General features: G+C 42.9%; 5 protein-coding genes, 1 long non-coding RNA gene and 1 pseudogene across 26 annotated transcripts in view; 3 read left to right on the plus strand and 4 right to left on the minus strand.

Moving 5' to 3' along the window:
• Positions 1-87,479: 87,479 nt before the first annotated feature.
• LOC133151015 (F-box only protein 8-like) lies at positions 87,480-131,370 on the minus strand. 8 transcript variants are annotated; one of them, XM_061273723.1, is made up of 8 exons: positions 131,141-131,370; positions 118,574-118,670; positions 113,454-113,537; positions 111,926-112,070; positions 111,680-111,806; positions 110,680-110,798; positions 106,932-107,128; positions 100,735-105,657 (listed from the first exon to the last, which is right to left on the minus strand). In XM_061273723.1, exons 2-8 carry the CDS (start codon positions 118,668-118,670, stop codon positions 105,470-105,472), a joined length of 957 nt encoding a protein of 318 aa, XP_061129707.1. In that variant the 5' UTR covers positions 131,141-131,370; the 3' UTR covers positions 100,735-105,469. The 8 variants fall into 8 exon arrangements, with proteins under 8 accessions (XP_061129709.1, XP_061129710.1, XP_061129711.1 ...); XM_061273729.1 differs by lacking the exons at positions 118,574-118,670; positions 131,141-131,370 and adding an exon at positions 114,452-114,509; XM_061273730.1 differs by lacking the exons at positions 118,574-118,670; positions 131,141-131,370 and adding an exon at positions 114,377-114,487.
• Positions 131,371-131,545: 175 nt separating this feature from the next.
• On the plus strand, positions 131,546-161,944 carry LOC133151836 (centrosomal protein of 44 kDa-like). Of its 6 annotated transcripts, XM_061275212.1 has the most exons (12): positions 131,552-131,662; positions 131,762-131,859; positions 138,525-138,672; positions 139,465-139,602; positions 146,446-146,520; positions 150,330-150,476; positions 152,668-152,796; positions 156,968-157,066; positions 157,589-157,660; positions 157,866-157,903; positions 159,102-159,145; positions 161,511-161,944. In XM_061275212.1, exons 2-12 carry the CDS (start codon positions 131,768-131,770, stop codon positions 161,513-161,515), a joined length of 987 nt encoding a protein of 328 aa, XP_061131196.1. In that variant the 5' UTR covers positions 131,552-131,662; positions 131,762-131,767; the 3' UTR covers positions 161,516-161,944. The 6 variants fall into 6 exon arrangements, with proteins under 6 accessions (XP_061131199.1, XP_061131196.1, XP_061131192.1 ...); XM_061275208.1 differs by lacking the exon at positions 159,102-159,145; XM_061275209.1 differs by lacking the exon at positions 159,102-159,145 and having other exon boundaries at positions 156,971-157,066.
• A 13,249-nt stretch (positions 161,945-175,193) lies between these two features.
• LOC133151077 (deoxycytidylate deaminase-like) lies at positions 175,194-197,705 on the plus strand. 3 transcript variants are annotated; one of them, XM_061273824.1, is made up of 6 exons: positions 175,220-175,391; positions 175,488-175,650; positions 176,413-176,548; positions 189,538-189,654; positions 195,421-195,517; positions 197,167-197,705. In XM_061273824.1, exons 1-6 carry the CDS (start codon positions 175,351-175,353, stop codon positions 197,246-197,248), a joined length of 636 nt encoding a protein of 211 aa, XP_061129808.1. In that variant the 5' UTR covers positions 175,220-175,350; the 3' UTR covers positions 197,249-197,705. The 3 variants fall into 3 exon arrangements, with proteins under 3 accessions (XP_061129810.1, XP_061129808.1, XP_061129809.1); XM_061273825.1 differs by having other exon boundaries at positions 175,231-175,391; positions 175,551-175,650; XM_061273826.1 differs by lacking the exon at positions 189,538-189,654 and having other exon boundaries at positions 175,194-175,391.
• On the minus strand, positions 176,591-184,647 carry LOC133151078 (uncharacterized). The gene is made up of 2 exons (XR_009713855.1): positions 180,066-184,647; positions 176,591-179,874 (listed from the first exon to the last, which is right to left on the minus strand). It is a non-coding gene; the product is annotated as an uncharacterized LOC133151078 (long non-coding RNA).
• Positions 197,706-200,595: 2,890 nt separating the features above from the next.
• On the minus strand, positions 200,596-205,299 carry LOC133151076 (uncharacterized protein K02A2.6-like). The gene has a single exon (XM_061273823.1). It carries the CDS (start codon positions 205,172-205,174, stop codon positions 202,364-202,366), a length of 2,811 nt encoding a protein of 936 aa, XP_061129807.1. The 5' UTR covers positions 205,175-205,299; the 3' UTR covers positions 200,596-202,363.
• Positions 205,300-214,565: 9,266 nt separating this feature from the next.
• LOC133152007 (teneurin-3-like) overlaps positions 214,566-288,358 on the minus strand; it is a 490,458-nt gene continuing 416,665 nt past the window's right edge. For 4 of the 7 annotated variants that reach the window (XM_061275473.1, XM_061275476.1, XM_061275475.1 and 1 more), the window contains 13 exons: positions 279,828-279,997; positions 278,891-279,017; positions 259,945-260,142; positions 257,509-257,568; positions 252,389-252,733; positions 251,988-252,232; positions 251,726-251,907; positions 249,365-249,567; positions 248,495-248,605; positions 247,812-247,954; positions 247,589-247,713; positions 242,218-242,348; positions 214,566-216,876 (listed from right to left, as the gene is read on the minus strand). In XM_061275473.1, coding sequence (XP_061131457.1) covers positions 215,167-216,876; positions 242,218-242,348; positions 247,589-247,713; positions 247,812-247,954; positions 248,495-248,605; positions 249,365-249,567; positions 251,726-251,907; positions 251,988-252,232; positions 252,389-252,733; positions 257,509-257,568; positions 259,945-260,142; positions 278,891-279,017; positions 279,828-279,997 — 3,750 coding nt within the window. In that variant the 3' untranslated portion in view covers positions 214,566-215,166. Of the gene's footprint in view, positions 216,877-236,130; positions 239,296-242,217; positions 242,349-247,588; positions 247,714-247,811; positions 247,955-248,494; positions 248,606-249,364; positions 249,568-251,725; positions 251,908-251,987; positions 252,233-252,388; positions 252,734-257,508; positions 257,569-259,944; positions 260,143-278,890; positions 279,018-279,827; positions 279,998-288,358 lie in introns of those variants that run through there. The other 3 variants (XM_061275478.1, XM_061275477.1, XM_061275479.1) reach the window with 1 other exon arrangement.
• On the plus strand, positions 274,588-275,836 carry LOC133151649 (uncharacterized; annotated as a pseudogene).

Below are 288,358 nucleotides of genomic sequence, written 5' to 3' on the forward strand. Positions count from 1 at the left end.
ATATATATATTTTTAGTGGGTAGATCTTTGTGACTTGGTCATTTCAAAAGTAGCTCGCGAGCTGAAAAAGTTTAGGCACCCCTGGTCTACATAAAGTGGTATGTATACAGAAGTCTTCTGTAATTAATATTTAGGATTTTTTGTTTTTTAATTTTGTGGGAAATCTGCACCCTCAACAGAAATGATGAATTCACTGAGAACGTATGTTTGTGTGCGTGCGTGCGCGTGTGTGTGTGTGTGTGTGTGTGTGCGTGCGCTTGCATGCATGCATGTGTGTTGTGAAAGTCTGTCATCAAGCTTCTGTGATCTGTTTTGGCCATAGGAAATGGTGTGATATAATTTATAATGTATAATTTATAATGTATAACTCCCAAAGCTTTATCAGTCACAGAATTTCATCCAATGATTTTACGTGACCCTTCACTAGTTTGTTTGAAGGCACAAATTATTGTGAATCCCATTTTAGGTTCACCCCAACTATTTGTTTTACAAGTTTAAATTGATGACAGCGCTTTAGTGGGTAGTTGGCATAAGGTCAGGGATCTTAAGCGCACACACACGCACACACACACACACACACGCATACACGCAAACGCACGCGCACACACGCACGCACGCACACATACACACGCACACACACACGCACACACACACACTCACATTGTGTCCTGACCTCCACTGATCCCCTGAGAATAACTCAACAAAGCCCTCAGGTTGAATTGAACACAGGGAAAAAATAAGGCCTCGTTCGATGAATGGGAATGGTTAAAAAAAGAATCTCTGTCGCTCACTATAGCCATCTATCTAAGGTACCAGATACGGCCCGTCACATCATTTTATGTGGCCCGCGAAGACAAATTTTGCATCAAATTTGTGTCATTATTAGAACTGCAAATTGTCTTCACTTTTAATAATATCTTTTTTTTTTATATTTGACCTGTTTTTACTCATCTGATTTGAAAACGAGTTATTTGTCAGTTTGTTTTGTCGCTTTTACTGTATATATAATATGAGGTGCTCATACATTTATTTGGGTTGACAGTCATAATGGGCCTCCGAAAGAATCTATGACTACAATGCGGCCCGCAAAAAAAATGAGTTTGACACCCCTGATCTAAGGCCTTGTTTGATGAATCGGAATATCTCTACATTCATCTATCTACCATATCATCCATCCATCCGACCGTCCGTCCGTCCATCCATCCATCCATCCATCCATCCATCCATCCATCCGTCCGTCCGTCCGTCCGTCCGTCCGTCCGTCCATCCATCCATCCATCCATCCATCCATCCATCCATCCATCCATCAAACGGTTCTTGATTTGGTCCAATTTTAATTTCATCAGTTTGCATCATCCTATTTGCTTGTTAATCTATTCTAACCTTGGCATTTGCGCTCTGCTCCAACGGCATCCAAGAAGTGATCAAATTTCCTTTGATGGCTACCGAAACTATAGAAAAAGACCGGCCCTTGTTGACTGCATACAGTCATTGCCACAATAGTCAGAAAGAGTGAGACTGTACATTGTCACTGGCCTCTTTTTATATCATCCTTCTATCGTTAATTAGTAGAAAGCAGGATTTTTCCTTTAAGATGCATCAACTGGAATTTCACTCTCGTCTGTAACTGTCAAAGTGGACTCGCGCAGGCACCATATACACAAAACCCCAGTGAAGTCACTCAATCTCATCTTCCGTAAATTATAAATCAATTTACCATGCCCATTCGAATGAGTGAGAAAATTACCACGCCTTAATGCACAGCTCTAGGGATCACTAGACCAATGATTATTTTTTTTCTAAATGTTGTTTTAAATGATGACTCAAAGAAATTCCACACTGCCCTTTAAATGATAAAACTGTTGACAATTATTGGGTTGAAATGAAAATCACTGAAAAGCATCGTCCATAGATCTAAAATGAAGCATAATTTTATGTAATCATCAGAATCAACCCACATACCCTTTTTTTCACATGCTCATAACGACCAGATGGGCGGCACTGCCTCACTTGGCTACCCTGACTGCATGTCCATATAGAATGGTGTTGCACGGTACTGACTTTGATTGCAGGCCAGTATTTAAAAAAAAGTTAAAGATTCTAACAGAATGACTTTTCTTCTGATGGTGTGTGAAAATGTCACTGTTAGCATAGTAAAGAGACTTTAAGTGTGAATGTGAGTGTAAATATTTTAACTGACTAATGTGTATGTGGGCGGCTCGGTGGCGCACTGGGTAGCACGTCGGCCTCACAGTTAGGAGGGTGCGGGTTCGATTCCACCTCCGGCCCTCCCTGTGTGGAGTTTGCATGTTCTCCCCGGGCCCGCGTGGGTTTTCTCCGGGCACTCCGGTTTCCTCCCACATCCCAGAAACATGCTGGTAGGCCGATTGAAGACTCCAAATTGTCCCTAGGTGTGAGTGCAAATGGTTGTTTGTCTCTGTGTGCCCTGCGATTGGCTGGCAACCGGTTCAGGGTGTCCCCCGCCTACTGCCCGATGACGGCTGGGATAGGCTCCAGCACGCCCGCGGCCCCCGTGGGGACTAAGCGGTACAGAAAATGGATGGATAGATAATGTGTATGTAACATCTTTTCCATGTGAACAAAATGAGAGTTGGAGCTGGGTTGGTGTTCAAAGACAGTTCAGTTTTTTTTCAATTGTGAGAGAGATGAAGACAGTAGGAGCAAAGGAATGCTGTTATCAATCATAAAAACGCATGTCCTCCCTTCTACACAGAAAGATGCCAAAGTCTGCAAAACAAGGGAAATGCACGATGAAGAACAAGAGAGAGAAAATAAGAGTGAGAAACGAGAGAGAAAGTTAAAAAAAAGAGGGGAAGGAGAGAGAAACAGAGAGAGTGACAGAAAGGGGGGAGAGAATGAGACAGAGAGAGACAGACAGAGAGAGAAAGAGAGAGAGAGAGAGAGAGAGGAAGAGAGAGAGAGGGAGAGAGGGAGAGAAGGAGAGAAGGAAAGAGGGAGAAGAACCGATAATTTGTAGTCAGCAAGACTGTAGAAAAGATAACACCAGATAATATGTGATAAAGTGGCATCACAGAAAGCCCCAGAAGTTGACTTATTTTGGGTAAAACCAATGCAATATTGCATTACACCCATCCATTACCTCATTCAGGGTCATGGTAAATCTGGAGACAATTTCGGCTGATTTAAGGTGAGTGGTGGGGTATACCCTGTCAGTCACCCAGTAACACAAAGAGCAAAGAGCAACCACTCACACTCAAATTTACACCAATTTACCAATTTACAGCTTCCAATGAACATGTATTGTATGTTTATGGCGTGCTGGAAGGAGGTTGTGGTACCTGGATAAAATACAGAGAACACGGAGATTCCACACAGAAAGACCTGACAGATGGAAAACCAAAACAATCATTAATCAGCAGCGCTCACCACTTAAATTAGTGTTATTAAAACAAATGCCTGTATATATTTGTAAGAGTTTAAACAAACATATAAAGGGCTTTCGTTAATTACAGAGCATAGTTTATGATAGATTATTCAATGAAGTTCTTGTCCATCTTGAATGAGTACTACTGTACTAGGGGAAAATCATGTCAAATACATGATTCATGCACTATGGTGTAGAGCAGTGGTCCCCAACCACCGGGCCGCGGACCGGTACCGGTCCGTGGGTCACTTGGTACCGGGCCGCCAAGCCGCACAGAAAAAAAAAAAAATTATCGACGATCAATCAATTCAGGTCAAGACACTCGTCACGGTCACGTGACATGATTCCCTAGTCGAGCCCGCAAAGCTAATATGTGGCGACAGGCTAACTAACAGCATTCAAAACTGCTTCAACACATGGAGACCAAGCATCCTGCAATAAAAGACAAACCTTAATCACTTCGGGTGTCATTGTCTCTGATTACGTCTAGATGGGACCGGCTTGTTTCTGAGAAACAAACTCAGTGCTCCCACTAATTCAACGTAATGGTGAGTTTTATTTTTGTCATTTGTACTTGTTTTTATGTCAGTCGTATCATTTTATTTCATCGTATTTATATATTTATTATAAATGTATTATTTATTTATTTATATAAATGTATTATTTATTTATATAAATGCCGGTCCGCGAAAATATTTCTGACATGTAATCGGTCCGTGGCGCAAAAAAGGTTGGGGACCACTGGTATAGAGTAATAATCTGACTTCATCTGTGCAGGTCATTTATCAAATGTAACGAACAAGTAAGGAGAAGGATGTGGTAGAGAATGACAAAATAAAGAAGACTTTGTTAGACAGTTGAATTATTGTTTATAATTTGATTGACTGTATTGTATCTAATTGAACTGTTTCTTAAGTGAAGTGCACCTTAGAATGCAAAATGCATCCATTCAGCAGCAGGGTACATCTTTCAAGCATTGTACCAGTACCAGTTAAAGTTTTCCAGTTTTCCACAGTTATATGATTATTTTGGTGCAATGGCAATCTAATTTCTTATGAAATATTTTTCTAACCCATTCCATAGACATCTATAAAAATGCTTGATGGCTTGAGGTGTTGTCAGCAGAGTTGTCACTCTGAGGACACACACTCGTACTTAGGACAGGGGACTGTGCTATGCTGTTGTTGGCGGTAAGGTGGATGATTTACTCACAAATACTTAATAAATACAAAAACTTGCTGAATTCATGACGGATTTACAAACTGTGGTTTATGAAGAAACCTCATTAGCATGGCTATGATTCAGGCTGAAAGTTTAAGTCGCAGATTTTGTTTTTGAAAAACATGGCATAGTTATTTATGTCATTGCAGCCTGAATATTCAAAGCTGAGGTCACGATAAATAATTTTTGATTTTCATTGGGTTTTCCTGAGACCCATAACACCTTTGTTGGAATTACATTACATTTTTTTGGATGTGGTTGTGTTTCTTTGCTTATTAAGAGGCTTTGAGTAAGTCCATAGTTCACTATGTATAGTTTTTCAAGGCGGTTATGCCGTATTTTAAAGCAAAATGTTCAAAGAAAGCTGATTCTCTGTTGTATGAATGCTCTTAATTTATTTATGGTCCTTCATTCCCTCTGCTATCAGGCTTTACAACATGCGTGGCACCTGATAAACCTGTTTTGTCTCTACTAGCGGCACTTGTATATGTCCTTGTCTATTATTTACCCTTTTTTGATATTTTGGCACTTGTTTTATTCTTGCACTCATATTATTGCTGTGAGAAGAATAAAGTTCAATCAATCAATCAATCAATCAATCAATCAATCAATCAATCAATCAATCAATCAATCAATCAATCAATCAATCAATCAATCAATCAATCAACCAATTCGTTGCAGTCTGTGCTTGTCTTGTTTCGAGGCCGATCCAAACCAGACAGTGATGGACGCAGTCTCATCACCTTCCTGGATCAGTCCGATGAGAGGAGAGTCACCTGAGGAGAAATCATTGGTGTAGAGAGAGAAGAGCAGTGGGGAGAAGACGCACCCCTGAGGGGCTCCAGTGTTGGTGGTCCGGGTGTCAGATGTGATGCCCCCCAGCCTCACATGCTGTCTCCTGGTGATCCACTGACAGGTGGAGGCAGGCACCGCAAGCTGGATGAGCTTCTGTTGGAGGATGTCAGGAGCGATGGTGTTGAACGCCGAGCTGAAGTCCACGAACAGGATCCTGGCGTACGTTCCTGGGGTGTCCAGGTGGTGCAGGATGTAGTGCAGTCCCATGTTGACCGCATCATCCACTGACTTGTTTGCCCGGTAGGCAAACTAGAAGGGCTCAAGCAGAGGGCCCGTGACATCCTTCAGGTGGTTCAGCACTAACCTCTCGAAAGATTTCATGACCAGAGATGTCAGTGCGACAGGTTTCTAGTCATTCAAACCTGTGATGGCGGGCTTCTTGGCCACTGTAACGATGGTGGAGCCCTTGAAGCACGAGGGAACCTCACACAGCTCCAGAGAACGGTTGAAGATCCGTGCAAAGGTGGGCGCCAGCTGCTCAGCGCAGACTTTCAAGCAGGAAGCTGACACGCCGTCTGGGCCCGGTGCCTTCCTGGTCTTTTGTCTCCGGAACATCTGGCGCACTTCCTCCTCACGGATCTGGAGTGCGGGCGCGGCCCCTGCAAGAGAGAGAGAGGGTGACAACGATGATAGAGGTGTGGACAGAGTAGTTGTGGGGAGAGGTGAGTATGTAGATTGTGCTGCAGGAAGTCCCGTTGTGTGGGAGGACCGATCAAACCTGCAGTAGAACCTGTTTAGCTGGTTAGCAAGCCTTGGGCTCTCCACAGGACGTTTCTTGTACCCCGTGATGCTCTGCAGACCTTTCCACACTGTTGAAGGATCAGGATTGGCAGAGAGGTGTCTCTTCAGATTCTCCCCGTAACACCTCCTGGCTTTCCTGACCTCTCGGTTCAGTGTGTTTCTGGTCTGCTTGACCAGGTCGCGGTCGCTGCTCCTGTAGGCCTCCTCCTTGACTTTGCGCAGCCTCCTGAGGTTCGGTGTAAACCAAGGTTTATCGTTGTTGTACGTGCAGAAGGTCTTAGTCTGCACACACAGATCCTCACAAAAACTGATGTATGATGTGACAGTATCAGTGAGTTCATGCAAGTCTGAAGTTGCAGCCTCGAAAACTCCCCAATCGGTGCAGTCAAAGCAGGCTTGAAGGTCCTGCCTTGACTCCACTGTCAATCAATCAATCAATCAATCAATCAATCAATCAATCAATCAATCAATCAACGTTGATGTGTAACGGACGAGGCAGGGCAACACGTACTCTTTATTTAGGGTAGAGGGGAAAAAGGGGAAACTGGAACTCCAGCTGGACAGGTGCACGAGGCAGGCTTACGAGCCAGCGAGCGAGCTTCGTGTGTGTTTGAGACAGACAAGGGCAAGGGAAGTTCGTAGTCGGGGACAGGCATGTGGTCGAATTTAGTAGCCCACAAAGCAGAGCAGGAAAACAAGCTGGAAGCAAGCAGGTATTTTGCTACATAGCTAATAAGGCAAACAGGAACCAGGGAACAAAGCAGAAACAGGTGACAGGCATGTGTATGTCTAATTGATTGATTGATTGATTGATTGAATATTTATTGATCCCCAAGGGTGGGGAAATTCAGGCCCCAGCAGTATCCATACCACAGAGTAGGTATACAAAAGACACACAGATGGCATGAGCGCAACTCAATAGGCTCTCATAAGGTTGCCTGCCACACAACGGCGCCACAAAGAAAGTCAGAAAGTGCACAAGATAAAAGCCATCAAAGCAAATCAAAGCTAAAAGACAAAGGGAAAAAAAGTAACAGCGGCCAACCAGCACCCCTCAATACAAGAGAACACCCCAAAACACACAAAATAACCTCCACGGGGTCCATCGACAGGTGCATGGGCAGTCCAGTTCAACGGCGCCCAATGGGCCGTGGTCGTGAACCAATGAAAACATCACAAAGCAGGCAAACGTGTGAGCAGCGTCCCAGGCACCCAGTCGGGGCACGTGCAGATGGTCACCACGGGGCTAGCATGGCGTGCACATCAGTGAGGATCTCTCCTGGTCCACCAACACCGCATCACTGACTAAGGAAGCCCAGCGCCGCCTGTACTTCCTGCGGAAACTCAGGCGAGCGAGCGCCCCTCCGGCCGTCATGACTACTTTTTACCGCGGCACCATTGAGAGCGTCCTCTCCAGCTGTATTGCTGTTTGGGGTGGCGGCTGCACTGACTACAACTTGAAGGCCCTGCAGCGCATAGTGAACACGGCTGGTAAGATTATTGGCGCTTCGCTCCCCTCCTTGAAGGACATTTACACCTCCCATCTCACCCGCAAGGCGACCACGATTTTGAGTGATGTGAGTCACCCCGCTCACTCTTTGTTCGAGCTTCTGCCCCCTGGGAAGAGGTACAGAAGCCTGCGCTCCCGCACCACCAGACTCTCAAACAGCTTCATACTCCAGGCTGTCAGGATCCTGAGCTCGCTTCCCCGTTCTGCGTAGCGTCCTGTACTTTTACTGTCTGTATGCACACTGGCTTTTATTCGTTGTGTTATCTATTTATTATTTATTGTTTGTGCCTTCTTGTTTTTTATATTGCGTTGTTTACTTGTATGTCTATCGTGTAATATGTTTTGTCACCGTGGGATAGGTAGAACGTAATTTCGATCTCTTTGTGTGTCTCGGCATGTGAAGATGTTGACAATAAAGCAGACTTTGACTTTGACTTTTGACTTTGAAAGTCATTGGTTCCGACGAGCACGAGGGAGCGGACTCCCCACAGGGGTTGCGGCTGCAAGGCCAAGGCGAGGGACCCGGTCATCACTGGCCGGATAAGCAGGAAGATGATGATCCCAGTCCCAGGAAGAAAAAAATGAAATATCCGATCCGAAGAGATACCGAGGTGCGGTAGAAGGCTCCAGCATCGCCGAATGGACAAAAAGACAAGAAAGAAAAGTGAGAAAAGAAGGAAATAAAGAGGAAAAGAGAGAACGCTGCTGGGAGGCAGCCACTCACGGCACCATACCAAGAAGAAAAACAGACGAACCAGCCAGGAGTAACAGGGGTGCAGGGTTTATATAGGAGAGTTAATGAGCTGGGAGCATGTGCATAACAGAACAGAAGGGCAGGAGCAGAGAAACCGGACTGTCCGTGGTGCTGATGGCGCAGACACGTGACACGACATCACGCCATTTGTTTCGTCCCCAAATAGGTTTCCATGACAAAATGGGCATCGATTTTCGAATAATTTCATTGGCCTTTCAATGTGTCAATCTCGAGAAAATGTTTTGTGAATGGCTTAAATTACGAAAAGAAAATATTGGGAGGAGCACTTTTTATGCACAAGTTGTTCATTTTCTGTTGTAGACTCCGTGACAGGGTAAATCTTTGATAATTGGATCAAGTGAGGTGTCAGTCAATCTGGCTAATGTTTATGTATCTTGGATGCCTAATCCGTGCACGCTAACGGAAACAACGATCAAATATCTTACTGGAATACTTTTACTGGACCCTTGATTGTCTACATAGTAGGACAATTTTTGACAAAGTATGTCATAGTCTTGGAAGGTTATGAGCAGAAAATAATAGTTGCACATTTTTTGTGTGCTTTTCTGACTTGAGTGATCACTAAGCCTACAGATATGATTTTTAGGCATTGTTCAACTCCAGGAACGCCATTTTTTAACAGTGTATTACATGACCGGGCAAGTGGGCAGGTGATGACGCAAACCCCCTGGCTTGTTCTATACATAGCAACAATCCCGCATATAGGACACTGAAACAATAAGGGGTAATGCCTGACTACCGTGTTTTCCGCACCATAAGGCGCATTTACGTAAAAGCCTTTAAATTTTTCAAAAAAGGATGGTGCGTCTTTTAAAAGGTGCGCCTTTGGTGTGGACTGATTTCCAAAATCTGTAAATGTTGTTGTGTAGCTGCCGACACAGTGAACAGAGAACACTATGTGATACAAAAAATACGTATGATGACAGCAATGAACCAATCAGAGGACATTACGTTGTACGTAAAATATGTAGGCCGGGGCAGTAAACCAATCAGAGAACTGTACGAAGTACATAGAGTACGTACCTGCTCCGCCATTGATAAATAAATACTACCGGTTTGTGTAAGCAAACAGCATTAAGACCGTCTAAAATGGTAATGACAGACAGACACTTACGAGGCACAATTTAAGCTTTCTCAAAAGCGGGGATCATTGCTTAAGACCAACATGACAAATCCGACAATGACGAGAGAGAACTTGCCCAACTGTTTAATTTGGATACAGAAGATGAGGACTTGGATGGATTTGTGTCTGAATATCGATTAACAATAATGTGAGTACAGATCATCCATCCACCCATTATCCGTACCGCTTGTCCTCACGGGGGTCGGGGGCGTGCTGGAGCCTATCCCAGCAGTCATCGGGCAGTAGGCGGGGTACACCCTGAACCGGTTGCCAGCCAATCACAGGGCACACAGAGATGAACAACCATTCGCACTTGCACTCACACCTAGCACGCGTGCGATTCTTCTTTATTACCATTGAAACCACTCAAAAATACCCTGTGATCGTGGTTACTGGTAATGCAAATGACTACAGCACATTGTAGGTCCAATAATGTTCAGTGCATTAGAGAGAACAAAATAAAGACTTGCGGTTCTTTAATATCATTGAGGAACTTACTTCTCTTCATACTTTGTGATCATAATTGGTTTCCTCATTGTTGGACTGCTAGTGTTTTTCAGCAAATTAGACATCCTTTTGATAAAATATTTAACTGGAAAATTGGACGTGATTCACGGTACACATCTACGAATCTGACTCCTTACTAATACCGGTTGACATTAGGACTAGCTTTTTTGGTGCCTTAATTGGCTCTTCAAACACTTGTTGTCCAGTCAGATTGTGGGGCTGGTTTAGGGTGACACATAGACAAACTGGCAGCACAATTACAATAATAACATTACAACTACTACCGCTCCTTTATGGTTGCATATGTGTGCGCGTGTGTGTGTGTGTGTGTGTGCCTGCAGCTTTAAACTATTACCGAAGGATGGGGGAGATCTATATTTTTCTCCTCAAGACCCTGACCTCAGTGGTGTTGGACACACACAGACGCGCACACACACACACGCCCCCCCCCCCCCCCCCCCATACACACACGAACACACACGCACACACACACACGCACACACATCCCGTGTTTAGTGACTGCAGTAAAGCAAAAAACGTCCACTTTGGGTTTAAAATGTGACACTTCCTGCCTGTACCACTTTCATTGTTCCCTGAATACAGTAATCCCTCACTACATTGTTCATTTATCGCGGCTTCAGTACATCGCGGATTTTTCCCCCCAAAACATCAAAAATTAAAAATTGAGGAATTCTGGCACGAAATCTGCCCGCACGGCAGCAGAAGGCAGGGCATGCCCACACAATCGCAGATTGACGGTGTAATGGCGTTGACCAAGGGCATCTTTGCTCAACGCTCTGCCTCTACGCCACTTCCTGCACCTCCAGCTCTATCCGAAGCTGCCTGCGCCGATCCAGTGCTCCTAGCACTTGACAATGAGGCGTCATCTGAGGAGCGGCAAAGCTCTCATTAACCTGAAAAGTTGTTATAACAATAAGTTCTAAAAATATATTTACAGTGTGTATGCTTGTACCTTGTTATAAAAAAAGTTGCTATAATAAGTTTTCTAAAAAGATATTTACAGTAGGTACAATTGTACCTTGTTATAAAAAAGTCATAATAATAAGAGTTCTAAAAACATATTTACAGTGTTGTACTTTCTTATAAAAAAGTTATTATAATAATAAAAGAGTTCTAAAAAAATATTTACAGTATGTACACTTGTTTTAAAATAAATTATTATAACAATATAAGACTTCTAAAAACATATTCACAGTATTGTACCTTCTTTCATTTTTTATAATAATAAAAGAGTTCTAAAAATCCAATCACTCCACCCCGACCGGTTTTGCTGATGAAACGGTGCCTGTTTCAGATAATTTTACATGTGTAACAAATATTTACTATCAAATTCCCACGATCGTGTCGTCCCACCAACAACCATTTGAGAGGTGATGTCAGGCCTAGAGAACACAATCTTACTCGCATCTCGTTTAAAAATCCTTCGATAGATACGCACCCTGATCGACCGATTACACTTAAACTTGGTTTTATGAATATTAGATCGCTTCATACGAAAGCAGTTCTCGTTAATGACCTCATCACGGAACATAATCTAAACGTTTTTGGTCTGGTTAAAACCTAATGAACTGCTGCCGCTTAACGAGGCCTCGCCTCCAAATTTTGTGAGCTCACATGTGGCGCGTCCTCGAAAAAAGGGTGGGGGTGTCGCCCTCATCTCAAATTCCGAACTTAGATTTAGGCCTCGTTCGATCAACGTATTTAAAACATTTGAAGTTCTCACTGTCCGATCCACCGCTTTACCGTCATTTTATCTTGCTGTTATTTACCGTCCACCTGGGGCTTACTCTGGCTTCCTGGATGAATTTTCAGAATTCGTGGCTGATCTAGTGACCAATGCGGATAATATAATTATCATGGGCGATTTCAACATGCACATGAATTTACCGTCAGAGCCACTTACTTCGGTGTTTCAGACTTTAACTGATATGTTTGGTTTTACGCAAGCCGTACAGGCAGCAACGCATAAGATTGGAAATACCTTAGATCTGGTATTATCCCGAGGGCTTGCAACCTCAAATATAGCAGTACTGCCATACACTACTGTTCTGTCTGATCATTACTTAATAAAATTAGAAATTTTACTTCCTTGTCAAAGACAAGAGAGCAATCAGAATTAAAAGAGGCGTAATTTTAACTCCATGACTGCAACTGCGCTATCTGAGTTACTGTCGCCGGCAACCGCCATATTTCCCGCATATAGCATATATCGGCTCTATTGATAATCTCACAAATTAATTCAATGTGACGTTGTTAAATGCCATCGACTCTGTGGCGCCGCTACGTCTGAATATTCGCTGTAGATTGCCTACTCCGTGGTTCACAGATGAAACACGTACGCTTAAGCAATTATGTAGAAAGCATGAGCGCAGATGGCGTTTAACCAAACATGAGGTTTTCCATCAGGCATGGCAGGACAGCCTCCTGAAATATAAAGATGCGCTTATCTTAGCAAAAACTTGTTATTTTTCGGAAGTTATTAATCTCAATAAAAACAATCCTAAACACCTATTTGATACAGTGGCAAAGCTGACACTACGCCAGCTGACCCCCGATAGTTCCTTCCACTCAGCTGACGAGTTCATGCAATTTTTTGCTCAAAAGATTGAATCTATTAGGGACGAGATCAAGAACACCATTCCAATCGCTCGGTCGAGACCGCCGTTTACCAGCGCTGATGATCATGTAATAACTCTTTCAAATTTTAAAAGCGTGTCCCTTGAAAGGCTTACACAATTGGTTAGTGCGGCTAAACAAACAACATGTTTATTCGACCCTCTTCCAGCCAAACTACTTAAAGAATGATTTCAAATTTTAGGATCGTCCGTCTTAAATATAATCAATCTGTCTGTCTCCTCTGGTATAGTGCCAACAGCCTTTAAAACCGCGATCATTAAACCGTTACTTAAGCGACCAAATCTTGACCTGGACTGTGTCAGTAATTATAGGCCAGTTTTAAACCTCCAATTCATAGCAAAACTTCTTAAAAATGTAGTAGCGCAGCAGCTTGTTGATTATATGGTCGCCAATAATCGATATGACTCTTTTCAGTCTGGTTTTAGAGCTAATCATTCCACTGAGACAGCACTTGCTAAAGTGACTAACGATCTGCTCATAGCTATGGATTCAAACACTTCATCTGTATTGTTACTACTCGATCTTAGTGCTGCCTTCGACACTGTAGACTTCGATATTTTATTAGGGCGTCTTAAAAGTTGTGTTGGTATTTCAGGGTCAGCACTAGGCTGGTTCCATTCCCATCTATCAGACAGGACGCACCGAGTGGTCAATGGCAATACGTCCTCTGAGCTATATAATGTTACGTGTGGTGTCCCACAGGGATCGGTACTCGGACCAATTCTATTTAATATTTATATAATTCCGCTTGGGGACATAATACGTAAATATAATATTAGTTTTCAATGCTACGCGGATGACATCCAATTATATATGCCGTTATCGATGACAGATCCGCGGAATTGTTGTAATCTTGAGGCGTGCCTTGCGGAGATCAAGCAATGGATGTCTCTCAACTTCCTTCGTCTTAACCCAGATAAAACTGAGATGTTGATAATTGGTCCAACTCGTTATCAACACTTACCGTTTTTTTCCATGTATAATACGCCCCCATGTATAATACGCACCCTAAAAATGGCATGTCGATGCTGGAAAAAAGCCTGTACCCATGTATAATACGCACCCAAATTTTGACTCTTAAGTCCGTAAACGTAAAATTATTTCAGAAAAAAGATCATCTTTGGGAACAACCGGATGTTATTCTGCCGGTCAGTATCACTGCGCATGCAGTAGCAAACTTGATAGCGAAGAAATATGTGAGACTCTCAACGGGATCACCAATATTTGAGTGATGTTCCAGTTATTTATCACAATTATTTATTATTATAATAATAATATATATAATATATATAATAATTATGTATTTATTATTCACAATTGTCATGGTGATCTTTCTGGTGATTTCTTAACTAGGCTGGATGTATTTTTTTTGTTGGCATTGATTTCTCCGACTACCCAGAAAGGCACCACCACGATCAGTTAGGTTAAAATGAAAAGAGAGGAAAGTGACGTGCGGACATGTGAAAAAGGCGGCTCTGTATGGGAGAGAAGTTGAAGAGGAATAAAAACACCCTTGGAAACCAAAACTTGCCCCTCGTCGTGACTCGGAGCCGCAACAAATGTTTTGGATTTGTGTAGGGTACATTGTGACAGCAAACGAGCAGGTGATCGAGCAAGGAAGGGTCTGATACGAGAGCATTGTGTTCGTATGGAGCGTGTTTGAAGTGAACTGCAGAGAAGAAAGGAACAAGGCAAAGTGTTGTGAAATAAAATATGCATTACCTGTAATATGCATTTTGTTATTTGCTGATTGAAACTGCTAATTAAACTGTGAATTGAAACTAATAGGTAGAGAACTGAAGTCTCGCTCTTTATATAGCTAACGTGTCTTGCGCATCCATGTATAATGCGCACCCCAGATTTTAGGACAATAAATTAGTTAAATTTTGCGCATTATACATGGGAAAAAACGGTATTTACATTATGTGCACTTACAACTTGTTATAAAAAAGTTGCTATAATAATAAGAGTTCTAAAAACATATTTACAGTATGTATACTTTAGCTACATCTACATATCTTACACACACGTATCATATTTATATCCATCCATACATCCTCTTCCGCTTATCAGGGGTCGGGTCGCGAGGGCAGCAGTTTAGGAGGGACTCCCAGACTTCCCTCTCCCCAGCCACTTCATCCGGCTCATCCCGGGGTATCCCAAGGCGTTCCCAGGCCACCCGAGAGACATAGTCTCTCCAGCGTGTCCTGGGTCGTCCCGGGGGTCTCCTACCCATGGGACATACCCAGAAAACCTCCCCAGGGAGGCGTCCCGGAGGCATCCTGATGAGATGCCCGAGCCACCTCATCTGGCTCCTCTCAACGTGGAGGAGCAGACGCTCTACTCCGTCCCTCCCGGATGACCGAGCTTCTCACCTTATCTCTTAGGGACAGCCCGGACACCCTGCAGAGAAAACTCATTTCGGCCGCTTGTATCCGACATCTCGTTCTTTTGGTCACGACCCATAGCTCGTGACCATAGGTGAGGGTAGGAGTGTAGATTGACCGGTAAATTGAGAGCTTTGCTCTTTGACTCAGCTCTCTCTTCACCACGACGGACCGGTACAGTCCGCATTACTGCCGACGCTGCACTGATCTGCTTGTCGATCTCGCGCTCCATCCTGCCCTCACTCGTGAACAAAACCCCAAGATACTTGAATTCCTCCACTTGGGGCAGGATCTCATCCCCGATCCGGAGGGGGCATTTCACCCTTTTCCGACCAATGACCATGGCCTCGGATCTGGAGGTGCTGACCCTCATCCCGACCGCTTCACGCTTGGCAGCGAACCGCCTCAGTGAGAGCTGGAGATCACGGCTTGAAGAAGCCAACCCCACACGTCGTCCGCAAAAAGCAGAGACGCAATGCTGAGTTCCCCAAACCGGACACTCTCAGCGCCTGGTCTACAAAAAACACTCGGTGGACGATGGCTGGCCCAGGGAAGGAAGCACTCCAGTGACACACGGCTGATTGGGAAAATATTTTATTCAACCGATGTCAGAGTGATGTCTCTCGAAAAGTTTGAGTGGCCCCAAAAGGATGTTCGCAGCCCCCCCTTCCTGACAGATAAGCCTATCTTATACCTGCCCAAACCGTCATGGCTTGGAGTAACAGCTGCCGTTCGTATTTAAGTCTACTCGTTGCTCTCAGATGTCCTAAAAAGGACATGTAGAAGACTCTTCCCCTGAATAACAGCAGCTGCGACATTCCATATTCTAAGTTGCTATACATTGCTGAAACTGAAGCATCTCTGGCCAGCAAAAATAGCTTATGGTCTCCTCACTGCGGCTAGGTCGCCATCTAAAGTGACATACACGCAAAGACTCTAAATTATACTACACCGTGTTCCGCTTGGCCATCCAATACCTGTCAGCTACCTCCGTAGTCTCGCAGGCCAAAAAGACCCGATAGGACTCCTTCTTCAGCTTGACGGCATCCCTTACCGCTGGTGTCCACCAGTGGGTTCCGGGATTGCCGCCATGACAGGCACCAACCACCTTACGGCCACAGCTCCAGTCGACTGCCTCAACAATGGAGGCACAGAACATGGTCCACTCGGACTCAATGTCCCCCACCTCCTCCGGAATGTGGGAAAAGCTATGCCGGAGGTGGGAGTTGAAGCTCTTCCTGACAGGGGATTCTGCCAGACGTTCGCAGCAGACCCTCACAATACGTTTGGACTTACCAGGTCGGACCGGCATCTTCCCCTACCATCGGAGCCAACCCACCACCAGGTGGTGATCAGTTGACAGCTCCACCCCTCTCTTCACCCGAGTGTCCAAAACATGCGGCCGCAAATCCGATGACACGACTACAAAGCCAATCATCGAACTGCTGCCTAGGGTGTCCTGGTGCCAGGTGCACACATGGACACCCTTATGTTTGAACATGGTGTTCATTATTGACAATCCGTGTTGAGCACAGAAGTCCAATAAAAGTCCTCCCAATCATGCCCTTCCAGGTCTCACTATCATTGCCCACGTGAGCATTAAAGTCACCCAATAGAACGATGGAGTCCCCTGAAGGAGCGCTCTCCAGCACTTCTTCCAAGGACTCCAAAAAGGGTGGGTACTCTGAGCTGCTGTTTGGTGCATAGACACAAACAACTGGCAGGACCCATTCCCCCACCCAAAGGTGGAGGGAGGCTACCCTCTCGTTCACCGGGGTGAACCCCAACGTGCAGGCGCCCAGCCGGGGGGCAATATGTATATTGTATATCTGTCCATTATTATATCATTTATTACATTATTTATATCATTTATACATTATTTTCTGTGTTATTTATATCAGTGGTCCCCAACCTTTTTTGCACCACGGACCGGCTACGCGTCAGAAATATTTTTGCAGACCGGCCTTTATATAAATAAATAATAAATCTATACAGATAAATACATTGTGCGCGTAAGATGTGGACAATGCATGTCTCACGGTCACGGTTTGTTACATTACGTAATACATTTATAATAAACATATAAATATGATTAAATAAAATGACACGACTGGCATAAAAACAAATATAAACCACATAAAAATAAAACTCACCATTACGTTGAATTATTGGGAGCACCAAGCTTGTTTCTCAGAAACCATCCAGGCGTAATCGGACACAATGACACCCGAAGTGGTTAAGGTTTGTCTTTTAATGCAGGATGCTTGGTCTCCATTTGCCGAAGCAGTTTTGAAGGCTTCATTGCCTTGTTTGCTAGCCTGTCGCCACATATGCAGAGTGCGCTTGGCGCGTCAGAGTCTCCTGTGGCAATTAATCCATATTTTAAGTAGGACTCCAGAAATGTTCTTTTAAATGCAGCTTTCCTTTTCTTAGAAGTGGTAGCCTCTTCTTCTTCAGTCTCCTCATTAGGCTTTTTTTCCCTTTACGAAGAAGCTTTCCAAACTTCTCTGTTTCTTGCTCATTTTTGCTTGCAACGTGGGATCGGCTGGGGTGACATGTCATGTGACCGAGACGAGCGTCTTGTGTCATGAGACAAAGCGACGAATGTAATTGGGAGAGAATTGCCAATTTTTTTTATATTTTTAAAAATAGATTCTTACTCATTTTTGCTAGCTTTGCGGGCTCGACTGGGGAAACATGTCACGTGACCGGGACGAGCATCTTGACCAGAATGAATTGATCGTCAATAGAAAAATATATTTACGTATTTTTTTCCTGTGCAGCTTGGCGGCCCAGTACCAAGTGACCCATGCACCGGTACCGGTCCGCGGATTGGGGACCCCTGATTTATACTATTAATCTAGTATTTGCATGATTGAAACTAATATTTAATGTTCTAATGCAGTGGTTCTTAACCTTGTTGGAGGTACCGAACCCCACCAGTTACATATGCGCATTCGCCAAACGCCTCTTTAGTGAAAAATAAAATACTTTTTTTTAAATTCAAGACATTGTTGTTTTTTACTGGTGCACAAAATGAGCTGTGCATGAACATCACCTTGTTCAAAGAAAAAAAAACAACACAATGGATGAACTCACAACAAATTACACACCTGCAAATCAGTGTGACTTCTGCTGTTGCCTTTGCGAGACCAGTTCAGATACCGTTTTTTTCCATGTATAGTGCGCCCCCATGTATAGTACGCACCCCTAACAATGGCATGCTGATGCTGGAAAAAAGCTTGTACCCATGTATAATACGCACCCAATTTTTATGAATTTTTTTTAATTTTTTTTTAATTTTTTTTTTTTTTTTTTTTTTTTTTAAGTCCCAAAGATCGTCACACACGCAGGGAGGCAATGGGTCCCATTTTTAAAGTCTTTGGTATGGTCTTAACTAGGCTGGATGTCATTTTTTTTGTTGGCGTTGATTTCTCCGACTGCCCCTAAACGCACCACCGCGCTCCGTGCGCACACGGCGGCTCTGTATGGGAGAGACGTTGAAGAGGAATAAAAACACCCTTGGAAACCAAAACTTGCCCCTCGTCGTGACTCGGAGCCGCAACAAATGTTTCGGATTTGTGTAGGGTACATTGTGGCAGACGGCAAACTAGCAGGTGATCGAGCGAGCGTCTGATACAAGAGCATTGCGGTCGTATGGAGCGTGTTTGAAATGAACAGCAGAGACGAAAGGAACAAGGCAAAGTGTTGTGAAATAAAATATTACCTGTAATACGCATTTTGTTATTTGCTGATTGAAACTGCTAATTAAACTGTGAATTGAAACTAATAGGTGGAGAACTGAACTCTCGCTCTTTAAATAGCTGACGTGTCTTGCGCAACCGTTCTGCGCATCTGTAATGGCGGCCTCCGTATGACGTCCGGTCCGCGATGGAGATTAAAAAACAAACAATATTTGACAATAACACACCATCGAGGATTGCACCATCGCATCAAACGATGTGTCGTCAATTATGAATTTTACTAAGTGTGTTGGGCAGGATGGCTGAATGCGATGCGCGATTGACAACAAACAAGAAGAAAGGTGAGTTTTATTTCGGGGGAGATTTGTCATGTCTCGTCCCCAGTTTTGCTATGTGTCTAGGTTGCCATAGTTTCTGTTCGTGTCACCCCGCTCTTCCTGTGTCACCTCAATCGATGTAACGTGTTTTGTATTTAAGTCCTGTCTGCCCCTCGCTCACCGTTGGATCATTGCATGTGTTACTGTCATTCTGTTCCTGTCTTTGGTAATGTCACCCTGTCTTTTTGTTCCACGACTTTGTCGGTCAGTCCTGTTGTTGGTTTTGTTGTACCATGACTTTATTTAAAAAAAAAAAAAAAAAAATAAAATAAAAAAAAAAATTTTTTTTTTTTTTCTTTGTACCCATGTATAATACGCACCCCAGATTTTAGGACAATAAATTAGTAAAATATTGCGCACTATACACGGAAAAAAACGGTAAGCGTCATCACAAATTTACACAATAAATCAGGTGTGTTCAGACCTCCACAGTGGAGGCTCTGCCGAACCCCGAAGACCGATTCATCGAACCTCGCGAGTTTAATCGAACCCAGGTTAAGAACTGTCATGATTGGTCCCCAGTTTGCTAGGTTGCCATGGTTTCTGTTCGCGTCGCCGCCGAGTGAGGTGGTTTCCCTAGTCGCCGCCGCCCGAGTGCGGCTATCTGCCCCTTGTCGCCGCCCCCCGGGTGCGGCTATCTGCCCACCCGCCCCCCCCCCGCGTCGTGGGGGTTGGAATTTTGGGACGTCGGGAGCCGTCCCTTGTGGGGGGGGTACTGTCATGATTGGTCCCCAGTTTGCTAGGTTGCCATGGTTTCTGTTCGCGTCGCCCCTCCCCTCCTGTGTTCCCTCAATCAGTGTGATCATTCTCACCTGCCTCTCATTTCCAGTCATGTATTTAAGTCCTGTCTCTGTGTCACTCCCCTGTCGGTTCATTGCTAATGTCACCCGGTCCCGTTGTCTCACATCTCGGTCAGTATCTGTTGTTGGTTTGGTTGCAAGGTATGTCTGTTACAGAGTCTGTAAGTTCCTGCAATAAACCCTTTTCCAAGCTGCACGTGGTCGCCCTGCTCCATCTTCCACTCCGTTCGTGACAGAATGAACCGACCCCACAGCGACCAGCGCTTGGACCCCCCTCCACCACCAGCTTCCGTCAGCCAAGCCCAAGAAACGCAAGCCAAGCCAAGCCAAGCCAAAGAAACCAAAGCCAAGCCAAGAAACCAAGCCAAGAAACCAAGCCAAGAAACCAAGCCACGGTAAGCAACCAAGCCACGCCAAGCAACCAAGCCACGCCAAGCAACCAAGCCACGCCAAGCAACCAAGCCACGCCAAGCAACCAAGCCACGCCAAGCAACCAAGCCACGCCAAGCAACCAAGCCACGCCAAGCAACCAAGCCACGCCAAGCAACCAAGCCACGCCAAGCAACCAAGCCACGCCAAGCAACCAAGCCACGCCAAGCAACCAAGCCACGCCAAGCAACCAAGCCACGCCAAGCAACCAAGCCACGCCAAGCAACCAAGCCACGCCAAGCAACCAAGCCACGCCAAGCAGCCAAGCCACGCCAAGCAGCCAAGCCACGCCAAGCAGCCAAGCCAAGCCAAGCCACGGTAAGCAACCAATCCACGCCAAGCAACCAAGCCACGCCAAGCAACCAAGCCACGCCAAGCAACCAAGCCAAGCCAAGAAACCAAGCCAAGCAACCAAGCCAAGCAACCAAGCCACGCCAAGCCCAAGAAAGCCAAGCCCAAGAAACCAAGGCCAAGCCAAGCCCAAGAAACCCAAGCCAAGCCAAGCCAAGACCAAGAAACCAAAGCCAAGCCAAGCCCAAGAAACCAACGTCAAGCCGAGCCAAGCCACAGCCGAGCCAAGCCACAGCCGAGCCAAGCCACAGCCGAGCCAAGCCACAGCCGAGCCAAGCCACAGCCGAGCCACAGCCGAGCCACAGCCGAGCCACAGCCACAGCCGAGCCACAGCCGAGCCACAGCCGAGCCACAGCCGAGCCACAGCCACAGCCGAGCCACAGCCACAGCCGAGCCACAGCCCCATCTGCGACGCCATCGGTTCCCCAAGTCGCCGCCCGAGTGCGGTTCATGTCCCCAAAGTCGCCGCCCGAGTGCGGTTCATGTCCCCAAAGTCGCCGCCCGAGTGCGGTTCATGTCCCCAAAGTCCCCGCCCGAGTGCGGTTCATGTCCCCAAAGTCGCCGCCCGAGTGCGGTTCATGTCCCCAAAGTCGCCGCCCGAGTGCGGTTCATGTTCCCCAAAGTTGCTGCCGACTGCGCGTCAGGCCCCAGTGTGTGCCGCGAGTGTGGCCCTGGGCCTCTGACCTCCGCTGAGTGCAGTTCTGTTCCCCAAGTTCCTGCCGATTGCGCGCCAGGCCCCAGTGTGTGCCGCGAGTGTGGCCCTGGGCCCCTGACCTCCGCTGAGTGCAGTTCTGTTCCCCAAGTTCCTGCCGATTGCGCGTCAGGCCCCCAGTGTGTGCCGCGATTGTAGCCCTGGGCCCCTGACCTCCGCTGAGTGCAGTTCTGTTCCCCAAGTTCCTGCCGATTGCGCGTCAGGCCCCCAGTGTGTGCCGCGAGTGTGGCCCTGGGCCCCTGACCTCCGCTGTGTGCAGTTCTGTCCCCCAAGTCGCCGCCGAGTGAGGTGGTTTCCCTAGTCGCCGCCGCCCGAGTGCGGCTCTCTGCCCCTTGTCGCCGCCCCCCGGGTGCGGCTCTCTGCCCACCCGCCCCCCCCCGCGTCGTGAGGGATTCGATTTTTGGGACGTCGGGAGCCGTCCGTTGTGGGGGGGGTACTGTCATGATTGGTCCCCAGTTTTGCTAGGTTGCCATGGTTTCTGTTCGCGTCGCCCCTCCCCTCCTGTGTTCCCTCAATCAGTGTGATCATTCTCACCTGCCTCTCATTTCCAGTCATGTATTTAAGTCCTGTCTCTGTGTCACTCCCCTGTCGGTTCATTGCTAATGTCACCCGGTCCCGTTGTCTCACATCTCGGTCAGTATCTGTTGTTGGTTTGGTTGCAAGGTATGTCTGTTACAGAGTCTGTAAGTTCCTGCAATAAACCCTTTTCCAAGCTGCACGTGGTCGCCCTGCTCCATCTTCCACTCCGTTCGTGACAAGAACCACTGTTCTAATGATAACATATGCACTTATATGGTTTAATATACATTTATTTAATTTTACATTTATACACCAAAAAATGTATGTATGTTTACGATGAAAGGGTGACACTACTTTGCGGAATTTTAACCTATCGCGGATGGTCTTGGACCCAATTATCCGCGATAAACGAGGGATTACTGTACTGAAATACTGTAATTCAATTTGCTTTTTAATTCAACCATACTTTACTTACGTACCAGCATGTGATTTACTTGTTACATCTTAAGGGTAGGGTTGTCTGAAGAAGAAGAGGAAAACCTTCGGTCTTTCATAACAATGGCTTCAGCAAGTGGAAGTGGAAGTCCAACACGCCGGCTTGCTGAGAAGCCAGGTCGCTCAAAGAGTTGTGTGTGGAAATATTTTGCATTCGAGGCGGATGCAACCAGAGCAATTATAGATTCGAACAAGCCAACGTGCAAAAAATGCTCGAGAGGTTTCCACACCACAGGTGGAAACACGTCCAACATGGCCAAACACCTTAAAGACAGGCACCCCGACTTGTACAGGGAATTCAAGGTGAGTGATTTTCCGTTTACTATCACTGTTGTGCCACGTTACGTTATAAATACCTTTCCCCGAATATGCCTACGTGCCGTCATTTTGGCATGTGTCAGCTGGGGCGATATGGTTACCAAACGTATTTAATGTCAAACACATAGATAAAGTGCGCAGACAAAGGCTCAAATTTGGTTAGGTATGCTAACGTGACATAAACACAAACAAAGAGCTGAGAACGGGCCTGACGTAACATTCAGAGTTATTCAAATAACTATTACATAAATTGTCATGCCTCGTCTCCAGTTTTGGTTATGTGTCTGTGTGCTCGCCCCTCCCTTCCTGTGTGCCCTTGATTAATGTAACCACACGCACCTGCCTCTCGTTACCTGTGATGTATTTAAGTTCTGTTTGCGGGTCACTCCCCGTTGGAGCATGGAGATGTGGACAATGCATGTCTCACGGTCACGGTTTGTTTGGTTCCTGTCTTTTGTTTCACGCTTTGGTCTGTTAGTCTTGTTAGTTTGTTGTTCAGTCACGTCAGTTTGCCGAGTCTTTTTGAGTTTGTTGCAATAAACCCTGGTCCAAGCTGCACTTGGTCGCCCTGCTCCATTTCTCTACTCCGCACTGTGACAGAATGCTCCGACCATCACAGCGACCAGCGCTTGGACCTTCCAACATCAGCTCCCATCCGCGACGCGCAATCCACGCCCGTCGTTCGAGCAGGTTCCAGCGCCATGGGCTTCGCGGCTGCCATCAGAGTTCCTCCCGGTGCGACCGGCTCCGCTGTTGCCATCGGACTTCGCCCATCTGCAACGCCAGACTCGCGGCCGCCGTCGGACTTCGCTTCAGCGACGCCGGATCCGCGGCCGCCATCAGGGTTCCTCCCGGCGCCATCGGCTCGACGGCTGCCATCGGACTTTGCTCCAGCGACGCTGGACCCACGGCCGCCATTGGTCCTTGTGCCAGCAGCGCCCGAACCTGCGATCATCACCCGACCCCACATCTAGGAAGGCAACATGCTCGACTCCTGCTGCTGCGCACAACTCCGCCTCCCAGAATGCCGATTGCGGCATGGACTCCCCGATTGCGGTCCTGTTTCCCCGGGTGTCCGCCGATTGCGGTCCTGTTTCCCCGGGTGTCCGCCGATTGCGGTTTTGTTTCCCCGGGTGTCCGCCGATTGCGGTTCCGTTTGCCCAAGTCGCCGCCAATTGCGGTTCTGTTTGCCCAAGTCGCCGCCGATTGCGGTTCCGTTTGCCCAAGCCGCCGCCCGAGTGCGTTTTTTTGCCCCTAGTCGCCGCCCGAGTGCGGATCTGTTTGCCCCTAGTCGCCGCCCGAGTGCGGATCTGTTTGCCCCTAGTCTCCGCCCGAGTGCGGATCTGTTTGCCCCTAGTCGCCGCCCGAGTGCGGATGTGTTTGCCCCTAGTCTCCGCCCGAGTGCGGATTTGTTTGCCCCTAGTCGCCGCCCGAGTGCGGATCTGTTTGCCCCTAGTCGCCGCCCGAGTGCGGATCTGTTTGCCCCTAGTCGCCGCCCGAGTGCGGATCTGTTTGCCCCTAGTCGCCGCCCGAGTGCGGATCTGTTTGCCCCTAGTCGCCGCCCGAGTGCGGCTCTCTGCCCCTAGTCGCCGCCCGAGTGCGGCTCTCTGCCCCTAGTCGCCGCCCGAGTGCGGCTCTCTGCCCCTAGTCGCCGCCCGAGTGCGGCTCTCTGCCCCTAGTCGCCGCCCGAGTGCGGCTCTCTGCCCCTAGTCGCCGCCCGAGTGCGGCTCTCTGCCCTTAGTCGTCGCCCGAGTGCGGCTCTCTGCCCCCAGTCGCCGCCCGAGTGTGGCGCTCTGCCCCTAGTCGCCGCCCGAGTGCGGCGCTCTGCCCCCCCGCGTGCCGCCGTGGGGGGTTGGGTTTTTGGGACGTCGGGAGCCGTCCCTTGTGGGGGGGGTTCTGTCATGCCTCGTCTCCAGTTTTGGTTATGTGTCTGTGTGCTCGCCCCTCCCTTCCTGTGTGCCCTTGATTAATGTAACCACACGCACCTGCCTCTCGTTACCTGTGATGTATTTAAGTTCTGTTTGCGGGTCACTCCCCGTCGGAGCATTGTGCGCGTAAGATGTGGACAATGCATGTCTCACGGTCACGGTTTGTTTGGTTCCTGTCTTTTGTTTCACGCTTTGGTCTGTTAGTCTTGTTAGTTTGTTGTTCAGTCACGTCAGTTTGCCGAGTCTTTGAGTTTGTTGCAATAAACCCTGGTCCAAGCTGCACTTGGTCGCCCTGCTCCATTTCTCTACTCCGCACTGTGACATAAATAACACGTTTATAAAACCATGTGTGTCACTCTAATTCATTAAATCCATCGATCATCCTTTGTCAACAATCTGTGCGCGCCGCTGGCGGCGCTTGCACTTCAAAATATTCCACAGGCCCATATAATGATATATAAATTATATGTATATCAAATAATTATTATATACTAAGCAATAATATTATCAAACCATCTGTCACTCTAAATCAGGGGTGGGCAAACTTTTTGACTCGCGGGTCGAACTGGGTTCTAAATTTGGACCGGAGGGCCGAATCAGGAGCAGATGGACGTAGTGTTTGTGTGAAGTAATATAAGCGACCTGTAAAGATCATTGCATAAAAGATTTTGGCCTTTAGTAGGTAGTAAAGCATGGATATTCCAAACAAGTTTTTTGAAAACAAATGCATTTATTAACAGCATTAAAAAATAATAATTCACAAAAAAACTGCTATCAGTGATTCTCATAAAATACAAGACTGTTATTATGAATAACAGTCTCCATCACTTCAGTGCCTGCAGGTCAGATTAATAAAAGATCTTATGAGATCACATCAAACGGCAAACATTCTGACCAAATATATCATCTTGAAGAATCGGTGAACGCATACATCCAAATAAAGTAATCAAAACGGCAACACGGTGAGGGGTATCTGAAAATCAGAGCAGAGTTTTAACTCACAAACACCTGGTAACAGAGGAAACGAGAAACACTTCCTTAAAGTAAGCCTTAAGAACTTTACAGGTTAAGATTAGTCGCAAACAGGTGGGGCATCAATGTCCTTGAGCATCCTGCATTGTTTGAAAATGAGAATGGTCGCTAGTTTCAATTCCTGCTATGTGTACAAATCATATTCAAAATGCCTCCCCTTCATTTTCAGTGGGAACAGTGTTGTTGGTCTCCCTTTTTTGCTAGTGCGTCATAGTCTCGAGTAAAATTTGTTGTGGCAATTCTTAGGCGAGATCCGAGGTGTTGGTCCGTTTACCTCGATCTGTGACGGGTTGATGTTGACGTTCATGTGGCTGAAGGTCACGTCGCGTACGTCGAGCCAAATTGGCCACTCTTTTTTTAAACACTCGGCGCTGTGTCCACCTTGCTTTTCCTTGGGCGACTCATTTTAATAGAAGGATTCCAGGGGAAGGTTTGTGGGTGGCTTTAGCGTAAAATTGTATCTGAAAGCTCAGCGCGCGAATTACAAGAATGCTGTCGTCACAGCCCATGCTCTAAATTCGGGACTGATACAAATAGAGGGCGAGTGCGCCATGTCCGTACTACTGAGTACGTACACGCACTTGTGAGTGTGCACCGAGCTTTCTGACACGGCTTCCGGTAGTAAATGCGCAGGCGAGCGCTTCCCCATCTACTGGGGAAACGCAGTCATTGCAGGCAAAATGACCAAAAAAAAAAAGTTTAATACAATTTGTTCAGGGTTGGCGGGCCGGATTAAACGGTCCCGTGGGCCGGATGTGGCCCGCGGGCCGCAGTTTGCCCACCGCTGCTCTAAATCATTAAATCCATAGATCAAATTCCTCGTCCTTTGTCAACAACGCCGCACGTGCGCCCTGACGTTATCCTCGACGTTATTCCATAGATCTAGTATATAGTAACTATATTGTAGCGTTAACAAAGTACAAGGAAAGACGTGGGTTTGGTAAACGGCTCTGTATTTAACAAAACAAAAGTTCAACGAGCCAACAACTACTGAACTGTAACGATAAAAACAGATACAAGTTGCGACACAAAATAAAATATATCAAATAACTACAACATAAATAGTTAACTGCCACACGGCCCCAAGCATCGGCGTGGACTTCCAGGCGTGTGGCGGCGGGGACTTCCATCCCCGGAGGTGGCATTTCCAGCCACGGAGGTGGAAGAGAGCTCCATAGAATAGGACCGGGCGTGCGTAAAAGCCATGTCCGAGCCCCATCCACCGTCCCCGGACAGCCACCCGGCCGAGCACCGGCCCCCGACTTCCATCCACGGAGGTTAAAGAGAGCTCCGTAGAGTAGGACCGGGCGTGTGTAAAAGCCATAATAGTTTTTCAAACCTTCTGTGTCACTCCAAATCATTAAATCCTTCAAACTCTTCGTCCTCCGTGTCACTTACAAACAAAGCTGCTAATGATGCCGGTAGTACGTGGGGCCCTTCGTCATCCTCGTCATCCCGTGATCAATCTTTGTCCTTTTTGTAAACAACCGCCGTGCCGTGCCGCACTGCTGACGTCACTTGAAATTCAAATTACAGTAATCCCTTGCTACATCACGGTTCGACTTTTTTATTTGGAACATTTTTGAAAAAATTCACATATAAGTTGCTCCTTAGTATAAATTGCCCCCCAAAAACTATGAAAAAAAAACGCGACTTATAGTCCGAAAATTACGGTACTTCATGATAGATACAACGACTGTTGTTGACTGGGTCATTGAATCGAAAACAAACATCGGGTAGATTTAGATTTTGCTTTTGAGGTTGAATCCAATATGTGAGAATTCAACATTATACAATGTTGAATATTTTTGTTGTTGAAAATCTTTGAAAAGATTCACATATAAGTCGCTCCTCAGTATAAGTCCTCCCCCCCCACCCAAACTATGAAAAAAAACGCGACTTATAGTCCGAAAATTACAGTACTTCATGATAGATAACATGAATGTTATTGACTGGGTCATTTAATCGAAAACAAACAACGGGTAGATTTAGATTTTGCTTTTGAGGTTGAATCCAATATGTGAGAATTCAACAAATTATTAGGTTTACATGTTTTGTATTCCTCTTTATAACAGTGTCACTCCCATGTCAACTTACATACTATGTCGAGCCAGTATTTTGTGTCTGCAGGCTACATGTTAATGACCAACACTAATGAAGAAAAATGATCCTTTTGGCTTCAAGCGCTTTGCAAGAGCAAGACGAAGATGAACACACTCGACATGTAACTTGTCTGTGTGTAAATGGCTTCCCAGTGACATTTGGGGTCTTTGTCGAAGACATGAGACTAGGCCACTAATCACTGAGGCTGTGCTCCATACAGCACAATAGTCTGCAGTGTGTGTGTGTGTGTCTGTGCTGTGTGTGTGCGTCCATGTGTCATGGTGGTCTGGCGTTTCTTTCATGGCCCTAATGAGGTAAGCAACAACATGCCTGGAGCCATTCTGGAGACAGGACATACACACACAGTCAGATGCACACCCACAACTCAGTAGCAAGTCTAAAGATAGTCAGTGCTTGAGTTGTCAAATTTCAGCTGAGTGAATAATAAGGTCAGTACGAGTTGACCTCATCAACTCAAATTGATGAACGAATGTTTATAGTGATACTCATTATTTACTGCTTGTCTTTTTTTATCTGGCAATGCATTCTTCACTGTAACTCATTAAAGAAACTCAAAAATAACATTTCAAGCCAAGTTTCAAGCAAATTGTTTATCTTCATACTGCTTATTCTAATGGAATCATGACTACGTCGCAAGATAATTTGTTTGCGTTGTTCTTGATATATTTATGGTGCAAAAGTATTGCACTGCACACTACACTGTCATTAATGGTATCAGTGAGCCCCTTGCTACTGTTCACCTGTAGATTTACAAAGTCCTGAATTTCTATCTAACCTTGCCTAACTTATCCAGCTAGCCATCATTTTATTAAAACATAGTGGAATCCTGGATCTCAACGCCAATTCATTCCAGAAGGAGCATCAAGAAGCAAAGCCGTCTCGTTATGAAGCAACAGTAAATAAAACCACAGAATGAAAATACAGTAAGCTTGAAGCAGAGCCACGCTTGACACGGAAGTTTAAAAGACAAATAATGAGCTGGAAATGAATTAGACAAAAAAATAACACTAATCAAACACACAACGCACTTACCCATGGTGGAAAAGCCACAGTCCTGGAAATAATGTCCCAAAAGCGAATCAATGTGAATGGAAAGACGGCTACTGTTTCCAAATACAGTGTGACATATGTAATACATAAGCGCACAGAGGCACCTGTACCTACCGTGTCACTGCGCATGTGCGGAAGTTCATTAATGAAAAGGCCCAACATTACGACTTGCTCTTAAAAAGATCCGTCGTCCAGCCTCTTAAGTTCAACATACAGTAGCTCTGTTTTACACTAATCTTGTGGTCTTGCCGGTGTAGTATATGAATACGTACAGTAGCTCTTGGTAGTTATCAAATGAACTCTCAGCTTGAGCCCCCATGATCTTGTAGTCTTGAGGGGGCATCTTTCTGGAAGCGCACCGCACACGACTTCAGTCGGGTGTCACAATGGTTTAGAATCCGCTAAACAACAAGGCCAACTCGCGTCGGATTCCAAAGCTTGGTTCGAGAACTTAGACAAAGTTTTCACGACATTTTGCATTGGAAACCAAATATGTTGAGTACCGAGGCGGTTGACTTCCGGGGTTCCACTGTCCCTCTTAAGAGTTCAGGGCTACACCCGTTTCCAGCAGAATTAGAGTGCAAGACATAGTACACCCCAGACTGATAACTTTTGAGTCCCAGCACATTTAGAATTACTAAATTCTGAAGATTTTTTTTTAAAATGTCCATTCTCAGAACTCACACCAGATGCATCAGATGAGATCTGGTTGTTCATCTGCAGTCAAACAGAAGTGATGACACTTTAGAGAACTGTTGTACCAAGTGGACTGAGATGATTATTGGCTTTAACATGAGATGTTAATTGAAACAAAGGACAGGGCATCAATACCATTTTTGTGGTAAATCCTCATGCAGTGTTGCAAAAGATGTTGGTTCTTCACAGTCAGCTGCAGGGCCGGACTGGCAGATTTTTTCAGGGCAGGAGTCAGTTATGTAACCAGGCCACCCTGGCCTTGCCCACACGTGCATGTTCACACCCACACTTAAATGCATGGGCATAAGCAAAATGCATTTGTGCGCACACACGCATGCAATCATTCTTTGGGTTTTGTTGTGGGTGGTACCGTAAAAATAAATCAAAATCGCTAGAATGAGAGCGAACAAAATAATCAAAAGGTCTCTCTGAGTCTGACTGTTCTTGGACTTCAGTTCAGCGTTTAACACCATCATTCCACAGCATCTGGTGGGAAAAATGGAACGCCTGGGCTTCAGCACCCCCCTTCGGAACTGGCTGCTAGACTTCCTCACCAACAGACCTCAGTCAGTCCGGGTCGGACAGAACACCTCAGATGTCATCACCCTCAGCACAGGCTCCCCTCAGGGCTGCGTCCTGAGCCCCCTGCTGTTCACCCTGATGACACACGACTGCGTCCCCAGGTTCACCACCAATCACGTCGTGAAGTTTGCAGACGACACAACGGTGGTGGGCCTCATCAGCGATAAAGACGACCTGGACTACAGAGAGGAGGTGGAGCAGTTGGTGGGCTGGTGCAGAGACAATGGACTGATCCTGAATGTGGAGAAGACGAAGGAGATCATTGTCGACTTCAGGAAGAACCAGCCTCACCACGCTCCACTGATCATCAACAGCTCAGCTGTGGAGGTGGTCAGCAGCACTAAATTCCTGGGGGTCCACATTACAGACGACCTCACCTGGACTGGGAACACCACGACACTGGTCAAGAGGGCACAGAAGCGCTTGTACTTCCTGCGGAGAATGAGGAGAGCCCACCTGCCCCCACCCATCATGAGGACGTTCTACCGAAGCACCATAGAGAGCATTCTGACGAGCTGTCTCTCGGTGTAGTGTGGGGGTTGCAGCGTGGTGAGGACAGCAGAGAGGATCATCGGGGCTCCTCTTCCCTCCATTCAGGACTTGTCATCCCAGCGCTGCGTGTCCCGAGCCCGAAATATTATTAGTGACCCCTCACACCCCCACCAAGGCCTGTTCTCCTTGCTACCCTCTGGGAAGAGGTTTCGCAGCATCCGCTGCAGGTCCACCAGGTTCTGCAATAGTTTTTTCCCTACTGTCGTCAGACTGTTGAACAGTCAACTTAGCATTCGTCTGCGCACTTTGTAAATACTGTTTTTGTTTCCTTCACGGCTGCGCTTTATATTTATCTTATTTAATCTTATTTCATATTTATATAGAAATGTCACTTTTTATCCAGCCGAAATAGCATTCCTTTGTCGAGAGCCGTATGCAACGAAATTTCGTTTTGTGTGCACCGAGTGTTTACAAAATAACAATAAAGTCTGTCTAAGTCTAAGACTGTGTCCTGAGTTGGCCTTTCCCTTGCACTGCTCCCTGGACTTGTCTTGCCAGTATACTCTGCATCTGCTGGGAGTGTCAAAACAACCAGCATAATAATTATATTATCGACAAGAACACATTTAATCAATATCAAAAGAATGATATGGTTAAATATATGCTTTTTTCCTCCAAATGTTTCATGCATAGTCATAGCCTATTCAATCCCATGCAGTGATAGATGACTGTTCTTTACCTGTCAGCTGCTCAGAGGTAGTACTGGGCCTACTGTCTGAAGCACCAAAACTGGCAATATTTCCACTTTTGAATAGGAAACATAGACATATATTTTAATATTAATTTAGCCAGCGCGAGTTACAAAGTTTAGAAGAATGTGCATGTAAGAAAGAATAACAAATGACTCTTCAACTTACAAAATCAACTAGAACTATATAAATAAGCTGAGAGACAGCCTTATTACATGGCAGCGGCACATATGCACACAACACATGCAAATTGGCATGTATACACGCGCGGGCACACACAGTTTTTAATGGCACTGTGTGTGTGTGGGGGGGGGGGGCTGAATAAATCTGTAACTTTTCTGCATTTGGCCGCGTCCTCCTCCAGCGCCTTTCTTTTTTGTCCCTCTCCTCATGGCCTTTCCTCTTCTTTTTACCACGTTCGAAATCCATTATCCTCACTTGCACCAGACGCTAGCGACACACACCACAGTAGCCGTAACCTGACATACGTAACACACCCCTTCCTCCACCCGCGCTCTGTGTGGTTGATACAGACTGTGGGGGCGGGTGTTAATTATATAAACCAATCGTCTTTCCCACCTCACACGCTCCTGGCCTGAGTGGCCTCGACTGCCTCTCTGATTGGCGCGCCGCTACACCGGCAGACTTAAAAAAGAGAGAGAGACGCAGACCAGCAGGCCAATCCTAGGCCGGAACTTCAGGAATTCTCCCGGTTCTTCCTATGGTCAGTCCGGACTTGTTGAAAATATAGACCACATACATACAACATGGGAAGGTTCTTAAAGGCAAGCATACTGATGATGGATGAATGAAGACATCAAAACATCATGACAGAAAATGTGTCTTGAAAACAGAAAATGCGCAGCAAAATAAATTAACACATGGGAAGAAACTCATGGAGTCAAGGTTTGTGACCAAACTGTAAGAAACCACCGAAAATAAATAAATGAAACCCCTGATTAACACCTAAACAGAACAAGACAAGATTGCAATAGGCTGTGGAAAAGCAATTTCACACTGTGGAAGGCTGAATGGAAGTTAATCAGTGATGAATCGCGAATCTGCACTGGGGAAAAATGATGAGGTTGGAACTATTGTTTGGTACCATTCAATGAAGAAGGCAATGCAAATTTCCACAGTCATTGATGATACAGGGCTGCATGCCAAGAAAAGGCACTGGGGAAATGCCAGTCAGCTTTTCAATAAACATAGAAATAATCCATCTATCAGAAAATATTGCTTGAAGAAAGACACATTGGCCCCTATTTTATTCCCAGCGCAAGTCTTGCACAAAGATGAGTCTAATTGTGCTCATGGGTAAAGTTTTCTTCAAGAATTTGCTCAGGTTGAATTGGGCATAACGAGGCGTTTGCATTTTTTTTTTTGCCATTGTGGGATAGAACATAATTGTTTACCAGTCAATTCTGGTAGCACCCCTCATTTACAAAAAAATCTGTTCTGAATGCAATGCGTCTGAGTACTTGACATTCTGGAAAGAGAAATAGCATGATAAAGTCCGTGCATGACATTGGCAGGTAGACTGCAAGATCTCCCCTTGTAGATGATGTAGTTGGCCGTGCATGTGACATGTGGACTCAGATAAAAACTTGCACTCTACCTCTGCGTATGTGCGTGTTTAACACCCCTAACCTCCAAAAGGCTGTGCTATTAAATTACTATTTCTAGGATGACAATGATTATATACTTTGTTCAATGAACTGATTTTTACAATGATTCAGAGGCATTGCCCCACTCTGGTTTCTTATTTATGAATGATGTTCACCACACGTTTGTCTGCCTTTGTCTCAATCAAATGCACCAAAATTGCGTTACACTACCAGTGCCACGAGTTAGACCTATTTTGCTTTTGGTTCACTAAAAATATTGCAGTATTGGATACTGTGTGTGGCATTTCAAAAGCTGGTGCAGGGTCACAGAAAAACTGTGACCCAATATCAGGTTGGCCATTTCGTGCAGCGGCCCCCAATCTTTTTAGCACCAAGCACCGGATTTTGTGTCAGACAGTATTTCACGGACTGGCTTTTAAAGTGCGGCAGATAAATACAACAAAATAAAAAGATACGACCGGCATAACAGCAATAGTATAATATAATGATAAAAGTGAATCCACTATGTACACCTATGCAACTTTACTACCAGTGTCCTAATACCATTGCGCCAACAACATAACATGAGTTATGTTCACGTCAACAAGGTGTAGGAGAGTTCAGATTTAGATAAATAAAACTACCGTTTTTTTCCGTGTATAGTGCGCCCCCATGTATAATACGCACCCTAAAAATGGCATGCTGATGCTGGAAAAAAGCCTGTACCCATGTATAATACGCACCCAATTTTTATGAATTTTTCTTTATGAATTTTTTTTTTTTTTTTTTTTTTTTTTTTTAAGTCCCAATGATCGTCACACACGCAGGGAGGCAATGGGTCCCATTTTTATAGTCTTTGGTATGGTCTTAACTAGGCTGGATGTAATTTTTTTTGTTGGCGTTGATTTCTCCGACTGCCCATAAACGCACCACCGCGCTCCGTGCGCGCACGGGAAAGAGGCGTGCGGACGTGAAAAAGGCGGCTCTGTATGGGAGAGACGTTGAAGAGGAATAAAAACACCCTTGGAAACCAAAACTTGGTGATTTCAAGTTTCATTTCGAGGGACATTTGTCACGTCTCGTCCCCAGTTTTGCTATGTGTCTAGGTTGCCATAGTTTCTGTTTGCGTCACCCCTCTCTTCCTGTGTCACCTCAATCGATGTAACGTGTTTTGTATTTAAGTCCTGTCTGCCCCTCGCTCACCGTCGGATCATTGCATGTGTTACTCTCATGATGTCTGTTTGCTTTCTGTTCCTGTCTTTGGTAATGTCTTTTTGTTCCACGACTTTGTCGGTCAGTCCTGTTGTTGGTTTTGTTTTCTAAAAAAAAAAAAAAAAGATTTTTTTTTAAAAAAAGTAAAAAAAAATTGTACCCATGTATAATGCGCACCCCAGATTTTAGGAAAATAAATTCGTTAAATTTTGCGCACTATACACGGAAAAAAACGGTAAAACGACGTACCGTATTTTGCGCCCTATTAGGCACACCGGGTATAAGACGCACCTTCAATGAACGGCTTATTTTAAAACTTTGTCCATATATAAGGCGCACCGGACTATAAGGCGCATAAAATAGAAGCTTTACTGCAACAAACTGAGGTTGACTAGGGTTGCGGTATGCACCCACTAGCCAATAACCAACGAGCCCTCTGTAAACAACCGCGTTTCTCAAACGATCGCCTATAAAATGATTGGAACTGACTAAAGTTCGATCTAACGCATTGGTACTACTTACCTATGTTTCCCTTCCATATCGATCCGTAGATTTACCCGAAACATGAACAGAGCAGCCTATATTGACATGAAATAGCCTCGCGCGTATAGCAGCTATCGTTATAGCATTAGCCATCCGCAATTTCCTATGAGCCTCAGCTCGCACTCTCCCATGAGCCTCAGCAAAGTGTAAACAATCGCGTTTCTCAAACGATCTCCTATAAAATGATCAGAACTGACTAAAGTTCGATCTAACGCATTGGTACTACTTACTTATGTTTCCCTTCCATATCAATCCGTAGATTTACTCGAAACATGAACAGAGCAGCCTATTTTGACATGAAATAGCCTCGCGCGTATAGCAGCGATCGTTATAGCATTAGCCATCCGCAATTTCCTATGAGCCTCAGCTCGCAATCTCCCATGAGCCTCAGCAAAGTGTAAACAATCGCGTTTCTCAAACGATCTCCTATAAAATGATCAGAACTGACTAAAGTTCGATCTAACGCATTGGTACTACTTACCTATGTTTCCCTTCCATATCGATCCATAGATTTACTCGAAACATTAACAGAGCAGCCTATTTTGACATGAAATAGCCTCGCGCGTATAGCAACTATCGTTATAGCATTAGCCATCCGCAATTTCCTATGAGCCTCAGCTCGCAATCTCCCATGAGCCTCAGCAAAGTGTAAACAATCGCGTTTCTCAAATGATCTCCCATAAAAAGATCAGAACTGACTAAAGTTCGATCTAACGCATTGGTACTACTTACCTATGTTTCCCTTCCATATCGATCCGTAGATTTACTCGAAACATTAACGGAGCAGCCTATTTTGAAATGAAATAGCCTCGCGTGTACAACAGCTATTTGTTGACGCCCCCTGACTACAGTTACCGTAATGTTGGGAAGCGATGCGACCTTGTAATTTACTACTAAAACGTACTAAAACATTTTGGCAGAGCACTGTGTACAACCAGTATGGATCAACAAATTCATCACTTGATCCATATATAAGGCGCACCGGACTATAAGGCGCACTGTCGACTTTTGATAAAAATTTTGGTTTTTAGGTGCGCCTTATAGGGCGGAAAATACGGTAAGTTATTTATTCTTTCTTGCGCGGCCAAATGATCCACAGACCGGTACAAGTCCGCGGCCCAGGTGTTGAGGACCACTGATTTTGTGTACAGCAGTGTCCACCTATTTTTTTATTCGTAGGACTTAAGTCACGCTTGGCCACTTCACTTTTGGTGTAGTGGACCTAAGGATGCTGAAAAATAAGTAAAAAGATGTGAATCGTCTGCATGATCGTAACCCTGTCAAAGATAAGGTTAGGAAAATATTTTAAAATCCTCACTATTCAACATTAATAATCTCTTGTCATACTTGTGAAAGAGCTGTTAACCCAACAAATTTTGTAACAAAGCAAACAAGGGGAGAACATGCAAACTGCAAACACCCAACTTTAACTATTAGGCTGAAGTGCTATCCACTAGGTCTCCACGCTGCCCTTCTCAACAAATTATTAAAAACCCATTTCAATCTGGTGGCTATAGTTGTCAGCCAATACACACACGCACACACACACATGCCTGTGCGATTGTGAGGTCATTAGGATTTATTAGAAATGATGGTGCTGTCCTATGCCAGAAGGTCAGACTGTTAATTGTATTGGACTTAAGATGAGACAGTAGAACACACACAGGCCGAATACAGTAGGCCTATACAGCAGAGTAGAATAGGCTAATGTGATTTTGATAATGACTAGACATCAAACATGAAACATGACTCAATAGACGGGGCCACCAAAGATGAGAGACAGACTGCCAATTATCTCCAACATAGCAAGGAGGAACTAAAAGAGGATATATTGTCTATCTTTTATACTTAGTTGACAATAAGCACCATTTTTAAATCTGGGCAAAAGTATTAGAACAGAAACTTCAAAAAGATTGGTCTTAAAAGTGAGTTGTGCATGCTTTGCTTTAAGGGCATCATGGCTGTGATACATTAACATAACAGACTTTTACATTTTTCTTTCGTGAAGCTTTTCCAGACCCCATTACACTTACAGTAAATTAGCATTTATTTTGGGCAGTTGCAATAGTTCATTTAGTCGTTGCTTTAGGAGGTACAACGTACGCTTTGGGTGAGGATGATGATTCGACCAGTTCAATCTTGTTAGAATACAACTCTTTGGCACACGTGATTAGCTAGGTATCTTGAGCTATGCCGTTATCTTGCTGTGACCTTTCTGTTGCTTCCACTGGCTTTCCCTTCCCTATGACACTCTTTGCACACACGTATGAGTTGATCTCAGTTAAGACTGCAAAGTCATACATAATCACACAGGCGAGTTAGAGTCCCCCCACCCTTACAGGAGGGCGGACAAGAGTAGTAGAAGAGCAGGGACCTTGGAGGTGGGGGTTAGACCTTCTTCCGCAATCTTGCAGAGAAGGCTCCACAGCTGTGTATCGCGCTTTCTGGCATACATTAAATAGTTAAACTGAGAAGGCAGCCTCCTGGTAATTACTATTAGCATAGTGAGCATTAAAGATAAATAACTGGGACAAAATCTAACAATGTACTTGAATTTTGACCTTTTTTTTTTGCTCAATTAATTATATGCTATTGATTGTGGTTGCATTATTGTGGTTGCATTATTTTTCAAATCGGCAGACAGAATGATTCTGCTGACTTCTGAGGTGCTTTTGCTGCTGTTCTCATGTGTTGGCTCCGTGAAGTTTATTAAGCCATTTTCTTAAGGCTGAAGGAATGGGGTCGAAATACAAAAAGTCCTGCCTAGCTACAAAAACAGATATGCTCAAACCTCTTTGAATAAAGTACATAAACAGAAAAGTATATTCACATATTAAATCAATAAAATAAACATTTTAAGCATATAATTATACTTACACACCAAATCAATAAAGAAGACATAACTAGACATTTTTGATAGGTGGTAATGACAAAGATTTTTATAACTTTATAATCTGAAATATATTTCTGAGCACTTTGAAATAAAGGTTTTTTGATATATTGCCTAAATAGCTTAATGACCCTCAAGGAACTGTGTAATGCATGCCTGATGTTTTTTTCTCTAAATCATGGACACGGCCAGGGTCGTCTTGACCGTTCAGCACTTGATTATATGTTGTGTTTTGACTACCGTAATTTTCAGACTATAAATCGCGTTTTTTTTCATAGTTTGGGTGGGGGGGCGACTTATACTCAGGAGCAACTTATATATGGTTTTTCTTTCAAAAATTTTCAAAAGAAAAAAAGGGAAACCGCGATAAACGAACCGCAATGTAGCAAGGGATTGCTGTAATTTGAATTTCAAGTGACGACAGCAGCGCGACGTCGCATCAGCAGCAGCTCGTCGAGTCAATCTTTGTCCTTTATGTAAACAACTGCCGCGCTGCTGACGCAGCGTCGCGCTGCCTCGTCGTTATTCCACAGATCTACTATATAACTATATTGTAGCGTTAACAAAGTTCAAGGAAAGACGTGGGTTTGGTAAACGGCTCTTTATTTAACAAAACAAACTTACAGGCGTGTGGCAGCGTGGACTTCCAGCCACGGAAGTGGAAGAGAGCTCCATAGAATAGGACCGGGTGTGCGTAAAAGCCATGACCGAGCCCCATCCACCGTCCTCGGACAGCCACCCGGCTGAGCGCCGGCCCTCGACTTCCATCCACAGAGGTGAAAGACAGCTCGGTAGAGTAGGACCGGGCGTGCGTAAAAGCATTGTACGAGCCCCATCCACCGTCCCTGGACGAGTCGATCTTTGTCCTTTATGTAAACAACCGCTGCGCTGCTGACGCGACGTCACGGTCGCGCGTCAGCAGCGCGACGTCGCGCTGTTGACGTCAGTGCGTCGCGCGTCACTCGACGGAGCTCTCTTTCACTGACCCTCAGCAAAGTGTAAACAATCGCGTTTCTCAAACGATCTCTTATAAAATGATCGGAACTGACTAAAGTTCGATCTAACACATTGGTACTGCTTACCTATGTTTCCCTTCCATATCAATCCGTAAATTTACTCGAAACATTAATGGAGCAGCCTATTTTGAAAAGAAATAGCCTCGCGGATACAACAGCTATTCGGTGACGCCCCCTGACTACAGTTGCCGTAATGTTGGGAAGCGATGCGACCTTGTAATTTACTAGTCGTACTAAAACGTACTGAAACATTTTGGCAGAGCACTGTGTACAACCAGTATGGGTCAACAAATTCATCAATTGATCCATATATAAGGCGCTCTGCATTATAAGGCGCACTGTGTTTTTTTTAGTAAAATGTAAGTTTTTAGGTGCGCCTAATAGTGCGGTAAATACGGTAAGTCTAATTTCTGCTTCAGTGTCGTAGCATTTTCCTACATCTGAAGAAATGAAACGAGCACGCAGTGAGTAAATTGGATAACAGGTGATTGGCAATGGCTTTTGCCGTGAGGCGCAGATAGCGCGCTCCCTAAATTATGGACCAAATCCAACAAGGCCTTTGTCTTAACCACTGACTTTGTTTAGTTAAAACAAAGCTCCGAGCTGTGGTTCTATTATGCGTCTTGTAGGTTAGGTTTCTTTTCTAAACTTGTGATGTTTGAAATTGCCTCAGATTTGAGTGACATGATTTTAGTGGGGTTGACAAACTCGTTTTTACTACGGGCCACTTCATAGTTGCGGCTTACCTTGGAGGGCCATTATGGCGGTGACACCAAATAAATGTATGTCTCGTAATATGTCTCGTATTAATATATATACGTATATGCACAATAAATAGATGGATTACTAGTTTTTAAATCAGAACTACCGTTTTTTTCCGTGTACAATTTTTTTTTTTAATTATTATTTTATTTTTTTAAGAAAATCATGGTACAACAAAACCAACAACAAAACTGGGGACGAGACATGACAAATCTCCCTCGAAATAAAACTTGAAATCACCTTTCTTCTTGTTTGTTGTCAATCGCGCATCACATTCAGCCATCCTGCCCAACACACTTAGTCAGTAAAATTCATAATTGACGACACATTGTTTGATGCGATGGTGCAATCCTTGATGGTGTGTTATTGTCAAATATTGTTTTTAATCTCCATCGCAAACCGGATATCATACGGAGGCCGCCATTACAGATGCGCAGAACGGATGCGCAAGACACGTCAGCTATATAAAGAGTGAGAAATCAGTTTTCTTCCCATTAGTTTCAATTCACAGTTTAATTAGCAGTTCCAATAAGCAAATAACAAAATGCGTATTACAGGTAATATTTTATTTCACAACACTTTGCCTTGTTCCTTTCTTCTCTGCTGTTCACTTCAAACACGCTCCATACGAACGCAATGCTCTCGTATCAGACGCTTGCTCGATCACCTGCTCGTTTGCTGTCACAATGTAACCTACACAAATCCGAAACATTTGTTGCGGCTCCGAGTCACGACGAGGGGCAAGTTTTGGTTTCCAAGGGTGTTTTTATTCCTCTTCAACGTCTCTCCCATACAGAGCCGCCTTTTTCACGTCCGCACGCCTTTTTCACATGCGCGCACGGAGCGCGGTGGTGCGTTTACGGGCAGTCGGAGAAATCACTGGCAACAAAAAAAATTACATCCAGCCTAGTTAAGACCATACCAAAGACTATAAAAATGGGACCCATTGCCTCCCTGCGTGTGTGACGATCATTGAGACTTCAAAAATAAAAAAAATAAAAAAAATTGGGTGCGTATTATACATGGGGGCGGATTATACACGGAAAAAAACGGTAATATTTTCTTCAATTGTTCAAATTACTATAAAAAGGGTAAAAGAATTCTTAAAAATCTAAAACTTATTTAGTATACATGTAAAATTTGGTACAGATTTCAGCAAGGATCGTGGGAGTTGACATGATTTTATTGTAAATGGAAAAGGAAAACAGGGAAAATATATTTTCTATTTTAGTATAGTTTCTGTAGCAGGGAAAACTCGAGAAAAACATTTTCAACATTTTCCAATGCTGTAAATTGCGTAAAATACTTATTACATTTCAACATATCTGTCAATGGAGATTTGCGATGAATTTGAATTTCCTCAATTTGGATTTGTCGATGTGCGCTCTGCGATTGGCTGGCAACCAGTTTAGGGTTTACACCACCCAGCAATATTAAAATAATAAAAAGCTTACAATATTTCGGTTGATTTGTAATGAATCCAGAATGTATGACATTTTTGTTTTTTTAATTGTATTACAGAAAATAAAGAACTATCACAATATTCTAATTTTGTATAGGCCGACATTGACAAACACATCAGATACACTAACATACGTACAACCAGCAGAAGTCTCCTTGACTCTAAAAACATGATTTATTATTATGATTGAAACTTAGGGCAACATTTTTCACGAGCGCATTTTCCTGTTCACTTAAATGAGCTTGGGCTCCCTTGGCGGTCAGCCCACCCGACAGCTGTGGCATTGCCTCAAGGGTGGCCTGCTTCATGTGCCACCGGAGTACTTGGAAGCAGGAGCGTGATGACGGCCTGTGTCTTTTCCTTTTTAACTGTACTTTAACATACCTTTGTTGCTGGATACTATCATCGTGTGGACTTTATCAACATTGGAATACAGTATAAATGAACAAGTTCCAGCAATTTTCATTACTCTAAACATTGTGGAGGAGATGGCGTGACGAGCGGGATCATTGACAGGTCTGTCTGGCAGCTGGCATAGCAAAAGCAGCATAAACATGCCTCACCAACCCTGCCTACTGCCTGAAAAGCGCTGGCTGGGACAGTGGTTTGGAACAAATAAATGAATAATAATAATAAGATGAATAATAAGAAGAACTCTTTACTCTCACAAGGGTCGTGGGCGTGCTGGAGCCTATCCCAGCAGCCTTTTGGGTGATAGACGGGGCACATCCTGAACTGGTCGCCAGCCAATCGCAGGGTACACATAAACAAATAACCATTCACGCTCACAATCACACCTACGGACAATTTGGAGAGGTCAATTGGCCTGCCATGCATGTTTTTGGAATGTGGGAGGAAACCCAAGTACCAGGAGCGAACCCACATGGAGAAAATGCAAACTCCACACTGGAAGGCCAGAGCCAGAATCGAACCCTGCACCTCCAAATTGTGAGGCGGACATGCTAATCAGTGTGCCATTGTTTTACTATTATATTATACTATTATGGTGCAGGCCTATTATTATTATTATTACGTTTTGTACTTGTACTTGAATGTTATCTATCCTTCTGTAAAGTGTAAATGTCTGTTGAAGATGTGCTATCCACAGAAAAAGGAAACCAGTTATATTTACACACCATAAAGAACGACAGTGGTAAATCAGAGTGTCAAGTTGTTTATTTAACAGGCTGCTGCTGGAACAAGAATTATAAACACTGTGTCTGGTCTGCATGTTAACCACAAAGAAATAAATCATTTCCAATCAGCTCCATTCCGTTTTCCTCCGTAAGTAGGCAATACACACAGTTTAGATGACACTTCATATTCTGTTTGGAAGCCCAAATAAAGTCATGACCTAGAGCAGGGGTGGGCAAACTTTTTGACTCGCGGGCCGAACTGGGTTCTAAATTTGGACCGGAGGGCCGAACCAGGAGCAGATGGACGTAGTGTTTTTGTGAAGTAATATAAGCGACCTGTAAAGGTCATTGCATAAAAGATTTTGGCCTTTAGTAGGTAGTAAAGCATGGATATTCCAAACAAGTTTTTTGAGAACAAATGCATTTATTAACAGCATTAAAAAAATAAAATAATAATTCACTAAAAAACTGCTATCAGTGATTCTCATAAAATACGAGACTGTTATTATGAACAGTCTCCATCACTTCAGTGCCTGCAGGTCAGATTAATGAAAGATCTTATGAGATCACATCAAACGGCAAACATTCTCACCAAATATATCATCTTGAAGAATCGGTGAACGCATACATCCAAATAAAGTAATCAAAACGGCAACACGGTGAGGGGTATCTGAAAATCAGAGCAGAGTTTTAACTCACAAACACCTGGTAACAGAGGAAACGAGAAACACTTCCTTAAAGTAAGCCTTAAGAACTTTACAGGTTAAGATTAGTCGCAAACAGGTGGTGCATCAATGTCCTTGAGCATCCTGCATTGTTTGAAAATGAGAATGGTCGCTAGTTTCAATCCCTGCTATGTGTACAAATCATATTCAAAATGCCTCCCCTTCATTTTCAGTGGGAACAGTGTTGTTGGTCTCCCTTTTTTGCTAGTGCGTCATAGTCTGGAGTAAAATTTGTTGTGGCAATTCTTAGGAGAGATCCGAGGTATTGGTCCGTTTACCTCGATCTGTGACGGGTTGATGTTGACGTTCGTGTGGCTGAACGTCACGTCGCGTACGTCGAGCCAAATCGGCCACTCCCTTTTAAACGCTCGGCACTGTGTCCACCTTGCTTTTCCTTGGGCAACTCATTTTAATGGAAGGATTCCAGGGGAAGGTTTGTGGGTGGCTTTAGCGCAAAACTGCATCTGAAAGCTCAGCGCGCGAATTACAACAATGCTGTCGTCACAGCCCACGCTCTAAATTCGGGACTGATACAAATAGAGCGCGAGTGCACCATGTCCGTACTACTGAGTACGTACACGCACTTGTGAGTGTGCACCGAGCTTTCTGACACGGCTTCCGGTAGTAAATGCGCAGGCGAGCGCTTCCCCATCTACTGGGGAAACGCAGTCATTGCAGGCAAAATCACCAAAAAAAAAAGTTTAATAATACAATTTGTTCAGGGTTGGCGGGCCGGATTAAACGGTCCCGTGGACCGGATGTGGCCCGCGGGCCGTAGTTTGCCCACCGCTGACCTAGAGGTATGTGGTATGGGTAAAAAAAAATAAGTCAACAAATCTGTTGTTTTTCTTGTTATATTATTCTGATTATTAAATCTTCTTTTTCCTTTTTTTTTTTTTAAATTGAGTGATAAATGTGTTTTTTTTCCTTGTTTAAAGAATGACCATTACATACCTGCAAATCAGTGTGAGTTGTGCTGCTGCCTTTGCGAGACCAGTTCAGATATGTGTCATCACGAATTTACACAATAAATCAGGTGTATTCAGACCTCCGTAGTGAAGGCTCTGCCGAACCCCTGAGACCGACTCACCGAACACCTAGGGTTCGATCGAACCCAGGTTAAGAACCAGTGTTTTAGATTAACCTCCTCACAGAATCTCTAACACTCTCAACCACTCTCTTACATCGACCTAAACATGTACCGTATTGGCTCAAATATAAAACGACCCAGATTAAAAGACGACCCCCTCTTTTTCAAGACTCAAATCTGAAAAAAGACTTTTTGACTCAAGTTTGAAAAAGACTTTTTGACTACCAAATTTAATATTTATACAGAAAATAATTACAGTACATCTGAAACAAATGATTATAATATATTCGAAAGAAAAAGCATGTTATTTTGCCTCATTCAAATCATGCAAAATCTAATATCTGAACATTTAAATGTGTAAACTAAACTAATTTGTAGATGAACGGCTTCTGGTTTTTGAAATGTATATACCGAAAATTTCGGACTATAAGTCGCGTTTCTTTTCATAGTTTGGGCGGGGGGGCGACTTATACTCAGGAGCGACTTATATATGTTTTTTTCACAAATTCTTACTTGATCATTAATACATCACTTACTTACAAGTATAGTTGACCACTTCACATGTTATTTTTAGTATACCGTTTTTTTCCGTGTATAGTGCGCAAAATTTAACAAATTTATTGTCCTAAAATCTGGGGTGCGCATTATACATGGGTACAAATTTTTTTAAATTTTTTTTCTTTTTAATTTTTATTTTTTAAAGAAAGTCATGGTACAACAAAACCAACAACAGGACTGACCGACAAAGTCGTGGAACAAAAAGACAGGGTGACATTACCTAAGACAGGAACAGAAACCAAACAGACATCATGACAGTAACACATGCAATGATCCGACGGTGAGCGAGGGGCAGACAGGACTTAAATACAAAACACGTTACATCGATTGAGGTGACACAGGAAGAGAGGGGCGACGCGAACAGAAACTATGGCAACCTAGACACATAGCAAAACTGGGGATGAGACATGACAAATCTCCCTCGAAATAAAACTTGAAGTCACGACGAGGGGCAAGTTTTGGTTTCCAAGGGTGTTTTTATTCCTCTTCAACGTCTCTCCCATACAGAGCCGCCTTTTTCACGTCCGCACGCCTTTTTCACATGCGCGCACGGAGCGCGGTGGTGCGTTTACGGGCAGTCGGAGAAATCAACGGCAACAAAAAAAATTACATCCAGCCTAGTTAAGACCATACCAAAGACTATAAAAATGGGACCCATTGCCTCCCTGCGTGTGTGACGATCATTGGGACTTAAAAAAATAAAATTAAAAAATAAAATTAAAAAAAATTCATAAAAATTGGGTGCGTATTATACATGGGTACAGGCTTTTTTCCAGCATCAGCATGCCATTTTTAGGGTGCGTATTATACATGGGGGCGCACTATACACGGAAAAAAACGGTAGTTGATCGCTTCACATGCTTTGATATCTTTATCTTGAACATATTCAAAACATGAAAAATAGAGAGAAAAAATCAAATAAAGTAATTAACACTTTAAAGCCCCATGTCCTCTGTCACCAGGATGACATAAAGGACGAGAAATTTGATCGATGGATTTAATGATTTGGAGTGACACAAATGGTTTGATAATATTGTTGTTTATGTGATAGTAGTTATTTAAAATATAGTTTATATATCGTTGTATGGGCCTGTGGAATAATTTGAACTGCGGCGCGGCACACGGCATTGTTGACAAAGAACGATCGATAAAAGACGAGAAATTTGATCGATGGATTTAATGATTTTGAGTGACACAAATGGTTTGATAATATTGTTGTTTATGTGATAGTTATTTAAAATATAGTTTATATAGCGTTGTATGGGCCTGTGGAATAATTTGAACTGCGGCGCGGCACACGGCATTGTTGACAAAGGACGATCGATGGGTTTAATGAATTGGAGTGACACAGATGGTTTTATAAACGTGTTATTTATGTAATAGTTTTTTTTTAAATAACTGAATGTTACGTCAGGCCCGTTCTCAGCTCCTCGTTTGTGTTTGTCACGTTAGCATACCGTATCGTTTAACCTGTTGTTGCTCGTTCACGTCTGTTCATGGTGTTGGATTTTGTCGAATAAATTGCCCCCCAAAATGCAACTTATACTCTGGAGCGACTTATATATGTTTTTTTTTACTTTTCTGGCCATTTTATGGCTGGTGCGATTTATACTCCGGAGGGATTTATAGTCCGAAAATTACGGTAAACCAATCTTCTGTGATAAAACAACACAATTGCAATGACTGCATTAACCATCAAAGTGAAGTCTGTAACTGTAGTCTTGAAACAAATCTGAATAAGGAAAAACATTGCAATAAAATAATGCAAACTGCTACCACTATTGTTGGGGATCCTGAGGACTGTATAGGGGGTTGGCTCTTTTCGTCCCCGGGTGTCGGTCAGAACAGAGGAGGGAAGACGTGGTTCAGTTTTGATTGGTTTACTGAATTATTGGCAAAACAGTAACAGGCACTGTGGCTAGGGGCATACAGGCAAACTAGAAAAAAGGTATTGTGTGAAGCATGTGAAGGGTGTGTGTGGTTTGTGGGGTCTGTGTGTGGTTCTGCAACAGACAGAATTACAGCACGTAAATCAACGCTCAACTTCTGACGTCACACAACACTCCAAACATAAGTCATCGAGACAACAAAATACATTTGCTGGCGACCGTTAGTCGCCGTGCTGCTGCGTAACGGCTACTCCTACGATGCGAGGCAAATTTAAAGGAGCTGTCAATCAAACGGTGCGCACACGAAGCAAACCGCGATCGGACAAACAGCACAACAGTGGACAGTACTAACAATGAAATGTATATACTCACTTTGTGTCAAGGACGCACACGATCACTTAGACTTAGACAGACTTTATTGTCATTTTGTAAACACTTGGTGCACACAAAACGAAATTTCGTTGCATACGGCTCTCAACAATGAAATGATATTACGGCTGAATAAAAAGTGACATTTCTATATAAATATGAAATAAGATAAGTATAAAGTGCAGCCGTGATAAAGTATGTAAACAGTGTAGGAAACAAAAACAGTATTTACAAAGTGTACACAGCAACATACTCAGTTGATACCTGCAACCTTTAACCTACCGCTGCGCACAAGCTCCAACAATCACGATAAACTGAGGTAACTCACGCGAGACTTAAGGCGTAGTGACGGAACTTCGCTTTAAAGATATCTGGCGCCATCTAGTGTTGTGAATGGTTATAATGTCTAGACCCCGAATGTAAGATGACCCCCACTTTTTCAGTCTTATTTCAATGCAAAAAACATCATCTTATATTCGGGCCAATACGGTATCTGAGGGACTGCTTTAAAAATGGCTTCCTGTAGTTGGGGAATGTAAACATAGGCACAGGTTTGGGAGGCAGAATGTCAAGCAGACGAAAAGAGAAAAACTTACTCAACACAATTTGCAGGGTTAAGACGTATGATGTAATTTAGAATGCACGTATGTATTTCTGATGATTATGATTATGAAAAGTGGATTAAAAATACAACTCAAAAAATGTTTACAACAACACCCACAAAAAGAACATTGCTTTGAACCAACTGATTTGCAAGACCCTTCCTTTAATGCCTTAACTGTGTCCATAGTTCACACACTCTGAGAAAGTGCAACACATACTCAACAGATGCACACAAGGAAGATTCTGTTTCTCAAAATAGATATGTAAACTTTTGGCCTTGGCAGGTTTCTGTGCTATTCATGGGCTGTTTAGTTTTTTTGTGTCCTCCTATTTCAGTTCCCAGTTTTGTAAATAAGCCTGTAGTTCGCTGCGTCCAGCTCCCTCTCTGACAGTAGAGAGCAATTTTGCCAGCGTAATCTTCACAAGGAAAGACAACATTCCCATTCAATTTCATCAAGTCACCATACACCCCCCACCCTCTTTATTATACTTAATGGCCGATAACGTGATATTTACTGTAGTTGTTCATTGTTTGGGAAAAACAATGCTATTGACACCAGTTTGAATGTGTTGTTACTTTTTAATCCAAATACAACAAGCGAGTATCAATCTTTTCAGCATTTATTACATTTAGAATTGAAATTAAAAAGATTTGTCACTTCATCCATTCATCAATTCATTCATTCAGGTTCATCTGGGTATGTATTTGGAGGGCTTGAAAGTAGCATTATAAACAAACATCACTACGTTATCGTGGGGGTGGAAATGTTCTTCAACAAACTGTGTTGTGGCTGGTTGTTCCTTGATAGGCCTAATGTCTCAGAGTAGCTTATCTTACGATACTCAGTGATGCTACATTGAGTTTTCTTCCAGTCAGAATGTCCATAGTTTCTTCCGTGTCTTATGCGTTCAGCCCTGCTTTCCGTAGTTACTTTGCATTTTTAGATATGAAGAGTTTTTACTCTTCACCTTCTGTGTCATGTTTTCACCTGGTTGTGTAATTTACTATGTACCGTATTTTCCGGACTATAAGGCGCACCTAAAAACCTAAAATTTTCCCAAAAGCCAACAGTGCGCCTTATAGTCCAGTGCGCCTTATATATGGACCAAATTCCTAAATTTAAACTGGCCCGAAGGATTGTGTCATGAAATCAATCATAAGTGGCCTGCTGAAGACTATGATCATTATTTTGTGATTATAAAGTAATTTGTTAGGTCTGAAGTTGAAATAAAAAAGATAAAATGGAGAATGATTTGATTTGGATTATAAATCTGACATGATGCATTAATGGTGCGCCTTATAGTCCGGTGCGCCTTATATAAGGACAAAGTTTGAAAATGGGCCATTCATTGAAGGTGCGCCTTATAGTCCGGTGCGCCTTATAGTCCGGAAAATACGGTAATTAGGTAATTGTAAATATAAAAAAGTCTGAGCGAATTACTATACTGGCGACACACACAAAAAATTATTAGCGGTGTACTTTTAAAATATATATTTGTAAAATGATGATAATCCGTTCAATTACCGTTTTTTTCCGTGTATAGTGCGCCCCCATGTATAGTACGCACCCCTAACAATGGCATGCTGATGCTGGAAAAAAGCTTGTACCCATGTATAATACGCACCCAATTTTTATGAATTTTTTTTAAAAAAAATTTTAATTTTTTTTTTTTTTTTTTTTTTTTTTAAGTCCCAAAGATCGTCACACACGCAGGGAGGCAATGGGTCCCATTTTTAAAGTCTTTGGTATGGTCTTAACTAGGCTGGATGTCATTTTTTTTGTTGGCGTTGATTTCTCCGACTGCCCCTAAACGCACCACCGCGCTCCGTGCGCACACGGCGGCTCTGTATGGGAGAGACGTTGAAGAGGAATAAAAACACCCTTGGAAACCAAAACTTGCCCCTCGTCGTGACTCGGAGCCGCAACAAATGTTTCGGATTTGTGTAGGGTACATTGTGACAGACGGCAAACTAGCAGGTGATCGAGCGAGCGTCTGATACAAGAGCATTGCGGTCGTATGGAGCGTGTTTGAAATGAACAGCAGAGACGAAAGGAACAAGGCAAAGTGTTGTGAAATAAAATATTACCTGTAATACGCATTTTGTTATTTGCTGATTGAAACTGCTAATTAAACTGTGAATTGAAACTAATAGGTGGAGAACTGAACTCTCGCTCTTTATATAGCTGACGTGTCTTGCGCAACCGTTCTGCGCATCTGTAATGGCGGCCTCCGTATGACGTCCGGTCCGCGATGGAGATTAAAAAACAAACAATATTTGACAATAACACACCATCGAGGATTGCACGCACCATCGCATCAAACGATGTGTCGTCAATTATGAATTTTACTAAGTGTGTTGGGCAGGATGGCTGAATGCGATGCGCGATTGACAACAAACAAGAAGAAAGGTGAGTTTTATTTCGGGGGAGATTTGTCATGTCTCGTCCCCAGTTTTGCTATGTGTCTAGGTTGCCATAGTTTCTGTTCGTGTCACCCCGCTCTTCCTGTGTCACCTCAATCGATGTAACGTGTTTTGTATTTAAGTCCTGTCTGCCCCTCGCTCACCGTTGGATCATTGCATGTGTTACTGTCATTCTGTTCCTGTCTTTGGTAATGTCACCCTGTCTTTTTGTTCCACGACTTTGTCGGTCAGTCCTGTTGTTGGTTTTGTTGTACCATGACTTTATTTAAAAAAAAAATAAATGTACCCATGTATAATACGCACCCCAGATTTTAGGACAATAAATTAGTAAAATATTGCGCACTATACACGGAAAAAAACGGTAATAGTTCAGCGGGGTGTCATATTTATGATTTACATAGCCTGCCGTCATCCACGCCTCCATTCTAAAATGTAGTCGACTTTTTGTAACCAAATTTGCAGATTTGTTGGCAGGCGAGTCAGAAAGGCCAGTGAGTCCCAAACTTGCCTAAGTAAATCATTGCCCCTGCATGAAAATGACAATGTGCCTGTTTTTAGTGCTCCAGTAAAGCAGACTTTCTCTTACCAAATTATTGGGTGGCTGTTGGCACGCCCAGATGAGCGCAACACGGCCCCAAACACAATACGTAGACTTGTGCATTGGCATGAAAATAGAGCTACACCTGTTTTTACGCTTAGCACACGGGCCAGTCTAACAAAATAGGGCCTTTTATCTCCCGGCTGGCCAAAGACAAGCAACAAAAGGTAAGTCCACGCTCTCCTGCTAAAGTTGCTGGTACTGTATTGGTTGATTACAGCATTACGCAATTACATTTTTATTCGATTACGTTATTAGTTGATTATTTCATTACTCGATTACTTTATTATTCTCCACTTTGAACATCATCAGATCATCAAAACCATTTCACTTCCATTCACTAAACTCACAAAATTTTCAAGTGCCAAAGATTTGTACCATTCCAACTTCAATATTTTTAATTCATTCTCAGTTGTATAAGATTCCAGATCATTCAGTGTCATTTGACATCATTCCTTAGCATTCCACATTTTCATTCTGCCTATAAGCCGTCACACGCAATTTCTCCAGACATTGCATTCTCTAGTTCATAATATATTCATCCATCTGTCCAGGAAAAAAGGGGCTTCTATCATCATCTCCATCAACATGGGGATGGGTTAAATCCAGAGGACAAATTTCACCACACCCAGATGTGTGTGTGACGATGATCATTGGGACTTTAACTTTAACATTGTCATTTTGCCCCCAACCCCAGATGAACGTATGAAAAATCCGATTTGAGTAATTGGTGGAATGCATATCGTGCGTATCTACGCCTTACTGAGCCTCTGTTTTTTTGGTCCCAAACGTCAGTCTCCTCCAACATCAGATAGTCAAGCCTTCACACATGTAACCCACACGCTATGGCTGGTATTAGTAAGGACAACACAGGGGGAAGTGCCTTCTACATACGATGGCAAATTACAGTATAAATTTTTATTTTAATATTTATTTTGTTAGTTTGTTTGACAGGGACAGTGTCTAGTGTACCAATGAATATTTCTGTAGATGCACCAAAAGGGCTATTTTTCAATGAAAAAAACACTGAAAAGTAGCCGGGGTCTGGGGGCCGTATGCCCCACTGGGGCGGTCGCAGTGGGCCATTGGCCACAGGCCCCCCCGCAAACTTTTGCCAATTAGGCAAATGAGTAGGCAAATGATGAATCGTTACACCCCTAATTGATACACATCGATTAATCGATATAATGCTCTACGATTTATTGGCATCGATGCTAAACGTAAACATCGATTTATATCGCCGTGTTTGACCTCGGACACTAGACACGACTTTATTTTGAAATCCAGTTCATTGTTGCTTGCTTCCTCTTTCCGGGCGCAGTGCGCGGCGTGTTGCGTTGTGAGCAGAGCAGGCACGTGAAAGGGGAGTCGACAACTAGTACCCGGGTACTGAGCTGGTGCTATGGCTAGTGTCCCAAAAGACGAGTCATTCGTTTGGAAGCACTTTGTATTCCAAAGAAAAGATGGCTCAACGGACAAGACAATCCTGCCATCCAGTGATCAAATATTCAGGGACCACAAATCTCACCGGACATTTAAAGGAAAAACACGACATCAAAGTTCAGTGTTAAAATAAGCACTTTGTATACTACAATACTCTTGTAATTTCCTAAATAAAGAGTTTGCGGTACCACCATTGACCCCTTCCAGTTTGCGTACCGAGCCAAGCGGTCCTCTGAGGATGCCATCTGCTCTACCCTCCACTCGGCCCTCACCCACCTGGAGAGAAGGGACTCGTATGTGAGATTGCTGTTTGTGGACTTCAGTTCTGCCTTCAACACCATTGTGCCACAACGTCTCATCAGCAAACTTGACAAGCTGGGCCTCAGTACCTATCTCTGCAACTGGCTACTGGACTTCCTCTGTCAGAGGCCACAGGTGGTACGTGTTGGCGACAAGATCTCCGCCAGCATCACGCTGAGCACAGGGGCCCCCCAAGGCTGCGTGCTCAGTCCGCTACTCTTCATCCTCCTGACGCATGACTGCATTGCAACCCACCGCGACAACCGCATAGTGAAGTTTGCTGACGACACGACTCTGGTGGGTCTCATCACCAAGGGAGACGAGACTCAGTACAGGCTGGAGGTTGACCTTCTGACCACGTGGTGCAGGGACAACAACCTCCTGCTGAACGTCGACAAGACCAAGGAGGTTGTTGTTGACTTCCGGAAGGGTCACACCCAACACCTGCCGCTACCATCGACGGTGCTGTGGTGGAGAGAGTGAGCAGCACCAGGTTCCTAGGGGTGCACATCAGTGAGGATCTCTCCTGGTCCACCAACACCGCATCACTGGCGAAGAAAGCCCAGCGCCGACTGTACTTCCTGCGGAAACTCAGGCGAGCGAGCGCTCCTCCGGCCGTCATGACTACATTTTACCGTGGCACTGACTACAACTTGAAGGCCCTGCAGCGCATAGTGAACACGGCTGGTAAGATTATTACTGCTTCACTCCCCTCCTTGAAAGACATTTACATCTCCCATCTCACCCGCAAGGCGACCTTGATTGCGAGTGATGCGAGTCACCCCGCTCAGTCTTTGTTTGAGCTTCTGCCCTCTGGGAAGAGGTATAGGAGCCTGCGCTCCCGCACCACTAGGCTCAACAACAGCTTCATACTCCAGGCTGTTAGGATCCTGAACTCGCTTCCCCTTTCTGCGTAGCGTCCTGTACTTTTGCGCTACGCTTACTGTCTGCTGTATGCACACTGGCTCCGTTTTGCTCCTCTTATTTATTGTGTTATCTGTTTATTTATTATTTATTCATCACTCTTATTATTTATTGTTTGTGCCTTCTTGTTTTGATATTGTGTCGTTTACTTGTATGTCTATCGTGTAATATGTCTCGTCACCGTGGGATAGAGAAAACGTAATTTCGGTTTCTTTGTGTGTGACGTGAAGAGATTGACAATAAAGCTGACTTTGACTTTGTTGATTTTGCGTATGAATTGTTATAAATCAGGATATTGTTCTATATTTTTTATTTAAAAAAAATATAGATAGATCGTAGAGCACTATATCGTGATGTATTGTGAATGAATCACAGCAGGCTTTAAGATATCGGCAAATATCGTATCGTGCTTCTTTGTATCGATACGATATCGTATCGTGACAAAACCCGCGATTTACACCCCTAGTATTATATATGGGTACAGGCTTTTTTCCAGCATTGACATGCCATTTTTAGGGTGCGTATTATACATGGGGGCGCATTATACATGGAAAAAAACGGTATGTATATATATATATAGTATATGTATATACTATATATGTATATATATGTATATATATGTATATATGTATATGTATATACGTATATATATATGTATATATATACGTATATATGTATGACTTAACATGCACACGACACAAATCACACGCGCGCGCCCACACACTTGAGCCTATAAAGAACCACATTTAGATGAAAGCGGTGGTTTTATCTCCTTCCCTCAGCAGGAAACTAGAAACCAGTATTGCACAAGTCACACGTATGCACACGCATGCACACACACGCGCGCACGCACACACAATCGCGCACGCACACTTACACACACACACATATTCACGGTGAAGTTGATGAGTTGTGTGGTGGATATATGGGCTGGAATGTTGAAAAAATGTGAATAACCCCTAGCTTTTCCACTCTCTCAAACTTGCTTGGGGAGGGTAGGGGGCTGGGAAATACGTTTAAAAGAGGGAAATGAGCAACCAAGTAGTGATCAGATATTGCCACAACAGAGGCTGAGACTTATTAAGTAGCTCTTATGAAATGTTTATCTTTTCAATATTGAAGCATTAATCCATTTATAAGTAAACATTTTGGGCTAAATATATTCTACATCATGAAACCATGAATACATTCGACCGTTAAAAATTCCCAGAATTGCGTGTGTTAGAAGGCAAGGCTGCTTTAGTTATATAGCCCATTTCATACAAAAGTTTTTTTATGTGCTTCACATAAAAGTACATTTAAAATAATTAGCAAAAAAGTTGAAAACATTTAAAAGCAAACTCAAAAAATAAAAGTAGCTTAGTAAGCATGTAGTCACACCATAAAAACCCTTTGGTCTGGACCAAAAACTAACTTAATTTTCTTAGCTTGGTGAGGTTCAGATTTGTACTGTACTTTTTGCAAGTTCTGTAAACACATACACGTGTGATGAGCAGTGCTTCCATTGAACAGAAATTACCAGGGTGACACAAAAAATGCAAAACATGTCATTTCTACCAGCAACATTCCTGCTCTGCATACTTGAGCTGTTATTAGCGCTTCAAAATATTTTTTAGTATCAAGAGCAGTTTATTGAACGCAAGTTTTGCGACATTCTGTTTCTAATGTCATCGGTTAATGCATGCAGTAACACAAAGGAAGCAATGTACAGGATTTGTTTGAGTGGAAACACTCCTGCATAAATGTCTTTGGACAAGCACTGAAAGCAAATCGTGGTGCATTTAAAGTGGACTAAAAAGTGCCACTATAAATACACCCTTACTAGTGCACGTAGTTTTAATCTGGGTTTTACAGCATTTACACTTGGGGTTGACTTCGGTTGGCAGCGCTGCAAATCTGCTTGGTTTGACTCAACACCTAGAATGTTAATGTTAACACTGGCAGTGACTATAGAGGATATGCACTGACGTCACAGATCGGGGCGGCCATTATTGTATGGGTGGCAAAAAGCCTTCTCCGCTGCCACTAGACTCGTGAGGATGGCGGCCTGGGTGGGTGTCGTGAGTGATTATTTCGTCCAGTTGGACCAAGAAAGCCACTAGATATACATTGAAAAGTTGAAAAAATATAACATTCGTGTTGATCCGCTGTGGAAACCAAGTAAGAACGCCACCAGCTCAAGCGTAGCAGGAGCTGGGACAGCAAGTGTTTGGTCCTCTGATAAGGAGACTTTTCCGCCAGTAACATATCCAGACATTTACAACTATTTGATAGATTGTTCAAGTACAAAGGAAGACCTCAGAGCCTACAAGAGTTTGCAACAATATTGCTACCTGACTGCTGGTTATGTCCATTCCGCTGAGTCACAGCCAGTGGAGCAAAACGGAGAAGATGCCAGCCATGGCAGTACATAATACAATAATAATATATTATAATTGTAGATATGTGAACAATTTAATTATTAGAAACTAGCAATTGGACAAACATACTGTAATGAAGCTGTGTAATTATGCATTTCTTAGGTCATGGCCGAGTAGCAGCATGAAAAAGGGAATATCCGAGCAATAATGATAAACTTTATTACAGGCTCTTGGCCCACAGGTTAAAAAACAAACATCACATATATTAAAATAAATAAAGAGTACATTTCAAATGTTATGAGAGGCACTCATGCCAGCATCCTCTGATGGTGGATGTGTACCTTATAGCACTATATCCAGTATACCTCACAGATGAATGTTGCCGTCAATAAAACAAAATTACGTACTTCCCACAAAGTGATCTGAGCAGATGTAAGAATGGATAGTTGGCTTCCAAAGCTTGGAACTGTTGCAGCCATGTTTCGCCCTGTGAAGCGCCGCCACCCAGCTATCCTTTCTGGTCTGGTCCGCAGGTAACCGATACAGCTTCTTGGAATCGCCTTTTTGGAAGTGATAGGCACATCCTATGGCACAACAACTCTTCACCATGGTCAAAGTTGCACCGTAACAATCTGCCACGATCTGCCACTGACAAAATGCTAAAAATATGCCCCAGTAAACGTATCTCTAAAGCTCAATTCAGCCTTGGCCCTATTAGCGTCCGCGGCTTTTTGCCACCCAAACAAATCGTCAGCCGGTCTGTGACGTCACGTGCATATCCCCATATCCACGTTCAACACCCATTAGTGTGCTACAGCAACAAAATACAGTGTTGACAGTGCAGTAATAACATGCATTAATCACCTGATGACTGTTCAGATGTTCAGTAGTCTTGCATAGTAATTGAGCCACCTTCAAAATCACATGGCAGCAAAACAGAAGACAGACACAAAACAAGTAGCAGAAGGTACTTAAGTAGTGGCCAAATGAGAAAACTCAAGTGGTTTGTGCAACTGAATACTCAAATAACTTGTTTGGGAGGCCTGGTATTCCAGATTGGAAGAAAGATACTTCAGGTATCTGACAAATGGCGCTTCTCAGACTGAATGGAGTCAGCTGGGCAACTCACATTGGCACACATAATTACCGTATTTTCCGCCCTATAAGGCGCACCTAAAAACCTAAATTTTTATCAAAAGTCAACAGTGCGCCTTATAGCCCGGTGCGCCTTATATATGGATCAAGTGATGAATTTGTTGATCCATACTGGTTGTACACAGTGCTCTGCCAAAATGTTTTAGTACGTTTTAGTACGACTAGTAAATTACAAGGTCGCATCGCTTCCCAGCATTACGGTAACTGTAGTCAGGGGGCGTCACCGAATAGCTGTTGTACTCGCGAGGCTATTTCATTTCAAAATAGGCTGCTCCGTTAATGTTTCGAGTAAATCTACGGATAGATATGGAAGGGAAACATAGGTAAGTAGTACCAATGCGTTAGATCGAACTTTAGTCAGTTCTGATCATTTTATAGGAGATCGTTTGAGAGACGCGATTGTTTACACTTTGCTGAGGCTCATGGGAGATTGCGAGCTGAGGGTCATGTTTTTTTGCGGATGGCTAATGCTATAACGATAGCTGCTATACGCGCGAGGCTATTTTATGTCAAAATAGGCTGCTCTGTTAATGTTTCGAGTAAATCTACGGATCGATATGGAAGGGAAACATAGGTAAGTAGTACCAATGCGTTAGATCGAACTTTAGTCAGTTCTGATCATTTTATAGGAGCTCATTTGAGAGACGCGATTGTTTACACTTTGCTGACGCTCATGGGAGATTGCGAGCTGAGGCTCATTAGGAAATTGCGGATGGCTAATGCTATAACGATCGCTGCTATTCGCGCGAGGCTATTTCATGTCAAAATAGGCTGCTCTGTTCATGTTTCGAGTAAATCTACGGATTGATATGGAAGGGAAACATAGGTAAGTAGTACCAATGCGTTAGATCGAACTTTAGTCAGTTCTGATCATTTTATAGGAGCTCGTTTGAGAGACGCAATTGTTTGTTTACACTTTGCTGAGGCTCATGGGAGATTGCGAGCGAGGGTCATTGGTTTTTGAGGATGGCTAATGCTATAACGATAGCTGCTATACGCGCGAGGCTATTTCATGTCAAAATAGGCTGCTCTGTTAATGTTTCGAGTAATTCTACGGATCGATATGGAAGGGAAACATAAGTAAGTAGTACCAATGCGTTAGATTGAACTTTGGTCAGTTCTGATCATTTTATAGGAGCTCGTTTGAGAGATGCGATTGTTTACACTTTGCTGAGGCTCATGGGAGATTGCAAGCTGAGGCTCATAGGAAATTGCGGATGGCTAATGCTATAACGATAGCTGCTATACGCGCGAGGCTATTTCATGTCAAAATAGGCTGCTCTGTTAATGTTTCGAGTAAATCTACGGATCGATATGGAAGGGAAACATAGGTAAGTAGTACCAATGCATTAGATTGAACTTTAGTCAGTTCCAATCATTTTATAGGAGATTGTTTGAGAAACGCGATTGTTTACAGAGGGCTCGTTGGTTATTGGCTAGTGGGTGCATACCGCAACCCTAGTCAACCTCAGTTTGTTGCAGTAAAGCTTCTATTCTAAAACGGGCCGTTCATTGAAGGTGCGCCTTATACCCCGGTGCGCCTAATAGGGTGGAAAATACGGTAGTTGGTAGGTTTTTGTGCGGACTCCTATAAGTTCACACATACACGGAATTCAATATGAACCGTAATTAAAGCAGAGTAAAAAGATAGACTGAAATAATTTTATTTATAAATAATCACTCTCCATGTGATGTTTGCATGGTGAGATTTTCTTTAATCTAGACATTGGATCCTTTCAGTTGGGCGATTTTGTGCTTGGCACTTGTGAACTTCCATATGACCATGCGATTGTCACTCACCCTACCTGCAGTTGTGCTTCTCTTTGGGAGAAGTCAGCAGTAATCTACATTTGCCATATCCAGGGATATATTTTTTGTTGTAAAGAAATCCAACACTTGTTCCACTGATTTGTTGTCATTTTCATCTCGACCATCTGTTCCATTTTGATACCTCAGCAATGCAGCATAATTTTTGGGTGAGATCTTGAGCACAGAGATGACCACATACTTTTGTTTTGTTGGTTGACATCTTCTAATTTGTTGGTGAGAATTATTATCAGGTTCGAGAAATGCAATTTCTTCTATCTTTGTTTCTAATGCGAGCAGTCGCGTCTCCATTGTTGTTTCCAGCTTTTTCACAAGGGCAGTCACAAGAGCAGTCAGTGACGCTTCCATAGTCTTCATCTGATCTTCCATAGTCTTCATCTGGTTGTTGAGCATTTCCGATGACTCAGCCGTAGCACTGTGCTTTTTTGGCCCCATAGTTTCAAAAAATGTTTTCAAAAGGTTTTAGCGTGTCTGTGTGTCAGTATGCTGTTATCTCTTCAGTTGCAGCTATAACGACTGGAAGCAAGCACACGGTGCCAGGCACAGGAGGGTGGCGTACGTGGACAAGCTGACAAGGACTCACTGGCGTGTGGGGCTTAAAAAGGGGAATTAATGAGCCGAGAGCAGGTGTGGTGATTATTAACAAGGGACAGGTATCAGGCAATGAGCGCTGATTGCTCCGGGGGGGTGGCAGTGACTGGTGTAAACAGAAATGGGGCACTGACCAGGCTAGAGGAGCTGGAGCGTGACACAATCCTATGAATCATTGTATAAATAAATTAATATATCAGACTACTATCATCATTTTAAAAACGTCTTAACAGCAACCCCTTCGGGCATCTTATCAGGATGCCTCCTGGACGCTTCCACGGCGAGGTGTTCAGGGCATGTCCCACAGGCAGGAGACCCTGGGGATGACCCAGGATGCGATGGATAGACTCTGTCTCTTGGCTGGCCTCTGAACGGCTTGGGATCCCCCGGGATGAGCAGGATGAAGTGGCTGGGAAGAGGGAAGTATGGGTGTCTCTCCTAAAGTTCCTACCCCCGCAACCCAACCCCGGATAAGCGGTAAAAGATGGATGGATGGATGGATGGATGGATGGATGAATGGATGGATGGGTGGATGGATGGGTGGATGGATGGATGGATGGATGGATGGATGGATGGATGGATGGATGGATGGATGGATGGATGGATGGATGGATGGATGGATGGATGGATGGATGGATGGATGGATGGATGGATGGATGGATGGATGGATGGATTTGTGGGACCAGTTTGGTCTCCAATTGCCCATGCTATATCTGATGTATTATCATGATTGTTGTTATTATTATTACATCTAATATAAGGGGAGATTTTGCAGTTTACATGTCACCAGTGAATCTATTCCAAGCACGACGTATGCGTACTGCACCTACGATTGCTCAGATTTTAATACAAATGAAGGGTGGCCCAAGGATTAGGAAAGACACATCCCACAATGGCACCCAAAGGTGCAAACGCCATGTTATGTCCCATTCTACCTGTGCTAAGTCTAGCAAAATACTAAATCAAAGAAAACTTCACCAATGTTCATCCATTTGTGTTAGACAGTAATACCTTAATTGAACCGGTGTCATTTGGGGACATTGATACAGTGCCTTGCCCCCTTGAATCTTTCAACATTTCGCCACATTTCAGGCTTCAAACATAAAGATATAAAATTTTAATTTTTTGTCAAGAATCAACAACAAGTGGGACACAATCGTGAAGTAGAACAAAATGTATTGGATAATTTAAACTTTTTTAACAAATAAAAAACTGAAAAGTGGGACGTGCAATATTATTCGGCCCTTTTACTTTCAGTGCAGCAAACTCACTCCAGAAGTTCAGTGAGGATCTTTGAATGATCCAATGTTGTCTTAAATGACTGATGATGATAAATAAAATGCACCTTTGTGTAATCAAATCTCCGTATAAATGCCCCTGCTCTTTGATAGTCTCAGGGTTCTGTTTAAAGCGCAGAGAGAACCATGAAGACAAAGGAACACACCAGGCAGGTCCGAGATACTGTTGTGGAGAAGTTTAAAGACGGATTTGGATACAAAAAAAATTCCCAAGCTTTAAACATCTCAAGGAGCACTGTGCAAGCAATTATATTGAAATGGAAGGAGTATCAGACTCTGGATGAACTGCAGATAACTACAGCTGAGGTGGGAGAGTCTGTCCATAGGACAACAATCAGTCGTGCACTGCACAAATCTGGCCTTCATGGAAGAGTGGCAAGAAGAAAGCCATTTCTCAAAGATATCCATTAAAAGTCTCGTTTAAAGATTGCCACAAGCCACCCTGGAGACACACCAAACATGTGGAAGAAGGTGCTCTGGTCAGATGAAACCAAAATCGAACTTTTTGAGCACAATGCAAAACGATAGGTTTGGCGTAAAAGCAACACAGCTCATCACCCTGAACACACCCTCCCCACTGTCAAACATGGTGGTGGCAGCATCATGGTTTGGGCCTGCTTTTCTTCAGCAGGGATAGGGAAGATGGCTAAAATTGATGGGAAGATGGATGGAGCCAAATACAGGACCATTCTGGAAGAAAACCTGTTGGAGTCTGCAAAAGACCTGAGACTGGGACGGAGATTTATCTTCCAACAGGACAATGATCCAAAACATAAAGCCAAATCTTCAATGGAATGGTTCACAAATAGACATATCCAGGTGTTAGAATGGCCAAGTCAAAGTCCAGACCTGAATCCAATCGAGGATCTGTCGAAAGAGCTGAAGACTGCTGTTCACAAACGCTCTCCATCCAACCTCACTGAGCTCGAGCTGTTTTGCAGGGAAGAATGGGCAAGAATTCCAGTCTCTCGATGTATAAAACTGATAGAGACATACCCCAAGCGACTTGCAGCTGTAATTGCAGCAAAAGGTGGCGCTACGAAGTATTAGCGCAAGGGGGCCGAATAATATTGCACGCCCTACTTTTCAGTTTTTTATTTGTTAAAAAAGTTTAAATTATCCAATAAATTTCATTCCACTTCACGATTGTTGTTGATTCTTGACAAAAAATTAAAATGTTATATCTTTATGTTTGAAGCCTGAAATGTGGCGAAATGTTGAAAGGTTCAAGTGGCCCGAATACTTTCTCAAGGCACTGTATATGCTGCGTACCATCATCAACGTAGCCATAATAACCAACATTTGTGGTCTGAAAGAAAAATTCCGAGGGAAATACGTACGTACGTATATTCATCAAACAAAAGCAGTCAAAGAAGCTAAGTCATTGTATGACTGACTGCTCATACCATGTGTTTGAGCCAAATGGAGCGAATAGCTACACAGGGCTTGTTAAGATTTACAGTAGCCTATATTACCGTTTTTCTTCGTGTATAATGCGCCCCCATGTATAATACGCACCCTAAAAATGGCATGTTGATGCTGGAAAAAAGCCTGTACCCATGTATAATACGCACCCAATTTTTTTTATTATTTTTTTTTTAATTTTTTTTTAAAAAAAATTAATTTATTTTTTTAAGTCCCAATGATCGTCACACCCGCAGGGAGGCAATGGGTCCCATTTTTATAGTCTTTGGTATGGTCTTAACTAGGCTGGATGTAATTGTTTTTGTTGGCGTTGATATCTCCGACTGCCCATAAAGGCACCACCGCGCTCAGTGCGCACATTTGAAAAAGGCGTGCGGATGTGAAAAAGGCGGCTCTGTATGGGAGAGACGTTGAAGAGGAATAAAAACACCCTTAGAAACCAAAACTTGCCCCTCGTCGTGACTCGGAGCCGCAACAAATGTTTCGGATTTGTGTAGGGTATATTGTGACAGCAAACGAGCAGGTGATCGAGGAAGCGTCTAATACGAGAGCATTGCGGTCGTATGGAGCGTGTTTGAAGTGAACAGCAGAGACAAAAGGAACAAGGCAAAGTGTTGTGAAATAAAATATTACCTATAATACGCATTTTGTTATTTGCTGATTGAAACTGCTAATTAAACTGTGAATTGAAACTAATAGGAAGAAAACAACTCTCGCTCTTTATATAGCTGACGTGTCTTGCGCATCCGTTCTGCGCAGCGGATCCATAGTGCGCATGCGCAGTCATACTGCGATGGAGATTAAAAAACAAACAATATTTGACAATAACACACTATCAAGGATTGCACCATCGCATCAAACGATGTGTCGTCAATTATGAATTTTACTGACTAAGTGTGTTGGACAGGATGGCTGAATGCGATGCGCGATTGACAACAAACAAGAAGAAAGGTGATTTCAAGTTTTATTTCGAGGGAGATTTGTCATGTCTCGTCCCCAGTTTTGCTATGTGTCTAGGTTGCCATAGTTTCTGTTCGCGTCTCCCCTCTCTTCCTGTGTCACCTCAATCAATGTAACGTGTTTTGTATTTAAGTCTTGTCTGCCCCTCGCTCACCGTCGGATCATTGCATGTGTTACTGTCATGATGTGGTTTCTGTTCCTGTCTTTGGTAATGTCACCCTGTCTTTTTGTTCCACGTCTTTGTCGGTCAGTCCTGTTGTTGACCTTTCTTAAAAAAAAATAAAATAAATAAAAAAATAATAAAATAAAAATAAATTAAAAAAAAAAAAAATTTAAAAAAATTTTGTACCCATGTATAATGCGCACCCCAGATTTTAGGACAATAAATTAGTTAAATTTTGCGCATTATACAAGGAAAAAAACGGTAAAAGGAAATAATTCCTTTAAGGAATATATTGGTCTGAAAGTAAAGTCACAATAATACGTATGTATATACAGTAATCCCTCGCTACATTGCGGTTCGTTTATCGCGGTTTCACTACATTACTGATTTTTTTTCTAAATTAAAAAAAAAAATTAAAAGTCAAAATAAAATTTCTAAATTGAGGGATTTATGGCACAAAACCTACCCACACGCCAGCAGAAGGCAAGGAGTGCCCACACAATTGCAGTGCGTACACTTGGGCTTTTTTATATATTTTTTTATAATAATAAGAGTTATAAAAACATATTTACAGTGTTGTACCTTGTTATAATTTTTTTTTATAATAATAAAAGAGTTATAAAAACATATTTACAGTATGTACACTTGTACCTTGTTATAAAAAAAATAATAAAAAAGTTGTTCTAAAAACATATTTACAGTATGTGTTAAGAATTCTCCATGTTATTTATGTTATTCAGCCGTGCTTTGATATGAGGTAGGGTGATTTATTATGAAGGCCGTTGTCAGGCGATACCACTTGCTGTTTTACGTTCGTGTACATATGTCGGTTACAGTGGTACAGGAGTCATTGACGATGTAATTTGGTCTCCTAACAAGAGAAATGAACGATCACGTGTGTAGCTTTTAGGACAATGTAAAATTGCTCCAAATGTTCGTTTAAATTCCTTTAGAGGTCCGTTTTCGTGTGTTAGCACGATCGCAAATTATCATCTTTCCGCTAACTCGTTAGCCCGCCCAGTACTTCTTGTTAACATGTTACACGCACGCACGTGTAATATTTATATTTTCAATATTTATACAAAATTTACATGTTATTTATACTATTAATGTATTATTTACATCAGGGGTCCCCAAACTTTTTCCTGTGAGGGCCACATAACCTTTCCCTTCTCTGATGGCGGGCCGGTGGCAGTTTGTAACAGAAAAAGTGTGACGATCGTAGGGGAGCTTAAAAAAATTATTGTTTTCCAGAAAGCCACACATAACCAAATAACGGTTATTTAATAACCCTTTCCAGGTTCTTTACAGAAAAAAGGTCAGGAAACAAATAATAACACTATTAATGAAATAAATAATAACTAAACCCTCTCTGAGTTCTTCACAGAAAAAACAGGAAATAAATAATAACTAAATAACTCTCTCTGGGTTCTTCATAGAAAAAAAACCATGGAACATTAACTTTCTGTTGTGCCATGCACAATCTTAACAGACAAAAGTTCAGCTCAGTTGTCAGAGCAGAACCTCTCTGACACATATGAGCAGTCTCTTAAAGTTCTTGTGTTCCTTCCTTATAATCCTTTTGTAGGTTCCAGTAGGCTTGTAGACACCGCTGTCTTTTTTGTTAAAGTTTGATAGTGCGTCATAGTCTGGAGTAAAATTTGTTGTGGCAATTCTTAGGCGAGATCCGAGGTGTTGGTCCGTTTACCTCGATCTGTGACGGGTAGATGTTGACGTTCATGTGGCTGAACGTCACGTCGCGTACGTCGAGCCAAATTGGCAACTCTTTTAAACGCTCGGCACTGTGTTCACCCTGCTTTACTTGGGCGACATTTTAACGGAAGGATTCCAGGGGAAGGTTTGTGGGTGGCTTTAGCGCAAAACTGCATCTGAAAGCTCAGCGCGCGAATTACAAGAATGCTGTCGTCACAGCCCACGCTCTAAATTCGGGACTGATACAAATAGAGCGCGAGTGCGCCATGTCCGTACACGCACTTGTGAGTGTGCACCGAGCTTTCTGACACGGCTTCCGGTAGTAAATGCGCAAGCGAGCGCTCCCCCTTCTACTGGGGAAACGCAGTCATTGCAGGCAAAATGAGCAAAAAAAAAAAAAAAAAAGTTTAATAATACAATTTATTCAGGGTTGGCGGGCCGGATTAAACGGTCCCGCGGGCCGTATCCGGCCCGCGGGCCGTAGTTTGGTGACCCCTGATTTACATGTTTGAAACAATTGTTTAATGTTCTAATAATAAAATGTGCACTTAATGGGTTCATATACATTTATTGATTTTTGGAACCAATTATCCGCGATTGACATAGGGATTACTATGTGGGATTGAGGGATTACTGTACACCAAACAAAAGTAGTCAAAGAAGTTAAGTCATTGTATGATTGACTGCTCATACCATTTGTTTGAGCCAAATGGAGCTAATAGCCACACAGTAGCCTATATTAAAAGGAATATAGTGATGAAATTACTGCATTGGAAATACATTGTTTCTTATGTTGTTAGGATTTGTTCATTGTTTCATCTCAGATGATTTTTGTGCAAAAAGTGTGTGTTTGTGTGTGTGTTTATTAGGGGTGTAAATCGCGGGTTTTGTCACGATACAATATGATATCGATACAAAGAACTACGATACGATATTTGCCGATATCTTAAAGCCTGCTGCGATTCATTCACGATATGTCACGATATAGTGCTCTACGATCGATATTTAATTTTTTTTTAAATAAAAAATATAGAACAATATCCTGATTTATAACAATTCATACGCAAAATCAACAAGGTACTGCAAACTCTTTATTTAGGAAATGAGTATTGTGGTATACAAAGTGCTTATTTTAACACTGAACTTTGATGTTGTGTTTTTTCTTTAAATGTGCGGCGAGATTTGTGCTCCCTGAATATTTGATCGCCGCATGGCAGGATTTACAAACTGCACGTGTCTTGTCCGTTGAGCCATCTTTTCTTTGGAATCCAAAGTGCTTCCAAACGAATGACTCGAAGCCTAAAGGGGAGTAAATTTCCTCGTCTTTTTGGACACTAGCCATAGCACCAGCCCAGGAGCCACGTACTAGTTGTCGACTCCCCTTTCACGTGCCTGCTCTGCTCACAACACAACAACGCCGCGCACTGCTCCCGGAAAGAGGAAGCAAGCAACAACGAGCTGGATTTCAAAATAAAGTCGCGTCTAATGTCCGAGGTCAAACACGGCGATATAAATCTATGTTTACGTTTAGCATCGATGCCAATAAATCGTAGAGCATTATATCGATTAATCGATGTGTATTGATGAATCGTAACACCACTAGTGTTTAAGTGTGTGTTTTGTCTGTGTGCGCATATGTGCACGTGTGTGTCAAGTTGCTGGTAGATAATCCAGACAGGATATAAAAGCTGGGTGGGCTTCTATTGCCTTCTGTCTCCTCCACTCAAGATAATTGGCAACAGTTACCTGATCCTCATAAAAACAGTTTATTAGCCACTCTGAAGTCAACTAGGTGTATGTTACTGTATACGACGATATTGCACTTCTTATATAGGGACATTTGACCTTCCTGTCTTACTTTTTTTTTTTACCTTTGTAGTGTCTTGTCAATGAAAATATTTGATTTATTGTGTGACTAAAAATGGAACTAGTTATGGGTAAATACCAAAAATGATTATCACTATGTATGCTTATGTACTTTATTCAATGAGTCAAAGTCAAAGTCAGCTTTATTGTCAATCTCTCCACATGTCACAACACACAAAGAGACCGAAATTACGTTTTTCTCTATCCCACGGTGACGAGACACATAACACGATAGACATACATGTACGCGACACAATATAAAAACAAGAAGGCAAAAATTCAAACAATCAATAGTAAGAGTGATGAATAAATAATAAATAAACAGATAACACAATAAATAACGGAGCCAGCAAGCATAGCGCAAAAGTAAAAAACATCATAAACAAAAAGGCACAAACAATAAATAAGAGTAATAACAAATAATAAATAATAAGAGCCAGTGTGCATTCAGACAGTTCAGACAGTAAAAGTACAGGACGCTACGCAGAACGGGGGAGCGAGTTCAGGATCCTAACAGCCTGGAGTATGAAGCTGTTTGAGAGTCTGGAGGTGCGGGAGCATATCTGTTTTTTAGCTAGGCGGGACTTTTGGAACTCTTTTTTTTCAACAGCAAGACTTGTAGTGTGTGTTATGGTTCTGTGGACACAAAGAGGCTCAAGAGAGTCGACACCGTGCGAAAGTTGTTTATTCTTGCGGACATGTAAAAGCACCGATGCACACACGCACCCATTCCACATAATTTCGTCTCACATAAAAAAATTAACTGGTCCATATGTGTATTTGTCTTTTTACTTGACTTTTTGAAAAACTTATAATAGTCACTGACAGTTTCCCTTTAGTAAGCAACAGAGGTGGGCATTCCTTCCCAGTGACGGAAAGTTCTGTCTGTATGTACGCAGCCGAAGGATGAGGGACAAGAAAGTTAAAAAAAAAATGACCGACTGAACACGGACGGAAGTGGGTTTTCGTCTGTCCATGTTACTATTTATGTCGCTTACTTGCCTTTGGAAGGAGTGAAACCACAGGTGGCCATTTTACATTGCCTATTTTGAAATCTGCCTAGTAATTTGAATACATCCGAGGCATTTTCACATTATTTTCTGTCTCCACAGCGAAAATTCAACTGTGTTTGACCTGCAGTTATATCAATAAGTATTTGAAATGCGCTACATCCACATTTCATCTGTAAGAATTTTTTTTTTTTTTTTTATGACTGAGTGCTTCTCAAATTTTCGCCTGCACCATGTTGTCAGAACCATTAACAACATAATGAAAGCAAAGCTTGTCAGGACACAATTTCTTCAAAGTTTAAATCTAATTTCTGGAGGGCACAATTCGCAAGACTGAGATATTACTGTATGTAATAATGAATGCTCAATGCCACTGGTGCAGTTGGTTCTCTGAGATGCTCTCATTACTCCATACAGGCCTACTGCCCTATATACCCCAAAAATTAACAAAGGATGTCAGTAACAGTGCCAACATAAATAGGCTGTTCTCTGGTTTCAACCACAAGGGGCCTATTGTTAGTCTGCTTTATATACTATGCCTGTGTCGTGCAGTAACATATACCGTATTGGCCCGAATATAAGACGGTGTTTTTTGCATTGAAATAAGACTGAAAAAGTGGGGGTGGTCTTACATTCGGGGTCTAGACATTATACCCATTCACAACGCTAGATTGCGCCAGATATCTTCAAAGCGAATGATGAACTTACCGTATTTTTCGGACTATAAGTCGTGTTTTTTTTCATAGTTTGGGTGGGGGGGGACGACCTTTACTGAGGAGCGACTTATATGTGAAATTTGTTCATAAATTTTCAAAATTTAAATAGAAAAAAGTGAAACCGCGATAAACGAACTGCAATGTAGCAAGGGATTACTGTAATTTGAATTTCAAGTGACGTCAGCAGCGCGGCGCGGCGGTTGTTTACATAAAGGACAAACATTCAATCACGGGATGATCATTAGCGGCTTTGTTTGTAAGTGACATGGAGGACGAAGAGTTTGAAGGATTTAATGATTTGGAGTGACACAGAAGGTTTGAAAAACTATTATGGCTTTTACGCACGCCCGGTCCTACTCTACGGAGCTCTCTTTCACCTCCGTGGATGGAAGTCGGGGGCCGGCACTCGGCCGGGTGGCTGTCCGGGGACGGTGGATGGGGCTCGGACATGGCTTTTACGCACGCCCGCTCCTACTCTACGGAGCTCTCTTTCACCTCCGTGGATGGAAGTCGGGGGCCGGTGCTCGGCCGGTGCTCGGCCGGGTGGCTGTCCGGGGACGGTGGATGGGGCTCGGACATGGCTTTTACGCACGGCAGGTCCTATTCTTTGGAGCTCTCTTCCACCTCCGTGGCTGGAAGTGCCACCTCCGGGGATGGAAGTCCACGCCGCCACACGCCTGGAAGTCCACGCTGGTGCTTGGGGCCGTGTGGCGATGAACTTTTTATGTTATAGTTATTTGATATATTTTATTTTTTGTAGCAACTTGTATATGTTTTTATCGTTACAGTTCAGTAGTTGTTGGCTCGTTGAACTCTTGTTTTGTCAAATAAAGAGCCGTTTACCAAACCCACGTCTTTCCTTGTACTTTGTTAACGCTACAATATAGTTACATATTAGATCTGTGGAATAACGACGAGGCTGACGTCAGGGCGGACGTGCAGCATTATTGACAAAGGACGAGGAATTTGAACGATGGATTTAATGATTTGGAGTGAGACAGATGGTTTGATAATATTATTGCTCGTATAATAGTTATTTGATATCTAATTTATATATCGTTATATGGGCCTGTGGAATATTTTGGCACGCACCCATTGTTGACAAAGGACGATCGATGGATTTAATGAATTGGAGTGACACAGATGGTTTTATGAACGTGTTATTGATGTAATCGTTTTTTTTAACAACTCTGAATGTTACATCAGGCCCGTAAAAGCATTGTCCGAGCCCCATCCACCGTCCCAGGACATCCACCCGGCCGAGCGCCGGCCCCCGACTTCAATCCACGGAAGTGAAAGAGAGCTCTGTCGAGTGACGCACTTTGTCCTTTATGTAAACAACCGCCGCGATCGACTCGACGGAGCTCTCTTTCACTTCCGTGGATTGAAGTCGGGGGCCGGCGCTCGGCCGGGTGGCTGTCCAGGGACGGTGGATGGGGCTAGGATAATGCTTTTACGCACGCCCGGTCCTACTCTACCGAGCTGTCTTTCACCTCCGTTGATGGAAGTCAAGGGCCGGCGCTCAGCCGGGTGGCTGTCCGAGGACGGTGGATGGGGCTCGGTCATGGCTTTCACGCACGCCCGGTCGTATTCTTTGGAATTCTCTTCCACCTCCGTGGCTAAAAGTCCACGCCGCCACACGCCTGTAAGTTTGTTTTGTTAAATAAAGAGCCAAACCCTCGTCTTTCCTTGATATTTGTTAACGCTACAATATAGTTATATAGTAGATCTGTGGAATAACGACGAGGCAGCGCGACGCTGCGTCAGCAGCGTGGCGGTTGTTTACATAAAGGACAAAGATTGACTCGACGAGCTGCTCCAGATGCGACGTTGCGCTGCTGTCGCCACTTGAAATTCAAATTACTGTAATCCCTTGCTACATTGCGGTTCGTTCCTCGTCTTTTTGGACACTAGCCATAGCACCAGCCCAGGAGCCGCCTACTAGTTGTCGACTCCCCTTTCACGTGCGTGCTCTGCTCACAACACAACAACGCCGGGCGCGCTGCTCCCGGAAAGAGGAAGCAAGCAACAATGAACTGGATTTCAAAATAAAGTCGCGTCTAATGACCGAGGTCAAACACGGCGATATAAATCGATGTTTACCTTTAGCATCGATGCCAATAAATCGTAGAGCATTATATCGATTAATCGATGTGTATCGATGTATCGTTACACCCCTAGTGATAAGCAAAAAAGTCAAATCACAGAATACCACTCTGGTTCAGATCAGGGGTAGGGACGTTTTTCACAATCACACCCTTACAGGTCTCCCTGTTGTTGCCTATGTGAGCTCTGAAATCTCCCAGAAGAACGAGGAAGTCCCCAGGGGGTATGTCTTGTTGGAACTTCTCTGCCAGCTCCAGAAAGGAACGTTCCATATCCCCTGAGCTAGCTTCTGTAGCCAGAAACCATTCCACCAAGGTATGCTTCTTTGCATTCTGCCCAGCTCATAAGGCACCCGAACACTCTGGATTCTCTCATAGGTGGTGAGCCCACGGGAAGTGGGACCCACTTTGCTTTTTCGGGCTGTGGCCAGCTGGACTTCATGACTGTCGGCTTCAATGGGCCCTCGTAATCAAGCCCCACCTTCAGGCATCTCTCCAGAGGGGGTCTTTGATGACCTGGGTCTTGACAAAGGAAAACTAAATCAATTTGTATCAATCATCATTTGGGGTCTTTTGAGCCATGCTATATCACCTAGGACTTGATTGCCCTGGGTGAACCTACCAGGGGCATAAAGACCCACAAAATGTTGGTCCGAGGATTGTTGGTACCCACAAATAATTCAACCACTGAAGGTATAACACTGAATATCACTGCAATGTTATGTAGAAATATCAATGTATAATATAACCTACATATTGTATCCATATACATGTATACAACATATTTCTTATAATCTCACCCATATCATAAATGCTGAGTCTGCATATTCACTCATTCTTGTGCGGCTTCTCTGCAGGTATCCTGACCTCTTTTTCTAGCCTTTAATATGTATGTTGTGTTAATTGGAAACTCTACATTTCCAGAAGGTGTGAATGTGAGTGTGAACGTTTATAAGTGTCTGTGTCTCAGTCCTACGGTTGATGAATTGTAATCTGTCCCAGGCAGGGTTGTTTCCAGACCCCTGGGGGCTAAAGGCAAGAAAGACCATGATTACCCACCACCCGCATCCCCCTGCCTGACCCCCCCAAAATAAATAATCTTAAGCAAAGATATAAAATATACTGAAGTAACCTACTTGCAAAATAAGAAATAACTACCACAAAAAATACAATTGTGTCACAAGCAGCAACATTTGAGACCTGTACTAAAAATTAATGCATAAAAAGACGTTGATGCATCATGTAAACATTTTATTTAATGTAACATAGCCTATATCAGAAAATTCAAAGAGGCACATCTTATTTTTCTGTGCCAAACAAATTTGTTTAATGAATGGGGTGTCTATGTGCAGTAAATGTTTGTGTTTGGACTGGAAAAAAATACTTCACTGCCTTAGAGGTAAACCTTCGCACGTTACACTCTCCTGTTTGTCATGCTCAGAATTTTTTTCTCTTTGCTTCATTCTATTGATTTGCTCCCAAAATGTCATTGTGTTGTCTGTTCAGAGTTGTGTTGATATAATGACCCAATAATAACTTCTTGTGACGTGGGTTCCATCCTCCCGCAACGGATAGTTGTTTAAGAGTTGCAGACGGTGTGTCACGTTACTGCAGCGCTAAAGTGATGCTTTGTCATTGATATGGTCCAATGTCAGATGTCTCCTAGGTCCCCCTTCAGCATGGGGCCACGAGGCAATTACCTGCCCTGCCCATCCCGTTGCGGCATCTATAGGTTTGTTGTTGGCCTTCTGGATTAAGGCCCAAGACAACTAAAACTGTTTTTAGTACAAGGTGTTAAATAGAAAAATCTTTGTACAGATTAAAGTTTCAAAGGAATTAACTTGCCAGTAGCAGCTGCGTGTGTGTGTGTGTGTGTGCGTGTGTGCGTGTGTGTGTTTGTGAGAGAGTGAGAGAGTGAGAGAGAGAGACACAGACAGACACAGACAGAAACATATGGTTCCTGATGACAACTATTTAAAAGTGTCTGACTGGAGCCAAAGAAAATTATCAGACACACAGACGCGCGCACCCACGCACACACACCTCATTCCTCTATTTCAGTTTTTTTTTTCTCAGCAGTCTAAACAAGTCTGTTATCTTTGCCCCTTATTAGATAATGGATGACAACGGGTCACACGACTAACAAGGTTGCTACTAAGAGCGACATCTTAATGGCACCTCAAAACACTGCTAACGGAAATGACACAAGTAATAGAGGTAAGTACCGTATTTTGCACCCTATTAGGCGCACCGGGGTATAAGGCGCACCTTCAATGAACGGCCCATTTTAAAACTCTGTCCATATATAAGGCGCACCGGACTATAAGGCGCATAAAATAGAAGCTTTACTGCAACAAACTGAGGTTGACTAGGGTTGCGGTATGCACCCACTAGCCAATACCCAACGAGCCCTTTGTAAACAATCGCGTTTCTCAAACGATCTCCTATAAAATGATTGGAACTGACTAAAGTTTGATCTAACGCATTGGTACTACTTACCTATGTTTCCCTTCCATATCGATCCGTAGATTTACTCGAAACATTAACAGAGCAGCCTATTTTGACATGAAATAGCCTCGCGCGTATAGCAGCTATCGTTATAGCATTAGCCATCCGCAATTTCCTATGAGCCTCAGCTCGCAATCTCCCATGAGCCTCAGCAAAGTGTAAACAATCGCGTTTCTCAAATGATCTCCTATAAAATGATCAGAACTGACTAAAGTTCGATCTAACGCATTGGTACTACTTACCTATGTTTCCCTTCCATATCAATCCGTAGATTTACTCGAAACATGAACAGAGCAGCCTATTTTGACATGAAATAGCCTCGCGCGTATAGCAGCTATCGTTATAGCATTAGCCATCCGCAATTTCCTATGAGCCTCAGCTCGCAATCTCCCACGAGCCTCAGCAAAGTGTAAACAATCGCGTTTCTCAAACGATCTCCTATAAAATAATCAGAACTGACTAAAGTTCGATCTAACGCATTGGTACTACTTACCTATGTTTCCCTTCCATATCGATCCGTAGATTTACTCGTAACATTAACAGAGCAGCCTATTTTGACATGAAATAGCCTCGTGCGTATAGCAGCTATCGTTATAGCATTAGCCATCCGCAATTTCCTATGAGCCTCAGCTCGCAATCTCCTATGAGCCTCAGCAAAAAGTAAACAAACGCGTTTCTCACACGATCTCCTATAAAATGATCAGAACTGACTAAAGTTCGATCTAACGCATTGGTACTACTTATCCATGTTTCCCTTCCATATCGATCCGTAGGTTTACTCGAAACATTAACGGAGCAGCCTATTTTGAAATGAAATAGCCTCGCGGGTACAACAGCTATTCGGTGACGCCCCCTGACTACAGTTACCATAATGTTGGGAAGCGATGCGACCTTGTAATTTACTAGTCGTACTAAAACGTACTAAAGCATTTTGGCAGAGCACTGTGTACAACAAGTATGGATCAACAAATTCATCACTTGATCCATATATAAGGCGCACCGGACTAGAAGGCGCACTGTCGACTTTTGATAAAAATCTTGGATTTTAGGTGCGCCTTATAGGGCGGAAAATACGGTACTTATTATTCTTCCACAAACACCAAAGGTGTTATTTTTCCATGTTTGTAGTTTGATTTAACCTATCTTTAGAAGTTTATTGAAGAACATGGAATTTTAATAATTTTGGGATGGCAATTGCAAACCATTAATTAATCAACCATCATTATCAACCATGGCAGTTGCTCTAAGATCAGTATTCATTTGAGAGATTTTCCATAAACACCTTTTTTGCACTAAGATAAAATTAATCAAGCTACTGTGAATAATAACACAACTGCAATAACAGAAATAAAATTCATTGGGGATCACCAACCTGGTTTCTCACGGGCTGCTCATATGATCCTTGTGGGCCTCTTTTAAAAATAGGAATGAACATTGGGATTTGTAAGGTGATAAAAAACAAAACTGATCAAGCTACTTTGATTAATAACACAACTGAAATAACACAGAAATACAATTTATCTGGGATCGCCAACCTGGTGTCCACGGACCCACAAGGATCACATGAGCAGCCCGTGGGGCTCTTATAAAAATAGAAAAGGAGATTAGGATTTCTAAGGAGAAAAATATCAAATTGATCAAGCTACTTTGATTAATAAAACAACTGCAATAACGCAGAAATAAAATCTATTCAAGATTCAAGAGTTTTCATTCACCTTGTTTGAGCGTGCCATACATCACAGCCTCTGTTCAACATTTAGGTGGGGTTATTATGAGAAATGATGAAAATGGTCGGTGCATTCACCAATAACAATACGTATTATTAATTTGAAAACATTTGTCATATAAGAACTATATATCAAATTTGAGGCCCTTCACACTAATCAGGATTCTCTGCTTTACTTGAATACTGTTGTATTCGACTGTTGTACCAGCTCAGTGGCCTAGTGGTAGAGTGTCCGCCCTGAGACTGGAAGGTTGTGGGTTCATACCCCGGCCGGGTCATACCAAAGACGATAAAAATGGGACCCATTGCCTCCCTGCTTGGCACTCAGCATTAAGGGTTGGAATTGGGGGGTTAGATCACCAAATGATTCCCGAGCCCGGCACCGCTGCTGCTCACTGCTCCCCTCTCCCCCAGGGGATGGATCAAAATCACATGGGGATGGGTTAAATGCGGAGGACAAATTTCACCACACCCGGATGTGTGTGTGATGATCATTGGGACTTTAACTTTAACTTTATTGTTAGATTTTTATAGAAACGTGGGGGTCGGTATAGTCACTGTACAACAACACTAACTGTACAAAAAAAAGAACACTTACAATATATCAGAATCTGGTGCACCATCAACAGTTTTGTGCATTCTTCATTTCTAAAATTAATGAAAATCCCCACACATTTTGCTAAGTAACAAACACAATACAAGACAAATGTTAAAAAAGATTGGTTCACAACAATTTGCAGGTTTTTTGATCATTGATTGTGCCACACACAGAAAGACATAAGCACACACGCTCAGTGCTACGGCTGGCGCCAGTGATTACGCTGTTAAACAAAATACGTTTCCTGAGTTTGGTTTGATGGATGCCATCATTTTCATGGATCTAAAACAGGTAAATGTGCCCTCTCCCAACCTTTAGCCCTATTATTACCACTGACTTTACCCACCCCCATGAAATTCCTTTGACCCTACGAAATGCTTCTGCAGACTTGTGTGTGTCTGTGTGTGTGTGTGTGTGTGTGTTTGTGCGTGCGTGTGTGTGTGCGTGTATATATATTCTACATGTATGTGTGTATATATATATATACAATACATATATATATACATATATATGTATATATTTCATATATATGGAATTTATTTTATATATAGTATATAGATAGATAGATAGATAGATAGATAGATAGATAGATAGATAGATAGATAGATAGATAGATAGATAGATAGATAGATAGATAGATAGATAGATAGATAGATAGATAGATAGATAGATAGATAGATAGATAGATAGACTCGCGATCGTCCCTCGCCCCACTCCCACTGCTGCGGCGAGTGGTGGCTCTTGCCGCTGCGCACAGCTCCGACTTCCGAATGCTGCTGATCGCGGTCTGGACTTCCAAATGCTGCCGAATGAGGCTCTGATATTGGTTCAGACTCTCCGTTTGCCGCAGAGCATGGCTCTGCTTCCCATGCTCAGTGGCCTAGTGGTAGAGTGTCCGCCCTGAGACTGGAAGGTTGTGGGTTCAAACCCCGGCCGGATCATACCAAAGACTATAAAAATGGGACCCATCGCTTCCCTGCTTGGCACTCAGCATTAAGGGTTGGAATTGGGGGGTTAGATCACCAACTGATTCCCGAGCGCGGCACCGCTGCTGCTCACTGCTCCCCTCTCCCCCAGGGGATGGATTAAAATCACACGGGGATGGGTTAAATGCAGAGGACAAATTTCACCACACCCAGGTGTGTGTGTGACGATCATTGGGACTTTAATCTTTAATCTTAATGTTGCCACCGTTTGGGGTTCTGTCCCCGAGTTGCCGTCGTTTGCGGTTCTGTCCCCGAGTTGCCGCCGTTTGCGGTTCTGTCCCCCGAGTTGCCGCCGTTTGCGGTTCTGTCCCCGGATTTGCCGCTGTTTGCGGTTCTGCCCCCGAGTTACCGCCGATTGGGGTTCTCTCCCCCGAGTCGCCGCCGATTGCGGTTCTGTCCCCCGAGTCGCCGCCGATTGCGGTTCTGTCCCCCGAGTCGCCGCCGATTGCGGTTCTGCCCCCGAGTTACCGCCGATTGCGGTTCTGTCCCCCGAGTTGCCGCTGATTGCAGTTCTGTCTCCCGAGTTGCCGCCGATCGCGGTTCGGACTTTGCCACAGACCAGTGACCACACGTCATGAATTTAAAAGTGATATGATGAACTTGGGTGCAGAGTAAGAACATTTCTATGCATTATAATTAGTGAATGTGGCTCAATGACTACTTTTACATGGGCAACTATGTTTTAATCCAATCAATTTGAATTAAAATTTTGATCCAATACACTGTTTTCATGGAAACTAAAAATATCCGATTACTTGCGTGTACATGCATCACACTTTTGTTTGAAACAAAAATGACTGACGTGCAGATTGATCAAATATATCGTATATAGTATTAGCAGAAGAAGAAGCCGTAGCAACTTCCATGTCAACGAAGATTTGCTCCGTTCATTTCTACTTTGAACATTTGCGTTACTTCGCCAATTCTCCTTTGTTTGCACTGTTACATCAAGTGTACACATGTTAATGGAGGTGTAGTGTATCCTTCAGACAACACTTTTGTGTTGGCTTGCGTTGATTTCTAAGACACGGGGCCAGCTGAACATTCTTCTGCATGCAATGATGAACTGAGGGTGACAGCAGCTTCAACTGATGAGCTGGGCTTTATCCGGTCAGAATATTCCGAATGGGATACATGAAGCATTTCTATTCCGATTGAGTTTTTAACCCAAACAAATGCATCCATGTAAACGTGGGCGTTGTCTAAAGCAGTCTAAAAACAACTTTAAAAAAAGTGTTCAATTTCTTCTAAATGTGTTTGTACAAAATGTGTATGTGTGCGTGTGCGTGTGTGTGTGTGTGTGTGTGTGTGTGTGTGCTTGCGTGTGAATGCATGTGTGTATATGGGGGTGAGAAAGAGAGAAAGAAAAGTGAGACAGCTGGACTCTGTCAAGACTGACTAGAGACATTCCTGTTAGTGTAGCATAACCTTCGACTACTTTGCTGATAACACTGGCACCTCTCTCTGTCACACACACAGACACACGTACACACACGCACATGCTCTTATACGTATCTTCTGCACTGCACAACCACTACTAATGCCATGGGAACCAGACTTTGTGTTAGTTTATTCCACCGTGCACTTGTAATACACACACACACGCATGCACGCACACAAATGCATGCATTCACAGACATACACACAAACAGGGCTTGTATGTTTCAATGACCTCACTGTGGAAAGAGTTTGTTAAGATAGCATTTCGTATCTATTGTACTCACACGCTAACATGCTCTTGTGTGCCTACAAGCACACACAAATACACAGATTAGTGATTAAATAAAAAAACAACATGAGTTTTATGTTATGGAATGTTGATTGTTAGGTGATGTTATGTAACAGTACATTATGTGTTGAAGTTGGTGTTGATAACATTGTTGCTAACACTTTATTATTTTGTGTTTAAAGTTGTTTATTTTGGAACGACAACCTCCATATTGCGTGTCTGTCTGTCTGTCTGTCTGTCTGTCTGTCTGTCTGTCTGTCTGTCTGTCTGTCTGTCTGTCTGTCGATCTATCACTCTGTCTGTGTCTGTCTGCGTCTGTCTGCGTCTGTCTGCGTCTGTCTGCGTCTGTCTGCGTCTGTCTGCGTCTGTCTGTGTCTGTCTGTGTCTGTCTCCGTCTGTCTCCGTCTGTCTCCTTCTGTGTCCGTCTGTCTCTGTCTGTCTCTGTCTGTGTCTCTGTCTGTCATCCCCCCCCCACCGGCCCGCCTGCTGCCGACCGACCGACCTATCGACCTATCGACCTATCGACCTATCGACCTATCGACCTATCTATCTATCTATCTATCTATCTATCTATCTATCTATCTATCTATCTATCTATCTATCTATCTATCTATCTATCTATCTATCTATCTATCTATCTATCAGACATGCACAAGACAGCCAAAGCAGCATCACATCGTCCAATCCCTGAGATCATAACACTTTACATATTGTGGTTATGTATATAAAAGTCAAAGTATCTATATATCGAAATAAAACGTGTATTTTATAATCAATTAATAGATTTATGATACTAATAATATTAGCCACAGTTTGTAAGAATTAGCTCAGGATTTAGGCCAGAGGTGTCGAACTAATTTTTGTCGCGGGCCACATCATAGTCATAGTTTCCTTTGGAGGGCCAAAACTGTTAAAATATTTTTAAAAATGAATGGAAATAAAAATTACTAGCAATAACTTTTTTTTTTTTTTTTTTTAAGTGAACTCAATTTTTAATTTAGTATTGACACATGAAGTTGATGCAAATTTGTCTTCGCGGGCCACATAAATTGATATGGCGGGCCGTATCTGGGCCCCGGGCCTTGGGTTTGACACCTATGATTTAGGCCAGGGGTGTCCAAACTTTTTGCAAGGAGGGCCAGATTTGATAAAGTGAAGGGGCCCGGGGGCCAATAGTTTTTTCTGACATTTTTTTAACTATAAAAATGTCATGCAAATACACACGGTTATAGACAAATTATAACAGATTTCACTGTCACAATTGTCTATTTTTCAAATGACAAAATAACCAAATATGAGTCAATATGAGTGAACAATTCTAAAAACACAAATTATGCCTTTCATTCATATCTGAAGTCAGATAATGAAATACCTTAAATACACATGAGTTTAAAATTACTTTTGCCTCATGAACATTTTAAACGGGAGTTATAAGTAATGCAAAGTTGTCTGTTATCCTTAAAACTTAAAACTAGTGAATTTTGCTCTTGTCATTCACATTATCTTTCAGAAAATAATAGTTTGTGTCAGGTCTACAGGTCCATAACATCAACAGTCTTAACATGGCCACTTCGTAGCTTGCTTTAGTAATATTTATTTTTGACTCACAGTCCCGTGTGAAGAATCGCTGTTGTGATGCCAGTTCAGTTTGGAGCTACTTCACTTTATCAGCGCGGTCACTCCCTGTTAGCTGGTCGTTTGTATTCGCATGTTTAGTCTGATAGTGTCTCTTTAAGTTGAAATCCTTAAACAAGGCAACCGTCTCTTTACAAACTAACCTTTAGGACAATGTAGTATTGCTCCAAATGTTCGTTTAATTTCATTTAGAGGTCCGTTTGCGCGTGTTAGCACGATCGCGAATTAGCATCTTTCCGCTAACTCGTTAGCCTGCTCAGTGCTTCTTCTTTGATGCGGGCCAATAAAAACTGAACTGCGGCCCGCGGGCCGTAGTTTGGACACCCTGATTTAGGCCATTGATATGATATTGATACTGACTTGGTACCGATATTATTGCTTTGACTGCAAAGAGACATGGTAAAACACAAACCTTTGTTCTAGTATTTCTTACTGGTTGCTTTTATTTGTCTTTTTTGCAACTGTTTTTCATGTGTGCTTTCTGTGAGTCCACTAACATGTTGAAAAGGCCTTGTGTACAGAATATAGCCCCTGGCAAAGAGACCAATTAGAGAGAGATATGGGAGACATCCAGAAAGAGGAGCAGTGCTGACCAGCTGCCTCAATGATGATGTCCAGACAAGACTCTGGACCATCCTTAATTCAATTAACATATACCAATGGGCCCATGGGTGTGTACTTCGGTGTGTAGTGTTGTTGGAATCTGATTGGCGGTTAGCCCTTGTCTCTGGCCAAAGAAACAAAAGGTTAACTGAATTTGGTCAAGATGTGATTGATACTATGTTTCATTTCACTGCCTTTGTTTTTGTGCATGAGTGTATCTGTAATTGTTTACATTCAGGGAGGGAGCGAGGGATCTCTACATATAAGTACTTCAACATATCACAAGCATTAGCCTATGATGCATATGTTGGTGACTTGTAAAAGTACAGACAAACCTGACAGGGTACTTCAGCTGCAGAGAGGCTGCACATTTCTCTTAAATCAACCACGAAGAGGCTAATCCTTGTGATGGGTTGAAGTAGTCATAAGTAGAGATCTTCATGCAAGTTTTGGTGCCAATTGATATGTAGCTGTTTTTGGACATTTTAAGTACCGTATTTTCCGCCCTATAAGGCGCACCTAAAAACCTAATTTTTTTATCAAAAGTCGACAGTGCGCCTTATAGTCCGGTGGGCCTTATATATGGATCAAGTGATGAATTTGTTGATCCATACTCGTTGTACACAGTGCTCTGCCAAAATGTCTTAGTACGTTTTAGTACTACTAGTAAATTACAAGGTTGCATCGCTTCCCAACATTACGGTAACTGTAGTCAGGGGGCGTCACCGAATAGCTGTTGTACCCGCGAGGATCGATATGGAAGGGAAACATAGGTAAGTAGTACCAATGCGTTAGATCGAACTTTAGTCAGTTCTGATAATTTTATAGGAGATCGTTTGAGAAACGCGTTTGTTTACTTTTTGCTGAGGCTCATGGGAGATTGCGAGCTGAGGCTCATAGGAAATTGCGGATGGCTAATGTTATAACGATAGCTGCTATACGCGCGAGGCTATTTCATGTCAAAATAGGCTGCTCTGTTAATGTTACGAGTAAATCTACGGATCGATATGGAAGGGAAACATCGGTAAGTAGTACCAATGCGTTAGATCGAACTTAAGTCAGTTCTGATCATTTTATAGGAGATCGTTTGAGAAACGCGATTGTTTACACTTTGCTGAGGCTCATGGGAGATTGCGAGCTGAGGCTCATAGGAAATTGCGGATGGCTAATGCTATAACGATAGCTGCTATACGCGCGAGGCTATTTCATGTCAAAATAGGCTCTGTTCATGTTTCGAGTAAATCTACGGATCGATATGGAAGGGAAACATCGGTAAGTAGTACCAATGCTTTAGATCGAACTTAAGTCAGTTCTGATCATTTTATAGGAGATCGTGTGAGAAACGCGATTGTTTACAAAGGGCTCGTTGGTTATTGGCTAGTGCGTGCATACCGCAACCCTAGTCAACCTCAGTTTGTTGCAGTAAAGCTTCTACTTTATGCGCCTTATAGTCCGGTGCGCCTTATATATGGACAAAGTTTTAAAATAGGCCGTTCATTGAAGGTGTGCCTTATACCCCGGTGCGCCTAATAGGGCGCAAAATACGGTAATCGTCTACAATGTTTTCCAAAGGGGAAATTGTGATCGCTTCCTTCCATAACTTCATCAACCAAGGCAGAGATGGAAGGGGTCTGTGGCCCTATTCCTCATTAAAAGTGGGCGATTTTAAAGGCATTCATTGTTTCATAATTTCTTCAAAATGAATGGGTAAAACAGATTCCTCCCACATCCCAAAAACATGCTTGGTAGGCCGACTGAGCACTCCAAATTGTCCATAGGTGTGCGTGCGGGTGGTTGTTTGTCTTTGTGTGCCCTGCGATCTGCTGGCAACTGGTTCAGGGTGTCCCACGCCTACTGCCCGATGACTGCTGGGATAGGCTCCAGCAGGCCCGCGACCCCGTGGGGACAAGCGGTAGAGAAAATGGATAGATGGATGTAAATAGAAAATGCTGAGTTTTTACATTTTCCTGAAAGAAAAAAAAATGAACTAGGCTAGTTATTGAAAAATAAACCATCTTCCCTTTATTGGCCCTTTAGTTTTGAGTTTCATGTTGACAATTGGGCAATTGTCATTATAAGCAAAATTAACCAGGAAAAAAGGAATTTCTGTTTACTACATCCAGCTGACAACAAAATACCTTTGGTACCACAAGATTTATTGCGTGAGCAGTTCAGGTAAGTATCCCCATTAAAAAAAGAACAGTTACTAACCTGACCCTAACATGCTGGGGCGTCGTGTGTGTGTGTGCGCGCGCATTGCGTGTGTGTGCACGCGAGTGCGTGTGTGTGTCTGTTTGTGGGGGTGTGCGTGAGCGCCTGCACGTTTCTTATGTTGTAAAACTACTGTGGTGGTCAACTATATGATGTTGCAGTTGAATATCTTTTAGTTTGCTCTTTTAGTTTGTTCGACAACTTCAAACATCCAATGTGCTACTTCTCTCACTATATTTAAATTTAACTTCATCATAACAGTCTATTGTCTTTCTGTAGTGGTCCAATTGAAATATCTAATATGCCTCATGTGTATTAAATTAGGCTCGGGAGGAAGTTGTTCACCACACTGAAGCCTGTTTTTCCCCAAGGACTAAGGGATAGTTAAAGGTACAAGTGTAAAGGAAATGTCGAATAGCTTTCTTGTAGACACAGTACATATTGCAGACACTCATGGCAGTTTGGGATTTAGGTTGGGATGTGAGTCACAGTAATTTTTCTGAGTTTGAACCTCATATGTTCTCCTTGTGATCTTATTTGAAGGCTGAAAGGCTCTATATTTGCTCTTAAGTTGAAAGGTTTTCGTTTTCCTCTGACCTTATGTGTCATGTTGTGGCATGATTTGGCAAGAGCATTGGCGAGATAAGTTTTTTAGTCTAATGTGTTTGTTTGTCTAAGAAGTGTTTGGTTCTTTAATTTACTGACTAGACAATCAATGAGAGAGAGAGACAGAGACAAAGTCAGAGAGAAAGAGCGACAGTAGCAGAGAAGAATAAATTGAATAGGCAGCTAAGTCTAGGTACACACATAAAGCCAATAATGCTTGTGCTAATTTTGCCCCTTCCCAACGAAGGACGTCCAATGCATAATCATGGTTCTTCTAATATTTTTGCACACGATTATCTGAACTGGAACAGGGACTGACCACAGCATATCACAGCCATGGTTCCAGGGTGATGTTGCGCGGTTGGTCTTTTGCCACATTGAGGTCTGTCCGAGCTCATTTGACAGCGCTGACATTATTTTCGGCTCTTTTTTATGCTGGTCAATGGCTTGAACAATGAATGGAAGCCAGAGATCTTAAAGTGGAAGTCAAAAAAGATATTTTCAATATGTTCTATGTGCATCCACTAGTCTAATTGTGATATTCTGTTTGATTAAATCTGCAATGCTAGAAAAAGAATTTAGTAGCTAAATTCACTCGTTCTCGTCCATCAAAAGACATAGATTTGCCTGCCGACAGTCTTGGAAGGGGGTTTATTTTACCCCCTGCTGGTCAAAGTGGGCAACCCATACGGACTCAATCACAACTGTATTTCTTCAAACTCATTAGGATCAGATTATTGCCTCAAACTAAATCTCGAAGACACAAATTTTTTAAGAGCTAAATAAACCCATTATTTAATGTACCAGCCGCACTTGTGTTATAGCAAAATGAACACTCCAAATTGTCCCTAGGTGTGAGTGCGAGTGCAAATGGTTGTTTGTCTCTGTGTGCCCTGCGATTGGCTGGCAACCGGTTCAGGGTGTCCCCCGCCTACTGCCCGATGACGGCTGGGATAGGCTCCAGCACGCCCGCGACCCCAGTGGGGACTAAACGGTACAGAAAATGGATGGATGGATGTTTAAATGTTTTTATTGTTTTATTTTTTAATTTTAATTTTTTTAATTTAATTTTAATTATCTCTATGTTCCAAACAGAAAATTTCAGAAAAAGACTATGTTGCAAAGTGATGCTCAACATCAGGGATACCTCTTTGTACTTAAAAGGCCTTTGTCTTACGTATATGTCTGTGTTTACAAATGTGATCAGGAATTCATTAGCTGAGAGGAAGCTCGATGTTGCAGTCTGTTTTCTGTCAGTCTATCGCACGCTGATTTTTCCCAAGGCCAAGAGGATATCCCATTACGTGCGCGCGGGCGCGAACACACGCACGCACACGCACGCACACAAACACGCACGCAAAACTGACGATGTAACCACACGTGAAAAGAGACTTAAAGTACAGTAGAAGAGAATTTGTTGGCACAAGCAACATAAGTACAAACTAGAAAGGGGGGGAGGGGGGGCACTTTTCCAACACGTCAGATAAGGTAAACATGATGCTCGGGAGATACCGTTTTTTTCCGTGTATAGTGCGCAATATTTAACTAATTTATTGTCCTAAAATCTGGGGTGCGTATTATACATGGGTACAAAAAAAATTTTTAACCTGGGTTCGATTAAACTCGCGAGGTTCGATGAATCGGTCTTCGGGGTTCGGCAGAGCCTCCACTGTGGAGGTCTGAACACACCTGATTTATTGTGTAAATTTGTGATGACGCTTACCGTTTTTTTCCGTGTATAGTGCGCAATATTTTACTAATTTATTGTCCTAAAATCTGGGGTGCGTATTATACATGGGTACAAAGAAAAAAAAAAAAAATTTTTTTTTTTATTTTATTTTTTTTTTTTTTTTTTTAAAGAAAGTAATGGTACAACAAAACCAACAACAGGACTGACCGACAAAGTCGTGGAACAAAAAGACAGGGTGACATTACCAAAGACAGGAACAGAATGACAGTAACACATGCAATGATCCAACGGTGAGCGAGGGGCAGACAGGACTTAAATACAAAACACGTTACATCGATTGAGGTGACACAGGAAGAGAGGGGTGACGCGAACAGAAACTATGGCAACCTAGACACATAGCAAAACTGGGGACGAGACATGACAAATCTCCCCCGAAATAAAACTCACCTTTCTTCTTGTTTGTTGTCAATCGAGCATCTCATTCAGCCATCCTGCCCAACACACTTACTCAGTAAAATTCATAATTGACGACACATCGTTTGATGCGATGGTGCAATCCTTGATGGTGTGTTATTGTCAAATATTGTTTGTTTTTTAATCTCCATCGCGGACCGGACGTCATACGGAGGCCGCCATTACAGATGCGCAGAACGGTTGCGCAAGACACGTCAGCTATATAAAGAGCGAGAGTTCAGTTCTCCACCTATTAGTTTCAATTCACAGTTTAATTAGCAGTTTCAATCAGCAAATAACAAAATGCGTATTACAGGTAATATTTTATTTCACAACACTTTGCCTTGTTCCTTTCGTCTCTGCTGTTCATTTCAAACACGCTCCATACGACCGCAATGCTCTTGTATCAGACGCTCGCTCGATCACCTGCTAGTTTGCCGTCTGTCACAATGTACCCTACACAAATCCGAAACATTTGTTGCGGCTCCGAGTCACGACGAGGGGCAAGTTTTGGTTTCCAAGGGTGTTTTTATTCCTCTTCAACGTCTCTCCCATACAGAGCCGCCTCTTTCCCCTGCGCGCACGGAGCGCGGTGGTGCGTTTAGGGGCAGTCGGAGAAATCAACGCCAACAAAAAAAATGACATCCAGCCTAGTTAAGACCATACCAAAGACTATAAAAATGGGACCCATTGCCTCCCTGCGTGTGTGACGATCTTTGGGACTTAAAAAAAAAAAAAAAAATTAAAAAAAAAATTCATAAAAATTGGGTGCGTATTATACATGGGTACAAGCTTTTTTCCAGCATCAGCATGCCATTTTTAGGGTGCGTACTATACATGGGGGCGCACTATACACGGAAAAAAACGGTATATTGTAATATTTTCATAAGATAATTACAAAGGTTATGGAGAGGGGACAAAGACTATTCATCTCATAAAATATTTAATAATAATAATAATAAAGTTGCAGTAATGTTGTTGCAGTAATCATGGATATAATGTTGCAAAACTCCATCCATCCATCTTCTTCCGCTTATCCGGGGTCGGGTCGCGGGGGCAGCAGCTTCAGGAGGGACTCCCCTCTCCCCAGCCACTTCATCTAGCTCATCCCGGGGGATCCCAAGGCGTTCCCAGGCCAGCTGAGAGACATAGTCTCTCCAGCGCGTCCTGGGTCGTCCCCGGGGTCTCCTACCGGTGGGACATGCCCGGAACACCTCCCCAGGGAGGCGTCCAGGAGGCATCCTGATGAGATGCCCGAGCCACCTCATCTGGCTCCTCTCAACGTGGAGGAGCAACGACTCTACTCCGAGTCTCTCCCGGATGACCGAACTTCTCACCCTATCTCTAAGGGAGAGCCCGGACATCCTGCGGAGAAAACTAATTTCGGCCGCTTGTATCCGGGATCTCGTTCTTTCGGTCACGACCCATAGCTCGTGACCATAGGTGAGGGTAGGAGCGTAAATCGACCGGTAAATTGAGAGCTTTGCCTTTTGGCTCAGCTCTCTCTTTACCACGACGGACCGGTACAAAGTCCGCATTACTGCCGACGCTGCACCGATTCGCCTGTCGATCTCGCGCTCCATCCTCCCCTCACTCGTGAACAAGACCCCGAGATACTTAAACTCCTCCACTTGGGGCAGGATCTCATCCGCGATCCGGAGAGGGCATTGCACCCTTTTCCGATCGAGGACCATGGACTCGGATTTGGAGGTGCTGACCCTCATCCCAACCGCTTCACACTCGGCTGTGAACCGCTCCAGCAAGAGCTGGAGATCACGTCCCGAAGAAGCCAACAGCACCACGTCGTCTGCAAAAAGCAGAGACGCGATGCTGAGGTCCCCAAACCGGACACCCTCAACGCCTCGGCTGCGCCTAGAAATTCTGTCCATAAAAATTATGAACAGAATCGGTGACAAAGGGCAGCCTTGGCGGAGTCCAACCCTCACTGGGAACGAGTCCAACTTACTGCTGGAAATGCGGACCAAACTCTGGCATCGGTAATACAGGGACCGAACCGCCCTTATCAGTTGGCTCGGTACCCCGTACTCCCGAACCACCCCCCACAGAACCCTCCGAGGGACACGGTCGAACGCCTTCTCCAAGTCCACAAAACACATGTGGACTGGTTGGGCGAACTCCCATGCACCCTCGAGGATCCTGCTGAGGGAGAAGAGCTGGTCCACTGTTCCACGGCCAGGACGAAAGCCACACTGTTCCTCCTGAATCCGAGGTTCGACCTCCCGACGGACCCTCCTTTCCAGCACCCCTGAAAAGACCTTACCAGGGAGGCTGAGGAGTGTAATTCCCCTGTAATCGGAACACACCCTCCGGTCCCCCTTCTTAGAGAGGGGAACCACCAGCCCAGTCTGCCAATCCAGAGGCACTGTCCCCGATGTCCACGCGATGTTGTAGAGACGTGTCAGCCATGACAGCCCCGCAACATCCAGAGCCCTTAGAAAACCCGGGCGGATCTCATCCCCGGGGCCCTGCCACAGAGGAGTTTTTTAACTACCTCGGTGACTTCAGCTCCAGAGATTGGAGAGTCCGCCTCAGAGTCCCCAGGCCCCGCTTCCAAAATGGAAGGCGTGTCGGTGGAATTGAGGAGGTCTTCGAAGTATTCTCCCCACCGACACACGACGTCCCGAGTCGAGGTCAGCAGCACGCCATCTCCACTGTAAACAGTGTTGACGTTGCACTGCTTCCCCCTCCTGAGACGCCGGATGGTGGACCAGAATTTCTTCGAAGCCGTCCGGAAGTCATTCTCCATGGCCTCGCCAAACTCCTCCCACGTCCGGGTTTTTGCCTCGGCAACCGCCAAAGCCGCGTTCCGCTTGGCCATCCGGTACCTGTCAGCTGCCTCCGGAGTCCTGCACGCCAAAACGGCCCGATAGGACTCCTTCTTCAGCTTGACGGCATCCCTTACCGCCGGTGTCCACCAGCGGGTTCGGGGATTGCCGCCAGGACAGGCACCAGTGACCTTACGGCTACAGCTCCGGTCGGCCGCCTCAACAATGGAGGCGCGGAACAAGGTCCATTCGGATTCAATGTCCCCCGCCTCCCCCGGGACGTGGGAATAGCTCTGCCGGAGGTGGGAGTTGAAGCTCTTCCTGACAGGGGATTCCACCCGATGTTCCCAGCAGACCCTCACAGAGCGTTTGGGTCTGCCAGGTCGGACCGGCATCTTCCCCCACCATCGGAGCCAACCCACCACCAGGTGGTGATCAGTTGACAGCTCCGCCCCTCTCTTTGCCCGAGTGTCCAAAACATGCGGCCGCAAATCCGATGACACGACTACAAAGTCGATCATCGAACTGCGGCCTAGGGTGTCCTGGTGCCAAGTGCACACATGGACACCCTTATGTTTGAACATGTTCAATATAGAAATTCCGTGTCGAGCACAGAAGTCCAACAATAGAACACCGCTCAGGTTCAGATCGGGGGGGCCGTTCCTCCCAATCACGCCCTTCCAGGTCTCACTGTCATTGCCCACGTGAGCATTGAAGTCACCCAGTAGAACGATGGAGTCCCCAGAAGCAGCGCTCTCCAGCACTTCCTCCAGGGACTCCAAGAAGGGTGGGTGCTCTGAGCTGCCGTTTGGTGCATAGACACAAACAACAGTCAGGACCTGTCCCCCCACCCGAAGGCGGAGGGAGGCTACCCTCTCGTTCACCGGGGTGAACCCCAATGTGCAGGCGCCCAGCCGGGGGGGCAATAACGACTCACGATTGTGAGTGATGTGAGTCACCCCGCTCACTCTTTGTTCGAGCTTTTGCCCTCTGGGAAGAGGTACAGAAGCCTGCGCTCCCGCACCACCAGACTCTCAAACAGCTTCATACTCCAGGCTGTCAGGATCCTGAACTCGCTTCCCCGTTCTGCGTAGCGTCCTGTACTTTTACTGTCTGTATGCACACTGGCTTTTATTCGTTGTGTTATCTATTCATCTATTATTTATTGTTACTCTTATTATTTATTGTTTGTGCCTTCTTGTTTTCTATATTTAGTTGTTTACTTGTATGTCTATCGTGTAATATGTTTTGTCACCGTGGGATAGGGAAAACGTAATTTCAATCTCTTTGTGTGTCTCGGCATGTGAAGATGTTGACAATAAAGCAGACTTTGACTTTGATAAGTATACCCACACCTGCTCGACGCCTCTCACCGTGGGCAACTCCAGAGTGGAAGAGAGTCCAGCCCCTCTCGAGAGGGCTTGAACCGGAACCCAAACTGTGCGTGGAGGCAAGTCCGACTATATCTAGTCGGAACTTTTCTGCCTCGCACACCAGCTCAGGCTCCTTTCCAGCCAGAGAGGTGACATTCCATGTCCCAAGAGACAGCTTCTGCAGCCGGGGATCAGACCGCCAAGGTCCCTGCCTTTGGCCGCCGCCCAGCTCGCACTGCACCCGACCCCTTTGGCCCCTCCCACGGGTGGTGAGCCCATGGGAAGGGGGACCCACATTTCCTTTTCGGGCTTTGCCCGGCCGGGCCCCATGGGCGAAGGCCCGGCCACCAGACGCTCGCCTTCGAGTCCCGCCTCCAGGCCTGGCTCCAGAGGGGGGCCCCGGTGACCCGCGTCCGGGCGAGGGAAATCTGTTTCCATATATATTTTTCATCATAAGGGGCTTTTTGAGCCGTGCTTTGTCTGGCCCTTCACCTAGGACCCGTTTGCCATGGGTGACCCTACCAGGAGCATGAAGCCCCAGACAACATGGCTCCTAGGATCATAGGGGCACGCAAACCCCTCCACCACGATAAGGTGACGACTCATGGACTCCACTCATGTAACTCTTGTTACAAAACTCCACACCAGAAATTGACATCACAATTTGTCGTATCAACCCCGATCTAACCCAAAATATATACTGGACTAGATAAGGTAAATAAACGGTGATGTAGGCACTCCAGCAATTTTGAAAATAACCTCCATTGACAAATCTATTTATTTGTGCCGTCTAGAGCTACAAAATAATGTTATACCTGGAGATGGGGCACAATTTACGTGATTTATGCGTTCATAGTAGAAAAAACATAACTTTCTTGGGAGGGGCGGGGAGTGGTGGGTAACTGCACTTTAGCAGGAAGAGAATATACAGTGTAACGGTGACTGCATGTGAGATATAACCTCTGTGCACTCACCTCATTTATCTGCAAGGAAAGTGTCTTCGGCGGCGCACTTGCTGTTGTTGGTTGTTTAAACGGCTGAGCGTGTTTTTGCGCCTTTGTCAATCATAATCCAGACATCTCTGCAGAACCTCCCAGCACTCTGCAAGGATGTCTCGGCACCTCAAGACTGGACTGGAGGTAGTAGGTTTGACGGACAAATAGCGAGCAATTTTAAGCAATAGTACAGCGATCAACCAACTAACTAACTAACTAACTAACTAACTGCGTACGTACACATACGTACACATACGTACACATACGTACGTACGTACGTACGTACGTACACACACGTACGTACGTACGTGCATACATACATACATACATACATGCATACATACATGTATGCAAAGTTGCAAACGTACGTACGTACGTACATACATACGTACATACATACATACATACATGCATGCAAAGTTGAAGGAGAGAAAAAATACGTGGCTGTCACATTTTCATTTTGTTCTTCTCTGGGTTCTCATGTAAACATTGGTTGTCACAGCTTTTTATTCATCGTTATTCGCTAACTTAAGGAGATGAGGGAACAGTGGCATAGCCAAGCCGGGGCGGCGCCCCGGTTAGGACTCCCTGCGCCCCGGTTGAAAAAAAATCTAGCTTTTTTGATTCTTCATTTTCATGCCGTTTTTGTCTTTCGGTCTTGCGCGAATGTGCTTGCGCTATTCTATGTGCGCGATGTTATCCATTCACCGTTTGCCTCCCGGACCCGGATGTTGTTTTAGCGATCAGCGAACGGCGTGGGTGATGTTCGATTTTTTTTTCCTGTGGGCGCGCGCCCCTACTGGAAAAATTCCTGGCTACGCCACTGTGAGGGAAAGAGGATCAGGAGTGAGAGCGGGTGTGCGTGATGAATACCAACTAAAAGTGGCCTAATAACTATAATGGCTCCGATTAACGAGTTTGTCTGCCTTGTCAACTTACCCGGAAAGTGGGCCTCCCACATTAAATAATTATTAGGCCTACAGATATGTTCACAAAATGCTGTCTTTGGACCAAATTAAAGTGCAACAAAACAGCAGCATAAACATATACTAATACTAATAATAATCATTCTCTTAATTGATTGTGAATTCAAAGCTGATTCTGATTATTTCAAAGGATTTATGTGCCGATTATTTGTTTCAGTTGAATATTTCTCGTAGGCTACCACTTGTGAATAAATCGTAATTAGGCCACTGTTTGTCTGCCTTGTCAACTTACCTGGAAAGTGGGCCTCCCACATTAAATAATTATTAGGCCGACAAATATGTTCACAAAATGCTGTCTTTGGACCAAACTAAAGTGCAACAAAACCGCAGCATAAACATAAACTAATACTAATAATAATCATTCTCTTAACTGATTGTGAATTCAAAGCTGATTCTGATTATTTGAAAGGATTTATGCGCCAATTATTTGTTTCAGTTGAATATTTCTAGTAGGGTACCACTTGTGAAAAAATCTTAATTAGGCCACTGTAAGCTATTTCGTACATGGGCCTATATGCAATTACATAGGCTGCATACTACAGCCATGAAGCCGTACAATTGTATTTTATTTTTCATTTAAATCGAACGTTGCGGATTGCGCGGTTGCTCAGTTTTTTTTTACTCCAGCCATGTGATTGCGCATATTTCGAATAGTATGCAGTAGCTTATATAGGCTGCAGGCCTACCATATGTCATCCACTGCACTTTCCATAAATCACACCTGTATGTTCTTAAAAAATAAATAAATAAAATAAACAATTTTCACCTAAACCACCCAAAGTCAGGCCCGTGGGCCAAATGCGGCCCGCGTCTAAATTTAAACTGGCCCGAAGCACTATGTCATAAAATCAATAATAAGTGGCCCGCTGGCACTCTCGCGGGGACCTACGCGCCCCAGAGCGAGCCACAGAAATTAAACTCGTCCTCACGGGAACGCGCACATGAGCCATCGCTCATGATCGGTTGCGAGCGTGTCTCCTCCGTTCCTTCCCAGTTCATGCGCACACAAGTGACCGTTTGCAAGATAATCAATGACACAGACACTTCCTCATTCAAATGTCCACACACTAAGGACTAAGGCGACGCTAAAACCAGAGACGCTGCAAGTGACGCTGCACAGGGAAAGGCAAAAAAAACAAAAAAAACATGGACTACTGGTGAGAGCTGTCTACTTCTTACGAACTCGACACACTACTACGCGTCCGCGCCGCCCACTCACAGTGATCACAAACAACAAAAATACTATGGATTATTATTTTGTGTTTATGAAGTCATTTGTTGCGTATGAAGTTGAAATAAAAAAGATAAAATGGTGAATGATTTCATTTGGATTAAAAATCTGACATGATGCCACCTGGCCTGTTTACTGCAGTCATAAACACCAATATCACCCTTCTTATTAATACAACAATAACAACAATAAAACAAACTTAATACATCTAGTGAAAAAACCATTCAACTTTCATAAAATTGTTCATTTGTATTTAATTTATTATTATTTTAATCTTTAACTTTTCTGGTAGTGCAATTGACAACAGATTATCAATTGCAATATCAACCTATCTGCAGACATAGACATTTACAAGTTCAATTACAATGGTAATGGTTCGAGGAATTTCGGTGCAAATGGTCGGCCTCTATCCATTTTCATCTAACCAAATCTGGCCCGCTTTGCAAAATGTTTGGACACCCCTGCCTTAAAGTGATTAGGTACTAAGTCAGCGAATTTTATCTCAATTGTTGAAGTTCACAAATGGCAATTAAAAAGCGAAGCTCAACTAAGCAGTCGTGCCTTAATAAGCACTTGGGAATAATAATAAAATATACATAACATAATTTAACAATTGCTGTTATTATTATTATTACTATTTTTTTTATCCATCCATCCATTTTCTGGTAGTATTATTATATCAATTCATGTACGCTTGTCCTCACGAAGGCTGCAGGTGAGCTGGAGCGATAGCCCAGGAGACTTTGGGAGCACGTACTGTTAACTGATTGTCAGTCAATTGCAGAGCTGATAGTGTTATTGTTCGTAGTGTTATTCTGAAACGAAATGAAATTCCTGATTGTAAGGGTCTCCATTATTCAATGTTGTAAGATCGTATTTCTGTCAAGTGTAAGAGCAGAAAAATATGAAAAATACAGAATTTAAATTATTTGTAGAATTAGTGTTATCGTTTTATTTTTTTTATGTATTTGTTAATAATAACCTCCCTTAGAAAACAGCGCATAATCTGTACGCCACTTCATGTACCTCTAAAACTATTGACCCTTAACATCTGTTAACAAAAAAGAAAACCTCAGAAAACCTCGCTGCGTAACATGTGCGAGAGGCAAAATAATCATTGATGTATTTTGGTTTATTATAAGAAGGTGGCCGCACGATTATTATTCAGCGTTTGTATACCTAATACATTGATGATGTTAATGGTTATAGTAACATCAATGTAGTAGGTAGACATGCGCGTGGAAGAGTGTGCGAATGCACCCGTTCGTGTGAACGAGTGTGTGCGCGTGTGAGAATGTGTCCCCACGTGTGTGTGTGATTATAGTCTGCACAAGAAAAAGAGGTTAAAGTTATTATTCTCCCATTTTTTATATTTTGCAGTTAGATGGTTGCTGTGGTATTAATTCCCCATTTTGTTATTTGCAAGTCAACAAATAAAAAGAACGAAGTAGCAATGTAGGGGTTGAGGCGCTCCAAACTACCTTAAAATCATGAAGAGCGAGACACAGTGGCTAAGGGCTCAAGTCTCATTCAGAGAGATGCTTGTTTGCGTCATGGCTCAGGTGCTCTTGAGCAAGGCAATACTCGTAGCTGCACTGGCTCAAGGGGTTCAGCCGGCGCTATTTGATGCCCTGTTCACTGTACTTCCATACGTGTGTGTGTGTGTGTGTGTGTGTGTGTGTGTGTGTGTGTGTGTGTGCGCGCGCGTGTATCCACGTGCGCAGAGACAGGAAATCCAGATCCAGAAAGTTAAAAAACCTGCCACGGTTTGGCTTCATCTCCAGATGCTTCTATTCAACCAGCAGGTAAGACTCACATGCTCAAGCTCGTTTACCTGCTGGAGAAACACCAGTGGCTAAAGCCAAACTCTGAACCTGAAATTTCGGTCACACAGTGGTCGACTTAGCACATCTCCCTCACAGTGCAGAGGATGCGGGTTCGTTCCATTCCTTCTGTCTTGCTTTACACAGTAAAGTTTACAGCTTCACAGTTATTAAAGGACAAATGGTAGACAAACTGTATTCATATAAATGTTTCAGACATTTCCTGTTTATTATTAAAAAAAAAAATCATGTCCTTGTCTATTAGAGATATATTCTGTTTCCAAATAGTTATGTCCTATATAGTGGTTATTGTTGGTCTTATTTATTGGCTAACATTAGGCAATAAATGTCAGTTTGTCAAAATGTGTTGCTTCTATTTAAAAAAGAAAAATTCTAGAGTAGATAAAATTAAATCATGTACCAATGTATGCACCTTATTAGCTGGTAGGATATGTTTATAATAAACAATTTCAAAATACTCACCTTTAAATCCAGCATTTACCTGTTAACTTCCCAACAAATTGAAAATTAAAAGTGATGAATAAGAGTGACATTAATTTGCCACAAGACAGCATCTTGGAAGTGTAAATAGTTGTCATAATGACAATATACCAGTCAGCAAGAGGCAAGGGTTCATAGAACAAATGGGGTAAAAAATGTTTAACCCTTCATCTTTGCCCACCAAACAAGGGGCTAAAGCAGGGGTCCCCAAACTTTTTCCTGTGAGGGCCACATAACCTTTCCCTTCTCTGATGGCGGGCCGGTGGCAGTTTGTAACAGAAAAAGTGTGACGATCGTAGGGGAGCTTAAAAAAATTATTGTTTTCCAGAAAGCCACACATAACCAAATAACGGTTATTTAATAACCCTTTCCAGGTTCTTTACAGAAAAAAAGTCAGGAAACAAATAATAACACTATTAATGAAATAAATAATAACTAAACCCTCTCTGAGTTCTTCACAGAAAAAACAGGAAATAAATAACTAAATAACTCTCTCTGGGTTCTTCATAGAAAAAAAAACATGGAACATTAACTTTCTGTTGTGCCATACACAATCTTAACAGATAAAAGTTCAGCTCAGTTGTCAGAGCAGAACCTCTCTGACACATATGAGCAGTCTCTTAAAGTTCTTGTGTTCCTTCCTTATAATCCTTTTGTAGGTTCCAGTAGGCTTGTAGACACTGCTGTCTTTTTTGTTAAAGTTTGATAGTGCGTCATAGTCTGGAGTAAAATTTGTTGTGGCAATTCTTAGGCGAGATCCGAGGTGTTGGTCCGTTTACCTCGATCTGTGACGGGTAGATGTTGACGTTCATGTGGCTGAACGTCACGTCGCGTACGTCGAGCCAAATTGGCAACTCTTTTAAACGCTCGGCACTGCTTTACTTGGGCGACATTTTAACGGAAGGATTCCAGGGGAAGGTTTGTGGGTGGCTTTAGCGCAAAACTGCATCTGAAAGCTCAGCGCGCGAATTACAAGAATGCTGTCGTCACAGCCCACGCTCTAAATTCGGGACTGATACAAATAGAGCGCGAGTGCGCCATGTCCGTACACGCACTTGTGAGTGTGCACCGAGCTTTCTGACACGGCTTCCGGTAGTAAATGCGCAGGCGAGCGCTTCCCCATCTACTGGGGAAACGCAGTCATTGCAGGCAAAATGAGCAAAAAAAAAAAAAAAAAAAATTTAATAATACAATTTATTCAGGGTTGGCGGGCCAGATTAAACGGTCCCGCGGGCCGTATCCGGCCCGCGGGCCGTAGTTTGGTGACCCCTGGGCTAAAGGAAGAGAAGAAAGGGGAGAAATGGGATTGAGCAAAGTCTGACAATTACTTCTTTTTCATTAACCAGGATTTTGGCACCCTCTTCAGGCATCTTGGGCACTGAATAGGGTGCCCTAGATGGTTGAAAAGCTTGGGTTAGTAGAGAGGAGAAAAGACAAGAGGCAAAAATCCACATCAATGCTGGGATATCAAAAATGCTCGTTGTTTACTCGCACGCAAAAAAAAAAAAAAGATAACACAAGCCCAGTAGAGGGTTTTCTTATTCACACGAGTAGCACACTCAACCACACTTCACTTTGCATCACAGAGAGTTGTGTAGACCAGGAAATGAGAGTGTAGTTTGCATTTTTCTCCCCCCCCCCCCCCCCCACCATGTCTGGCCACTAACTGGCGGAAATCAGGTGACAACTTATACACAGGCTCTAGCTGATGACACACCTACATAAAGGACCGATTTCCCTTTCATTTGTTACATCGGGTTCCACAGAAAAAACACAAATAGGTGAATTTGTGAATTGCTATGAGGTGGGGAGTTCTCTGTATAATCAGTTATGCAGAGCTTTGCGCTCTGGCTTCTATGTCTCAACGCATGTCAGATGTTGTGCAACACACAGCGGCAGATGGCAGAGCCACACTACAAAAGCGCAGGCGTTGTCATTCATGATTTATTAGTTTAAAAAAAGTGCAAAGACAGAATGTTTTTAGTTTACTTTTCTTTCTCTGTCTGTCCTGTGTTCATCCACGAGTAGATTTACTGCGATGAGAGCAGCTTCAGACAGCCGAGAGTGGAGAGCTTTTGTTTTCATCAGAGACAGGAAAGAAGGAGGAGATTGAATGAGGTGAGAACTGAGCATTATGGAAATGGGAAAATATGTTACAGGCGACGAGACAGACAAGGAAAAAATTAAACGATGTATACGTTTGATCATATACAAGTGACAAAGGATTTAAATAGAGGTTAAACATAACCAAAAAGCTAAAGATTAAATAAAATTTTAACATTTCATAGATTATGAAGAATTTAAATCCACAGAACCTCCAAAAATACAGTTGAGACTACTAGAGCTGCACTTACTGCATGAGCTCTGGGCTAGAGGAAGCACAAAGCAAAGATGAAAAAGCCCTTGTTTCCACTAGAGACACACTTTTCTGGGAGATCCACTCCAGACCATTCTTTTCCATCATAGAAGTCGTGAGTTGAGACACTTCAAAAGCTGTCATGATTGCGCATGGCAACAGTTTTTTTCCTTAATACAGCCTGCTTTACAGATGCCAATCAGGCAGTAAACTCTCAAGGGGCATTTGACACATCAGTTTTGATGTCTTGAATGCATTTGCCAGAAAAAGGAATGCCATTATCCATTAAAAGCATTTGTGCCAAATATGTTGATTTCTTTTAAGATATCAGAAACAAAGAGCGATAATACAATGAAAGGTGTAATAACAGAATATTTTCTGCAGGTTTGTTCATAATAGAAAAAAAGAACCGCAGCCTCTTAAAACTGCTGGTTTAACTATTGGACCAAGTCGGGTTTGGTATTTTACCAAACTTGGGGTTCATTTACAAAAGACTAACCCAATTTGTTGCACTATTTTGTACGAAATTGTTTGTTTTGGGCAAAACAACCCAGCAAGGTGGGTCAATTTGATTTACTGGGTCGGTCCAATTTTTAACCGAAATTGGGTTGTTTTTAACGCAGCATTTTTGAAGGTGCAGAAGAAATGGGCAAGAAAAAATCCTTCCATAGTCAAACTGGTGCAATCATTAAACCTCTATTAACTGTACAAGCAATGTTTTAGTTCCCATTTTATTAAGCGTAACAAGACTAACGCAACTCCTCACTCTTTGATCGTGTAGCATTTAACAAAGTGCAGAGGCCGTTAACTGATGCCAGTCACCAAGTAATTACTGTGTCTAAAAACTTCAAACGCCAACTTGTGGACTCACTCTTAATTTAGATAACATGATGATAAACCTGCTGAGGATGATATTTTACTGAGCATGCTATTTTCGACCGAGTACAGTAAGTGAATTGTCACAGATAATCGTGCATCATACTTTATGAACATGCTAAGCTTTTACGTGCAATTTAATTGGAGACTTTTCTAATTTCTTTTTTGAAGTCTTACTTTAAAACGGTAAGTTGGAGACCTGTCGGTAACTATTAATAATGATTGGGGTACAAACTGCTCTTCTTCAGTAAGGGGATTTTACCATCGCCATTGGTAAGCAACAGATATTTGAACATGAGCACATGTAGACACATACTAAAACACATGGCCGCAGGTGTCAAAGGGGAGGGGGGCGACATGTCCCTTACAGTTTCATAAAGACTACCATCCGCCACTTCCACTATCGTTACATAAGGCTACAAAGATTTCTGGTAAATCAGAAAACTAATGTTCCTCTCCTATTGGTGTGGACATGGAGCCTGCATAGCGCATGTTGTGCTACTACCAATGATGTGTGTATAGGTTCCACCAAAAATGTTGGAATTTTTACTTCTGTCATAATTTTAATGTCCTAACGTCGGATCTCCAACTCAGCAAGGAGAGGGATCTAAAAGCCAGACATAGACCATGTGCATTATAATTACACATTAACAATATTATAGTTAAAAGCGTTGTGCATTTATGAGGCTTTGAAGCGCTGGGAGCATGCAACGCTGCCGTTACAGGTCGTGAGCTCTACTTTAAAAGTATTATAGTATATTCACGTTTGGTGCGTGTCTTTTTACGCTTTGCTCAACGTGAAAGACAGAAAGAACAACATAAAATTGATGTTTGTAACTTTTTTTTCCTCTTTAGATAGAATAGTCTTTTGTCATGTACCGATCAATAGCTGGATTTAAATATAGTACTTTAAATATATATGGAAATTGCTAAATCTTTATTTTTATTTTGACTAAATCTAACACTTTTTTTTTACAGTGTGGGTTTTGCAGCGAGGGTGAGGTGACCATGCATTGCCTGTTAAAAGTGTAAGGGAGGTAATTTAAAAACAAAAATATTTAGTTTCCTCTAAAACAATAAATGTTTACAGACGGTCATATCCGATGGCCGTTGCTGAGATGTGGCAATTAATGTAGTAATTGTGAGTATAGTCACTGCAATAGAATTTTTTTATTTTTTTATTTTTTTACCCAAATTGGAAATCCACCTCTGAATAGACCTTACCAGGGAGGCTGAGGAGTGTGACTCCTCTGTAGTTGGAACACAATCTCCAGTCCCCCTTCTTAAAGAGGGGAACCACCACCCCAGTTTGCCAATCCAGAGGCACCATCCCCGATGTCCACGCAATGTTGTAGAGGCGTGTCAGCCATGACAGCCCCACAACATTCAGAGCCTTTAAAAACTCCTGGCGGATCTCATCCACCCCTGGGGCCTTGCCCCTGAGAAGTTTTTTAATTACCTCAGTGACTTCGACCCCAGAGATTGGAGAGATCTCAGAGTCTCCAGGCCCTGCTTCCACAATGGAAGGCGTGTCGGCGGAGTTGAGGAGTATTCTCCCCACCGACTCAAAACACAATGGTGCCAATAATAAAGTTGGGCTTTAACTGTAGATACAGTAGCGGCAGTGTCAATCCAAGTCCTGGTAGAGTAGTATTTAAAGGTTGGACTTAGTATATAAACCAGCCTCAATTGTGGATGTGGGGGTGTGTGTTTGTGTTTGCATTAATTGTGTGTGCGTGTGTGTATACACGTGCGTTTTTGCCTTTGTGTCAGCCCATCCTGATGAAGTGCAGAAACTTTGAGCTCAGGAGGCCATCCATCATCTCTTTCACGCTTAAGTGTGCCTCTCCAGACGGAGACGCCACCAGACGACGACCTGGGTTCACCGCTGTGGGTTGGCCAAAATAAACATCAGGCCCTTCGTCGTCATCATCATCAGTATCAGTATAATTGGATCAACATCATTATCATCAGAAGAAAAAGCACAAACAGTGCTAATTGCTCATGTTACTTCCGAGATATAACACAAAACCCATGAATTCAGAACGCACCAGGAGGTCTTTTTTTCTGGTATGACTACTAATATTTGACACCCTATCCCATTTTGCTGATTATGTATACTGAGACAGACAGTATTCAAATTTACTAAAATTATCGACAGCCCAGATTATGTTTTACTGTATATCATATCAACATTTTTATTTTTTAAATCACGAGCATCCCATTGTGAAGATGATCAAATGCATAGTCATTGAGAAAATATAAAGATACCAAGCTTAATTTTTAAAATGAACAAGATAAACTGAAGGGAAAGGTGTGTCTGTTTGATGTTAGGTCACGTAGCCTTGCCCTCGATTCTCTTCTCATTTGCTGTGCATAAAACCACATATTGCCCTTTTGCTCTCACACGCTCATGTGCACACGCACGCACGCAGAGGTCGAGTATCAGAGGTCATAATGTGTCTGGACAGGATTTAGTTTTGGGCTGCTTGATCTCGAACCCACGAACACATACAATGCACACACACGTTTGTAAATACAGGCCTCCAAATGGGGTACACAAGGTTGAACAGCCTTACTGAGAAATTATTTACAGCAGAACTAAGGTGCAAGGATTAAGGACCACCCCTGCATTTTTGTTTCATTTATATCTACATCAAGTATATCATCTACTAGACATTCAAGTTTGAAAACATTCTACAAAATTCTACATTCTAAACTAATTTTTCATATGCTACATATCTTAGCTAAGGTATAAAAGTACAGAAACTACAAACATGTTAGCAAATGCAAGATTTAATAACTAGTTACATATTTGTGTGATACAATGTCAGTTACAAAGCATTCTAAACAAAAAATACCACATAAATGGCTTTCATTATTTCAAAAAGCTATACTTCATTAAGAGTTTGTCTTTATTGGATCGTCAACAAAATGAATGTAATTGCAAGTAAGCCTTGATTTCTAATGAAACCAAGATGGTATTGACTTCAATGACTTGAGGAAGGGGCAAAAAGGGGGGGGGGGGAGGCATAGCTACATGGCTATTGACCTTTAATGTAAATGTTAAATAATTACCGTATTTTCCGCACTATTAGGCGCACTTAAAAACTTAAAATTTACTCAAAAAAATCACAGTGCGCCTAATAAATATATGGATCAATTGATGAATTTGTTGATCCATACTGGTTGTACACAGCACTCTGCCAAAATGTTTCAGTATGTTTTAGTACGACTAGTACCGTTTTTTTCCGTGTATAGTGCGCCCCCATGTATAGTACGCACCCTAAGAATGGCATGCTGATGCTGGAAAAAAGCTTGTACCCATATATAATACGCACCCAATTTTTATGATTTTTTAAAAAAATTTTTTTTAATTTTTTTATTTATTTTTTTAAGTCCCAATGATCGTCACACACGCAGGGAGGCAATGGGTCCCATTTTTATAGTCTTTGGTATGGTCTTAACTAGGCTGGATGTAACTTTTTTTGTTGCCGTTGATTTCTCCGACTGCCCCTAAACGCACCACCGCTCCGTGCGCGCATCGGCTGCGGACGTGAAAAAGGCGGCTCTGTATGGGAGAGACGTTGAAGAGGAATAAAAACACCCTTGGAAACCAAAACTTGCCCCTCGTCGTGACTCGGAGCCGCAACAAATGTTTCGGATTTGTGTAGGGTACATTGTGACAGACAGCAAACTAGCAGGTGATCGAGCGAGCGTCTGATACAAGAGCATTGCGGTCGTATGGAGCGTGTTTGAAGTGAACAGCAGAGACAAAAGGAACAAGGCAAAGTGTTGTGAAATAAAATATTACCTGTAATACGCATTTTGTTATTTGCTGATTGAAACTGCTAATTAAACTGTGAATTGAAACTAATAGGAAGAAAACATATCTTGCTCTTAATATAGCTGACGTGTCTTGCGCATACGTTCTGCGCATCTGTAATGGCGGCCTCCGTATGACGTCCGGTCCGCGATGGAGATTAAAAACAAACAATATTTGACAATAACACACCATCAAGGATTGCACCATCGCATCAAATGATGTGTCGTCAATTATGGATTTTTTTGACTAAGTGTGTTGGGCAGGATGGCTGAATGCGATGCGCGATTGACAACAAACAAGAAGAAAGGTGAGTTTTATTTCGGGGGAGATTTGTCATGTCTCGTCCCCAGTTTTGCTATGTGTCTAGGTTGCCATAGTTTCTGTTCGCGTCGCCCCTCTCTTCCTGTGTCACCTCAATCGATGTAACGTGTTTTGTATTTAAGTCCTGTCTGCCCCTCGCTCACCGTTGGATCATTGCATGTGTTACTGTCATTCTGTTCCTGTCTTTGGTAATGTCACCCTGTCTTTTTGTTCCACGACTTTGTCGGTCAGTTCTGTTGTTGGTTTTGTTGTACCATGACTTTCTTTGAAGAAAAAAAAAAAAAATAAAAAAAAAAAAAGAATTTAAAATTTTTTTTTTTGTACCCATGTATAATATGCACCCCAGATTTTAGGACAATAAATTAGTTAAATTTTGCGCACTATACATGGAAAAAAACGGTAAATTACAAGGTCGCATCGCTTCCCAGCATTACGGCAACCGTGGTCAGGGTGCGTCACTGAATAGCTGTTGTACCCGCGAGGCTATTTCATTTAGAAATAGAAATCAAATAGGCTGTTCCGTTAATGCAGTGCTTCTCAAATAGTGGGGCGCGCCCCCCTTGGGGGGCGCCGTGCTATACCTGGGGGGGCGCGTGTGACCCTGGGGAACAGGCTTTTTTTTTGCAGTACTAGAATAAAGTGTAATTGCGCATCTTCCCAGCAGGGGGCAGTGGCGCTCTCATTGTTACTTCTGTGACGTTTGCGACAGTGCAACATTTTACGATTTACAAGACAAGTTAGGATAGTCACGGTGGGTAGGGGGGGGCGCGAAAAGTTTTCTTATTGCTAGGGGGGGCGTAACAGAAAATAATCGAGAAGCACTGCGTTAATGTTTTCGAATACGTTTACGGATCGATATCCAACGGAATCATAAATATGCAGCACCAATGTGTTAATCAGTCTTTAGTCGGTTCCGATCACTTTTATGGGAGAGAGTTTGAGAAACGTGATTGTTTACAGGGGGCTGCCACGATACTTTGCTGAGACTCATGGGAGTCTGCGAGCTGAGCTCATGGGAGTTTGCGGGTGGCTAATGCTATAATGATAGCTGCTATACGCACGAGGCTATTTCGTTTCAAAATAGGCTGCTTCGTTAATGTTTCGAGTAAATTTACGGATGGATATGGAAGGGAGACATAAGTAAGCAGTACCAATGTGTTAGATCGAACTTTAGTCAGTTCCGATTTTGTAGGAGATCGTTTGACAAACGCAATTGTTTACAGAGAGCTCATTGGTTATTGGCTAGTGGATGCATACCGCAACCCTAGTCAACCTCAGTTTGTTGCAGTATAGCTTCTATTTTATGCGCCTTTTAATCCGGTGCGCCCTATATATGAAATCATTTCTAAAATAAAAAAATTCAATGAGGGTGCGCCTTATAATCCAGTGCGCGTTATGGTGCGAAAAATACGGTACTTCTCAACAACATAGTGTAAGATCTATTGTCAAGGTAACATTGATGATCAGTGAAATATCTATTGCTAATAGTTTTAAATTAGTAGAAGGTGTCATAATCTTATTATTGACAAATTCATTAACAATTAAAAATTCTAATCCATACGCTAGTATCGACATTTCTTAAGTATCATCCTCAGTTTTGATTTGTGAAGTTTTGTTTTAGCATCTAACAAAGTATATACAGTGGAGTCTCGGTTTTCGAACGTTCCGGTTCTCGAACAAATCGGTATTCGAACAAAAAATTCTAGATTTTTTTGCTTCGGATGTCGGACGAAATTCAGTTGTCGAACCTCGCGAGATGAGCCGAGAGGACCCGCATGCCAACTGACTCTGTTCATTATTACGTTCTCGTTACTCTGAGGATTGCATCAACTCTAATGATGCCTCCAAAGGAAGCAAGTCGGAGCAGTAAAGCCATCATAAAACACAAAGACGCTCCTAAAGCAATGAGACACTGAGCACCCGGCGCGCTGCGGTTGCGCGATCGGACCAAATTAAGCTCCCTGCGCACTGAGGTCCACTTAAATTTTGGAAAGTACATTAGGACTTTAAAAATATTTTTTAAATTTTAGCGACCGCTCTGTCACAATAATGCGACCAGCGCGGTGCAGTTGCGCGGTCGGTGGCGCGCAACGGTTGCCCGTTCGGCGGTGCGCTGCAGTTGCGTGATCGGACAAAATTAAGATCCCTGCGCACTAATGTCCGCTTAAATTTTGGAAAGTACATCAGGACATTAAAAATATTTTCTAAATTTCAGCGGCGGCTCTGTCACAATAATGCAACCAGCGCGGTGCAGTTGCGCGGTCGGCGACGTGATTGGACAAAAATGCGCAAATGAAAAAATGCTTAAAAAAGGCAGGGGTTTTTGTCTTGGAACGGATTAATCTTTTTCCATTATTTGTAATGGGAAAATATGATTCGGAATTTGAACGATTCACTTCTCGAACAGGCTTCTGGAACGGATTGTGTTCGAAGACCGAGGCTCCACTGTACTTAAAAAAAGCACCTTAACTTACAACTGATCCTGTTTTTACTGTAATTTTGCTCCAGAGGTAATTTTCTTCTAGCTTTAAGCAATAAAAAAGTACATACAAACATTACTACAAAGACATTCTAACGTTCTCTGTGACGTTGGTTACAGTTATTTTATCTGTAATTGAAAGTAACATTTTTGAGATACTTATGGCATGGAACTGAACTATGACTACACTAAGACTGCAGTTCAGCAGCCATATTTTCAAATATGTTAAAATTGAAAAAGGATTATGCACTAATTTACAGGCAGCACAAAGCTTCTAATTGAGCCATTGCACTGATACCAACTGGAGAAAATCCATCCATTTATTTTATAAACCTCTTGTAATCATGAGAGTCGCGAGTGAGCTGGAGCCTTTACCAGCTCACCTTAAATAAGAGGTGGGGTACAGCCTGAACACCATGGTGTACTGTATAAAATGTCAGCTTTACTGTAAACCACTCAAGTGTGTTATGTGTGCGTGTGTCTGACGCGCGCGCGTAGGGACGCACACACACGCGCGCACGCACGCAAATACGCATAGACCCACACACGCACGCAAAATCTAGTGGCTCATATTTTTGGGTTAAATATAATTGTCCAACCCTTTCTAGTTCATCCTTCCACCACTTAGTAGTAATACTTCATCAGTGCAGTGTAGAAACTTATCTTCATGGTTTTAATTAAAACCATCCTCCTCTATTACAAAAATGTCAGAGCATTCAGTTAATTTTGGTGGCAGCATCTCTCCCACAGTACAGTGGTACATTTGATTTGTTTGTAAAGTCTGTAAAAATATCCCAAACATTCCAGAGATATTATATAGGAACCAAAACACAGATTCCTATTCTTCAGTGCATTGTGAGAATTGCTAAAAAATAGCTGGTGAAGTGAGCTATGCAGCCACATGGCCAATTAAATATATATTGTCATAAAGATGGCCCACAAAGTCATCCGAGACATTATGGGCTGCTCTACGAGTGTTCCTGATGAACTCCCTCTTTGACATTTTGTTTTTGACATGAGGACTGGTCAGATCAATGGACAGCAGGATGAGACTGTAGCATAGCACATACACAGCATCTGCAAAGAACATAATAGTACACTGTAATATCTGTCTATAGGAAAACAAAGATAGAACATTGTTGGCATGGCCATAAATCTCAAATGTTACAGTCACAATGTTAAGCTCGTAATAGTACATAATGCTGGACAATTTAGCAGGCTATAACACACCAGTAAATAACTCAAGAACATTAAAACAAACCCAAATTTGATTTAAAATAAATGTAAAGACATACTATTGGAACTATTTTTGTAATTCCATCTCTTTGCTTTTTATGACATTAATCTTGTATATTTGGATCATTACAAGTGTTGTTTAAACTATGTAAAGATTCACTTTTTTTTTTAGATAGGAAGAAGTACAGAACATGCTCTGGTGAGAGTAGCAGTAGCACAATAGGTAGATACATAGTCCATTGATATTTTTGAAACTGGAGATTTGTTGCTGATGCTGTTAATTTGTGGCTATATGGTCCATTAACATTTTTGAAACTGAAGATTTGTTACTGATGCTGTTAATTTTTGGCTATGTTGTGACTCTAACCAGAAAAAGCCAGTTTATATAGCCTAATAAATTTGTTTTTGTATTAACATTAATTTTAACATTCCCAAAACTTAAAGTCACAACACAGCCACAATTTTATCTGTATATTCAAACGCATGCACGTTGACAACAATCTCAGCCAAATTTACATTTAGCTGGTAGTTGTGGAATGCATTCTGTGTTCAGAGGCTTATTTAATGGATATCTCAAAAAGGTTAATGTAATAAACAACTTTCAACAGTAAGTGTATTTCTTAACACATATCCATCCATCCATTTTCTGTACCGCTTAGTCCCCACGGGGGTCGCGGGCGTGCTGGAGCCTATCCCAGCCGTCATCGGGCAGTAGGCGGGGGGCACCCTGAACCGGTTGCCAGCCAATCGCAGGGCACACAGAGACAAACAACCATACGCACTCGCACTCACACCTAGGGACAATTTGGAGTGCTCAATCGGCCTACCAAGCATGTTTTTGAGATGTGGGAGGAAACCGGAGTGCCCGGAGAAAACCCACGCGAGCCCGGGGAGAACATGCAAACTCCACACAGGGAGGGACGGAGGTGGAATCAAACCTGCACCCTCCTAACTGTGAGGCGGACGTGCTACCCAGTGCGCCACCGAGCCGCCTTTCTTAACATTTATTGTTTCATAATTTTGTTATTTATTTATTTATAGCAATATGCCTAAAATAACACAATTACTGAGCTGAAGCATTGATTTTAGTTTTTTAATGGTGTGTGTAAACTAACCAGGACTGAGCCCCAGCTCCCGGACAAGACCAGGGTTACAGGTACAAAACCTGTGACTAAATTTGGTGATGAGTGTTTCCAGATACTCTCCTCTCTCCTCTGGTGCATGAATATGTCTGAAGAAATCCCTCAGAGCATTGGGGAGGAACTGGTTACTGAAGTTGTGAAGAGTCACTAGCTCGTCCAAAACATCACGCCTGCAAATACACATAGGATACAATGTCCAAGTGTTTTCATTTTAGGGGAAGGGTACTACCTAAATATTGGAATTGTGATAACTGCATTTGGTTGCAAGCACCTTATTCCGACATCAGCTGACAAAACATCAAAAGCCTCCCGTTCATGAATGCCGGTGGCAAATTTCAACGCCCTGACTTTTGAACAAAAAAATTAAATAAAAAATTCTCACTAAGGGGCGAACAATACTGAGTGTTTTTGAATGCAGCGAATATTGCATCCATGTCAGGCTTTGTTTAATGTTGCAAATGTTCGGCAAAGCTTCGCCTGTACTGTCTTGTCACAAGGGAACTATGAACATATATAATTTATAAATTTCATTGCGTGAAGAAAAGTCCAAAACGTTCGCCAATGTTTTGTGAACATTTGCAACCATGAATGATCCCTGAAGCAACACTGATGTGAACACAACATTTGCTGCATCGAAAACACTGTGCAACACACACAATTGTTGCTGAGGGGTAACTTATTTCATTTTTTTTAATTGTTGTTTGGTGCTTCTACAGGAATATTTATATGTATTCTATATTTTCAATGTCATTTTTATTGTTTGTTACACAGTGATCCCTCGCGACCTCGCGGTTCGTTAATTGCGGCTTTCTAAAAACATATTTGCAATCTTGTACTTTGATATAAAAGAAGTTGTTATAATAAAAGACTTTTGAAAACATATTTACAGTATTGTACCTTGTTATAAAAAGTTGTCATAATAATAAAAGAGTCCTAAAATCCTATTTACAGTATGTATACTTTAGCTACATATACATACATCTACAAAATGCGCATAGCACTGCTATGGTAACTTGTGACCACTAGAGGTCCCTGTTTAACCAAGGTTTACAACAAAACGTCAAATGTACATGTTACACCCACACCCACACACATAATATTTATATTTTCAATATTTATACAATATTTTCAGTATGTTATTTATATTATTAATGTATTACTATTAACTATTATAACTATTAATGTTCTAATAATAACATATGCACTTAAATGGTTTCATATACATTTATTGACACACAAATTGTACAGATTAGAGGCTGACCCAACTACGTGGATTTCACTTATCGCGGGGTGGTTTTGGAACCAATTATCCGCCATAAACGAGGGATTACTGTACTGTTATAATATAATTATCATATAAACACCAGCATGAGATGATACTTGCTGTTGAATTGTTTAAGAAGTGATATCATTATCATTGGAAACATATTTACAGTTGTTACCAATTAAATATGAATAATTTGAAATATTTTAAAATAATTTAACAGAGTAATTTAAACTAATTACCGTATTGGCCCGAATATAAAACGACCCTGATTATAAGACGAGCCCCTCTTTTTCAAGACTCGAGTTTGACAAAAGACTTTTTGAATACCAAATAAAATTTTCATACAGAAAATAATTACACTACATCTGAAACAAATGATTGTAACAATATATTTGAAAAAGTATGTTATTTTGCCTCATTCAAATCATGCAAAAACGGTATCACATCTTAATATCTGTACATTTAAATATGTAAACTAAAGTGCAATCACATTTGTAAATGAATGGCTTCTGTTATTTTTAAATGTAAATAAACCTACTGTTTCTCCATTTTCTGTTATCTCTTATTCATCTTCTCTTTTCTTTCTTACCGCTATTTTTTATTTTTCTTCTTCGTGACAGGGGTTCGCTTTGGCCTGGGGAGTTAAGTTCAGCATTCGCTTTAAAGATATCTGGCGCCATACAGCGTTGAGAATGGGTATAATGTCTAGATCCCGAATATAAGACGACCGCCACTTTCTCTTATTTCAATGCAAAAAACATCGTCTTATATTCGGGCCAATACGGTAAAATTCTTACAAAATATGCTTACCAGTTAATATCAGGTACAATGTGCTTAGTTTTTTATGACAGTGGATAATTATTGATCTGGACTAGTGGGTGCATAATATGCTCGTGGATAAAACTTGGTTCATGTGTGAGACGTCATGTAGAGTGCGTCACAGCAATACCGGAGAGATGACCCACATTCTACATTCTTTTTTTTTTTTTCTAGTTCCCCTCACTTGCTTCCTACATTTTTACTTTTCTTTTGGGAGTGTACTATCTTTAGTTTTGTGTAATCCACAAACAATTGATAATTGCCAGTTTCGATCACGTCACTGCTTGGAATTCATTCAGCAGGGCTTTGTAGCTCCTGTCTACTGTCCGTTCACCGGCCAGCCTGCTCGCCCGGTTAGCATTAGCCCAAAGCGGCTTGCAATCTCATTCGTATTTCGTTTGAAAGTTCATCGATGGGTACGAACTCTGATCAACCTATTAGACTCAAACTCAGTTTTATGAATATTACAAACCGGATTCGGTTCAAGTTGGGAAATTGTGTAAAATGTAAATAAAAACAAAATACAGCGGAGCCTCGGTTTTCGAACACAATCCGTTCCAGAAGGCTGTTCGAGAAGTGAATCGTTCGAATTCCGAATCATATTTTCTCATTACAAATAATGGAAAAAGATTAATCCGTTCCAAGACAAAAACCCCTGCCTTTTTAAAGCATTTTTTCATTTGCGCATTTTTGTCCAATCGCGCAACTGCAGCGCACCGCTGAACGCGCAACCGTAGCGCGTCGCCGACCCCGCAACTGCATCGCGCTGGTTGCATTATTGTGGCAGAGCTGTCGCTGAAATTTAGAAAATATTTTTAAACTCCTGATGTACTTTGCAAAATTCAAGTGGACCTAAGTGCGCAGGGAGCTTAATTTTGTCCGATCGCGCAACCGCAGCGCACCGCCGAACGCGCAAACGTAGCGCGTCGCCGAACGCGCAACTGCACGGCGCTGATTGCATTATTGTGACAGAGCCGTCGTTGAAATTTAGAAAATATTTTTAAACTCCAGATGTACTTTCCAAAATTGAAGTGGACCTCAGTGCGCAGGGAGCTTAATTTAATCCGATTGCGCAACCGCAGCGCGCCGGACGCTCACTGTCGCATTGCTTTAAGTGCGTCTTTTTGTTCCGAGTTGTAAGATAACGCTGCTCTTGAGCCATTCCCATCTGAAAAAGTTCCTGATCCCGTTCGCCCCACCATTCACAAAAATGATACTCCCGACGGAAAAAAACACGGAAATCCGCAGAAGATTCTCATCCCTGGTCGTGTTCGTAAATGAATGGGAGTTGAGCGCATTTAACCTTTCCGACCACACCCACTTTCAGAATAGTGCCAGGGCATCTGAGTGAATTTTTGAACGCACACTAAATATCTTTTATGAAGCTAGGTTGGCTTATCTACCACCAGGCAAGTTTTCTGGGGGAAACCCTGATAAGAGTATGAACATAATGCATTATTATATTTAATTTAATGCAAATGTCAGATGCAAGGTTTACTTTGCCTATTAGGTCATTTTTGGGTATATTTACATATATTGAAAAACCATCATATAGTAGATGTCAACTTCGCCTGCCATAAACCTTTGCACAAATAGATTTTTGTGGACATCTTTTGTGTACATCTCTCTGCTTACCTCTCATCCAGGTAAATTCTCAGCATCTTCCAGTTGAGCCGTCTAGTGTAAAAGATGAACTTCGCCTGCTCTGTGGGATGATCTACGAGTATTCCTTTAGACATGAAATAAGATATACCCTATTGAGAAGGCAGGAAAGGGCAACAGAGAGAGAGAGATCATAGATTGGTCTTAGTACTTTTGAAGATCTAGACCAGGGGTGGGCAAACTAAATTTGGTCTAAATTTGGACCGGAGGGCCGAACCAGGAGCAGATGGACGTAGTGTTTGTGTGAAGTAATATAAGCGATATATAAGGTCGCCTTGAGAGCCTCCCCTTCATTTTCAGTGGGAACAGTGTTGTTGGTCTCCCTTTTTTGCTAGTGCGTCATAGTCTGGAGTAAAGTTTGTTGTGGCAATTCTTAGGAGAGATCCGAGGTGTTGGTCCGTTTACCTCGATCTGTGACGAGTTGATGTGGCTGAACGTCACGTCGCGTATGTCGAGCCAAATTGGCCACTCTTTTCTAAACACTCGGCACTGTGTCCACCTTGCTTTTCCTTGGGCGACTCATTTCAATAGAAGGATTCCAGGGGAAGGTTTGTAGGTGGCTTTCGCGTAAAACTGTATCTGAAAGCTCAGCGTGCGAATTACAAGAATGCGGTCGTCACAGCCCACGCTCCAAATTCGGGACTGATACAAATAGAGCGCGAGTGCCGCATGTCCGTACTACTGAGCACTTGTGAGTGTGCACCGAGCTTTCTTACATGGCTTCCGGTAGTAAATGCGCAGGCGAGCGCTTCCCCATCTACTGGGGAAACGCAGTCATTGCAGGCAAAATGACCCCAAAAAAAATTAATAATACAATTTATTCAGGGTTGGCGGGCCGGATCAAACGGTCCCGTGGGCCGGCTGTGGCCCGCGGGTCGTAGTTTGCCCACCCCTGATCTAGACACACACGTACGTACATGCGTGTGGTGGGGCTCTGTGCGACTCATGAGCTTTGATGTTTGGCATGCATTACCTCCTGTGGGTTTGCGTTGAATGTAAGGCTCCCTTCATCTAGTTGTAGATATAGTCTTCTATATGAGAAACCAGCAGGCAGCCTTCTGTTGTATATGGAGCAGTGACCCCATGTGGACTTGCAGAGCCTAGAAAATCAACACGGGAGGATTACCAAAAAGACTCATTAAGAAAAAAAGCAAGAAAGACATTTACTACAAACATATGGCAAAGTACCATCACAGACACCAAACTTAAATCTCCTTACCCCTGCCACAGATATTCATCATTGCCTAGGTCCTGCCATACACACCCGGCCAGACACAGATCGGTTGCATTCAGATACGACAATATGGTTATTCCCAACTCTGGTGGGAGCATCTCCAAATCTATAAAACCATTTTGTGCTTTACCTACAACAACAAAGATTTACAGAGCACGTTTTAATAAACATAAGGCATATACAGAAAATTAAAGAGCCAATTTGAATAAACACAAAGCACATACGGAAAACTGAAAATGTTATTTACACATTGTCATACACAGTCTTATGACATTCAGTTCGGCAAGCACCAAAGGATTGAATCTGGGCGTAGATTGTGATTTTCTGTTGGGCATCGATGAAGTCACGCAATATGTCAATTTAACTCTTGAGAGTTAGAGGGACATTTTTTTATCTTAAATGTCTTGTACACAAATCGTTATATGTATGCAGTGCCTACAAACCAATCAAATCTAAAATTAATATTCAGACAGAATAGTGTGAGTTAACAGTGTTAGCCAAGGTAAGACAATCGGAGTATCGCCTGATTTTGATGCAACAGATATGCCAGACAAATGTTAACTGTCATGGCCGATTTTAGGTTCTCTCGATGCGTAGCCCGCGTACTATGACATACTCAACGATTGGTTATTTGCCGTTTAGGATTTCCACAAAAATGCTGAATATCTGGCACGTCAGAATCTTTGTTGGTCTTGCCGCATAGTGTGCCATGTCCTGCAGCGATTCATCTGATTGGACTTTGCAATTCTTCCCCCATACACATCTGCCCAGTGCCTTAGGTCAGGGGTCTAGATGCAATTAGACGTACAGAGAACTATGTGAAAGCTCAGTGGGGATCGAGCCCTTTCCATTGCCTGGCTCACTTTTTGGAATGACCTCCTGGCTTAACTTCAGGCAAGCCGAAAGATATACATATTCTATTTTTTCTAAGTATGTCATTTAAAGTGAGATGTATACAGTGAATTTGAATTGCCAAGGGTTATCTGTGACCAGGGATGATGAAATTCATCACGTAGATCCAAAACGACACTTCACATACTTCTTATAAAGACAACACCAGAAAGCATTGAGTGAAACAGCTGGCGCTCTGGGATGTAGGCTACTGTTGAGTTTTTCTTATCATCTTATCAATAAATATGCATTAATCTAAGTGAATGTGAACAGTAACTTGACAAGTCCCCGTGATCCTGTGGTCTTCCGGGTGTAGTATTACGGACACATACAGCTCATGCGTCACAGTCGATATGAACTCAGCGTATATTAGTACTTTGGAATTGCTCGTACAGTAAATATAGGTTTGATGAGCATAGTCCTGGTATGGATTGGTCTCAGAGGTTACACAGTACACATTTAAGTCATTAGTGAACAAAAGCAACAGTTTATTCTTCAAGAAAAAGTAAAGTATCGCTATAATTATGCAAACTAATCAGTTAAAATGCAAAGCAAAGGATTGTTTAATAAGATAAATAAAACGACCGAGCAGTATTGTTAGTATAAAATATTTTCATCCTACCTCCTCTGCGTGTTTTCAATAGATGGTAGCTGTCAGGGCCATAACAATGTTGAGGCATTCTTCGAAGTGTCCCACCATCCCTCCCTGGGGAAATTGATTTTAGTTACAAATGTCAGTTACATAACTTGAATTTACATTTACAGATTAGATAACAAACCCTTTGCCAATGAATTTAGGATGTGAAAATGTAAATCAGGGCTCGAAACTAACGATTGCCCGATTGCCCGGGGCAAGTAGCGATGGCAGACGGGCAAGTAGAATTTTTTCCTCACTTGCCCGAACTTGCCCTGCCATAATACCATGTTTTCAAGCTGTAAAAAGACGATTTTGTGCATAATTTCTCGCAACTTCTGCCGCTTCTGGTCCGACATTTTGTTTTCTAGGGAGCGGTTAGTTTCTCGTGTAAGTCTGCAATACATTGATAACGGCAAAGCGCTTCGTAATTAAATGCATCCTCCCTCACCCGTCCCTGGCTCTTCTGCGCCTGCGCACCAGCAGAGCTTGTTTCCGGTTGGCGGATACGAAGGCATATGAAGGCAAAACTTATAGTGTTGTCTTTTTTATTGCAAAAATGTGTCGGGCAAGTAAAAATCCACTCCAAAAAAATTCGGGCAAGTAAAATTTTGTTTCGGGCAAGTAAAATTTTCTCCAACTTGCCCGAGGGCAACTTGGGCAAAAAATAAGCTTCGAGCCCTGGAGGTTTTTACTGCTTCTTCCAACTCCTACCGCGCTGACTGTAAATCGTCTTTTTACAGCTTGAAAACATGGTATTATGGCAGGGCAAGTTCGGGCAAGTGAGGAAAAAATTCTACTTGCCCGTCTGCCATCGCTACTTGCCCCGGGCAATCGGGCAATCGTTAGTTTCGAGCCCTGACCTCCACCAAACTCGTCGTTATGACCCGTGATATATGTTATATCCTTACTATTTTCCAGGTTCTTAGATAGCAAGAATAGGTCAGACAACGACGTGAATGATAACTGCTTTATTCCTTATTCACAGTGCGTTCACAGGGCGTACCACAACAACACAGAATGCGCCCATCCCACTTCCGGGGTTTTTCTACTACGCAATTTGAGTTAGCCCAAATTAGACAACATCTCTTCCCCTCTTACAATGAACGTGCATGAACAACATTGTCTTATGCACCTATAACTTGACATCTTCAAGATCTATCAATAACTACCATTAAAACAATTATCATATATGGTCCAGACAATTATGACAATAATATTCCCATGAAACCTTAACTTTGGGTGAGGGTGGACTACCTTGAATTATACCGAATTATAGCGAAAAACCGATGTCGTACGCCGTCGTACGGCGTCAGCACTACCGTTTTTTTCCGTGTATAGTGCGCCCCCATGTATAATACGCACCCTAAAAATGGCATGCTGATGCTGGAAAAAAGCCTGTACCCATGTATAATACGCAGCCAATTTTTATGAATTTTTTTTTTTTTTTTTTTTAAGTCCCAATGATCGTCATACACGCAGGGAGGCAATGGGTCCCATTTTTATAGTCTTTGGTATGGTCTTAACTAGGCTGGATGTAATTTTTTTTGTTGGCGTTGATTTCTCCGACTGCCCATAAACGCACCACCGCGTTCCGTGCGCGCACGGGACAGCAAACGAGCAGGTGATCGAGCAAGCGTCTGATACGAGAGCATTGCGGTCGCATGGAGCGTGTTTGAAGTGAACAGCAGAGAAGAAAGTGTTGTGAAATAAAATATTACCTGTAATACGGATTTAGGTAGAGAACTGAACTCTCGCTCTTTATATAGCTGACGTGTCTTGCGCATCCGTTCTGCGCATCTGTAATGGCGGCCTCCGTATGATATCCGGTTTGCGTGTGTGCGCGTGTGCGTGTGTGCGCGTGTGTGCGAGAGCGAGAGAGAGCGAGAGAGAGAGCGCGAGAGAGAACGCTCAACCGTAGCGCGCCGCCGACCGCCCAACTGCACCGCGCTGGTCGATTATTGTGACAGAGCCGTCGCTGAAATTTAGAAGATATTTTTAAAGTCCTGATGTACTTTCTAAAATTTAAGTGGACCTCAGTGCGCACTGCGCAGGGAGCTTAATTTGGTGCGGTCGCGCAACCGCAGCGCGCCGGGCGCTCACTGTCGCATTGCTTAAAGAGCGCCTTTGTGTTTTAGGATGAACAGCAGAGACCAAAGGAACAAGGCAAAGTGTTGTGAAATAAAATATTACCTGTAATACGCATTTTGTTATTTGCTGATTGAAACTGCTAATTAAACTGTGAAACTAATAGGAAGAAAACAACTCTCGCTCTTTATATAGCTGACGTGTCTTGCGCATCCGTTCTGTGCATTTTATTTCACAACACTTTGCCTTGTTCCTTTCTTCTCTGCTGTTCACTTCAAACACGCTCCATGCGACCGCAATGCTCTCGTATCAGACGCTTGCTCGATCACCTGCTCGTTTGCTGTCCCGTGCGCGCGGTTCTTCTCAATTATTCATTCAAATCAATTCACTCAAATCATTCTCGTTATGAAAGATTTGATCACAAAACGTTTCCGTCTGTACGACTGGTCTTTGAATGCACCCCGCTTCAATGGCAGAACGCGGATGAATTTAAAGACATCAAATGAGAATAATCCTTTATAAAAAATAAAATTGACTGACGCAAACGTGAGTTCTTCATGTTTTTATTGAAAACAACATAGTGCTGACACCGTACGACATCGGTTTTTCGCTATAATTCGGTATAAAATGAACACGTTTGACATTGCCATCGTGTCAGCTTTTAATTATATTGCGCTGTCATGTTAAAGCAAATTAATAAATGCAACAATATTAATTTGCTTTGAAAATACCTGAGTAATAAAATAGAATGGATGGATGGATGAATGATGATCACAATTAAGTATAAAGTCTCTTTTGTAATATATACTCCTTGTAGCCTGTACCCAAAAAGAGGAGTTTCTTTGCATCGAGGTTTATGCAAAGAGCTCACGTAATTATATTGTTGCGTTTTGGTGAAGTGAATGAGTGTTCCGTCTGTACGACTGGTCTTTGAATGCACCCCGCTTCAATGGCAGAACGCGGATAAATTTAAACACATCAAATGAGAATAATCCTTTATAAAAATTAAAATTGACTGACGCAAACGTGAGTTCTTCATGTTTTTGTTGAAAACAACATAGTGCTGACGCCGTACGACATGGGGTTTTCGCTTTCCAAATAAGGGGTCGTCACTAATTATTTGTGTTTAGATAAATGTCTGAGCTATAATGGTGTAATTAATGATTAAAACTTGAAAGTATCTGTTTATTGTATTCGTTTATATGTTTAATAAAGACAAAGCCATCACAAAACTGTTGTAATTATTTAGATTTTGATCTAAATTAGCCTTGAATAAAGACTAAGCAGTCACATGAATTAACAGAAAAAATGGACAGCCGGACTCTGAGTCGGACTCATGGTCAAGAGGCCGGACTCGGACTCGGAGCAAAAATCCGACCGAGTCCACAGCCCTGATCTTTAGAAGCTAGGTTCTTTCATTTTCTTTTTTTAAGAACTCACTCATGTTCTGCGCGAGGCGTGGTCAATGACCATTCAAATAGTCGGAAAATTCATTAATTGCACCAAAAAGTAATGACGAGTATGTGAGCACCGTGCAAGGAGTACGTGGAAGCATACAAGAATTGATTAGCCTGACCTTTTCTGTCTTCTGGGGTGTACATCTAGCAAGTGTCGAAAATTAGAACAGGTTCCCCTCCCAAGCAATAATAGGAGGTCAAAAACGCGACTTGTCCTTCGGTGTGACTTACATATATAGTTTTCTTCTTTATTATGCATTTTATGGCTTGTGCGACTTGTACTCCGGAGCGATTTATAGTCCGGAATACAATACTTTTTCCTGACTTACCTGAATTAAAGAATTTAGTCAATATCAATTTGCTGACAGGAGCAGATGCACTTCACCATAGATCAGGGGTGGGCAAACTTTTTGACTCGCGGGCCGAACTGGGTTCTAAATTTGGACCGGAGGGCCGAACCAGGAGCAGATGGACGTAGTGTTTGTGTGAAGCAGTGCTTCTCAAATAGTGGGGCGCGCCCCCCTTGGGGGGCGCGGTGCTATTCCTGGGGGGGCGCGTGTGACCCTGGGGAACAGGCTTTTTTTTTGGCAGTACTAGAATAAAATGTAATTGCGCGTTTACTACAGCAGGGGGCAGTGGCGCTCTCATTGTTACTTCTGTCACGCTTGCGACAGTGCAACATTTTACGACTTACAAGACAAGTTAGGATAGTCACGGTGGGGAGGGGGGGCGCGAATAGTTTTCTTCTTGCTAGGGGGGGCGTAACAGAAAATAATTGAGAAGCACTGGTGTGAAGTAATATAAGGGACCTGTAAAGGTCATTGCATAAAAGATTTTGGCCTTTAGTAGGTAGTAAAGCATGGATATTCCAAATAGGTTTTTTGAAAACAAATGCATTTATTAACAGCATTAAAAAAAAAAAAAAAATCACTAAAAAACTGCTATCAGTGATTTTTTGCTAGTGCGTCATAGTCTGGAGTAAAATTTGTTATGGCAATTCTTAGGAGAGATCTGAGGTGTTGGTCCGTTTACCTCGATCTGTGACGGGTTGATGTTGACGTTCATGTGGCTGAACGTCACGTCGCGTATGTCGAGCCAAATTGGCCACTCTCTTTTAAACACTTGGCACTGTGTCCACCTTGCTTTTTTCCTTGGGCGACTCATTTTAATGGAAGGATTCCAGGGGAAGGTTTGTGGGTGGCTTTAGCGCAAAACTGCATCTGAAAGCTCAGCGCGCAAATTACAAGAATGCTTTCGTCACGGCCTACGCTCTAAATTTGGGACTGATACAAATAGAGCGCGAGTGCGTCATGTACACGTACACGTACTTGTGAGTGTGCACCGAGCTTTCTGACACGGCTTCCGGTAGTAAATGCGCAGGCGAGCGCTTCTCCATCTACTGGGGAAACGCAGTCATTGCAGGCAAAATGACCCAAAAAAAAAGTTTAATAATACAAATTGTTCAGGGTTGGCGGGCCGGATTAAACGGTCCCGTGGGCCGGATGTGGCCCGCGGGCCGTAGTTTGCCCACCCTTGCCATAGATACACACGTGTCAGGATTACCTTGCTCTTGTCCTCCCGTGTCAGCCAGTCGGTCAACAAGCTCTTCCTGAAGCTGCTGCTGTTGTCTGGGTGGTAGCCTCCACAGTGCCTGACCCATCTGTATGGTAGTAGTACCAGGCAGGTCAGTTATAGTCCATGATGCACAGTAATCCATTATCTGAACTGCAAACCAGGCTTTAATGTTGTGCCTATAACGGTTGTCTGAAGCCTGTCCCAGCTGACTTTGGGCAGTGGGGAGGGTAGAACCTGAACAGGTTTCCAGCCAATCGCAGGGTACACATAGACAAACAACCATCTACTCTTGTTTTAGTGTGCCATGCGATTGGGTGGCAACCAGTTCAGGGTGTCCCCCTACTTACTGCCCAAAGTCAGCTGGGACAGGCTTCAGCACAACTGCAACCCTTGTGAGGATAAGCGGTTCGTTCAGATGATGGGTGGATGGACAGTCTGGAAAGGGTTACAAAGCCATTCCTAAAGCTCTAGGACTCCAGTGAACCAAAATGAGAGCCATTGTCAACAGATGGAAAAAACATACAACAGTGGTGACCCTTGCACAAACGGCTGTTCTACAATTACAGTGATGACTCATCCAGAAAGTCACAAAGGATCTCAAGATAATATCTGAAGAACTGCAGGCCAACGGTTCAACCTTGATGAGTTCACAATAATGAAGAGACTGGGCAAAACAAACCTCCCCAACAGATGTCCAAGGTGAAAACTAGACCCAAAGAAAAGGCAAAAAAAAGAGAACCAAAAGAACAGGACAAAGAAAAACACACACAAAAAAATATCAGAATGCTTCCAAACCCTTTTGGAAAAATATTCTACAGACCGACGAGACAAAAGCTGAGCTTTATGGAAGGTGTGTAATTGTATCTCATTACGACGTGCGTTGATGTGTGACAACATTACATCAAAAGAACATCAAACCAGCAGTCAAACGTGGTTGAATTGTGACGTTCCATTGCTGCTTTGCTCATTTAGGACCCAGACAACTAACTTATTGAGGCTGAATGGTTTGCCATCAGTTTGTGATTTCAAACTGAACCCCATTCGCACTGGACAATGATCAGAGTCAATTTCAGGATGGTTGATTTAAAAATTAAGAAGTTTTTTGAGTGGCCTGGTCTGGACTTGAAATGCAAAAACCCATTGGTAAATTAACAAGAAATCCTGCATAGAAGAATATCTTTTCAAGGGTGTGAAAGTCTCATTGGCAGTTATACTTAACACTTGATTTCAGATGTTGCTCCTGAGCGTGACCCACTCCATTATTAAATTTAGAGGTTAATAACATTTCCCTAATGGGTCAGGTAGCTTTGAATATTAATTTCTTTTTAATAAATATAAATCATCATTGAACCCTAAACTGCATTTTTCTTTACTAGGGTTACTTAGTTTTAATATTTACGTACATACATTTGATTACCTTAAAGCTTAAACATTAAAAAAGAGGAACCTACAAAGAGAATTTTGAGAAGAGAACAAATACTTTTTCATAGTGTTGTACAGAGGCGGCACGGTGACACATTGGTTAGCACGTCCGCCGTACAGTTCAGAGGGTGTGGGTTCGATTCCACCACCGGCACTCCTTGTGTGGAATTTGCATGTTCCCCCCATGCCTGCGTGGGTTTTCTCAAAGAACTTTTGTTTTCCTCCCACATCCCAAAAAACATGCATGGTAGGCTGAATTAGCATAAGTGAGCGTGAGTAGGGATGGTTGTTCGTCTCTGTGTGCCCTGTGATTGGCTGGCAACCGGGTCGGGTGTCCCCCGCCTACTGCCCAATGATTGCTGGGATAGGCTCCAGCACGCCCTCAACACTTGTGGGAACAAGCAGTACAGAAAATGGATGGATGGTATTGTACAGGAACGTGAAGATTTTAAAGTGTCTTAATTCAAATTAATATTTGTTCCAAATGTCTGTTTACTACTATTTTTTTTACATTTAATTCAGTAATACAACAGACAATTGCTATTGAAGGCCATGATAAATGTGTTGCAGAAAAAATATAACCCCCAAAATTCTTGAACGAGTGGTGATGAAACTGCGTATAAGCCCTTTCACGGATAAACAAATGTTGGGTCCTCAAAATGAACAAGTAGAAAAATATTGGGGGCAAGAAATATGCCAAAAAGTGAATCTACAGGTGCCAAATCGTGAGTATTCATGGGTCTATTGTATTGTGATATCATCAATTAATTATTGTGATTATCATGTTTGGTCATGAACAAATTTCCTACGACCGTATTTTTCGGACTAAAAGTCGTTTTTTTTTTCATAGTTTGACTTATACTGAGGAGCGACTTATATGTGAATTTTTTTTCGAGTAAATTTACGGATTGATATGGAAGGGAAACATAGGTAAGCAGTACCAATGTGTTAGATCGAACTTTAGTCGGTTCCGATCATTTTATAGGAGATCGTTTGAGAAACGCGATTATTTACACTTTGCTGAGGCTCATGGGGGTCTGCGAGCTGAGGCTCATGGGAGTTTGCGGGTGGCTAATGCTATAATAATAGATGCTTTACGCACAAGGCTATTTCATGTCAAAATAGGCTGCTTTGTTAATGTTTTGAGTAAATTTACGGATCGATATGGAAGGGAAACATAGGTAAGCAGTACCAGTGTTAGATCGAACTTTAGTCAGTTCTGATCATTTTATAGGAGATTATATTGCGATTGTTCACAGAGGGCTCATTGGTTATTGGCTAGTGGATGCATACCGCAACCCTAGTCAACCTCAGTTTGTTGCAGTATAGCTTCTATTTTATGCGCCTTTTAATCCGGTGTGCTATATATATGAAATAATTTACAAAATAAAAAATTCAATGATGGTGCGCCTTATAATCCAGTGCGCCTTTTGGTGCGAAAAATACGGTAATCATATCTTCCATATCAGAAGGTGGCAGCAGCAGGTAGCGATTTGCCTTGTGCTTGCAGACGAGAAAATTGGTGATGCATGGATGCAGCGGCAGGTGTATGGGATGCCCACGCAGGTAGCATTGACAGCGACGTTGTCATTGTGGATAGCGAGACGAGTCGATAGTGACAGTGATGGAGAAGTTTTTGAAGAGAAGAAATGCTGACATTGTACTCAGCACACACTGGTGTGCCGTGAGAGACGTTCAACTGTGCCGTGGGATTGTCCAATTTTAATTACGGAGCGCATTGTAAACAGGATCGCCAAACCACTGGTCAGTTCGCGCAAGGCCTGGTCAGCCACTTGCTAATTGTGCATGCGTGAAGAATCTGAGAATCTTGAGATTTCATATTGTGTCGGTCTGATTGTATTGCATCGGCACATATTCAGTTTATGTGTGTGTTGCTGTGTGCTTTTGCAAACAGTGACAGACACTATGACGGTTGTAGTGCGTTTGCGGTCCAATGGAAATCAGAGCATGCAGTTCAACGGGAGAACCTGGATTGGTTATTTTTCACATATACATAAAATAAACAGTCAAGTCGAGACACCTCGACTGTGATAGCCACTCAGCTGCTGTCAGAACAGCACAGTGTCTTTAAAAGTGACTTTGTTCTTATTGTTGCAATATTTATAGACCTAGTTTAAAACAGTAAACAAAATGACGTTGATTCTTTTATTTTAATCACAATCACTTTAAATAGTTTATTTCTTACACCGTCTAAAACCTTTTTTAAAAAACTGTCACTTTTTTAAAAAAAGGAATACAATTTAAGGAATATTTAGTATTTATTTCTATTAAATTATTCGACTCTCCATACATATATAGGAATAGGACTTTACGTCTTTCGTTGTAATATAACCGATTTTAATATAGGAGCTTAACAGATTTTTGTTGGCGGTGTGCCGCGATATTCTTTCCAATGAAAAGGTGTGCCGTGAATGAAAAAAGGTTGGGAAACACTGGGTTATATAATAGTTATTTAATATATAATTTATATATCGTTATATGGGCCTGTGGAATATTTTGAAGTGCAAGCGCCGCACACGCGGCGCGTACCCGACCGGCATTGTTGACATAAAGGACCATCGATGGATTTAATGAATTAGAGTGACACAGATGGTTTTATAAACGTGTTATTTATGTAATAGTTATTTGAATAATTCTGAATGTTACGTCAGGCCCGTTCTCAGCTCTTTGTTTGTGTTTATGTCACGTTAGTAGGGGTGTAACGATACATCGATACACATCGATTAATCGATATGATGCTCTACGATTTATTGGCATCGATGCTAAAGGTAAACATCGATTTATATCGCCGTGTTTGACCTCGGACATTAGACGCGACTTTATTTTGAAATCCAGTTCATTGTTGCTTGCTTCCTCTCTCCGGGAGCAGTGCGTTGTTGTGTTGTGAGCAGAGCACGCACGTGAAAGGGGGAGGCGACAACTAGTACGCGGCTCCTGGGCTGGTGCTATGGCTAGTGTCCAAAGAGACGAGGAAATTTGCTTCCCTTTAGGCTTCAAGTCATTCGTTTGGAAGCACTATGGATTCCAAAGAAAAGATGGCTCAACGGACAAGACACGTGCAGTTTGTAAATCCTGCCACGCGGTGATCAAATATTCAGGGAGCACAAATCTCGCCGCACATTTAAAGAAAAAACACGACATCAAAGTTCAGTGTTAAAGTAAGCAATTTGTATACTACAATACTCTTGTAATTTCCTAAATAAAGAGTTTGCAGTACCTTGTTGATTTTGCGTATGAATTGTTATAAATCAGGATATTGTTCTATATTTTTTATTAAAAGAAAAAAAAAAAAAAAAAAAAAAAAATCGATCGTAGAGCACTATATCGCGATATATCGTGAATGATTCGCAGCAGGCTTTAATATATCGGCAAATATCGTATCGTAGTTCTTTATATCGATATTATATCGTATCGTGACAAAACCCGCGATTTACACCCCTACACGTTAGCGTTCCTGTCGTTTAGCCTGTTGTTTGTTCATGTCTGTTCTTGGTGTTGGATTTTGTCGAAGAAATTTCCCCCAAAATGCGACTTATACTCTGGAGCGACTTTTCACGTTACTGTGCATTTTATGCCTAATGCAACCTATATTCCGGAACGACTTTTAGTCCGAAAAATACGGTATTTCATCTACAATAAAACCAAATAAATAAAATAAAAATCAAGAAAACAGTACATTGTCAATTTGAACTCTTTCTATGCTATCAAAATGGAACTATTTTTGCGCTAAGTTATCCTTAAGAAAAACAATCTACAATTTTCCATTAGTATGTTTAAATGGTCGGGAGTATTGTTTTCAGAATTGGAACTACGTAATCTATTAGTAGTGCTGCATAAATATATACCGCAGCTGAGTGACTAACACGTTTCAATTAAATTATTATTACTGTGACTATTAATTTGATTTGTTTATTTGTACAAGTACATAGTCAAAACACTCATTAAAAGTTCATTTCACATTTTGTTTTACATGCCTTTTCAAAAAGGAAAGTGGGTTGAAGTTCTGCTCATCTAGTCCCATCCCAATTTCAACCAAGCATTTTGTGGGCCAGACACAGAATCTACATATCTACAGTAGTGATGTGCATTCCAGTTCTTTTAGGTGGACTGAATCTTTAGAATCAGTTCAATCAAAAGATTTGTTCAAACAAATCGTTCAATTAATCCCCCCTAACCCGCCCCCTACACACACGCACACACAGATACGTTTTTTTTTTTTTTTTTTTACATCCAGTGGAAACAACCCATACACGTCAAACAATACGACTACACCCCCCCCCCCCATAATAATAATTGGCTCGGGTAATTAATACATTTCTTTCTATAATACACTTACACACTGATCCGTTGGCAACAGTCTCTCACCCGGTCGTGAACGGGAAATTGCGTCACTGACTCGTTTATGAACGGGAAATTACGTCACTGACTCATAAAGTCCCTCCTCCATCTAACGCTCGCTGGCGCTGCTGATTGGTCTTCACGAGTGAGTGAGTGAGTGAGTGAGTGAGTGAGTGAGTGAGTGAGTGAGTGAGTGAGTGAGTGAGTGAGTGAGTGAGTGAGTGAGTGAGTGAGTGAGTGAGTGAGTGAGTGAGTGAGTGAGTGAGTGACAGACAGCATTGCTGCTATGCTACTGCCAGCCGACACACGTTATGCCGACATTGATATTTTAAAATTATAATTATTGGCTAGTAGTTGGTGTTATTATACCGAATGTGTTTATGTTTGAATAAAAGGTTGGAAAAAAAAAACGTTATGCCGACATTTGTTAATTTTGGGGACACCAACTCATATAACAACGTAAAACACATACATATTGTCATATAAAGCAGTTAACCAAATGTCTGATTCTTATGTTTTGAATGGCGAATATAAAAACAAGGAATAAAACACCAGTCAAGTTATAACAAATGTTTATAATAATAATAATAATAATAATAATAATAATAATAATAATAATAATAATAATAATAAAAGTACATTTCAAACCAGCAATCTAATGTGGAACTGCAGTCGATATATTGGCTAACAACATTTAGGCATATATATGCATACACGTTATTTTAAACCTACTATAAGTAAATCGTAAATCTACATTCTGGCTTCCATAGTTCACGCCATGAGAAGCAACAATTCACCGACTGATTCGTTGATGCACAAGAAGGCATTTCACTCATTGCCTCGTTCGCGAACGGGAAAGCCAGGATTCGTTCCCTCACTGATCCGTTCTCGCGATGAACTGGAAATGAGAATCACTCAGTGAGTGATTCACTCACAGTGATTCGTTCACTCACAGATTCGTTCGTTGGTGAACGGGAAATGCAATTCACGACTCGTTTGTGAACGGGAAGTTACGTCACTGACTCGTTAGTCCCTCCTCCATCTAACGCTCGCTGGCGCTGCTGATTGGCTGATTTTCTTCTTCGTTTTGTTTTACGGTGAAGTAGCACCAGCTTCAATGGGCATTACTGACATCTACTGGTTGAAGTTATGAAAGGAAAAAAGCAGTGATTCGTTCACTGAAAAGTTTCGGTATTTCTGAACGAATCGTTCACTCACGAGCCAACACTAATCTACAGTACTACCTATACCACCACCATAACCAATAAAAAAGGAAGAAACAAAAGAAACAGATATGTGACACAGGATAACATATTATTTGAATACAGCAATTACAAGTTAATTGGAAGTTTAATAACGATTGACAGCAGTTTGATTTGAATACAACTCTACAAATGAATTTCGAGAGAGTTGGAGTCACAATCTCAGAGGCTCTCAACAACAGTCTGCACCTTCACTGACCAATCACAGCTAATTGTCTCCCATGCTGGCCTCCTGTAGCTAGACCATCTTCTTATTGAGTTCAGACATCTCAAGACGAAGCATTCCATCATTACTCTGACTCTCAGCTCTCAGCCTTTCCCAAAGCTGGAAGTCGCTTGTTTCCAAGGGCACCAGACTTCATTTCTTTCATCTTATTTTACAGGTGCAACCCCATGAGGGTCAGCGAAAGCCAGCCGGTGACGAAGAAGATCAAGATGTACACATCTCCCGTGTACAACACGTCGAGGCACATGATACGCCATGTGCTCCAGCTGTCCATTGTGTACCCTTGCGAGAGGTACCGTGGGGGCATTGTGACTCCGCAGCTCTTGGACATCGAGTGGAGATGGTCTGGTCGATTGCACTGAAGCTCCCAGTGCACCCCCAAGACTCTAACTCCCTCTCATTTATGTATACACGCTCAGCAATTTAACATTCCACAATATTGTTTATATATTTTGGTATCAGCGTTTGACAACAGTGTTCAAGAGCTTTTGTATCAACATTTGCATACATCAGCAGCACAGGCTTGTATTGTAGCTATAATACAAGATTTCAAAGCACAAGTCACAATAGATTTAATATGGAATGCGTCTCATGTGACGTATTGTATTTTATATCTGTAGGCTCATTTAGTTTGTTCCAGTACTTGACGGCCGCCACTGGTAGCGTGTGGCTCCTTGATGTTGTGCTTATTTGCAGGTGTTCAGATATCAACAGTCCTCTGAGCACAAGGTTATTTTGTCTCAGTCTGAATAGATTTTGTATGTTAGGGCAGTGGTCCCCAACCATTTTTGCGCCACGGACCGGTTACATGTCAGAAATATTTTCGCGGACCGGCATTTATATAAATAAAGAATAAATTTAAATAAATAAATAAATCAAAGTCGAAAAAGTCAGCTATATTGTCAATCCCTTCATATGTCAAGACATATGGCGGCGCGTGCATACGCAGCGACCTCTCTCTGTCCCGCCCGAACGGTGTTTTGTTCGTCTAATGCAGTGCTTCTCAATTATTTTCTGTTACGCCCCCCCCCTAGCAAGAAGAAAACTATTCGCGCCCCCCCTTCCCCACCGTGACTATCCTAACTTGTCTTGTAAGTCGTAAAATGTTGCACTGTCGCAAACGTCACAGAAGTAACAATGAGAGCGCCTCTGCCCCCTGCTGTGAAGATTTGCAATTACACTTTATTCTAGTACTGCCAAAAAAAAGCCTGTTCCCCAGGGTCACACGCGCCCCCCCAGGAATAGCCTTAGTAGGGGGGGCGGCTTTGAAACTCCTTTATGTGAAGAGTAGACCAGGTCCAGGAAGCTGTTGCCACGTGTTGGAAAATTAACATGCTGGTGAAGCCTCGGAAAAACAGACTTCAGGTTAGCATGATTAAAATCCCCAGCGAAGATGGTGAAACCGTCAGGGTGCGCCGTCTGTTCTTCACTGACAGTCTGGTACAGTTCACTAAGAGCCGCGATCCTGTCGCCTTCAATGTTGGAAGGCGGGATGTATACCGCGACTAGCAGAATCGCGGTAAATTTTCTTGGCAGGTAAAAAGGACGGTACTTAATGATCACAAACTCCGCAAGTGGCGAGCAGTGCTTGCATACCACCACAGAGTCCCTGCACCATTCGTCACGGATGTAGACGCATATTCCACCTCCTCGCGATTTTCCCCCTCTTACAATGGCCCGGTCCGCCCGATAGCACGCTAGCCGCTCCAGATGTACAGCAGAGTCCGGAATGTTGACAGTCAACCAAGTCTCAGTGAACACGAGCACACAGCAGTTACGCACTGTCCGTTTCGTAGATCTCAGCAGGCGAACGTAATCCATTTTGTTGTCCAGCGATCGAACATTCGCCAGAAGAATGGAAGGCACGGCCGGGCGAGCTGGGTTGGCCGCCAGCCTGGCCCGGACGCCTCCGCGCTTGCCCCTCTTCAGCAGGCGAGTCCGGCGACGTTTCCGGACGGAGCAGTCCGTGCTCCTTTAATGTCCCCGCTTCAAAGTCCAGAACGCCACAAAACTCGCTTTCGCCTATGCCGAGCAGAACCTGCCTGCTGTATTTGTAGCACGACTCAGTACGACGAGACGAACACACAAAACCTTCTGACAAACACTCATTAAACGAACAAAACACCTCACGAGCGGGATAGAGAGAGGTCGCTGCGTGTGCACGCGCCGCCATCTTGAAAAGAATAGTAGTTGACATAGTAGTGTTACAAAAAACAATATTGTTTTCAACATAGAATGCGACTCCACCACCTATTTTGTTGCTTCTGCATCTATGAACTTGTTTATATTAGTCCAGGTGGAAACCCGTTGACTGTAATTTTTTTGATCCACGTTTTCGGTATTGCAATGACGTTGAAAAGTTTGTCCAATGTCTAAAAATAGTCCTTTATTTTTTCAAAGTTGGCATTTAACTCCTGCTGTTGAAGTTTTCTTACCGTGTTTATGAAGTTGTTAAATTGATCTTCCAAGTAGTATTCACATTTGTCTCAATCTGCGTATTTCTCCAGCTCATCCATTGCGTTGGTCAACACTGGTTTAGTGTTTTCTGGGAATGATCTATTCAGCATTATGTAAATTTTGCAGCTTGTCATCCAAGTGCTTTTTATTTTTCCTTACTTTTTCAGTTGACGAGCTCACCATGCAATGTTGGCATTTTGTTTGTTGAGCTTTTCGATAATGTACCGTATTTTGCGCCCTATTAGGCGCACCGGGGTATAAGGCGCACCTTCAATGAACGGCCCATTTTAAAACTTTGTCCATATATAAGGCGCACCGGACTATAAGGCGCATAAAATAGAAGCTTTACTGCAACAAACTGAGGTTGACTAGGGTTGCGGTATGCACCCACTAGCCAATAACCAACGAACCCTCTGTGAACAATCGCGTGTCTCAAACGATCTCCTATAAAATGATTGGAACTGACTAAAGTTCGATCTAACGCATTGGTACTACTTACCTATGTTTCCCTTCCATATCGATCCGTAGATTTACTCGAAACATTAACAGAGCAGCCTATTTTGACATGAAATAGCCTCGCGCGTATAGCAGCTATCGTTATAGCATTAGCTATCCGCAATTTCCTATGAGCCTCAGCTCGCAATCTCCCATGAGCCTCAGCAAAGTGTAAACTATCGCGTTTCTCAAACGATCTCCTATAAAATGATCAGAACTGACTAAAGTTCGATCTAACGCATTGGTACTACTTACCTATGTTTCCCTTCCATATCGATCCGTAGATTTACTCGAAACATGAACAGAGCAGCCTATTTTGACATGAAATAGCCTCGCGCGTATAGCAGCTATCGTTATAGCATTAGCCATCCGCGAAAACCCATGACCCTCAGCTCGCAATCTCCCATGAGCCTCAGCAAAGTGTAAACAATCGCGTTTCTCAAACGATCTCCTATAAAATGATCAGAACTGACTAAAGTTTGATCTAACGCATTGGTACTACTTACCTATGTTTCCCTTCCATATCGATCCGCAGATTTACTCGAAGCATGAACAGAGCAGCCTATTTTGACATGAAATAGCCTCGCGCGTATAGCAGCTATCGTTATAGCATTAGCCATCCGCAAAAACCCATGACCCTCAGCTCGCAATCTCCCATGAGCCTCAGCAAAGTGTAAACAATCGCGTTTCTCAAACGATCTACTATAAAATGATCAGAACTGACTAAAGTTCGATCTAACGCATTGGTACTACTTACCTATGTTTCCCTTCCATATTGATTCGTAGATTTACTCGAAACATTAACAGAGCAGCCTATTTTGACATGAAATAGCCTCGCGCGTATAGCAGCTATCGGTATACAATTAGCCATCCGCAATTTCCTATGAGCCCCAGCTCGCAATCTCCCATGAGCCTCAGCAAAGTGTAAACAATCGCGTTTCTCAAACGATCTCCTATAAAATGATCAGAACTGACTAAAGTTCGATCTAACGCATTGGTACTACTTACCTATGTTTCCCTTCCATATCGATCCATAGATTTACTCGAAACATTAACGGAGCAGCCTATTTTGAAATGAAATAGGACTATAAGGCGCACTGTTGACTTTTGATAAAAATTTAGGTTTTTAGGTGCGCCTTATAGGGCGGAAAATACGGTAGATATTGGATCCTGTTAGATTCTTTCTCTGTTTCAGCAGTGCAACTTTGTGCTTAATACTTGTAAATCTCAGTAGTACACACGATTTTTGCTCACCTTACCTCCAGTTGCCTCTCTCTTTATGACCACATCATTCATTTTATATTGTTGGTCCATATCTTCTACTCTGATGGTGAGATTTTTTATCAGCTGTTCTTTCTTGGCATTCTCAGCTTTGAGAAATGCAATTTCTTCCATCTTGGTTTCTAATCCAATCAATCGAGTCCCCATTTCCATAATACTCTTCTTAATGTCTCTGATCTCCCCTCCAGAGTGCCTTTGGGACTGCGACTCCAACTTTCTCGAAATTGATTTAACATTCACTGTTGTATTCTAATCAAACTGTTAAAACATATTAGAAATAATTCAGCTTGGCATTGCTGTATACAAAACAAACTTATATAAATTGTTATACAAAATTCCAGTTTGTTATTGTTGTATTCAAATCATATTCAAACTTCCAGTTTATTTGTTATTGCTGTATTAAAATCATGTTCAAACTTCCACTTCAGTTGTTATTGCTATATTCAAATCATGTTATACAGGTCAAATCTCTGTTTTCTTTTGTTTCTCTCACTTCATGATGATGGTAGTATTATAAGTAGTACTGTAGTAATCTAGATTGTGTGTCTGCCAATAAAACCTTGGTTGTAATCGGGATGGGACTAAATAAGCAGAATTGCTTCACTTCCCTTTACGACAAGTCATGTAAAACAAAACGTGAAATGAAGTTGCAATAAGCGTGTTGTACTTAGCGAAATAAACTAAATAAAATCAGTCTTCACGGCCATGGCTCTGCCTCCTTCGCCAGAAACGTCAGCTGTGTTGCATAAACAATCTTCGACTGTTGTAAACAGGAACGTTGGAAGTTACAGCACCATGAGTAGGTAGACGCGTAGTCCCAACTCCCGTCCAATTGAAAACGACTTGCACGTCACATGTACATCCTATTGGTTATAGGAGCTATCGCTCGCTCTCAATTGGATGACTTAGCATCGTAAACTATCTATCAAGAAATTGTGTCGATTTATGGAGCGATTTCTGTATCAAATGTTATTTAGTTGGTAAAGCATATTTAGTACGATTGGGACGTTTCTGTAATGAATGGTAGATGACATTAAAACATGAGACACGTACCTGAGTTCAAAGATTCCTGTTAGAGGCTCACAGCTCGGCTTGCACACGAGCACAGCAGTTAAAATTGCCTTGGTTGGAGATTTATTCGGTTGACATTCATTCAGCCACTTAAGAAAAAATAGACCCAAAACTCCGCGATTAAAGCAAACGTTTCTTGGTTCTTGAGGACTCCTCCATTCTGCCGACAACACCATTATCTGATGTTAGGCCCTCCTCCTCTCAGTACCCCCTCCCTCCACCCCTTTTCCTAGGTTATCACAACTACTAAAAATACCGTAAATTAAAAAGAAAAAATGTAATAAATAAAATATATATTTTTGAAATACACATTATTCAGTTAAAACCTATTTGAACAACGATACAATAATCAAATTTAAGATAAACATCACTAAACATCACGTGACAAGAGGAGCCAATGGATTTTGGTCTGTTGGTAACCCCGGTCGAAACAAAAGTTCAAATTCCGCGTTGTCATTCAGACACAGTGAAAAGAGTCGGTTAACCTAAAATAAAGCTGCTAAGGTAAGCACTTTGGTTGGTAACGTTATCATATGTGCTATTTTATGTTAGAAACTATAGCTGCAGAAAATGACAAAACGCTATTTATTGACGTTGTACAAGGCGAGAATGCTGCCCACTGGGGATGTGCAAGGCTGTCTTCGTAAATTGGAAACTCTCTTACGAATCGTAAAGTACCCTGGACATGTCGACTACAATGGGTAAGATGGGAAAGTATTTTTTTTTCACATTGAGGGTTTGGCGTTTTTACAGCATACTATATATGTATATATAATCATCATCTGCATCACAGTCTCGAAAGACCATAGATTTCTTGTGTCTGGAGGTTAGGTGTTCTTTGCACAGCGTCTGCTGTGGCTGGTGAGCCTCTCCAGTGCGCAAGAAGCCTGGGCAAGTTTTATGGAAGCCTTGAGTTTCCCAGGCATCAGGGCTTCCCTCTCGGCCTTCCTGTTGTCATCCAAAAGAACGGTGAACCGATACATTTGGCATCAGGTTGGCTGCAGGAGTTGCCAGAACAATGCTTTTTTAAAGCATGAGTCTGCCTAACGGAGTCCGAGCCGGGTTTCCTGTCGGGGTTTGCTCCGTTAGCCTTTTCGTTCCAGACGATACCCACAAGGCAGCGGGGGTGCTATTTTCCTCCATAGCTGGGACAGGGGTTAGCAGGCGCCAGGACATCCACACGCCGGTGGGCCTGTACGTCACGCCTAGGGGCCCACTGTTGCTCCCCCGATCGATCCCCTGTAATTTGGCCTGGAGCCGTGAGGCACCCAGTTACCATGTGTGGCCACGAGGAGGCATGCAGAAGTCTTGACGGTGGAGAGGCTATGTACCGGCTGAGAAGACTTACGCACTCGGCTCCTCTTTTCGCCCCCGGAAACGGGGCTAGCCGGCGGCAGTAGCTGAAAGCAGAAGGTAGCAAGCAGGAAGAAGCATGACACATGCACAAACTACAAGCACTACTACTCCAACACCACTGCACTTCGCATCACAACGCCCTGTGTGCAAGCACACACACACACAGTAATATATATATATATATATAAGAGATAAAAGTGGTAAATGTGAATTCAAACAGCCTGTAATGTTCCTTTAATGCTACACAGGCTTCCTACGACTAAAACATTCCCAGCAGTTCATCATTTTCCTGGGAGGCTATATATATATATATATATATATATATATATATATATATATATATATATATATATATATATATATATATATATATATATATATATATATATATATATATATATATATATATATATATATATATATATATATATATATATATATATATATATATATATATATATATATATATATATATATATATATATATATATATATATATATATATATATATATATATATATATATATATATATATATATATATATATATATATATATATATATATATATATATATATATATATATATATATTGCACGGTAACCGGGTTGAAGCAGTCTTTAATACTTTGATTTCCATGTTTTCATGTTATCTTCTTTCTGTATACGGTGCAAATATGTGCCGCCAAAAACAAAATTTGAATAAGTTATGTTTTAATTTGAATCGATCAACTTGAATTATTGCATTGAAAAACTGAATTTGGATTTCGGCAGTTGAATATGAATATGTTAGTTGTAAAAAACGTATTAAAACAACGGGAAACACAAAAGACTAAATATTTATTTAAAATGCTACACTGTTTACAATCCATTCATTGGCATTTATGTCACCACCAAGGAAACAGCAGTAGTTCCTCAATGACTAATGTTGATTGTTTGATTAGTATCACTTGATCAAGTCTCTTCTAACATTTCATTCCAATAAATAAATAAAAACAAGTGTCATTCCTGGTGATATCATATCAGAATGATGTCTGCATTGGACAGTACTCTAGGCTTCAATATTGGTATCGTATCAGAAGTGGAAAAGATTAGAATTTGACTTTTGAGATTCGCACAAGACATGTTCTCAAACTTACATTACAGTAAAGCTCATTATTTTATTTCTAAACAATTTCAGTTTTTTTATTCAGTTCATTTAGGTTGCTATCTACATTTGCGCATAAAGACAACTTTGCTCGTTTACCTTTCATAATTTTATAAAGCAGCAATACTGGATTCAGGTACAGATATTTGATACAGGTGATCTGAAATTTTACTTCAAAATAAAGTACGCGGCCCCCCCGATCTGAACCCGAGCGTTGTTCTATTATTGGACTTCTGTGCTCGACACGGATTTTCTATAATGAACACCATGTTCAAACATAAGGGTGTCCATGTGTGCACTTGGCACCAGGACACCCTAGGCCGCAGTTCGATGATCGACTTTGTAGTCGTGTCATCGGATTTGCGGCCGCATGTTTTGGACACTCGGGCGAAGAGAGGGGCGGAGCTGTCAACTGATCACCACCTGGTGGTGGGTTGGCTCCGATGGTGGGGGAAGATGCCGGTCCGACCTGGCAGACCCAAACGCTCTGTGAGGGTCTGCTGGGAACGTCTGGTGGAATCCCCTGTCAGGAAGAGCTTCAACTCCCACCTCCGGCAGAGCTATTTACACGTCCCGGGGGAGGCGGGGGACATTGAGTCAGAGTGGACCTTGTTCCGCGCCTCCATTGTTGAGGCGGCCGACCGGAGCTGTGGCCGTAAGGTCATTGGTGCCTGTCGTGGCGGCAATCCCCGAACCCGCTGGTGGACACCGGCGGTAAGGGATGCTGTCAAGCTGAAGAAGTCCTATCGGGCCGTTTTGGCGTGCGGGACTCCGGAGGCAGCTGACAGGTACCGGATGGCCAAGCGGAATGCGGCTTCAGCGGTTGCTGAGGCAAAAACCCGGACGTGGGAGGAGTTTGGCGAGGCCATGGAGAATGACTTCCGGACGTCTTCGAGGAAATTCTGGTCCACCATCCGGCGTCTCAGGAGGGGGAAGCAGTGCAACGTCAACACTGTTTACAGTGGAGATGGCGTGCTGCTGACCTCGACTCGGGATGTCGTGTGTCGTGGGGAGAATACTTCGAAGACCTCCTCAATTCCACCGACACGCCTTCCATTGTGGAAGCGGGGCCTGGGGACTCTGAGGCGGACTCTCCAATCTCTGGGGTCAAAGTCACCGAGGTAGTTAAAAAAACTCCTCGGTGGCAGGGCCCCGGGGGTGGATGAGATCCGCCCGGATTTCTTAAGGGCTCTGGATGTTGTGGGGCTGTCTTGGCTGACACGTCTCTACAACATCGCGTGGATATCGGGGACAGTGCCTCTGGATTGGCAGACTGGGGTGGTGGTTCCCCTCTTTAAGAAGGGGGACCGGCGAGTGTGTTCCAATTACAGGGGAATTACACTCCTCAGCCTCCCTGGTAAGGTCTATTCAGGGGTGCTGGAGAGGAGGGATCGTCGGGAGGTCGAACCTCGGATTCAGGAGGAACAGTGTGGCTTTCGTCCTGGCCGTGGAACAGTGGACCAGCTCTTCACCCTCAGCAGGATCCTCGAGGGTGCATGGGAGTTCGCCCAACCAGTCCACATGTGTTTTGTGGACTTGGAGAAGGCGTTCGACCGTGTCCCTCGGGAGGTTCTGTTGGGGGTGCTTCGGGAGTACGGGGTACCGAGCCAACTGATAAGGTCGGTTCGGTCCCTGTATCACCGATGCCAGAGTTTGGTCCGCATTTCCGGCAGTAAGTCTGATTCGTTCTCAGTGAGGGTTGGACTCCGCCAAGGCTGCCCTTTGTCACCGATTCTGTTTATAGTTTTTATGGACAGAATTTCTAGGCGCAGCCGAGGCGTTGAGGGTGTCCGGTTTGGGGACCTCAGCATCGCGTCTCTGCTTTTTGCAGACGACGTGGTGCTGTTGGCTTCTTCAGGCCGTGAGCTCCAGCTCTCACTGGAGCGGTTCGCAGCCGAGTGTGAAGCGGTCGGGATGAGGGTCAGCACCTCCAAATCCGAGTCCATGGTCCTCAATCGGAAAAGGGTGGAATGCCCTCTCCAGATCGGGGATGAGATCCTGCCCCAAGTGGAGGAGTTTAAGTATCTCGGGGTCTTGTTCACGAGTGAGGGGAGGATGGAGCACGAGATCGACAGGCGGAACGGTGCAGCGTCGGCAGTAATGCGGACTTTGTACCGGTCTGTCGTGGTAAAGAGAGAGCTGAGCCAATAGGCAAAGCTCTCAATTTACCGGTCGATTTACGCTCCTACCCTCACCTATGGTCACGAGCTATGGGTCGTGACCGAAAGAACGAGATTCCGGATACAAGCGGCCGAAATAAGTTTTCTCCGCAGGATGTCTGGGCTCTCCCTTAGAGATAGGGTGAGAAGTTCGGTCATCCGGGAGAGACTTGGAGTAGAGTCGCTGCTCCTCTACGTTGAGAGGAGCCAGACGAAGTGGCTCGGGCATCTCATCAGGATGCCTCCTGCACGCCTCCCTGGGGAGGTGTTCCGGGCATGTCCCACCGGTAGGAGACCCCGGGGACGACCCAGGACGCGCTGGAGAGACTATGTCTCTCAGCTGGCCTGGGAACGCCTTGGGATCCCCCGGGATGAGCTAGATGAAGTGGCTGGGGAGAGGGAAGTCTGGGAGTCCCTCCTGAAGCTGCTGCCCCCGCGACCCGACCCCGGATAAGCGGAAGAAGATGGATGGATGGAAAATAAAGTACGAAAATATAAGCGCTCATAAGGTGTGATATAATTCTTTATAGAATAACTGAATTATCGTATTGGCCGAATATAAGACGACCCTGATTATAAGACGACCCCCTCTTTTTGGGTGGGTGGTTTTGCAACAGACGTCACACAACACTAGAAGACTGCACAAATTACCAGAGGCGTAGCCAGGAATCTTTCCAGTAGGGGCGCACGCCCACAGGAAAAAAAATCGAACATCACCCACGCCGTTCGCTGATCGCAAAACAACATCCGGGGGCCGGGAGGCAAACGGTGAATGGATAACATCGCGCACATAGAATAGCGCAAGCACATTCGCGCAAGACCGAAAGAAAAAAACGGCATGAAAATGAAGAATCGAAAAAGCTCGATTTTTTTATTTATTTATTTATTTTTATTTTTTTCAGCCGGGGCGCAGGGAGTCCTAACCGGCTTGGCTACGCCTCTGCACATTACATAACTAACTGCGGGTAACGGTTCTGCTCGCTATACTAAATAACCATTAATGAAATACTCTCGGCAACACACCAAACATAGTAAGTCATCGAGACAACAGAATACATTTGCTGGCGACCGTTAGTCGCCGTGCCACTGCGTAACGGCTACTCGTACGATGCGAGGCGAACTTGAAGGAGTGCGCCGAAGCTATCAATCAAACGGCGCACACATGGAACAAACCGTGATCAGACAAACGGCACAACAGTAGACAATAGTAACAATGAAATGTATGTACGGACTAAAAGTCGCTCCGGAGTACAAGTTGCATCAGCCATAAAATGCACAATAAAGAGGAAAAACCACATCTAAGTCGCACCGGAGTTTAAGTCGCAATTTGGGGGAAATTTATTTGACAAAATCCAACACCAAGAACAGACATGAACCAGCAATAACAGGCTAAACGATACGGTATGCTAACGTGACATAAACACAAATGAGGACCTGAGAATGTGCCTGACATAACAGTTATTCAAATAACTATAACATAAATAACACGTTTGTCAAACTATCTGTGTCACTCCAAATCATTAAATCCATCGATCGAATTCTTCTTCCTTTCTGTAAACAACGCCACGTGTGCGGCGCCGTGTGCCGCTGACGTCGGACTCGTCGTCAGTTGCAGTTCAAATTATTCCACAGGCCCGTGTAACGATATATAAACTATATATCAAATAACTATAATATAAACAACAATTTTATCAAACCATCTGTGTCAGTCCAAATCAATGAATCTATCGATCGAATTCTTCGTCCTTTATGTAAACAACGTTGCGTGTGCAGCGTGCTGCTGACGTCGGACTCGTCGTCAGTTGCAGTTCAAATTATTCCACTGGCCCATATAACGATATATAAACTATATATCAAACAACTATAATATAAACAACAATTTTATCAAACCATCTGTGTCACTTCAAATCATTAAATCGATCGATCGAATTCTTCGTCCTTTATGTAAACAACGGCGCTTGTGCGGCGCTGACGTCGGACTCGTCGCCAGTTGTAGTTCAAATTATTCCACAGGCCCATATAACAATATATAAACTATATATCAAATAACAATAATATAAATAATAATTATATCGAACCATCCATGTCACTACAAATCATTAAATCCATCGGAATCTTGGTCTTGTGTCACTTAAAAAAAAAAACCACAGCTGTTGACTCCGGACCTACGTGCGCCATTGACGTCAGACTAGATATATAAAAAAAAATGTAATATAAACAACAATTTTATCGAACCATTCGTGTCACTCCAAATCATTAAATCCATCGGAATATCCATCCTCTGTGTCAATAAAAAAACCGAAAAAAACCCAGCTGTTGACTCCAGACCTTCGTGCGCGGCTCCAATTATTCCACAGATCTACGTATGTAACTATATTGTAGCGTTACCAAAGTACCAGGCAAGACGTGGGTTTGGTAACCGGCTCTTTATTTCACAAAACAAGAGCTAAACATATGTGTGTGTGCTTCAAGCAAGCGCCCTGGATCGCAGCAAGTAAATTAATTTGATTCGTCAGTTTATTTTGTGCCGAGCCATGCTGAATGGCCCTCCCCACCAGTCCAAATTGCTGAGACAAAGTCCATTGTGTAATTCATACATGTCCTTCCAGATGTTGTATTCTGAATATTGTTAGTTCCTTTTGTTTGTGATGTATGTCATTTCTTCCTGGTGGTTCCATTTAATAATTTCAAATCCATTTCACATCAGGCTTTGCAAAGGAGACCCCTCAGCCTTTCTGCCAATATTGAGCTTCTGTCTCACCACATTCTCTCCACCTTTTGCTGAACAACTAATGGCAGCTGGACTGGAGATGGCAAGCAAAAGTGACCTGAGATTCACTGACACACTCTATAAGGTAACCCTCTCTGGCACAGAAAGTTTGGCAGCTTATGTATTTATACTTCTTTAGTTGGTCACACCAGCCACATCATTTGGTCACACTCCTTTTTGCGTACGTGCGTACCTACCACCTCTTCAGCTCTGGAGGTAGATTGGGCTCAAACGTTTTGTATTTGAGAAAACAAAACTCGTACTTGAAAAAATTATAAACTTTGAAACTTAAAATAAATGTGTTGGGCTTGAATCTTGAAAAATAAAACAATTTATTCAAAATAAAAATAATATGAAATGTTTTTTTTGAGTTGAAAATAGGTTTGCTCCGCTATGGTAATATTTCTAATCAATAATTTTTGAATTGTCTTCTTTTTTTTTTTTTTTTTTCAGTTTTCACTTCCTTTTATTTTTCAAGATTCTATCTCTTTTTTATTCTTTTAGTTGCATGTTTTATATTTTCACGCTTTGTGCTTTCTCTAATTAATTAATCAGCATTCTACCTCTCCTTTGCATTCATCATTTCCACGTCAGTGGTTGCTTTTAACCTGAATCGCACCTGATGCAATAAAGTTCTGTAATGTATTAACTTCATATTTATCTGTCAAAGTTTTAAAATGGATGCCCTTCCTGGCGCAACTTTCTGCAATGATTTTGTCTTGGAACTGGCCTACTTTTTGAACAGGCTTATGGAACAAAAACAACTGAAAAAAATATGATGTGGCTGATATTTTAACTATGCAAACGTGAATGCCCTGTTCCCGATTTTGATTTTCTACAAGTCACGTCTTTTCAGCTTGACAATTTCTTTGTCAAGGTTCTGCGAGATATCTTTCACTATAAGCCAGTAGTTTCCAAGGAGCAGTTCCTTCAGAAGGGCTTTGGGCAAAGAAAAATGTCTACCCTTTGTGACATCATTGATTTGGTCCTGAAGAGACACAGGGATCTTAATAAGGTACAGTGAATATTCAAATTCATCTGAATGTTGTTGACAAATTGCATTGTTTGCTGACTGTTGCGTATTAATGCTTGTAACATTTTCAGGGAATGCTTAAAATGTACTATGCTGTAGATGAGTCAAATATATTTAGAAAACAGAGAATTAAATGTGTCGATAGGATCAGGTATCATTAGTTTTTTGTTAATATTGTGATGCCAAACCAGTATTTTTAAAACAGTACCTATGCCTGATCCAACAACTTAAAACAAAAGACAGACATTGACTATCAGAGGTTTTTATCAAGAAAAATTACCACTGCAGGTACAATACCATCCAACAGTTTACAGGTAAAGTGCACTTTAAATACTAAATAACAAAACTACAACTCTTCTTTGATTCGAGAGGGGAAACAACACTTGGTAGACTGCTGGTTACCAGATGGCAATGAGCTAGTATCCTACAACTCTCAAAGCACTTTTTAATTAATATACCGTAATTTTCGGACTATAAATCGCTCCGGAGTATAAATCGCACCAGCCATAAAATGCCCAAAAATGTGAAAAAAAACATATATAAGTCGCTCCGGAGTATAAGTCGCATTTTGGGGGGCAATTTATTCGACAAAATCCGACACCAAGGACAGACATGAACGAGCAACAACAGGCTAAACGATACGGTATGCTAACGTGACAAACACAAACGAGGAGCTGAGAACGGGCCTGACGTAACATTCAGTTATTTAAAAAAAACTATTACATAAATAACACGTTTATAAAACCATCTGTGTCACTCCAATTCATTAAATGCATCCATCGTCCTTTGTCAACAATGCCGTGTGCCGCGCCGCAGTTCAAATTATTCCACAGGCCCATACAACGATATATAAACTATATTTTAAATACCGTATTTTCCGCACTATAAGGCGCACCGGATTATAAGGCGCATAGAATAAATAACTCAACGTTGCTCAAACGTAAATGCAATCACAATATAGTAACACTCGAAATAGTGAAAACAATAACAGTATATGAATAACTCAACGTTTCTCAAACGTTAATATCACACAGCACACAAAATAAACACGTAAATCTTACTTTAATAAATTAGTCCTCATCCACGAATCCATATTGGTCCATATATAAGGCGCACCGGATTATAAAACGCACTGTCGGCTTTTGAGGAAATTGGAGTTTTTTAGGTGCGCCTTATAGTGCGGAAAATACGGTAACTACCGTTTTTTTCCGTGTATAGTGCGCCCCCATGTATAGTACGCACCCCTAAAAATGGCATGCTGATGCTGGAAAAAAGCTTGTACCCATGTATAATACGCACCGAATTTTTATGAATTTTTTTTAAAAAAAAATTTAATTTTTTTTTTTTTTTTTTTTTTTTTTTAAGTCCCAATGATCGTCACACACGCAGGGAGGCAATGGGTCCCATTTTTATAGTCTTTGGTATAGTCTTAACTAGGCTGGATGTAATTTTTTTTGTTGGCGTTGATTTCTCCGACTGCCCGTAAACGCACCACCGCGCTCCGTGCGCATGGAGCGTGTTTGAAGTGAACAGCAGAGAAGAAAGGAACAAGGCAAAGTGTTGTGAAATAAAATATTACCTGTAATACGGATTTAGGTAGAGAACTGAACTCTCGCTCTTTATATAGCTGACGTGTCTTGCTCATCCGTTCTGCGCATCTGTAATGGCGGCCTCCGTATGATATCCGGTTTGCGTGTGTGCGAGAGCGAGAGAGAGCGAGAGAGAGAGCGTGCGAGAGAACGCTCAACCGTAGCGCGCCGCCGACCGCCCAACTGCACCGGGCTGGCCGATTATTGTGACAGAGCCGTCGCTGAAATTTAGAAGATATTTTTAAAGTCCTGATGTACTTTCTAAAATTTAAGTGGACCTCAGTGCGCACTGCGCAGGGAGCTTAATTGGTGCGGTCGCGCAACTGCAGCGCGCCGGGCGCTCACTGTCGCATTGCTTAAAGAGCGCCTTTGTGTTTTAGGATGAACAGCAGAGACCAAAGGAACAAGGCAAAGTGTTGTGAAATAAAATATTACCTGTAATACGCATTTTGTTATTTGCAGATTGAAACTGCTAATTAAACTGTGAATTGAAACTAATAGGAAGAAAACAACTCTCGCTCTTTATATAGCTGACGTGTCTTGCGCATCCGTTCTGTGCATTTTATTTCACAACACTTTGCCTTTCTTCTCTGCTGTTCACTTCAAACACGCTCCATGCGACCGCAATGCTCTCGTATCAGACGCTTGCTCGATCACCTGCTCGTTTGCTGTCCCGTGCGCGCACGAAGCGCGGTGGTGCGTTTACGGGCAGTCGGAGAAATCAACGCCAACAAAAAAAATTACATCCAGCCTAGTTAAGACCATACCAAAGACTATAAAAATGGGACCCATTGCCTCCCTGCGTGTGTGACGATCATTGGGACTTAAAAAAAAAAAAAAAAAAAAAAAACTTTTTTTTTTTTTTTTTTTTTGTACCCATGTATAATGCGCACCCCGGATTTTAGGACAATAAATTAGTAAAATTTTGCGCACTATACACGGAAAAAAACGGTATCACATAAACCAGTGGTCCCCAACCTTTTTTGCGCCACGGACCGGTTACATGTTAGAAATATTTTCGCGGACCGGCATTTATATAAATAAATAATACATTTATATAAATAAATAAATAAATAATACATTTATAATAAATATATAAATGCGATCAAATAAAATGATACGACTGACATAAAAACAAGTACAAATGACAAAAATAAAACTCACCATTACGTTGAATTAGTGGGAGCACTGAGTTTGTTTCTCGGAAACGAGCCGGTCCCATCTAGACCTAATCGGAGACAATGACACCCGAAGTGATTAAGGTTTGTCTTTTATTGCAGGATGCTTGGTCTCCGTGTTGAAGCAGTTTTGAATGCTTCATTGCCTGGTTAGTTAGCCTGTCGCCACATATTAGCTTTGCGGGCTCGACTGGGGAAACATGTCACGTGACCGGGACGAGTGTCTTGACGCACCGTTTCATCAGTGATACCGGTCAGGGTGGAGTGATTGGATTTGTTTACTACCCCAGTAGAAAGTGTGTTCACGTGTACTGTAGCACTATTCAAACTGTGACGCTCTAGTCTACACAAGGAGCTATGTGCATGCTGGAAGTCTACCCTAGACCCAGGAAGTTGGTCAACAAGAATTAAATTAGGTCAGTACTTCTGCAGGGCCAGAAGAGAATGCCTTGCTGGCCCTGATTGTACGATCAGTGTTTGCAAAAACCAAAAACGTTTGGATTATGTTCCGTGATGAGGTCATTAACGAGAACTGCTTTTGTATGAAGCGATATAATATTCATAAAACCGAGTTTAAGTGTAATCCGTCGATCAGGGTTCATGTCGATCGAAGGATTTTTAAACGAAATGCGAGTAAGATTGTGTTCTCTAGGCCTGACATCACCTCTCAAATGTTTATTAGCGCGGTGGGACGATACGACCGTGGGAATTTGATAGTAAATATTTGTTACACATGTAAAATGATCTGAAACAGGCACCGTTTCATCAGCAAAACCGGTCGGGGTGGAGTGATTGGATTTGTCTAATCACAAATTAGACAAATAGCACTATTGAATAGCACTATTCAAACTGTGACACTCTAGTCTACACAAGGAGCTATGTGCATGCTGGAAGTTTACCCTAGACCAGGGGTGGGCAAACTTTTTGACTTGCGGGCCGAATTGGGTTCTAAATTTTGACCGGGGGGCCGAACCAGGAGCAGATGGATGTAGTGTTTGTGTGAAGTAATATAAATGACATGTAAAGGTCATTGCATAAAAGGTTTTTACTTTTAGTAGATACTAAAGCATGGATTTTGAAAACAAATGCATTTATTAACAGAATTTAAAAAATATTTCACCAAAAAACTACTTTCAGTGATTCTTATTAAATACGACACTGTTATGATGAATAACATTTTCCATCACTTCAGCGCCTGCAGGTCAGATTTATGAAATATGTTTATCTAATGAGGCGAAATCACATCCAACGGCAAACATTCTGACCAAATACATCATCTTGAAGAATCAGTGAAAGAATACATCCATCCATCCATCCATCCATTTTCTGAACCGCTTAGTCCCCACGAGAATATTGACGTGACAGCCTACACTCGAAATTTGGCACTGATAGATGAAATTACTACGTACTACTGAGTACGCACGCACACGCACTTGTGAGTGTGCACCGAGCTTTCTGACACGGCTCCCGGGAGTAAATGCGCGGGCGGGCGCTTCCCCATCTACTGGGGGAACATAGTAATTGCAGGGAAAATGACCCCAAAAAAATTATTACAATTTATTCAAGTTTGGCGGGCCGGATTAAACGGCCGTAGTTTGCCCACCCCTGCCCTAAACCCAGGAAGTTGGGTCAATTTGACCCAACTTTGGGTTGTTTTGCAAAAATAACGATCCATCAATTTTCTGTACCGCTTAGTCCCCACGGGGGTCGCGGGTGTGCTGGAGCCTATCCCAGCCATCATCGGGCAGTAGGCGGGGGACACCCTGAACCGGTGTCCAGCCAATCGCAGGGCACACAGAGACAACCATTTGCACTCACACCTAGGGATATTTTGGAGCGCTCAATCGGCCTACCAACCATGTTTTTGGGATGTGGGAGGAAAACCCACGCGGGCCCAGGGAGAACATACAAATTCCACACAGGGAGTGCCGGAGGTGGAATCGAACCCGCCCCCTCCTAACTGTGAGGCGGACGTGCTACCCAGTGCGTCACCGAGCCGCCTGCAAAACCCACTTTGAATAATCCAGGTCGGTCAAATTTTTTTAACCCCTAATTTGGGTGTTTTAAACCCAGCATTTTTAATGGTGTAGCCTACAATGTTCTCCGCTACCCTGGGTCTTTGTGTGAAATGTATCTACAGTAAATCCCCCTGCAATGTGTGGGGTATGTCCCAGAACATCCACGCTGTACATGATCACTGCAACATAAAAGTACACATCATAAAATTCACAACACTTAAAAAACTTAAAAAAATCTTCTCCTCTAATGCAGTTTCGAAATTATTCAAACACATTTAAACATGCATACAGTATGAGACGACAAGATCAATGAATAACACAAAAATATTGTGCAAACAATGTAACGTGTACTCAAGACGACAATGATGTTCCAACCCTAAAATAGAGGTGTCGCCTTTATATAAAATTGACAAATTTGTTATGTTACTTTATACCAGGGGTGGGCAAACTACGGCCCGTGGGCCACATCCGGCCCACGGGACCGTTTAATCCGGCCCGCCAACCCTGAACAAATTGTATTATTAAACTTTGTTTTTGGGTCATTTTGCCTGCAATGACTGCGTTTCCCCAGTAGATGGCGAAGCGCTCGCCTGCGCATTTACTACCGGAAGCCGTGTCAGAAAGCTCGGTGCACACTCACAAGTGCGTATACGTACTCAGTAGTACGGGCATGGCGCGCTCTCGCTCTATTCGTAGCAGTCCCGAATTTAGAGCGTGGGCTGTGACGACAGCATTCTTGTAATTCGCGCGCTGAATTTTCAGATGCAGTTTTGCGCTAAAGCCACCCACAAACCTTCCCCTGGAATCCTTCCATTAAAATGAGTGGCCCGAAGAAAAGAAGTGAGTGCTGAATGTTAAAAAAGAGTGGCCAATTTGGCTCGACGTACGCGACGTGACGTTCAGCCACATGAACGTCAACATCAACCCGTCACAGATCGAGGTAAACGGACCAACACCTCGGATCTCTCCTAAGAATTGCCACAACAAATTTTACTCCAGACTATGACGCAGTAGCAAAAAAGGGAGACCAACCACACTGTTCCCACTGAAAATGAAGGGGAGGCATTTTGAATATGATTTATACACATAGCACGGATTGAAACTAGCGACCATTCTCATTTTCAAACAATGCAGGATGCTCAAGGACATTGATGCACCACCTATTTGCGACTAATCTTAACCTGTAAAGTTCTTAAAGCTTACGGGAAGTGTTTCCCGTTTCCTCACCTCCGTTACCAGGTGTTTGTGAGTTAAAACTCTGCTCTGATTTTCAGATACCCCTCACCGTGTTGCTGTTTTGATTACTTTATTTGGATGTATGCTTTCACCGATTCTTCAAGATGATATATTTGGTCAGAATGTTTGCCGTTTGATGTGATCTCATAAAATAAACATCTTTCATTAATCTGACCTGCAGGCACTGAAGTGATGGAGACTGTTATTCATAATAACAGTGTCGTATTTTATGAGAATCACTGATAGCAGTTTTTTAGTGAATTATTATTATTATTTTTTTAATGCTGTTAATAAATGCATTTGTTTTCAAAAAACTTGTTTGGAATATCCATGCTTTACTACCTACTAAAGGCCAAAATCTTTTATGCAATGACCTTTACAGGTCGCTTATATGACTTCACACAAAGCTTACGTCCATCTGCTCCTGGTTCGGCCCTCCGGTCCAAATTTAGAACCCAGTTCGGCCCGCGAGTCAAAAGGTTTGCCCACCCCTGCTTTATACTGTGGTCATATTAAAATATACTGCACATAACAGTAATACAGAAACTGTATCTACATTTTTCAAAACCAACAAAAGAACCAGTAAGTATCAAGATTTTGTCTCCAACTCTATTTGTCGATGGTCCTCATTGCATATAAGGTTAATTAATTAAAATTAAAGGAAATGTCAAAACTCAGTAATCTAATCCTCTTTAATGTCCTGCCATGCCTAAAATGCATATGCAGGGACTTGTTCTCTTAATTTACTTATCTTGTCTATAAGCATCTATTTTACTTATTGAGCTTTATGGTGTGTTCTCTCAGCCCAGACTCAGAAATCCTGTCGCACACAAGGAGACAAGAGGAGCAGACCATGCAAAATTGAATATGCCAGATACTGTAAGTATACAATATAATAATGTAATACAGAAACACTGATCAAACCCGATGCAGTAGAACAAAAGTATGGCCCTTCTGTTATCAGACAGACACTACACACTGTACGTTGTCAACTAGACAGTACAGAACACCACCCCTCAAAAAAATGTGTATATACAGTATATAATTATTTTAATTTGACACCATATTGACCAGTTCGTTTTCAAAATGCCTTCCTTATAACAGTCAGATTTATGACACTGTCAAAAAGTGCCTGCATTTTTAGCAAAAGACTACACCATGATAGCATAATCATACTCACTCGCACTCAAGAGAATTGTGCACAAACTCACTCAATACAGCTAAACCTCGATTTTACGTGGACTTTGGGGTCCAGAATTTGGGAATCGCGTTAACCCGAAAGCACATAATCTAGAAAGTCTTGGAAGGGGCAAATAAATTCAGATCCATGCATATGAGCATATTGGGAAATTGCAGTAGGGAAATATGTATACACATGTTTGCATTTGAGGAATAACATCATTGTTCGAGATAGAAATAATACGACATAATTCACCATGTAGTTTGTGCGAGTACCGTATTGGCCCCAATATGAGACGACCCTGATTATAAGACAACCCCCTTTTTTTCAAGACTCATGGTTGAAAAAATACTTTTTGAACACCATATTAAATCTTTATACAGAAAGTAATTACAATACATCTGAAACAAATGATTTTAACACTATATTTGGAAAAAGCATGTTATTTTGCCTCATTCAAATCATGCAAAAACTGTATCACATCTTAATATCTGAACATTTAAATATATAAACTAAAGTGCAATTACATTTGTGAATGAATGGCTTCTGGTTTTTGAAATGTAAACCACCCTACTGTTTCTCCATTTTCTGTTATCTCCTCTTATTTTCTTCTCTTTTCTTTCTTAGCGCTATTTTTTATTTTTCTTCTTCATGCTACCGCTAATTTTATTTTTATTCTTCGTGACAGGGGTTAGCTTTGGCCTGGGGAGTTAAGTTCAGCATTCGCTTTAAAGATATCTGGCGCAATCTAGCGTTGTGAATGGGTATAATGTCTACCCAAATGTAAGACGACCCCCACTTTTTCAGTCTTATTTCAATGCAAAAAATACCGTCTTATATTCGGGCCAATACGGTAGTTACCCTACCTCTGCTTACTGCTGGTGGGTTTGTTCCATTGTGCTAATGTACAACCTTTGCTATTGCTGCGGTTCCTTTAAGAGAGATGGAAAAGGGGTTGACAGCTGGGAAGAACAAGGAGAAAAAGAACGACACACCGTTGCGTAATCAAAAGTAGAAGCTGCCTCTTGTCTTTTAGCACTGCAATTTCTACAATATTGTCGATTTAAAATACCATAGAAAAAAATTGGGGTCCCGGACCAAACCGAGTTAGACAGATAGTCGCGTGGAATCAAAGCGCATAAAATCGAGGCTTAGCTGTATTAGGCCTTTCATCTTCTTTCACTTTCATTTATGTCAGTGCTTCTCAATTATTTTCTGTTACGCCCCCCCCCAGCAAGAAGAAAACTATTCGCGCCCCCCCTTCCCCACCGTGACTATCCTAACTTGTCTTGTAAGTCGTAAAATGTTGCACTGTCGCAAACGTCACAGAAGTAACAATGAGAGCGCCACTGCCCCCTGCTGTGAAGATTCGCAATTACACTTTATTCTAGTACTGCCAAAAAAAAAGCCTGTTCCCCAGGATCACACGCGCCCCCCCAGGGGGGCGCGCCCCACTATTTGAGAAGCACTGATTTATGTCATCAAATGAGAAATGAAAACAAAAGCAACGAAAAATACTTATTTTCCGCACCATCAGGTACACCTAAAACCTTTCATTTTCTCAAACACCAAAGGCGCACCTTTTAATAAGGTGTGCCTTTTGTGTGGACTAAATTCCAAAATCTGTAAATGTTGTTGTGTGGCTGCTACCACAGGAACGCAATATGTCAGCAAACACTATGTGTTACACAAAATACGTAAGATGACAGCGAGGAACCAATCAGAGGACATTGCGTTTTACTTAAAATACATAGGCCGGGGCGGTAAAGCAATAAACAAACGATACATGATACGTAGAGTACGTTTCTCCGCTGTGCATGATAAATTGTGAAGCAAACAGCATTTGGACCCTCTAAAATGGCATCAACAAAGAGACACGCTTACGAGGCACAATTCAAGCTTTCAGGAAAGCCGGGGTCATTGCCGAAGAACAACATGACAACGAATTTGACTCTGAAAATTACGAGAGGGAACTTGTCCTGTTTAATGGCGAACTTGCCCAACTGTTTAATTCGAATACAGAAGATGAGGAATTTGATGGATTTGCGTATGAATACTGATTACAACCAAATTCACTGTCTGACTCCCGGTGGGGTTTTTTTAAACACTAAGTCATGTCATGCATGTGCCCTATAATGCGGTGCGCACTGTGTGGATTAAGTACAGAATAGCACCCGCAATTGAGTCTGCGCCTTTTAACACGAAGTGCCTTATGGTGCGGAAAATATGGTATGTATGTACCGTAATTTTCGGACTAAAAGTCGCTCCAGAATATAGGTCGCATTAGCAATAAAATGCACAAAAACGTGAAAGAAAACATATATAAGTCGCTCCGGAGTACAAGTCGCATTTTGGGGGACATTTATTCGCCAAAATCCAACACCAGGGACAGACATGAACGAGCAACAACAGGCTAAACGATACGGTATGCTAACGTGACAAACACAAACCAGGAGCTGAGAACGGGCCTGACGTATTATTCAGAATTATTCAAATAACTATAACATAAATAACACGTTTATAAAACCGTCTGTGTCACTCCAATTAATTAAATCCATCGATCGTCCTTTGTCAACAATGGGTGCGCGGCGCTTGCACTTCAAAATATTCCACAGGCCCATATAACGATATATGAATTATATATCAAATAACTATTATATAAGCAATAATATAAAACCATCTGTGTCACTCCAAATCATTGAATCCATCGATCAAATTCCTCGTCCTTTGTCAACAACGCCGCGCGTGCGCCCTGACGTCAACCTCGTCATTATTCCACAGATCTAGTATATAACTATATTGTAGCGTTAACAAAGTACAAGGAAAGACGTGGGTTTGGTAAATGGCTCTTGATTTGACAAAGCAAGAGTTCAACGAGCCAACAACTACTAAACTGTAACAATAAAACCATATACAAGTTGCGAAACGAAATAAAATATATCAAATAACTATAACATAAATAGTTCACCGCAACACGGCCCGAAGCACCGGCGTGGACTTCCATCCCCGGAGGTGGCACTTCCAGCCATGGAGGTGGAAGAGAGCTCCATAGAATAGGACCGGGCGTGCGTAAAAGCCACGTCCGAGCGCCATCCACCGTCCTCGGACAGCCGCTCGGCCAAGCGCCGGCCCCAGACTTCCATCCACGGAAGTGAAAGAGCTTCGTAGAGTAGGACCGGTCGTGCGTAAAAGCCATAATAGTTTTTCAAACCTTCTGTGTCACTCAAACTCTTCGTACTCCGTGTCACTTCGAATCGAATCTTTGTCCTTTATGTAAACAACCGCCGCGCTGCTGACGTCACTTGAAATTCAAATTACAGTAATCCCTTGCTACATCGCGGTTCGTTTATCATGGTTTCACCTTTTTTTTTCTTTGGAAAATCTTTGGAAAAATTCACATGAGTCGCTCCTCAGTATAAATCAGCCCCCACCCAAACTATGAAAAAATCTGCGACTTATAGTCCGAAAATTACGGTATATTAATGACTCAACATATCTTTTGTTTCAGGTTTGTGAATCATATGCAAAAGATGACACATTGGCATTTCAGAGTGCAGTGCAGGCCTTGCATGATGAAGCATACTCATCCAATTTGTCTGAAAATGAGAACATAGGCCTGACAGAAAAGAAGCAGGTGGAGGATGACATTCAACATGTAAGACATTTTTAAAGCGCAACACACCTACCGTTTTTTTCCGTGTATAGTGCGCCCCCATGTATAATACGCACCCTAAAAATGGCATGCTGATGCTGGAAAAAAGCCTGTACCCATGTATAATACGCACCCAATTTTTATGAATTTTTTTTTATGAATTTTTTTTTTTTTTTAAGTCCCAATGATCGTCACACACGCAGGGAGGCAATGGGTCCTATTTTTATAGTCTTTGGTATGGTCTTAACTAGGCTGGATGCAATTTTTTTTGTTGGCGTTGATTTCTCCGACTGCCCATAAACGCACCACCGCGCTCCGTGCGCGCACGGGAAAGAGGCGTGCGGATGTGAAAAAGGCGGCTCTGTATGGGAGAGACGTTGAAGAGGAATAAAAACACCCTTGGAAACCAAAACTTGGTGATTTCAAGTTTCATTTCGAGGGACATTTGTCACGTCTCGTCCCCAGTTTTGCTATGTGTCTAGGTTGCCATAGTTTCTGTTCGCGTCGCCCCTCTCTTCCTGTGTCACCTCAATCGATGTAACGTGTTTTGTATTTAAGTCCTGTCTGCCCCTCGCTCACCGTCGGATCATTGCATGTGTTACTGTCATGATGTCTGTTTGCTTTCTGTTCCTGTCTTTGGTAATGTCACCCTGTCTTTTTGTTCCACGACTTTGTCGGTCAGTCCTGTTGTTGGTTTTGTTTTCTAAAAAAAAAAAAAAAAAAAAATTAAACATTTTTTGTACCCATGTATAATGCGCACCCCAGATTTTAGGACAATAAATTCGTTAAATTTTGCGCACTATACACGGAAAAAAACGGTACTCAAAAATGGGCTGCACCCAATAAATCTGTAAATAACTCAGTGGTGGGCAAACTACGGCCCGCGGGCCAGATCCGGCCCACGGGGCCATTTAATCCGGCCCGCCAACCCTGAACAAATTGTATTATTAAACTTTCTTTTTTTTTTTTGGTCATTTTGCCTGCATTGACTGCATTTCCCCAGTAGATGGCGAAGCGCTCGCCTGCGCATTTACACCCGGAAGCTCGGTGCACACTCACAAGTGCGTGTACGTACTCAGTAGTACGGACATGGCGCACTCTCGCTCTATTCGTATCAGTCCCAAATTTAGAGCGTGGGCTTTGACAACAGCATTCTTGTAATTCGCGCGCTCAGCTTTCAGATGCAGTTTTGCGCTAAAGCCACCCACAAACCTTCCCCTGGAATCCTTCCATTAAAATGAGTCGCCCAAGGAAAAGCAAGGTGGACACAGTGACGAGCGTTTAAAAGAGAGTGGCCAATTTGGCTCGACGTACGCAACGTGACGTTCAGCCACATGAACGTCAACATCAACCCGTCACAGATCGAGGTAAACGGACCAACACCTCGGATCTCTCCTAAGAATTGCCACAACAAATTTTACTCCAGACTATGACGCACTAGCAAAAAAGGGAGACCAACAACACTGTTCCCGCTGAAAATGAACGGGAGGCTCTCAAGTTTATTGTAAAAAAATGCATTTTGAATATGATTTGTACACATACGTAGCAGGGATTGAAACTAGCGAACATTCTCATTTTCAAAAAATGCAGGATGCTCAAGGACATTGATGCACCACCTGTAAAGTTCTTGAGGCTTACTTTAAGGAAGTGTTTCCCGTTTCCTCACCTCTGTTACCAGGTGTTCGCGAGTTAAAATTCTGCTCTGATTTTCAGATACCCCTCACCGTGTTGCTGTTTTGATTACTTTATTTGGATGTATGCTTTCACCGATTCTTCAAGATGATATATTTGGTCAGAATGTTTGCCGTTTGATGTGATCACATAAGATAAACATCTTTAGACCTGCAGGCACTGAAGTGATGGAGACTGTTATTCATAATAACAGTGTCGTATTTTATGAGAATTACTGATAGCAGTTTTTTAGTGAATTTCTTTTTTTTTTTTAATGCTGTTAATAAATGCATTTGTTTTCAAAAAACTTGTTTGGAATATCCATGCTTTACTACCTACTAAAGGCCAAAATCTTTTATGCAATGACTTTTACAGGTCGCTTATATGACTTCACACAAAGCCTACGTCCATCTGCTCCTGGTTCGGCCCGCCGGTCCAAATTTAGAACCCAGTTCGGCCCGCGAGTCAAAAAGTTTGCTCACCCCTGTCTTAACTCATGCATCTCATTTGGTATGTCTTTCAGTCTTCTGATATAGAGCGAAAGATTTCTGTCATGGAAGGTCAAGTTGAGAGTCTTCTTTGTAGTCTTCAAAGGCTTAGTACCTTGGAAGCCCGTCTGGAGGAGCTAGCGAGCAGGACTAACACAGAAAAGGTAATGACACTTATTTTATACCTGTAGGCAGTATACAGTGATTTATTCAACAGACTTTAAACCCGATTATTTTATTGTGCTGATGATTGTATGGTCATGTAAACACATAGCATAGTGTGCTATTCAATGTATACTGATGGAAAAATACTGTTTTGCTCAAAGGGAATGAGTCGATCCAAAGTATAACTTCCAATATCAAAATATGCATCATGAGAAAAAATCATATGTAAGTCCCTCTGGAGCAGGGGTCACCAACCTTTCATAAACCGAGAGCTACTTTCTGGGTACTGATTAAGGCAAAGGGCTACCAGTTGGACACACACTTCTGAAATAGCCAATTTGCTCAGTTTGGCTTTCACTATGTGTTATTGTCATTTCCAGTTCACATGTAAGTGTGATTTTAACAAGAATAGCAAAAATACAGTCAAACCTTGGTTTTTGACCACAATCCGTTCCAGAAGGCGGTTCGATAAGCGAATCGGTCGAATTTCGAATCTATTTTCCCATTACAAATAATGGGAAAAAAAATAATCAGTTTCAAGACAAAAAAACCCCGCCTTTTTTAAGCATTTTTTCATTTGCGCATATTAGTCCGATCGCGCAACTGCAGCGCACCGCCGAACGGGCAACCGTAGCGCGTCGCCCACCGCGCAACTGCACCACGCTGGTCGCATTATGTGACAGAGCCGTCGCTAAAATTTAGAAAAATATATATATTCAGCCAATGGCTGGAAAAAGCTGGACTGAAGGACAGCACAGAGGCACTCATCATGGCTGCACAGGAACAGGCTCTGAACACCAGAGCAATAGAGGCCAAGATCTACCACACCAGACAAGACCCAAGGTGTAGGCTGTGCAAAGAGGCCCCTGAGACAGTCCAGCACATAACAGCAGGGTGTAAGATGCTAGCAGGGAAAGCATACATGGAACGTCATAACCAAGTGGCTGGCATAGTGTACAGGAACATCTGTGCAGAGTATGGACTGGAAGCCCCAAGTTCAAAGTGGGAAGCACCCCCTAAGGTGGCAGAGAACGGGCGAGCCAAGATCCTGTGGGACTTCCAGATCCAGACTGACAAGATGGTGATGGCGAACCATTGTGGTGGTGGACAAACAGCAGAAGAAGGCCGTTGTAGTGGCTATAGCAATACCAAGCGATGGCAACATCAGGAAAAAAGAACTTGAGAAGCTAGAGAAATACCAGGGCCTCAAAGAAGAGCTTAAGAAGGCCTGGAAAGTGAAGGCCTCGGTGGTGCCCGTGGTCATTGGGGCACTTGGGGCAGTGACCCCCAAACTGGAGGAGTGGCTACAGCAGATTCCAGGAACAACATCAGACATCTCAGTCCAGAAGAGTGCAGTGCTAGGAACAGCCAAAATACTGCGCAGAACCCTCAAGCTCCCAGGTCTCTGGTAGAGGACCCGAGCTTGGAGTGGGAGACCACCCGCGGAGGGTGAGAAGGGAATTTTTTATTTTATTTTTTTTATATAGCCGGGCGCTCACTGTCTCATTGCTTTAAGAGCGTCTTTGTGTTTTAGGATGGCTTTACTGCTCCCATTTGCTTTCTTTGGAGGCATGATTAAGGGTTAATACAATCCTCAAAGTAACAAAAATACAATAACGTCAGTCAACAAAGTCAGTCGGCATCTGGGCCGCGCGGTCGGGTTTTCTCGGGTCATCCGGGCTCATCTTGCGAGGTTCGACCTCCGAATTTTGTTCGACAACCGAAGCAAAAAAATCTCGAACTTTTTGTTCGAATTCTGATTTGTTCGAGAACCAAGACGTTCGAAAACCAAGGTTTGACTGTAAAAGAAATAGATGCAGCTCACTGACAAGTGCCGCTATTTGAGCTAATTTTAGAACAGTCCTGCGGGCGACTCATGCGGTCCTCATGGGCGACCTGGTGCCCGCGGGCACCGTGTTGGTGACCCCTGCTCTGGAGTATAAGTCGGATTTTTTGCGAAAAGATTGAGACAAACAGTAGAGCTTGTACTTGCACACAAAATCACCGTTCCCTCGTCATTGGTGCATTTGGAATTAGGACTATTACAAATAATTAGTGCTCACTGTTTCATTCCAACAGTTGGGATACTCAAAATGTTGTTCAAATGTGCTGTTGAGTTATTCAGTATTCAAAAGAAAAGGAGTGCCTAGTTCATCAGGCAGTACAGAAATATAGAAATAGTTCAAGCACAAGCTGCTGAATAGTTACTCTGCAGTTGGAAAAATTGTGAGTGGAGCACGCTCTGCCTCTCTGAACTCTCAGAGCGGTGTAAGGCCATCAGAATTTTCAAACGCTTCTAGTGTTGACGGTTGGACAAAACTTGCGCTTCAGACTACTGAAAACTATGAAAAGACAATTCTTTTTAGGTTGAATAGCTTACCTTAACTTGTATGCCTGGTCACATTGAGCCCAAAGTTAAACTCCTGGTCAGTTATTGCGCCTTTTAATGCTGTAAATCAGGGGTGGGCAAATTTTTTGACTTGCGGGCCGAATTGGGTTCTAAATTTTGACCGGGGGGCCGAACCAAGAGCAGATGGATGTAGTGTTTGTGTGAAGTAATATACATGACATGTAAAGGTCATTGCATAAAAGGTTTTTACTTTTGGTAGATACTAAAGCATGGATATTAAAAAAAGCTTTTTGAAAACAAATGCATTTATTAACAGCATTAATCAGCTATCAGTGATTCTTATTAAATACGACAGTTATGATGAATAACATTTGACATCACTTCAGCGCCTGCAGGTCAGATTTATGAAATATGTTTATCCAATGAGGCGAAATCACATCTAACGGCAAACATTCTGACCAAATCCATCATCTTGAAGAATCAGTGAAAGAATACATCTAAATAAAGTAATAAAGAAATCAATAGTATTGTTGGTTTCCCTTTTTTGCTAGTGCATCATAGTCTGGAGTAAAATTTGTTGTGGTAATTCTTAGGATAGAGCCGAGGTGTCTGTCCGTTAACCTAGATCTGTGACGGGCTTTGTTGACGTTCATGTGGCTGAACGTCTTCTCACACACGTAGGTCGAGCCAAATTGTTCACTCTTTTTTAACATTCGGCGCTCAGTGTCCACCTTTCTTTTCTTCGGGCCACACATTTTAATGGAAGGATTCCAGGGGAAGGTTTGTGGGTGGCATTAGCGTAAAACTGTATCTGAAAACTCAGCGCGGGAATTACGAGAATATTCACGTCACAGCCTACACTCCAAATTCGGCACTGATAGATGAAATGACTACATACTACTGAGTACGCACACGCACTTGTGAGTGTGCACCGAGCTTTCTGACACGGCTCCCGGGAGTAAATGCGCGGACATTATACTCTTTCATCACAGCAACATCTTCATTGCAAATCAAACACACACTTTCTGTTGATTTCTTTGAAGAAATACTCATTTTCCCAACGTGTTTGAAATATTCTACACTCACTTGCTATTTTACGTTTCTTCGGTCCAGCCATTTCTGGGGACTCGCGGTAAAAGTTTTTCTTCGCTTGATTTCATTTGTGTGGCGGGCTCCATCTAGTGTTGAAACTGAGAGGTGCAACAGAGTTGAGCTCAAGCTTCTTGTGTGGGCCATATTCAATTATGTTTTCAGAATTTGCTGCGGACCAACAAAAACTGCAGTTGGCCCGCGGGCCGTAGTTTGGACACCCCTCTTGTAAATCCTTGTTGTTGCGTAAGGAAACCGCAAGCATAACTTGCCATATGGCAACCATGACTATAATTGTTCTGCTTTCATTTCTTCAACGTTTTTGATGGTTGACAAATACTTTTGGTGCATTACCGCCACCTTCCTTTGCATGTTATAATGAAGGTGGCCTGCGAGGGTAATGAATAACCACCACTACTTGTACTTCCATTTCTTGCTGCATTTTGTTAGTTTGCAAATACTTTTGGTGCATTACTGCTGGTGGAAATAAAGTGGCAGTTATGTACAGAAAGTCAACACAAATAGGGAACATGGATTTTGTGTGCCGGTCCCAACTCTAATTTTAATTTATACAAGTCGCACCTGGGTATACGTTGGAGGACCAAACAAACCAACAGAAAAAAGAGACTTACAGTCCCAACAATACATAAATCAAACATCATTCATTCAATTCAATCAGTGTGTTTTGGTGCCATCATCTCAACTAAAATCATACTGTTATGTTGTTTCAGAAGGAAGGAGAATTGATCACAATATCAAGAGAGAGCTGGGAAAATCTAAATGGTCGAATCCTACTACTGGAAACCAAATTTGAACTTGGCCACACTAAGGTAGGATGAGCACTTCTGAACAGATTTGAGGTGCTGCTTTTTTCCAGTGTGCTTTATCATTTGTGTTTTAATTGATTCCAATATAGAACAGTATTTTATGTCACGCCTGAAAATAAATTAAATATTCACTTTGTATGTCAGTTTTGTGTGCACTGCACCACATAAGAATAATAGAATTAACATGTAGACTGGAAAAAAAGCAGCTACCCTTCCTTGAATGACCAGCAGCCGCCACAGATTTTCAAATATAGCGCTCTGTTTTGATTTTAATTCCTTGGAATAGCGGTTGGTAGTTTGTCACTCAAAGAGCCTATTGGGTGTTTTGCGTGCCTCTGCCATCTTTTCCCTAATGGATCATTGAGCACAATGATTTTGCCTCACAAAATTGTTGCCGAACAACTTGACAGGACTAGGAAAGAAAATTTAGCAATTCTGTTTAGCTAAGATTCCTGTGTCCTTCCCATCAATTTGACTGTTGCCTCTGAGAGTTATTGTAACATTACCATTTTATTTTTGTTATAGTCAAGTGCTCCTCCACCATCCGAGTTATCTGCCCCATTCTACTCTTTCGCCTCCAATTCTGATGCTTCCAAGGTGAGACCAATAAGCACTGCCATCACTGTGTTGTGGGAAAGTAGAAAAAAAAGTAATGAAAAAATAACAAATTATTGTTTTTCTTATTAATTCAAACCAAGCAGGCATGTGAATGCAGCTATTGTATCCTATTATCTGGCTCGGGAACATCTGTTACCCAGAATGAATCAGTTCAGCTCGCGTTTCTTTCCTCTTGTTTGTCCAGAGTGATATAAAAGACAGACTGGAGAGGATCGCCAACATGTAAGTGATTACTTCACAAAAGCATCATGATAAGATCTTTACAGTGGAACCATGACCTGTTAATGAGCCAAAGTAATTTTTAAATGAATAAATGAATGGAAATGAAATATATCAGCTTCCAGCCCCTGAAAAAAGTTGATTTTGCGTGGAGCCAGAGCTGTCGCCTGGTGAGGAGCGGACGATTGCCCCCTACGCATGGCCTTCAGAGACAGAGTAGGTTGGCAGGTGCCCAGCTCCGCCAGCAAGCGCTCACAAGACACTGCTGGAAATGTAACTCTTTCCAAAGATGATTAAAAACGAAAAGATACGTTTCTCATAAGTGGCACACGAAGAGAACTAGTTTACACCAGGGCTGTAGACTCGGTCGGATCTTTGCACCGAGTCCGAGTCCGGCCTCTTGACCATGAGTCCGATTCCATTTTTTCTGTTAATTCATGTGACTGCTTAGTCTTTATTCAAGGCTAATTTAGATCAAAATCTAGATAATTACAACAGTTTTGTGATGGCTTTGTCTTTATTAAACATATAAACGAATACAGTAAAAAGATACTTTCAAGTTGTAATCATTAATTACACCATTATAGCTCAGACATTTATCTAAACACAAATAATTAGTGACGACCCCACAACTATCGAAACACATCAATGATATAAGCTGGGTGACATACCGTTTTTTTTCCATGTATAATGCGCAAAATTTAACTAATTTATTGTCCTAAAATCTGGGGTGCGCATTATACATGGGTACAAGTTCTCTACCTAAATTAGAGGTAATATTTTCACAACACTTTGCCATTGTGACAGCAAGCGTCTGATACGAGAGCATTGCGTTCGTATGGAGCGTATTTGAAGTGAACAGCAGAGACGAAAGGAACAAGGCAAAGTGTTGTGAAATAAAATATTACCTGTAATACGCATTTTGTTATTTGCTGATTGAAACTGCTAATTAAACTGTGAATTTGAAACTAATAGAAAGAAAACAACTCTCGCTCTTTATATAGCTGACGTGTCTTGCGCATCCGTTCTGCGCATCGGATCCATAGTGCGCATGCGCAGTTATACTGCCTCAGTATGACGTCCGGTCCGCGATGGAGATTAAAAAACAAACAATATTTGACAATAACACACCATCAAGGATTGCACCATCGCATCAAACGATGTGTCGTCAATTATGAATTTTACTGACTGTGTTGGGCAGGATGGCTGAATGCGATGCGCGATTGACAACAAACAAGAAGAAAGGTGATTTCAAGTTTTATTTCGAGGGAGATTTGTCATGTCTCGTCCCCAGTTTTGCTATGTGTCTAGGTTGCCATAGTTTCTGTTCGCGTCGCCCCTCCCTTCCTGTGTCACCTCAATCAATGTAACATGTTTTGTATTTAAGTCCTGTCTGCCCCTCGCTCACCGTCGGATCATTGCATGTGTTACTGTCATGATGTCTGTTTGGTTTCTGTTCCTGTCTTTGGTAATGTCACCCTGTCTTTTTGTTCCACGACTTTGTCGGTCAGTCCTGTTGTTGGTTTTGTTGTACCATGATTTTCTTAAAAAAAAAAAAAAATTTAAAAAAAGTTGTACCTATGTATAATGCGCACCCCAGATTTTAGGACAATAAATTAGTTAAATTTTGCGCATTATACACGGAAAAAAACGGTATTATATATATTATTATTATTATTATAATAATAAATAATTGTGATAAATAACTGGAACATCACTCAAATATTGGTGATCCCGTTGAGAGTCTCACATGCTTCTTCGCTATCGAGTTTGTTACTGCATGCGCAGTGATACTGACCGGCAGGATAACATCCGGTTGTTCCCAAAGATGATCTTTTTTCTGAAATAATTTTACGTTTACGGACTTAAGTAACCCGGCCGGGTCTTACCAAAGACTATAAAAATGGGACCCATTGTCTCCCTGCTTGGCACTCAGCATTAAAGGTTGGAATTGGGGGGTTAGATCACCAAATGATTCCCGAGCGCGGCGCCGCTGCTGCTCACTGCTCCCCTCTCCCCCAGGGGATGGATCAAAATCACACGGGGATGGGTCAAATGCAGAGGACAAATTTCACCACACCCAGATGCGTGTGTGACGATCATTGGGACTTTAAAAAATAAAAATAAAAAATTGGGTGCGTATTATACATGGGTACAGGCTTTTTTCCAGCATCAACATGCCATTTTTAGGGTGCGTATTATACATGGGGGCGCATTATACATGGAAAAAAACGGTAATCGTCCTTGACATTGGTACATAATGTAAACATTGATCCGCGTTGATCGTAACTTACGCTCCGTTTCCCCCCCAAATCTAGAGGCAAAACATTGTTCTCTCGCGGCTCCAGGGTTCTTCCATCTTGGCTGCGCGCGGGGCATTGTGGGTCTTGTACGTGCACGCTCGCAGGCAGGCAGGCGCGGGCGCGCACGCAACAATTAAATTTGTCTTCATAACAAGCAAGCAGGGGACAGTATTCCTACGCGCATTCTCAGCAGCATGATGAAAATAAAATTCAATAACGTCACTGAGGCATATTTTAACGAACTCCACTTCATTGTATGGCTTTTTAGCCCGTGCAATGTTCCAAGCCAGTTGAAACAATGCAAGTGCTTTGTAATTTTTTTGAAGAACTGTATCTGTTTTTCTGCCTGACTTTTCAAAGTCTCCAAACTTGTGCTTGTGAAATTCAGTCCCTTTTGCAAAGTCCTTATCAATATTGGCATGAAGTGAGCTGAAGTGGCGCTGGCCATTTGAAGCTTTTAAATGCGCCAATGACGTCCGACATATCAGGCAGAATGGCTTGCCATAGCGTTCAACAAAGAACAACTTTAACTCTGTTAAAAACGTCCTGTGTTCATCGTCATATATTTGTTTAGCTGTGCATTTTTTCCTTGCCATTTTGGCAAGCGTCTTGTCAGCTTTTCTGGACCTAATGGGCCCCCGTAGTCATAGTCGCCATTCATTAAAAAGCCAGCAAAACCAATCGCTCTGTTTGTCCCTCCTCCTTTGCGGGATTTCTTCTCACGTGTATGCGCGTTCGACCAAAAAACATTGAACTCAAGCGAAGCAAATACGCACGAAAAATAAACACAAATGTTTATTTTTTTTATTGTCGGACTCAGTGGACTCAGTCAAAATCAGTACCGGGTCCGGCAAAAATGACAGAGTCCGACCGAGTCAGAGTCCACAGCCCTGGTTTACACTATGTGAAAGAGCGCAATATTGCATGGATTCTGTGTTTTTGCGAACCAAAAAACAGTTTGTGAAACAAAGAAATATTGTTTCGAAATTGTACTCAAACTGATTTATTCTTGAAAATGGATGTTGTGGACCAAGACAGTACCAACATTTAATTTAAAAACATTTAAAAAGGAAGATACGTTTCTCTTAAGTAGGTGGCACACGAAGAGAACTAGCTCACAATATGTGAAAGAGCGCAATATTGCATGGATTCTGTGTTTTTGCGAACTGAAAAACAGTCCATGGAACAAAGAAATATTGTTCGAAAATTGTACTCAAACTGATTTATTCTTGAACATGGGTTTTGTGGACCAACAGTGTACAAACATTGCACTGTTTTTGAGTGTTCCTTTGTCTTGACATTTATAGGTTGAAGAGTACCTCAACTCTAATGAAGAGTACAGACTCACCCACAACACCTTACAACGAGATTGATTATTTACTTAAGTCAAAGTAACTTTATTCACAGGAGGCCCACACTTCATCAGTCGAGTTTCTGTTTGTGCTTGGCCTTTGATGATAGAGGAGGCATATTTATCTCTTTTTGATGGGAACAAAACTGAAAACTAAGTTTGGGTTATTTCTGTTTAGCAGAATTCAATAATTCTATAATCTGTAATAAATATGCAGCACGGTAGATGACTGCTTAGCACATCTGCTTTAATTCAGAGGTTATAGGTTTGTATTTGTTTTACTCTGTCATAGTTATCACTATCTGGAAATGAATTGATTGTAAATTGTTTACAATAATTTGTCTTTTGTATATATTTGTTTGATTTAGTAAAGGTTTTTGGGCCGTTTTATGAAGGTTTCTTCTTTATTGTTCTTCAATTCTGACAAATTATCTTTTTTTTAAGAATCTATGACGACCAGTCAGAATGTCTGTCAAACACAAAACGAGCTATGCAATTTAACATTACTGTCCATTGTATGGAGTGGCATATACTTAGGGACATTGGATGGTATGATGATGGTGGTTAACCAAGAGTTCTTCATGGATTTTATGTACATCTCAAATGACTTTTCTTTGCTCTAAATGCTTACTGGACACTGCTAGATAGTTGTATTTAGAATAAATAAAATCTATGAGATAAATATTGTGTTGATAGTAGCTTATGTTCATTTTTAAAACACACTTCATAAACAACCTATCAAAGTGCATTTTGTGTTTGGTAAAAAGAAGAGGACCATAAAAGGATGGATTATGAAGTCTCCAAGAATTGATATGGTTTGAGTGCTAGTGTACAGATCGATGTAATCACGTTAAAGAACAGCGAGCATACTAGATCACATAACACAAAAGCTAAACTTACTGTGACATGATGGAATAAATGATTTAACATATGCACACTAGCACTTAATACAAATGGTAATTGAAATCACCTTTTGGTATTTATACTCGACAATATACCTTGGGAATATAAGTGAAGGGTAATGACCCCAAAGATTTAATGTGTAAATGATTGGGATTGTTATGCAACTTGTGCAGACCTGGCTCAGATCATTTCATTTCAAATCATTTGAATCAAGTGTATTTAGATAGATCAACATGCATTCACACTCGCATTACTCTCACATCTGCACTGTGATCTTTAGAGTCTTCTGTTAACATAGCATGCATGTTTTTGGAATGTAGAGGAGGCAGGCCAGAGTACCATCGCTAAGATTTGACATCAAAGCCTGTGATTGTAACGCTGACACTCTTACAACCTACTCTATCATGCAGCCCTTTAATTGTACTTTTTCTATTAATCCTTAATATAATCAATCATTACAATTCAACTTGCCTCGGGATAGGAATATGGATTATGTGGATTCTCACATGACCAAACTTGGAAAACAGGTTAGCAGAGTTCCTATGTATGCGACGCTAACAAGCCCAACAACTGAAGCTGAACTTGCTAGAATTGTATTTCCTTTATTGCTGGTGACTTTGGAAAAACGTTTAATACATGTGTATGATATGGTCAACAAACAAAACCTTCACATCAGATCATGTAATTTGTGATGTCTCGGTGATAACACAACAAAGAGATTGTCGTCAGAGTGCAAGTGTCATTGATCCAGAGAAAAAGAAATTCCTCATCCTGACCAACAAATAACACGCCGCTTATCTCGTGCGTCTTCCAGCCAACATTGAGAATGAAAACGGACAAAGGAGAACATGTATTATCTTTCCTGTCAAACTATCAGCTCCGTTTTAAGGTATAGTTATTCCCACAGGATACATTTCCGACCCTGTGGCTATTAACATGGAATATTTAAAGTCCTCATTCTGCATTTTGCTTTATTCAATGCTAATTAAGACTCAAACTAATAACTGTTCTGTAAGAATGTATTGGACCTTATTTTACCAAAATACCTAAGGCACAATTACGGGGGAACCCCAGAACCGCCTTGGGAACTCAACAGATTTCGTTTTCAACGCAAAATGTTGGGAAATCTTCGTCCCTGTTCTCTGACAAAGCTTCAGAAACAGACTCGTTTCATGCGGCTATTGTAAACAATAAATCGCTCCACCTGCCACGGGTCAGCGTTGGTTGGCATTGTTGTTTGGCGGGTTGTAGACCATTGTAAGGCTGCACTGTACTAGAGAAGAAACATGGGTCCCAAGAAAGATGCTAGAGCAGGGGTGGGCAAACTATGGCCCGCGGGCCACATCCGGCCCACAGGACCGTTTAATCCGCCCCGCCAATCCTGAATAAATTGTATTATTAAACATTTTTTTGGGTCATTTTGGCTGCAATGACTGCGTTTCCCCAGCAGATGGGGAACCGCTCGCCCGCGCATTTACTACCGGAAGCCGTGTCAGAAAGCTCGGTGCACACTCACAAGTGCGTGTACGTACTCAGTAGTACGAACATGGCGCACTCGCGCTCTATTTGTACCAGTCCCGAATTTAGAGCGTGGGCTGTGACGACAGCATTCTTGTAATTCGCACGCTGAGCTTTCAGATACAGTTTTACGCTAAAGCCACCTGCAAACCTTCCCCTGGAATCCTTCTATTAAAATGAGTCGCCCAAGGAAAAGCAAGGTGGACACAGTGCCTAGTGTTTAAAAAAGAGTGGCCAATTTGGCTCGACGTACGCGACATGAACATCAACATTAACCCCGTCACAGATCGAGGTAAACGGACCAACACCTCAGATCTCTCCTAAGAATTGCTGCAACAAATTTTACCCCAGACTATGACGCACTAGCAAAAAAGGGAGACCAACAACACTGTTCCCACTGAAAATGAAGGAGAGGCTCACAAGTTTGTTGTAAAAAAATGCATTTTGAATATGATTTGTACACATAGCAGGGATTGAAACTAGCAACCATTCTCATTTTCAAACAATGCAGGATGCTCAAGGACATTGATGCACCACCTGTCTGCGACTAATCTTAACCTGTAAAGTTCTTAAGGCTTACTTTAAGGAAGTGTTTCCCGTTTCCTCACCTCTGTTACCAGGTGTTTGTGAGCTAAAACTGTGCTCTGATTTTCAGATACCCCTCACCGTGTTGCCGTTTTGATTACTTTATTTGGATGTATGCTTTCACCGATTCTTCAAGATATATTTGGTCAGAATGTTTGCCGTTTGATGCGATCTCATAAGATACACATCTTTCATTAATCTGACCTGCAGGCACTGAAGTGATGGAGATTCATAATAACAGTGTCGTGTTTTATGAGAATCACTGATTCACAGTTTTTTAGTGATTTTTTTTAATGTTGTTAATAAATGCATTTGTTTTTAAAAAACTTGTCTGGAATATCCATGCTTTACTACCTACTAAAGGCCAAAATCTTTTATGCGATGACCTTTACAGGTCGCTTATATTACTTCACACAAACACTACGTCCATCTGCTCCTGGTTCGGCCCTCCGGTCCAAATTTAGAACCCAGTTTGGCCCGCGTGTCAAAACGTTTGCCCACCCCTGTGCTAGAGGAAAGTGGCGAGAACAACGATAGAGCTGAGAAAGGCGATCAGAGGCAAGTATGAAAGAGGGGTTTGTGTGATGGACTAGGCAAGTGCTGAGAGTACCCATAAGTTAATTTTTGAGGAATAGAAAAGCAATTAAAAACTGCTACTGTTGCTAAGGGGGTTACCAAACAGGTCCCAACAGGTGGAAAAAAACAACGAAAACACTGACAAAATGCAGCCACTGGATTTTTCTTATGGAAGGTGATTCCTCTTACAAGCAATGTCCACTCCTCCTCTCCACCTCGGTGTTCATAGATTCAGCGTGTCATCAAAGTCAAGGTATATAGATCTCAAATGTACTGTTTAAATTATGTTTCTTATTTAATTTATAATCCATCCATCCATTTTCTGACCCGCTTAGTCCCCACAGGGGTCGCGGATGTGCTGGAGCTATTATACACTGCTCAAAAAAATTAAAGGAACACTTTGAAAACACATCAGATTTCAACGGTGACATTTTTTTGGGGGGATATCTATACTGATATGGACAGTTTAATGTCTCAGGAACAAAAGGATGCCACATCTTTTGATGGAAATAAAGGTTTTCAGCCTACAGAGGGCTCAGTATATACACACGCCATTTCGACCACGTCACTGTTGCCCCCCAAAATGCGACTTATACTCCGGAGCGACTTATATGTTTTTTTTCACATTTTTGGGCATTTTATGGCTGGTGCGGTTTATACTCCGGAGCGATTTATAGTCCAAAAATTACGGTAGATTACTGTTTGACCCACTCATGACAGGTCACTTTAGAGCAGGCCGGGGCACAGGTGATTAGACCACCTGTTAGGATGGGTTTGGAGTCTGTTAACTTAAAGTTAACTATCGCTAGGCTAGACTTCCAGCATGCACATAGCTCCTTGTGTAGACTAGAGCGTCACAGTTTGAATCGTGCTACAGTACACATGAACACACTTTCTACTGGGGTAGTAGACAAATCCACTCACTCCACCCCGACCAGTATCGCTGATGAAACGGTGCCTGTTTCAGATCATTTTACATGTGTAACAAATATTTACTATCAAATTCCCACGGTCGTATCGTCCCACCGCGCGAATAAACATTTGAGAGGCGATGTCAGGCCTAGAGAACACAATCTTACTCGCATTTCGTTCAAAAATCCTTCGATAGATACGAACCCTGATCGACCGATTACACTTAAACTCGGTTTTATGAGTATTAGATTGCTTCATACGAAAGCAGTTCTCGTTAATGATCTCATCACGGAACATAATCTAAACGTTTTTGGTCTTTGCGAGACCTGGTTAAAACCAAATGAACTGCTGCCGCTTAATGAGGCCTTGCCTCCAAATTTTGTGATCTTGCATGTGGCGCATCCTCGAAAAAAGGGTGGGGGTGTCGCCCTCATCTCAAATTCCGAGCTTAGATTTAGGCCTCGTTCGATTAACGTATTTAAAACATTTGAAGTTCTCACTGTTCGATCCACCGCTTTGCCGTCATTTTATCTTGCTGTTATTTACTGTCCACCCGGGGCTTCTGGATGAATTTTTAGAATTCGTGGCTGATCTCGTGACAAATGCGGATAATATAATAATCATGGGCGATTTCAATATCCACATGAATTTACCGTCAGAGCCACTTACTTCGGCGTTTCAGACTTTAACTGATATGTTTGGTTTTACGCAAGCTGTACAGGCAGCAACACATAAGAATGGAAATACCTTAAATCTGGTACTATCCCGAAGACTTGCAACCTCAAATATAACAGTACTGCCATACACTACTGTTTTGTCTGATCATTATGTACTTAATAAAATTTGAAATTTTAGTTCTTTGTCAAAGACAAGAGAGCAATCAGAATTATAGCAGCCGTAATATTAACTCCATGACTGCTACTGCGCTATCTGAGTTACTGTTGCCGGCAACTGCCATATTTCCCGCTGCCCGCTGAAGGCCACTCCCCCTTCACACGAGCTGCCCCTGTGCCTCTCTGCCGACAGCGTGAGGAGGGCGCTTGCCGCTATCAACATCCGTAAGGCGGCGGGCCCTGACAACATCCCGGGTCGAGCGCTGAAGGACTGCGCTGGGGAGCTGACGGGTGTCTTCACGGACATCTTTAACATTTCCCTGCAGCTGGCCGTCGTCCCGTCGTGTTTCAAGGCTGCCACCATCGTACCTGTGCCGAAGAAACCTGCTCCGTCCTGCTTCAATGACTACCGCCCCGTGGCACTTACGCCCATCATCATAAAGTGCTTTGAGCGGCTTGTCATGGAGCACATCCGATCTGTTCTCCGCCCCAACATTGACCCCTTCCAGTTTGCGTACCGTGCCAAACGGTCCTCTGAGGATACCATCTGCTCTGCCCTCCACTCAGCCCTCACCCACCTGGAGAGAAGGGACTCGTATGTGAGATTGCTGTTTGTGGACTTCAGTTCTGCCTTCAACACCATTGTGCCACAACGTCTCATCCGCAAACTCGACGAGCTGGGCCTCAATAACTACCTCTACTGGACTTCCTTTGTCAGAGGCCACAGGTGGTACGTGATGGCGACAAAATCTCCGCCAGCATCACGCTGAGCACAGGGGCCCCCCAAGGCTGCGTGCTCAGTCCGCTGCTCTTCACCCTGCTGACGCATGACTGCACTGCAACCTACAGCGACAACCGCATTGTGAAGTTTGCTGACGACACGACTCTAGGGACCAAGGGAGACGAGACTCATTACAGGTTGGAGGTTGACCTTCTGACTACGTGGTGCAGGGACAACAACCTCCTGCTGAACGTCGACAAGACCAAGGAGATTGTTGTTGACTTCCGGAAGGGTCACACCCAACACCTGCCGCTGACCATCGACGGTGCTGTGGTGGAGAGAGTGAGCAGCGCCAGGTTCCTGGGGGTGCACATCAGTGTGGATCTCTCCTGGTCCACCAACACCGCGTCACTGGCGAAAAAGGCCCAGCGCCGCCTGTACTTCCTGCGGAAACTCAGGCGAGCGAGCGCTCCTCCGGCCGTCATGACTACATTTTACCGCGGCACCATTGAGAGCGTCCTCTCCAGCTGTATTGCTGTTTGGGGTGGTAGCTGCACTGACTACAACATGAAGGCCCTGCAGCGCATAGTGAACACGGCTGGTAAGATTATTGGTGCTTCATTCCCCTCCTTGAAAGACATTTACACCTCCCATCTCACCCGTAAGGCGACCACGATTGTGAGTGATGTGAGTCACCCCGCTCACTCTTTGTTTGATCTTCTGCCCTCTGGGAAGAGGTACAGGAGCCTGCTCTCCCGCACCACCAGACTCACCAACAGCTTCATACTCCAGGCTGTTAGGATCCTGAACTCTCTCCCCCTTTCTGCGTAGCGTCCTGTACTTTGCGCTATGCTTACTGTCTGCTGTATGCACACTGGCTCAGTTTTGCCCCTCTTATTTATTGTGTTATTTGTTTATTATTTATTCATCACTCATATTATTTATTTATTATTTATTGTTTGTGCCTTCTTGTTTTTATTTTGTGTCGTCTACTTGTATGTCTATCGTGTACCATGTCTCGTCACCGTGGGATAGAGGAAACGGAACTTTGGTTTCTTTGTGTGTCTTGACATATGAAGGGATTGACAATAAAGCAGACTTTGACTTTGATATCGGCTCTATTGATAATCTCACAAATGAATTCAATGCGACGTTGTTAAATGCCATCGACTCTGTGGCGCCGCTACGTCTGAAAACTCGCCGTAGATTGCCTACTCCGTGGTTCACAGATGAAACACGTACGCTTTAAGCAATTATGTAGAAAGCATGAGCACAGATGGCGTTTAACCAAACTTGAGGTTTTCCATCAGGCATGGCAGGACAGCCTCCTGAAATATAAAGATGCGCTCGTCGATTGAATCCGTTAAGGATAAGATAAAGAATACCATTCCAATCGCTCAGTTGAGACCGCCGATTACCGGCGCTGATCATCATGCAGTAACCCCCTCAAATTTTAAAGCGTTTCCCTTGAAATGCTTACTCAATAGGTTAGTGCGGCTAAACAAACACGTTAACTCGACCCGCTTCCAGCCAAACTACTTAAAGAATTATTTCAAATTTTAGGACCGTCCGTCTTAAATATAATTAATCGTCTGTCTCCTCTGGGATAGTGCCAACAGCCTTTAAAACCGCTATCATTTAACCGTTACTTAAGCGACCAAATCTTGACCCGAACTGTCTCAGTAATTATAGGCCAGTTTCAAACCTCCCATTCATAGCAAAACTTCTTGAAAAAGTAGTAGCGCAGCAGCTTATTGATTACATGGTCGCCAATAATCGATATGAATCTTTTCAGTATGGTTTTAGAGCTAATCATTCCACTGAGTCTGCACTTGCTAAAGTGACTAATGATCTCCTCATAGCTATGGATTCAAACACTTCATCGATATTGTTACTACTCGATCTTAGTTCTGCCTTCGACACTGTAGACTTCGATATTTTATTAGAGCGTCTTAAAAGTTGTGTTGGTATTTCAGGGTCAGCACGAGGCTGATCTATTCCTATCTATCAGACAGGACGCACCGAGTGGTCCATGGCAATAGGTCCTCTGAGCTCGATAATGTTAGGTGCGGTGTCCCACAGGGATCGGTACTTGGACCAATTCTATTTAATATTCATATGATTCCGCTTGGGGACATAATACGTAAATATAATATTAGTTTTCAATGTTACGCGGATGACACCCAATTATATATGCCGTTATCAATGACAGATCCGCGGGACTGTTGTAATCTTGAGGCGTGCCTTGCGGAGATCAAGCAATGGATGTCTCTCAACTTCCTTCGTCTTAGCCCAGATAAAACTGAGATGTTGATAAATGGTCCAACTCGTTATCAACACTTATTTAAGGAAACCATTATAACTATAGATAACCGTACTATCACTCAGAGCGATACTATAATTAATCTCGGGGTAATATTTGACCAAACTCTCTCCTTTCAAAAGCACATTAAGAATATAACCAGAATTGTGTTTTTTCACCTTTGTAATATTGCTAAGATTCGTCCGATCCTCTCGACCGGTGATGCAGAAACTTTTATTTATGCGTTCATCACGTCGCGCCTGGACTACTGTAATGCATTATTCTCTAGTCTTCCTAAGTCCAGCATCAAAAGTCTACAGTTAGTACAAAATGCTGCTGAAAGGCTGCTCTCACAGACAAGAAAATCTTATCACATTACCCCAATATTAGCCAACTAACATTGGCTCCCGGTCCATTTAAGATGTGACTTCAAGGTTCTTCTATTAACCTATAAATCACTGCATGGCTTAGCACCTTCATATCTCGTCGACCTAGTAGTTGTTCCTTTTGTTCCGTTTCGTAACTTTCGTTCGCAAAACGCTAGTCTTTTAGTGACACCGAGGGCCAAGAAAATGTCTGTAGCGCAATGCCCTACCAATGGATATTAGAACTGCTACCTCACTAGAGACATTTAAGACACTTTGAAAGACCCATTTCTATGATATGGCCTTTAATTAACCTGTAGTGGCCGATTCGGCTGGAGTTTGTTTTCGCTCCACGATGCTGAGCAATGAGCACAGGGCACACTACAGGACGTCGTGCCCTAAGGCCTCCCTCGTGAAGTCTGTTTCTGACTGTTTGGGCGGAGACATTCACACCAGTCAGACATTCACTGAGACTCGGTTGACCGTCAACATTCCGGACTCTGCTGTACATCTGGAGCGGCTAGCGTGCTATCGGGCGGACCGGGCCATTGTACAAGGGGGAAAATCTCGAGGAGGTGGAATATGCGTCTACATCCGTGACGAATGGTGCCGGGACTCTGTGGTGGTATGCAAGCACTGCTCGCCACTTGCGGAGTTTGTGATCATTAAGTACCGTCCTTTTTACCTGCCAAGGGAATTTACCGCGATTCTGCTAGTCGCGGATTACATTCCGCCTGCCAACGTCGAAGGCGACAGGATCGCGGCTCTTAGTGAACTGTACCAGGGTGTCAGTGAACAACAGACAGCGCACCCTGACGGTTTCACCATTTCGCTGGGGATTTTAATCATGCTAACCTGAAGTCTGTTTTTCCGAGGCTTCACCAGCATGTTAATTTTCCGACACGTGGCGACAGCTTCCTGGACCTGGTCTACTCTTCGCATAAAGGAGCTTTCAAAGCCGCCCCCCTCCCCCACCTTGGACTTTCTGACTATATCACCGTTATGCTTTTGCCCGCATACAGACAAATGGGGAAAGCATCCAGACCGGTTCGCAAGCGGGTCCGGGTGTGGCCTGAGGGTGCCTCTGATGCGCTTCGTGACTGCTTTGGCTGACTGGGATATGTTTAGGCGGGCTGCCTATTGCGACGATCGGACAGACATTAAGGAGTATACTGACTCTGTTTCCTCCTACATCACGAAGTGCATTGATGATGTGACTCACTCAAAATCCATCGTCACTCGGGCTAACCGGAAGCCATGGCTGACAGGGGCTGTCTTCAGGCTGCTGAGGGCCAGGGACAAAGCCTTTAGAGCAGGGGATGAGGCTGGCTTGAGGACTGCGAGGGCCGGCCTGTCCCGGGGCATCAAGGAAGCGAAGAGGGCGTTCTCTTGCAACATTACCGCCCACGTCAAAGACGGCAGGGACGTACGGAGCCTTTGGCAGGGCATTCGGACCATCACGGACTACAAGCCCGCACCGCAGAGCTGTGCAGGCGACGTCCGTCTGCTAAATGATCTTAACCGCTTCTTTGCTCGCTTCGACGCTCAGAACAGCACTTGCCCGCTGAAGGCCACTCCCCCTTCACACGAGCAGCCCCTATGCCTCTCTGCCGACAGCGTGAGGAGGGTGCTTGCCGCTATCAACATCCGTAAGGCGGCGGGCCCTGACAGCATCCCGGGTCAAGCGCTGAATGACTGCGCTGGGGAGCTGACGGGTGTCTTCACGGACATCTTTAACATTTCCCTGCAGCAGGCCATCGTGTTTCACGGCTGCCACCATCGTACCTGTGCCGAAGAAACCTGCTCCGTCCTGCTTCAATGACTACCGCCCCGTGGCACTTACGCCCATCATCATGAAGTGCTTTGAGCGGCTTGTCATGGAGCACATCCGATCCGTTCTCCCCCCCCATCATAGACCCCTTCCCGTCTGAGAATGCCATCTGCTCTGCCCTCCACTCGGCCCTCACCCACCTGGAGAGAAGGGACTCGTATGTGAGATTTCTGTTTGTGGACTTCAGTTCTGCCTTCAACACCATTGTGCCGCAACGTCTCATCTGCAAACTCGACAAGCTGGCCCTCAGTACCCACTTCTGCAACTGGCTACTGGACTTCCTCTGTCAGAGGCCACAGGTGGTACGTGTTGGCGACAAAATCTCCGCCAGAATCACGCTGAGTGAGCACAGGGGCCCCCCAAGGCTGCGTGCTCAGTCCGCTGCTCTTCACCCTGCTGACGCATGACTGTACTGCAACCTACAGCGACAACCGCATAGTGAAGTTTGCTGATGACACGACTCTGGTGGGTCTCATCACCAAGGGAAACGAGACTCAATACAGGTTGGAGGTTGACCTTCTGACCACGTGGTGCAGGGACAACAACCTCCTGCTGAACGTCGACAAGACCAAGGAGATTGTTGTTGACTTCCGGAAGGGTCAGACCCAACACCTGCCGCTGACCATCAACGGTGCTGTGGTGGAGAGAGTGAGCAGCGCCAGGTTCCTGGGGGTGCACATCAGTGAGGATCTCTCCTGGTCCACCAACACCGCGTCACTGGCGAAGAAGGCCCAGCGCCGCCTGTACTTCCTGCGGAAACTCAGGCGAGCGAGCGCTCCTCCGGCCGTCATGACTACATTTTACCGCGGCACCATTGAGAGCGTCCTCTCCAGCTGTATTGCTGTATGGGGTGGTAGCTGCACTGACTACAACATGAAGGCCCTGCAGCGCATAGTGAACACGGCTGGTAAGATTATTGGTGCTTCATTCCCCTCCTTGAAAGACATTAACACCTCCCATCTCACCCGTAAGGCGACCACGATTGTGAGTGATGTGAGTCACCCCGCTCACTCTTTGTTAGATCTTCTGCCTTCTGGGAAGAGGTACAGCAGCCTGCGCTCCCGCACCACCAGACTCACCAACAGCTTCATACTCCAGGCTGTTAGGTTCCTGAACTCTCTCCCCCTTTCTGCGTAGCGTCCTGTACTTTTGCGCTATGCTTACTGTCTGCTGTATGCACACTTGCTCCGTTTTGCTCCTCTTATTTATTGTGTTATTTATTATTATTTATTCATCACTCTTATTATTTATTGTTTGTGCCTTCTTGTTTTTATTTAGTGTCGTTTACTTGTATGTCTATCGTGTACTATGTCTCGTCACCGTGAGATAGAGGAAACGTAATTTCGGTTTCTTTGTGTGTCTTGACATGTGAAGAGATTGACAATAAAGCAGACTTTGACTTTGAAATAGGTCAAGTCCAAGTCAAGTCCTTAAATAGGTCAATTGGTCAAGTCAGTAGCCTGCTGGAGGTCATTCTGCAGGGCTCGGGCAGTGCTCAACCTGTTCCTCGTTGCACAAAGCAGCAGATATCGGTCCTGCTGATGGAATGAGGACCGTCTACGGCCCTGTCCAGCTCTCCTAGAGTAACTGCCTGTTTCTTGGAATCTCCTCCATGCTCTGGAGATTGTACTGGGAGACGTATAAAATCTTTTTGCAAGAGCACGCATGGATGTGCCATCCTGGAGGAGTTGCACAACTTCAGGAGGGTTAAGAAGTCGCCTCATGCTCCCAGTCGTGATAATGACTCTAGCTAAAGCCAACACTTGTGGAAAAACAGAGGGAGGAACTTGAAATGGCCTCCACGTGCAAAACCAGTCCTGTTTTGGGGACCATCTCGTTGTTGCCCCTCTAGTGCACATGCTGTTAATTCCATCAACACAAATGCAGATGAAACTGATTAACGACCCCCTCGTACCTGACCAAAACCTTATCAGAAAAGTCTAATTTAATTCATGCCATACCCTGATAAAAAACTGTTCCTTTAATTTTTTTGAGCAGTGTATATTATTTAGTTTTTTATATTCAACCCTGCGCATCTTCGCTCCGCAATTGTGGTATAAAAAAGGGAACGTTAGTGTAAAAATTTGCTGGCTGAGAACAGATTGTTGGGTTTTCAGTTATTTATAATGAGGGAAATTGCTTCGGAACTCAAAGTTTTGCTTCTCAACGCTCCTTCTGGAACAAATTGGTGTCGAGAACCGAAGTGTATAGGTGAATATCCCCTAAATTAACAAACACCCTGAACTAGATTTCTTAAAGGGAGAGCATTCATATTACTCTGCACGAGAGGCTGTGTGGTAGGGGGGGGGGGGGGGCAGCCATAAGCCTCACTGAAACACTCAGCAGATAAACAGATAATCTTAAAAACAACTGTACACTTAAGGAGAAAGCTGAACCGTTTAGCACATTTAAGCATGATTATATGGATGTGGCTGAACACGACACCAAATCGAGACCAAACTTTACTAATCAAACTACTCTAATTACTAGGGGGAGACAGTGGAGCCTCAACAAGAATTAAATTAGGTCAGTGCTTCTGTAGGGCCAGAAGAGAATGGCTTGCTGGCCCTGATTGTAGGATCAGTGTTTGCTTGCAGATTGTAATGGGTATATCTTTTCCAAACAAAAATAGTCTCAGATTTAAGATTGCCTGTAGTGCTTGGTTTTTCATGTACTGTGAAGGCGCTTGTATTTTAACAATTTAGCAGGTAAGGCATTTGATTAGCCACTAGATGGCAATGTTGGAACGGAGGATGTTGTTATAATTTTTCAGTTTATTCCTCACGAGGACTGACAGGCAACGGCATATATACACGTTGTCAGGTTGTCCCAGAAAGATGTGTACACCTTTTAGCAGCTGATAATTCAAAAGTTTGTTTTTTCTTTGCAGATTAAACCCATCGATCCAAATGATGGCAGCCAGACTAAACTTTGAAGAAAGAAAATGTATTCTAAAAAAATTTGTATGTATGTATGTATGCATGTATGCATGTATGCATTTATGCATGTATGCATGTATTACACTTTTGACTTTATTAGATAGGATTTTGGGTTGTATAGTAAATCTTTGACACACAACTAGTCTTGGAACTTTCGCACATGGCTCCGATTAGTTTAGTTTACCTGTAAAACAAAACCGAGGGTGAACACTTCTCCTTCCGTGTTATGTTAAGTAGAGAAAGGGATCAACAAATTGGGGGAAACCAAGCTAGGAAGTAAAGTTTTGTATTGCGGACCAGGTTGACCGATTATGGAAAGCAATTCGCGGCCGAAGACAGAAATTTGCCATGGGTAAGTGTTTTATCTGACGAGAGACAACTCCGGAAACAATTCACGCATAGAATGGAGCTCCCCGTCAGTTGACAAAATACACGCTTTTTCTTGAAGGCACGATTACCATGTTTGCAAACCTTTTAAGGCCGAATCTTGTCAATGGGCTGATCTCTACAGCTGCACAACCAAAAAGAGGGAAGACTACCTGGAATGGCCCGAGTACTTCATGGCTGTGGCATTCTTGTCAGCTCAGAGAAGCAAAGACCCGAACTCACAAGTGGGTATTGTGTCACAATTTAAAATGGTAAAGAAATATGAATAAGGACCAGGCGAGCATGACCGTCGTTACGTGGGCTTTTTTTTTTTTTTTTTAATACAGTCAAAACTCGGTTTTCGAACGTCCCGGAATTCGAACAAAAAAAAAAAAATCGAAAGTTTTTTGCTTCGGTCATGCCTCCAAAGAAAGCAAGTGAGAGCAGTTAAGCCATCCTAAAACTCAAATACGCTCTTAAAGCAATGCGACAGTGAGCGCCCGGCGCCCTTTGGTTGCGCGATCGGACCAAATTAAGCTCCCTGCGCACTGAGATCCACTTAAATTTTAGAAAGTACATCAGGACTTTAAAAATATTTTCTAAATTTCAGCAATGGCTCTGTCACAATAATGCGACCAGCACGGTGCAGATGCGCAGTCGGCGGCGCGCTACGGTTGCACGTTCGGCGTTGCGCTGCAGTTGGGTTTTTTTTTTAGTCTTGGAACGGATTAATTTTTTTTCCATTATTTGTAATGGGAAAAATAGAGTCGGAATTTGACCAATTCGCTTCTGGAACGGATTGTGATCGAAAACCGAGGGTTGACTGTAATTCCTTACGTCATCTGGAGCAGGTATTCATGGGAAAAAAGAGGCACCAGATCCTTGAAAACCAAAATTTATTATTATATTGGAAATTGGTGTATTGTTCAATTTCTCGAATGATCCATAGGATAATCGGCTTCATAAAGGTTCATTAATGACAGCCCTAGTTATTTTTGTAATTACAGGTGGGGGCCTGTATAGTGAACCAGGAGAATAAGATTGTTGGCATTGGCTACAATGGAATGCCTAACGGCTGTGATGATGATCAGCTGCCTTGGGCTCGGTCGGCGGCTGATCGTCTGGACACTAAATATCCCTATGGTAATGTGTTACTTGAACAAAAATGGACTTGTCATAACAGCATCAATTATTACATGACTTTATTCCAAGTGCTCACTCATGAGTGTACATTCTGTAGTATAGTTCCTTGCATGGCCTATTTGCTACGTTGCCAATGACGATTTGAAAATGAATTTGGCGAGATAAATATTTCCCAAGCTCGCTACTGTTAGGATACGGATTTTAGCTATTGATCTGACTCCAAATTGTGATCAACACTTAACACAAAAATTGCCATGTTCTAATCCACACACTGGCGCACCTAACAATTTTGCGAGTTCGTTCTGTCAAAGAGAAGACCAGTAGATCAATCAGACCGAATTTACCAATTGTTTAATCTTGTCAAAGCAAGCTAATACAGGCGCCTGGGTCTTGGGTCCTTAACACAAAAACTCGTGTGCCTTCGTGACCAGAAAGACGACACACTCTTCCGGGTTGCCCAGTTTTAAAGAAACACAATATGAATATTCAAACATGCAAAATATTGTGTGGTGATTGGTCGATGGTCTGTGGTCATCTCCTCCTCGTTTGGGTTTTCCCCTGCTCAGCACACGTGTCTGGACCACAAAGACGAGTTGTTTTTCGCGTTCCCATCGGCCTTGAGATATGCTCCCTTTCTGGACCTCCTGTTCCACAATACTTTGAAGAAAACAAATTCATGTAGCCTGCACATTCCTTTCCACTTATTAAGCGACCACACTACTACTAGAAATTATATTGATATGGTTATATGTGTCTAACGGAGCCTTAATCAAATGTGTTTGCAAACTGCCGAAAGTACATTTCCCTTTATTCCCTCTCATGACCTCATTTATGAGGTCATCACCCGTTACTCTAGCAAGCAGCGACCAGCATGCTGTCGGTCCTTTCTTCCCGCCTGGGTCAGTCGGCCCCCTGGCGCTGTGTTGTTGGGGATGAAAGTACAACATGCATCACCAAACATTCCGCACACACCATGTTCCTTAGCCAATAGCATGTCCAACGCAATTCTATTTTGGAACGACATCAATGCCAATTGTTCATGGACCGCTGTAAATGATACATTTTTATTGGGGGTGATCCATAGGAAAATGCTTTTGAATCCCGAGGACACTTGATTAACGAGTTCATACTTATCTGGCACACCTATGGCGTCAATATATGTTGGATCGTTGTCGCTCAACCATGGGGGCAAAACGTCTCTTTTGGCTCACTTCAGGAGCCCCGCCAGTGGGGACTCCATGTTCCAATTGAGATTCTGTGTTTCAATGGGGACAACCACTACAGGCATTATCAAAGACACGAGGGCACAGATACCCTATGCATCCTTTGGGAAGTGATGCTATAATTTGTTGTCACCACACCACAACCAGTTGTCACTGGTCTTCCTCTGCTCCTTCCATCACTGCTAGTTGAATTCTGGCATGTCCTGTTAAAGCTTAAAAACAAGTGGATTTGGAAAAAAACTTTGGATATCAAAATTACAAATTGAAACCTACTCACCCATTTGTATTTTACAACCTACTCACCCAATTCTATCTTACCACATACTCACCCATTTCTATTTTACCACTCCCCCTTTTGACACATTCACCCAATGTGTCATTATGTATCAAAAGGAACCTGCAAATCGTCCCCTCTCATCACCACACTCATTATAGTCAGGCCCGCGGAACCTCTAGCTCGTCCACCACACGCTCGGCAACACAAACAAAAACCATCGCACTCCTGTCAGTGAGCTTATAGCCCTGCTGACAGCGGACATTTGTACAAAAACAGACATCAAGTATCAGAATAAAAACAGTCATAAAATGAATCCTGGCGCCCGCGGATCATGTCCTGAAAACCATGTCATCAACAAGTTCATCATAAAAACCAAAAGGGCAAGGGTTAACATATTCTTGTAAATTCAATACAAACTTTCCCCGAACGCAATCGACAACCTGCAAGAACGAAAACAAGTTACGCAAGCAGCGCGCAATCCGCTCCTTGGCTGGTGGCTGTTGCTGCTGCTGCAAAAAATTAAGTCACACAGAATAACAAAGCAGAGCGTGCACTTTTCGCAAGCAAGCTCAAGCGTCAAACATTTGGTCACTGTCCACCTAGTCCGTCACCCCGTCGGGTGAGCTCAAAGTCGTCACACGTCAAATCGTCCAAAGTCTTAATGTTCGATACTAATTCTGTCTTGTCTAACCATATTACTGAAATGGGCCTTCTCCATCGCACTGTTTTGTTGTCGATGGTGCCCCTGAGTAATCCTAAACCCATATTTAGTCTAAAATTAGTCCTGATCAATCGTACTTTTTCAAATCTGTAGTATCTTTATATTTTTCAGGTGAGAGGAATGTTATCCTCTGCTGTGATCACATCACCCCAACTTTGAATCATGTCAACCATTCACAATACACAAACACCACACCACAAGCACAGACTTGACATTCATACACCATTACAGACAAACTGTCATCCCACAACACACACATAAAAACATACAATATTAAATTATAAAAAACAACCGTCCCTACGCAAAATTTTCTCCTCAATTAAAATTTCCCTTTTTTATTTTAAATCCAAAGTTAATATCTAATTGTCTGGTTTCCTGTCCTCTCCTCGTTTGCCAATATGCATAATGCTGGAACATGATTTAACTCCCCAGTTAGTTTGCTCACATCTCTCACTTAGACTATTTGACACTTTGTGTTGAGCTGTAACTTCAATATTTCCACATTCCCATATTTCTTCCACTAAACAGTTCCATTTTGCTTTCCGTTTAAATTCATCCCTCCAAATAACTACCTCTGGCAAAGAACCAACAATTTATAGAGCACTCCCTTTTACTGTTACCTTGTTCCCTCAGTCATCTTCTCACAAGCATAACTGACCCTCCTAAAAAAAATAATGATACCGAATATAATGTTTAAAAACAATATACACAGCTTCCTCCTGCCACTTACGCTATCACCTTGAAGATTATCGTTCTCATTTTTGTTGATGCCAATTCTTAAAATTAAATGCTTACTTTTGATAATGGAGTCACGCTATATCACAAAGTTTGAAAACCTTCCACGCTCCCCCTTTCTACCTATCAAAACCAATTAGGAATATTTTTGCTGTCATGATCATCATTGTGGCCCTCACACTTATTGTTCTTGTACTTTAAATTGTCAATTTTTGTACATTTGAAGCCCTTTGAGACTTGCTTGTGGGCTATATAAATAAACTTGCCTTGCCTTGACTTTATCATTATTCAACTTCTTCTGCGTTCTTCTGCCTCTTTTTTATTTATTCATTTTTTAACTTAACTACTTCTACGAATTCATCTGATTCACCTCATTCCACTTTTAACACATTCCAAATATTCATGCCAAATATTCTAAATATTTACGATTTTTGAGAAATTTACAAATTTTAACCCAATATTTCACCATTCATTCTTCATGGCACATTCAATATTTCTCATTTTCTTCCACATAATTCCTCCAATTAACCTTCTTTCACTTTCCAATTCACCTTCTCTCACTTTCTAGCTTAAAATTTCACATTTTCACTTTCAACATTGCGGTAACATTTTGCAAAATTTCCTTTTTCCCTTCTAATTTCTAATTATTTTTTCACTGACTCAACCCTTTTCAATTTTTTTTAACTACCGTTTTTTTCCGTGTATAGTGCGCCCCCATGTATAGTACGCACCCCTAACAATGGCATGCTGATGCTGGAAAAAAGCTTGTACCCATGTATAATACGCACCCAATTTTTATGAATTTTTTTTAATTTTTTTTTAAATTTTTTTTTTTTTTTTTTTTTTTAAGTCCCAAAGATCGTCACACACGCAGGGAGGCAATGGGTCCCATTTTTAAAGTCTTTGGTATGGTCTTAACTAGGCTGGATGTCATTTTTTTTGTTGGCGTTGATTTCTCCGACTGCCCCTAAACGCACCACCGCGCTCCGTGCGCGCATGGGCTGCGGACGTGAAAAAGGCGGCTCTGTATGGGAGAGACGTTGAAGAGGAATAAAAACAACCTTGGAAACCAAAACTTGCCCCTCGTCGTGACTCGGAGCCGCAACAAATGTTTCGGATTTGTGTAGGGTACATTGTGACAGACGGCAAACTAGCAGGTGATCGAGCGAGCGTCTGATACAAGAGCATTGCGGTCGTATGGAGCGTGTTTGAAATGAACAGCAGAGACGAAAGGAACAAGGCAAAGTGTTGTGAAATAAAATATTACCTGTAATACGCATTTTGTTATTTGCTGATTGAAACTGCTAATTAAACTGTGAATTGAAACTAATAGGTGGAGAACTGAACTCTCGCTCTTTATATAGCTGACGTGTCTTGCGCAACCGTTCTGCGCATCTGTAATGGCGGCCTCCGTATGACGTCCGGTCCGCGATGGAGATTAAAAAACAAACAATATTTGACAATAACACACCATCGAGGATTGCACCATCGCATCAAACGATGTGTCGTCAATTATGAATTTTACTAAGTGTGTTGGGCAGGATGGCTGAATGCGATGCGCGATTGACAACAAACAAGAAGAAAGGTGAGTTTTATTTCGGGGGAGATTTGTCATGTCTCGTCCCCAGTTTTGCTATGTGTCTAGGTTGCCATAGTTTCTGTTCGTGTCACCCCGCTCTTCCTGTGTCACCTCAATCGATGTAACGTGTTTTGTATTTAAGTCCTGTCTGCCCCTCGCTCACCGTTGGATCATTGCATGTGTTACTGTCATTCTGTTCCTGTCTTTGGTAATGTCACCCTGTCTTTTTGTTCCACGACTTTGTCGGTCAGTCCTGTTGTTGGTTTTGTTGTACCATGACTTTATTTAAAAAAAAAAAAAAAAAAAAAAATAAAAAAAAAAGAAATTTAATTTTTTTTTTCTTTGTACCCATGTATAATACGCACCCCAGATTTTAGGACAATAAATTAGTAAAATATTGCGCACTATACACGGAAAAAAACGGTATTCATCTTATGCCTACCTATTCCAAAACTTCCCACTTGTGAAAAATCTTAAATTTTCAACTTTAAAATTCACGCCCAATTTTACAAAATTCTTTCGATATTTTCATCGATTTTCTGACCAATTCAACACGTTCTAAATTTAAACATAATCTTGTACCATTCCCCGAATTTGTATTCAGCCTCTTTGCCTTCACACACAATTTCTCCAGAAATTACAAATTCTAATTATTATTGTTAATCCTCCGTGACCCTCGTAAGGACAAGCCGCACCAGTAATGGATGGATGGATGGATTGTTAATCCTAACCCTAAGTGCCGATCATAAAATAAATAAATCAATTGTCGCAAGGGTCATGTCACTGTATTTGTTATTTAAAGCCCTACTGTACCCTTTTTAAAAGTAGTGCCCTGTATTACTATTTTGCTGTCGTATGATTTATTATTATTAGTGCATCTTCACTGTCCATATCTATGTATTTTGTTGTTATCCCCGTTCTAGTGTCAATAAGCAGCCTTATTATTCCCTCTTTTATCAAAACTCCTCAGATATGTCCGCCCCAGCACCCAAACACACTTCCATCCCTTTTGTCCCACACTCCACCAACTTTGTAATGCTTCAGCAGTCTTTAGCAATGTGTCCAGTTTGACTTCATGTGACTCATGCAAGTCTTTAGCAGCCTCTCCTCTTAGATTCTCATGATGATGATTCAGGGCTGGATCATCCGCCACTCTCAAATGCGTTTATCTTGTCTTTGTTCTTTCAGTCCATTTTCTTTTTGATCTGCAACTGTGTGTATTCCACCAACTGTATAGTTCTTGTCCTGTGAAAAGCTGTGCTTGCCCCCTTCAAGCATGATAGCAGTTTCTGTTGTTCTCCCAAAGGTCAAAGGTGTCTCATGACCAGGGACAGTCCTCTGTTGATTTTGAGACAGCCAGTGGAGTAAGAGGACTCAGTTCAGGAATCGTGCCACGCGCTAGGGAAGAACACACTGGGACACACTTTTAACAAAACTATCTTTGTGTTATCAGTCTTCCTGTGTAGTATTTGTTCCTTACACCCCAAAGCTTCCTATTAACATTTTGTATCCTAGTAGTTGCGCACACTCATCATCTTACTATCAAGCCGCCCTTATCAAATGCTTTTTTTTTTTTTTTTCTCTCTTCTGAGCAATCCATCCACTCTACCCATTAACACGGCTAAAATCCTCGTTCCAATGTTTGTCATCAAATAAAATTCCGAAATCTTTTGTAATAAACTGTAATATAATTTAACAATCTACCAACATATGCGGTGAATGTTATTGTTCAATCTATAGGTCATACAGCGCCTGTGACACTCCTCCTTGATTTACCATCTCATAAGTTATTGTTGTCAGCAGCGCTAAATGATAGTGCTCGAAAGTGAATGTCTTATCGCCCAATTTAAAACACATGCCACATTTGAGCTAGTATTTATTCATTTATTTATTTGCCATCCTCATGTTAGCTGGCATATGTCAGAATTAAAATGTAATTTTGCTTTTAATTTTAAGTCTTTCAAAACTGCTATATCCTTACTGCACCGAAATAAACTTTTAAATATATCTTTAAAAACAACCAAAACAATCTATGCTCCTGCACAGACTCTTAAAAGTGGCACCCAAATGCCAGACTACAAATACTCCTTCACTATCACATAAAACAGTCTACTTAGCTAAACACTGTCATCACCTACTAAATTAATGGCCTGCAAGTACAATGTTGTTGCTGTGGTCCCTCAAAACATGTGACTAGAATTTGGATAGTTATTAACTCCCATCAATTGAACAATTATCTCATCACTATTTACAAGTTAGCCCCCCTCTCTTCTCTCACTTCTCCTCAACATTGTATCAATGTTGACGTCACAATCTGGCCAGGCCCGCACGTCCTGCTGGCCCCCACCCTTGCCGGTATGAGCCGAACGGGCCCCCTCCTTTCTTGAACATTCTCTGATCCATCCCATCTTCCTCCTCACACGCCCGCAACCACACATGTGCACATAAACGCACACACAGCGAGCGTGCACACAACCGCACATACACACACGCATCCGCACGGCACGCACGCCAATACACAAAGTGCTCGCGCAGAGCTCAGACGAACGACGATAGACTGACACAAACTTTTACAGAGATTACGCACATACACAGAACACACAGACAAAGGGATTCAAATCCATCTCTCATGTAGCTCACGATTTGCGCTTCCACATCAGCATACATTCCTCTCAATCTCACTCCATTCATTCTTCTCATCACACACACACTCCCCCCAATTTGGTTGCACATTTTAGATATTTTAGCGGTCTGGTCTCTCACAGGAGGAACTGTTACCACCGGATACTTTTTGAGGAGGCCTCACTTCTCCTCGGGGATCTCACAAGCACCCCAGCTATTTGAATGCGATCGTCACCGCACCCTTGTCCGCCACGACGAAGCGAAACAGAGGAGTCCGCACTCCCACCACGGAATTTAACTGTTTCTAAAAGAACAGAGGAGCCCGCACTCCCACCACGGAATTTAACTGTTTCTAAAAGAACAGAGGAGCCCGCACTCCCACCACGGAATTTAACTGTTTCTAATTGCTTGCACACCTTATTTGATCTGAACGACAGTCTCCTCTTAAATTTCCTCTTTCAATTTGCAGAATTTCGACATATAGTAACAGGTATTCTGCTTACCTTATCATTTAGGAGACGTCGTACCAGCTCAACGTTGTGCGCTTATTAGAGATGCACCGATCCGACTTTTTCAGTTCCGATACCGATACTGATGCCGTGGCTTTGCGTATCGGTCGATACCCGATACCGATCCGATATTATGGTTGATTTTTTTTTTTTTTTTTAAACGTTTATTTCGAACATTAAAGAAATACAAGAAAAAAATAAAAATACAGAAAAATGATAACTCCATAATACAATAGAATATAAAAGAAAAAAGATATTGCATCATAATTTTCCTTTATCGTAAAATCATATTTGTTCAAAAAGGGAGTAGAAGGAAGCCTAAGCTTATCTGACTCTACCCCATGTAACTACATGTTTCTATTTAATTCTGTCAAGAATTTGTCCATAGTCAATATATTAAAGAAAGAAAAAAAAACATACATATATATATATATACATATATATATATATATACTTACATACACACATATATATATATATACATACATACACACATACATATATATATATATATATACATACATATATATACACATATATACACATATACATACATATATATACCATATATTTTCTCATTAAAATACAAAGCAACTTAAACAACTTCACAGCATGTTACGGTATCCCGTCAATATTTTGTCCTTATACATTTTTTTAAACTTAGGTAAGGTACTACAGTTCTTTAATTCGTCACTGCTGGTGTTCCATAGTTCCACACCTCTAACTGTTATACAATGTAACTTTAAGTTTGTTCTCACCAAATCTCTTTTAAACATACGTGTTCCTCTTAAATAATGGGTACTTTCCCTCCACTCAAACAACCTCTGGATACTGTTTGGTAATTGATTATTTTTTATTTTGTACATGAGTTGGATGGTTTTAAAGTCGACTAGGTCGTTGTATTTCAGTGAGTTCAATTTAATAATTGAACTCACTGAAATAATAATTCCGATTTTATTTAAGAAGCTACATAACTCTACATGTGGAACAGAAAAGACCAAAGGCAATGGCATCAGGCAGACTACACAGTTCTTTGCTCTAAATTAGGGGTGTCCAAACTAACGGTCCAGTTTTTATTGGCCCGCAGCAAATTCTGAAAACATAATTGAATATGACCCGCACAAGAAGCTTGAGCTCAGCTTCTCAGTTTCCACACTAGATGGAGCCCGCCACACAAAGCGTTTGACGTCCCATTAACACCCCCCCGGAAGAGAAGCGAACACGCAGCGTTTGACATCCGATTAGCCTCCCCCCCCCCCCCCCCCATTCGGGAGAGAAGCGAACGCGCAGCCTTTGACGTCCCATTAGCAACCCGAAGAGAAGCGAACGCGCAGGGTTTGACGTCCGCTTAGCAACCCGGGGAAGAGAAGCGAACGTTCGCTCCATGTTTGCGTTTGTTTAGAAAACTCTCGTGGCATGCGGCTCACGTGCTGCTAGCGTATGACGTAGCCCGCGTCCCAATAGATTAAGGAAAGTATCGGCTCACAGATCGGCTGTATTTTCCGATACCCGATCCATCTATTTTGTTGATATCGGGACCGATATCCGATCCAGATATCGGATCGGTGCATCTCTAGCGCTTATTCCTTATTCCAACGGTACGCCGACCGGGAGACAGCTGTCCCAGACTAACTGTCCGATGACTTGGACACAGACCACGAGTTGTCAATAACCCTTCTCTTGACATCACGTCAGGGTCACCAAGAAACTGTTAGGATACGGATTTTAGCTATTGATCTGACTCCAAATTGTGATCAACACTTAACACAAAAATTGCCATGTTCTAATCCACACACTGGCGCACCTAACAATTTTGCGAGTTCGTTCTGTCAAAGAGAAGACCAGTAGATCAATCAGACCGAATTTACCAATTGTTTAATCTTGTCAAAGCAAGCTAATACAGGCGCCTGGGTCTTGGGTCCTTAACACAAAAACTCGTGTGCCTTCGTGACCAGAAAGACGACACACTCTTCCGGGTTGCCCAGTTTTAAAGAAACACAATATGAATATTCAAACATGCAAAATATTGTGTGGTGGTTGGTCAATGGTCTGTGGTCATCTCCTCCTCGTTTGGGTTTTCCCCTGCTCAGCACACGTGTCTGGACCACAAAGACGAGTTGTTTTTCGCGTTCCCATCGGCCTTGAGATGTGCTCCCTTTCTGGACCTCCTGTTCCACAATACTTTGAAGAAAACAAATTCATGTAGCCTGCACATTCCTTTCCACTTATTAAGCGACCACACTACTACTAGAAATTATATTGATATGGTTATATGTGTCTAACGGAGCCTTAATCAAATGTGTTTGCAAACTGCCGAAAGTACATTTCCCTTTACTACTCATGTGAAGAGCGGATTTGTTTGATAAAACTCTCCTTATGGAAATGGTCTCAAAAGCTGTCATATTGACATGAAAATGTCCGTTTGCGAATCAGATAATCCCACATTTCTAAATGGGGCCAGTGATGCATATGATTGACGATTGTCATCACAATATGGCTTTCAATCCAATAGCATCATTTATAGTATATTCCACATTACAATGCCGATACATTGCTACTAACATAATATTGATAAGCACACTGCACCAACAATGTCTCAGTACCTGAGCCGTGGCAAACGACAAACAAAGTTTAGTTTTCCGTATCCGTGCCCACAAAAAAAGAAGCAAGATGACACAGCGAAACAAGCTTTTAACCGGGACTCAACTTGTCAAATAAAATCAGAGTGGTTCGACAAATTCCCAGGGATATGACATGGCATGGAGAAAGGAATTCTTTTTTGTAAAGCGTTTTTGAAAAGAAGCCATGGTTATTATATTACATTACTAAACACAGCATGATCGCACTTAAAGCTGGGTCTCCATAACATGGCTCATAGTGGTTTAAGACAGGGGTGTCCAAATATTTTGCAAGGAGGGCCAGATTTAATAAAGTGAAGGGGCCCGGGGGCCAATAGTTTTTTTAAGACATTTTTAACGACAAAAAATTCATGCAAATACACACTGTTATAAAACAAATTTCATTGTCACAATTGTCTTTATTTTTCAAATGACAAAAGAACCAAATATAAGCCATTCAGGCAGATGTGAACAACTGTAAAAACACAAATTCTGCCTTTCATTCATATCTGAAGAGTCGGATAACATTGAACAAACTGTTTGAAATACCTTACATTTACATGAGTTTAAAATTATTTTTTCCTCATGAACATTTTAAACAGGAGTTATAAGTACCGTTTTTGTCCGTGTATAATGCGCCCCCATGTATAATACGCACCCTAAAAATGGCATGTTGATGCTGGAAAAAAGCCTGTACCCATGTATAATACGCACCCAATTCTCTCTCTCTCTCTCTCCTTTTTTTTTTTTTTTTTTTTTTTTTTTTTTTTTATAAAGTCCCAATGATCGTCACACACGCATGGAGGCAATGGGTCCCATTTTTATAGTCTTTGGTATGGTCTTTAACTAGGCTGGATGTATTTTTTTTTGTTGGCGTTGATTTCTCCGACTGCCCTTAAAGGCACCACCGCAATCAGTCTAAAAGAGAGGAAAGTGACGTGCGGACGTGAAAAAGGCGGCTCTGTATGGGAGAGACGTTGAAGAGGAATAAAAACACCCTTGGAAACCAAAACTTGCCCCTCGTCGTGACTCGGAGCCGCAACAAATGTTTCGGATTTGTGTAGGGTACATTGTGACAGACAGCAAACGAGCAGGTGATCGAGCAAGCGTCTGATACGAGAGCATTGCGGTCGTATGGAGCGTGTTTGAAGTGAACAGAAGAGACGAAAGGAACAAGGCAAAGTGTTGTGAAATAAAATATTACATGTAATACGCATTTTGTTATTTGCTGATTGAAACTGCTAATTAAACTGTGAATTGAAACTAATAGGAAGAAAACAACTCTCGCTCTTTATATAGCTGACGTGTCTTGCGCATCCGTTCTGCGCATCTGTAATGGCGGCCTCCGTATGACGTCCGGTCCGCGATGGAGATTAAAAAACAAACAATATTTGACAATAACACACGATCAAGGATTGCACCATCGCATCAAACGATGTGTCGTCAATTATGAATTTTACTGACTAAGTGTGTTGGGCAGGATGGCTGAATGCGATGCGCGATTGACAACAAACAAGAAGAAAGGTGATTTCAAGTTTTATTTCGGGGGAGATTTGTCATGTCTCGTCCCCAGTTTTGCTATATGTCTAGGTTGCCATAGTTTCTGTTCGCGTCTCCCCTCTCTTCCTGTGTCACCTCAATCGATGTAACGTGTTTTGTATTTAAGTCCTGTCTGCCCCTCGCTCACCGTCGGATCATTGCATGTGTTACTGTCATGATGTGGTTTCTGTTCCTGTCTTTGGTAATGTCACCCTGTCTTTTTGTTCCACGACTTTGTCGGTCAGTCCTGTTGTTGGTTTTGTTGTACCATGACTTTCTTTAAAAAAAAAAATAATAATAATTTTGTACCCATGTATAATGCGCACCCCAGAATTTAGGACAATAAATTAGTTAAATTCTGCGCACTATACACGGAAAAAAACTGTAATATTTAATTTTCATTTAATTTTGACTAACAGCCCCGCGTGAAGAATCGCTGTTGTGATGCCATTTCAGCTCGGAGCTGCTTCACTTTATCAGCGCGGTTACTCCCTGTTAGCTTTTCGTATGTGTCAGCATGTTTAGTCTACTAGTGTCTCTTTAGGTCGAAATCCTTAAACAAGGCAATCGCTCTTTAGAAATTAGACAAACACCATTGCCTTGATTTTCAGCGAGGAAGTATTGTAATTCCCATTTCTCTTGAAAGCGACGGCCCTCAATGTCAACTGTCCTCGTTTTCTTTGCAGTCGCCATGGCAGAAATGAGCGGCGAGAGGTGGTGCTGCCACCCTTTGGTAATAGGAGTAATTACAGGTTCAAGTTTTTTTTTTTTTAAATTCAGTTTGACAGTGCAGGTGGTCCATAAATAATACATTATAAGACCGAAGATGCGGGCCATATGAAATCTGATCGGGGGCCAGATTTGGACATGCCTGGTTTAAGAGGTTCACCATCCAAAAAGCCGTAATAGTTCACTATAGTAGTGTATTGTTCATTTGAACTATTGTCATTTTATGCTGCTTTGACAAATGTATGAAACCTTATCTGTCAGCCCTTTTTTTTTTCTTCATTGTTTTGAAAAAAAAATCTTTCTATTTAATATTACATCATAGTCACATACAGCACCAATTCAACATTGAAAACAAACTCAAAAGTGCTTCTTGTTAATCAGCCAGACTCAGAACATACACAGGTGCATTATATTAATCACCGGGTTGTGTCCCACAGTGTGCCATGCAGAGCTAAATGCCATCATGAACAAGAACAGTGCTGATGTGAAGGGCTGTACCATCTATGTTGCACTGTTCCCCTGTAATGAATGTGCTAAACTCATCATCCAAGCAGGTTGGTAATGGTGTAATTTCTATTGGCTGATTGATGATGATTTTCTTTTGTTAGTGATGGATTTAAGTTGAAATGCTAAGAAAAATGCTGATTTATTTGGGGGGAAGGGCGGTTAAGTATTTGTTACTGGCTTTATGAAACTGCACTGAGAACTATTTTTACTCCCATAGTTAAATAGTGTAACAACAGTATTAAAAATGCTCTTTGCATGTCTAATAACATAGTTGTACAATGCCTTGAGATACGAGTTTAATTTGTTCCATGACCATCATTCAAACGACATTCCCTATTAAAATGAATAGAAATGCAATTTATCTGTCCCAGCCATAAAAAAAATCACATTTATTTTTGTTATGTCAAAAAAACATATATAAGTCGCTCCGGAGTACAAGTCGCATTTTGGGGGAAATTTATTCGACAAAATCCAACACCAAGAACAGACATGAACGAGCAACAACAGGCTAAACGATAGGTATGCTAACGTGACATAAACACAAACGAAGAGCTGAGAACGGGCCTGACGTAACATTCAGAGTTATTCAAAAAACTATTACATAAAAAACATGTTTATAAAACCATCTGTGTCACTCCAATTCATTAAATCCATCGATCGTCCTTTGTCAACAATGGGTGCGCGCCGCTGACGGCGCTTGCACTTCAAAATATTCCACAGGCCCATATAACGATATATAAATTATATATCAAATAACTATTGTATAAGCAATACTATTATTAAACCATCTGTGTCACTCTAAATCATTAAATCCATTGATCAAATTCCTCGTCCTTTGTCAACGCTGCGCGTGCGCCCTGACGTCAGCCTCGTCGTTATTCCACAGATCTAGTATATAACTATATTGTAGCGTTAACAAATTACAAGGAAAGACGTGGGTTTGGTAAATGGCTCTTTATTTAACAAAACAAGAGTTCAACGAGCTAACAACTACTGAACTGTAACAATAAAAACATACAAGTTGCTACACGAAATAAAATATATCAAATAACTATAACATAAATAGTTCACCACCACATGGCCCCAAGCACCGGTGTCGACTTCCAGGCGTGTGGCGGCGTGGACTTCCATCCCCGGAGGTGGCACTTCCAGCCACGGAGGTGGAAGAGAGCTCCATAGAATAGGACCGGGCGTGCGTAAAAGCTATGTCCGAGCCCCATCCACCATCCCCGGACAGCCACCCGGCCGAGCACCAGCCCTCGACTTCCATCCACGGAGGTGAAAGAGAGCTCCGTAGAGTAGGACCAGGCGTGCGTAAAAGCCATGTCAGAGCCCCATTTACCGTCCCTGGACGGCCACCCGACCGTGCGCCGGCCCCAGACTTCAATCCAGGGAGGTTAAAGAGCTTAGTAGAGTGGGACCGGGCGTGCGTAAAAGCCATGTCCGAGCCCCATCCACCGTCCCTGGACATCCACCCGGCCGCGCGCCGGCCCCAGACTTCCATCCACGGAGGTTAAAGAGAGCTCCGTAGAGTAGGACGTGCGTAAAAGCCATAATAGTTTTTCAAACCTTCTGTGTCACTCCAAATCATTAAATCCTTCAAACTCTGCATCCTCCGTGTCACTTACAAACAAAGCCGCTAATGATGCCGGTAGTACGTGGGGCCCTTGTCATCTTCGTCATCCCGTGATCAATCTTTGTCCTTTTTGTACACAACTGCCACGCCACGCTGCTGACGTCACTTGAAATTCAAATTACAGTAATCCTTTCGTTTATCACGGGTTCACCTTTTTTTTTTTAATTTTTGAAGAAATTCACATAAGTCGCTCCTCAGTATAAGTTGCCCCCCCACCCAAACTATGAAAAAAAACGCGACTTATAGTCCGAAAATTACGGTACTCTTATTTATTTTCTTATTTGTTTAATAAAATAAGAATGTTTCTGAAAGTCAATATGACTTAAACATTTTTACAAGTATTTAAAAATACAAAAAGTGTTTAATAAACAATAAAGTGTATAAAACTACAATAAAGGTTAATAAAAGTCTTGTGTGGATATTGTAGCAATATATTTACTCTTGTTTATTTTTTAAATAAGAATATTTCTGAAAATCTATTTGACTTTAAAATGTTTCCAAAAGTGTTCAAAAATACCAAAAAGCATTTAAAAGTACAAATACAATACAGTATTCAAAAATACAATAAAAGTTTCGTAAAAGACTTTAGTGGATATTGTAACAATATATTTTCTCAACATTGCGGATTTTCACCTATCACGGGTGGTCGTGGAACCAATTATCTGCGATAAACGAGTGATTATTGTAGACCCGAGACCTGTCTGGATGGAAGAAGTCACACATTTGTCTTCTGTCTTTTTACTAGCATGCAGCGTTTGATGACTTAAAGGACGCAAAGGGGTCTCCACATACGTATGTCTGGGTAGTCAAGCAATGAGAGTAATAATAACAAGACCAGACTTGCTCTGGAGAGTCAATGCCAGTAATTAATCATGAATATTACAACCTAAAGCTCAATTACTAGAGCCCTCACTGGTTAAAGCAGGGGTGTCAAACTCGTTTTTTTGACGGGCCGCATTGTAGTCATCGCTTCTTTCGGAGAGCCATTATGACTGTCAACCCAAATAAATGTATGAGCACCTCATATTATAGAAAGTAAAAGCTACAAAACAAACAAATAACTCATTTTCAAATCAGAAGAATAAAAACTGGTCAAATATTTAAAAAAAAGACATCATTAAAAGTGAAGACAATTTGCAATTCTAGTAATGACACACGAATTTGATGCACAATTTGACTTCGCGGGCCACATAAGATGATGTGGCGGATCGTATCTGGCCCCCGGGCCTTGAGTTTGACACCTGTGGGTTAAAGAGTCAAAAAACAAAGTCAGACATGTTGATAGCATTCTTCTACGAGGGAGGGACATCCTCTTATGCAAGGCTACCAAACAGCATGTTTAGGGATCCTGCAGTGTTGGCTTGATTCAGTGCACAAGATGAGGTAAGAGTTGGGGCAGGACATTTTGTCACCTCCACATTATGACAATTCCCTAAGCATCTGCTTGTTCCTGGTTGTGAACAACATTGCCATGTTGGCGCAACCTGTCACCCAAGCTGGCTCAGTGTGAATTCCCCCCCCCCCCCTAACATCAAAAGCGGAGAATTACTTCAAACAGAAAAGTAAACGTGAAATATCCTAAAATCCTTGAAATATGTCTTGTGACACCAGTCCGGGAATCTTTCTGACAATCATTGTACAGTATATTAATATATCAATGTATACTAAGAAGGCATGCAAATAGATTATTTGTACCGTAGTTTTTGGACTATAAGTCGCTCCGGAGTATAAATCGCACCAGCCATAAAATGCCCAAAAATGTGAAAAAAAAAAACATATATAAGTCGCTCCGGAGTATAAGTCTCATTTTGGGGGGCAATTTATTCGACAAAATCCAACACCAAGAACAGACATGAACGAGCAACAACAGGCTAAACGATACGGTATGCTAACGTCACAAACGAGGAGCTGAGAACGGACCTGACGTAACATTCAGTTTATAAAACCATCTGCGTCACTCCAGTTCATTAAATCCATCGATTGTCCTTTGTCAACAATGCCGTGTGCCGCGCCGCAGTTCAAATGATTCCACAGGCCCATACAACAATATATATAAACTATATTTTAAATAACTATCACATAAACAACAATATTATCAAACCATTTGTGTCACTCCAAATCAGGGGTCACCAAACTACGGCCCGCGGGCCGAATACGGCCCACGGGACCGTTTAATCCGGCCCGCCAACCCTGAACAAATTGTATTATTAAACTTTTTTTTTTGGTCATTTTGCCTGCAATGACTGCGTTTCCCCAGTAGATGGGGAAGCGCTCGCCCGCGCATTTACTACCGGAAGCCGTGTCAGAAAGCTCGGTGCACACTCACAAGTGCGTGTACGGACATGGCGCACTCGCGCTCTATTTGTATCAGTCCCGAATTTAGAGCGTGGGCTGTGACAACAGCATTCTTGTAATTTGCGCGCTGAGCTTTCAGATGCAGTTTCAGCCACATGAACGTCAAAATCTACCCGTCACAGATCGAGGTAAACGGACCAACACCTCGGATCTCGCCTAAGAATTACCACGACAAATTTTACTCCAGACTATGACGCACTATCAAACTTTAACAAAAAAGACAGCGGTGTCTACAAGCCTACTGGAACCTACAAAAGGATTATAAGGAAGGAACACAAGAACTTTAAGAGACTGCTCATATGTGTCAGAGAGGTTCTGCTCTGACAACTGAGCTGAACTTTTATCTGTTAAGATTGTGCATGGCACAACAGAAAGTTAATGTTCCATGGTTTTTTTTCTATGAAGAACCCAGAGATAGTTATTTAGTTATTTTTTTAGTTGTTTTTTCTGTGAAGAACTCAGAGAGGGTTATTTAGTTATTATTTATTTCATTAATAGTGTTATTATTTGTTTCCTGACTTTTTTTCTGTAAAGAACCTGGAAAGGGTTATTAAATAACCGTTATTTGGTTATGTGTGGCTTTCTGGAAAACAAGAAATTTTTTAAGCTCCCCTACGATCGTCACACTTTTTCTGTTACAAACTGACACCGGCCCCCATCAGAGAAGGGAAAGGTTATGTGGCCCTCACAGGAAAAAGTTTGGGGACCCCTGCTCCAAATCATTAAATCCATCGATCAAATTTCTCGTCCTTTATGTCATCCTGGTGACAGAGGGCATGTCCAGAGGATATGGCGCTTTAAAGTGTTAATTACTTTATTTGATTTTTTTCTCTCTATTTTTCATGTTTTGAATATGTTCAAGATAAAGATATCAAAGCATGTGAAGTGGTCAACTATACTTGTGAGTGATGTGTTAATGATCAAGTAAAAATTTGTGAAAAAAAAACATATACTAGTCGCTCCTGAGTCTAAATCGCCCCCCCACCCAAACTATGAAAAAAAATGTGACTTATAGTCCGAAAATTACGGTAATTTATTTATTTATAAAGGCCTTCACGCTTGTTATTCTACACCACAGGTGTCAAGGCCCAGGGGCCAGATAGTGAACCGAAAGTGCCCCAAAACAAACAGGAAGGGCCCCAAATTGAACATGAAGTGCCCCAACATGAACAGGAAGTGAACTGGAAGTGCCCCAATTTTAACAGGAAGTTAACCGGAAGTGCCCCCAGTCAAACCGGAAGTGCCCCAAATCAAACCGGAAGTGCAACTTTAAACTCTTCATATTTTTCTTTCTTATTCCACAACTTCACACTTACGAGAAATTCCACATTTTCAATTTTGAAATTCCCGCCAATTTTTCCAAAATTTCGTTTTCCATTCTAATTTCTACATTTTTTTTAACCGATTCAACCCGTTCCAACTTTCAAATGTTTATCTTTTCCCTACCTTTTCCACAACTCCCCACTTGACAAGAATTCCACATTTTCAATTGTGAAATTCACGCCACATTCTCCCCAATTTTGTTTCTCACCTTATTTCTACACGTTTCAACCGATTCAACCCATTCCAACTTTCAACTGTTCATCATTTTCCTACCTATTCCACAACTTCCCACTTACCAAAAATTCAAAATTTTCAATTTTGAAATTCACCCGAAATTCTCCAAAATTTTGTTTTACACTTCACATTTCTCAAGTAATTCAACTCGTTTCAACATCATTCTGCAGTATTCCCTATTCAGTTTCTTCGCCTTCACACGCAATGAAATTGCATTTTCTAGTTGTTGTGTATCATTACTTTGTCGCACTGACCTTCTGTCCAGGCATTAAGGCAGTGGTCTATCTTTCTGACAAATACCATGACACACCTGAGATGACTGCCTCAAGACGACTACTCAATATGGCATGTGTGCAGTTCCAGTGAGTAACCATTTCTTGTGTGTGACTTTATATAGAGCTTTGGTGATCCCAACTTGTAAAACATTTTCCCCATCACACCACACGGAGACATAGTGGTGCTTTAACTGCCACCGGGGCATGTTCATATGAACAAAAAGGCGTTCGTACCTATAACCCAGTGCTTCTCAATTACTTTCTGTTACGCCCCCCCCTAGCAAGAAGAAAACTATTCGCGCCCCCCCTCCCCACCGTGACTATCCTAACTTGTCTTGTAAGTCTTAAAATGTTGCACTGTCGCAAACGTGACAGAAGTAACAATGAGAGCGCCACTGCCCTCTGCTGTAGTAAATGCGCTATTACACTTTATTCTAGTACTGCCAAAAAAAAAGCCTGTTCCCCAGGGTCACACGCGCCCCCCCAGATATAGCGCCCCACTATTTGAGAAGCACTGCTATAACCCAACATGTACAGGGAGTGAGTTATGAGTATTTGAAAGTACAATTTTTGCCCATTTTTGCATATTTACAGAGGTCATATTTGAATGAACTCTAAGATATTTTATCAAATTTTGGGTGTTTCATCTAGTTCACATGTTAAGGCTGAAAAGTCATTGAAAACGTTATTTTATTTTATTTTTTTTATTTTCAAAGTCTGCTTTATTGTCAACGTCTTCACATGCCGAGACACACAAAGAGATCGAAATTACGTTTTCTCTATCCCACGGTGACAAGACATATTACACGATAGACATACAAGTAAACGACGCAATATAAAAAACAAGAAGGCACAAACAATAAATAATAACAGTAATAATAAATAATAAATAAACAGATAACAAATAAGAGCCAGTGTGCATACAGACAGTAAAAGTACAGGACGCTACGCAGAACGGGGAAGCGAGTTCAGGATCCTGACAGCCTGGAGTATGAAGCTGTTTGAGAGTCTGGTGGGAGCGCAGGCTTCTGTACCTCTTCCCAGAGGGCAGAAGCTCGAACAAAGAGTGAGCGGGGTGACTCACATCACTCACAATCGTGGTCGCCTTGCGGGTGAGATGGGAGGTGTAAATGTCCTTCAAGGAGGGGAGCGAAGCACCAATAATCTTACCAGCCGTGTTCACTATGCGCTGCAGGGGCTTCAAGTTGTATTCAGTGCAGCCGCCACCCCAAACAATAATACAGCTGGAGAGGACGCTCTCAATGGTGCCGTGGTAAAATTGTGACAATGTGCTCTTTACAAAGAACAATCATGGTGTTTTCGAGGGTCTGGACCTTGGCGAAAACTCGTGAAACTAGGAAAACGCATCGCACCTGGCATAACAATCAATATTTCAGCGATTTCTTGTGCGGGTTTCAGAAATTGGCTCTACAGTGCCCTCTACAAATTGTTAATGAGGCATTCCTGGTTCTATGTTTCACCTAGATCTGTGAAAATTGTGTGACTTATGTAAAAGTTCAAGACCTACAAAAAAAAAGACTCACCTTATGCTAACAGGAAGACTGCCATTTTTACTTTTTTTTTAACTGGGCAGCATTTTTGGTCTTTTATAGACGTCATATTTTCAGATTTTGTTTCTTTAAAGAAAACAGTGCTACGGTTAGGCTAGTAATTCTAGACATTTGTTTGTTTTTTGTGTAAATGTATATATTTACATCCTCCTGTCTTCTTGTTAGGCAATTCAAGCCGAAGAGGACCAAGATTACCATTGATTTTAATTCCATAAACCTCCCAACGCTGGACAACTCAACAAAGTGACTATCCAAATTTCTGATCAAGGCCAGCCAAAAAGCCAGAACATGGAAGAGAAAGTGTTGCATTTGTTATGTATATACTTTTTGAGCCCTGTCTTTGTTTTTTGACAAGATAAAGATTACTTGCTTTTGCAATCTAGGTAACAAGAAGAGTTTTATAGATATTGTTTTCACATTTTTAATTGCAAATTAAATTGAGTTCCACCTACAAGTCTACATGTTTTAAGTTGAAAAACATTTTTTTTAATCCAAAGACATTCCCCAACTATGGCAAAGGAGAAATGTTGTTAAGTTCCTTGCCATTTCACTTACAGTGGGGCAAAAAAATATTTCGTCAGTCACCAATTGTGCAAGTTCTCCCACTTTCAAGATGAGAGATGGTCGTAATTTTCATCATAGGTACACTTCAACTATGAGACAAAATGGAAAAAAAAAAAAGTATTATGGAAGCTGACCTCAAAGTATGCTTTAAAACGGGATCTTGCCCCAATTATTCCATTTTGATCTCTCAGACTGTCCTGTCAACACTGTGAACATATTTTTTCCATCGTATAAAAGGATGTGTACAAGTTTGTGTTTTTCTTGACTACAGGACTCGCAAACATTTGTTTTGAATAAGTTGAATCACTGACATTTTTATTTCACAGCAAAAACAAAGGTCGAAAAACAAAGTGCTGCCTAGCTACAAAAACAGTATATTCACATATCAAATCAATAAAAGAAGCATTTTAAGCATATCCTACACCTACACACTAAATCAGTGGTGTCCAAACTACGGCCCGCGGGCCAACTGCAGCCCGCGGTCCAGTTTTTATTGGCCCGCAGCAAATTCTGAAAACATAATTGAATAAGGCCCGGACAAGAAGCTTGAGCTCAACTCTATTGCACTTCTCAGTTTCAACACTAGATAAAGCCCGCCACACAAATGAAATCAAGCGAAGCGTTCGACGTCCCATTAGCACCCCCCGGAAGAGAAGCGAGCGCGCAGCGTTCGACGTCACATTAGCAACTAAGTATGGCCCTCCTTGCAAAAAGTTTGGACACCCCTACACTAAATCAATAAAGGAGACATAACTAGACATTTTTGATATGTGGTTATGACAGGTTTTTATAACTTTATGATCTGATATGTATTTCTGTGCACTTTGAAATAAATGTTTTTTGGTAAATTGCCTGAATACCTTAATGACCCTTAATGAACTGTTTAATGGATCCCTGATGTTTTTCTAAATCACGGACACTGCCAAAGGCATCTAAGAATGTTCAGCACTCGATTATATCTTATGTCTTGATTAATTCTTGATGTGACGTCGTATGTCGCCTAATGCTAGACACCAGCTTTGGATTATTACAGAATGTTCTGGACAGAGAAAAGAAACATTTTTGCCTAACAATGACAAGATATGGGTGGAAGAAGAAGAGGAGGAGCCAAACTGTGGAAATGATTTTTTTTTATTTTTTATAAAAAAATGTTGAAACATGCCAATGACTACAAAGTAGGATTGTCGCAAGAACCGATACTTTCAGTACCAACACGCAAAAAATACGTCAATACCTACTTTTCTGTGGTCCCGTCTGAACGAATGTTTGACTTTTCACTCTGGGAACTGTGTCGAATTTTGCCGGAACTGAAGGGGGCAGTATACGAATGCGAGCAGCACGGAGCAGCAGTCAGCGGCGCTGAAGAAGAAGATTTTCGCTCATTCGTAACAATGGCTTCAGCAAGTAGGAGTGGAAGTCCAACACGCCGGCTTGTTGAGAAGCCAAATCGAACAGAGTCGTGTGTGGAAATATTTTGCATTTGAGGCGGATGCAACCAGAGCAATTATAGAATCGAACAAGGCAACGTGCAAAAAATGCTCGAGAGGTTTCCACACCAAATGGCAAAGACATAGACAAAGTGCGCAGACAAATGCTCAACTATGCAAAATTACGTTTGGGCACATGTTGAGGGGTGTGCGCAAGCCTTCTTGGCTATATATTAGGGATGTAACGATACATCGATTAATCGATATAATGCTCTACGATTTATTGGCATCGATGCTAAACGTAAACATCGATTTATATCGCCGTGTTTGACCTCGGACATTAGACGCGACTTTATTTTGAAATCCAGTTCATTGTTGCTTGCTTCTAGGGATGGGCGATACCAATGATTTTGGAATCGATCCGATACCAAGTATTTCCTACCCAAAATACCCGATATTCGATCCGATATCGATACCGGAAGTGTAATTTCCTGCCAAAAAACAATTTAAATGCAGTGGCATTCTTGCTCTTGGAGAGTCATCTATTGAATTTTGTAGTGAGGTAAATTTTGGATTCTATGCGTCACTGTATGTCACCTTAAATGGCGACCTTGCAGCAGTGAGAAGACCCTAAGCTATTTTTGCGGTACAGAGAAGATCTAGTTTCAGCAATGTGTAGGTACTTAGAATATGGAAGGGCCATTCGTCCGTGACCAGGAAGACCTTTGTCCATGCACTTTTAAGGGCATCGGAAGTAACCAGTAGAGTGAGACTCGGACCGCAGCTGTTGTCTTACGAGGTACAAATGATGGGGGATAACATATAGAGAGGAGGAACAGCGCGAAGGGCAAGAAGAACGAGAGCGCGAAGAGCGAGGGGCGCGAAAGGCGCAGAGGCGCAAGGGGCAAGAGCAAGAAGCGCGAGGGCCTTTTTGGGGCGAACATCTGTGCTGTCAAGAGCTGAAACATCTTTGCTCTTGGGGCCACCCTAACTTTTGGAGAGACATCACTTTGACATCGGTTGAATAAATCTTTTCCCAATCAGCCGTGTGTCACCGAAGTGCTTCCTTCCCCGGACCAGCCATCGTCCACTGAGTGTTTTTTTGGAGACCAGCAAAACAACAAAGACCATTCACCACAGTAGAAAAAAGTATTACGTCATGTACATGAATTATTAACCTTTTTAGACATTAGTGCATTAGTGGAAGATGCATATTAATAGTATAACTTTAATAAAAAGGAGCTATTCTTTACTTTTCTCTCTCTCTCTGTTGTTGGGGAAAAGTTTTGTCTTTTAGTATAATCTAAAAAGAGACATGGTACCAACAGAGATGCAGGGCTTAATCGTCATGAGCAGCAAAACTATCAATTTGTAAAGCCACTGGATACTTACATTTAATATTGTAATACTTTAGTGTTGTTTATAGGAAGTGGAGTTACAAATAAAACGTATGGCGTTCGACCACAAATTGAAAAGGGGAAAACTTTATTTATAAATGACTGACTAAAGCGTAGTAATTATTGCTTCAAATAGCACATCAACCACAAATGCTTACGATTTTTGGTTAGTGTAAAGTTCTTATGCTCCTTAAATAAGGCTTCAGTTGAACTTTATACTAGCTTCAGCTAGTTGTTTATTTTAATCACTCACGTAGTCTCATGCTAACACTCTTCTTCTACTGCCTGTACATACATTCCGTCATACAGAGTTCCCTTGAGGCTATACAGCCCTCTGTGGGTGATCGTCTGCAATCACATATCATTACATCCCCCTTCCAAACAGGCAAACACAACATGAACATATCGTGCAACACAAAATGTCGTCTAACCCATATACTAGATATGATGACAACATACCATTAACTTTTCTGGATCAAATCCAATGAATATCAAACACTGAATTGTTCTGCACATTTACACAACTGTAAAAATCAATAACACATTTAACATACCAAATTCAGTACAAGTATGAACTTTTTTTTTTTTTTTTTTTTATGTAACAGTGCCTAGTGCAGGGGTGGGCAAACTTTTTGACTCGCGGGCCAAACTGGGTTCTAAATTTGGACCGGAGGGCCGGACCAGGAGCAGATGGTATAGGCGTTGTGTGAAGTCATATAAGCGACCTGTAAAGGTCATTGCATAGAAGATCTTGGCCTTTAGTAGGTAGTAAAGCATGGATATTCCAAACAAGTTTTTTGAAAACAAATGCATTTATTAACAGCATTAAAAAAAAAAAAATTCACTAAAAAACTGCTATCAGTGATTCTCATAAAATACGACACTGTTATTATGAATAACAATCTCCATCACTTCAGTGCCTGCAGGTCAGATTAATGAAAGATGTTTATCTTATGGGATCACATCAAACGGCAAACATTCTGACCAAATATATCATCTTGAAGAATCGGCGAAAGCATACATCCAAATAAAGTAATCAAAACAGCAACACGGTGAGGGGTATCTGAAAATCAGAGCAGAGTTTTAACTCGCAAACACCTGGTAACAGAGGTGAGGAAACGGGAAACACTTGCTTAAAGTAAGCCTTAAGAACTTTACAGGTTAAGATTAGTCGCAAATAGGTGGTGCATCAATGTCCTTGAGCATCCTGCATTGTTTGAAAATGAGAATGGTCGCTAGTTTCAATCCCTGCTATGTGTACAAATCATATTCAAAATGCATTTTTTTACAATAAACTTGAGAGCCTCCCGTTCATTTTCAGTGGGAACAGTGTTGTTGGTGTCCCTTTTTTGCTAGTGCGTCATAGTCTGGAGTAAAATTTGTTGTGGCAATTCTTAGGCGAGATCCGAGGTGTTGGTCCGTTTACCTTGATCTGTGACGGGTTGATGTTGATGTGGCTGAACGTCACGTCGCGTACGTCGAGCCAAATTGGCCACTCTTTTTTAAACACTCGGCACTCACTTCTTTTTTTCGGGCCACTCATTTTAATGGAAGGATTCCAGGGGAAGGTTTGTGGGTGGCTTTAGCGCAAAACTGCATCTGAAAGCTCAGCGCGCGAATTATAAGAATGCTGTCGTCAAAGCCCACGCTCTAAATTCAGGACTGATACGAATAGAGCGACAGTGCGCCAAGTCCGTACTACTGAATACGTACACGCACTTGTGAGTGTGCACCGAGCTTTCTGACACGGCTTCCGGTAGTAAATGCGCAGGCGAGCGCTTCGCCATCTACTGGGGAAACGTAGTCATTGCAGGCAAAATGACAAAAAAAAAAAAAGTTTAATAATACAATTTGTTCAGGGTTGGCGGGCCGGATTAAACAGTCCCGTGGGCCGGATGTGGCCCGCGGGCCGTAGTTTGCCCACCCCTGGCCTAGTGCCAACAACTTTCTTTCACTTTATATTAGTTGAACAGTTCACTCTTGTTCTATGAGCCTCCCAGGGGGCTTTCTAGGTCTAGTAGACCTTCTGAGTGTCACAGTCATTGAGGGAGGTGAAGGAGGCTCACTGTGGTGCACATCTGGAGTAGCAACTTCTGGCTGTTCAGCTCCAACCTCCTCAGCTTGATTGTCAATGTCCCGAGTCTTTAACAGACTCCTCCTGTTTCTCCTTAATACCTGTCCATTCTCTGTCTCGACCACAAAAGACCTGGGACCTACTTCACTGAGGACTCTGGCTTTTCTGTCCCAGGACTCAGGACCCTCAATCCTCACAACATCCCTTTCCTGAAGAGGTTCCAGTTGTGTTGCGGTTTTATCATAGTTCATTTTCTGTCTGTACTTGAGTCTCATTCGTTTGTTAGTCAGTCCATCTGTGTTGTTGTTATCATTGTGTCTTGAAATGTGTGGAAGTGTGGTGCGCAGCTTGCGATGCATGAGTAGCCCAGCAGGTGATGCACCACACTCCAGAGCTGCAGACCTGTAGCTTAGCAAAGCCAGGTAAGGGCCAGCCTTACAGTCTTTTGCTTTTTTCAACAGTCTCTTTACAATCTGCACCCCTTTTTCAGCTTGTCCATTAGCCTGTGGATACAACGGGCTAGAGGTGACATGTTGAAATCCATATACCTGTGCAAACTCACTGAATTCCCCACAGTCATATTGTGGACCATTGTCACTGACAACACATCGCGGAATTCCATGTCTGGCAAAAAAACCTTTCATGTGTGTGATGACAGACTGTGCTGATGTACTGGATAATTGTGCAACTTCTGGATAGTTAGAATAATAGTCTATCACCAGAAGATAGTCCTTGCCATGCAGATGAAACAAATCTGTTCCCACTTTTTGCCATGGTGCAGTGGGTGGGTCTACGATTAGCATCGGCTCTTTTGTTTGTTTGTAATGATGTTTGAGACACGTTTCACACTGCTGTGTCATCTCCTCAATGTCTTTGTTGATGCCCGGCCAATAAACTGCTTCTCTTGCTCTCCTTTTGCATTTCTCCACGCCCAGATGTCCCTCATGTATACGCTGAAGCATGTCCTGGCGCATGGATTGTGGGATGACAATCCTGTTTTGTCGCAGTAGCAGCCCATCCGCCACACACAAGTCCGCTCGCACAGGGTAAAACCCTGGGCAGACTCCTCTTGACCATCCATTTTGTAGATGGTGTGAAACTTTCTGCAGCAGAGGATCTTTTGCTGTCTCCTGTACAATTTTCTGTAGCATACCATCTGATGCTGGGAGTGAAGCAGTCACCATGTTTATGTGTGTTTCAGACTCATCAGTCACCAGGGTGACCAGCATGCCACTGTTTGGTGCTGGTGCTCGAGATAAAGCATCTGCCAGTACAATATATTTTCCAGGTGTGTAAATAAGCTCAAAGTCGTAGCGCTGCAATGCCATCATCATGCGCTGAATTCTGGGTGACATGTCGTTAAGGTTCTTTTTTCTGATTGTGATGAGCGGTTTGTGGTCGGTCTCTGCTGTAAAGGTTGGCAGTCCATACACATAACTGTGAAACTTTCCACATCCAAACACTAACCCCAAAGTCTCCTTTTCTATTTGAGCATAGCGCTGCTCGGTCTCTGTCATTGATCTAGACGCATATGCTACAGGTTGCCATTTGTCCTCATTCATTTGTAGCAGTGCTGCTCCCAAACCATCTTTTGAGGCATCAGTGGAGATCTTTGTGGGTTTTGATGGGTCAAAGAATGTGAGGACTGGCTCTGTAGTTACAGTTTCCTTTAATTTTTTCCACTCCCTCTCATGTCGATAAGTCCATTCAAATACTGTATTGTGCTGCAGTAACTCCCTGAGGCATGCCGTCTTAGAGGTAAGATTAGGGATGAACTTTCCCCGGAAGTTGATCATCCCCATGGCTCTCAGGACACCTTTTTTGTCAGTGGGGGCAGGCATATCCAATATGGCTTGCACTTTTGACTGGTCAGGTTCCACACCTTCACTTGTGACTTTGTCTCCCAAAAAAGTCATCTCTTTGACACCAAAGAGACACTTGTCTCTATTCAGTTTTAGTCCATGCTTTTTGACTCTCTGAAAGAGTTTCTCCAGTCTTTCATCATGTTGTTGTTGTGTTTTTCCCCAGACGACCAAGTCATCTATGTAAACTCTGGTGCCGTCCAGACCCTCTATCATGGACTCCATTGCTCTGTGGAAGATCTCTGGCGCTGATTTAATGCCAAATGGGAGTCTTAAGAAACAGTAACGTCCAAATGGTGTGTTAAAGGTGGTGTACTTGCTGCTTTCCGGGTCAAGCCTCAGTTGCCAGAACCCGTGAGAGGCATCTAGTTTACTAAAAAACTTAGCACCAGTCATTTCACTAATGATCTCTTCCCGTTTTGGGATCTGATAATGCTCTCTCTTTATGTTTTCATTTAAATCTTTGGGATCAAGACAAACTCTTAAGGCACCTGAGTTCTTCTTTTTGACACACGTGATTGAGTTGACCCAATCTGTGGGTTCTTCCACTCGCTCAATGACCGCCATTTGAGTCATTCTTTCAAGTTCTTTTTTCAAGCCAGCTCTGAGTGGTGCTGGCACTCTCCTTGGGGCGTGCACAACAGGCTTGGCATCATCTTTGAGTTGTATTTTGTAAGTGTAAGGTAAAGTCCCATGTCCTTTGAAGACAGAAGAAAACTTCTCCACTATGTTTGCACTTCCCTCACACTGTTTTTGTTCCTGTCCTTTGTCTTGCATGAGTACCGTTTTTTTCCGTGTATAGTGCGCAAAATTTAACGAATTTATTGTCCTAAAATCTGGGGTGCGCATTATACATGGGTACAAAAAAATTTTAATTTTTTTTTTTTTTAATTTTTTTTAAAAAAAAAACGACAAAGTCGTGGAACAAAAAGACAGGGTGACATTACCAAAGACAGGAACAGAAAGCAAACAGACATCATGACAGTAACACATGCAATGATCCAACGGTGAGTGAGGGGCAGACAGGACTTAAATACAAAACACGTTACATCGATTGAGGTGACACAGGAACAGAAACTATGGCAACCTAGACACATAGCAAAACTGGGGACGAGACGTGACAAATGTCCCTCGAAATGAAACTTGAAATCACCAAGTTTTGGTTTCCAAGGGTGTTTTTATTCCTCTTCAACGTATCTCCCATACAGAGCCGCCTTTTTCACGTCCGCACGCCTCTTTCCCGTGCGCGCACGGAGCGCGGTGGTGCGTTTACGGGCAGTCGGAGAAATCAACGCCAACAAAAAAAATTACATCCAGCCTAGTTAAGACCATACCAAAGACTATAAAAATGGGACCCATTGCCTCGCTGCGTGTGTGACGATCATTGGGACTTAAAAAAAAAAAAAAAAAAAATTTAAAAAATTCATAAAAATTGGGTGCGTATTATACATGGGTACAAGCTTTTTTCCAGCATCAGCATGCCATTTTTAGGGGTGCGTACTATACATGGGGGCGCACTATACACGGAAAAAAACGGTACTTTAATGTTGTCAGTATTAATCTGATAGATCCTCTTTACTAGACCTAGATCCTCAGAGGCTTTGTCTCCTAAAAGAGACTCGTGTCCATTTGGCACAATGGTGAATAACAGGTTATGCTGTTTGCCTTTTGCCATTATTTTAAGTCTGCATCCACCTTTTGTCTGTATTGGCTGATTATTATAAGCCTTCAGGGGTGTGACTCTTTCTGTGAGTTTTTTAGGCTTCTCAGTCAGTGCATTTAAATCTTTCTCACTGATCAAATTAGCTTTAGCCCCAGTGTCAATTTTAAATGTTACAATTGTCCCATTAACTAACAGTGAAGCAGTCCATTTGTCACCTGTTACTGTATTTACAGCCTGATCTGAACCATTAATTCTGGAAGACACTGTCTTAACATCTTCATCGTGTGACACCATCTTTATGAAAAATGTGTCACTCAGATCATCACTGTCATCTGATTCTTCCTGCACTGTGTGCACACCCCGTCCCTTCTTAGAGAGACACATTCTGGCAAAATGGTTTTGTCCTTTGCACTTTACACATGTTTTTCCAAAGGCAGGACATTGTCTTGGTCTGTGTCGCTCACCACATCTCTTGCAAGTGAACATCTCCTTGTCCTTGTTTTTATTCCTGGTGTCACTGTTCTTAAATTTGCTCTGTGGCTTTCCTTTCACAAACACAGCGTTCACATCCTCGTTATCTTGGTGCGCAGCTCCGTGAGCAGGCTCCCTGAAAGTCAGTACTTGTTGTCGTGCAAGCTCACTGGCTTGACATATTTTTATGGCACCGCTAAGTGTGAGGTCTGTCTCCCTCAACATTTTCTCCCGGAGCTTCTTTTCATTTGTTCCAAAAACTATTTGATCTCTTATCATAGAGTCTCTGAGTTCTCCAAAATTACAGGACTGAGCTTTGATCTTTAGGTCGGTGAGAAAATTATCAAATGACTCACCCTGGCGCTGCACACGTGAGCGGAATACGTATCTCTCGTACGTTTCATTCTTCTTTGACATGCAATGCTCGTCAAATTTCTTTAAGACCTCTTCAAAGTTCTCTCCGTCTTCGGGTTGAGCAAACACAAAGGTGTTGAAGACTTCAATTGCCTCTGGGCCGGCGATGGTGAGCAGCATTGCTATTTTTCTTCCCTCCGCTCTTCGATCCACTCCGACCGCGGCGATGTACAGCAGGAACTGCTGCTTGAATGTCCTCCAACTTGCATCTACGTTTCCAGTTAGTTTTAACTGACCTGGCGGTTTTACTGCATCCATCGTGTTGCTTCTTTTGTTTTTTGTTTTTCTTTTTAACCCCGTCCTGGTACCATGTAAAGTTCTTATGCTCCTTAAATAAGGCTTCAGTTGAACTTTATACTAGCTTCAGCTAGTTGTTTATTTTAATCACTCACGTAGTCTCATGCTAACACTCTTCTTCTACTGCCTGTACATACATTCCGTCATACAGAGTTCCCTTGAGGCTATACAGCCCTCTGTGGGTGATCGTCTGCAATCACATATCATTACAGTTAGCACCTGATACCTGGATATGTCTGACTTCTCTTGCGTTCGGACTGGGCCGCTGCCGTGGCCATGCTTGTTTGTGTTTGTTTGGATTGGAACGGGGGGCGGAGGAGGAGGGCTTGGCTTGTGAGAAAAGGGGGCGGGAGCAGAGCAGTGCAGGACACGCCGGTGCAGCAGGCGGAAGGAAAAGTAGTGCTAGCATGAGTGCAAGTCGTCAAATTGGAGCAGAAAAAAATGAGGAAAAATATAATTAAATAATTGTAAGTATCGATATTTTAGCTAGGGAGATCGATACTCAAAAATGAGCAGCCTGGATCGATATATCGCTATTTTGGTATCGATCCGCCCATCCCTACTTGCTTCCTCTTTCCGGGAGCGCACTGCGCGTGTTGTGTTGTGAGCAGAGCACGCACGTGAAAGGGGAGTCGACAACAAGTACGCGGCTCCTGGGCTGGTGCTGTGGCTAGTGTCCAAAAAGACGAAGAAATTTGCTCCCCTTTAGGCTTCAAGTCATTCGTTTGGAAGCACTTTGGATTCCAAAGAAAATATGGCTCAACGGACAAGACACGTGCAGTTTGTAAATCCTGCCATGCGGTGATCAAATATTCAGGGAGCACAAATCTCGCTGCATATTTAAAGAAAAAACACGACATCAAAGTTCAGTGTTAAAATAAGCACTTTGCATACTGCAATACTCTTGTAATTTCCTAAATAAAGAGTTTGCAGTACCTTGTTGATTTTGCGTATGAATTGTTATAAATCAGGATACTGTTCTATATTTTCTATTTAAAAAAAATATCGATCGTAGAGCACTATATCGCGATATATCGTGAATGAATCGCAGCAGGCTTTAAGATATTGGCAAATATCGTATCGTAGTTCTTTGTATCGATATTATATCGTATCGTGACAAAACCTGCAATTTACACCCCTACTATATATATATCAGTCTTGCTTGTTTTTATAGATGTGTGACTTAAAGGCTCCATGCCATTGTTGTTCCTTTTTAATATATAATGTATACTATACGGTTTAAGACATTTTGAAAAAAATAGTGATTTTAAAAGTGGATTCTGTTGTTTAGTTGTTTTTTTTACCGTGGTACAGATTTAGTATCAAGAATCGTCGAAAATCACAGGTATTTGTGCCTACTACTGAAATTCTGAGGGGGGGGGAAAAGCACATCAAAACATTTATTTTTATTTTACCAATGTAAGACAACATTTCAAAGATCATGTGAAAGAAAACAGCAAAAACGTTTTCTTAATTTCAAAAAACAAAAAAAACCTGCAGAAATTGTAATGAAAGATAGTATATGTACTGTATCAAAGTTCGTGTGCAGCAAAAACAGAAAAAACATTTTCTTTCTTAATTTCAAAAAAACAAAAACAAAAAAAACTGCAGAAATTTGAATGAAAGATAACATACACTGTACGTACTATATCAAAGTTTGCGCGGAGCAAAAATAGCAAAAACATTTTCTTACGTACAGTACGTATTTTCACAAAAAAAAAAGAGTTTATTGGTCCCCTCCCATGAAAACATCGGGAAACTCGTCTGTAGGTGTTGCCTCTCTCGCAAATCTCTTTAGTTGGGAAGACTCTTCCACTGGATGTTCTTTCTTTTTTGCAAAGAACCTATCAAGTGTAACTTGTTTCTGCCTTCTATTAAGAATGTAATAACGAACAGAGTCAGTTGGCACGCGGGTCCTCCCGGCTCATCTTGCGAGGTTCGACAACCGAAATTTTGTCCGACATCCGAAGCAAAAATCTCAAATTTTTTGTTTGAATAGCGATTTGTTCGAGAACTGGGACGTTCGAAAACCGAGGCTCCACTGTATTTTCCATTAGTTATGTGGTGAATGGTCTTTGTTGTTTCGCTGGTCTCCAAAAAAACATTCGGTGGACGATGGCTGGTCCGGATAAGGAAGGACTTCGGTGACACACGACTGATTGGGAAAAGATTTATTCAACCGATGTCAAAGTGATGTCTCTCCAAAAGTTAGAGTGGCCCCATGAGCAAAGATGTTTCAGCTCTCGACAGCCAAGATGTTCGCCCCAAAAAGGCCCTCGCGCTTCTTGCTCTTGCCCCTTGCGCCCCCTGCGCGCCTCTCTCTATTTGTTCTCCCCCATCATTTGTACCTCGTAAGACAACAGCTGCGGTCCGAGTCTCACTCTACTGGTTACTTCCGATGCCCTTAAAAGGACATGGACAAAGGTCTTCCTGGTCACGGACGAATGGCCCTTCCATATTCTAAGTACCTACACATTATTGAAACTAGAGCTTCTCTGTACCGCAAAAATAGCTTAGGGTCTTCTCACTGCTGCAAGGTCCCCATTTAAGGTGACATACAGAATCCAAAATTTATCTCAGTTACAAAAACACTGTCCCAATTGCAGAAGCAGATTTCTCACATTTCCCTCAACATTTTATCCACATATCCTTATAGTTATTCATAATTACATAAATACCTAAATAACCGACAATAAAAGCTTCATTGATTATTAAGAATGCATCAAAAGGGCTATTTAATGCATTAAAATACAAAAGTTTGAATTTTCTTTCCTTTATTTAGTGATCATGTAGGGATGTCCTATCCTATAGAGCAGGGGTCACCAACCTTTCTTAAACCGAGAGCTACTTCCTGGGAACTGATTAAAGCAAAGGACTACCAGTTTGACACACAATTCTGAAATAGCCAATTTGCTCAATTTAGCTTTCACTATGTGTCATTATTGTCATTTCCAGTTCACATGTAAGTGTGATTTTAACAAGAATAGCAAAAATACAGTCAAACCTCGGTTTTCGACCACAATCCGTTCTAGAAGGCGGTTCGAGAAGCGAATCGGTCGAATTCCGAATCTATTTTTTTCATTACAAATAATATAAAAGAAATTAGTCCGTTCCAAGACTAAAATTAACGCCTATTTATTTATTTTTTTAGCATTTTTTCATTTGCACATTATTGTCCGGTCCCTCAACTGCAGCACACTGCCGAACGCGCAACCGTAGCGCGTCGCCCACCGCGCAACTGCACCGGGCTGCTCGCATTATTGTGACAGAGCCGTCGCTGAAATTTAGAAAATATTTTTAAAGTCCTGATGTACTTTCAAAAATTTAAGCGAACCTCAGTGCGCAGGGAGCTTAATTTGGTCCGATCCCGCAACCGCAGCACGCCGGGTGCTCACTGTCGCATTGCTTTGAGAGCGTCTTTGTGTCCTGAAGTATGCAGACGACACCACTCTCATCGGACTGATCCAGGATGGTGATGAGACTGCGTACAGACAGGAGGTGGAGCAGCTGGTCCATTGGTGCAGCCAAAACCACCTGGAGCTGAACCCGCTCAAGACCGTGGAGATGAAAGTGGACTTCAGGCGTGACCCTTCACCACTTTTACCCCTCACTGTCCGCAGTAATACTATTCTCTCCACAGACACCTTCAATTTTCTGGGAACCACAATCTCTCGGGACCTGAAATGGACCGGCCACATACACTCTGTCCGGAAGAAGGCCCAGCAGAGACTGTACTTCCTGAGACAGCTCAAGAAGTTCAACCCACCGCGAGAGCATCTGAAGATCTTCTACACTGCCATCATCCAGGCTGTCCTCTGCACCTCCATCACTGTCTGGTTTGGATCGGCCTCCAAACAAGACAAGCACAGACTGCAACGGACAATCAGGACTGCAGAAAAGATCATTGGAATCAACCTCCCATCTATCCAAGACTTGTACCTGTCCAGGACCAGGAAACGTGCAAGGAGCATCTCTAAAGACCCTTCTCACCCAGGTTGCAGTCTGTTTGAACTACTCCCCTCCGGACGGCGTTATAGAGCTCGGTACGCCAAAACCAGCAGACACAGAGACAGACTGTTGCTCTGATGAACTCACACCACTCTTAGAGTCTCAGAGTCATTATTGTGCAATAACATCCTGCTCTCCACACCTTTTTTGAATTTGTCTACACTGTTTGTACTATGTGTCCTCTCTGCATCCGTTGCAGCCTGGTCATCCTGGATAAGGGACCTTTCCATCTGTGGTCTCTTCTCAAGGTTTCTCATTTCCCCTAGCTGGGGTTTTGAGTTTTTCCTTGCCCTTTTGGGAGTTTAAGATCAGGGGATGTTTGAGAATATTTGCCATTTTTCACATGTCCTGAGTGTTGTTAGTCACCTAAATGTTGAACAGAGGCTGTGATTTACCGAAGTCAAATTCCTTGTTTGGCACGCTCAAACATGGCGAATAAAAACTCTTGAATCTTAAGATGGCTTTACTGCTCCCACTTGCTTTCTTTGGAGGCATGATTAGGGGATTAATACAATCCTCAAAGTATCGAAAATACAATAACAACGGAGTCAGTCGGTATCCGGGCCGCGCAGTCGCATTTTCTCGCGTCCTCCCGGCTCATCTCACGAGGTCCGACCTCCGAATTTTGTTCGACAACCGAAGCGAAAAAATTTCGAATTTTTTGTTCGAATTCTGATTGGTTTGAGAACCAGGACGTTCGAAAACCGAGGTTTGACTGTAAAATAAATAGATGCAGCTCACTGCCGCTATTTGAGCTAATTTTAGAACAGTCCTGCGGGCGAATCATGCGGTCCTCACGGGCGACCTGGTGCCCGCGGGAAAAGTGTTGGTGACCCTTGCTATAGAGGATATGCACTGACGTCACACATTTGGGCGGCCATTTTTGTTTGGGTGGCAAAAAGCCTCGTCCGCTGCCACTGGACTCGTGAGGATGGCGGCCTGGGTGGGTGTCATGAGTGATTATTTCATCCAGTTGGACCAAGAAAGCCGCAAGAGATGCATTGAAAAGTTGAAAAAATATAACATTCGTGTTGATCCGCTGTGGAAACCAAGTATGAATGGTATCAGCTCAAGCGTAGCAGGAGCTAGGACAGCAAGCGCTTGGTCCTCTGATAAGGCGACTTTTCCGCCAGTAACATATCCAGACATTTACAACTATTCGATAGTTGTTTTTAAGACAAGCTTGATATAAAAATGGAAACTGGCGGATCCAGTTTGGTGTTTCAAGTGGGGCCGGACTGATCTTTGGGTGTATCCGCCTGTGGCTGTACCCTGTATCCGCCAGTGACAATAGATGATTCTGACTTGTAATTGTAGATACGTGAACAATCTAATTATTAGAAACTAGCAATTGGACAAACATATTGTAATGAAGCTGTGCATTCCTTAGGTCATGGCCGAGTAGCAGCAAGTAAAAGGGAATATCCGAGCAATAGCTCACAGATTCAAGATTCAAGAGTTTTTATTCGCCATGTTTGAGCGTCCCAAACAAGGAATTTGACTTCGGTACATCACAGCCTCTGTTTAACATTTAGGTGACTAACAACACTCAGGACATGTGAAAAATGGCAAATATTCTCAAACATCCCCTGATCTTAAACTCCCAAGAGGGCAAGGAAAAACTCAAAACTCCAGCTAGGGGAAATGAAAAAACCTTGAGAAGAGACCACAGATGGGAGGGTCCCTCTTCCAGGATGACCAGGCTGCAATGGATGCAGAGAGGACACATAGTACAAACAGTTCAAAAAAGGTGTGGAGAGCAGGATGTTATTGCACAGCAATGACTCTGAGACTGTAAGAGTGGTGTTCATCAGAGCAACAGCCTGGGGGAAGAAGCTGTCTCTGTGTCTGCTGGTTTTGGCGTACAGAGCTCTATAACGCTGTCCGGAGGGGAGTAGTTCAAACAGACTGCAACCTGGGTGAGAAGGGATGAATGTTGACGTCAATAAAACAAAACTACGTACCTCCCACAAAGTGATCTGAGCAGTGGTAAGAATGGATCGTTGGCTTCCAAACCTTGGAGCTGTTGCGGCCATGTTCACCCTTCGAAGCGCCGCCGCCCAGCTATCCTTTCTGGTCTGGTCCGCAGGGAACCGATACAGCTTCCTTGTATCGCCTTTTTGGAAGTGATAGATAGGCAGATCCATTCACCATGGTCAAAGTTGCACCGTAACAACTCTGCCACCGATAAAATGCTAAAAAAATGCCGCAGTTGTTAGAAAAATGTATATATATATTATCATGCGTTCTCTAATCAATGCTTTACCCCAATAGAACTGCAAGAGATGCTTGCTGTTTGGCCTTGCTGTTTTTATGATGTACCACAGAAGAGAGATTACAGCTGGGTCACTGTCAGAATAATTTAAGTAAAGCCTTGTCATTTACGAGTTTATGGCTTTCCTTTTATCTAGGCTCTTTCTCTTTAGTGACAGGGATCTTTTGATCCCTGTCAGCCATATGTATCCTTCCTGTCCTTATGTTATCTGTGTGTTTTTGTTCCTGTAAGTGAAGGCCTCCACTACCAATGAGCAGAGCTTATTTGCATAGGCAAAATGTTCTTATTTGGTTGAAAGAAACTTCATTCCTTTTAGTTAACTGTAGGTTTGGTTCATAGATTGTTGTTGATCAGAACTGTTTTTCTTTGTTAAGTGTTAAACACAGTTTGAAGTAGTTGCGTGCAAGTTATCCTATATTTACTCAATGTTTGTTTAAGGAACTGCATACCAGTTACCTTACATTTACTTAACATTTGTTTTAGTGTTTAAGACAAGTTACTTATTGTTATTGAGTGTTAATTTACTAAGTAGATAAAGTCTAGCAAAGGTCTAGTTGCATTGTTCCACAGGAAAGCGGCAATTGAAGTTATCTGATCTCACTCGCGGACGACTCGGCCAAACAACTGGAGAAGAACAGATGGACAAACCCTGCGCGGGTCACGGGCCGACAATGAAGTGCTAATTCACACCACACTACATTCCTTAGCTAATCAGCGTTGCTACAGACACAATCTCCCCTCCCTTTAGTGTAGCAACGCCTCTGTAACCAGGGCAACCAAAACATTAAATAGAGGAGCACGTGGAGGGAGAACTCAGAATTGATGGAGATTGTAACCGAGTTTCCTCTCTCTATCGTTCTCCTCGCGAGAAAAGACTTAATATTCTGTCTCACTTGTGGTTTGTTTGCTGTTGCTCTTCTCTTAATAGTTATTCAGTTATTGAAATAAACCTGACAGCAGTACACGTATCTCTAAAGCTAAATCCAGCCTTGGCCCTATTAGCACCATCTAGCATCCATCGCTTTTTGCCACCCAAACAAATTGTCAGGTCTAAGTGCCATCAGACATTAAACCACACGCTGGAAGGAAGAGGAAAAGACAACCAGAACAGGTTTATTCGCGAGGAGAACAATAGAGAAAGGAACCTCAGTTACAATCTTCATCAATTCTGAGTCCTTTCTTCACATGCTCCTCTTTTTAATGTTTTGGTTGCCCTGGTTACAGAGGCGTTGCTACACTAAAGGGAGGGGAGATTGTGGCTGTAGCAACGCTGATTAGCTAAGGAATGTGGTGTGGTGTGAATTAGCACTTCATTGTCAGCCCGTGACCCCCGCAGAATTTGTCCCCTTTCCTCAATCAGCTGTCTTCCCCCATGGTTGGCTGACTCGTCCTCGATTGTGATCAGATTCAAGATTCAAGACTTTTTATTCGCCATGTTTGAGCGTGCCAAACAAGGAATTTGACTTCGGTAAAAACACACCCTCTGTTCAACATTTAGGTGACTAACAACATTCAGGACATGTGAATAATGGCAAAAACAGTGTAGACAAATTCAAAAAGGTGTGAAGAGCAGGATGTTATTGCACAGTAATGTCTCTGAGACTCTATGAGTGGTGTGAGTTCATCAGAGCAACAGCCTGGGGGAAGAAGCTGTCTCTGTGTCTGCTGGTTTTGGCGTACCGAGCTCTATAACGCCGTCCGGAGGGGAGTAGTTCAAACAGACTGCAACCTGGGTGAGAAGGGTCCGTAGAGATGTTCCTTGCCCGATTCCTGGTCCTGGACAGGTACAAGTCTTGGATAGATGGGAGGTTGATTCCAATGATTTTTTCTGCAGTTCTGATTGTCCGTTGTAGTCTGTGCTTGTCTTGTTTGGAGGCCGATCCAAACCAGACAGTGATGGAGGTGCAGAGGACAGACTGGATGATGGCAGTGTAGAAGGTCTTCAGAAGTTCTTGCGGCAGGTTGAACTTCTTGAGCTGTCTCAGGAAGTACAGCCTCTGCTGGGCCTTCTTCCGGACAGAGTCTATGTGGCCGGTAACATTTCAGGTCCCGAGAGATTGTGGTTCCCAGGAACTTGAAGGTGTCTGTAGAGAGAATAGTATTACTGCGGATAGTGAGGGGTAAAAGTGGTGAAGGGTCTCGCCTGAAATCCACTTTCATCTCCACGGTCTTAAGCGGGTTCAGCTCCAGATGGTTTTGACTGCACCAGTGGACCAGCCGCTCCACCTCCTGTCTGTACGCAGTCTCATCACCGTCCTGGATTAGTCCGATGAGAGTTGTGTCGTCTGCATACTTCAGGAGCTTCACAGGAGAGTCACCTGAGGAGAAATCATTTGTGTAGAGAGAGAAGAGCAGTGGGGAGAGGACGCACCCCTGAGGGGCTCCAGTGTTGGTGGTCCGGGTGTCAGATGTGATGCTCCCCAGCCTCACACGCTGTCTCCTGTTGGTCAGGAAGCTGGTGATCCACTGACAGGTGGAGGCAGGCACCGCAAGCTGGATGAGCTTCTGTTGGAGGATGTCAGGGGCGATGGTGTTGAACGCCGAGCTGAAGTCCACGAACAGGATCCTGGCGTACGTTCCTGGGGTGTCCAGGTGGTGCAGGATGTAGTGCAGTCCCATGTTGACCGCATCATCCACTGACCTGTTTTCCCGGTAGGCAAACTGGAGGGGGTCAAGCAGGGGGCCCGTGACCTCCTTCAGGTGGTTCAGCACTAACCTCCCGAACGATTTCATGACCACAGATGTCAGTGCGACGGGTCTATAGTCATTCAAACCTGTGATGGCGGGCTTCTTGGCCACTGGAACGATGGTGGAGCTCTTGAAGCACGAGGGCACCTCACACAGCTCCAGAGAACGGTTGAAGATCCGTGCAAAGGTGGGGGCCAGCTGCCCAGCGCAGACTTTCAAGCACGAAGGTGACACGCCGTCTGGGCCTGGTGCCCTCCTGGTCTTTTGTCTCCGGAACATCTGGCGCACTTCCTTCTCGCGGAACTGGAGTGCGGGCGCGGCCTCTGCAAGAGAGTGAGTGGGTGACAACGATGATAGAGGTGTGGACAGAGCAGTTGTGGGGAGAGGTGAGTATATAGATTGTGCTGGAGGAGGTCCCGTTGTGTGGGAGGACCGATCAAACCTGCAGTAGAACTTGTTTAGCTGGTTAGCAAGCCTTGGGCTCTCTACAGGACGGGGGGTTCGTTTCTTGTAGCCCGTAATGCTCAGCAGACTTTTCCACACCGTTGAGGGATCAGGATTGGCAGAGAGGTGTCTCTTCAGGTTCTCCCCGTAACACCTCCTGGCTTTCCTGACCTCTCGGTTCAGTGTGTTTCTGGTCTGCCTGAACAGCTCGCGGTCGCCGCTCCTGTAGGCCTCCTCCTTGACTTTGCGCAGAAACTTGACTTTGCGCAGATAACTTGAATTGCCGCTTTCCTGTGGAACAATGCAACTAAACCTTTGCTAACTTTATCTACTTGGTAAATTAACACACAATAATAATGAGTAACTTGTCCTAAACACTTCAACACGCATTAAGTAAATGTGGGGTAACTGGTATGCAGTTCCTTAAACAAACATTGAGTAAATATGGGATAACTTGTATGCAACTACTCCAAACTGAAAAACAGTTCTGATCAACAACAATCTATGAACCAAACCTACAGTTAACTAAAAGGAATGAAGTTTCTTTGAACCAAACAAAGAACATTTCGCCTATGCAAATAAGGTCTGCTCATTGTTAGTGAAGGCTTCTTTCAGGAGCAAAAACACACAGACAACATAAGGACAGGAAGGATACATATGGCTGACAGGGATCAAAATACATCCCTGTCACTAAAGAGGAAGAACCTAGATAAAAGGAAAGTCATACACTCATAAAGACAAGGCCTCCAGGTCTGGCAGGCCAAGGCTTCACTTAAATTATTCCAACACAAACAGTCAGCCGGTCTGTGACGTCACATGCATATCCTTTATAATCGTAAGCAGCATTATCATAACAGCCCTCACCAATCGCCGTTGTAGTTGCGTGTTGTTTTCTAAATGTGTAACAAACACAGCGGAGACATCTTCTCCCAGGCTGTTGCTCTGATGAACTCACACCACTCATAGAGTCTCAGAGTCATTACTGTGCAATAACATCTTACTCTTCACACCTTTTTTGAATTTGTCTACACTGTTTTTGCCATTATTCACATGTCCTGAATGTTGTTAGTCACCTAAATGTTGAACAGAGGGTGTATTTTTACAGAAGTCAAATTCCTTGTTTGGCACGCTCAAACATGGCGAATAAAAGCTCTTGAATCTTGAACAGATAGGTGGGACGACCAAATGCGACACACTGTTTATTGGAGAAATTAGGTGAGCAGACGTGACGTTCCAGGAACAAGACGGAGTCGTGGTCAGTGATCGGGCGTTCGGTCAGGGCTGGCGGGGTTCGGGCTTGGTCATTGGATGGGAGCTTGGTCAGGGCTGGCGGCATTTGAGCTTGGTCGGTCAGTACACGGAAACAGGTCGGCAACTGGGAGGCGACAAGAGCGAAGAGAGCAACAAGGCACAGAGCAAGAGCACAGAAGGGTAGCATACTGGGACAAACTGACAAGGTAGTGACTGCAGTGTGATGTTTAAATAGGACAGGTAAACAAGCAGAAACAGGTGTGGGTTAGGGTGTGTGGCTGTGACGCTGTGACCATGGTACAGTAATCCCTCGCTACATTGCGGTTTGTTTATCGCGGTTTCACTACATCGCAGATATTTTTTCCAAAAATGTAAACGTCAAAATAAAACTTCTAAATTGAGGAATTATGGCACAAAACTTGCCCACACGCCACCAGAAGGCAAGGAGTGCCCACACAATTGCAGTGCCTACATTGTTATAATAATAAGAGTTCTAAAAACATATTTACAGTGTTGTACCTTGTTATAGAGAAATTGTTATAATAATAAGAGTTCTAAAAACCTACAGTCAAACCTCGGTTTTTGACCACAGTTCCAGAAGGCTGTTTGAGAAGTGAATCTGTCAGACTTGGATCAGGGAGAGGATTCGGATGCAGAGTGCCAACAAAAAAGTAATTTATTCTGACAGGTCGGAGTCAGCAAAAAACCAAAAGCGCCTCAAAAGAGGGAAAACACGGTGGCAAAAAACAAAAACTGAAAAACACAGAGCTTAGGCTTGACAACAAAGGTCTCTTCACAAACTAGGTTCTCTAAAGGGTCTCTTTAACTCACGCGATCGCTGGTGCTCTGGACGGGAATAGACGCACTGGCACAAGACAAGGGGAAGACTGACTAAATACACACAGAAGGGTAAGGGCACAGGTGCAGGCAATTAGGATCAAGGACACAGGTGCACACAATTGGGATCAGGGAATCCAAGTAGACTGACGCACAGAGGAAGGACCCATGAACTGAAACGAGAGGAGAGTTATCAAAATAAAACAGGAAGTGACAATGCGACAAACAGGACAAGACAACAATAACCCACAAAACAAGACGGCATGACATACCCCCCCCCTCCTACTAGGGCCGGATCCCAGACGGACCAGGAGCATCAGGGTGAGCCGCATAAAAGTCAGTAAACAGGTCAGGGTCTAAGATAAAACTCGGCGGCACCCATTGCCGCTCCTCTGGTCCATAACCCTCCCAGTCCACCAGGAATTGCCAGCCCCGACCCCACCTGCGCACCGCCAATAGCTTTTTGACTGTGTAAGCCTGCCCTCCCCCCACTGTTCGCAGTGCCGGAGGCGGCACGGGGCCTGGCACCATCCTACTGTCCTTGGCCGGTTTGACTTTCCTGACATGAAAGGTGGGATGAATGGAAAGGGACATGGGCAGGTGAAGACGCACAGCGGCTGGGTTGACGACCTTGGAGATGCGAAACGGACCAACAAAACGGGGTGCCAGCTTTCTGGATTCCACCGGGAGGGGAAGGTCTTTTGTGGACAGCCAGGCCCGTTGGCCCTGCCGGTAGACGGGTCCCGGTCGCCGCCTGCGGTTGGCGATCCTCTTGACTCTGTCCCCTTGGCAGACCAGAGTGGCCCGTGCCGCCGACCAAATGCGACGACAGCGTCGCACCAAGGCGTGTGCCGAGGGAACGGACACCTCCAGCTCACTGTCGGGGAAGACCGGGGGCTGTAACCAAACACACACATGAAGGGAGACAGTGGTAGGCAGGGAATTGGGGGCGAATTCCACGCACGTGAGGTTCTTGCTCCATGAGGAGGGGTTTTGGGCCACTAGGCAACGGAGACCGGTTGTGAGGCTCACGGTAGCCCCTATGAGCTTGCAAAACTTGGATATAAATTGGTGACCCCTATCAGAGACAATATCCTGTGGGAATCCGTGAATTCTAAAAATCTAATCCATCATGACCGTTCGCTTTCCCGAAGGTAACTTGGGCAGGGCAATGAAGTGAGCCATCTTGGAGAATCTGTCTACCATGGTTAGTATAGTCGTTTTACCCTTGGACGTAGGAAGCCCTGTGACAAAGTCCACAGAGATCTCAGCCCACGGTTGAGAAGGAATGGGGAGGGGATGCAGCAGACCCACACGGGCGCCGTGGGAGTTCTTGTTGCGGGCACAGACGGAGCAGGCTCCAATGTATTTCCTGACGTCTGTCCCCATGGATGGCCACCAGAATTGCTGCCGAACCACATACAGGGTTCTTCGCATGCCTGGATGACAAGCGAGCCGGGAGGTGTGTGCCCAATGGACAACCTGTGGGCGCAGCCTTGTGGGAACAAACAGTCTGTTCACTGGACATCCCCTAGGGCAGGGGTGGGCAAACCTTTTGACTTGCGGGCCGAACTGGGTTCTAAATTTGGACCGGAGGGCCGAACCAGGAGCAGATGGACGTAGTGTTTGTGTGAAGTAATATAAGCGACCTGTAAAGGTCATTGCATAAAAGATTTTGGCCTTTAGTAGGTAGTAAAGCATGGATATTCCAAACAAGTTTTTTGAAAACAAATGCATTTATTAACAGCATTAAAAAAAAAAAAAAAATCACTAAAAAACTGCTATCAGTGATTCTCATAAAATTCGAGACTGTTATTATGAATAACAGTCTCCATCACTTCAGTGCCTGCAGGTCAGATTAATGAAAGATCTTATGAGATCACATCAAACGGCAAACATTCTGACCAAATATATCATCTTGAAGAATCGGTGAAAGCATACACCCAAATAAAGTAATCAAAACGGCAACACAGTGAGGGGTATCTGAAAATCAGAGCAGAATTTTAACTCGCAAACACCTGGTAACAGAGGTGAGGAAACGGAAAACACTTCCTTAAAGTAAGCCTTAAGAACTTTACAGGTTAAGATTAGTCGCAAACAGGTGGTGCATCAATGTCCTTGAGCATCCTGCATTGTTTGAAAATGAGAATGGTCGCTAGTTTCAATCCCTGCCATGTGTACAAATCATATTCAAAATGCATTTTTTTACAACTAACTTGAGCGCCTCCCCTTCATTTTCAGTGGGAACAGTGTTGTTGGTCTCCCTTTTTTGCTAGTGCGTCATAGTCTGGAGTAAAATTTGTTGTGGCAATTCTTAGGAGAGATCAAAGGTGTTGGTCCGTTTACCTCGATCTCTGACGGGTTGATGTTGACGTTCATGTGGCTGAACGTCACGTCGCGTACGTCGAGCCAAATTTGTCACTCTCTTTTGAACGCTCGGCACTGTGTCCACCTTGCTTTTCCTTGGGCGACTCATTTTAATGGAAGGATTCCAGAAAAGGTTTGTGGATGGCTTTAGCGCAAAACTGCATCTGAAAGCTCAGCGCGCGAATTATAAGAATGCAGTCATCACAGCCCACGCTCTAAATTCGGGACTGATACAAATAGAGCGCGAGTGCGCCATGTCCGTACTACTGAGTACGTACACGCACTTGTGAGTGTGCACCGAGCTTTCTGACACGGCTTCCGGTAGTAAATGCGCAGGCGAGCGGTTCCCCATCTACTGGGGAAACACAGTCATTGCAGGCAAAATGACCCCCAAAAAAAGTTTAATAATACAATTTATTCAGGGTTGGCTGGCCGGATTAAACGGTCCCGTGGGCCGGATGTGGCCCGCGGGCCGTAGTTTGTCCATCCCTGGTCAAATCAAACCCGCTTTAAGAGACGCGTCAATATAATCAGTCAGGGCCTGCTTTTCCGGTGCCGAAAGGGAATGAAGCCTCCCCTTGGGTATGGTAGAGCCGGGCAGGAGCTCAATGGCGCAATCATACGGACGGTGGGGCGGTAGAGAGGTAGCCTTTACTTCGCTGAATACCTCTGCGAGTTGGTGATAGCACATGGGAACCCCGGTCAGACCTGGGGTTTCTGTGTCTAGGGCAGGAGAAATAGAGACAGGGTCAGAACCACGTTTAGGGTCAATCGAGGTTAGATTCGAGGCATGAAACTTGGCAATGGGGTCCCCATCCCCTTATCTCCCCGGATTCCCAGTCTATGGTTGGGTTGTGGCGTTTTAGCCATGGATACCCGAGGATAAGAGGGTTCATGGGGGAGGTTACGACATGCAATCTTACTTTCTCATGATGACTGTCAAAAGACAGAGAAACGGTGTTAAGGTTTATGGATTATCTTGATTGTATATTTATGTTGGAATGTAACCTGTAATAATTAACCTAGCTTGTCCTGTTTTAACAAAAGTAGTAGAACAAAGTGCTAAGGTCTTTTGAACTGATTGACTAGCTGCAGAGGAAGCAATCAGTGTTGCTTTGTTTACACAACGTCGTAAAAGACCCACTGCTATGCAGGTGCAGACAATTAGGATCAAGGACACAGGTGCACACAATTCAGGGAATACAAGTAGACTGACGCACAGAGGAAGGACCCATGAACTCAAACGAGAGGAGAGTTATCAAAATAAAACAGGAAGTGACAATGCGACAAACAGGACAAGACAACAATAACCCACAAAACATGACATGAATTGTTCGAATTCCGTATCTATTTTTCCCATTACAAATAATGGAAAAAAAATTCATTCGTTCCAAGACTTAAAAAAAACGCTTTTTAAAGCATTTTTTCATTTGCGCATTTATGTCCGATCGTGCAACTGCAGCGCACCGCCGAACGCACAACCGTAGCACGCCGTCGACCGTGCAACTGCACCGTGCTAGTCGCATTATTGTGACAGAGCCGTCGCTGAAATTTAGAAGATATTTTCAAAGTCTTGATGTACTTTCCAAAACTTAAATGGACCTCAGCGTGCAGGGAGCTTAATTTGGTTTTATCGCGCAACCGCAGCGCGCCGGGCGCTCACTGTCGCATTGCTTTAAGAGCTTCTTTGTGTTTTAGGATAGCTTTACTGCTCCCACTTGCTTTATTTAGAGGCATGATTAGGGGTAAATCCAATCCTCAAGGTAACGAAAATACAATAACAACGAACAGAGTCAGTCGCATCCGGGCCGCGCGGTCGGGTTTTCTCGGGTCCTCTCGGCTCATCTCGCGAGGTTCGACCTCCGAATTTTTGTTTGACAACCGATATAATAATCTCGGATTTTTCGTTCGAATTCCGATTTGTTCGAGAACCAGGACGTTCGAAAACCGAAGTATGACTGTATTTACAGCATGTACACTTGTACCTTGTTATAAAAAATATATAATAATAAAAGTTGTTCAATAAACATATTTACAGTATGTGTTAAGAATTCTCCATGTTATTTATCTTATTCAGTCGTGCTTTGATTTGAGGTAGGGTGATTTATTTTGAAGGCCGTTTTCAGGCAATACCACTTCCTGTTTTACGTTCGTGTACATACTACGTCGGTTACAGTGGTACAGGAGTCATTGATGGTGTAAGTGGGTCTCCCAACAAGAGAAATGAGTGATCACGTGTCTAACCTTTAGGACAATGTAGTATTGTGCCAAATGTTCGTTTACATTCCTTTAAACTTAACTTTAACTTTAGAGGTCTGTTTTTGCGTGTTAGCACGATCGCGAATTAGCATCTTTCCGCTAACTCGTTAGCCTGCCCAGTACTTCTTGTTAACATGTTACATGCACACATGTGTTTTATACTATTAATGTATTATTTACACGTTTGAAACAATTATTTAATGTTCTAATAATAAAATATTCACTTAAATGGTTTTATATACATTTATTGACACACAAAAATGAGGGTGACCGTATTTCGCGGATTTCACTTATTGCGGGTGGTTTCTGGAACCAATTATCTGCAATAAACGAGGGATTACTGTATACATGGTGATGGAATGACAGAGAATACTGGCTGGTGACAGGTGGCACGGCAGGTGACAGAATAGCCCCCCCCCCCCCCCCCAAGCAGGGCAGGGGAGGAAATAGTAATGGATCAAAACACCGTAGCAGATAAGTACTCCGCGGAGGCATCTGAGTCTCTGACGTCCGGAGCCGATACAGGAGTCGGCAGCGCCGAAACCCCTGATACAGTAGACACAGAAGAAGTTGTGAGGGGACGTGCGGCCGGACGTAGCGGCCGGACGTAGCAGCCGGACGTAGCGGCCGGACGTAGCGGCTGGACATAGCGGCCGTCCCGGACCCCCTCGGGCATCCCTGCTTGCGAGCGGGCTAATCCGGGTGCAGGCAACGGAACTCTGCGTTGAGTGCCGGGTCCAGGATCTACCAAACCGGCACCCAAGAGCGAGCCGACTCAGTGTACCCCTCCCAGCCCACCAAGTACTGGAGCCCCCTGCCACGCCGGCGGTAACAGAGCAGTCCGCATCTCTGTCAATGAGGCGGGGGAGCCGGCGCCGTGACCAGTTACTTTCGAGGACGGGCCACATTTGTGACTCGTGGAAAGTGGGGTGTACCCTCATGGAACCTAGAAGATGAAGCTGAGGGATTGATCTCCTTGTGGACTGGGTACAAACCAACAAACCACGGAGCCTATTTGCATGACTTCACCCAAAGGGGAAGGTCCCTAGCAGACAGCCACACCTTGTGGCTGACCCGGAGTGGTGGCGCTGAGGTCTGATGTTTGTTCGCCTGGAAGGCGTAGCTGGTGACAGCACGAAGGAGGCTGGCACACGACAAGCTAACAGGGAGTAACCACGCTGATAGAGTGAAGCCTGCTCCAAGCTGAAATGGCATCACAACAGCGATTCTTCACACGGGGCTGTGAGTCAAAATTAGATGAAAATTAAATATTACTTAATATTAAATATTACGAAGTGGCCATGTTAATACTGTTGATGTTATAAACCTGTAGACATGACACAAACTATTACTTTCTGAAAGATATTGTAAATGACAAGAGCAAAACTCACTTGTTTTGAGTTTTAATAATAACAGACAAATTTGCATTACTTATAACTCCTGTTTAAAATGTTCATGAGAAAAAAATAATTTTAAACTCATGTAAATGTAAGGTATTTCAAACAGTTTGTTCAATGTTATCTGACTCTTCACATATGAATGAAAGGCAGAATTTGTGTTTTTACAGTTGTTCACATCTGCCTGAATGGCTTATAGTTGGTTATGTTGTCATTTGAAAAATAAAGACAATTGTGACAATGAAATTTGTTTCATAACAGTGTGTATTTGCATGAAATATTTGTCGTTAAAAAATGTCTGAAAAAACTATTGGCCCCCGGGACCCTTCATTTTATTAAATCTGGCCCTCCTTGCAAAACGATTGGACACCCCTGACCTAACCTGACGGGAATTCAGCTTCTTAGCAGAGTGGATTGCGGTGGTCGGGACACACAATGAACGGTGTGCCCTCTAGCCAATTCTGCCATTCTTCTAGGGCAGAGATAGGCCACATCCGGCCCACGGGACCGTTTAATCCGGCCCGCCAACTCTGAATAAATTGTATTATTAAACTTTTTTTTGGGTAATTTTTCCTGCAATGACTGCGTTTCCCCAGTAGATGGGGAACCGCTTGCCTGCGCATTTACTACCGTGTCAGAAAGCTCGGTGCACACTCACAAGTGCGTGTACGTACGGACATGGCGCACTCGCGCTCTATTTGTAGCAGTGCCGAATTTAGAACGTGGGCTGTGACGACAGCATTCTTGTAATTCGTGCGCTGAGCTTTCAGATACAGTTTTACGCTAAAGCCACCCACAAACCTTCCCCTGGAATCCTTCCATTAAAATGAGTCGCCCAAGGAAAAGCAAGGTGGACACTGAGTGCCGAGTGTTTAAAAAAGAGTGACCAATTTGGCTCGACGTCACGTTCAGCCACATGAACATCAACATCAACCCGTCACAGATTTAGGTAAACGGACCAACACCTCGGATCTCTCCTAAGAATTGCCACAACAAATTTTACTCCAGACTATGACGCACTAGCAAAAAAAAAGGGAGACCAACATCACTGTTCCCACTGAAAATGAAGGAGAGGCTCTCAAGTTTGTTGTATAAAAATGCATTTGGAATATGATTTGTACAAATAGCAGGGATTGAAACTAGCGACCATTCTCATTTTCAAACAATGCAGGATGCTCAAGGACATTCTTCAAGATGACATATTTGGTCAGAATGTTTGCCGTTTGATCTGATCTCATAAGATAAACATCTTTCATTAATCTGACCTGCAGGCACTGAAGTGATGGAGACTGTTATTCATAATAACAGTGTCGTATTTTATGAGAATCACTGATAGCAGTTTTTTAGTGATTTTTTTTAATGCTGTTAATAAATGCTATTGTTTTCAAAGAACTTTTTTTGAATATCCATGCTTTACTACCTACTAAAGGCCAAAACCTTTTATGCAATGACCTTTACAGGTCGTTTATATTACTTCAAACAAACACTACATCAATCTGCTCCTGGTTCGGCCCTCCGGTCCAAATTTAGAACCAAGTTCGGCCCACAAGTCAAAAAGTTTGCCCACCCCTGTTCTAGGGCTAGCTTCACAGCGAGTTACCAATGTCGTAGTTCCTCTACGCTGCTGACAGTCGGCGTGAAAAAAACGTGTGGGGTGAAGTTTATCATCTGGCCTGGAACGTTGTGAGAGGACGGCCCCTACGCCCACGTCCGACGCATTGACTTTGACAATAAACTGTCGTTCACGCAAGTGAAGCGTGTTGTTAGCTCAGCGGATGCCTTGTCGGCGGCCGGACTCTAATGATAGTGGGCGGAGGTGCTGGTGAGGGCGGTGAGCTCGCCGATCCGCAGCTTCCGAGCAAGGTTGATGTCCATAATTTTGGCTCCGATGTCCACCAATGCGGACAGATGGTGGACTTCATTATTAATCAGCAGACATGCTGGCAATAATATCTTGCGGTCGGTGGGAATGGGAACCGTGTTCGAACACACGCGGATCTCCCCGACCCCGCCTGAGTGTCTTCTATTTCTTGGAGACCCTGCCGCTTGGTGCCCCTCGCCTCCAGAATAGAGGCAGAGGCTGGCGTGCAGTCGCCACTGGTGCTCCTCAGCAGGGAGGGAAGCCCAACCGATCTTCATCGACTCTGCTCGGTCCGGCCAATCTGCTCGAGGACGACCCTGAGCGGTCCGGTCGCCCAGCCTCTGGGTTCTGTCCCGAACCCACGCGGAGTGACGTCGAGTCGCTCCTTTCGCCACCGCTGGATGCGGCGATCGATGCGTGTCATCAGCTCCATGGCTTCATTAAGCGACACGGGAAACTCGTATGACACGAGCTCGTCTCTTAGATAGGCATCCAGACTCTCTTAAAAAATGTCAACTACCAAGAACGGGCTCCACGAACTCCAACTGACAGCAATGGGGAAGTCCAGGGCATGTTCCGCAAGTGGACGACCTCCTCGGCGACAGTGGAGCTGACATCGGAGACTTGCACCATTTAAGGTGCGTGATGATAAATCCCACCTTGGCTCCTTCTGAGGCAAACGTCTGAGGCTGGAGCGCAAACTGAATCCGGCAACTCTGGATTGGCAGACTGTGGTGGTAGTCACTCTTTTTTAAGAAGGGGGACCGGAGGGTGTGTTCCTTCTACAGAGGAATCACACTCCTCAGCCTCCCTGGTAAGGTCTATTCAGGGGTGCTGGAGAGGAGGTTCCGTCGGGAGGTCAAATCTCGGATTTAGGAGGAGCAGTGTGGTTTTCGTCCTGGCAGTGGAACAGTGGACCAGCTCTATACAGTCGGCAGGATCCTCGAGGGGCCATGGGAGTTCGCTCAACCAGTCCACATGTGTATTGTGGACTTGGAAAATGCGTTTGATCATGTCCCTCGGGAGGTTCTGTGGAAGGTGTTTCGGGAGTACGGGGTGCCGAACCAACTGATAAAGGCGGTTCGGTCTCTGTATCATCGAGGCCAGAGTTTGGTCCGCATTTCTGGCAGTAAATCGGGTTGTTGAGGGTGTCGAGTTTGGGACCTCAGCATTGCATCTCTGCTTTTTGCAGACGACGTGCTGCTGTTGGCTTCTTCAAGCCGTGATCTCCAGCTCTCACTGGAGCGGTTCGCAGCAGAGTGTGAAGCGGCCGGGATGCGGATCAGCACCTCCAAATCTGAGTCCATGGTACTCAGTTGGAAAAGGGTGGAATGCCCTCTCCGGATCGGGGATGAGATTCTGCCCCAAGTGGAGGAGTTCAAGTATCTTGGGGTATTGTTCACGAGCGAGGGCAGGATGGAGCGTGAGGTTGACAGGCAGATCGGTGCAGCGTTGGCTGTTACGCGGACTCTGTACCGGCCCGTCACGGTGAAGAAAGAGCTGAGCCAAAAAGTAAAGCTCTCAATTTACCGGTCGATTTACGCTCCTACGATATGATGGTGCCGCGGATGGCAGCCACGGTGAGTCGCTCTCTGTTTCTTTGTCTTTTATTTTGTGTTTTCTGTGTCTTCTGCTGTCCATCCCGGATCACTTTTACCAGAGAAGCGCTGTTAAACATCGAACAGTCTTCTTCTGGTATTTTCTCTCCTGTTCTCTCTGATTCAGACTGTTTGTCGGAGATTCTAGCTGGAGCGGCGGTGCTATACAAGGCAGAGAGGGTTCCGTTCTGCCCTACCGTCAATTCATCTGGCGAATGTCCGCTCCCTGGCGAACAAGATGGACGAACTGCTGCTCCTCACTTCAAGGAACACGGACTTCAGCAGATCCACCGCGCTGTGCTTTGTTGAAACGTGGCTCAGCGAACGGACCCTCCACCACGCCGTGGAGTTAGCAGGGTTTCGGCTAACGCAAGCAGATCGCAACGCGGAGCTCTCCGGAAAATCAAAGGGAGGTGGTCTCTGTTTCTACATTAATGAACGTTGGTGTACTGATCTCACGGTGTTGAAAGAGTTTTGCAGCCCTCTCCTAGAAACACTTTTCATAAACTGCCGGCCGTTCTATTCACCACCTCGATCGTCACGGCGGCTGTTTACATTCCACCACACGCACATGCGAGTGAAGCCACGCAGATGCTGGCTGACCAGGTAACAGACATGGAAAAACTTCTACCAAACTCACTCATCATTGTTCTGGGTGATCTTAACAGGGCGAACCTCGCACACGAACTCCCCAGATACAGACAGCACGTAACGTGTCCCACCAGAGGGGCACAGACTCTGGAACACTGCTACACCGTGAGTAAGGATGCATACCACTCTGTGGCTCGTGCAGCTTTAGGATTCTCGGACCACTGTCTAGTTCATCTGATCCCGGCCTACAGGCAGAAACTAAAAACTTCTAAGCCTGTGGTGAGGACTGTGTGGAAGTGGACAGTGGAGTCAAGGCAGGACCTCCAAGCCTGCTTTGACTGTGCATTGTGCATTAAAGTGCATTGATGATGTGACTCACTCAAAGTCCATCGTCACTCGGGCTAACCGGAAGCCATGGCTGACGGGGGCTGTCTTCAGGCTGCTTGTCATGAAGCACATCCGTTCTGTTCTCCCCCCCACCATTGACCCCTTCCAGTTTGCGTACCGAGCCAAGCGGTCCTCTGACGATGCCATCTGCTCTGCTTTCCACTCGGCCCTCACCCACCTGGAGAGGAGGGACTCGTATGTGAGATTGCTGTTTGTGGACTTCAACACCATTGTGCCACAACGTCTCATCAGCAAACTTGACAAGCTGGGCCTCAGTACCTACCTCTGCAACTGGCTACTGGACTTCCTCTGTCAGAGGCCACAGGTGGTACGTGTGGGCGACAAAATCTCCGCCAGCATCACGCTGAGCACGGGGGCCCCCAAAGGCTGCATGCTCAGTCCGCTGCTCTTCACCCTCCTGACGCATGACTGCGCTGCAACCTACAGCGACAACCGCGTGGTGAAGTTTGCTGACGACACGACTCTGGTGGGTCTCATCGCCAAGGGAGACGAGACTCAGTACAGGCTGGAGGTTGACCTTCTGGCCACGTGGTGCAGGGACAACAACCTCCTGCTGAACGTCGACAAGACCAAGGAGATTGTTGTGGACTTCCGGAAGGGTCACACCCAACACCTGCCGCTGACCATCGATGGTGCTGTGGTAGAGAGAGTGGGGAGCGCCAGGTTCCTGGGGGTGCACATCAGTGAGGATCTCTCCTGGTCCACTAACACCGCATCACTGGCAAAGAAGGCCCAGCGCCGCCTGTACTTCCTGCGGAAACTCAGGCGAGCGAGCGCTCCTCCGGCCGTCATGACTACGTTTTACCGTGGCACCATTGAGAGCGTCCTCTCCAGCTGTATTGCTGTTTGGGGTGGCGGCTGCACTGACTACAACTTGAAGGCCCTGCAGCGCATAGTGAAGACGGCTGGTAAGATTATTGGTGCTTCGCTCCCCTCCTTGAAGGACATTTACACCTCCCATCTCACCCGCAAGGCGACCACGATTGTGAGTGATGTGAGTCACCCCGCTCACTCTTTGTTCGAGCTTCTGCCCTCTGGGCACAGCCTGCGTTCCCGCACCACCAGACTCCCAAACAGCTTCATACTCCAGGCTGTTAGGATCCTGAACTCGCTTCCCCGTTCTGCGTAGCGTCCTGTACTTTTACTGTCTGTATGCACACTGGCTCTTGTTTGTTGTGTTATCTGTTTATTTATTATTTATTATTAGTCTTATTATTTATTGTTTGTGCCTTCTTGGTTTTTATATTGCGTCGTTTACTTGTATGTCTATCGTGTAGTATGTCTTGTCACCGTGGGATAGAGAAAACGTAATTTCGATCTCTTTGTGTGTCTCGGCATGTGAAGACGTCGACAATAAAGCAGACTTTGACTTTTTAATCTTCTGTCTAATGCAAAGTGAAATGGAAAAACGATGTGGAGAAAGTTGCATTGTTTAATAAATTCCAATGTAAACTCAGATTTTTTATGAGCTCATAGTGGCAGGAAAAAACTGTCTGGCCACTGTATTTAATGACTTTCATTTCTTCTGTTAAAGCTCTGACATCACAGTTTGCATCAGGCAGAACCTATTCTAAAAGTATAACGCCACCTACGTAATAACACAGATCTTTTTGACATCACATAAATTGACAAAACCACAGTTCGAAAAGCAATAAATGATTTAAACAACTCAATTGCCAAGGATATGTATAATTCAGATGTTGCGTTTAAAAATAAATACATCCTAATATCCTGTTTGAGCCCCTCACTCATATTAACAGATGGATCACCACAGGTCAGTTTCCTGTAGACTGGCTAAAGATTATTATCAAGCCAATTTTTAAATCAGAGAACACTCAAGAACTGACCAATTAATATCAGTCTTCTGCCTGTCATCTCTAAGTGTTATAAAAAAATATTACTTCGACAATACAATATCTGGAAAACATTTTGGATTCTCAACAAATTGGCTTTGTCACGTTCCTGCGTCACCTGACTTCCAGCCAAGCCCCAATCAAGGAATTGCCAGCACCTGCTACAGCTCGTTAGGTCCCCTACTTAACCTCTGTGTATTCTGCCAGTGGTTGTCACTATTTACCCTGCCCGTGACACCACTGCCTTTTTGTCCCCGGAACGATCTCTGTTGCCAACTGCTTCCGTAAACTGACCGACCACACTTTGATCGCCACCTGCCCTGACTACATGCTCGTTCTTTGACCACGCTTCTGATCGCCGCCTGGCTCAACCACCTGCCTGCCTCCGACTACGCGCTGTGCTCTGCTGCTCAGCCACGCCAGCCAGACCGCAAGTCCAGCGTTCCACTTCCCCTTCCCCCCTTTTTCAATAAAGGATTGTGCTGCACTTGGTCGCCCTGTCTCTGTTCCGTGACAGAACGAACTGACCAATATGCGACCAGCGCATGGTCCCTCAGCCCTGGACCGCCTGACCCACGCGGCGTGGGACATTAGCAAGATCGCAGAGGAGATGGCGACATTAACGAAGATCGTCCGGCAGCAGCAACAGCAGCTCCTGCAGCACCATCAGCTCCACCAAGAACTTGTAGAAGCTCTTAAAGACTTGGCTCCTCTGGCTGCTGCGACCCAATCTGCACGAGCCCTGTCCACGACCGTTCCACTCACACCACCGTTACGTCCACGCCCCGGAGCCCACACTCAGCAACCTCGAGAGGTTTGACGGGGATCCCAAGTACGGCCGGGCCTTTTCGACAAACTGCCGCGTCTTGTTTGACCTCCAGCCCGTCACGTTCGCCACGTAACCAGCCGAGCTGGGTTTTGTACTCACTCACCTTACGGGCGAGGCATGGCTGTGGGGAACAGCAGAATAAGAGCGGCAGGGACCCGCCTGCTCGTCGTTCGACGCCTTCGCAGCTGAGATCCTGCACGTGTTCGACTTGGGCTCAGCCTCGGAAGACGCCTCCGAGGAACTCATCACGCTGCACCAAGGCAGCAGATCCGTCGCCCAGTACTCCATCAAGTTCCAGACGGTGGCGCGTCGGAGCGACTGGAACACACCGGCTCTCGTCGGCACCTTCCTCCACGGACTTGCTGAGTATATCAAGGATGAGTTGGTGTCCTACGAGCGCCCTCAAACCCTTGAAGATGCCATGGACCTGGCTGCACGGGTAGATCGGCGGATCCAGTCAAGACGATGCGAGAAGAGGAAGGCCGTCATGACTACATTCTACCGTGGCACCATTGAGAGCGTCCTTTCCAGTTGTATCGCTGTCTGGGGTGGTAGCTGCACTGAATACACCGTGAAGGCCCTCCAGCGCATAGTGAACACGGCTGGTAAGATCATTGGTGCTTCACTCCCCTCCCTGAAGGACATTTACACCTCCCATCTCACCCGCAAGGCGACCTCGATTGTGAGTGAGAGTCACCCCGCTCACTCTTTGTTTGATCTTCTGCCCTCTGGGAAGAGGTACAGGAGCCTGCGCTCCCGCACCACCAGACTCACCAAGAGCTTCATTCTCCAGGCTGTTAGGATCCTGAACTCTCTCCCCCCTTCTGCGTAGCGTCCTGTACTTTTGCGCTATATTCTGACTGTCTGTTGTATACCCACCTGCTCCATTTTTGCTCCTCTTATTTATTGTGTTACCGTTTTTTTTCCGTGTATAATGCGCGAAATTTAACTAATTTATTGTCCTAAAATCTGAGGTGCACATTATACATGGGTACAACTTTTAATTTTTTTGTTTTTTTTTAAGAAAATCATGGTACAACAAAACCAACAACAGGACTGACCGACAAAGAAGTGGAACAAAAAGAGAGGGTGACATTACCAAAGACAGGAACAGAAACCAAACAGACATCATGACAGTAACACATGCAATGCTCCGATGAGCGAGGAGCAGACAGGACTTAAATACAAAACACATAACATTGATTGAGGTGACACAGGAAGGGAGGGGCGACGCGAACAGAAACTATGGCAACCGAGACACATAGCAAAACTGGGGACGAGACAGGACAAATCTCCCTCGAAATAAAACTTGAAATCACCTTTCTTCTTGTTTGTTGTCAATCGCGCATCGCATTCAGCCATCCTGCCCAACACAGTCAGTAAAATTCATAATTGACGACACATCGTTTGATGCGATGGTGCAATCCTTGTAGGTGTGTTATTGTCAAATATTGTTTGTTTTTTAATCTCCATCGCGGACTGGACGTCATACTGAGGCAGTATAACTGCGCATGCGCACTATGGATCCGATGCGCAGAACGGATGCGCAAGACACGTCAGCTATATAAAGAGCGAGAGTTGTTTTCTTCCTATTAGTTTCAATTCACAGTTTAATTAGCAGTTTCAATCAGCAAATAACAAAATGCGTATTACAGGTAATAGTTTATTTCACAACACTTTGCCTTGTTCCTTTTGTCTCTGCTGTTCACTTCAAACACGCTCCATACGACCGCAATGCTCTCGTATCAGACGCTTGCTCGATCACCTGCTCGTTTACTGTCACAATGTACCCTACACAAATCCGAAACATTTGTTGCGGCTCCGAGTCACGACGAGGGGCAAGTTTTGGTTTCCAAGGGTGTTTTTATTCCTCTTCAACGTCTCTCCCATACAGAGCCGCCTTTTTCACGTCCGCACTGATCGCGGTGATGCCTTTACGGGCAGTCGGAGAAATCAACGCCAACAAAAAAAATTACATCCAGCCTAGTTAAGACCATACCAAAGACTATAAAAATTGGACCCATTGCCTCCCTGCATGTGTGACGATCATTGGGACTTAAAAAAAAAAAAAAAAAAATTGGGTGCGTATTATACATGGGTACAGGCTTTTTCCCAGCATCAACATGCCATTTTTAGGGTGCGTATTATACATGGGGGCGCATTATACACGGAAAAAAACGGTATTTGTTTATTTATTATTTATTCATTGTTTGTGCCTTCTTGTTTTTATTTTTGTGTCTATCGTGTTATGTGTCTCGTCACCGTGGGATAGAGAAAAACGTAATTTCGGTCTCTTTGTGTGTTGTGACGTGGAGAGATTGACAATAAAGCTGACTTTGACTTTGACTTTGACTACTTGTATGTATATATTGTGTACTATCGCTTGTTACTGTGGGATAGTGGGAACGTTATTTCGACTTCTTTGTGTGTCTTGGCATGTGAAGAAATTGACAGTAAAGCAGACTTTGACTTCAACCCGTAGGCAGCAGCCGCGGGCCCTGTCTCGTCGTCAGCTGCAGCATGTGGCACAGACTCCTCCTCGGCTGCTGTTGCAACGTCCGCAGCCTGGTTCTACTCCAACGGGCAAGGCGTTGGAATCTGACCGGCATCCTGCTCGAAGTCCTCCAGAAGAGAAACATTTGGTTCCCGTGCCGGCCCCTAGGTCGGCATCTCTCGCTGCCACAGCTGAGGAGGAGGACTGGGCGGTGGTGCCACCTGCTGATGGTGCTTGGTTGACATGTTTGTCTGACTCAGACTTATCGGACTGTTATTAACGCGCATCTGAGGTTCCCCCTCCATCCCGCCCGTCCTCCTGCTCTGGCTCGGGGTTCTGTTTTTGGGACGTTTTCTGTCACGTTCCTGCGTCACCTGACTTCCAGCCAAGCCCCAATCAAGGAATTGCCAGCACCTGCTACAACTCGTTAGGTCCCCTACTTAACCTCTGTGTATTCTGCCAGTGGTTGTCAGTTCGTCTACTTACCCTGCCCGTGACACCACTGCCTTTTTGTCCCCGGAACGATCTCTGTTGCCAACTGCTTCCGTAAACCGACTGACCACGCTTTGATCGCCGCCTGCCCCGATTACTTGCTCGTCCTTTGACCACACTTCTGATCGGCGCCTGCCTCGACCACCTTCCTGCCTCCGACTACGCGCTGTGCTCTGCTGCTCAGCCAAGTCCAGCGTTCCAGTTCCCCTTTCCCCCTTTTTGGACGTGCTAACCAGTGCCCCACCATGCCACCGTGACCTAAACCATAAACCATGACCTATTATTATCAAAGCTCTCATTACTCCACTTCTCCAAATGTTTGATGTGCTGGTTCCAGTCGTACATGCAGAATTGTGAACAGTGTGTTGTCATTAATAATTGTAGATCCTCCTTTCAGAAATCTCAAACAGGAATCCCCCAAGGAACAACCCTGGGTCCAATTCTCTTTAGTTTATACATTAATAATCTTCCTGAGACATGTCCAGAGGTCAAGTTTCAGATGTATGCTGACGAATCATGTAGTGGTAGAAACTCTTTAGTACTCAGTCAAAAATTTAATCAGAGATTGAATAAGATCTCCTTTTGGCTCCAGGAATGATTTCTCAGCGTTAATACGCAGAAAGCTAAGTGCATTTTATCAATAAACACGGGAAAAGTTTTTAATTGTGAAAGAAAAAAAATACCTATAAAACAAGGGCTCATTAGAAGTTTAATATTGGTCATTGTATGGAAAAATTAGGATGTTAGGTTTTAGCATCCACGACCCCCGTGAGGACAAAGCGGTACAGATAATTGTTAGGGTGGTGCTCACTCTAACTTATTTTGCAAGAACCACACTGGAGTCAAGCAAGTCATTTCAAACACCTGCAGGCGGAGAGTTCACTCGTCGCTGTGCTTACAGCGATGGTCGAATGAAGTCTGACTCAGGCCTCGTCAGGTGCTTATTTATTGAGAGAAACAGAGTGGGGTTGAAAGTGGGGGTGTGGGAAGACACAGGATAGGGTGAGGCCGATCGCCTGCTGATCAAAGCATAGCAGGGGGCCTTTTATGACTTTCTGTAAACAAAGCAACTTTGATTGCTTCCTCTGCGTCTAGTCAATCAGTTGAAAAGATCTTAGCACTTTGGTCAACTACTTTTGTCTAGACAGGACAAGCTAGTTAAATTATTACAGGTTGCATTCCAACATAATCATACGATGAAGATATTCTGCAAACCCTAACAATAACGGATGGATGGATTTTAGGATTTTCGTACATGAACTTCTGATAAGTTAAAACTAAACAATACAACAGCAACAAAGAAACAAGTGGGAGTTTCAAAGTTTTTATTGTTTACTGTAGAAACACTGTACATAAATTACTTTCTCTGAGACTAGTATTGAACTGTTAAGTGCAATTTCTCAACCTTCAATATAAAAATGATGAATCCATAACACATTAACTTGTCTCAATTGTCTTGGCATATGATGTAAATGCTCTGTATTAGTATACTGTCTTTAAAATGATTCAGATTGCCTTCCCACTAGAGATGCACCGATCCGACTTTTTCAGTTTCGATACCGATACCGATGCCGTGGCTTTGCGTATCGGTCGATACCCGATACCGATCCGATATTATGGTTGACTTAACAAGCTACATAACTCTACATGTGAAACAGAAAAGACCAAAGGCAATGGCATCAGGCAGACTACACAGTTCTTTGCTCTAAATTAGGGGTGTCCAAACTAACGGTCCAGTTTTTATTGGCCCGCAGCAAATTCTGAAAACATAATTGAATATGGCCCGCACAAGAAGCTTGAGCTCAGCTTCTCAGTTTCCACACTAGATGGAGCCCGCCACACAAAGCGTTTGACGTCCCATTAACACCCCCCCGGAAGAGAAGCGAACACGCAGCGTTTGACATCCGATTAGCCTCCACACACACCCCCCCCCCCATTCGGGAGAGAAGCGAACGCGCAGCCTTTGACGTCCCATTAGCAACCCGAAGAGAAGCGAACGCGCAGGGTTTGACGTCCGCTTAGCAACCCGGGGAAGAGAAGCGAACGTTCGCTCCATGTTTGCGTTTGTTTAGAAAACTCTCGTGGCATGCGGCACACGTGCTGCTGACGTATGACGTAGCCCGCGTCCCAATAGATTAAGGAAAGTATCGGCTCACAGATCGGCTGCATTTTCCGATACCCGATCCATCTATTTTGTTGATATCGGGGCCGATATCCGATCCAGATATCGGATCGGTGCATCTCTACTTCCCACCCTTGAAAACAAACACACACAAGAAAACCTCTAATAATACAAAGACCTACAGTCAATGGAAAAACATACTCTTGATTCTTGATTACTTACTCAAAGTCACTGACAGCAATACACTCTCCTCTTAAAGAGAGACAAGCAAATATGTTGAGAGAAGCAACAACAGTTACTAATCACAGCAACTCCACCCCCCCCCCCCCAAAAAAAAACCACGACAACATGTTTCTATTGCAAGCGATACTACCAACTTTGACCGATAAAAACACAAGTTCTATGCATTATAAGACTGAGTCACATTTTGCAGAATTGTAGGACTCTTGGACTTAGAAGCAGATCAGTGTTATGCAGAACCACACAGTCCATCCAAAGAGAACCATAAACACCTACAGCACTATCCTGTCTCCTTCATGGAGTTGTTGATGTAGCGGGGATGCATATGAGAAGTTCATGACAACTGATCAAACATATCATAGGTTCTGGTTAGCAATATGAAAAAAAAAACCTTGAAATGTCAGATTTTGTTGGATTAAGATCATAGTCCATTCCTGGGGTGGTGGTGATGATTATAGTTACAGTAGTAATGGTATCTGTAATATTATGTAAACACTTTTTTCTTCATTTTTATAATCCCCCTTTTCCCCCAATGCAAATACAATACAATGTTTTGATAAAATACGAAACAAACATTTTCAAACAAATTTATCCTTTACTTTCCTTCATACAAATCATAGTCATTTTATGTGCTATTCTCTCTTGGAGAAAGTCCACAGCAGTTCTGCTTGATTGCGCCAGCCATAAACAACAAGAGATCCTTATAGACATTGGCCCGTGAGGGGTCAAACAGCAATGGTGAAAGTTACATCTGACTCCACGGTTTAACGATACTGGCAACATCCACCAGGGATCCACAGACATTTGTTTTGTTCTCTGCTCAGACAGTTTAGAACTGTTGAAGTGCTTGGCAACTCATTCAGCCATGACAGCTGTTGTATATGCTAAACCAGTCTGTACTTCTGCTGTAATCACAGCTTGACAGCATGACACACAACATTCAGGTTAGCTCCACCTTCCAAAGATTGAGTGAGAGGGTGGAGCATGCATGCATATGCTGTTTGTTCAAAGGCATTTCAAAGAAAGAGAAAGAAAGAGAAAAGAGAGACAGGAAGAACCTAAGAAAGAAAGACGGTCATTAGACTGAAGGTTTTCTTGTTTCTTGGAATTTAAATCAGATTGTTATTGTTTCATCTCAGTTATGTTGATCTGATTGTTTCATTATCTTTTTAGTGTCTTATTGTCCTCAGAGAAAAATAGATATGCAAACATGGAGGCTCTTTTGTGTCTACCTTGGACTTTGAAGACAGTTCAGTCTGTGACATCCATTTACTGTTCAAAGACAATTTGTTTTTCATCTTTTTGGAGTCTTCGTCAGTCCTCAGTGTAGAAATAAAGCCTCAGCTAATGCCCTGTTACCTCCTCCCTATTTCACTCTGACGCAAGAACTGGATGTTGTTGGCACTGTCAGCTAGCTCAGGGTACTGCTCTATGGACAAGACGTAATACCCGTCATAACCCAAAACCTTCCCACCACTCAGCAGCTGCCTTTTCTCTCCCTCTGTCCACAGCCGAACTCCCTCCTCGCCATCTCTGACGCGCTGCTGTTCACAGGTCCAGGCGCTTGTCAAGGCCCTCTGCCTGGCGTGCTCCAGGACACGTGCCTTCTCCTCATCCAGCGTTGTTCCATAACGCACGTGGAGTGCCAGGGCCCCATACTGCAGCTCCACATCAGCAAAGCGCCGTGTTCGGCCATTCATCACCGTTGTAGACTGTGACACGGTCACATTCACGCCATTTTCGAGTGATTTACGTCCCGAAGTGAGCCGAAGTGCGCCAAGATCATTCTCGGGCAGGCTTGTCTTGATGAAGTAGTGGGTGTCCCGTCCTTCCACAGTAAAATGCAGATCCTCCAGGTAAAATGCATTGTTTAGGACTGCGGCCACTTTGATGCAGTCCTCGTTGGCAATGTTGAGAGCGCTGGTCACCACACGGCCTTGGATGACGGCAAGCATCACTCCTTTCCCAATGAGAGACTTGATTGTCGCAAACCAGAGCCACGGTTTAGTGTAGGCTGTATGGCGTCGACTCAGCTGGATTTCTGGCATCCGCTCAAAAGATAGAAAGGCACGAGTCTCACGTGTCACCTCCTGCTGGATGCCTGAGATAGACTGCCAAAAATGAGATGTACAGTATAAGTTAAGTTTAACTTTACCGTATTTTCCGGACTATAAGGCGCACCGGACTATAAGGCGCACCTTCAATGAAGGACCTATTTTAAAACTTTGTCCATATATAAGGCGCACCGGACTATAAGGCGCACCATTAATGCAATCACAATATAATAACTTGAAATAGTGAAAACAATCACAATATATCAATAATGTTAATATCACACAACACACAAAATAAACATGTAAAGCTTACTTTAATAAGTACAAAACAAAACAGTCAGATAGATCAGTAAACTTTAAAAGTTAAAGTTCCATCCATCGATCATTCTCTATTTGGTCCATATATAAGGCGCACCGGACTATAAGGCGCACTGTCGGCTTTTGAGAAAATTTGAGGTTTTTAGGTGCGCCTTATAGTCCGGAAAATACGGTACTTGAAACTCATACATACACGTTAATAAAGATATATTCATAAAAGCAATGAGTAAGTTACAATGAAAAAGCAAACATTTTTTTACAAAAAGGAAAATTCATTGTATTTCAGCTTTCGGTTGTAATAGCAAAATGAACCTAAAATAGTTAACAGGCGAACCTAATATGACCTGTAAAGGTGTGAATGCACCAGTCCAACTGTTTGTTGTTTGTTTACTTTTTTGCTCAATGAGCCAGATTTACAAATTATAGGTATTAGAATTTGTAAGGCCTGAAATATTGAACAGTTTGACTTCAAAAGTCTAAAAAAGATCCAATTCAGTTCACCGTTTTAAAGTTATGGTGCATTTCAGATATCTGCTGAGCACAACAAATGAAGAAATCACAGCCAGTTTGAACATTTTGTTTCAAAAATTTTGTCGGTCAGCCTAAACAAAATAAAGGTAAATCGAATGTAGAACATCATAATACTACTGTCAGTATTAAAGTAGAAGTCAACCCGAAGGATTTTTTAAAGGAATACACTGTATGTGTAAGCAACTATAAAAACTTGGTATTTGGTCCCCCAAAGTAGAACAAACTAATCCAGTTTGTTTATCCTTGAAAAACTAACCGTCAGTACACAACTCCACTTTTTGTTTCCTGTCGTCACTAAGACTTTCTTTCCCTGGTAAGAAGTGAATCTGTGATGATCTTTTCCTTGACATTGCTTTGTTGTTTTATTATTTACAGTTTCCAGTGGACTTCAGAAGAGACCCTTCACCACTTCTACGCCTCACTATCTTCAGTAATGCTATTCCCTCGACAGATACCTTCAAGTTCCTGGGATCCACAATCTCTCGGGACCTGAAATGGACCGGCCACATAGACTCTGTCCGGAAGAAGGTACAGCAGAGGCTGTACTTTCTGAGAGCTCAGGAAATTCAACTTGCCACAGGAGCTGCTGAAGACGTTCTACACTACCATCATCCAGTCTATCCTCTGCGCCTCCATCACTGTCTGGTTTGGATCGGCCACCAAACAAGACAAGCACAGACTGCAACGGACAATCAGGACTGCGGAAAAGATAATCGGGATCAACCTCCCATCTATCCAAGACTTGTACCTGTCCAGGACCAAGTAACATACGTATATGCAGACCCTTCTCAGCCAGGTCACAGTCTGTTCAAACTACTCCTTTCCGGACGGCGTTACAGAGCCCTGTGCACCAAAACCAGCAGACACAGACACAGCTTCTTTCCCCAGGCTGTCGCTCTGACGAACTCACACCACTCATAGAGTCTCAGAGACATCACCGGGCAATAATATCTTGTTCTCGCCACTTTAATGTTGTTAGTCACCTGACTGTTGTTTGGCACCTAAATGTTGTACAGAGGCTGAGATCAAAACGGAGTCAAATTCCTTGTTTGGCATGCACAAACTTGGCTAATAAAGCTGATTCTGAATCACTTTTAAAATGAAATTCTCTCTCTCTCTCTTTCTCTCTCTCTCTCGCTCTCTCTCTCTCTCTTTCTCTCTCTCTCTCTCTCTCTCTCTCTCTCTCTCTCTCTCTCTCTCTCTCTCGCTCTCTCTCTCTCTCTCTCTCTCTCTCTCCCATTCTTATCAATTGTGAATAAATAAATTAAATAAATTGTGCATGATAGATATTTCCTGTCCACAACAGCCAGCCACCAACACGCAAAAAATACGCTGATACCTGCTTTTTGCGGTACCGTCAGAACCGAATATCTAACTTTTCACTCGCCGTTTGTATAGATGTGACTTGAAGGCTCCATGTCACTGCTGCTCCTTTTTAATGTAAGTTTACTATACGGTTTAAGCAGTTTTAAATAAATGAGTGATTTTAAAAGTAAGTGGATTCTGTTGTTTTGTTGTTTTTGATGGTGATACTGAATTAGTATCGAGAATCGTGAAAAATTACAAGTATTGGTACTGACTACTGAAATTCTGGTATCTTTGACAACCCTATTGTGAGGGGAAGAACGAGTGGCTTTTTTTCCTGGATGCCTCCTCTTGCCTCATTTCCTCTTTCCTTATGCCTACCCCACACTACTTTTGTGCAATTCCCCATGTGAAATTGTCCCTTGATTTTCTCCTGTATTTCTACTCTCTTGCTCTCTATATTTCCTGGTTTTGTTCTTTTTAATTTGTTTGTCTTGCTGTTACTTATTATTATCTCTGTATGAATGGTTTATTAATAGTCGATTCTTGACGATATTATAGATTAATAATTGTCTTTGAGTTAATTGAACCCAGTCTTTCACCGTTCTGATTTACATACATTTGTGTGTTTGAATTAATTATATTTGATACTAATTAGTGAATAGTCATGTTGATTTAATGTGAAATTCCACAATTTAAATCAACAAGGAAACCATTTTTTTAACCAGCTGTCAAAAGTTGGTATCAGTTTATACGCGATGGGTAAGATGTTTATTTTTGGGCTAGACAATATTGTTGTTCTGAGAGCATGATAATGTTACTCACAGGTAGGTCATCCCACAGCTGACTTTTTTTCATTTCCAACGATGGCTGTGTCAAGTCAAAGTTTGGAATGGGGAATCCTGGAATTGCGTTGTGAAGATGGAATCCAAATGTGACCAACCAGATGTTGATATCTCAAGAGACAGACAGAGCAGAAAACATTAAAACATGCTTCTTGCATTTGCAGTACAACCGAAAAAAACTCTTGAGCTGTACGTGAACTACTTCACTGAGTTAATTGTGCTGCTTTTGTCATCTAAGACAAGATGCAAATGTTTTTTCTCACTTGGCCAAAAACATTGCCATCTCAGCACAATTACCAAGCACAACTTGGGGTGCTTTCATTCATACAGCTGGCTTTCCTGTGATTCTAATCAATTGATGGGTTTTTTAACAGGATGCATTTCCATCAGGTCACAGAAACTAGGCGGAATGGCTATTTTCTGTAAGCAATGGGCCCCAGAATGGGAAAAAAAGTGAAGAGCCTTATTTGTATGGACCAATGAGAGAAAGAGCAGTCATTGCAAAAAGAAACACATCAAAAAGTGTTTTACAAATGAACAACCAAAAGAATTTGCATGCAAAAATAAATGTCGAAATTGATGCAATCTGCAAAACTCAAGAATAGGATGGTTATATGTTCGGCTTTATAGCTTCCTTTCCCCCCCATCTCTCCTTCAATACGAGATTTATGGTTTGCTTACTTGTTTGTATGAAAAAGCTTAACTACCGTTTTTTTCCATGTATAATGCGCCCCCATGTATAATACGCACCCTAAAAATGGCATGTTGATGCTGGAAAAAAGCCTGTACCCATGTATAATACGCACCCAAATTTTGACTCCTACTTAAGTCCGTGAACGTAAAATTATTTCGGAAAAAAGATCATTTTTGGGAACAACCGGATGTTATTCTGCCGGTCAGTATCACTGCGCATGCGCTAGCATACTCAAGAGCGAAGAAATGTTTCCGATTTGTGTAGGGTACATTGTGACAGCAAACGAGCAGGTGATCTAGCAAGCGTCTGATACGATAGCATTGTGTTTGTATGGAGCGTGTTTGAAGTGAACAGCAGAGAAGAAAGCGCATCTGTAATGGCGGCCTCCGTATGATATCCGGATTTAAAAAAAAAAAGGAACAAAACAAACATTCTTTCAGTAAAGAGTTCAGGTCAGCATAGAAAAACTGCAGATGTTGTCCTAGACTGTTCCTTGCTGCCACTCGCCTACCCAGACCATCATAACGGTACTGGATGGTCCAACTACCGGCTTTACTGTAGACCCGAACAAGAAGACCTAACAGGCAAAATAGCAAAATTGTATTATTGGTACTTGGACTTTTAGAATTATGTTTATGATGAAAACTTTATGCAATGGTATTGGATTTCAAGAAACAAAACAAACATTCTTTCAGTAAAGATTTAACATGTCTTTAATAAAAACACGGCTAATAGAAAAAATCAAACATTATGATTGAACATTTTAATTAACACTTCGTATTCATCTGAAAAATACATCTGCAGTCTAAGGCTTACTGTATACCGAGTTATATGGCTGAATGCAACAGAACAGGAAAAAAAAAAGTTGAAATCTCCCACCTGCACTCCAGGCCATTGACTCTCATGTATATTATATACATTGTATATTATATATACATTTTCCCATTGCATATCCCAGCAATGGGAAAGCTGTGACCCTGAGTGTCTGTAATTTCTATCATAGGTATATTTAGTTCTGTTTTTCTGATGTATCAAATATTTATTTCATGCAATAAAATGGAAACTAATTATTTAAAAATCCTACAATGAGATTTTCTGGATTTTTGTAGATTCCATCACTCACAGTTGAAGAGTATCTATGATAGAAATTACAGACTTCTACATTCTTTGCAAGTGGGAAAACCTGAAAAATCAGCAGTGTATCAAATACTTGTTCTCCCCACTGTAGGAGTAAAGAAATAATTTCAAAATACATTGTTGTTTTTTTTGTATTGTATTGTAGCTAATAGCTACATGTCTGACATTTTCAACTACAGGATGAGCATTGTTAAAAAGCTTCCATCAAGTGACATAATTTATATGTCAAGTTGTCATTTAAAACAATATAAAATTTGCATCAAAAGTGACATAATTTACTGAATGACACTAAATGACATCTGTCATAAGGATTCATTCATATTCATGACAGGTGCCATGTCATGGATATGACAGTCGTATGACAGTGTTATGAACAGAATTCAAATAAAGTGTTACCAATTTTTCTTAGCTTTATTCTCATTGATCACAGCAGGATGCTCATTCAACATCTATTTTCATTTTTGTGGCCGTCTCGCTCACTGCCCCTCCACACATCACTGACCGCGAGACCTAAACCCTTTATCCTACTGAGCTGCAAACAACTACATGTTTTTTCAAAGGTAACGAATGTTGCATTCTCCTCAGGGTTCGTTCGAGGTCTCAAATGTTCGCCAACTTGTCACCAGAGGTTTTCCTGTACTTTTCTTATCTGAAGGAAATTTCGAGCATGAACATTGGTGAACATTTGCAACCTTGAACAAAGCCTGATTAACTCTAATGTGAATCAGCATTTTGCTACCTTTGCCAAGAATAGGAAATATTTCCCCATGAGTGGGATAGGGGCTTAAGGCTGCTCTTATTGCAACTAACTACTAGTGCATTGTACAAAAAAAATAATGACCATAATGAAAGAGCGGAATTGCTTCAGAAGTAATCAATAGCACTGAATCATTGGCAAGCTGGTTGATACATTATTACAGTTTTTTTCATGTATAATGCGCCCCCATGTATAATACGCACTAGAGATGCACCGATCCGATATCTGGATCGGATATCGGCCCCGATATCAACAAAATAGATGGATCGGGTATCGGAAAATACAGCCGATCTGTGAGCCGATACTTTCCTTAATCTACGCGGGCTACGTCATACGTCAGCGGCACGTGTGCCGCATGCCACGAGAGTTTTCTAAACAAACGCAAACATGGAGCGAACGTTCGCTTCTCTTCCCCGGGTTGCTAAGCGGACGTCAAACCCTGCGCGTTCGCTTCTCTTCGGGTTGCTAATGGGACGTCAAAGGCTGCGCGTTCGCTTCTCTCCCGAATGGGGGGCCGGAGGCTAATCGGATGTCAAACGCTGCGTGTTCGCTTCTCTTCCGGGGGGGTGTTAATGGGACGTCAAACGCTTTGTGTGGCGGGCTCCATCTAGTGTGGAAACTGAGAAGCTGAGCTCAAGCTTCTTGTGCGGGCCATATTCAATTATGTTTTCAGAATTTGCTGCGGGCCAATAAAAACTGGACCGTTAGTTTGGACACCCCTAATTTAGAGCAAAGAACTGTGTAGTCTGCCTGATGCCATTGCCTTTGGTCTTTTCTGTTCCACATGTAGAGTTATGTAGCTTGTTAAGTCAACCATAATATCGGATCGGTATCGGGTATCGACCGATACGCAAAGCCACGGCATCGGTATCGGAACTGAAAAAGTCGGATCGGTGCATCTCTAATACGCACCCTATAAATGGCCTGTTGATGCTGGAAAAAAGCCTGTACCCATGTATAATACGTCTGTAAAAGTAAAATTATTTCAGAAAAAAGATCATGTTTGGGAACAACCGGATGTTATTCTGCCGGTCAGTATCACTGCGCATGCGCTAGCAAACTCAATAGCGAAGAAATGTTTCGGATTTGTGTAGGGTACATTGTGACAGCAAACGAGCAGGTGATCGAGCAAGCGTCTGATACGAGAGCATTGTGTTCGTATGGAGCGTGTTTGAAGTGAACAGCAGAGAAGAAAGCGCATCTGTAATGGCGGCCTCCGCATGAATTTGCACCCATGTATAATGCGCACCCCAGATTTTAGGACAATAAATTAGTTAAATTTTGCGCATTATACATGGGAAAAAACGGTATTTAAATTTCTTCTTGTGTGCAATGGTTGAAGATTAGACCTCTGGCATAAGCAGTTATTGCAAAATTATCAGATAAATTGATGGATAGATGAATTAACAGATATTGTTGTGTCATTAGCAGAGAGGTATATTTTCTACACAACTTTACCTTGGATTTTGCCATTGTCAAAATAAACATTGGAGATGTTTGATCCCAGTGAATTTGGGTTCTTTTTTGTTGTCCAGACTTCGCAACTCGAAGCTCCCGGTTCAAAGGGGTGCCCTGATGCATTTTTCCTCGTCATTCTGTCTGAATAACCGATGGACACCCATTTTGCGACCAAAGGATCAGGGATGAGAAAGTTAAAAAAAGGATGGAAGGAACTGTTTTTTCGTCCATCTGTGAATATTGTCCCTACCTGGGTCAAGTGTCAACTACATGTGGCAAGTGGCACCACAAGGGGGTGCCAGACAACAATATAAAAAGGAAGTCACAAGTGTAGCAAGTTGTGCCGGTTTAAAAAGGCACAAGCGTAGCAAGGTGTGCCAGTTTCCTTTGGGGGACAGAGAATTGCGGGCCGCACGCGGTACCATGTGTTGGCCGAGGCATGACCACCGGAGTGGTGGTCAAGATGTTTGAGTGATTGGGTGTGGGTGTGCCAACATTCATGTATGCCGTATTTAATGGTTTTGAGAGTTTTATAAAATGTAGTCAATGTAGTTTTAACTGGTTGATAACGCATGTTTTATTTCTTGCAGTTGTACCGCTGCCTGCTGTCCTGTTTTGTTTTGTGTTTGTTCAGTTTCTTTTTGTGTCACTTCCCCCATGGGGACATTAATACATTTTCTACACTGCCGTTGGGTTGTTGGTCAGTCGTACCATTATTACATAAAGGCCTCTTTGTTCTCATACATACACATGGCCGAAACGGCCGCATTGGAAAGGTACTTGGGTCATGGACTAATGACGGATTGGAAAACTTTGGTAAATCGCCCATCTCTGGTCATTAGTTTGAGAAGAACAATGGAATCATTAAAATTGACAATTTGCAGGCTATCAAAAAAGCCAAAGCTCCACGAACATTTCATCGTTCTTCAGCTTTGTGAAAACAAGACATTGCCAGCACATAGGAAGGCCTCCATAAATTTAGGTTCTTTCAACAAGTAGTAGGATCAGGAATTGGATTTCCCACCCTACATTTGCATAGTGATTAAACACAAAGACACAAATGCATCCTAACTACAACTGGATGACGAAGATAAAGATGTTTAATCCATTTGTGTGAGCGCTTGAAGCACATAACCAAATTTAAGTTACATAATCACAGCCTGGGAAACCCACTAAGCAATTATAGCGTTCGTTATATGTTTCGTGGGAAAAATGACCTCTAAACACAATTTGTTATAAGCTGGTTTTTCTGCACTGCATGTGCAAGTAAATTTTCATTTTAAATGTAAAACAAATATGTGTTACCTGTCACATATTCTTTGACTTGATGAATTTTGCTGATGGGGTTGTTGCCTTGGAACATGTAAAGATTGAAAGGCTGAGGGTCTTTACCAACTCTGGTCCATGCGCTGACATCAGGGGTTGTCCACCTACAAGATAACACATCATAATTTGACGAATCACTGCAGGTATGTAAAGTACAATCACATACTTAGAACAAAGTGAAGTAGAGTGATTGTCAACTTACCTCCCGGCGGGAATGTCATAGTCTCTGTCTCCGAAATGTAGCAAACGTGTCAGAGGATCATACAAGCCTCCGTGGAAACCAATTACCAGCACAAAGTCTGGGTTTGAATCAAAATAAATCTCGCCGTACGCCGTGTACTGCACCTACAAGAATTAATAAAGGCCTCTTGTCATTTTGAACATTAGTAGGATTAAACTGCACACCAACATGTTTTTTTGTTCATTGTGTGCCAAGCAAATACACATGCAAGCTGCTTTCACACTTGATTCTCTGCAAATTGGCGCATCAGAGGCAGAACGGCAGAGCTGGGATTTATTTCCCTGTCCCATTCAGACAAGTCCCACTGAAAGGTTTTTTTATTATTTTGTGCCAAGGATATGTGTGCATTGCACAGCTAACGTAGAATAACACTGACATAATTAGATGCATGGCAATCTCAACGTGACAGTGACAATTGCTTTCAACGCAAAGGGCAGAAATGTCGAGTGTCAAGCTTCACGTTTGCTTTGGCCTTAGGGCTCTTTTATTGTGTTGGAAGCCCATAAGTTCCTGCGTTGACTCCCTCACCTCACTTATGACACACAGTGTGTCGTGAAAAGGTTTGGGACATAGTGGTAACACCCCTAAACTTCCTATCCTAGAATTCACACTGTAGTAAAAATAATAAGAGATGACACAAATACCTGTTTAAGTAAGAGTCCATTGTTGCTGAAGACAGCCAGTGGAGTGCCAGTGTTGTCACATGCAATATAAAACTCTTCTCCACTGCTGATTTCCATAGCAAAAACATGACCCTGTGCAATAAACATTTTTAATACACATTTAAAATATACTCATAGTAAAAAAAATATGACATTGTGCCAACAACAGTTTTATTATAGCCAATAAAAAGGCTATAGTTGTTAAAAAATTTACAACTGTAGAATTGGCGTTATGAGATGTTATTGTAGCCTAATTGATTGTAGCTCTCCTTGTACAACAGAAACTACAATACGCTTATAGCAACAGTATCTATTTGAACAATATATTCGTTTGTTTGATTTGGAGTTTCTCTCCAAAATAAGTCTCCCCTACCTTCACTTCTAATACAAACTCTGTATAATCATTATATGTGTTTGTGGTATCGGGAGGGGAGCTGGCTGCAAACAAACTATCATAAATTTAAAACTGAAAGCTAAATGCAATTCCAATAAGCCAAGCACTGAGATTCAAATGAGGTGTTTTAGATTTCTGTTTTTCAGATTTTTTTTCACCCTGTGAAGAGCAACAGGAATATGTTATAGGTGTTATGTTATGTGTTACATAGAAGTAACAAATGAGCGCAAAAAACTTCCAGACAAAAATATGGAGTTAGAAATTTTTCCCATTTTAAAGGTAGGCTCCAATATTTTATTTATATATGTGAATATATTAATCCATTTAACAACCTTTGTGATGTCTGATGTCAAACTTGTTGGACAAAAGGACAATGGCTAAAAATTTGCTTTGTACAAACCCAGTCCTACCAGCTTTTTTAAGGGAGAAAAACACGTGAAAACAAAAACAACAGTTACCTGCAAGTCGTAGTAAAAGGAGGTGATTTCAGAGCTCGAGTGGTTATAAACATGTGTGATCCTGGTGGGGTAGTTCAGGTCAGCATAGAAAAACTGCAGATGTTGTCCTAGACTGTTCCTTGCTGCCACTCGCCTACCCAGACCATCATAACGGTACTGGATGGTCCAACTACCGGCTTTACTGTAGACCCGAACAAGAAGACCTAACAGGCAAAATAGCAAAATTGTATTATTGGTACTTGGACTTTTAGAATTATGTTTATGATGAAAACTTTATGCAATGGTATTGGATTTCAAGAAACAAAACAAACATTCTTTCAGTAAAGATTTAACATGTCTTTAATAAAAACACGGCTAATAGAAAAAATCAAACATTATGATTGAACATTTTAATTAACACTTCGTATTCATCTGAAAAATACATCTGCAGTCTAAGGCTTACTGTATACCGAGTTATATGGCTGAATGCGACAGAACAGGAAAAAAAAAAGTTGAAATCTCCCACCTGCACTCCAGGCCATTGACTCTCATGTATATTATATACATTGTATATTATATATACATTTTCCCATTGCATATCCCAGCAATGGGAAAGCTGTGACCCTGAGTGTCTGTAATTTCTATCATAGGTATATTTAGTTCTGTTTTTCTGATGTATCAAATATTTATTTCATGCAATAAAATGGAAACTAATTAATTAAAAATCATACAATGTGATTTTCTGGATTTTTGTAGATTCCATCACTCACAGTTGAAGAGTATCTATGATAGAAATTACAGACTTCTACATTCTTTGCAAGTGGGAAAACCTGAAAAATCAGCAGTGTATCAAATACTTGTTCTCCCCACTGTAGGAGTAAAGAAATAATTTCAAAATACATTGTTGTTGTTTTTGTATTGTATTGTAGCTAATAGCTACATGTCTGACATTTTCAACTACAGCATGAGCATTGTTAAAAAGCTTCCATCAAGTGACATAATTTATATGTCAAGTTGTCATTTAAAACAATATAAAATTTGCATCAAAAGTGACATAATTTACTGAATGACACTAAATGACATCTGTCATAAGGATTCATTCATATTCATGACAGGTGTCATGTCATGGATATGACAGTCGTATGACAGTGTTATGAACAGAATTCAAATAAAGTGTTACCAATTTTTCTTAGCTTTATTCTCATTGATCACAGCAGGATGCTCAGTCAACATCTATTTTCATTTTTGTGGCCGTCTCGCTCACTGCCCCTCCACACATCACTGACAGCGAGACCTAAACCCTTTATCCTACTGAGCTGCAAACAACTACAAGTTTTTTCAAAGGTAACAAATGTTGCATTCTCCTCAGGGTTCGTTCGAGGTCTCAAATGTTCGCCAACTTGTCACCAGAGGTTTTCCTGTACTTTTCTTATCTGAAGGAAATTTCGAGCATGAACATTGGTGAACATTTGCAACCTTGAACAAAGCCTGATTAACTCTAATGTGAATCAGCATTTTGCTACCTTTGCCAAGAATAGGAAATATTTCCCCCTGAGTGGGATAGGGGCTTAAGGCTGCTCTTATTGCAACTAACTACTAGTGCATTGTACAAAAAAAATAATGACCATAATGAAAGAGCGGAATTGCTTCAGAAGTAATCAATAGCACTGAATCATTGGCAAGCTGGTTGATACATTATTACAGTTTTTTTCATGTATAATGTGCCCCCATGTATAATACGCACCCTATAAATGGCATGTTGATGCTGGAAAAAAGCCTGTACCCATGTATAATACGTCCGTAAAAGTAAAATTATTTCAGAAAAAAGATCATGTTTGGGAACAAATGGATGTTATTCTGCCGGTCAGTATCACTGCGCATGCGCTAGCAAACTCAATAGCGAAGAAATGTTTCGGATTTGTGTAGGGTACATTGTGACAGCAAACGAGCAGGTGATCGAGCAAGCGTCTGATACGAGAGCATTGTGTTCGTATGGAGCGTGTTTGAAGTGAACAGCAGAGAAGAAAGCGCATCTGTAATGGCGGCCTCCGCATGAATTTGTACCCATGTATAATGCGCACCCCAGATTTTAGGACAATAAATTAGTTAGATTTTGCGCATTATACATGGAGAAAAAACGGTAATCTGAATGTTGAAATATGCAATGTTATTGAAAGTTTATTCCTTTGTAAAGAAATCCAAGAAAAGTAGTTAATTGGAGCCTCCCCCCAAAAAACAGCTCACATGACTCTCATGTCCGTGGTGAGCATGTACTGTGTCACACATCAACATAGTCAGCATTACATTAGGGTTAATGACATTTATGGGAATCGCATACATTATTTATAAGTTCAATCATTATTCATTAGATGTTTTTCCTACCTTTGGAGTTATATTCAAATATTTCTGCCCCTCTCTGTCTTAGAAAACCATCATCATCCAATTTGTACTGAACATCACCCAGACGAGTGATTCGATCTCTGAGGTCGTAACGAAGAGGTGTCAACCGACCACTGTTTCCCGGATTCAACAGATGTAAATTCCCATTTAGGTCATAATTATACCTGCAAGTCCAGTTTGTATGACGATTAACAACAGAAATCTTTTTTAAATGTCATTAAAAAATCTTATATGGTGACCTTACCTCCACATCATTTTTGCATTGAGTGAGACTGTCTGCAACTGTCCATCAACATCATATTCATATCCATATTTGGTCGTGTTGGCAAATGGTCCAATCTTAATCTCACGCTTAGTGACTCGTCCCATGTTGTCATACTGAATGGTGATCCAGTACATCAGAGATCTGAAGATCTCATACTGGATCTCCTTGATGCGACCATGCTGATCAAAATGTTTGGTGTAGGTCATAACTGCCGTGGAGATTATCTAACAATGGAAGACAATCAGATGTTTGAATTCCCAACTTCTCATAAGACAATGTTTCAACCTCACTCTGCAGTCACGTGTGTCATGTTCACGACCAGCTAATTTTAATGTAGGACTTTCATACTATTTCCCCAAAATTAACCAAAGCTGTCTCACCTGGTTGATGTCATAATAGATGACTCCAAACTTTCCGAATTGCTCCACTTTTCCTGATATGTCATCAAATTGATAGAGATCGATTGGCAGTGGCGTTTCATTGATTACAGCCTGCATGCTGGTGACTCTGAAACTGTTGTCGTAGGTGTAGTCAAAACGTGCATTCACCATCCCATCCTCACTGAAGCGGAATATTTGCCGGTCAACCAGTGGGCCAATTTGGCGGTAACGTATGGAACATATAAACCCTTCAGTCTGCAAGTTGACCGTCTTCAGCACACCTGCCGTCTCATCATATGTAAAACTGACGCGAGTTGAATCATACAGAATCTCTGCCATCTTGTTCTGAGAAGAAAGATAAAAGAGTGTCATATTGATTTGCGACAACGGATACAGTCTACATCCTATCAGCGTCTGTGTAGTTTATACAAGCTGTCAAACATTCCTATACATTCACCACTGCAGAATCTACTAAAGTATATCAGACCTCCAACACCCTGGTGTCTGCCTGATATTGCTTGTCTGCTTCCTGATTTCCCTGTGCACCATTGATTTTACTCTGCTGTCAAGAACAAAACCAAAACGGAAACCTGGCGCATACATTCATCTTTGAGTCCTCTGTTCTCTATAGTATAGAGAGGAGTATTGTTTTCTTTCATATAGTTTTTACATAGTGTCTGATTGCTGATTATAGTATACTCTCAATGGTATAGACATTGAGAGTGAGATAAATAATAGAGTATAATAAATACTTCATGTACCATACACACACACACACACGCACACACACACACACACACGCCGTACTTTCCGGACTATAAGTCCCAGTTTTTTTAATACTTTGGCTAGGGGAGCGACTTATAATCAGGAGCGACTTATATGTGAAATTATTAACACATTACTACTTGATCATTAACACATTATTTACTTTCTATAGTATAATTGATCACTTCACATGTTATTGTCACTTTAAACCGCATGGGGGCGCATTAAAAGTTAAAGTCCCAATGATTGTCATCATAGATGATTTCAAGATGGCGGCGCGTGCATACGCAGAGACCTCTCTCTGTCCCGCCCAAACGGTGTTTTGTCCGTCTAATGAGTGTTTGTCCGGCAGTTTTTTTTGTTCGTCTCGTCGTACTGAGTCGTACTACAAGTATGGCAGGCAGGTTCTGCTTGACATCGGCCAAAGCGAGTTTTGTCGAGTTCTGGACTTTGATGCGGGAACATTAAAGGAGCTCGGCCTGCTACGTCCTGAAGCGTCGCCGGGCTCGTCTGCTATTCCTCCCCCGGTTGGGAAGCGTCGAAAGCGGTGTGCGAGGAGGCTGAAGAGGGGCAAACGCGGGGGCGTCCGGGCCAGGCTGGCGGCCAACCCTGCTCGCCCGGCCGTGCCCTCCATTCTTCTGGCGAATGTTTGATCGCTGGACAACAAAATGGATTACATTCGCTTGCTGCGATCTGCAAACCGGACAGTGCGGGACTGCTGTGTGCTCGTGTTCACGGAGACTTGGTTGACTGTCAACATTCTGGACTCTGCTGTACATTGTACAAGGGGGGAAATCTCGTGAAGGTGGAATTTGCGTCTACATCCGTGACGAATGGTGCCGGGACTCTGTAGTGGTATGCAAACACTGCTCGCCACTGGCGGAGTTCGTGATCATTAAGTGCCGTCCTTTTTACCTGCCAAGGGAATTTACCGCGATTCTGCTCGTCGCGGTTTACATCCCGCCTTCCAACATTGAAGGCGACAGGATCGCGGCTCTTAGTGAACTGTACCAGGCTCTCAGTGAACAAGAAACAGCGCACCCTGACGGTTTCACCATCTTCGCTGGGGATTCTAATCATGCTAATCTGAAGTCTGTTTTTCCGAGGCTTCACCAGCATGTTACTACTCTTGGTCTACTCTTCGCATAAAGGAGCTTTCAAAGCCGCCCCCCTCCCCCATCTTGGACTTTCTGACCATATCACTGTTATGCTTTTGCCCGCATACAGACAAATGGTGAGAGCGTCCAGGCCAGTTCGCAAGCAGGTAGGTACGGGTGTGGCCTGAGGGTGCCTCTGATGCACTGGGTGAATGCTTTGGCTCTACTGACTGGGACATGTTTAGGAGGGCTGCCACTTGCGACGATCGGACGGACATTGAGGAGTATACTGACTCTGTTTCCTTCTACATCAGGAAGTGCATTGATGATGTGACTCACTCAAAATCCATCGTCACTCGGGCTAACCGGAAGCCATGGCTGACGGGGGCTGTCTTCAGGCTGCTGAGGGCCAGGGACAAAGCCTTTAGAGCGGGGGATGAGGCTGGCTTGAGGACTGCGAGGGCTGACAAAGATGCAAAGAGGGCGTTCTCATGCAAAATTACCGCCCACTTCAAGGACAGCAGGGACGCACGGAGCCTTTGGCAGGGCATTCAGACCATCACGGATTACAAGCCCACGCCGCAGAGCTGTGAGGGCGACGTCCGTCTGCTCAATGACCTCAACCGCTTCTTTACTCGCTTCGACGGTCAGAACAGCACTTGCCCGCTGAAGGCCACTCCCCCTTCACACGAGCTGCCCCTGTGCCTCTCCGCCGACAGCGTGAGGAGGGCGCTTGCCACTATCAACATCCGTAAGGCGGCGGGCCCTGACAACATCCCGGGTCGTGCGCTGAAGGACTGTGCTGGTGAGCTGACGGATGTCTTCACAGACATCTTTAACACTTCCCTGCAGCAGGCCATCGTCCCGTCATGTTTCAAAGCTGCCACCATCGTACCTGTGCCGAAGAAACCCGCTCCGTCCTGCTTCAATGACTACCGCCCCGTGGCACTTACGCCCATCATCATGAAGTGCTTTGAGCGGCTTGTCATGGAGCACATCCGATCCGTTCTCCCCCCCACCATTGACCCCTTCCAGTTTGCGTACCGAGCCAAAAGGTCCTCTGAGGATGCCATCTGCTCTGCCCTCCACTCGGCCATCACCCACCTGGAGAGAAGGGACTCGTATGTGAGATTGCTGTTTGTGGACTTCAGTTCTGCCTTCAACACCATTGTGCCACAACGCCTCATCAGCAAACTTGACACGCTGGGCCTCAGTACCTACCTCTGCAACTGGCTACTGGACTTCCTCTGTCAGAGGCCACAGGTAGTACGTGTTGGTGACAAAATCTCTGCCAGCATCACGCTGAGCACGGGGGGCCCCCAAGGCTGTGTGCTCAGTCCGCTCTTCTTCACCCTCCTGACGCATGACTGCACTGCAACCTACAGCGACAACCGTATAGTGAAGTTTGCTGACGACACGACTCTGGTGGGTCTCATCACCAAGGGAGACGAGACTCAATACAGGCTGGAGGTTGACCTTCTGACCACGTGGTGCAGGGACAACAACCTCCTGCTGAACGTCGACAAGACCAAGGAGATTGTTGTGGACTTCCGGAAGGGTCACACCCAACACCTGCCGCTGACCATCGACGGTGCTGTGGTGGAGAGAGTGAGCAGCGGCAAGTTCCTGGGGGTGCACATCAGTGAGGATCTCTCCTGGTCCACCAACACCGCATCACTGACAAAGAAAGCCCAGCGCCGCCTGTACTTCCTGCGGAAACTCAGGCGAGCGAGCGCCCCTCCGGCCGTCATGACTACATTTTACCGCGGCACCATTAAGAGCCTCCTCTCCAGCTGTATTGCTGTTTGGGGTGGCGGCTGCACTGACTACAACTTGAAGGCCCTGCAGCGCATAGTGAACACGGCTGGTAAGATTATTGGTGCTTCGCTCCCCTCCTTGAAGGACATTTACATCTCCCATCTCACCCGCAAGGCGACCACGATTGTGAGTGATGTGAGTCACCCCGCTCACTCTTTGTTCGAGCTTCTGCCCTCTGGGAAGAGGTACAGAAGCCTGCGCTCCCGCACCACCAGACTCTCAAACAGCTTCATACTCCAGGCAGTCAGGATCCTGAACTTGCTTCCCCGTTCTGCGTAGCGTCCTGTACTTTTACTGTCTGTATGCACACTGGCTTTTATTCGTTGTGTTATCTATTTATTTATTATTTATTGTTACTCTTATTTATTGTTTGTGCCTTCTTGTTTTTTATATTGCGTTGTTTACTTGTGTGTCTATCGTGTAATATGTCTTGTCACCGTGGGATAGGGAAAACGTAATTTCGATGTCTTTGTGTGTCTCGGCATGTGAAGATGTTGACAATAAAGCAGACTTTCACTTTGACTTTTGATACACACATCTGGGTGTGGTGAAATTTGTCCTTTGCATTTAACCCACCCCCGTGTGATTTTGATCCATCCGCTGGGGCAGAGGGGAGCAGTGAGCAGCAGCGGTGCCGTGCTTGGGCATCATTTGGTGATCTAACCCCCCAATTCCTACCCTTAATACTGAGTGCCAAGCAATTTTTATAGTCTTTGGTATGATCCGGCCGGGGTTTGAACCCACAACCTTCCAGTCTCAGGGAAGACACTCTACCACTGGTGCTGTGGAGTAATTGGAGCCGCAACTGACAATGAGTCTGACCTCAGCGCCGCATGTATTTCCGGAGTCAGCAGTGGCGTTGTTTATAAGTGACACGGAGGGTGAGGATTCCGATGGATTTAATGATTTGGAGCGGCACAGATGGTTTGATAAACATGTTATTTATGTTAGTTATTTGAATGTTACATCGGGCACGTTCTCAGTTTCTCGTTTGTGTTCATGTAACATTTGCATAGCGTATTGTTTAGCCTGTTGTTGCCTATTCATGTCTGTTCTTGGTGTGTGATTTTGTCAAATAAAGTTACCCCCAAATTTTTTTTTTTGCATTTTCTGGCTGATGCGACTTGTACTCTGGAGCAACTTATTGCCCGTAAAATACGGTGTGTGTATATATATATATATATGATTTGAGGTGAGTACCGTAATTTTCGGACTATAAGTCGCGTTTCTTTTCATCGTTTGGGTGGGGGGGCGACTTATACTCAGGAGCGACTTATATACATATATATGTTTTTTTTCACTTTTTTGGGCATTTTATGGCTGGTGCGACTTATAGTCCGAAAATTACGGTATTATTGCGCGCATTATATATAAATATATATATGTTTTAGCATATATATGTATGCTAAAACCTTTAAATAAGAAATGAAATGCACACACCTGTCTGCGATATTTGTACAATATACGCCGTCCAGTTCCAAGATGGGCAACTCTAAGGAGCTGATCAAAGAGAAAAACATCATAACATTTTCAGATTATACAATATATTTATGTCTGGACAATGTTCATCACCTAAAAGCAGGCATGTGTATGTTTTTCAATACAATAGTTAACACAGTTGGCAGTTGTTTTAATAACACATAATTTCATAGTAATACTTTGCATATCTCTGTAGTGTCATTAATATTCAGGTCTGTCAACTTTGGCCAAATCTTAGATTGAGATTCTCCATTCCTTGAAAAAAAAGTTTACATGGTTTAAATGAGAATTATTTATTTAATTATTATTACAGTTATTTTTGGGCGATGAAATAATGTGAACCTTTTGAACTGTTTTTTAATGTCATTACCTATATATTGCTCATAAACTTTACTACAATATACAGTCTTTACTCCAGAATATTAATATGAAACTTTATTAAATTATTATAAATATTCACGGCAGCTTTATTTTTAGACCCTCCAAACACAATATCATAGCAGATTGATGGGTTTAACCTAGTGTTGTTTATCTATCGAAAAAACAGTTCCAGTTTTAATAACACATAATTTCATAGTAATACTTTGCATATCTCTGTAGTGTCATTAATATTCAGGTCTGTCAACTTTGGCCAAATCTTAGATTGAGATTCTCCATTCCTTGAAAAAAAAGTTTACATGGTTTAAATGAGAATTATTTATTTAATTATTATTACAGTTATTTTTGGGCGATGAAATAATGTGAACCTTTTGAACTGTTTTTTAATGTCATTACCTATATATTGCTCATAAACTTTACTACAATATACAGTCTTTACTCCAGAATATTAATATGAAACTTTATTAAATTATTATAAATATTCACGGCAGCTTTATTTTTAGACCCTCCAAACACAATATCATAGCAGATTGATGGGTTTAACCTAGTGTTGTTTATCTATCGAAAAAAACAGTTCCAGTTTAATTTGTGTTAATTTTGGCATAAGAGGTTTGACTGGAAAGGCGGCTCGGTGGAGCACTTGGGTAGCACTTGGGTAGCACGTCCGCCTCACAGTTAGGAGGGTGCGGGTTCGATTCCATCTCCGGCCCTCCCTGTGTGGAGTTTGCATTTTCTCCTCGGGCCCGCGTGGGTTTTCTCCGGGCACTCCGGTTTCCTCCCACGTCCCAAAAACATGCTTGGTAGGCCGATTGAACACTCTAAATTGTCCCTAGGTGTGAGTGCGAGTGCAGATGGTTGTTTGTCTCTGTGTGCCCTGCGATTGGCTGGCAACCGGGTGTCCCCCGCCTACTGCCCGATGACGCCTGGGATAGGCTCCAGCACGCCCGCAACCCCCGTGGGGACTAAGCGGTACAGAAAATGGATGGATGAAGGTTTGACTGGATTACTTACACGATTCTGACCGGTGTGGCTGCTTGCATACCCACACATTTCCTGATTAGTGATTTGAGGTGAGTAGTATTGCGCGCATTCCTTATTGGTCAGTGTTTGTTTGTATTAGGCAGCTACGGCAGGAACGGCTCCTCAGATGTGCAACGTCCCGGACCGACTTTTGCCGCCCACTGGGCGTGACCTTTGACGTTACTCCTGATTCCACTGGATTTTTTTCCTTAGCATGACAAATGAAAGTATAGTATGAGAGTGTGAGATCGGACAGAAATGCACGAGACTCTCACTCAAAGCCCAAGAGTTGACAGCTCTGAATATTGTATTCACTGTTGTTAGTCCATCCGTGTAGTGTCATTAATACTTCATTGTTCTCACTCGGTCCAGCTATATCATTTGTTGTTCATCAATATAACTAAACTATGGGAAATTTTTGATTGCTTAATGACTCTCCGTAATTTGCAAATTTATGTCTATGTCCTAAATGTACATTTTGCACTGGTGGCGTTTTTTCCCTAGTGAGTGAGAATGACTCTAGCAAGACAAATTCTTTGTGTGTTTTAAAATCTAATGGTAGCATTCACTACCACAGCCAGCACAACCACAAACCCAAAATTAATCTACATAGTAATTGAGTCTGTGTCATGTGGCACCATGGGTCTTGCCTTCATGATTGCAAATACAAACAATGTGTTCATTAATTTATGGGGTTATTCACACTCACTTTTTTCATCTTTGTAAAAGTAAAATTACGTTGCAGGTATCAAACACATAGGCTGCTTAAAAGGGGCTGCCAAATGTGCAGGAATTCTTGAGCCTTGGAGTATGTTGACCAAAGCATATAACAGTATATGCCTAAGATATTCTTTTATTCTTAGGCTCTATATTCTCTGAAGCTGCTTTCAAGAAAAAGTGGAAATCTATTGCATAGTTGTACAATATCTAATCTAAACCTGCTGTTACAGCAAATTACGTAAAAGTAATGTCCATATCCAGTGGTACTGGGGTACACACCTGTCCATCTTCAGAATAGTCCACAGTAACTGAGGCGTTGCTCTCAGGTGGAGTGTAGATATTTCTGTAGTAGCCAATGGATCTGATGGTCTGCATGGTGTGTCGAGCCACGCTTGGCATGGTAACAGCTGACAAGCGGTCCCGTGAGTCATAATCGAAAATGTACTGGTGCTGGCTATGCAGCAGTAAGACCATGGACTGTTGAGACAAAAAGCAACGGTATGTAACGTATCCACAGTACGGCAAGTAGGGGTATGGACAACATACCTTGAATGAACTTTAAAAATAAAATTAAAATATAAATAAAAAAAAATAAAATAAAATTAAAATATATATATATATATATATATATATATGAGCCTCGGCCAAAGGTTGCTTTAAATAATACACCAAATGAACCAAGCAATCAGAGATAGCAGTCCCAAGTGCAGTTGAACAAACATTCAACTACAGCATCAATGTGTGTCTAAGGAAGGGGTCGGCAACCCAAAATGTTCAAAGAGTCTGGAGCCGCAAAAATCTAAAAGCTTTTCATAAGGCAACATAGACTGTCAATACATGAGCTGTATGCCTACTATTAAAATAATTAAGTAGTCTACAAATACAGTGGAGCCTCGGTTTCCGAACGTCCCTGTTCTCTAACAAATCGGTATTCGAACAAAAAATTCCAGATTTTTTTGCTTTGGATGTCGGGCGAAATTTCGGTTGTCGAACCTCGCGAGATGAGCCGAGAGGACCCGCATGCCAACTGACTCCGTTCGTTATTACATTCTCGTTACTCCGAGGATTGCATCAACTCTTATCATGCCTCCAAAGGAAGTAAGTGGGAGCAGTAAAGCTGATCTTGGCGAAAATAGGAAAGTAGTGAGCATAACGGTTGAATTTAAAAAAGAATGAATCGCAAAATATGAGAAGTTGTTAGAGTTGGCGCGGGGGTTTTGCATGGCAAAATCGACAATAAGCTCGATCCTGAAAAAGACGTGGAAGTGATGTTGCGAGAGGGGCGACTGTGTTTACTAAACAACGGCCACACAAACTTTGATACAGTACGTATACCGTATGTTATCTTTCATTAGAATTTCTGCATTTTTTTTTTGTTTTTGTTTTTTGAAATTAAGAAAACGTTTTTGCTGTTTTCTTTCACATGATCTTTGAAATGTTGTCTTTCATTGGTAAAAATAAAAAAAATGTTTTGATGGGCTTTTTTTCCCCCTCACAATTTAAAAAGATATCTTTTACTATTAGAATGAAACACACAAGCAAGTTGCTACAGATACAGCAATACATTCCCCAGCCTAGCCTACTCCATTAATTCAGTTTATTATTTATATTATTTATTTATACATTACCTACTCATTTATTTACGCAGTTTATGGTGCAAAATAATGAAAAAATGCTTTAAAAAAAATTGTTTTTTTTGCTTGGAACGGATTCGATTTTTTCCATTATTTGTAATGGGAAAACATGAAAATAGCATTTTAAACCTTATGTCTTTTTCCTCTTTTTGCTATATTTTTTGAGAGTTGCAATTGAGAGAACTTTGAGACTTAATAGTTTTGCTTATTGGGATTGATGAGTGGAATTGTTGTTGTTTGTTCGAACAATTGAGACTTGTAACTCTTTTTCTTACTTATTCATTAAATTTCTACATTATAATCATTTAATTTCGATAAATGATTATTATGGTCTTTTATATTTTAAATCTCCTTTGTTTCTCTATCATAGTCATACTGTAAACCGTTCAGTTCTTTTTAAAGTGAAGACAGCTTTAATCCTTGACATCAGGAATTGTCAGATCTGGGTCGAAATACCGTAATTTTTGGACTATAAATCGCATTTTTTTTCATAGTTTGGGTGGGGGGGGGGCGACTTATACTCAGTTTAAGAAAACTCAAATATCCTATCTCAAAATATATTAGAATATCATGAAAAAGTATACTAGTAGGGTATTCAACTAATCACTTGAATCGTCTAATTAACTCGAAACACCTGCAAGGGTTTACTGAGCCTTGAAAAACACTCAGCTTGGTTCAGTAAACTAAATCACAAGCATGGGGAAAACTGCTGATCTGACTGCTGTCCAGAGGACCATCATTGACACCCTCCATCAGGAGGGTAAGACACAAAAAGACATTTCTCAAAGAGCAAGCTGTTCACAGAGTGCAGTTTCAAAGCACATCCACAAAAAGTCTGTTAGAAGGGGGAAATGTGGCAGGAAACGCTGCACAACCAAGAGAGATGACCGCTCCCTTAACAGCATTGTGAAGAAGAGTCACTTCCAGAATTTGGGGGAGTGGACTGAAGCTGGAGTCCAGATATCAAAAGCCACTGTTCACAGACGTGTCTGGGAAATGGGCTACAAAAGCCGCATTCCCATGGTCAAGCCACTTCTGAACTCAAGACAACGGAAAAAGCGTCTGACTTGGTCTATGGAAAAGAAGCACTGGACAGTTGCAAAGTGGTCCAAAGTCCTCTTTTCAGACGAAAGCAAGTTTTGTATTTCATTTGGAAGTCAAGGCGCCAGAATCTGGAGAAAGGCTGGAGAGGAGCAAAATCCAAGTTGCTTGAAATCCAGTGTGAAGTTCCCACAGTCAGCGATGGTTTGGGGAGCCATGTCGGCTGCTGGTGTTGGTCCACTGGGTTTCATCAAGTCCAGAGTAAATGCAGATTTTAGAGCACTACATGCTTCCGTCTGCTGAAGAGCTCTATGGAGATGATGAGTTTCATTTTCCAGCATGATCTGGCGCCTGCCCACAGTGCCAAAACCACCAGTAAATGGTGTACTGATCATGGCATTACTGTCCTCCATTGGCCTGCCAATTCTCCTGACCTGAACCCCATTAGAGAATTTGTGGGGTTGTGTTGCCTTTAGCGCTGTAATTTTGTCAATAAATAATTTCATATGGTTACAATGTTGTAAAAATGTTTTAATAAGTTAAGTAATCATTTCGATCTTGTAATAATAGATAATTCATAGTTTAAGTTGAAAAATATTGTTGTGAAGCGCTACTTCCGGTTTTGCTGAGCCGTCTACAGGATGTTATGAAGTAGCCATGTTGTGGAATGCGGTCAGACTTACATCTGTTGCCATCTGCTGTGATTCATTAACGAGGCAATGCCGTAAGTCGTGTGTCACTTTAATCTTAATGTTTACGCTGGTATTTTGCTATTATTTTGTTAACTTTATTGGATGAGCGCACTTTATTTTCATGTTCTCATCAGCTATTCGCTGACACTATGTAACGTCTGTCGCAGTTTTCACCGCTCAGTAAAGAAAATTACAAGCTAGTACAGTCTCCTGGGTTCTTTGCTGGTGGTTTAACTACGCGTTTCCTCAAGACGCTACAGTGAAAAGGCAGCATCTGATGTGTCATCGTGGTCAAAATGGCAGCAAGAAATAGATCTGCGACAAGTCAAACCGGCAGCACATGTTCATCCGTAGGAAGCGCTGCTCGTGCCCGAGCTAAAGCAGAAGCAGCAAAGGTGAGAGCGTCGTTTGCAAATAAAGAAGCAGAGCTAAAAGTGGAAAAAGCTGAAAGTGAACTACAAAAAATGAAAATTGACACAGCGCTAGAAGTGTTAGCATGGCAAAGAGAAGCTCATGCTGCAGAAGCAGAGGCTGAAGTGCTAGAAAATGCAGAGGCAACACAAGAGAAACATGAGAGCAGAAATTCTTTATTGGACAGAGTAAAAATAGAAAGAACAAATTACTATGTGCAATCACAAAGCGAAATTCGACCTCCAATCGTACAAGTATCAGCTACACCAACGCAACACAAGGCCTCAGATAACTCATTAGTAACATGGGATCCATCTGAGGAAGATGCTTTTGAGCCACCACCTGTCAGCATTAGGCCAAAGTTCACGTTCAAGAAGACAGCTTTGCCAATTCAAACCAAACTTGGGACAAAACCAAAAGTAGAACAAACAAAGAACGCTCTTAGTCCACACGCATCCCCATTCATGCCTCATTACAATAATGCAGCGAGCTTACCTCACCCAGCTGAGCCGTTTGCCCAATATATGGCACGTCGAGACCTGATCACATCTGGCCTCTATCAATATGACGATAGGCCAGAGAACTTCAGAGCATGGTACTCTTCATTCAGTGGTGCTATAGCTGAAGTCCACCTGACACCGACTCAAGAGTTAGATCTCATGACCAAATGGCTGGGAAAGGAATCTAGTAGTCAGGTGAAGCGCATACGCTCAGTACACGTCAACAACCCCAGTGCAGCCCTAAAGAGAGCATGGGAGAGGCTTTGTGAGTGTTATGCGGCCCCCGAAGTGATAGAAAAGTCACTCTTCCAGCGATTGGATAGCTTTCCAAGATTAACAACAAAGGACAATGTCAAACTGCGCAAACTAGGGGATCTCCTCCAAGAGATTCAAGGAGCCAAGGAAGACAGCTATCTTCCTGGTTTGTCGTATCTGGACACTTCACGAGGAATAGGTCCAATAGTCGACAAGCTCCCGTACCCACTCCAAGAAAGGTGGATGACTCAGGGTTCTAACTACAAAGATCATAATGGTTGTTTCCCACCCTTTCATTACTTTTGTACGTTTATCTGCAAAGAGGCAAAGAAACGCAATGACCCAAGTTTCACCCAACAAAATAGTCAAACGTACATTAAACAAGAAAGATCCAACCCTAAGAGCTTTAACTCACCCAGACCTATCGCTGTGCACAAAACAAACATTACAACTACAAACAACGACATAAACAACAACTGCCCACTGCACAGTAAGCCACATCCACTAAAGAAATGCAGGACATTCAGGTACAAACCATTGGAGGAAAGAAAGGCCTTCCTCAAAGAGAGAGAAATATGTTTTAAATGCTGCTCTTCAGACACTCATCTCGCTAAGGACTGTAAATCTACAGTAAAGTGCACTGAATGTGACAGCACACGCCACGACACCGTCATGCATCCAGGTCCTCCACCTCAAAACAAGGCTCCTTCACCTGCTCAAGAGGATGGCGGGGAGGGAGAAAAACAACCCGACAATGTCGACGTAACATCAAGCTGTACTGAGGTATGTGCCCAAGGTCATTGGGGTCGCTCATGTTCGAAAATATGTCTCGCCAGGGTGTATCCAAAGGGTAAAAAAGACAGTGCAGTTAAAGCTTATGTAATCCTGGACGACCAGAGCAATCGTTCCTTAGCTAGGCCTGAGTTCTTTGTACTTTCTAATATTAAAACCAAGCCTTTCTGCTACAACTTAAGAACATGCTCCGGCCTTGTTGAAACACAGGGCAAGATGGCTGAAGGTTTCCTGATCGAGTCGCTTGATGAATCAGTCATCATCCCATTACCTCCTCTTATTGAATGTCCAGACATTCCCAACAATAGGAGTGAAATCCCAACTCCAAGCGCTGTGCTGCACCAGCCTCATCTTCGTCTCATAGCCAAATGCATTCCTGAGTTAGATCCTCAGGCTGAAATTCTCCTGTTGCTAGGTCGAGACATCTTACGTGCACACAAGGTTAGAGAACAAGTCAATGGGCCCCATCATTCTCCGTTTGCCCAACGCCTAGATTTAGGTTGGGTCGTAGTTGGAGAGGTGTGCCGGGGTAAGGTTCATAAACACACAGTCAACACGTTCAAGACGACGATTCTCGAAAATGGCCGTCCAACAGTTTTCGGACTCTGTGACAACTTTCTGCAACTCACAGCAATGCCACGCACTAAAAGACAGGATAAGGCACCTGAACAAACTCTCGGAAAAACAGTATTCAATCGCACAGAAAACGACAACAAACCAGCTCCATCTATCGAGGACATTCTCTTCTTGGAGATTATGGACAAAGGAATGTATAGAGATGACAAGAATAATTGGGTAGCACCCCTTCCCTTCAAAGAACCTCCCCAACAGATGCCAAACAACAGGGAGCTTGCAGTCAGTCGTTTTTTGTCTCTCAAAAGAAACTTACAGAGAAAACCTCAAATGCAAGAGCAATACGTCGAGTTCATGCAAGGCATTTTCTCCAATGGTCATGCTGAAGTGGCTCCTCCACTGAAACAAGGTGAAGAGTGCTGGTATCTTCCAACTTTCGGGGTTTATCACCCACAAAAGCCCAATAAGATCAGAGTTGTTTTTGATTCCAGTGCCCAGTATTCCGGCGTCTCCCTCAACAGCGTCCTTCTCTCCGGGCCTGATTTGAACAACAGTTTGCTTGGGGTCCTCCTACGATTTCGGAAAGAGGCAGTTGCCATTATGGCAGACATACAGCAAAAACCAGCTCAGTGGCCCAGTGGTTAGAGTGCCCGCCCTGAGACTGGAAGGTTGTGGGTTCAAACCCCGGCAGGGTCATACCAAAGACTGTAAAAATGGGACCCATTGCCTCCCTGCTTGGCACTCAGCATTAAGGGTTGGAATTGGGGGTTAGAAGAAGTGGAGCTCTTTACGTCTCCCTCCTTGCACAGTTATTGATATAATAATATGTGCTAAACAATAAAACAAACAAAAAAAACTAAACCAAATGTTTCATTGTTCCCTGGTGCGTGATGACCACCGGAACTATCTCCGTTTTCTGTGGCATAAGGACAATGATATAAATAAGGAGGTCATCGAAAATCGAATGAAGGTCCATGTATTTGGAAACTCGCCATCACCTGCAGTAGCCGTTTATGGATTGCGCAAAGCCATCCAGGATGGGGCAAAGGACTATGGCGCCGACACAGTCGAGTTTGTGGAAAGGCATTTTTACGTTGACGATGGCTTGATCTCTGTGCCTTCTGCAGCTGAAGCAATTGACTTGCTCCAAAGAACCAAAGCCGCTCTTGCTGAGTCCAATCTGCGTCTGCACAAGTTTGTCTCTAATTCTCGAGCAGTCACAGAAGCCTTTTGTCCTGACGATTGTGCAACAATCATTAAAAGCCTAGATCTGGAAGGTGAAGAAACTCAGTCACAACGAAGCCTAGGTCTCATTTGGGAAATAATGACAGACACTTTCACCTTCTCAGTGGCCACTGCAATTAAACCATTCACTCGCCGAGGTGTTTTGTCCTCTGTTAACAGCATCTTTGATCCTCTGGGTCTGTTGGCACCTGTCACTATGCAAGGAAGAGCGCTACTCCGTGAACTATCATCAGAGTGTTCAGAATGGGATGCACCTCTTCCGGAGAACAAGCAAAACAAATGGAAAAGTTGGAGAGATTCCCTAAAAGATCTTAAAGAGCTTCACGTCCCAAGAACCTACACTATCAACTTCTCTCAGGCAAGCAGAACGCAACGAACTGTATTTATTTTCAGATGCTTCAACCAAAGCAATTGGTGCTGTAACCTACCTCAAAGCAGTCCAACAAGATGACAAGGTTGAGGTAGGATTCATTATGGGCAAGGCAAGACTTGCTCCTCAATCAGAACCCACTATACCAAGGCTTGAACTGTGCGCCGCCGTCTTGGCAGTCGAGATGGCCGATCTAATTCAGGAGGAGTTAGACCAACAGCTGGATGCAGTTCATTTTTACACAGACAGTAAAGTAGTTCTCGGCTACATCTGCAACGAGTCAAGAAGATTCTACACATACGTCCACAACAGAGTGCAGCGTATTCGTCAGTCCTCCAAGCCAGAACAGTGGCATTATGTGCGCACAGAGGAAAACCCCGCAGATCATGCTTCACGATCACTCACACCATCTCAACTGGCAAAAACAATATGGTTCACCGGACCATCCTTCATCTATCGTTCATCTGCAGAAACAAACCAAGCAAGTGGGAAGTTTGAATAAATAAATAACCTAGCTTGTCCCATCCTACACAATGTCATAAAACATCCCCTGCTCTGCTAATCTAGAGGTCAAGGGCTTTAACTTGTCTATTCAGTCCACTGTCACCCCCACCCTTTTTCTCGTAATAAAGATGCTCTTGTGGGAAGCGAGAGTCAGACTTCATTCGACCATCGCTGTAAGCACAGTGACGAGTGAACTCTCCGCCTGCAGGTGTCTAAAATGACTTGCTTGACTCCTGTGTGGTTCTTGCAAAATAAGTTAGAGTGAGCACCACCCTAACATTTTGGTGCCGAAACCCGGGACCCTCATACCCGCCATCTGGCTGACGGAGGAAGACGTGCTGCATTGTCGACAAGCCAGCGTCCATTAGGAGGACCTGGAAAAGAAAGTCCTGGGAAGAGAACTTCTTCGCTGGGCCAGCATCTTAAGTCTACCTTCGTCTGACAGAGGTGGATTGACGGGACCCGGAAATGCAACGAACCAGGGGTCAAGTAAGTTAAAGCCCTAAAGTTGTGTGATTGTTTTGTGAAAGGCGAAAAAGTAAAACTGCACAGGGAAAACATAAAAAATAGGCAAGACAGAAGATTTTAAGTCTTGTGGAAGGAGGGGGTGTTGTAGAGTCCCCCTCCGGATGAAGTGGCTCTTCTGGAGCAGTGGTTTTCAAACTGTTTTATATATTTTTGTAAAATCTCACGTACCTCCGTGTACCCTCATTTGACAACCACTGTTCTAAGGGGTACAACTTTGCGTTGGCAGGGCTGGGTAACAAGACTGTTGTCTTTAGTTCCCAGGGAAGGAAAGGGTGTTGTAGAGTCCCCTCTCCGGATGAAGCAGCTCTTTTTTTAAAAAGAAAAAAAAGAGGACTTTGCGTAGGCAGGGATAAGAAATTTGTGTGGTTGAGTGTGCGACTGGTAGGATAAATTGACTGCAAAGAGAATTTGGTGGAAGGTCAATTTAAACCTGCATTGAGGATCCTCAAAGAAAATAAAAAGAGATTAAAAAAAAACACTGGAAAAACTAAAATTAAGATGAGAAAAAGGAACGATAAATCTCTAGCTCTTGAAGGAGATGAGTTCATGGCGAGTAGATTTCTTGATTGTATGTAATACATAATGAAGTGGAAAAAGAAAAGAGAGAGAGTTGAATTGTGCTAGACTGTGGTTGAAAGCTTCACAAGAGACAAGAGAATAAATCCAAAGGACAGAAAGTTGAAAAGTGCTGCGACTATGTTTGTCAGGCCGGAAGACAATGAGGCCACAGTGCGCAGGCGCACTGTCCCGGCCACGGCTCCAGCCGCAGCTCAAGCAGAAGAGCAAGAGAGGCATTCCGCTCGTGTGCAAAACTTGTATACAACGACTATGCAGTGGGCCAGACATGCTAAAAAAGTGATCCAAAAAGGCAAATGTTCTGATGTATTTCATCTAGATAATGATGGTAGTGATCTAGATGAAGATACAACGGTCATCTTCCAAAGTTCCCAAAGGGGCAGAGGAAGAGTTAGAGACTAACAAGGCCGCAGGCCGCCATTCAATTCAAACTCGACATCAAATTTGGACTGTTGAAATTATGGGGAACGGGGACACTTGGCAAGAGTGTGTCGTCGTGTAAAACTGTACCAATCAAAGGGCAGAAGAAGAGGCAGAGGAAAAGTCACATTTACAGCATGACAAGCTTCCTCTCCTTTGACCCCTCATGCTAATACAGAGAAAGAAAGAATAGATGCCCATATCATATGACAGCAAAACATGTCATTGTCAGATTATCGGAACATTCATAGAGCTCCTGTCCTTACAAGAAGTATGACAATGCTGTTTGTATGCCCAACGACAAATTACCAGGGAATCAAATTGTGTGTGTACACTAAAGTTAGAATTTGCAAATCAAGTGGTAAATGAATGCAACTTGAAGATAAATAAAAAAATTAGAATGTACTGGCCTTGTGTGCGTGGGAGGGACTAGCTCATGATCGACCACAGGAAATGGCCAGCCTGTGACGAATCATTGGTGCTGGGACCTGCCCTACACGCGCGAGAGCTGTGCATGTGTGTTAAAATGATGAAGATTGGCTAAACTTTTAGTGTAAAGAAATTTGCTAGACTGTGGTCTATTCAATTTGCACCGCAGAACAGAAACGATTTGGAAGGATGAAAATGAGAGGAAAAAAAGAGAAATGTGTTTGCGAGCAGAAATTGATCCACACTAGTGCATGTTAAGTGTCGAGCCCTCATGAGAAATTTGAAAAAAAACGACAGAACATGCTTTCAGGAATTGGAAGAAGCAAAATTGTGAATTTAAGACATTACAATGCTACATTTAATAGGAATAATTGATTGATGGTGTTATAAAATTATACAAACTGCTATATGCGAGCTAAATCTGAGAAATTGAGTTCTTTAAATTTAAAAACAAAGGGAAAATCCAGATTAATTTGCCAGTAGTTTTTATGAGTTTAGTTTTTTTTTGGATGGGTGGATTGTTCTATCAGGAACCTTGAGTTGAAAATGGTATATGAATGTTGTGTGGTGAGCTTGGATGAATTGAGACCAATGTGATGGAAAGACTCCTTTTTGGAGACTGTGTGAGATGCAAATGAGCATTGATGAATGATTGCCTTGAATGATAGGAAAATACAGGTTGAATGGTTGAAGCTGTTGGCGACTACTATGGAAAATTAGTAGAGCGACTTTGCTGAAAGAGTGGTTTTCAGTAAGTTGAATGCTAAAATGAAAAACATAGCTTTTGGATTAATGATTAACTAGAGAAAAAACTGGAGAACCAGTAACACATGCAGAAGATGTGTGAACTGGGAAATTGAGAAGCGTTTTGGAAAGAAAGTCAAATTAAATGATGGAATCATATGTAGTAAAGAACACATTCTCCCAAAAAGTTTGTCAAGGTGTGAGGCATGGGCGTTGCCAAGCCTCAGAAGGAGGGAGTGAATAGGACAGATAGTGAAAGATAGTAATAATACAAACCTTTACGACATATGGATTTCCTAATACATTTAGTGTCATACTGTGGTAAAATTCTATTCTGGTATCATGCAATGTATATCTCACTAGTAAGCCTAAGTGTGACCGGGTCATGTTTCGGGTCAGGTTCGTGCGGGATTGTTTGGGCCTTGGTCCATGATCTCATTGGCACGAGACATCTGGTTTCCATTAACAACTGACAAGATATGCACCCGAGTGAGGAAAGGGAGGCTAACTCATAAATAATGAGGAGATATTGGGAGTAATCTGTTGGTCCTTTCTTTAAGACCCTTCCTGGTGCAGATAGGTTAGCAACAAGAGAGATTTAGAGGTTCAACAGAAAGACAGTTAAAAGAAAACAACATTATTAATTTGGACAGTTGCAGGCTAACAGGAGCATGAGAAAGAAGAGCTAAGAAGCGGGATCCAATTTGATCAGGGAGATTGGAAATTAACAACACCATATTCTAAGTCACATTTTTGAGCAACCATGACACAGGTAATAACGTTTGAGAGGTCAAGACATAGATCAGGGCTAGATGTGGAACGCAGACCTCGAGTTAATTTTGAATAATGATACTGAAGACAATGTACTGTCTCATTAAATTGGAACTATAGACAGAACGTAGCTCAAAAAAATAGGATGAGTTGCAGGACTTACAATATAAAGACGAGATCGCTGTTACTAGGAGAATTTGAAGTTTGGTAAACAAACGTTACTAGCGAATTGATGGCAGCAGCTACATTTGGTCACAAGTTTGATGTCCCAGTCTGTCACTCTCAGTGCCAGGATCCCTGAAACTCGATCCCGAGACTCTGCCTGCAGCCATGGACGTCTACAAAACGGTGCCTGGCTTTGAGGCACCTTTGGCCTTGGGCAAGGACAAAGAAAGACTGTTGTTGTACTTGGAGGGGGAAAAGTACACTCCGGAGGAAAGACGACATCCTCGGGGACACAAAAAAGACAGTGAGAAGCGGAGGAACTCACAATGTTGAAAATGGACTCATTTGAACAATGGACTCATTCGAGAGTGATGGATGGGTTGACTCTGAAGCAACAACAAAAGAACACCAACTTGCAGCAGAAGACACATGGACATGAAGTGGCCGACGGCCAAATCGCACTCCTTGCTGTGGCGTGGCTAAACTTGGTGGGGCTTGAGTCAAAGTGGACAGGAGCTTCATTGTGCACTGAGTTTGACAGAACTGAGGAGATTTGATAAAAATCGAATAATGCGTAGAGCTCCAGAGAGAAGCATCATGGTCAGAGATTGAACAGATTGGACAAAACAAATAGGCTAAAACGGTGAGAAACAAGAGCGAGATCTGATGTTTTGGCTCATCAGGCGAAAGAAGTAGAAATTGAGTTAGATACATTTTAGAATAGGACATTTGGACTAAAGTGAATTCAGTCAAGAGGAAGCTAGGTTGCTCACTGTACCTACTCAATAAAATAGTAAGTTCGTTGCTCCACAGTGGAGTTTGGGTGGTCAGAAAGTTGGATACGTTGAATCTTTGACTTTCACACAATCATGCATAGGAGTCGCACAAGGCGACAGTTAACAAGACAATGACTGCAATAGGGATCACTTACGACTGCACCAACATGGAAAAGTAGAAGCAAGGGAGTTGAGTAAGGGATTATATGCTAAACGGTCCGCTATACAGTTACCAATAGGAGGTTCTATCAAAAGAAGCTACATGAGAGATGTATGGAATACCTTTTTGTGTTCTGTATTCGTGCGTAATCTCTGTAAAGTTGTGTCAGGCTGTTGTTGTTCATCTGAGCCTTGGGTGCGCGCTCGGTGTGTGTGCGTTTATGTGCACAACCTGTGTGGGTGCGAACGTGTTAGGAAGAAGACGGCATGGGAAAGGGAATCTCCTTTAAGACAGGAGGCAATAAATGGGAAAGCCCCTGTCATGAACGGTCTTTGGTTAGGAGGAATCATTAGGAAGTGCTCAAACTCTTCTTTCAAACACTCCTATCTGCCTCGTTCAAAAAGGCATTACAATTGACTACAAGAGTTGCAAAAAGCAGATGAAGAACATAGGTAGCATGATCAGGGCCCTCAGGCTGAAGGATGTGTCAAATGCAAATTTACTGCCGCCTGATCTTTCCTCCTCACAGGTCGACAACCCCATCAATCCAGGAGACTGGGTCTACATCAAGGTCATCAAAAGAAAGAACTGGGCCAGCCATGGTGGGAGGGACCATTCCAAGTCTTGCTGACTTCCCCCACCGCAGTAAAGATCGCTGTACGACCCAGCTGGATTCACCTCAGCCACTGCAAGCTACAGGGAGTGCTGGACCCCTCATCTCGGGGTGGTGGCTAAGTCTACGAACAACGATCCCAACTTCGCTAGGCGGGGGTATGTCTCGGTGTTCCTGTCATCTTAGTAGCAACGGGGCTCCACATGCCAGGTGGATCCTCTGCTGCGTTGTGGTTGGAGCATGCTATAGTCTATGGACACATCTGAACAGACCAAGTGTCAATGTTGACCGTGGAAAACGATGGTCACACGGTGAGAACTTTGAGGACTGGTCATGGGACCCCAGAAACCCATACGAAACCAACACTTGGTACCGGTATGTGAAGGTCGCTGTGAGAGCGCACACACAGGAGGGATGTTATCTGTGTTTCCAAAAACTCCCCTTGCTCCACACAAGTTCACTTGGAGGCCAGAGCAATGAATGTCACTGAAGCGAAATGTATGGCATCCATGGGAGGAGTTGGATATCAACACCGTACAGTGACGCTACCCCTACCGCCCTGGACTCGCAGGAATGAATCTGTGATCAAATTGGATTAATCCCAATGTAACTGTTGGAGGACGACAGATGCCACAAGTGGCCTAAACCAGAACGCTACCTGGAATGGACTACACGTGTTTCATCCAAGAAAACATGACCCACGAATGCATTAACAACTACTGCTCTCCAGGAGGAAACTGGATGGGAGCTTTGGACATCACCGCTGTGTGCCAGGATGGGAGAGCCACTTCAAGGCGTAAGGGCTCTCCTGCCAACATGGCTGCACCATTGGACGGGACCTGCTTCATTCAGAACGGATCATGGCTATTTTCATTTTTTTATTGATAGCATTCTGGTCGCCTAAGGCAGAGGGACCGTGTGAGACTTTTCCTGCGATTTAACATCGGCCAGCAGGTTTTTAGATCACACAATAAGTTTGAACTGGAGTATTGAGGGAAAACCTCATCTTCACTGGAAGTTATTGCTATCATTCTTGTTTTTGTCATGTTTCACCCTACACGTTCCCCAGCCCGTCCGCTGTCGTCTCAGTTTTTTATTGATCTTTTTTATTATTGTTTTTATTATTTTTACTATTCTTCTTTATATTTTCTTCCTTGTGTTTGGTTGATCGGGTTCACATAATCATATGATAAAACAGGAGGGATATGTCAGGGTTTTCTAAAACTATCTTGATCGTATGATTATGTTGGAATGTGTGTAACCAGTAATAAATAACCTAGTTTGTCCCATCCTACACAATGTCGTAAAACATCCCCTGCTCTGCTAATCTAGAAGTCAAGGGCTTTAACTTGTCTATTCAGTCCACTTGCACCCCCACCCTTTTTCTCGTAATAAAGATGCTCTTGTGGGAAGCGAGAGTCAGACTTCATTCGACCATCACTGTAAGCACAGCGACGAGTGAACTCTCCGCCTGCAGGTGTCTAAAATGACTTGCTTGACTCCTGTGTGGTTCTTGCAAAATAAGTTAGAGTGAGCACCACCCTAACAACGAGCAACGTTTGGAAAAGAACTGTTGGCTCTTCAAGATGGAAAACCAATTCCCACACAAAGCCCTCTACAAAAACTCAGCCCAATCCTGGATGATGGCCTTATAGTTGTCGGAGGCCGAATCAAGCACTCTGATTTTGAGAACTTTGAAAAGAACCCAATAATAATTCCCAAGGACTCTCACATTTCTCTCCTGCTCACTCGTCACCACCATGAGCAAGTAAAACACCAGGGTCGCCACCTGACAGAAGGCGCAATAAGGGCTGCTGGGCTTTGGCTTATAGGTGGCAAAAGACTTGTCAACTCTGTGATCCACAAATGCATTATTTGCCGCAAACTACGTGGAAAACGGGAAGAACAACGCATGGCAGATCTGCCATCTGAACGCCTTAAAATGTGTCCTCCTTTTACTTATGTGGGCCTTGATGTTTTCGGGCCATGGACAATAACTACCAGGCGTACTAGAGGTGGACAAGCCCAAAACAAGCGCTGGGCCATCATGTTTAGCTGCATGAGTTCGAGAGCTGTACATATTGAGGTGATCGAATCCCTGGACACATCCAGCTGTGTAAACGCCCTGAGACGCTTCTTTGCTCTGAGGGGTCCCGCCAAAAGTCTTTTATCTGATCGAGGTACAAACTTCATTGGGGCATCCAAGGAGCTAAGAATGGACAGTACAGTACAACAGTATCTAAGTGTCCAAGGGTGCATCTGGGAATTCAATCCACCTCATGCCTCCCACATGGGAGGCGCCTGGGAGCGCATGATTGGTGTGGCTCGAAGAATTCTGGACTCCATGCTGCTTCAAAACAAGGTAGAACTAACTCACGAAGTGTTGTGCACTCTCATGGCGGAAGTTACAGCCATCATAAATGCAAGGCCACTTCTCCCAGTTTCTTCAGATCCAGACAATCCATTCATTCTGTTTCCGTCAATGCTCCTCACGCAGAGATCGTGCCTTCTACCACCTCCTGGAGAATTCTTGGAGAAGGACTTGTACACTAAGCAATAGAGGCAAGTTCAGGTTCTTGCCAACCAGTTTTGGACGCGTTGGAGAAGGGAGTACCTGCCCTTACTACAAAAGAGACAAAAATGGACTCAATCTAGAAGAAATCTGCAGGTCGGTGACCTTGTTTTGCTCAAAGACAAGCAGGTCACACGCAACAGCTGGCCTATGGCCCGGGTCACTGCAACATTCCATGGAAAGGACAATCGTGTAAGAAGGGTCGAAGTTAAGGTCAGTGACCAAGGCAACATTAAGACATTTATGCGACCAGTGACGGAAATCATCTTCCTCCTCCCCAAGGACTGATTCTTTCAAGGTTTAGTTAAGCTTATAGTGCCCCCTACGGGCCAGGCGGGGAGTGTGTTGCCTTTAGGGCTGTAATTTCATCAATAAATAATTTCATATGGTTACAATGTTGTAAAAATGTTTTAATAAGTTAAGTAATCATTTCGATCTTGTAATAATAGATAATTCATAGTTTAAGTTGAAAAATATTGTTGTGAAGCGCTACTTCCGGTTTCGCTGAGCCGTCTACAGGATGTTATGAAGTAGCCATGTTGTGGAATGCGGTCAGACTTACATCTGTTGCCATCTGCTGTGATTCATTAACGAGGCAATGCCGTAAGTCGTGTGTCGTTTTAATCTTAATGTTTACGCTGATATTTTGCTATTATTTTGTTAACTTTATTGGATGAGCGCACTTTATTTTCATGTTCTCATCAGCCATTCGCTGACACTATGTAACGTCTGTTGCAGTTTTCACCGCTCAGTAAAGAAAATTACAAGCTAGTACAGTCTCCTGGGTTCTTTGCTGGTGGTTTAACTACGCGTTTCCTCAAGACGCTACAGGGGTATTGTGAAGAAGAAGCTAAAAGACACCAGACCCAACAATGCAAATGAGCTTAAGGCCGCTATTGAAGCATCCTGGGCATCCATAACACATCAGCAATGCCACAGGCTGATTGCCTCCATGCCACGCCGCAATGATGCAGTAATCCGTGCAAAAGGATTCCCAACCAAGTACTGAGTGCATTAATGGACATTTTCAAATGTTTGATTTTGTTTTGCTGTTATAAATCTTTTTTTTTTACTTGGTCTGAGGAAATATTCAAATTTTTTGAGATAGGGTTTTTGGAGGAGTTTTCTTAAACTGTAAGCCGTAATCAGCAATATTAAAATAATAAAAGGCTTGCAATATTTCAGTTGTCTTGTAATGAATCCAGAATGTATGACTTTTTTTTAATTGCATTACAGGAAATAAGGAACTTTATCACAATATTCTAATTTTCTGAAACAGTCCTGTACAGTATTCCCTCAAATATCGCAAGGGTTAGATTAAAAAAAAAAAAACGCCAGCAATAAGGACATACCCACAAATTAGAGGTTGACTTTAATTTTTTTTCCAGGATGGTTCCGCCTCCATTACCCCGTTAAGAGCCCCTCCCAGCCCAAACAGTTCCCTTCCCTCTAAATTCAAGATTCAAGAGTTTTTTATTCGCCATGTTTGAGCGTGCCAAACAAGGAATTTGACTTCGGTAAATCACAGCCTCTGTTCAACATTTACTAGCTGACTAACAACACTCAGGACATGTGAAAAATGGCAAATATTCTCAAACATCCCCTGATCTTAAACTCCCAAGAGGGCAAGGAAAAACTCAAAACTCCAGCTAGGGGAAACGAGAAACCTTGAGAAGAGAGTACAGATGGGAAGGTCCCTTATCCAGGATGACCAGGCTGCAATGGATGCAGAGAGGTCACATAGTACAAACAGTGTAGACAAATGCTTGTTACACTTTATAAATTTAACTTTTAAAACGCAAAATGAAGAATACATGGAGAGCTGCAGGCTGTGAGAAGAGCACGCTCTGTCCCCCAGCAGCAGACGAGTACAACGGAACGTTGGCTAATCCCCTGTACATTCATGTTTTTAAGACAAGCAACGGTTCCCTTCCCTCTAAATCAGAGGTGTCAAACTTATTTTTGACATGGGATACTTTGTAGATACAGATGACCATTATGACCGTGAACTCAAATAAATGTTTAATCACCTCATCAAATTATAACATCATATTACATGCAAACAATCATAGATTACTAGCTCTCTTTTTTTCCTCCTGTCCACGATGATCTCCTTTGTTTTCTTGGTGTTCAGAACCAGGTTATTTGCAGAGCACCAGTTTGTGAGCTTCTGGACCTCCTCCCTATAGGCTATCTCGTCACCATTCGAGATCAGCCCGACCACTGTGGTGTCATCAGCAAATTTTACAATCATGTTGTTGCCGTGGGCCCGACTGCAGTCATGGATATAAAGACAGTAGAGGAGAGGGCTCAGCACGCAGCCTTGTGGTGAACCAGTGCTCAGTGTGCGTGTAGAGGAAGTCTCACCGTCTGGGGCCTGTTGGTCAAGAAGTCTTTGATCCAGGTGCAAGTGAGAGGGGGGAGGCCCAAAATGTCCAGCTTTGTGACCAGAACGTTTGGGATGATTGTATTGAAAGCCGAGCTGTAGTTCACAAAGAGCATTCTAGCATAGCTCTGCTGCTGTTCCAGGTGGATCTGTTCGCCCGGTATGCGAACTGATGGGGGTCGAGTGTGGGGGGGAGGCAGTCCTTGATGTGTTGGAGAACCAGTCTCTCGAAGCACTTCATTGTTACTGGGCTCTTTGACTTGTGAGTGACTGTATGACTGGAAGAGGTGCTTCCGTGAGCTTCCCCTTTGCGAATCAAAAACAATCCTAGCTATCTGTAACACTGTAATAAAGCAGTCATAATGATCAAACAGCCCAACTTCTTATTATGAAATGTCTTTTTGTGAGAATTTAAAGAAGCTTTTCTTGTGTAGTTTTTTTATTTTCAAACTTAACCAATAAAGACCTTCTCATAAGCTAACTGTGAGCCATGAGAGGTCTGTCAGTTATGAAGAGCAACTTTCACACAGTTTGTTTCCCTTGTTTCCCAAGGGAACAGTCTTCAGTTAATGGTGCTTCCCATTTACTTGCAAATTTACAGTGATAACCTTGCTTTGTGCAAGGAAGGAACACAGAACTAACCTTTTGAGTCCGTTTACTTTTGTGTGTGTGTACGTGTGTGTGCGTGTGTGTGTAAGTGTGTGTATGTGTGTGTGAGTGTGTCATTTATCTTTTTATCATGTCTCTGCAGACACATCTGTCTGTACTTCACTGAAAGAAAGAAAGAAAGAAAGAAAGAAAGAAAGAAAGAAAGAAAGAAAGAAAGAAAGAAAGAAAGAAAGAAAGAAAGAAAGAAAGAAAGAAAGAAAGAAAGAAAGAAAGAAAGATGTGGGCTTCTTTCTTTCCCCTTGAGTTGGTAGAGTTGCTGCACATGGATATGGGTATAAATAAGCAGTCGGACTTAATTTGATATCGTATGATGCTGCTAAAAGTTAGTAGTAAAATACAGCAATAAAAGTGTAACCATTTGTCCATAGTAACTGTGTATAAACTGTAGCTCTCCTTTACCTTATCTAAATAGGTGTAGCTCCATGTCTTTCCATCAGCAAATACTCTGGAAATGATCCTTCCTTGACTGTCATACTCCCATTTCTCTGTGGTTGGACCCCTTTGCAAGCCAGTTACCTGCCCAGTACTGGACACACACAGAAAACCACACTAGTCAAATCATATTAATATGAGTTTTTAAAAATTGCAACTTAGATGGCTACCTTGTACTACATTACTTTAAGTCGTTATCTTCCTTTTTTAAACTTAGACCACAGCTAAAATAGACGTTGATTAATCACTCCCTGACATTGTCTACCTTGTTTAGCAATAGTTTGTAGATGTTCTTAGAATCTGTGTGTCTGCGGCAAAGATACTGCAAAAGAAAATGGTTCTTTGAGAAAAGTATCTTTGATGGTAAGTTACTTAAAGTCAAAGTGTGGGATCTGATGGGATGCTGAGTAGTGCATTTGAATTTGACTGTTGACTAGTGGTGCAGGAATCAAGTGATGTGTCACTGCAGCCTACAAGTCAGCATTGACTTGCCACTTAAGATTAATTGTGCTCATTTTCATAGCAATTAATTTGCAATGTAATTAATTAATTTAATTAACACGTTAAACTGATAGCCCTAGTTAGAATGTGACAAGATAGGAAAACAAAAAGCGCCACGTAACTAAAAAAAACATAATTGTGTTAGAATGTAACATGAGCGCCATTCAAACAGAGAATTGTAACTGTGTTAGAATTTAACCAAATATGGGAAGAAAACAATTCAGGTTTACACATTGCTTTCTCTCTCCCTCTGGTGTATCTCTAAACTCTAATAACTAGGGTCCCAAAAGTACTCCGTGTGTAAGGTGGCCTATAATAAGTGATTGGACACTGAATACATAGAATTACATAACAATCCTGATCAAACAAATTAGTGTAAATTCCTCAGGGCACAGATGATTACCTGGAGTATGTCAGGTTAACAGCAAGTAACTTGCTGCTTGGAACCCAGAGTGTCGGATGCCCTTGGGTGTCATAAATGATCTTCAGAAGGAACTTCCGGTGATCATCATAAATCTTCTCTGTTCGTAAAGTGCGATCGTAATCTACAGACAATAGGTTCCTTCCATTCACCTTTGAATGAAAGAGAGATATGTTCACATCTTACAAGGGAAACAAGGCAGTTACCCAGTAGTGGTGAATTTGTCTGTTAATGTTAAAGTGCAGAGGTGGGATGCCCTGAGTCCTTGAGTTTCTGCGAGTATTTCACCCAGTCCAAGTCAGCCAAACACTTTAGAGCAGTGGTCCCCAACCACCGGGCCGCGGACCGGTACCGGTCTGTGGGTCACTTGGTACCGGGCCGCCAAGCCGCACAGAAACAATAAATAAATAATTATCGACGATCAATTAATTCAGGTCAAGACACTCGTCCCGGTCACGTGACATGTTTCCCCAGTCGAGCCCGCAAAGTTAATATGTGGCGACAGGCTAACTAACCAGGCAATGAAGCATTCAAAACTGCTTCAACACATGGAGACCAAGCATCCTGCAATAAAAGACAAACCTTAATCACTTCGGGTGTCATTGTCTCCGATTACGTCTAGATGGGACCGGCTCGTTTCTGAGAAACAAACTCAGTGCTCCCACTAATTCAACGTAATGGTGAGTTTTATTTTTGTCATTTGTACTTGTTTTTATGTCAGTCGTATCATTTTATTTCATCGTATTTATAAATTTATTATAAATGTATTATTTATTGATATAAATGTATTATTTATTTATATAAATGCCGGTCCGCGAAAATATTTCTGACATGTAACCGGTTTGTGGCGCAAAAAAGGTTGGGGACCACTGCTTTAGAGCACAGACTTAACGGTACCACGTCACACACATCGCACAGCTGACATGCAACCAAACAAATAATAGAAATATAACTAAATTCTGTACCTTTTGTTCCCACAAACCGCAATGACATACTTCCCATTTTCACCTATCATCACATTGGGTCAGGAAGGAAACTCAGGGATGGACAGACAATGCCCACCTCTGTTGAAGTGTACACATGCAGTCGAGACAATAGACTGATTAATATTGACCAAAAATTGTCCCACAACTGTAGATCTCATCTTCAGGTGGCAAAAATTCTTAAAGAAAATACTTGGGAAATTACTAAATGATATGGTCCATTTGATTCACTCTTTTGGAACAGTGACACTATATCAGGTTGCTCACTGGTATATCAGAAACAGATACCGTCTTTTCCCATGTATAATGCACAAAATTTAACTAATTTATTGTCCTAAAATCTGGGGTGCGCATTATACATGGGAACAACAATTTTTGAAGAAAATCTCCCTCGAAATAAAACTTGAAATCATCTTTCTTCTTGTTTGTTGTCAACCGCGCATCGCATTCAGCCATCTTGCCCAACACACTTAGTCAGTAAAATTCATAATCGACGACACATCGTTTGATGCAATGGTGCAATCCTTGATGGTGTGTTATTGTCAAATATTGTTTATTTTTTAATCTCCATCGCAAACCGGATATCATACGGAGGCCGCCATGACAGTATGCGCAGAACGGATGCGCAAGACACGTCAGCTATATAAAGAGCGAGAGTTCAGTTCTCTACCTATGTTTGTTGTCAATCGCGCATTGCATTCAGCCATCCTGCCCAACACACTTAGTCAGTAAAATTCATAATTGACGACACATCGTTTGATGCGATGGTGCAATCCTTGATGGTGTGTTATTGTCAAATATTGTTTGTTTTTTAATCTCCATCGCAAACCGGATATCATACCGAGGCCGCCATTACAGATGCGCAGAACGGATGCGCAAGACACGTCAGCTATATAAAGAGCGAGACTTCAGTTCTCTACCTAAATGCGTATTACAGGTAATATTTACCGTTTTTTTCCGTGTATAATGCACGAAATTTAACTAATTTATTGTCCTGAAATCTAGGGTGCGCATTATACATGGGTACAATTTAATTATTATTATTATTATTTTTTATTATTATTATTATTATTATTTTTTTTTTATTTTTTTAAGAAAATCATGGTACAACAAAACCAACAACAGGACTGACCGACAAAGACGTGGAACAAAAAGACAGGGTGACATTACCAAAGACAGGAACAGAAACCAAACAGACATCATGACAGTAACACATGCAATGATCCGACGGTGAGCGAGGGGCAGACAGGACTTAAATACAAAACACGTTACATTGATTGAGGTGACACAGGAAGGGAGGGGCGACGCGAACAGAAACTATGGCAACCTAGACACATAGCAAAACTGGGGACGAGACATGACAAATCTCCCTCGAAATAAAACTTGAAATCACCTTTGTTCTTGTTTGTTGTCAATCGCGCATCGCATTCAGCCATCCTGCCCAACACAGTCAGTAAAATTCATAATTGACGACACATCGTTTGATGCGATGGTGCAATCCTTGATGGTGTGTTATTGTCAAATATTGTTTGTTTTTTAATCTCCATCGCGGACCGGACGTCATACCGAGGCAGTATCACTGCGCATGCGCACTATGGATCCGATGCGAATAGTCCTCTTTTCTTCTTGACTGACAATGAATGTGATAGTTTAATACAATCAGCAAATAACAAAATGCGTATTACAGGTAATATTTTATTTCACAACACTTTGCCTTGTTCCTTTCGTCTCTGGTGGTGCCTTTACGGGCAGTCGGAGAAATCAACGCCAACAAAAAAAATTACATCCAGCCTAGTTAAGACCATACCAAAGACTATAAAAATGGGACCCATTGCCTCCCTGCGTGTGTGACGATCATTGGAACTTAAAATAAATAAATAATAATAAATAAATAAAATAAAAAAAATAAAAAAAATTGGGTGCGTATTATACATGGGTACAGGCTTTTTTCCAGCATCAACATGCCATTTTTAGGGTGCGTATTATACATGGGGGCGCATTATACACGAAAAAAACCCGGTAATTTCACAACACTTTGCCTTGTTCCTTTCTTCTGTGCTGTTCACGCTCCATACGAACACAATGCTCTCGTATCAGACGTTTGCTCGATCACCTGCTCGTTTGCTGTCACAATGTACCCTACACAAATCCGAAACATTTGTTGTGGCTCCGAGTCACTACGAGGGGCAAGTTTTGGTTTCCAAGGGTGTTTTTATTCCTCTTCAACTTCTCTCCCATACAGAGCCGCCTTTTTCACATGTCCGCACGTCACTTTCCTCTCTTTTCATTTTAACCTAACTGATCGCGGTGGTGCCTTTCTGGGCAGTCGGAGAAATCAACGCCAACAAAAAAAATACATCCAGCCTAGTTAAGAAATCACCAGAAAGATCACCATGACAATTGTGAACACACAGAAAGATAATAAATAACCAACTCAGTGGCCTAGTGGTAGAGTGTCCGCCCTGAGACTGGAAGGTTGTGGGTTCAAACCCCGGCCGAGTCATACCAAAGACTATAAAAATGGGACCCATTGCCTCCCTGCTTGGCACTCTGCATTAAGTCAGAGTCAGAGTCAGAGTCAGCTTTATTGTCAATTCCTTCATGCCAAGACACACAAAGAAATCGAAATTACGTCTCCTCCATCCCACGGTGACGAGACACAGTACACGAGTAACATACAAGTAAACAACGGGGGAGAGAGTTCAGGACGCCAAAAGCCTGAAGATCACAAACTTCGCCAGAGGCGAGCAGTGCTTGCATCCCACCACAGAGTCCCGGCACCATTCGTCACGGATGTAGACACGCATTCCACCTCCTCGCGATGTTCCCCCTCGTACAATGGCCCGGTCCGCCCGATAGCACGCTAGCCGCTCCAGATGCACAGCAGTTACGCACTGTCCGGTTCGTAGATCTCAGCAGGCATGTTGATGCCCAGCGATCGAACGTTCGCCCGAAGAAAGGAAGGCACGGCCGGTCGAGCTGGGTTGGCCGCCAGCCTGGCCCGGACGCCCCCGCTCTCGCTTCAGGACGGAGCAGACCGAGCGCCTTTAATGTCCCTGCTTCAAAGTCCAGATCGCCACAAAACTCGCTTCCGCCGATGTCGAGCTGAACCAGCCCGCTGTACTTGTAGCACAACCCGGTGCGACGAGACGAACACACAAAACTGTCGGACAAACCCACATTAAACGACAAAACAAAACACCGTTCGGGACAGAGAGAGGCCGCTGCGTGTGCACGCGCCGCCATCTTACTTCCAGGGTTGGAATTGGGGGGTTAGATCACCAAATGATTCCCAAGCGCGGCACCGCTGCTGCTCACTGCTCCCCTCTCCCCCAGGGGATGGATTAAGATCACACAGGGATGGGTTAAATGCAGAGGACAAATTTCACCACACCCAGATGTGTGTGTGACGATCATTGGGACTTTAACTTTTTAACTTTAACTGGAACATCACTCAAATGTTGGTGATCCCGTTGATAGTCTCACATATTTCTTCGCTATCGAGTTTGCTAGCGCAGTGATACTGACCGGCAGAATAACATCTGGTTGTTCCCAAAGATGATCTTTTTTTCTGAAATAATTTTACGTTTACGGACTTAAGTAGGAGTCAAAATTTGGGTGCGTATTTGTTAGAAAAATGTATATATATGTTATCATGCGTTCTCTAATCAATGCCTTACTGCAATATTACTGCAATATATGCTTGCTGTTTGGCCTTGCTGTTTTTATGATGTACCACAGAAGGACAGTTCCTTTCTAACAAAGACCACTTTGTTAGACAACATGCCTCATTGCTGTCCTGCACCCCAGATGAACCTCCAAGTGACCATTAAAGTCAGGGTTTCCCAACTATCTTGATCGTAGGATTAGGTTGGAATGTATATAACCAGTAATAAATAACTTTGCTTGTTGCATCCTACACAATGTCGTAAAACTTCCCTTGCTATGTTTTAACTAGAGGTCAAAGGTTTTTTCTCCTGTATCCAGTCCACTCAAACTCCTCTTCCCAGATGTTCTTATCAGTATGTAAACACCTAGTGATTTTTGCTTACGAGACAAAGCCCACATGCTTTCCTCCCCCCTTTAGTGGTTATGTCTCACACTGTGGGTAGGGCAAATCCAAATAAAAAGAGCGGGAGTGCCTACAGATATTCAGTGTGTAGAGATTGTCTCAAGCTATCTGTACTGCACTCCTCGCGAGAAAAGACTTAGTATTCTGTCTCACTTGTGGTTTGTTTGCTGTTGCTCTTCTATTCACTTATTCAGTCAGCGAAATAAACCTGGCAGTATTATACATGGTTACAGGCTTTTTTCCAGCATCAACATGCCATTCTTAGGGTGCGTGTTATACATGGAAAAAGACGGTATATACTGTTAAATGTCAAATGCAAAAAACATGGACAGATAGATTACAAAATTGGCCGAGAAGAAAGAAGCAACACGAGGCACATGCACAACGACTGGTCCAAACTTTTTTATTACCATCTTTGGCTTACATGTGAGCAATGTAAAACTGCTGGACATGATTATAGTGATATAGTAAATGTACCCAATGCATGGAGAAGCCTTTGAAGGACTAAAACTGTCGCGCTGCCTTCTGCCAATATTTTAATGTTGTGAGCTTTGCAGCTGTAGCAGTAGTATTAATTAGTTTCTGTTGTATTTTAAGGTAGCACAAATATAATACTTATCACAATTTCAGTGTAACTCTTTTAACATTTAACATTATTTTAACCTGAATGCAGGTTTTTCTTTGGATGTCCACTTTCTAGAGTTGTAATATTTGTCCTGTTAGTTCCAAAGATACAGTCTTTGTATTACAGTTATTTTTCAATATGTGGAGGTAAAAAAACAACTCCTACTTTAACACATGTTTTTAACCAGTTTTTAGTTTTTGTCGTCTTGTCTATAAAGCAGTGACCGTTTCCATATTTTTCATCCTATGTTGATGTAGCCTGGCAATTAAGAAAGTGTGTCTGGAGACCAAGCCCTACACCACAGCTGAGCCATGGTTCAAAACAAACCGTTCAATCAAATTTCTTTATTTGCTGTAATGTATCCTTCATGCTCTATGCCGCTCTTCAGCGGCAGAATCCCATCCTCATTCAAAATGGCATAGGGTAGAGACATGAATTTGACAACCTTATTCAGCAATGAATCAGTCTTGAATAACCAGAAACATGCTGACTGTCTGTTTGGCCACCTTTATGATAAGGGCCTTATCCCCTTACTGCCCAATAGTTCGCACTACATGCGCACTAAAAAGTAAAAAGGAGTTCCTTCATTCTGTTTGGCAATCCAGACTATTTATTGTGAATAAAAAATATTTATTTTAAACTGTATTTTATTTCATTTGTTATACACATTTATGGATATTTTTTATTTAATTATAAAAAAATATATATCACATTATAATTACCGTATTTTCCTACTTTTCTACTACTTTTTGCACAAGCTTCCTGTGGCTTGTGCGGTGCGGTGTATTTATGGATTTTTTGTGATGTTTATTACTTATTCACTTATTCATTCGTTAATAAACAGGTTGTGGACTGCTGTTGTGCGGCACCGCTTTTCTTGGCGGAGGGATATCCAACCAGACACATGGTCACTGGGGAGAAGAGTGGTGTGTTGATTTGATCACATGTCCGTCCGCCAGGCAAATAGTGCCGCACAATTGACACGAACAAGAGACAGAACAAAATCAAGACGGACATTACTGGAGAAAGGAAGCTATTGTACTCAAACCCTCATTACGGGGGACAAAAGAAGCATGTATAATGCTGCTTTTAAATTACCGTTTTTTTCCGTGTATAGTGCGCAAAATTTTACTAATTTATTGTCCTAAAATCCGGGGTGCGCATTATACATGGGTACAAAAAAAAAAAAAAAGTTTTTTTTTTTAAATTTTTTTTTTTTTTTTTTTAAGTCCCAATGATCGTCACACACGCAGGGAGGCAATGGGTCCCATTTTTATAGTCTTTGGTATGGTCTTAACTAGGCTGGATGTAATTTTTTTGTTGGCGTTGATTTCTCCGACTGCCCGTAAACGCACCACCGCGCTTCGTGCGCGCACGGGACAGCAAACGAGCAGGTGATCGAGCAAGCGTCTGATACGAGAGCATTGCGGTCGCATGGAGCGTGTTTGAAGTGAACAGCAGAGAAGAAAGGCAAAGTGTTGTGAAATAAAATGCACAGAACGGATGCGCAAGACACGTCAGCTATATAAAGAGCGAGAGTTGTTTTCTTCCTATTAGTTTCAATTCACAGTTTAATTAGCAGTTTCAATCAGCAAATAACAAAATGCGTATTACAGGTAATATTTTATTTCACAACACTTTGCCTTGTTCCTTTGGTCTCTGCTGTTCATCCTAAAACACAAAGGCGCTCTTTAAGCAATGCGACAGTGAGCGCCCGGCGCGCTGCACCAAATTAAGCTCCCTGCACAGTGCGCACTGAGGTCCACTTAAATTTTAGAAAGTACATCAGGACTTTAAAAATATCTTCTAAATTTCAGCGACGGCTCTGTCACAATAATCGACCAGCCCGGTGCAGTTGGGCGGTCGGCGGCGCGCTACGGTTGAGCGTTCTCTCGCACGCTCTCTCTCTCGCTCTCTCTCGCTCTCGCACACACGCAAACCGGATATCATACGGAGGCCGCCATTACAGATGCGCAGAACGGATGAGCAAGACACGTCAGCTATATAAAGAGCGAGAGTTCAGTTCTCTACCTAAATCCGTATTACAGGTAATATTTTATTTCACAACACTTTGCCTTCTTCCTTTCTTATCTGCTGTTCACTTCAAACACGCTCCATGCGCACGGAGCGCGGTGGTGCGTTTACGGGCAGTCGGAGAAATCAACGCCAACAAAAAAAATTACATCCAGCCTAGTTAAGACCATACCAAAGACTATAAAAATGGGACCCATTGCCTCCCTGCGTGTGTGACGATCATTGGGACTTAAAAAAAAAAAAAAAAAAAATTAAATTTTTTTTTAAAAAAATTCATAAAAATTGGGTGCGTATTATACATGGGTACAAGCTTTTTTCCAGCATCAGCATGCCATTTTTAGGGGTGCGTACTATACATGGGGGCGCACTATACACGGAAAAAAACGGTAAAGGCAGTCGATTTGGCTATTAACGAAGGCAATAGAGCTGCTGCATGTACTATAGAGCAGTGTTTCCCAACCTTTTTTCATTCACGGCAAACCTTTTCATTGGAAAAAATCTTGAGGCACACCACCAACAAAAATCTGTTAAGTGTTACACCAGCTTCTATATTAAAATCAGTTATATTACAACGAAAGACGTAAAGTCCTATTCGTATGTACGTATGAAGAGTCGAATAATTGAATACAAATAAATACTAAATATTATTTTAAACGTACTGTATTTCTTCGTTTAAATAAAAGTGAGTTTTTTAAAAATCTTTTAGACAGTGTAAGGAATAAACTATTGAAAGTGATTGTGATTAAAATCCAAAAGAATCAACATGACTTTGTTTACTGTTTTAGACTAGCGCTATAAA

This window comes from Syngnathus typhle, linkage group LG3 (assembly GCF_033458585.1).
Source record: "Syngnathus typhle isolate RoL2023-S1 ecotype Sweden linkage group LG3, RoL_Styp_1.0, whole genome shotgun sequence".
Taxonomy (NCBI): domain Eukaryota; kingdom Metazoa; phylum Chordata; class Actinopteri; order Syngnathiformes; family Syngnathidae; genus Syngnathus; species Syngnathus typhle.

Excerpts from the sequence above, each read along its gene's own strand:
- LOC133151076 (XM_061273823.1), bottom strand. The coding sequence starts at position 205,174 with ATGCGCACCCCAGATTTTAGGACAATAAATTCGTTAAATTTTGCGCAC.
- LOC133151836 (XM_061275208.1), top strand. The coding sequence starts at position 131,768 with ATGCTGCCCACTGGGGATGTGCAAGGCTGTCTTCGTAAATTGGAAACT. Across the intron at positions 150,477-152,667 it reads TGGAGGATGACATTCAACAT|TCTTCTGATATAGAGCGAAA; the intron begins GTAAGACATTTT and ends TATGTCTTTCAG. Across the intron at positions 157,661-157,865 it reads CCAATTCTGATGCTTCCAAG|AGTGATATAAAAGACAGACT; the intron begins GTGAGACCAATA and ends TTGTTTGTCCAG.
- LOC133151015 (XM_061273723.1), bottom strand. The coding sequence starts at position 118,670 with ATGGGTCAGGCACTGTGGAGGCTACCACCCAGACAACAGCAGCAGCTT. Across the intron at positions 113,538-118,573 it reads CACGGGAGGACAAGAGCAAG|GGAGGGATGGTGGGACACTT; the intron begins GTAATCCTGACA and ends CAATTTCCCCAG. Across the intron at positions 111,807-111,925 it reads GATGAATATCTGTGGCAGGG|GCTCTGCAAGTCCACATGGG; the intron begins GTAAGGAGATTT and ends TTGATTTTCTAG.
- LOC133151077 (XM_061273824.1), top strand. The coding sequence starts at position 175,351 with ATGGAAAGCAATTCGCGGCCGAAGACAGAAATTTGCCATGG. Across the intron at positions 176,549-189,537 it reads GGACACTAAATATCCCTATG|TGTGCCATGCAGAGCTAAAT; the intron begins GTAATGTGTTAC and ends TGTGTCCCACAG. Across the intron at positions 195,518-197,166 it reads ATGGCATGTGTGCAGTTCCA|GCAATTCAAGCCGAAGAGGA; the intron begins GTGAGTAACCAT and ends TCTTCTTGTTAG.